Below are 243793 nucleotides of genomic sequence, written 5' to 3' on the forward strand. Positions count from 1 at the left end.
CAGACACGGTGTCTGCAGCAGTAAGTACCAGAATACAAAGCCCAGCCATTATTTGGGATGATTATGCTCTTCTGCCTTAGTTCCTATAATACACTCTGGCCATCAAACACAATGCAGATGAGTCTGTCTTTGTCACAGAAAAAGAAACAAAGATTTTATAACGACCTGAAATTGTTGTCATTGGTGACCTATCCTCAACCCAGCCAACCAAATTGAGGCACTGGATTCCATGGCGACAGTGGCTCTGTGCGTAGAGAGGTGATAATGGAGATTTTAGAGGTGGGGAGAGGGGGGTTCCGAGGAATTGCCACACTGTCAGAGGTGTCACACGGTCTGAGGGGTTTCTCAAAGGACCAAAGGGGGGAAAACGTCCACTGATCAGAAATGAGCCAAATGTCTGAGTAACAGCAATATGATGTTTTTAATAATGGCAGACAAATAAAGGCATTTAATGTAGCCTCTGCTGTACCATTTGTCCTATTGTCAAAATATGTATTGAATTGTATTAGCCTCTCAGGTATAGGGCCTAAATCATTTCAATATAATTTTAAGACTAGTCAAACCAGCGTAATGTAATTTTTGGCCAATCATGCTGCCCGTCAGACAACAGATGCTGGAATTTGTTGTGGATGATATTTGAAGTGTTCGATGCTGCTGAAGAGACAAGACTGGAATGATGTGCTGTGATTGCTGTGGTTTATCTTAGTCACTCTCCTCTCAGTGGCTATCATTGCTGTGCTGAATTCTTTCTGTTTGAACACAACTTATTTATGACGACTGTCTTCACCATCCCCAGTGCCCTACATGTCTCCTCCGTCCTACTAAAATGATTGACTGACATTAATAGTCCACTTTAGAAGGTACATTTAATTTGACCAGAGTTCCAAATAAAATTATGTCAAAATCTAATAGCACATAATGGGTTGTATGGCATGCTGAGTCCGAGGGAGAAGTTATCTTTTGTTTCCCAATATGGCATGCCAGGAAGAGTGAAAATAGTGTGCTATTTCATTCAAAGGCACAATTAGGCACTAGGAAACAATAAAAGTATCAAATAAAAACATAACACCTTAGTTAACGCCTAACACGAGTGGCTGGTATCCAATATACATCAACAATAAAAAACATAACACCTAAGTTAACGCCTAACACGAGTGGCTGGTATCCAATATACATCAACAATAAAAAACATAACACCTTAGTTAACGCCTAACACGAGTGGCTGGTATCCAATATACATCAAAAATAAAACGCTCGTTAGACCATTTTGGAATTATTATTAATTCATTTTTGGAGGATGGTAATTATCACAGTTCAGTTATTATTATCTTCCATAGCTTTATAAAAAAAAACTAACACATGAAACAGTTCTAACCAAGAGAAAAGCTTCAAAACAATACAAACATATTCTACATGACCAAAAGTATGTGGACACCTGCTCGTCGAACATCTCATTCCAAAATGATGGGCATTAACATGGAGTTGGTCCCCCTCTGCTGCTATAACAGACTGCACTCTTCTAGGAAGGCCTTCTACTACATGTTGGGACATTGCTGCCGGGACTTCCATTCATCCACAAGAGCATTAGTGAAGTCGGGCTGTTAGGACTGATTTGTGGTCGGCATTCCAATTCATCCAAAAGGTGTTTGATGGGGTTGAGGTTCTTCCACACTGATCTAGACAAACCATTTCTGTATGGACCTCACTTTGTGCACAGGGGCATTATTATACTGAAACAGGAAAGGGCATTCCCCAAACTGTTGCCACAAAGTTGGAAGCACAGAATCGTCTAGAACATTGTGTATGCTGTAGTGTTAAGATTTCCCTTCCCTGGAACTAAGGATCCTAGCCCAAACCATGAAAACACCCACAGACCATATTCCTCCCCCACCAAACTTTACAGTTGGTAGTGTTCTCCTTGCATCCGCCAAACCCAGATTCGTCCATGAGACTGCCAGATAGTGAAGCGTGATTTATTACTCCAGAGAACACGTTTCCACTGCTCCAGAGTTCAATGGCAGTGAGCTTTAACCCACTCCAGCTGATGCTTGGCATTGCTCAGGTGAACTTGTGCTTGTGTGTGGCTGCTCGGCCATGGAAACCCATTTCATGAAGCTCCAGTTGTTGTGCTGAAGTTGCTTCCAGAGGCAGTTTGGAACTCAGTAATGAGTGTTGCAACCGAGTACAGATGATTTGTATGGACTACTCGATTCAGCTCTCGGTTGTCCCGTTCTGTGAACTTGTGTGGCCGACCACTTTGCGGCTGAGCCGTTGTTGTTCCTAGACGTTTCCACTTCACAATAACAGCACTTACAGTTGACTGGGGCCGTTCTAGCAGGGCAGAAATGTTATGAACTGACTTGTTGAAACGGTGGCATCCTATGACAGTGCCACGTTGAAAGTCACTGAGCTCTTCAGTAAGGCCATTCTACTGCCAATGTGTGTCTATTCAAATCAAATTTTATTTGTCACATACACATGGTTAGCAGATGTTAATGTGAGTGTAGCGAAATGCATGTGCTTCTAGTTCCGACAACGCAGTAATATCCAAAGAGTAATCTAACCTAACAATTTCACAACAATTACCTTATACACACAAGTGTAAAGGAATGAATAAGAATATGTACAGTGGCATTGTTTAAATTTAAAGTGACTTGTTATACATTTATTACATACATTTTTCCATTATTAAAGTGACTGGAGTTGAGTCAGTATGTTGGCAGCAGCCACTCAATGTTAGTGATGGCTGTTTAACAGTCTGATGGCCTTGAGATAGAAGCTGTTTTTCAATCTCTCGTTCCCTGCTTTGATGCACCTGTACTGACCTCACCTTCTGGATGATAGCAGGGTTAACAGGCAGTGGCTCGGATGATTGTTGTCCTTGATGATCTTTTCTGTGACATCGGGTGGTGTAGGTGTCCTGGAGGGCAGGTAGTTTGCCCCCGGTGATACGTTGTGCAGACCTCACTACCCTCTGGAGAGCCTTATGGTTATGGGTGGAGCAGTTGCCGTACCAGGTGGTGATACAGCCCGAAAGGATGCTCTCGATTGTGCATCTGTAAAAGTTTGTGAGTGTTTTTGGTGACGAGCCAAATTTCTTCAGCCTCCTGAGGTTGAAGAGGCGCTACTGCGCCTTCTTCACCACACTGTCTGTGTGGGTGGACCATTTCAGTTTGTCCGTGATGTGTACGGCAATGGAACTTAAACCTTACTACCCCTCTACACAACTGTCCCGTTGATGTGGATAGGGTGGTGCTCCCTCTGCTGTTTCCTGAAGTCCACGATCATCTCCTCTGTTATGTTGACGTTGAGTGTGAGGTTCAACAAGGCTCCCTAATTCTATCAGCATATTGATTGCGCAACCAGGGTTGGCAAAACCCTAGATCATTGTTATTCTAACCTCCTCGTCCACAGACGATTGTGTGGCCATGCCTGCAACTCAATCATCAAGTTTGCAGACGACACTACAGTGGTAGGCTTGATTACCACCACACTCCGAGGGCCCTCACCTCCTCCCCGTAGGCCGTCTCGTCGTTGTTGGTAATCAAGCCTACCACTGTAGTGTCGTCTGCAAACTTGATGATTGAGTTGCAGGCATGGCCACACAATCGTCTGTGGACGAGGAGGTTAGAATAACAATGATCTAGGGTTTTGCCAACCCTGGTTGCGCAATCAATATGCTGATAGAATTAGGGAGCCTTGTTTTCAGATTAGCCTTTTTAAAATCCCCAGCTACAATAAATGCAGCCTCAGCATATGGGGTTTCCAGTTTACATATAGTCAAATGAAGTACGTTCAGGGCCATCGATGTGTCTGCTTGGGATATGTGGCTGTGATTATAATCGAAGAGAATTCTCTAGGTAGATAATGCGGTCTGCATTTGATTGTGAGGAATTCTAAGTCAGGTGAACAGAAGGACTTGAGTTCCTGTATGTTGCTATGATCACACCACGTCTTGTTAATCATAAGCCAGGACCAAGCAGAACCTCCAGCAAAGGTCAACGGTCCAGAACCTCTAGCGAGGGTCAACGGTCAGGAGCTTCCAGGAAAGGCGCCCAGTCCAGCTCCAGGGCAGGAGCCTTCCTTTGCGCCAGTGGCCAGTCGAGGCATGGTGTCCAGTCCAGCTCCAAGTGCCGGAGCCTTCCTCAGCGCTGGTATCCAGACCGGGCACGGCCACCAGCGGAGCTCCAAGGCGGGAGCCTTCCTCTGCGCCGGTGCCCAGTCCAGGCACGGCGGCCAGCCCGGGTCCATGGTTGGATCTTCGGGATGAGCGGGTACTTCGCCCTGCACCGGAGCCGCCACCGACGTCCGATGCCCACCCGGACCCTCACCTATAGAGTCAGTTTTTGCGGCTGGTGTCCGCACCTTTGGGGGGGGGGTACAATCAAGCCCTGACCATAGAGAGCCTTTTTATTCTCTATTTTGGTTAGGTCTCGGTGTGACTAGGATGGGTAATCTAGATTGTTTATTTGTATGTTGGCCGGGTATGGTTCCCAATCAGAGGCAGCTGTTTTTCATTGTCTCTGATTAGTGCGTTTCATTCTATAAACATGTGGAACCCATATCACGCTACGCTTTGGTCCGAATGTTATTACGACGATCGTGACACCTGTCAGCAACGGGTGTGGCTGAAATAGTCGAATCCACTAATTTGAAATGGTGTCGACATACTTTTGTATATACAGTGTGAATGATATGTAGTGTGATGAATGCATCGTCAACTGCGTGAGGTGGATTTGCCTGTTTTCCTACGGAGGTAGCGTTTAGGAAATATGTCTCAGTGCCGTCAATACTTTCAGAAAAGCAGTAAACCTTCTCACCCTAACAGTATTTGTCTTTTCAATTGTCAGACAGTAGATTTGTCAGACAGTTCAATTTGCACCTTTTTGGCATCTCAATGATTTGTATCTGGAATAGGACCATGGGGATTATTGCATCTTTCTGTTTCTCAGGTGTCAAGAGATATTCAATAGAGTTGTTTCTCTCCCACAACTGGGAGTTACTTATATGCCAAAATCCAGGAAATTACCTTTTTGACAAATTTTTGACAAATTTTTGACTTTTTGACTTTGTTTATGGAAATTCAGCACATGTTCTCCAGGCCTGCTCTAGTCCCCTCAGCTGCTGCCATTTTGGGAGGGCAGTGAGGCAGACAGTCCTATGCTGTTCCTTTTGGCATCTCTGACACTGGGAGACTGAAGAGTACAGTCAGTGTGGTGCTGGACATTGCTGAGTCAGCTGGGTACGCTGCTTGCCTGTTCCCAGATCTGTTTGGGTGGTTTAGCCAATTCCTATGGTCATTGTCATGCCAGCTTTCCAAGCATGACTATGACTGTTCGAGTTTTCAATACAGCACAATCAGATCTGGCACCAGGATAGTGCAAGGACACTGACATATCAATATCACATAGTCAATCAGAAACATTCAGCACTTAGACAGTGCAGCACTGTGTATGGATGTTAGTATGTTGTGAAAACTGTACCAGAGCTAGCCATATACTGGTACCAGGCTTAAAATGAAATGAGAATCCATTTTGAAGGCTACTCAGGAAAGCAGATCTTTCTGCATGCGGAACATAATTACTCATGACAGTCCTATGGGGAAATACAAGAAAATCAATGATACCGTCGTCATGTTTTGCCTAGTGGTTAGAGTGTTGGACTACTAACCGAAGGGTTGCAAGATCGAATCCCCAAGGTAAAAATCTGTCGTTCTGCCCCTGAACAAGGCAGTTAACTCACTGTTCCTAGGCTGTCATTGAAAGTAAGAATTTGTTCTTAACTGACTTGCCTTGTAAAATGAAAAAAAAAAGTTTGCTTGCTGCGTAAATTATTTGCACAGTACAGTTGTAACCCTATTGATTCATACAGAGTGAGGAACCTACGTATGAGCATGCCTACAATAGTCAGAACAATGACATACATACATAAGCAATAAGGCCCGAGAGGGTGTGGTATATGGTCAATATATCACGGCTAAGGACACAGCCCATATCCATGGAGTATCGGCCATATATCACAAACCCTGGAGGTTATTATGAACTGGTGACCAACGTAATTACAGCAGTAAAAACAAATGTTTGTCATACCCATGGTATAGGGTCTGATATTTCACGGCTTTCAGCCAATCAGCATTCAAGGCTTGAGCCACCCAGTTTATAAAACAATATAGATCATCTTGTCGAGATGAATAACAAAGCTGGAGAGTTTTATGGGTTCATATTTATTGGCTTTCACGTTGGAATTACTTTCATGAGCAGATATGTCATCTTATCACTGACTATAAATGTTACCGAACAGATTCTTAATACCAACAGGAATTGTGTGGAGGATTTTGGCAAAGTACCAAAGCTCAGCAGAAGCCCAGTATGGTAAGAACTGGAGATGTTTGTGTTCGTACCTTGACCCTTGTATGTATGCATATACTTGTTTATGTGTGTGTGTGTGTGTGTGTGTTTGTTTGTGTGTGTGTGTGTGTGTGTGTGTGTGTGTGTGTGTGTGTGTGTGTGTGTGTGTGTGTGTGTGTGTGTGTGTGTGTGTGTGTGTGTGTGTGTGTGTGTGTGTGTGTGTGTGTGTGTGTGTGTGTGTGTGTGTTCGTGTGTGTTGATCTGCATGCATTTGTGTGTTTTTCTCAATTATGTAAGTTACTGTTTGCTTAATGTTGACCCTTGCCAGTCTTTTGTGCCTTGCAGGCTAGGAGGGAACTTAAAACAAAACAATAGTTGGTGAAGCCTCCTTTGTGAGCATGCCAGAAACGTAGTTGTGGGTTACCATATTGTTAATCAACCAAGCTTAAGCAAATGCATTCTGACTTATTATAACATCTCAAGTGGATATCAGTTTCCTCATCTCCTCTCTGCCTATTATGTAGCTCATCGAGTAGCTTGAATAAGTGTGTATGTAATTCATCCAGTGTCGTTGAGAGCTGAGCTAATGGCCCTCAGTGTGTTCCTCTAACAGTCTGTAACCGTACCTCTTTATCAGCAGGGAGTGACCTCCTTAGTGGGAAAAGTAGGTCTGAGTTTAACCTGCCTTGTGTTAGACTCTCAGCGGACCTTGACAGAGGCTAAATGAACTCCTCCACTGTACAGAGGGCTAGCAGCTAATAAAGTTGCATGAAAGATAGTGGGAGGGAGAGAGATAGGCTATACCTCTCTGGAGGAGCTGAGGAGGTGTGGAGGGGTTGGGGTCTGTGTGGGGAGGGGGGGGGGTCTACCTGTCCTCGTTTTATTAGACTCTCTACATCTGGAAACCTTTCCGCTCGCTATCTGAGCAGCTGAACCATTTCCAGGGTTTCCAAGGGAAGTCCCATCAGATTTGACGTTGCCCTACACACATGGACCTTTATTATCTTGATCAAGGACCTTTTCCAAGATTTCATTCACACGTTGACTTCCCTTAAGTTTTAAGACTGCACTAAAGAAACACAAGGTCTTAGATCAGTATGTGCACCATGTCAAATCTTGAAGACTTGCCATCTCATCAATACAGTAAATACCTTATGTACTGCCAAGGAGTCATCTGTAAATAACAGGACACGTCACTGCCAAACTGCAGAAACAAGGGTTAATGAATTAGTGCCAATGAAGAGGTACCTTGACCAATTTGTGAGGCTCTCAGTACAGATTTATGGGTCTTTTAAAAGGGTGGTTTTTAACACATTTTCTTACGAAGCCATACTGCTTATGACGCCACTCAAGATGCAGTGGTTGCAGTGGCCTTTAGAGAGACAGCAGCTGTTGAAGTGTCAGTGTTAGCATAGAAAAACGGTAGTGGCTAAACAAAATTCCCCAAAACAGAGTAAGAATAATCACTTGCTGTCACTCATAAATATGGATTTCAGATAAACAAGACCTCTAAATATGAGATTCATGTTTTGTCGTTGATTGTGCACTGACATCCTCATTGACTTCAGGTTAGGTGAGGTGATTCATTTGAGATGGTTTCATGGGGAGAATGCAGTTCAGATGATTGATGTCTAGTGAGGGCTTTGATTGAATTGAGCCCCCTCAGTCAGTGTTGACTCTAGGCGCTGAAACCCCCTAGCAAGCTGTCTGTCTGTCAGCACCAACGCCATTACAGTAACTCTTTGTCTTTATCAGAACTACAGTATATGAGTCTTGTGTTTTGGTGCGTGGGAAAGACTGCATATTCTATTTATGCAAAGAAGTGAATGAAAACTACAATGGCCTACATGCTCAGACATGTAGGGAGGATGTTTTGTTTGTGTGATGGCACACAATGATCAGTAGAGGGCAGACAGGAGAGTCAGTGTGAGAGATAGCAATCGCATAGAAGTGAGGGCACTCCCTCACGTCCACAACCAGCAGCAGTATCATCATCTTACTGAATATATCTATATTAATACAGTGAACAATTACACATCTTTTTTTAACATGAAACAATATTTGAATGTCATAATCCCCTTTAATTTGTGTCACATCATACAATCCTCATGTAAATGGCACATAAATCATATACTGTTTGGTAAACTTCCAAGGTGAATATTTCCATATAGAGAATGTACCATGTAGTTGGGATAATCTTCTTCCTTTCGAGCATAGAAGAGTCCGTTTATACTGGAGGAAGTCATTTAGAGACGGGGTACTCTGTCTGTGCGTAGATGAGTCTCCCTCTCTGTCTCTCTGTGTTGTTTCCTAGCCTGCTAAAGCCACATTGTCTGAAGGTGCTACGGTGATTACGCCACGCCAAGCTTTCACAGGATTACTGCGGTGGGGGGAAAAATCCCCGCTTTGAAATGGAAAAGAACATCCAAAATGAAAAACCACAAAAACTGTAGTGAGTGGCTACAGGTATAGGTCAACTGCCAGATGGATAGTAAACATTCATCTTCTGCAAGTAAAATAAGAATTGTTTTAAGAACCGGATGTTACCCAATAAGAATATTAACTGGCAAAATCAATGACCCTTCCTCGATCTCCCTAGACTTAGTAAGAGAGGCCATGCCCTTTGACATTAAAACAGTGACAGAGGTAAAATTATCGTCCAAAACACAATGTAACCCAACCCCTTTCCTAATTCTGTCCCTGTCTGTCTCCCTTTCCACTGAGTGTAGGTCTGCCACAATCTGGATAGCTAGCTCTGTATCTCCGCTCTCTCTCACCAGAAACACGTGGTTTGAGGGGCAAGGTGGAGAGGGATCGTAATGGTGGTGGTGGTGGCAGTTTGTTTGGGATATTGCTGAGGGATGGTAGCTCAGTTTTGGCACACTCCCCTCTGCTGGTGTAATGTTTGTGATAGGGGAGCATGGCTGGTGGATGACAGGGGAGACTGTAGTTGATAGTCCAGAATAAAGAACATGCTGTTTACTGCCCACTGAAGGAGAACAAGCTCTCTCTCTCTCTCTCTCTCTCTCTCTCTCTCTCTCTCTCTCGCTCTCTCTCTTTCTCTCTCTCTCTTTCTCTCTTTCTCTCTCCCTCCCTTTTCTGTCTCACTCTGTCACTTTCACTCTCTGAGACTGTGTGTATTTTCCTTTCCTTCCCACCCTTTCTCTCCTCTCATCACTCTCTTAATTTCTCAGTCTGTGTAACCTGGGGCTTTGTTCAAATATTGCTTCCTTGAGGTTAAGAGGGCGTGGCCCCTCGTTCTTTTTCTTCCTCTCTTTCTATCTCTTTGTCTGTCTCTATTGTTGTATGAACATTGCCTCCTGTGGTCTGAGAGAGGGTGGGCTGTTTCGCTCTCCTCAGTAAAGCTGATCTTGCTGGCACAGGGTGCGGGGAGACTTGCTTTTCTGGAAGGACCTGATGCATCATGCTAATGATCCGCTCCTCACTCCTCTCTCTCCAGCCTGCCAGAGGAGCAGGGGTCTCATTTGATGTCGCAGCCTCATCCGGGAACAACAAAAGCAGCTTTTACCGCGAAGGAAGCACCCAACGTTGGAGTCAACCATCCACTGATGATTTGGCTCTCTGTGTTCTATGTCTAGTTCTGTTTAGGTCTCTTTCCTCTCTCTCTCACTGTTCTCTCTCTGTATCTGTTTGGATCACGCCCCCTCTTCTCTCTCACTCTTGCATACTCTCTGTCTCTCACTAACTCCCTATCATTCATTCACTCACTCACTCACTCACTCACTCACTCACTCACTCACTCACTCACTCACTCACTCACTCACTCACTCACTCACTCACTCACTCACTCACCCTCTCTCTCTCGCTTCATCAGTTTCTGCATCAGCTTGTCAGGCTAGAAGGGAGTTAGATGCCGCTGAGTCTCCTGTCAGGTAGGCAGCACTAGATCCTCCAACCCACAGGATTATTCACATTTTCTTTCGGTCTTCCTTCCTCAACATCTTCTTACTCTTCTTCTCCCTCCTCCTCATCCTCCTCCTGCCTTCTTTCTCTCTCCTACTTCCACACCCTGCCTCTGAGTGTGTTGGAGAGCGGCACCATTCGTGTGGTAAAGCAGTGGGAGTGGACCTCAGCGTGTGTATGAGTGTGTGTGTAAGTACTCTTGTGTGTGTGTGAGAGTACGCTTGTGTGTGTGTGAGAGCGAGGGAGCATCAGCCTCTCCAGTCCTCCACACTCTCTCCGTGGAACATCCCTTCTTAAATGGACTTTTATATGGGTTTGAGACTTTATCACCACTGAAAGCAATGCCACTGCCGAAGCTCTACATGTTGGAATAATATATAGCTCAGGAAAGTCCCAAGATGAGTGAGGAAGCTAAGGAAAAAAGCACTGGAAAACCAGCACATCGCAAGAAGAAAGGAAAAAAGGTATGTGAAGGAAAAACCTTTTGGTTGTCTTTGTAAAAGCTTTGAATGTTGTGTTTGTATTTCTGTGGTTGGTTTACATACATTACTCCCACAAGTTGTGTGTCTATGATCTATAGACTAAGTATAAAGAGATCATTGTGTTAAGTTTAATAAATAAAACAAGCCTCAAGGAGGATGGTGTGAGTGCCTGCGCTCGTATTCCTGCGTGTTTACTTTGGTTTAGCATCTTCTTTCTTCAATTTATTTGTATTTGTATTTTTTATTTTTTATTTCACCTCTATTTAACCAGGTACGCTAGTTGAGAACAAGTTCTCATTTACAACTGCGACCTGGCCAAGATAAAGCATAGCAGTGTGAACAGACAACACAGAGTTACACATTAACAAGTCAATAACACAGTAGAAAAAAAAGAGAGTCTATATACATTGTGTGCAAAAGGCATGAGGAGGTAGGCGAATGATTACAATTTTGCAGATTAACACTGGAATGATAAATGATCAGATGGTCATGTACAGGTAGAGATACTGGTGTGCAAAAGAGCAGAAAAGTAAATAAATAAAAACAGTATGGGGATGAGGTAGGTAAAGTTGGGTGGGCTATTTACCGATAAACTATGTACAGCTGCAGCGATCGGTTAGCTGCTCAGATAGCAGATGTTTGAAGTTGGTGAGGGAGATAAAAGTCTCCAACTTCAGCGATTTTTGCAATTCGTTCCAGTCACAGTAGAGAACTGGAACGAAAGGCGGCCAAATGAGGTGTTGGCTTTAGGGATGATCAGTGAGATACACCTGCTGGAGCGTGTGCTATACGGTTGGGTGTTGCCATCGTGACCAGTGAACTGAGATAAGGCGGAGCTTTACCTAGCATGGAATTGTAGATGACCTGGAGCCAGTGGGTCTGGCGACGAATATGTAGCGAGGGCCAGCCGACTAGAGCATACAGGTCGCAGTGGTGGGTGGTATAAGGTGCTTTAGTAACAAAACGGATGGCACTGTGATAAACTGCATCCAGTTTGCTGAGTAGAGTATTGGAAGCTATTTTGTAGATGACATCGCCGAAGTCGAGGATCGGTAGGATAGTCAGTTTTACTAGGGTAAGTTTGGCGGTGTGAGTGAAGGAGGCTTTGTTGCGCAATAGAAAGCCAACTCTAGATTTGATTTTAGATTGGAGATGTTTGATATGAGTCTGGAAGGAGAGTTTACAGTCTAGCCAGACACCTAGCTACTTATAGATGTCCACATATTCTAGGTCGGAACCATCCAGGGTGGTGATGCTAGTCGGGCGTGCGGGTAGAGGCAGCGAACGGTTGAAAAGCAGAGATGCAGAGATAATGTTCATGAATCTAAACACAACATTCATCAACAAAACATTTTCTACAGAGCAGTTCTGCATATTTGTTTATATGTGTGCATATTTGTTGTGGTATGAGTATTTGACTCATCTCGAATGCAAAGTCATCAGAACAGATCCTGTCACAAAACACTTTTTGGGACCACTTGTTGTTCTGGTATTTCCACTGCACCTGATGAGCTAAAGCAACTAGACGATTACCTAATCAGGCACTCTAGGGGTGAAGGGGCAGCCTCAGGGTTAGTGTGGGGGCAGCATCTGTTGTTGTTTCTCGACATCACCATCATTGTGAGTCCACAGCTGTACTTCTCTGATGTTGTCCTCCTCCTGTCCCCAGGGGCTGTGATCAAGCCTTTTAATTAAAGGTGTTCTTAGGCACAGCACAGTGTTTATGTCATGGAAGGCTAAATGGTTTTGTGTGTGCGTGTGCGTGTGTGTGTGCGTGTGTGTGTCTGTGTGTGTGTATGTGTGTGTGTGTATACCTGCATGCATGCTTGTGTGTGCCTTTGCATTTCCACTCATTGCTGTTGTGCTTCGCTCTGCTCCTGTGGCTATGTTGTTTTGTCAATGGGGTAAACCCATGATAAATGGAATTCAGCAGGTTCCACTGATCCCTATGGGGCAGGACTCAGAGGGAAGGCCTGGGTCCGGTGCGTGAGGCAAGAGACTGAAGACCGGGATAGGGGAAATGCTAAAGGATTAGGGAAGCTTTGGGTATGGCTTTGAACAGGGTACCAGGCAGATTTATCAGTTTGGGATAATTGTTTCGCTATGAATCTATTGACAGGGTCAGGGCCATGGCTGATGTTGGGATTAAGTGATTCCTTGTTGCCACTGATGTCCCTTTGTGTTTGATATGAGACCTGATATCACTGGACTTTGGTTTAATCATACTTCAACCTGTTGTTTTGTATTCCCAAAAGTAATGTAGCAACATGGGGACACAAATTAAATACTACTGGCATTTTTCTTTGTCCTTCTAGTAAGCACAAATCTATTGGAAATCCATTTTGGTTACACACACACACACACACACACACACACACACACACACACACACACACACAGGGACTACAGTCGAATTGTGAGAAAAAAAATGGCTGCAGCGCAATGGTTTCTTAAGCACAGAAAGTGAAAAGGCTGGTTAAAAACTCTTACCCCTCCCCTTTTGCATTTCATAAATATACCACAAAACTTTCAAGCAAAGGAACGGGTAGTTTGCATGCCTAAGTTACTCTGGCCAGGTATTTGATTAGTTTCACATTCACAGTAATGTACTGTAATGTATCGTAAAGCATGTTAATCATCACAGGAAATCCTGATGCTCTAAGGCTAGGAAAGTCCTTTACCTCTTGGCAACTCTACATGTCAGTAGTGCTTTGGAGAATGCAAGCACCTCCCCTACTGCATCTAACCAGACACTTCCCTCTCAATGTTTCCTACGGTACAAGCAAACACCCAGTATAGCATTGATAACATCAGGACCTAAAGCTAGAAGATTGTCAAGATTAGTCACCTCACACCTCACGATCCACAAATAGGCTCTACCATTGGGAGGATAATCAGAACTACTGATGAATGATCTCTGATGAGTGAATTGCATTGACTAGTGATGATACCCGAAAATACATTCTCTACCATATGCATACATATGTGTTTCCGGTGTTGGTATGTTTATGTGTGCTTGTGTGATTATGTGTGCCTGTATGTGTGTGTGTGTATGCATGTGTGTGTGAGTGTGTGTGTGTGCCTGCGTGTGAGAGAGTGTGTGAGAGTGTCAGTGTGAGTGTCAGATAAACATGCCAGATGTGTTAATGATTGTAGCCATGGCAACTACTTTTCTGTTCCGAGGACGAGGGATATTGAGGGCGAGAGTGAGCGAGGGAGAGTGAGAAGAGGGGGCTGGAGTTCTAGTCAACCCTGTGGCAATCAGGCCAAATATATACACTGAACAAAAATATAAACGCAACATGTAAAGTGTTGGTCCCATGTTTCATGAGCTGAAGTAAAATATCCCAGACAAATTTGTTTACATCCCTGTTATTGAGTATTTTTCCTTTGTCAAGATAATCCAGCCGCCTGCCTCCCAAGTGGCGCAGCAGTCTAAGGCACTGCATCACAGTGCTTGAGGCGTCATTACAGACCGGGGTTCGATCCAGGACTGTGTTGCAGCCGGCTATGACCGGGAGACCTATGAGAAGGCACTCAATTGGCCCAGCGTCGTCTGGGTTAAGGGAGGGTTTGGCCGGCCAGGATGTCGTTGTCCCATTGCGTTCTAGTGCCTACTGTGGCAGGCCGGGAACACGGTCCCCAGTTGTACAGTGTTTCCTCCTACACATTGTGCGGCTGGCTTCCCGGTTAAAAACAATGTGTCAAGAAACAGTGCGGCTTGGCAGGGTCTTGTTTTTTGGAGGACGCATGGCTCTCGACCTTCGCCTCTTCCAAGTCCATGCCGAAGTTGCAGCAATGGGACAAAACTGTAACTACAGTGCCTTGCGAAAGTATTCGGCCCCCTTGAACTTTGCGACCTTTTGCCACATTTCAGGCTTCAAACATAAAGATATAAAACTGTATTTTTTTGTGAAGAATCAACAACAAGTGGGACACAATCATAAAGTGGAACGACATTTTTTGGATATTTCAAACTTTTTTAACAAATCAAAAACTGAAAAATTGGGCGTGCAAAATTATTCAGCCCCCTTAAGTTAATACGTTGTAGCGCCACCTTTTGCTGCGATTACAGCTGTAAGTCGCTTGGGGTATGTCTCTATCAGTTTTGCACATCGAGAGACTGACATTTTTTCCCATTCCTCATTGCAAAACAGCTCGAGCTCAGTGAGGTTGGATGGAGAGCATTTGTGAACAGCAGTTTTAATTTCTTTCCACAGATTCTCGATTGGATTCAGGTCTGGACTTTGACTTGGCCATTCTAACACCTGGATATGTTTATTTTTGAACCATTCCATTGTAGATTTTGCTTTATGTTTTGGATCATTGTCTTGTTGGAAGACAAATCTCCGTCCCAGTCTCAGGTCTTTTGCAGACTCCATCAGGTTTTCTTCCAGAATGGTCCTGTATTTGGCTCCATCCATCTTCCCATCAATTTTAACCATCTTCCCTGTCCGTGCTGAAGAAAAGCAGGCCCAAACCATGATGCTGCCACCACCATGTTTTACAGTGGGGATGGTGTGTTCAGGGTGATGAGCTGTGTTGCTTTTACGCCAAACATAACGTTTTGCATTGTTGCCAAAAAGTTCAATTTTGGTTTCATCTGACCAGAGCACATTCTTCCACATGTTTGGTGTGTCTCCCAGGTGGTTTGTGGCAAACTTTAAACGACACTTTTTATGGATATCTTTAAGAAATGGCTTTCTTCTTGCCACTCTTCCATAAAGGCCAGATTTGTGCAATATACGACTGATTGTTGTCCTATGGACAGAGTCTCACACCTCAGCTGTAGATCTCTGCAGTACATCCAGAGTGATCATGGGCCTCTTGGCTGCATCTCTGATCAGTCTTCTCCTTGTATGAGCTGAAAGTTTAGAGGGACGGCCAGGTCTTGGTAGATTTGCAGTGGTCTGATACTCCTTCCATTTCAATATTATCGCTTGCAAAGTGCTCCTTGGGATGTTTAAAGCTTGGGAAATCTTTTTGTATCCAAATCCGGCTTTAAACTCCTTCACAACAGTATCTCGGACCTGCCTGGTGTGTTCCTTGTTCTTCATGATGCTCTCTGCGCTTTTAACGGACCTCTGAGACTATCACAGTGCATGTGCATTTATACGGAGACTTGATTACACATAGGTGGATTGTATTTATCATCATTAGTCATTTAGGTCAACATTGGATCATTCAGAGATCCTCACTGAACTTCTGGAGGAGTTTGCTGCACTGAAAGTAAAGGGGCTGAATAATTTTGCACGCCCAATTTTTCAGTTTTTGATTTGTTAAAAAAGTTTGAAATATCCAATAAATGTCGTTCCACTTCATGATTGTATCCCACTTGTTGTTGATTTTTCACAAAAAAAATACAGTTTTATATCTTTATGTTTGAAGCCTGAAATGTGGCAAAAGGTCGCAAAGTTCAAGGGGGCCGAATACTTTCGCAAGGCACTGTGCCAATTGGGGAGAAAAAAGTGTAAAAAATAAAAAAAATAAAAAAAATTCTATAAAATAATACATCCACCTGACAGTTGTGGCATATCAAGAAGCTGATTAAACTGCATGAGCAATAAACAGGTGCACCCTGTGCTGGGGACAATAAAATGCCACTCTAAAATGTGCAGTTTTGTCACACAACACAATGCCACAGATGTCTAAAGTTTTGAGGGATCGTGCAATTGGCATGCTGACTGTAGCCATGTCCACCAGAGCTGTTGACAGAAAATGTAATGTTAATTTCTCCACCATAAGCCGCCTCCAACATTGTTTTATAGAATTTGGCAGTATGTCCATCCGGACTCACAACCGCAGACCACGTGTATTGCGTCATGTTGTGAACAGAGTGCCTCATGGTGGTGGACAACGAACACAATTGCATTTTATTGATGGCAATTTGAATACACAGAAATACCCTGAAGAGATCCTGAGTTAAGGGAGGGTTTGGCTCATTCTTTTAAGGTATCTGTGACCAACAGACGCATATCTGTTTTCCCAGTCATGGGAAATCCATATATTAGGGCCTAATAAATGTATTTAATTTGACTGATTTCCTCATATGAACGAGAACTCAGTAAGATCTTTGATCTTTGTTGCATGTGTGCTTACATTTTTGTTCAGTACATTTCACGAGACTGCTGATGGAAATACTCAAGGATACAATAAAGTATCTTTTGAGCAAAGGCTTCTGACCTATGGCGATTATATGACAATGTTATAAATCAAACTGAAATGTATTTTGTGTTTGAGTATCTGTGTGCAGCTTCAGAGGACAATGCCTGGCATTCATATCAAACAAATTATGTAGGGTCCTTGAGAGAACTTTGGTATACAGTAAAATAATGTGATTGATAGATGAAGATTACTAATATGATACTCCTCTCTTCTTTCAGCATCTAGTCATAATTTATACATGTAGGTGAAGGATACACATAGAGCTGTGATGTTTCTGATCAAGATACATTCCCTCTCATTAGAGGACAGTGTGGACCTCCTGTCCTGTTACCTCACATTACAAGTGGGGACAACAGGTCAGGTGTCTGCCTCCATTGTCATGGCAATGACCCAACTGTGTGATGATAAACGTCTGTATCAGACTGGGTGTCGTCCATGGTGGGAGAGAGGGGGAGTGGGGGCGAAGGGTGGTCAGGTTACTGTCTCAGTCGGTTTCCTGTGCCTTTCCCTTCAAAGACAGGTCTGTAGATGACGAGAGAAGAGAACTTTCTTAAACCCTGCTGTATGACTCACATGACATCAGTGTTTACTGAGACTCATAAAGGCCATCATCCACTGTATGATTGGTTGTTATTGTCTGACATAGGCAGTGACACTCGGAATGGGGTTTATCTATGACACAAAATGATGTAATTTTGTGAGGTCGAAGGTGAGGCATTGGTTTATTTAGGATTGAGAAATACTGAGGAGTGTAGCAGTAAAAAGTCACTGAAATAATATTGGGGACTGGACACAGTCATGGAATTTCTCTGTAGAGTTCTGTCATTTGTTTCTTTCATCTTTTGTTTTAAATGATGCCCCAATGTCTTCCTCCGTAGCAGTGGGACTGATATTGCAGCGCTCTGGTCTTTGTCTTGTGAAATAATTCAGTCACTAGCTAAGAGCCTTGTGTTTAGAGGATTGGTGATACACATGTAAGCTCTTTCGTGATATAGCTTTCAAAGAAGACTCACACATAAGAGCATTGGCATTAACATCCCAGCTTTTCTGAAAGCGTTGACAGAATTCTCCCATGCAATACATTGGAGAACCAGTCTGTGTTTTGTTTTCTAGATTAAGTTAACGGACCTGGCACAGAGTATATCCTTAAGAGGAATAGGTTTACGCTTTAGATTAGAAAGTATATCAAGAGAAAAGCAGGATGTATATGTCTATGTATGTTTGACAGAGAGAGATAGAGTAGCCCAGACAAATGACAGATAAGAGAGGAGAAGAGGGTGTGTGCATACTGTGACATACCGAGGTATCAAATTAAGACGTGGGGAATTATTTTATGCGTAATGGTGGATAGGTTCTACTAAGATAACATATGGCATATTTTAAGATGGTCATATCAAAGATATCTTAGGTATTAGATTTTTTAGGTATCCCTAAATAAGTCAACTCATAACTTGCAGCTGATTGTTGACACATCAACCAGGATTAAGGGCAAGGGCAATTTGTGACTGTTGATGTTTTGGTAATCAGGGGCTGTGTTGGAGGGGGAGTGGTTTCTCCTCCTAGGCAATCAGCAATTAGTACTGGGTGGTGTGCTCTTACCTCTGCTAGGCAATTAGCAATTAGTGTTAGTACTTCAGTCTCTCCTATTTTCACAACAGTGGTCTTGTTGCCAAAACTAAAACCAATTTATGCTTTATCCGAAAATGTGGTCTGAGGCGCCATATAGAGGGTGTGACGCAATTGCGGAGCCTCCGGAGGCATGCAGAGGCCAAAATGAGCTCCGTACCCCATTTCCGTGCACCTCCCAAATTTTATAACAATGAGGAGGGCTCCGTATAGATCTGCATTGACATGATTGGTTGACGGTAGGTGGGGGCAGGAGCTCCAGTATAAAAACAAGCCCACTTCCTTCACAACAGCTCTGCTATGCGAAGTGCAAGAAGTACAAATGCCTTGACTTCTGAAGAGGCCGTATCGCAGTAAGTGCTGTATGGCCACTGCAGAAGTCAGATTTACCATGCAGAGCCTTTAAGACAGTTCTGTCGAGTTGTTCGGGCAGAGTTAGAGGAAGGAAATACAGGAAGAATCCACACCATATTCACTTGAGTATTTTACCTAGATATTTCTCAGATCAGTTTGCTCTTTTGTAGCTTTGTCAACTATGTGTGTGTTTTCTATACTTGTTCACTCCTCTCCCTGTAGGCTTTACAGATGCTCCCCATCCCTTGGCCGCAACCCTTCTAAATTTAGTTTACCCTGCCCGCACAACCCATGTGGAATTCCTGGTGCCCTTCAGTCCTTAGACTTTTTGGCCCTGACAGAGACATGAATAACCGCAGAGAACAGTCCTACTCCACCTGCACTCTCTTCACTAAAGAGGCAACTGGGCAAAAATGGAGGAAAACTAAACTTTCAGAGGACCTATCATTCTTTCACTTCCTCCCCTCTACCTTCTCTCCCTCTGTATCTGCTGCTAAAGCCACTTTTTATCACTCTAAATTTCAAGCTTCTGCCTCTAACCCTAGGAAACCTTTCCACCTTCTTCTCCCTCCTTAATCCTACACCCCCTCACTCTCTGCAGATGACATTGTCAACCACTTTGAAAAGAAGGTTGACAACATCCGCTACTCATTTAATCAAGCTTATTGAATCTACTGGTCCCATTCACAGAGAACTACCCTACGCCATGGCCTCTTTCTCCCCTCTCCCTCCAGATGTAATCCTGCAACTAGTGAGTTCTGGCCGCCCGACAACCTGCTCGCTCGGTTCCATCCCCTCCTCCCTTCTCCAGACCATCTCTGGAGACCTTCTCCCATTCCTCACTTTCATTATCAACTCATCCCTGACCACTGGCTGTGTCCCCTCTGACTTCAAATTGGCCAGAGTCGCTCCCCTCCTCTAGAAACGAACACTTGACCCCGCTGACGTCAAAAACCCAGAACTGTATCCCTCCTTTCTTTCCAAACCTCTTGAGCGTGCTATCTGACCAACTTTATCTCTCTCTGAACAATCTTCTTGACCATAACCAGCCAGGCTTCAAGATGGGTCACTCAACCGGGACTCCTCTTTTCTGTATCACTGAGGCTGTCTGGACTGCCAAAGCTGACTCTCTCTCCTCTGTTCTCATCCTCCTGTATCTATCTGCTGCATTCAACAGATATCCTCTCCACCCTCTCAGAGGTGGGGGTCTCTGCACGCTCTTGGATTGCCTCCTTTGTGGCAGGCCACTCCTACCAGGTGACGTTGAGAGGATCTGTGTCTGCATCAGGTTCTCTAAATACTGTTGTCCTCCAGGGCTCGGTTCCAGGTCCTCTTCATACACTAAGTCACACATATCCTCACATGGTCTCTCCTATCATTGCTATGCGGATGACCCTCAACTACTTTTCTCCTTCCCCCTTCTGAGTCCTAGGTGGCGACACGCATCTCTGTGTGTCTGGCAGATATCTCAGCTCGGATGTTGGCCCACCACATCAAGCTCAACTAGACGGAGCTGCTCTTTCTCCCTGGGAAGGCTTGCCCACTCCAAGATCTCTCTATCATGGTTGACAACTCCACGGTGTCCCCCTCCCAGAGTGCAAAAAACATTGGCGTCACCCTGAGCAACAACATGTCGTTCTCTGCAAACATCAAAGCAGTGACTCGCTCCTGCAGGTTCATGGTCTACAACAGAGTATTACACCGGAAGCAGCGCAGGTCCTAATCCTGGGACTTGTCATCTCCCGTCTGGACTACAGCAACTCGCTGTTGGCTGGGCTCCCGCTTGTGTCATCAAACCCTTGCAACTTATTCAGAATGTCGCAGCCCACCTGGTGTTCAACCTTCCCATGTTCATCCATGTCACCCCACTCTTCCGCACACTCCACTAGCTTCCAGTTGAAGCCCAAACTCGTTCCTGGGGCCATCACTGGGTGCATGTTTAGCTTTTTGCCCTATCACTACACAGCTGAATCAAATGACCAACTCATCATCAAGCTTTGATTATTTGAGTCAGCTGTGTAGTGCTAGGGCGGGTAGCAGGACCGAGTTTGGGAAACCCTACACTACAAGACCATGGTACGGAGCAGCAAGAGGAGCTTCCCCTCCTACGTTCCGGCTATACTCAAACCCTACATCCCAACCTGAGCACTCTGTTCTGCCACCTCTGGTTGTCCCACCTAGCTATCTTAAGAATAATGCACGAAATGTAAGTCTCACTGGATAAGATAGTTTGCTAAATGATTCAAATGTAAATGTGTCCATCCACGCTGCCTAGAGTGAGTGAAAATGCGCCTTGGTGATAAAATGTCACTCCCTTATGTTATACATTTTACCAAGACAATATCCAAAATGTCAGATTATGTAACCTAATACAGCCAATAATAAACACGGAGCACTTAACAGAGCTTGCTTTTGAGGATTTTACATGTTGTGGTGGTCGTCTGCAAAGTTGTTTCCGTGGGTCGCGAAAGCCGAATTAACATGGCACAAAAACTGAATTAAATGCTCAGTGCTCAGTGCTCAGTGTTGACAATACACAGAGAGAATTCTTCTAAAAATAACCGTTTTTTTTAGCATTATCAAAAGCATATACTAAAATATGAAAATACTGCATGTCATGCCTGCCCCCACTCCCCCTCTCTGGCGCTCAAGGACACCAGGGGACCCATCATTACGCACACCTGTCACCATCATTATGCGCTTCTGCGCAATATTGGACTCACCTGAACTTCATTACTTTGTTGATTGCCCCTCTATATCTGTCTGCTCCTCAGTTTGTTCCCACTTGTCAGCATTATTGTCATTATGTTTTCCCTGTCCAGATGCTGTCCTTGTTTGTTTTTTTGTCAATTTTATTAAATGTTCACTCTCTGTACTTGCTTCTCATCTCCCAGTGTCTGCCCTTACAGAATTTTGACATCACTATGTGAAGCATCAGGGAGTTTTTTGTATTTTGGTTGGTTGGTGATTGGGAACTGGGGGTGCCTCAGCTGGCTCATCGGGCTTCCACACCTTAGCTGGCTCGAGAGGTTTCCTCACCTTGGTTGGCTCGGCAGGCTCCCATCCCACTTCATGCCTCAGCCGGCTCGTCGGGCTCCCACGCCTCAGCCAGCTCATCAGGTTCCCATCCCACTTCATGCCTCAGCCGGCTCGTCGGGCTCCCATGCCTCAGCCAGCTCATCAGGTTCCCATCCCACGTCATGCCTCAGCCGGCTCATCAGGCTTCCACGCCTCAGCTGGCCCTGGTGGGATGCCGGGTGTCACCCCTAGAGGGGGGGGGGGGGTACTGTCGCTTCCCCTCTCTGGCACTTGAGGATGCCAGGCGGCCCATCATTACGCACACCTGTCACCATCATTATGCGCATCTGCGCAATACTGGACTCAACCGAACTCCATTTCTTTGTTAGTTGCCCCTTTATACCTGTCTACTCCTCAGTTTGTTCCCCATGTCAGCATTATTGTCGTTATGTTTTCTCTGTCCAGATGCTGTCCTTGTTTGTTTCTTGTCGGTTTTATTAAATGTTCACTCCCTGTACTTGTTTCTCGTCTCTCAGCGTCTGTCCTTACAATGTCTCAAAATCTATCTTAATTCCGATATTGTTTTATGTCCTCTGGATTCAAGAAGAAAGATTAGTGCAACGGTGAGCTTGTCAGTTAGCCTTAATTCTCTCATGTATCTGGAAAATAGTATTGCATCAGCTTATTTACCACTTTTTTCCCTCTGGCCTCTTGATTTAGTCACCCTAATTTTGGGCATCCTACCAGGGTAAAAACTCCAATACATTTTGAACAGATTATGATAGAGACATTAGGTCTGGTCCATTGGTTTACTTAGAGTATCTACACAATTACAGTACATTCAGAAAATATTAACAACCCCTTGACTTTTTACAAATTTTGTTGTGTTACAGCCTGAATTTAAAATAGATCAGGGTTTTCAGTTTTTTTTGCTCACTGGCCTACACACAATACACCATAACATTTGCTTCACTGACATAATAAGATGACTCTATTCTGTGTGCATTAATGGTGTTTAACCTGGCTGGCATGAATATGAACCACGGGAAAAGTGTCCTCCATTCGCTATTTAAGTGCATAGATGACATGTATTTTTTTTGCTTGCCATGAGACAGGTGCATGATAATGGTCCATTCAAATAAAACAAATTTAACATATATTATTTAGTATATGGAAAGACAAGATTAAATTAGGAATAGTCTGATGGGAGATAATATTAGCCTATCACTTGTGAGTGATGTATTATCACTTGGGAATGCTGCAAAGCATATGCAGTAAGGCAAGAAACAGTGCATGCCTTTTTGTGCGTTTTTCGTATCATAGTCGCACACTTCATGTAGCCTAGCTCATACGCATATATGTTTTGGTAAGGTTTGTATCACAACTAAAGTGGCCAAATAACTTCTTCAAATTAATCACATTCATCCTTTACAACTGGTGTAGAGACTAACTGGCAGACATAGTGTGAGTTTCAAGTTTAGGGAAGATCATTTTCAATATAAAAAGGCATCCTTTGAAATAAAGCAATCATGCATAATCACAATTGCGGTGAAGAACAGTGTATTCCTGCTAATTGATTGTATTTTGTAACATTTGCGCTTATATTCTACTGCCGTGTGCACATTGCTGCACTTATAATGTGAAGAAAATGCCTAATATTTCTTTCTTGCACAGAAGGACAAGTTGACCAATAAAATAGGTTAACTTTTGTACTATGGGGGATAGTAGATTGACATAGGCTAGTGCTTTTGCTGTTCGCTAGACCTACTCATCTTATTGGCTGACAAAAAATATGTTCTGCCCAAGGGCACAATGGCCACTTTGCCCGCAAAAGGCATGCATTTTTGAGAGACTGATGAAGTGGGTGCAACCTCCACAAGAAAGAAAGCAGTGCTCATGTCTTTCATGTGACTTTTTTAAAACCATCATTAGTCGCATCATGCTGCCTTAGAATGTAATAAAAATCCAAACATGTATCCCAATGTTTGTATCACTAAAGTTCCATAAATAACTATAAATGTAGCATATAGGAGGACATGTTTCTTTGTTAACTGCTCAACACAGAATAGCCACATGTGCACACTCCCTCAGAAATCGTTTGGAGAAAATATCCTTTCCTATCCTATTTTATTCAGCTATGTTCAATTGTATTCTTTATAAAATAATGCCACGGAATTCTAAGCAAAACTTGTCTGCTAAATGAACTAGTGTAGCCCACAGCCATATAACATAGCTAGATCAGGGCCTAACATAAGGAAAATCTGAGTATGCTATTCTGTTCTTCTGAAATAGACTACATTTTCTTCATATCATGTTTCTTTAGACCTGACTAAAATAAATAATGGATTTATTGTGATGGTGTAGGCTATATTAAATGGATTTATTAGACTTTTAAAAATGTAGATGTTCCAAACGTTTGCTTGACAATCACCGGCTAACAAAATGTAATGACCGCCACAGCCCTAAGCATGGTGAAGTTATTAATTACACTATGGCTGGTGTATCAATACTCCCAGTCCCTACAAAGATACAGGTCTCCTTCCTAACTGATTTGCCTGAGAGGAAGAAATCCACTCAGGGATTTCACCATCAGGCCAATGGTGACTTTAAAACAGTTACAGAGTTGGATGTCTGTGAGAAAACTGAGGATGGATCAACAACATTGTAGTTACTGCACAATACTAACCTAATTGACAGAGTGAAAAAAAGGAAGCATGTACAGAATACAAATATCAAAAAACATACCTGTTTGTAACAAGACACTAAAGTAAAACTGCAAAAAATGTAGGAAAGCAGTGAACTTTTTGTCCTGAATACAAAGTGTTATGTTTGGGGCAAATCCGGTACAACACTGAGTACCACTCCCATATTTTTAAGCATAGTGGTGGCTGCATCAGGTTATGGGTATGCTTGTAATTGTTAAGGCCTGGGGAGTTTTTTAGGATAAAAAATAAACTGACAGGAGCCAGGCACAGGCAAAAATCCTAGAGGAAATCCAGGTTCACTCTGCTTTCTACCAGACACTGTGTCACACTCTGACCATTATCTGCGTTGTTTGTTTCTATGTTTTGTTTGGTCAGGGTGTGATATGAGTGGGCATTCTATGTTGCATGTTTAGTTAGTCTGTTTCTATGTGTTTTGGCCTGATATGGTTCTCAATCAGTGGCAGGTGCTTGTCGTTGTCTCGGGGGGGGCACACAGGGAGTGTGGCGAAGCCAGGTAGGAGACCTGCGCCAACTTCCTGTGCTTACCTGAGAGAGAGAGGAACCGGGCAGGCACCGTGTTATGCGGCTCGTATCGGCGGGCTAGAGTGGACGTCGAGCCAGGTGCCATGAAGCCGGCTCTACACATCTGGTCTCCAGTGAGTCTCCTCGGGCCGGCATACATGGTACCAGCCTTACGCATGGTGTCCCCGGTTCGCCAGCACAGCCCAGTGTGGGCTATTCCACCTCGCCGCACTTGCTTGGCTACGGGGAGCATTCAACCAGGTAAGGTTGGGCAGGCTCGGTGCTCAAGATCTCCAGTGCGCCTTCACGGTCCGGTCTATCCGGTGCCACCTCCACGCACCAGCCCTCCGGTGGCAGCCCCCGCATCAGGCTTTCTCTCCGTCTCATCCCTACAGGTGCTCCCGCCTGCCAGCACTGCCAGAGCCGTCCTCCTGTCCTGGGCCGCCAGAGTCTCCCTTACCAAGAAGACAGTGAATGTTCTGAGTTCTGAGTGGCAAAGTTACAGTTTTGACTTAAATCTGCTTGAAAATCTAGGGCAAGACCTGAAAATGGCTGTCAAGCAATGATCAAGAGCCAATTTGACAGAGCTTGAAGAATTTTGAAAATAATAATATGGCAAATGTTGCACAATACAGGTGCGGAAAGCGCTTACCCAGAAAGATTGCTACCAAAGGTGCTTCTACAAAGTATTGACTCAGGCTTGTGGATACTTATGTAAATGAGATATTTAACTTTGTTTTTATGGGGTATTTTGTGTAGATGGGTGAGAAACAAAAGTCAATTTAATCAATTTTCAGTTCAGGCTTTAACACAACATCATGTGGAGTAAGTCAAGGGGTATGAATACTTTCTGAAGGAACTTTAATATATTATTTTACCCATTGGTCAAAAATGTTTTTTTTTTATTGTCTTATTATAATAAAACTATAGGGTGGACAATCTGTAGACCATCTACAGATGGACTATCCAAATATATTGTGACCCATTGTAATTAGCCAGCCGATTTGTAACTTTTCAAGCTAACGTTAACTACATTAGGTTATGTTAGCTACAGCCTACCAGACAGTATCTAACCTTCAACTTTTCTAAATCTTTCCGTGACTTCATGATCAGCAAATAAATATACGGGAGCTAGGCATAAACATGGTCCTTGTCTTGTTGTTATTGTCGGTGTGTTTAGAAGTAGGCTACAACTTCTGTAATTTTCTGTATTATGGAGGCTTAGTTGATTGTTCATGCATTGTTCAGGGGATGGTGTGGGTGACTGACTGGTGTCTGTTGGGGGTGGGTATTGTGTGCAAAGGTTAGTGTTCATGATCTATTGACATGAGGGGATGGGGGCTATAGTACCTTGTTTGAGTGTGTATTGATGGGGACAAAGTAGTAATCACAGACTACTGTGTCCTACAGTAATCCTGCTGCTGCTAATGACGGTGACCTTGACACCAACTTTAGTAGTACAGAGCCGGAAGACCCTTTGGTTGAAAGTTTAGCTCAAGCTAAACATCATTTGACTAGGAAACAAGCCAGGAAAGCAAAATGTATTTATAAAAGTGAAATACCCTCTTGAAAAAATAAAATCACCAATAGACTAAACTGTTCACAAGCCAAGTGCTCCTCAAACCTTTCACACCCTTGCAGTCAATTATTTTGCATGTAGGAGAGGGGCTGTTAGTATATTCTTCTCGCCTATTCACTCAATTGTTGGCAGTGCTTGCCTACTCAAGACAATACACTACTGTCTACAAGTCAAGCCCCCTTCAAACTTTTCACACATTTGATAACAGCTCACCTCAACGCCCCATCATTGACTCTGAGTGTGACTGTAACGGAATTCTTCTGTTGAAGGAGAGGCGGACCAAAACGCAGCGTGGTCGTTGTGATACATCTTTAATAAAGATGAAAATAGAACAATATACAAAAAAAAAAGAAAATGTGTAAAACCGAAAACAGCCCTATCTGGTGTAACAAACACAAAGACAGGAACAATCACCCACAAACCCCAACACCAAACAGGCTACCTAAATATGGTTCCCAATCAGAGACAATGACTAACACCTGCCTCTGATTGATAACCATATCAGGCCAAACACAGAAACAGACAAACTAGACACACAACATAGAATGCCCACTCAGATCACACCCTGACCAAACAAAACATAGAAACATACAAAGCAAACTATGGTCAGGGTGTGACAGTACCGTACCCCCCCCCCCCCCCCCCCCCAAGGTGTGGACTCCGGCCGCAAAACCTGAACCTATTGTGGAGGGTCTGGGTGGGCATCTGTCCGGGGTGGCGGCTCTGGTGCTGGACGTGGCCCTCACTTCACCATAGTCTTAGTCCGCCACATTGTCCGCTTCCATGGCCTCCTAACCACGGCGACCCTTCTAAATGACCCCACTGGACTGAGGGGAACTCGGGACAGAGTGGCAGCTCCATACTGGCTGACGACTCTGGCAGATCCTGGCTGACTGGCGGCTCTGGCAGATCCTGGCTGACTGGCGGCTCTGGCAGATCCTGGCTGACTGGCGGCTCTGGCAGATCCTGGCTGACTGGCGGCACTGGCAGATCCTGGCTGACTGGCAGAACTGGCGGATCCTGGCTGACTGGCGGATACTGGCTGACTGGCGGCACTGGCGGATCCTGGCTGACTGGCGGCACTGGCTGCTCCATGCTGACTGGCGGCTCTGGCTGCTCCATGCTGACTGGCGGCTCTGGCTGCTCCATGCTGACTGGCGGCTCTGGCTGCTCCATGCAGACTGGCGGCTCTGGCTGCTCCATGCACACTGGCAGCTCTGGCTGCTCCATGCACACTGGAAGCTCTGGCTGCTCCATGCAGACTGGCAGCTCTGGCAGCTCCTTGCAGACTGGCAGCTTTGGCAGCTCCTTGCAGACTGGCAGCTCTTTGCAGACTGGCAGCTCCTTGCAGACTGGCAGCACCTTGCAGACTGACAGCTCTGGCAGTAATGAGATGCACTGAGGCTCCCTAGGATGGTTAGCTAGCTAGCTATAACGTTAGACTACAGTATATTTTAGGTATAGCAAACAAAGATAAATAGCTAAACTTGGCTAGCTTGCCTTGCAGTGGTATTAGCAAGCCCCGTTATGTCCGAATTGATCACGAAATTGTACTGAACAACACTGCCTTGTATAAAAAGATAGCTTATATTGTAAGCTCGCTATGACAGCAAAACTAATTATTTGTCAGTCATTTGCCCTCCCATTCCAGGTGGTCTAGGCTGCCACAGCCAGTTGATCTAGACAGGGCTCTCCAACCCTGTTCCTGGTGAGCTACTCTCCTGTAGGATTTTACTAGCTCACCTGATTCTAATAATTAGCTGGTTGATAAACTGAAGCAAGCTAGTTACAACTGGGGTTAAAGCAAAAATCTACAGGAGGGTAGCTCTCCAGGAACAGGGGTTGGAGAGCCCTGATCTAGTATGTTCTAAAGAGACAGTCTTCGAGGGTGGAAACACAACTGGACAAGGAAGTAGGGATCCCATCAGGGTGGAGTCTTTACAAAGCCAGGGAAAATGACTCAACCTAGATATCCTGCAATGTCCTGGCAAATAGGAATATCGTCCAATGGCTCTATTGAACAAGGACCAATATACTTGCTGCTAGTGTGATCCAATCGTTGAAACAAAGGCTACAATAATTGCTGCAAAACATGCCTCCATACAATTTTAGATCAGACAGCAGGCTCAATCAACCAAAGAAGTCATTGGTAGAACTCTCCTGGCACAAAATGTCTAAATTACCGCTATAGTGCATAATTACGTCTGGAACACCTCATCACTCAGAATTATGTAGGGAGACTGGAAAAACACCCCAAGTAGTGTCTATAAGTGAAGTTTCTCTTTAAGCTCACGGGTGTGGCATGACAATAATACACCCCCATCCTTAAACATGCGAACACACGCGTCTTCCTCTGGGATCTTCCTGGTGCTCCTCCAGACAGAGGCTGTCGTCACAGGGCCCAAGCACAGCTGCATGCCCCGGGGAGAGGGCAGAGGGATCAGTCTGTCAGGAGAAAACCAGACACAAATGAACTGTCTCCCACACAGCGAGAGAAAGAGATCGAGGGCAGAGCATAGAGAAAGAGATAGATAGAAAGCACAGAACATGCGGAGAGAGGAGACAGCAAGAACATGAAAGAGTGAGAGGAGAGTGTAGAGGGAGAGACTGAGCAAATGACAGTGAAGAGAGAGAGTGTATTTACAGCAGCAAACGGGCACTAAATCAACTTCACAGTGTGTGGGTCTGTTGCCATGGTTTTGGAAGCATTTCTCTAGAGCGAGGTAGGGGGGCTTAAATACTCTGAACCCCACCCAATGGCATTGGTGACATTTTCCGCTGGTGATGTAAACCAATCCCAGAGGAGCAGAATGGCTTTTTTTCTTCTCTTGCGCCCCAGGCCTTCAGGGCAGGAAGTGAGTTTGAGGAGCTCTGGCTGGTAGCTGTAGAAACCAAACCACTGGACCAGTAATATTACTATTGTCAAACACAAACAAACACACAATCATAGGTACCCAACGCATACAGTACAGTATCAGATCTAATAAACCAATGCCAGGAACAGGTGTCCTTCACCCACAACAGTCTACCTTTTTAACCTTCTCTCTGTTCTCTTCTCCATCACTGCTGCAGGACAATTTGGAAAAATGTCACACTTTAGTGAGTTTCATATTCAGCGCTTGAAATAGGGAATATACCAGCTTGTACTCAGCTCAGTACAAACCTGTGTCTCTCTGTTCCTCTCTATGCACGATCACGAAACATTAATGCTGAGTCAATGCATAACCTTAAATGTTGCTGAATGCTTTCCAAATCCGAGGGCCACAAGGCAACTATAAGGCCCACATTTCAACCTGTGCAGGCTCAGGCTTGGATGTCTTTGAGCCTATTCCAGAGAGCTCTTTATGTGTTCCATTGGCAGTGTTGCTGAATCTCTGGCTTGCATCTCCCAGAGCAAAAATGTATTTATGTTCAATGTCTCGCTTCTTGTTTACCCTGCCTGCCACCACATCGACTCCAAAGAACTGTCAGTCCTGGTCTGAGTCACCAGGACGTGAAAACCCTTTTATCAAGTCTGAGATCTTCTTTAAGCTCTCCTGAGTGTCACCATGGCAACTGTAAAAGCGCTATACCAAAAGACATTCAATCCCATTCTGTACATTGAAGAATTTCAGCTTCAGAATTATTTAGCAGGAGGCATTGTCTATCATGATAGCAGTCGATTCATATTCTTTTATATTGTATACTTGTTTCCAATCTCAAAACACTATGCCTCCTCCTTTGGGGAAGATCACATTTGGCTAATACAAGAGTAATATAGGAATGAAGGAAGGGAAGGAAGGACAGAAAGAGAGAGAGACAGGCATACAGACAGAGAGAAAGAGAGAGACAAACAGGAAGGGGATAGGGAGAGAACATCTTAAAAAGAAAGGGATGTCGTCAAAAAGAGAGAAAGGAAGTTGAGAGAATATGAGATCAGAAGCTTACAAAATACAAAATGAACTGCTAACGACACAGTAATGTCACAATATTCATAGTGACTTTTTAAAGATTAAACTTTTTTCAATTCTCATCTGATACAATTTTCAGATTCAAGGAGCCTGACAAATGGTGTTGTTATTGCAGACTGGCAGTAGTGACGCTAATTATGATATTTGGATCTCTCTTTGGAAAACTGAATAGAACAGGAGAGGAGTCGCCCTTTTATGGTGTTATTGCGTAATCTAAATGAGCGTTTTGCAGAGCCATATTGAGACTTCACCGAGTCACTGACTTTATATACTGTGTTTGGCATTGAGTTCACAGACACACACACTCTCACTCATACTTCACAATTATCTTTACCTCACAATTCATAATAGAGTGTGTGTGTCTGTGCTCGTGTGAGAGAGACAGAGAATGACAGAGACAGAAAAGATCCTAACATGATATCTATTAAATTACAATGGGGAGAACAAGTATTTGATACGCTGACGATTTTGCAGGTTTACCTACGTACAAAGCATGTAGAGGTCTGTAATTTTTATCATAGGTACTCTCTGTGAGAGACGGAATCTAAAACAAAAATCCAGAAAATCACATTGTATGATTTTTAAGTAATTCATTTGCATTTTATTGCATGACATAAGTATTTGATCACCTACCAACCAGTAAGAATTCCGGCTCTCACAGACCTGTTAGTTTTTCTTTAATAAGCCCTCCTGTTCTCCACTCATTACCTGTATTAACTGCACCTGTTTGAACTCGTTACATGTATAAAAGACACCTGTCCACACACTCAATCAAACAGACTCCAACGTCTCCACAATGGCCAAGAGCAGAGCAGGACAGAGGAGCCTCTTAAAGAAGAAGTTACAGGTCTGTGAGAGTCAGAAATCTAGCTTGTTTGTAGGTGACCAAATACTTATTTTCCACCATAATTTGCAAATCAATTCATAGAAAATCCTACAATGTGATTTTCAGGATTTTTTTTCTCATTTTGTCTGTCATAATTGAAGTGTACCTATGATGAAAATTACAGGCCTCTCTCATCTTTTTAAGTGGGAGAACTTACACAACTGGTGGCTGACTAAATACTTTTTTGCCCCACTGTAAATCGAGCCAGTCATCTCAGACCCGCCCTGGCACAGTACCTGGACTTCACCCCCACGCCGATGACCTCCGATCTCCAGAAAATTGGCCTGACCTCTGAGTTCTTGGACTTCATGGTGTGGGACCTTGGGAAAGACTGAGGAGACCAACACTATAAAGCCAGGTGGGAGATTGCTGGAGAGCACGGAAATCTGCTGGACGAGGACACCTGGCTCCAGAACGATGACAACTGGTGAAACCACACATGAAAGACAATCCTGTTGAGTGAACAATTATCTTCACCTCATGATTCATAAGTGTGTGTTTGTGTGTCTGTCTAGAAACATGAAAATATGTTATTTCCTTAATAAAGATACATTTCTTCATCCCTATTATTCTTTAATATTCTTTAAAAGGAAATGGATATTTGGCCGGCAGATCCAAAAATGTACTTAGAAAATAGAGAGGGTTGGAGGAATGAGAAACAGGATGAGAGAGAAAGTGACTTCTCTGGTAAGCAGAAGTGCTACAGATAGAAAATTAGAAATAAGAATGAAAGGTAGCGGATTAGGGTGAATACACTGATCTACACCCACTCTGTGCTGACATGCTTTTAGCATATACAGATGTAGGATCTTAATTTGAGCTACAACATGCAAATAATCCTGCAGACAACAGGAAATTTGAATTATTATGTGGATTATAATGACTGGACATTTTTCATTAGGGCAAATCAAGTCTGACATTTTAAAGTGGAACGTACAAACTTTAGAAGCCTTTTCAAATCTTGAATGCACTACAAGTTTGCATTTCCTGGTGGGCAGAACATTTCTCAGTAACAAGAGTGATCAAATTAAGATGCTTCATCTGTCGATTTGATTCACCAGATTTTCCTTTGAGCCTGGGATAGTCCCTTCCCCACACCATTGGCTTTAATGAGGAGCCCAGAGAATGGTTGTGCTTATTCTGTCATTTCCCTTCTACTTCCCTCTTTCCTCAGTGAACAAATTTGAGCTGGTATTGCTTCTGTAAAAGTGCTTGGCAAAAACGTACCATTACGCATCTGTTTAACACATTAAGAAACATGCTATACTGAACTAAAGCCATCAGCTTAATCACAGAATAGGAACATTTCCTGTAATTCACTGAGTACTTCTCCCTCAGTTTATTCTAGACAAGCCTGTTTTGTGTGACAAAACATGTTATTTGTAGAGGAGTGAGGCGAGGTTGTCTGGGTGTGAAATTACTGCTGGAATAGAAGGCTGGGCCAGGGATGGTTGTAGAGGGATAGTTTGGTAGTTAGCTGTTGTGGTCAGTGACACTATTCTGGAGCCTGTGGTCAATAGGTGTGACAACCTCCCACCGAAAGACTTATCGCGATACCCCAGAGAGCAAATCAACAGTAGGTGTAAGCGTGTGTGTGCTTGCATGTGTGTGTGCATGTGGTGAGCTTGCATGTGTGAGTGCGTGAGTGTTGTATGTGTGTGTTTGTTTGCTATTGAAACTACTCAGAAAACGGACGTCATCTCTCAAGAGGACTGACGTGTGTGAGGGTGTCATTTCTCTATGTGTGTGTGGGTGTCAGAGAGACAGCAAAAGGGAGCACACCATAGATCTATCCTACTTTACAAATAATATGGATGCATGTTGGCATGTTTTGTTGGTGTGTGCGTGTTCACTACATCTGTGAGCTTATAGACCAAAGATTGTTTCATCTCTGTATTACCACACATACATAGCAGGGAAGGGTGCTGGCAGGTGAGTATTAACCCGGCCAACCCCTCAGCCAGACACTAATTGAACACAAGGAGTCAGGCTGTAGCCCGAGCAATTCGAGCAGCCTTTTGTAGCACGTTGCACTAATAAAGGGTCCTGAGCTGTACCTCGCACACATAGACGGTGAGAATTCATTCTCTCTGACACTTAATGATATGTGATTAATGTGAGTGGAGAGAACAGGGAGGGAGGGTTGGAGGAAATTTCAGAAAGGTCTGGCGATGATGTAATGGAGTCACAAGAGCAGCTGGGGGGGGGGGGGGGGGGGGTGGGTGAGGACTGGCAGAGAAGGGAGGCTCTTATCCATGTGTGTCATGAATGATCACAGCAGATATCAGCAGCAGCTCAATTTAGCCCAGCCAAGCTTAGCCCAGTCTCCAATTTGGGGATAGAAAGAGAACTTTCCCCCTCACAACACTGATCTAAGGTCAGCTCTGGATGTCGTCTCTACATGGGATTGGGATTTGGGTAGGGTTTATTGATCCTGGTTCTGCATTAGACAGGTAACCTTTACCCTAAGGCAGAGGCTGTCCCTTTCCACGGGCAGGCCGGAGGGAGAACCTGGTGGGGACAGTTTAAGAACCTGGCAGCATTCCTGCTCCAGATCGGATGGGTGGCTCTCCAGACTCTGGGCAGAGGCAGGGTCACTGGAATAAAAATAAGTGACCAGTCTCTCAGTGGATGTGTAACGGGTGTAAAAGTCTGAGTGGGAACACGGGGAGAGGTCTTCGCATTTAGGAGACACTCTTGCCTAGTGTGATTTAAAATAATAAGTGCATTCATGGAGGAGACAACACATAGCTTAATAATTATCATCTTCGATATAACGCAGGGGAAACACAGTGGAAATTTCTGACCTCTGGAATTAGCACATCAACAAGGTGTTACATAAAGCCATGTGGGAAGATGTGATCAACTCTAAGTCAGTCCACATTATGAAATACAGTAATTTCAGCTAGGAGCTGAGTACAATGCTGTAGCAGAACAAAGACAAAAATACAATTTTGCTCAAGTTGAAAGGGACTGTGTCATTAATCCTAAAAGACATCTCATATTCCAGTCTCTCCAGCATCACAGAGAGAGACAGCGTAAAAAGGAAAGCCGTCTCTCATTATAGCTTTGATTGATAATATATCTGCTGAAATGATGATGACCTGGGATTTGTCTCTGTGTGGATATGATAGGATAAACTTTAATGTCCCAAGGGGAAAACTGTCTTAGACAGTACTGCTGTATGCAAAATAGACACTGTCAAACAGACCCAACATAATACATGCATTGCATGTTACCCTTATGATCATACACTTCTCATATAGCCACATAAATACTACTTAGCATATTCCCTTATTCTGTCAGTGGCGTACTAACACAGCTCAGCTTTATTTATTGCTGTTTAGGTATTTGTTGAACATGGGAATGAAGGTGTGCTTATACCTGTTCAGCTTACATGTAAGGACCCTATAGCGTCCGACTGAGGGGAGGAGGGACCCTACAGCGTCCGCCTGAGGAGAGGAGGGACCCACAGCGTCCACCTGAGGGGAGGAGGGACCCTCTAGCGTCCACCTGAGGCGAGGAGGGACCCACAGCGTCCACCTGAGGGGAGGAGGGACCCTCTAGCGTCCACCTGAGGCGAGGAGGGACCCACAGCGTCCACCTGAGGAGAGGAGGGACCCACAGCGTCCACCTGAGGGGAGGAGGGACCCTATAGCGTCCACCTGAGGCGAGGAGGGACCCACAGCGTCCACCTGAGGGGAGGAGGGACCCTCTAGCGTCCACCTGAGGCGAGGAGGGACCCACAGCGTCCACCTGAGGGGAGGAGGGACCCACAGCGTCCACCTGAGTGGAGGAGGGACCCTACAGCGTCTACCTGAGGGAAGGAGGGACCCACAGCGTCCACCTGAGGGGAGGAGGGACCCTACAGTGTCTACCTGAGGGGAGGAGGGACCCACAGCGTCCACCTGAGTGGAGGAGGGACCCTACAGTGTCTACCTGAGGGAAGGAGGGACCCTACAGCTGATACTCGGCATGAAGTACATGGGAGGGATCTGAAATAATTTTCTGTGCTTGTCTGGTAACGGTTTGGTAAATAAAAAAATGAAAGCCACCTTAACTTTGGTCCAGGGCCAGATCCTTATTGACCTCTTGGCCGGCAAGTCCAAGCGGATTATTATTTGTTCAGATGGTGACGAAACATACACTACCGTTCAAAAGTTTGGGGACACTTAGAAATGTCCTTGTTTTTGAAAGAAAAGCACATTTTTTATCCTTTAAAATAACATCAAATTGATCAGAAATACAGTGTCGACATTGCTAATGTTGTAAATGACTAATGTAGCTGGAAACATCAGATTGTTTTATGAAATATCTACATAGGTGTACAGAGGCCCATTATCAGCAAACATCACTCCTGTGTTCCAATAGCACATTGTGTTAGCTAATCCAAGTTTATCGTTTTAAAAGGCTAATTGATCATTAGAAAAACCCTTTTGCAATTATGTTAGCTGCTGATTAAAGAACCAAACTGCTGATTAAAGAACCAATAACACTGGCCTTCTTTAGACTAGTTGAGTATCTGGAGCATCAGCATTTGTTGGTTCGATTACAGGCTCGATTACAGGCTCAAAATGGCCAGAAACTAAGAACTTTCTTCCGAAACTCGTCAGTCTATTCTTATTCTGAGAACTGAAGGCTATTCAATGCGAGAAATTGCCAAGGAACTGAATATCTGGTACAATATGCTGTGTACTACTCCCTTCACAGAACAGCGCAAACTGGCTCTAACTAGAATAGAAAGAGTGGGAGGCCCCGGTGCACAACTGAGCAAGAGGACAAGTACATTAGAGTGTCTAGTTTGAGAAACAGACGCCTCACAAGTCCTCAACTGGCAGCTTCATTAAATAGTACCTGCAAAACACCAGTCTCTACATCAACAGTGAAGAGGCGACTCCGGGTTGCTGGCCTTCTAGGCAGAGTTCCTCTGGCCAGTGTCTGTGTTCTTTTGCCCATCTTAATCTTTTATTTTTATTGGCCAGTCTGAGATATTGCTTTTTCTTTGCAACTTTGCCTAGAAGGCCAGCATCCCGGAGTTGCCTCTTCACTGTTGACGTTGAGACTGGTGTTTTGCATGTACTATTTAATGAAGCTGCCAGTTGAGGACTTGAACGGTAGTGTAAATATGTACATAAAAGGAAAAATAACAAAGGCATGCCCCAACTAAAGATTCAAAAACAAATGAAAGGTCTCATGGTCAAAAAAGAACCTGCAACCTCATAGCCTTTCCAACTGGGACACTGACTGACAATCACCCTAATTAGCAACACCTGATGTCCTTATCAAGGCTTCCTGGCAGAGTACAGCACATGACCCGAGCTGTGTTCGAATACTCATACTAACCGCACTAATCGTACTATTTGTGAAGTGAATTGAGTATATAGTATGCATATTGGTCATAGTTCCAAAAGTTCCATGATGTCGTACTAAATTCGCCAAAATAAAAAATATACAAGCATTGTACACTAGGGCCCATAATGCAAGTCCGACGAGAGCGAATACAAATTCATTGAACTAACTAATGACAAATGTTAAGAAAATGTTGAGCAATGTTATAAAGTAATAACTTTTCAAATAAGTTAAGTTACACATTATGTTGACAGACAATTTGTTAGCTACGCTATCCATACGAACCGCATCGCATTACAGCAGTATGTACCGGTATTTTAGCTAGTTACCTAACATTAGTTGGATACTAATACATCGAACATGCCAGGCAGTATATTAACTATCTGTTATCTAACTAACTAACCAACGTTTATTGACTTGATTATTCACATCATTCTTAGCTAAGTGGTATAGTCGTTATGCGTTTCAATGGACGTTGTTCATTCTGGCTATCTACTCCAATTTCAGAGCATTCTCGCGCACTGTTGAATATGGCCGGTGTCAGTAAACTTCTGCAAAAAAAAGTATAATAAATTGCAGCAGCACAGTCACCAACGCTCTGAATAACATGAAAACAGTCTAACCAGCTCTGCTATGGCGAGTAAAATAATTAGAGTGTGGTATTCTCTCATTTGTGTCTGCAAGTAGCAAGCCAACGTTAGCCAGTTAGCTTGGGTGCTTGACTGCTGTTGAATGCTAGGATCAATCCTATTCCTCGGCCAGAGCATCCAGTGTGCACTCTGAACACTCCGAGAGCGAAACGCTCTGAATTTACAATCTGACAACGCTCTGGATTTATGAACGCCCAGAGCGCACTCTGACATTGCAGATTGAATTTACGAACACACCTGAAATCGTAAAATGTTTAGCTAGTCATATGTTATGCTAACAAGCTAGCAATAGTATATAGTATGTAGTATATACTCATTAAGTATGTTGTATACAGTATGTTAGTATGGGTATTCAAATACAGCCCCGGTTTGCACTGCCAACTGGGAGATGGAGTGTGGAAGTGTATCCATGTTCTCAGAATGTTCAGATAACGTTAAGAAACAACATTCTTCTTTGGGGTTTTCAGTACTTCAGCATAACATTTTCTGAAGGTTTCCTCATGGTTCTGAGAACGTTAAGAAAACTTTCCATAAAAAAAACAAGAAAACTTTTGTAGTGTTCAGAGAACGTTCTAAGAATGTTATTTACAAACATATACTTCCGTTCTCAGCGTCAACAAAACCTTCTCTAGCCTGTATCTTGTTAAGTGTGTTCAGGTGTGTTGGACACACCCGCTAATTGGCCACACCTGATCTTAATGACTGCTTTTTTTCTTTGAAAGGGGGGTCTGTTTGAAGACAAAAATTAACAGCTTTGTATGAGTAAAGAAGCATGGCATGCTCGCGCCATGCTGGTGCTGCAGTGAACTAATTCCATTGGCAGAGAACAGAAGATCCTAGGTTAAGGTATCATTGATGCTGTGGCACAATAAAAAAAAAAGATATATATATATATAATAATTCCTAAGCAACTTAATTTACATATGTCCTAGCTGTGCTTGGAGTTCACCTAAGCTAGCAGTGGTATTGAAAGATTTGATACATGTTCTCAGAACATGTTCTTTCTCTTGAACTACACTGTTGGTTAAGGGCTTGTAAGTAATCATTTCACTGTAAAGTAAAGTCTACACTTGTATTTGATCGCATGTAACAAAGTTTGATTTGATTTGAATCTAAGAGATCACTTGAAGGAACCAAATCCGTTATCAGATCACCAAAATAACCTATATGCTCAGTGTCACTCAATCCAACAAAGACCGTCTCCCCTAAATTGACACATCAATCAACCTCATCCTGTCTCAGAGACACACAAGAATCACCTTATTCACTAGGGAGAACAATTTCCTGGAAACCACCGCTTAGTTTGGCAAAGAATGTTTCCTCCGAGTTCCCACACAAATTATCCTCCTCCCATGGCTTGGATAACTTGGTTTATGGATATAATAGCAGTAATTGTTGGTTTTGCAAGCCAAGTCACAGCTGTGATTAGCTAAAAACCAAATTGTTATTGATGGGGCTTCGTCCTGTGAATTGGTAACGTTATGGGATGGGTGTTCTCCTTAGGAGATGGGGCTGATACTGAGACAGCCAGAGAGGAAATTTAGTTAGCATGAAGAACCTATGCAAGACAGAAATATCATCATATCCTCATAATCTTCAGACAATAAAATATCCCTTAAGTGCACGTGTCAAACTCCATTCCATGGAGGGCCAAGTGTCTTCCGGTTGTTTGCCCCACCCTTGTACTTGATCAGTAAGTAACTCCCTTCACCTGGTTGTCTAGGTCTTAATTGAAAGGAAAAACTAAAAAACCTGCAGACACTCAGCCCTCCGTGGAATGAGTTTGACACCCCTGCTTAAAAGGATGTGTTGTGGCTATTACATAATGCTATCTAAACTCTTCCATCAGTCTGTTTTGGAGGGGATATACTCTGGTCTCTCAAAGGATAAAAAGAGGAGAGCAGATTCAGTTTCTATAGTTGGGATTTACTTTATTAATCTGCCTATAATGCTAGCTAATTGAAGCTGTCGAGCTGCTGCTAATTTTAAGTATGGAATGCTGTCTGAAGAGCCGAACAAATCTCAGCTTTTCTAGGGATGATTAGGTCCTGTTTGAATGTGCTGCTGAGTATCAGTAGATCACGTAAACACTCATTGTGGATAAAGGCAACCCCAGAATGAGTCTGACAAAAAATGTGATAGATTATCATAGAATTTGATTTCTTCAAACAAATTCTTAGAGTTGACTCTGTCAAAAGGAAAATAAAACATTTATGGAAAAGGATGCCTTTACAAATATTGTCAAATCTCATCTTAAACTCCTTCACACCATTTATCTCTGGCTTTTCACTGAATAGAGTAAAAACAATTATCTAAACCCATACCCTCACTTACTGTGTGGTAAAATAAGTGGACATGTGTATCATATCTTAAACATGTGAATTCTACAGAAGTAGTGTAAATTGCTGTCCCACCCCCATTAAACGAAAAATTATATTTTACATTTCCAAACTTAGGACATTTGTTCTAATTCAATCCAAGGCAATAACAAACATTAATTACATTAATGTTGCATTAATATAGTACAAAGTCATTGTTTATACACCTATTTATATTGAGAGGTGGCTGTCCCAAACCCTCCCAACTAAACTTCATGTTTAAAAATAAAGCAATTCATGATTTTTGTAATTTTTTCAAAAATATTATTTCAATAGAACATCTTGAGTTGTTCTATTATCACATTTAAAGATACTGATCTAATTATTAGTTGTCCCCACTTTTGATGTCACTACATAAACACACACTTTATTCCTCCCAAGTGGTGCAGCGGTCTAAGGCACTGCATCACAGTGCTTGAGGTGTAACTACAGACCTGGGTTCGATCCCGGGCTGTGTCGCAGCCGGATGCGACCGGGAGACCCATGAGATAGCGCACAAATGGCCCAGCATCGTTAGGGCAGGGTTTTGCCGGCCGGTATGTCCCATAGCAATCTAGCGACTCCTGTGGCGGGCTGGGCGCATGCAAGCTGACATGGTCGCCAGTTGTATGGTGCTTCCTCTGACACATTGGTGCAGCTGGCTTCTGGATTAAGTGAGCAGTGTGTCAAGAAGCAATGTGGCTTGGCAGGGTCATGTGATATGCAATGTCTAAATCTGGCTTCTCTATGGCTCTCTGCATAATCAATCATCAGGTGGGGACCCACAGCCCATCTCAGTATGGAGCGCAGTTCACAATGCATGTAGACCTATGATCTCATGGTAAAAACTATATTGTGACAGGTAGGTCCTACATTTGCTGCAGCATAGCCCATGCTATAGTAATATAAGGACCGAATGCGCGTCTAGCTGTGTGCTCAATTTTATACACGTGTCAGCAACGGGTGTGGCTGAAATTGCCGTATCCACGAATTTGAAGGGATGTCCACATACTTTTGTATAGAGAATGTATATATGGTCAGCCTACTAATTCTAGAAATAGGCACTATTATATTTCAAAATTAAAATACAATTCACTATCCTATACTTGTAACTTTGTGGGCCGCATGTGCTGCACCAGAATTGGATGTTCTCTCCCAACTTTATCATGGTTGGAACGAGGTGCATAGTTCCAATCCAGTATAATACAATACAGTACAGTAATACAGCCCACACTCAAAAAGACTAGCCTACTGGAGCTTGTGTCATTTATTTACCCAAGAGAGCATATAGCTAGCTACATATATGGGCTTTTCTGTTTTAAAAAGAAACCAAAAATGTTACACAACATGCAACAATTTAAAGGATTTTACTGAGTTACAGTTCATATAAGGAAATCAGTCTATTAAAATAAATTCATTAGGCCCTAATCTATGGATTTCACATGACTGGGCAGGGGCGCAGCCTTGGGTAGGCCTGGGAGAGCACAGGCCCACCCACAGGGGAGCCAGGCCAACCCAATGGGCAGCCAGGCCCAGCCAATCAGAATTCATTTTTCCCCACAAAAGGGCTTTATTACAGACAAAAATACTCCTCAGGTCGTGGACTAGCGTGGTTACACGTGGTCTGCGGTTATGAGGCCGGTTGGGCGTATTGCCAAATTCTCCAAAACAACTTTGGCTTAGAAATGGACATTCTCTGGCAACAGCTTTGGTGGACATTCCTGCAGTCAACATGACAATTGCAAGCTCCCTCAAAACTTGAGACATCTGTGGCATTGTGTTGTGTGACAAAACAGCACATTTTATTGTCCCCAGCCCAAGGTGCACCTGTGTAATGACCATTCTGTTTAATCAGCTTCTTGATATGCCACACCTGTCAGGTGGATGGATTATCTTTGCAAAGGAGAAATGCTCACTAACATGGTTGTAAACAAATTTGTGAACAAGACTTTAGAAAAATACATTTTTTGTTCATATGGAACATTTCTGGAATCTTTTATTTCAGCTCATGAAACATGAGCATGTTGCAATTATATTTTCGTTCAGTATATATTGTGCATAATGTGCAGTCGCCTATATATCATAGGCCTATATTTATTGGATAATGGCACAATCATTTGGGCTTGGGCTCATAAAATGTATTTAATGTAGGGCTCATGAAATGTATTTCATGTATGGCTCATTAGACTCAGGTAGCATTAGGTTTGAATTTTCGATCAAATCGCAAAGGCTTTTGAATTACACTTCTGGTTTTGGCAGGGAAATACCTGGTTACCTGGGAGAAAAGTGATTTATTCTCAGATTGGAACATTTGTTAAATACTGGGAAAATGTTCAATGTAACCCCCACCCCCAAACTACTTCCCAAACTACTTCCTGCAGCTATGGGCACCTTCAGACCTTTGAGCAAGAGCAGTGCTATGCCATGATCAGGACAGCGCAGAGATTTAGCACGGATGCTGGGATTTTTGGGGGGTTACACACGGCTATATTGGTCCACGAATACAGGACTGGTAAAGGCCTAGTACACTTGCATTTTAAAATATATATTTTTGTTAATACATTTTTCAGGGGGTGCTACAGCACTCTCAGTACCCCTACTTCACATGGCTATGACACCGCCAACTCCCGTCCCTGGATTGAGTTACGTTTTCTGGAGGCATATCTGGCACTGTCCTGATCATTGCATAGCCCCTTTCCAATTAGAGAGAGAAGTAATGGACATTTAGTTGGATTCTTATGGCTATGTGTAGTCATGGCAGGGAAATACAGGTAAATAATAATTTATCATGCCAGCCAGTGTATCTGTCTTTGTGTCTCAGACAGTCTCAGACTGTAGTTCCAACATCAATGTCTGTAGTTGCAGAATGCCAAACACACTGGAAAAACTCAGTTTGGCTTCAAGACTAAGAATAAGAACAGACTTTAAAAATCCTGTAATCACAGGGGATTAAAAAGACTGGCAGCTGATTCAAATGCATTATAAATGTCACCCTTGTGTCTGAGCGTGTGCAGACAATAGGAGCAGGAATCAAGTATTTCATTTGGTAGGCCAGACTAATAATGTGCGCCAAACACACGAGTGTGAAAGACGCTTGGATTTTTTTTTTTCTTCTCTCTCGCACAGTAGGCTACACGTCTGTCTTCTATTTGCGGCTCTGTGCCTGCACTTCTCTGTCAATTGTCTAGGAGACCGTGCGAGGCTGAGCTCTTGACCCCAGCAAACAAAAGCAAGCAGTGCAGTTGATGTAAGATACAGGCCTAACCACAACAACTGTGTATTAATTCACAGCAACACAAGGTGCATGGATTCAGCTGTTTTACTATTTCTCTACATCCCTTTAAGTAGATAAAGGGTGGGTAAACGAATGTTGTCATATTAAAGGTCCAATGCAGACGTTTTTATCTCAATATCAAATCATTTCTGGGTAACAATTAAGTACCTTACTGTGATCGTTTCATTTCAAATAGTAGTAAAAATTCTCTTGTTAGCAAAGAGCAATTTCTCAAACAAGACGTTTGCAAGGACTGTCTAGGGGACACTTAAAATGAGCTGTTTTAAGATTAAGGTCACTTTACTGGTCAGTTGGACACAAGGTCCAACTGAAATTTGCCATCCGCTTTTAACCCAACCCCTCTGAAAGACAAACATACCGTTTTTTGGGGGGAGAGGTACAGGGGGCAGCCACACTGGGCACCCAGGGAGCTATTGTTGTGGGGGGTTAAGTGCCTAGCTCAAAGGCACAACAGCAGGCAATCACATCAAGGATTTGATACAGCAACCTTCCAGTTACCAGCTCACTTTCCCATCAGACCCGGGATTCAAACTGGCAACCTTTCAGTTGCTGGCTTGTCTCTCTAACCGCTAGGCTACCTGCCGCCGAGAGGAATTCTCTTTCATATTGGTCTGTTAACTATTGGCAGAAAGGTTTATAACTCATTCTTTTTGGTCAATTAACTCAGTTACCACCTGGTGGTGTTATGGGCAGCCCATAACTCCATCTCACCAAAACAGTCAAATAGCTCTTACACTAAAATGGCATTATCATAATTTTCACAATTTCACAGTATTATTCCAACCTCATAGTGTGGAAAGACATAGAAAACACTGGAAAATCTCATTTTTGACTGCACTGGGTCTAATGTATACCCCTACCTCCTTCATTCATACAATGGCGCTGACCCACTCTGTTGTCTCACGGGTTGCGTCCTCCTTTCAGGGTGAAGCTCATTTGTTGATCTCCTAACCCGATTAGCCGTTGGGTGATTAACTCACTGTAACCCTTCTGTCACTTGTTGCTAAAGTGTGTTAACAGCCTGTACACTCTCTCCTGGTAAACACAACCATACTTTCCCTTGTCAGTGTGTCCACTAGTCTACTCTCATGCTTGCCTCACCCCTCTCCCATCTGATGACGTAGACTGACACTAGACCTCCATTGACTCAAAGATGAAAAGAGGAGTAATATGGGTAAGTCATAACGAATTATTTGTAGCTCTAACTATTCTACTATCCATTGGTCATTTATATTTATTTCAGTCTCTTGGCAAGCCACTGCAGTCTCCTTCCATCTCTAAAGGATGGAGTGTGGGTGATTGACTCTAGAGTCAACAGGTTGACTCAGGAGAGAGAAAATCTGCTTTTGCCATTGCCAATAGTTGAGTGTAGACCTTACAGGTTAGGCTACTGTTCTGATTGTAGCCTAGTACCATACAAACGTTGGTGTTTCCTTTCTGCTCTGATGTGTCTGATACTGTTGTAGGGGAATGTTAAAAAATTAATCTTATTTTTTCAGATTCTATTCCGAACAGAAAGTCTCCCTATGTGATGTTAGTTTATCTATAGGCCAAAATCAATGGTGTGGTGGAGGAAACAATAAGATTCCTCTGTGGGTCCGAGTTTGAGTGCTCACCTTTGACCTCTCAGCTTTTCATTTTCCCTCTGGCTGAGTAGCAATGACAGTATGAGGTCAGTGGAGAAGGTGAAGGTACAGCCAGGACGGGGGTGAGGTTATGGGGACTTAAGAGTGATACACGCATCGGTGCCCAAATGTTATCTCAGCGTTGAGGTGGAGATGACAGCTCTTGTGTGGGGGGGATGGGAGGAGGGAGAATGAGAGAGAGGTCTTATCCTCCCCCTCGCCGAATGACTGCACTGACATTTGAGGAAATGTCTACTGATTTGAGACTGGAGTCGCAGCATTTGACAGGAGTAAAAGAGGATGGAGGATGGAGTGAGGGAAAGGAGGGGATGAGGAAGGGTGCTATAAGGCTATAAGAGCTATAAGGCTTGTAGGGAACAGTGATAAGTGCTCTTCTCTTTATCTCTCTCTCTCTCTCTCTCTCTCTCTCTCTCTCTCTCTCTCTCTCTCTCTCTCTCTCTCTCTCTCTCTCTCTCTCTGGGATATTGTGTTTCAGATATGGAGAAGATGATTGGATCTCATTTATGCATGACTTGGTTTAGTGTTGTTACTGTGAAATGCATCAATCACAAATTGTTAATGTACCGATGTTTACTTAAGGTCCGATTTTAGATCCATATAATATGATAAAACATTATGCATATGTACTTTTATTCATGTTATTTGTTTATTTAATGCCAAGGCTTGAAAAGTGATAAGATCATTGTATTGACTAAAGTTCAATAGCAATAGGTTTATTGTAGACCTCATACAATAAGCTAGGCTGAATTGCAGCCATTTCTGCAGATCTCATGTCTGGCACTCCTCACTGTGTTTTTCTTGATTAAGGAAAGTCGTCTGTGTGGAGATCCATAATTAGTTACCAAAGTGCTGGGAGTTGATCATTTCCAATCAGCAGACTCCCTGATTAGTGGTCTTGTTTATCAGTTTACAGTCGTCAAGGACTAGGATAGTCAGGTAACGATTGGTGTTACAATTCATACAATGGTAAACCATTAATTCTAATTATAGCTGTTCTGATTGATGCATGATTACTGTTCCTCTCCACAAGTGCATAACCCTATATTCATTATAATAGACCTCTATTTTTGATGCAAGGTCTTGTTAGGTATGCATCTAACCAATGAGTCTAAAAGAAGCCGTGCTTCTTCGATCAGGCAGTGAAGATGTTAACACACACCCTTGCATGACTTTGCCATACAAGCTGGATTAACTTTTCAAACTGTAATTGACATGATTAACTGTTACAATTTGTGATATTCTCATTTGTCCTCTATTAAGTATATGGGTATGAAGCAGGAAGAGGCCTAATGGATCCGTATTAGCTACAGATTTATATGCATTAATTCAGTTTTTGTGGATTACAGCCGTATCCGTAACTGACATTAATTGACTATGGCATTTTCCCCTCATCTGAGTAGTGTTGATTGACACATGCACACAGTCTGATGTGTGTGTGTGTTATACACAGTGCATTCTGAAAGTATTCAGAACCCTTGCCTTTTTCCACATTTAGTGAGGTTACCGCCTTACTCTAAAATGGATTACATTGTCGACACCCCTGCCCCCCCCCCCCATCTACACACAATACCCCATAATGACAAAGCAAAAACTGGTTTTTATTTTTTTGCAAATTTATAAAAAACTAAAAATTGAATTATCACATTTACATAAGTATTCAGACCCTCTACTCTGTACTTTGTTGAAGCACTGTTGGCATCAATTACAGCCTTGAGTCTTCTTGGGTATGAAGCTACAAGCCTGGCACACCTGTATTTGGGGAGTTTCTCCAATTCTTCTCAAGCTCTGTCAGGTTGAATGGGGAGCGTCGCTACACAGCTTTTTTCAGTTCTCTCCAGAGATGATTGTCTTGGCTGTGTGCTTAGGGATGTTGTTGGAAGGTGAACTTTCACCCCAGTCTGAGGTCCTGGGTGCTCTGGAGAAGGTGTTCATCAAGGATCTCTCTGTATTTTGCTCTGTTCATCTTTCCCTCAATCCTGACTAGTCTCCCAGTCCCTGCCTCTGAAAAACATCCCCACAGCATGATACTGCCACCACCATGCTTCATTGTAGGGATGGTGCCAGGTTTCCTCCAGACGTGACGCTTGGCATTCAGGCCTGAGAGTTCAATCTTGGTTTTATCAGACCAGAGAATCTTGTTTCTCATGGTCTGAGAGTCCTTTAGGTGCCTTTTGGCAAACTCCAAGTGGGCTGTCATGTGCCTTTTACTGAGGAGTGGCTTCCATCTGGCCACTCCACCATAAAGGCCTGATTGGTGAAATGCTGCAGAGATGGTTGTCCTTCTGGATGGTTTTCCTATCTCCACAGAGGAACTCTGGAGCTCTGTCAGAGTGACCATAAGGTTCTTGGTCACCTCCCTGACCAAGGCCCTTCTCCCCGATTGCTCAGTTTGGCCGAGAGGCCAGCTCTAGGAAGAATCTTGGTGGTTCCAAACGTCTTCCTTTTAAGACTGATGGAGGCCACTGTGTTCTTGGGGACCTTCAATGCTGCAGAAATGTTTTGGCACGCTTCCCCAAATCTGTGCCTCGACCCAATCCTGTCTCGGGGCTCTACGGACAATTCCTTCAACCTTATGGCTTGGTTTGTTCTCTGACATGCACTGTCAACTGTGGGACCTTATATAGACAATCAATTGAATTTACCACAGGTGGACTCCAATCAAGTTGTAGAAACATCTCAAGAATAATCAATGGAAACAGGATGCACCTGAGCTCAATTTTGAGTCTCATAACAAAGTGTCTGAATACTTACTGTATGTAAAGAAGACATTCATTTACATATATATATACAGTTGAAGTTGGAAGTTTACATACACCTTAGCCAAATACATTTAAAATCACTTTTTCACAATTCCTGACATTTAATCCTAGTAAAAATTCCCTGTCTTAGGCCAGTTAGGATCACCACTTTATTTTCAGTATGTGAAATGTCAGAATATTAGTAGAGAGAATTATTTATTTCAGCATTAATTTCTTTCATCACTTTCCCAGTGGGTCATAAAATGACATACACTCAATTAGTATTTGGTAGCATTGCCTTTCAATTGTTTAAATTGGGTCAAACGTTTCGGGTAAATCAAAATCAAATCAAATGTATTTATATAGCCCTTCGTACATCAGCTGATATCTCAAAGTGCTGTACAGAAACCCAGCCTAAAACCCCAAAAAGCAAGCAATGCAGGTGTAGAAGCACGGTGGCTAGGAAAAACTCCCTAGAAAGGCCAAAACCTAGGAAGAAACCTAGAGAGGAACCAGGCTATGTGGGGTGGCCAGTCCTCTTCTGGCTGTGCCGGGTGGAGATTATAACAGAACATGGCCAAGATGTTCAAATGTTCATAAATGACCAGCATGGTCGTATAATAATAAGGCAGAACAGTTGAAACTGGAGCAGCAGCACGGTCAGGTGGACTGGGGACAGCAAGGAGTCATCATGTCAGGTAGTCCTGGGGCATGGTCCTAGGGCTCAGGTCCTCCGAGAGAGAGAAAGAAAGAGAGAATTAGAGAGAGCATATTCCACAAGCTTCCCACAGTAAGTTGGGTGAATTTTGGCCCATTCCTCCTGACAGAGCTGGTGTAACTGAGTCAGGTTTGTAGGCCTCCTTACTCGCACACGCATTTTCAGTTCTGCCCACAAATCTTCTATAGGATTAAGGTCAGGGCTTTGTGATGGCCACTCCAATACCTTGACTTTGTTATTCTTAAGCCATTTTGCCACAACTTTGGAAGGATGCTTGGGGTCATTGTCCATTTGGAAGACCCATTTGCAACCAAGCTTTAACTGATATCGTGAGATGTTGCTTCAATATATCCACACACTTTTCCTGCCTCATGATGCCATCTAGTTTGTGAAGTGCACCAGTCCCTCCTGCAGCAAAGCACCCCCACATATGATGCTGCCTCCCCCATGCTTCACGGTTGGGATGGTGTTCTTCGGCTTGCAAGCATCCCCCTTTTTCCTCCAAACATAACGATGATCATTATGGCCATACAGTTCTATGTTTGTTTCATGAGACCAGAGGACATCAAAAGTATGATCTTTTCCCCCATGGCCTTTCAGGTTATGTCAATATAGGACTCATTTTACTGTGGATACAGATACTTTTGTACCTGTTTCCTCCAGCATCCTCACAATTTTTCAGTTTTTGATTTGTTAAAGAAAATAGAAATATCCAATAAATGTCGTTCCACTTCATGATTGTGTCCCACTTGTTGTTGATTCTTCACAAAAAATACAGTTTTATATCTTTATGTTTGAAGCCTGAAATGTGGCAAAAGGTCGCAAAGTTCAAGGGGGCCGAATACTTTCGCAAGGCACTGTACATCTATGGCCATCCTATGCTAAACCTTGCTGGCTACTCTAAGTATGTTTGAGGCAGTACATCACTAGTTTCTGTTGTTGACAATGACATACTATGCTCTCTCATTGCTCTTTACACTTTCATTTGATCTTGTTAAGTTTCTTAATCAAAGACATTCGCTGTTAAAAGCGCAGCTAGTAGACCGGTGACGACGACCACCGAGCGCCACCCGAACGGGAAGGGGGGCCACCTTCGGTGATAGTCTTGACACATTCCACCCACATTCTGGTCTTAGCTCTTACTCCGAATGTAAAACAACTGTTGAATTGGAGATTTAACATAGCCCTATTGTCTAACAAATAATTCTGTGACTTTATTTCAACCAACATAAGATGTATTAATTCAAACAAATAAAAATGATGACACCTCCAGCTCTCTTCTTTGGGAGACGTTCAAAGCTGTATTACAATGCCCATTATGTCAAATAAAGACAACTGAAAAGTCAAGAACTTTTGGACTCAATCCTGGCAACAGACCGGCAATATTCAACTTCACCATCTCCTGAATTATATGCAGAGAGGCGGAAACTTCAAACTCATTTTAATCTGCTTTCCACTGATAAAGCAGAGTTTCAGAGGGGACGTACTACGAATATGGTGACAAGGCAGCCTTTTGGCACAACTTAATAAGACAACTTTTTAGATAACTTGGACATTCCATCCATTGATATGAATATGAGTAAAGTTCTGGACAACCCTCTGCATCTAGATGAGATAACAAAGGGTCTAAAGTTCATGCGAAGTGGCAAGGCCCCAGGCACCGATGGCTTCCTCGTCGATTTTTATTTTTAAAAATCTCTCTCCCCGACGCCAACTCAAATCTCCATCTCACTTATACTCAAGAATTATAAATATCCGGCAGAATGTGGTGGATATCAGCCTATTTCACTTTTGAACGCTGATGTTAAACTATTAGCTAAGGTTCTAGCATGTCGGTTGGAACCCTGCCTTCAGGATGTCATTTGATGATCAAACGGGTTTTGTCAAAGGGCGACAACTGTTTTCCAATGTACGCCGTCTTTTGAACATTATATTCTCTCCTTCTGTCTCTCCAGACCCTGAAATTGTTGTTTCTCTTGATGTGGAGAAGGCTTTTTACTGGGTGGAGTGAGATTATTTAGTTCAGATTTTGGGAAGATTTGGTTCAATTTCATCTCATGGATACATCTGCTCTATTCTGCTCCTACGGCTAGCGTACACTCCAGAGGGACCCGTCAAGGGTGTCCTATGTCCCCACTCCTTTATGCACTTGTGATCGAACCACTTTCCTTGGCCTTAAAATTATCATCATGATTCACTGGAATCCACCGAGCTGGTGAAGAACACAGTGTCACTGTAGGCAGATGATCTACTACTATACATCACTAACCCTGTGAACTCTGTTGATAATATACTGTATATTTTAAACACATTTGGATCATTCTCAGGTTACAAATTGAACATTTAGAAATGTGAATGTTTTCCGATCAACTCCGCTTCCAAGCTAATGTCCCCTGGATCCCTGTGTTTCCATCTGTCACCCTCTGGTTTTTCCTATTTAGGTGTGAATATAACACATTGTCTGGCTACCCTCCATAAAACTAACTTTGCAAGTCTAGTCACACCAGTTAAAGCAGACTTACAACGCTGGGATAGTCTTCCTCTCTCCTTAGCTGTCAGAATCCAATCTGTTAAAATGAACATTTACCTAGGTTTCTATACCCTTTTCAGTGTCTTCCGATCTTTCTTCCAATTTTTTTTTATCAAGTTGGATAGGCTCATCAGTCATTTTATCTGGGACCTAGGATACGTAGAGCAATACTTCAAAGAAGGAGACAAGATGAAGGATTGGCACTTCCAAATGTACTGCTTTACTATTGGGCAGCCAATATTAAAAAGATTAAGGTATGGTGCTCATTAGAAGCACATTCCTGCCAATCATCCTCCCTTTCTGCTCTTACTTGTGCCCCACTGTCCTTGTGTCCTTCATAGTTTACTGGAACCCTATTGTGCGCTCTACTCTGAAGATCTGGAGACAATTTCGTCAACATTTTAGACTTTCTTCCCCTTCTCTTCTCAGCCCTGTCTGTAACAACCACCTATTTGTACCCTCCAAACTCCACCAGGCTTTTGTTTTGTGGCTTGCGAGAGGTTTGGTATGTTTCAAATACTTATTTTTAGATGGGAAGTTCGCCAGTTTTAATTATCTCGGAACCAAATTATAATCTTGCTCATTCAAATCTTTTTTGCTATTTTCATGCATGTAACTGTGCTCCCTCTCATTTTCCCACCTTTCCTCAACTACCTCCCAAGACGTTGCTAGAAGATGTTTTGTCCCTGTCGTGGATTCGGCAAGGTCTGATTCCTAGATTATATGACATTATGCTTTCCTCGGAACCCTCTCCAATAAACAAAATCAAGACAGATTGGGGTAGTGAACTTGGCCTTCCAGAAGACTGGTGGGAGGAGGCGCTTCTTAGGGTTAACTCCACATTCTCGTGTGCTCGGTTAAGTTTCATTCAGTTCAAGGTCTTGCACAGAATTCACTACACCAAAGAAAAACGTAGTAAATAATCAAACCAATATGTTTGATTAATGTTCTAAGCTGTCTGAGTATTGGTCATCCTTTGTTAATACACTCTCTAAAATTGTAGATATTGACCTGCAGCCTTGTCTTTTGATAGCTATATTAAATATTTAATATAGCTTTCAAAGGAGTTCCATCTTTGTTGCCTAGTCTCACTAAAAGTATAGCAGACGTTGTAGCGTTTGCTTCCCTCATAGCCCGCCGGCAGATCTGGTTTAATTGGAAATCTTCCAAACCTCTCACTGTATCATCCTCGTTGAAACATTTCATGTCTTTTCTACACTTACAAACAAATGTATACACTTTGAGAGGTTGTACTGAAAACCTTTCTTGAGATGGCAGCCTTTAATTTTTTTTGAACAGTTGCCTTCTATTTATCAGAAGTAAGAATTTTGGCCAACAGTGGATATACGAGTGTGTGAGAGGGAAGGGATATTATGTTGTGATATTTTTATTTTATTTTTGTGTATGTATATATGCACAGTGCCAGTCAAAAGTTTTGACACACCTACTCATTCCAGGGTTTTTCTTTATTTGGACTATTTTCTACATGTTAGAATAATAGTAAATACATAAAACTATGAAATAACACATATGGATTCATGTAGTAACTAAAAAAGTGTTAAACACATTTTTTATATTTTATATTTTTCAAAGTAGCCACCTTTGCCTTGATGACAGCTTTGCCCACTCTTGGCATTCTCTCAACCAGCTTCAAGAGGTAGTCACCTGGAATGCATTTCAATTAACAGGTGTGCTTTGTTAAATGTTAATTTGTGGAATTTCTTTCCTTCTTAATGGTTTGAGCCAATCAGTTGTGTTGTGACATCATTAAGGCAAAGGGTGGCTACTTTGAAGAATCTAAAATATTAAATATATTTTGATTTGTTTAACACTTTGTTGGTTACTATATGATTCCATATGTGTTATATCATAGTTTTGATGTCTTCACTACTATTCTACATTGTAGAAAATAGTAAAAATAAAGAAAAACCCTGGAATGAGTAGGTGTGTCCAAACTTGACTGGTACTGTATATATATATATATATATATATATATATATATATATATATAAATAAACTTCAAAGTGAAATCTTTAGATACACCCAACTTCTGCTTTCAACTGTTAGTCTAATAACGTCACCCCAACCAACACAACCTTAATGGGAGATGAACTTTCCTGGTACAGTGGGCTTGAGTGTGTGTAAAAATTCACGTATAAAAAGCTGTGTGTGCCCATGTGCATGCGCACAGTGTGTAGTTCAGGAGTTCTCTGTGTCCCTGCAGTGCTGCCCAACTGTTTGCTATGTGCTGATACACTGATACGGGAGAGAATGGGAGCGGGAGGGAGAGAGGCTCCCCGAGGTCTCTTGACTTGTCACCACTCGGTGATCCCATTGTGATGGGAAACTGAACTCCAGTTCCACTGGCCACTGGCTTAAACAAGCTTATAAGAGTAATAGATTTGGTAAGAGTACACTTGCACTAATTCACGCACACGCGCTCACACATTTTCACAAATACACACTCTCACAAACGAAATGTCTGCAATCATGCACAAACACTGGCATAAACGTAAATACATTAATTTGTCAAATAAGCACACTTTCAAACACACATTTAGGCACACACACCATTCCTAACTCGTACAAATGAAGAGTCCCATCCAGAAGCAGAGAGATGATTGGCACAGAGAAAGCATTACACCAGCAGAAAAAGGCATATGGCATTGCGACCCACTGATGGGCACACACATATGGTGCTAGTGACTTGTGCTATGCACAGTACGCAAAGAGGAAGGTGCTATGCTCTGCTTATGTTTGATGTGCCTCCAAAACTCAGTGCAGCGTGGCTAAAATCTGCACCATTTTGCGTTATGTCACCAACTTCAGTTATCAATTCAAAATGAATGCATTTGCATAGCATGTGGCATCCTCCCCATTGCAATAGACTGTTCCCTACAGTGTGACTGTTTCCAAAGGCCTGTCTGAACAACAGTATTCTACTGTATGAATTGATTGTCTGAAACATTTTCGTTATACTCAAAATAAATATTTTCCTGAATAGTATTTGCATAACAGATGCATTGCTGATTGTTGAAGAATGCTAGATGTACTTCTACAGCAACTTGACGGATAGACTGGACTGGGCTCAGTTTTAATATGGATTCCACACAGTGGACCTGAGGTGGTAATGGATGGATAGACTGGACTGGGCTCAGTTTTAATATGGATTCCACACAGTGGAGCTGAGGTGGTAATGACCAAATTGGGCTTGGGTTGTCATGGCAACCATTGTTTGCCTACTGCTCCTTTGTGAAAAGGTTCTGGAGTACCCTGGTGACAGTGTCTGGTCCCCGCTGTGACTCTGATGTTTTGTGACTGTTTGTTTGGTGACTGTTGTCATACTGTAGAGACCAGTCGCCATGGAGAAATGCTCTCCGAGAGGTACCTGAGTGCAGGGGTAAACAGCTCTCCCCTGGGGTGTTGGTCAGGGTCGTGAGTGGATGGAGTGGTGGGGTTGTGACCCACCTCCCTTCTGGCCTACACTGCTGACTGTACTCTAACCACTGCACCCTTCAACATGCCCATCGCACCCCTCACACCCCTGTGGTCATTTGATCCACATTCAGCTTGCCTGAGCTCACTCCTCTCTCTCTCTCTCTCTCTCCATCCTTTATCTATTAAATAAACTCAGCTCCTTGCCTGACAGCTTCTGTCATTTTGTTTTTCTGACTCCAGTTGAAAAGCAATCAGACTATCCTCTTTGTGATCATCATTAGGATGTGACCTCTGTGGTAATGACTTGTGTTTTAATGCACCCTGATGTTTTCCCATCAGAATGATCTCATCCTGGTCTGAGAGCCTGTCCTAGACAGTAGGCTATGATTCAATTGGACCCAACATATTACTTCTGTGCCTTATGGAAATCAATTGTGTAAATGTATAGATGAAGTGTAGTTAACTACCGCTCTCTCTCAGCCTTTTTCATGTCGTCTCATGTTTTATTCATTCAGATGTTGAGAGATTATAGCCGGGCTCTTTTGAAATGATCCATGGTATAGGTAACGGACCTCTGTTTTATTGCAGTAGGAATCTTGTTTCAGTGCTTGTTTCATCTCATTGATCTAACAGTGCTGAGCTGAGGTCCAGGTATTAGGTATTCAGGTATACTATTTCTCTTAGAGCAACCACCAATGTTTACATTTGATAATTATCTGGAATTATCCCTTGGGATAATTAGGCTATACAATGCTTATTTAGTTCTGATCCTGGATGCTGACAGACTAGTGTAGGTTGGACCTCAGCTAAGCACTGTTAGATCCGCTTACACCTTTAACCACTCTGACCTGAATGTCAGACTGTCATTGTCACTGACAAACAGAATGTATCCTCCCTATCTGAGGAGCTGACTACAGTAGCTGTGTGTATACTGTGTAACTGCCCCTCTGTGGGGAAACCTGGGAAATACATTTTGGTCTGATTTCAAAGGGACCAATTGTGACACACATTTAGGTAGGTTACTGGCTTTTAACTGGGTTAAATTTCAATTGCATTATTCATGTACGCCTTTCCAAATGGAGACATTACAATAAGATGTATAAAACTAAGAATGGCCTCCAGGAGATGTTGAGTGGAACCTGACCTATATCTAGTTCCAGATGACCACAGTGGAAGTGTTAATCATGGGAAAACCCTCAGCAAGGAGATTGCCTGAATGTTTCTACATAATTTATACAACACAACTGCAATTGTTGCACCAGAGAGTTTGGGCTGACTGAAAATTGATTAGCCTAGATTTTGACCCCCCCCCCCCCCTCTCACTCCCTCCCTCCTCGCTGTCTCTTTTTCTTTGTTCCCTTCATCTTCATCAGCCTCTTATTTTTGTCTCCTTTATTTTCAGGTTTAAAAAAATATATCTTATGTCTTTCCCTGTCATTCGCTGAGCCTTTTTTCTTTCTCATTCTTTCTTTTCTTTTTCCACCAATCTGAAAAGCCATTCAGGTCCGAATGGTTAAATGTGTAAGTGGATCTTGGTCCAAGCTAACTAACCTTTCACATTCAAACTCTTTCCCTCGACTGCAGCTTTACTCTGTGGCTGGTGGTCCATTCATACCAGAGCTATAATTACAGCATACCTGAGTTGCATTTGGTTGTGTGCAGCCAACAGTTGAATCTGTTATCCAAACTAATTCATTAAAGAGTTCTGTAGAGAAGCCCAATCCAAGGAGTATTATACATATTTTATCGTACTTTAATCAAAATTAATGAGTGTGTAGAACTTCAATGCTTTCCTGGATATCAAAGGCAAAAACATCATCTGTCAGCAGTGACTGTAGCCAACATACTGAGAACATTTACGATTTGCCAGCCTGTTTGCACCATTGACCACTAGAGGGACTCAGAGAATAGACAAAGAACAAAAAGTACCTTGTTTCAAAGAGAGCAAAATGTGCTGTTTCCCTTGTTATGTAGTTGAGAAAAGTCAGTGACCACAAAGAATAGTGAGTCACAAAAATAACCATTTCACTTATTAGGGGTTCACAGCAAAGCAGTTTTTCCTTGACATGGTCAAATAACTCAAGCAGAGAGTGATAACTTGGTCAAAAAGAATGTCACTGATTGGCCTATGGTGGTGCTGTTATAAGCAGTCTCTCTTAAACCTTCATATCCACTACCCCATTTGACTTCAAGGCATGAAACTTAATATACTGAACAAAAATATAAACGCAACATGCAACAATTTCAACGATTTTACTGAGTTACAGTTCATATAAGGAAATTATTCAATTGAAATAAATTTGTTAAGCCCTAATCTATGGATTTCACTTGACTGGGCAGGGGCGCATCCATGTGTGGGCCGGGGAGGGCATAGGCCCACCCACTGGGGAGCCAGGCCCAGCCAATAAGTTTTTCCCCACAAAAAGGCTTTATTACAGACAGAAATACTCCTCAGTTTCATCAGCAGTCCAGGTGGCTGGTCTCAGACGATCTCGCAGGTGAAGAGGCGGATGTGGAGGTCACGGGCTGACATGGTTACATGTGGTCTGCTATTGTGAGGCCTGTTGGACGTACTGCCAAGTTCTCTAAAATGACTCTGGAGGTGGCTTATAGTAGAGAAATTAATATAAAATGATCTGGCAACAGCTCTGGTAGACATGCAGTCAGCATGCCAATTGCGCACTCCTTTAAAACCTGAGACATCTGTGGCATTGTGTTGTGTGGCAAACTGCACATTTTAGAGTGGCCTTTTATTGTCCCCAGCACAAGGTGCACCAGTGCTATTTGATCAGCTTCTTGATATGCCACATCTGCCAGGTGGATGGATTATCTTGGCAAAGAAGAGATGCTCACTAACAGAGATGTAAACAAATTTGTGCAACATTTGAGAGAAATGAGTTTTTTTGTGCATATTGAACATTCCTGGGATATTTTATTTCAGCTCAAGAAACATGGGACCAACCCTTTACATGTTGCATTTATATGTTTGTTCAGTGTATATATCCTTCATCTTGGGAATTTTTGAAAACCTTTGAAAAAATATTCTTATGAACCATAATGAGACGGGCCAAATACGTTTTATGCTTGTTTCAAGCCAAGCAACACTGAAGCATGCATGAGAGCACCAGCTGTTCCGAATGTCTGTGTGATCACGCTCTCTGTAGCCGATGTGAGTAAGACTTTTCAACAGGTTAGAATTCACAAGACCGCGGGGACAGAGAGATAACCAGGATGTGTACTCAGAGCATGTAAATACCTACATGTTTCAAAGCAGACCACCATAGACCACCATAGTTCCTGTTTCAATTCGCATACCGCCCAAACATATCCACAGATGGCGCAATCTTAATTGCAGTCCACACTGCCCTTTCCCACCTGGACAAAAGGAGCACCTACTGTATGTAAGAATGCTGTTCATTGACTATAGCTCAGTGTTCAACACCACAGTGCCCACAAACCTCGTCACCAAGCTAAGGACCCTGGGACTAAAGACCTCCCTTTCCAACTGGATCCTGGACTTTCTGAAGGGCCGCCCCCCAGGTGGTAAAGGTAGGCAACAACACATCTGCCATGCTGTTTCTCAACACGGGGGCCCCTCAAACGATTGTGCATAGTCCCCTCCTGTACTCCTTGTTCACCCACAACTGCGTGGTCAAGTACGACTCCAACACCATCATTAAGTTTGCTGATGACACAACGGTGGCAGGCCTGATCACCGACAATGATAAGACAGCCTGTAAGGCGGAGATCAGAGACCTGGCCATGTGGGGCCAGGACAACAACCTCTCCCTCAACGTGAGCAAGACAAAGGAGCTGATCGTGGACTACAGGAAAAGGAGGGCCGAACACGTCCCCATTCACATTGACGGAGCTGTAGTGGTGCACGTTGAAAGCTTCAAGTTCCTCGGTGTCCACATCACCAACAAACTATTTTGGTCCAAACACACCAAGACAGTCGTGAAGAGGGCACAACAGAGCTTATTCCCCCTCAGGAGACTGAAAAGATCGACATGGGTCCCCAGATCCTCAAAGGGTTCTACAGCTGCACCATCGAGAGCATCCTGACCGGTTGCATCACCGCCTGGTGATCCCAGTGCATCACTGGGGCCAAGCTTTCTGCCATCCAGGACTTCTATGCTAGGTGGTGTCAGTTGAAGGTTCAAAAAATTGTCAAAGACTACAGCCACCCAAGTCGTAGACTGTTCTCTCTGCTACCGCACGGCAAGCAATACCGGAGCGCCAAGTCTAGGTCCAAAAAGCTCCTTAACAGCTTCTACCCCAAGCCATAGGACTGCTAAAAAAAGAATCAAATGGCTACCCACCCTATTTGCATTGAACCTCCCCCCTTTTTTTTTACACTGCTGCTACTCGCTGTTTATTATCTATGCATAGTCACTTTACCCCTATCTACATGTACATATTATCTCAATTACCTCGACTAACCTGTACCCCCACACATTAACTCAGTACCGGTAACCCCTGTAAATAGCCTCGTTATTGTTATTTTATTGTGTGACTTCATTACGTCAGTCTTTAACCTTTTACTGTAGTGGGCTAACTCAGGGTCACACAGAATGTTTCTTGGTAGTCTTAAACAAATCTACTTTGAAAGAAAAGTATACACCTCACACATGGTTATGGGCTTAAAAAAAGAAGATACTTGTATCATATCAGATGTAGAGATGACATTTTTTGTTTGCATCCCAACATTACACTTTATTAACATCACAGAAGAAATATAACAAAACCGTTTGACACAGAAACATCGGATTTCTCGTTTTGAGATTTTTTGTTGTTGTTGCTGCATTCAAATATGGCCACACTGTACCTATAGATGCATGTTAGTTGTTGTGGACACACAGGTTGTACAATAGAGTTCCCACAATACTGACATAATGATTTCCTTCCAAGGACAAAGGAAACGTGTCATAGTAAAGGGCCCATGGAGCAGGTGTAAGCGACTCCGGTATCTTCCTCTAGGTTTTTGCTGTGAGAGTTCTGGCATTTGACCAGGGAACCTTTGCTTCCTTCCCTCAATTAGACCTTGTGAACATATTCAGTGTCAGAAACAAACTTTATGCCTCTTTGAATGCTGTCATCACCACTTCCTATTTCGAGAATGTCTCTTAACCTCACTTCGACCTACTTCAGCCTGTAACGGACGCACAGCGCTGCTGCCTTTGTCTGAGGCTGTGTGCTCGGTGTCACTAGTACAAAATGTTGTGGCTGTGGAGGTCCAAAGGTCAATAAGACTGAACACAGGGAACAGGGAACGCTTCTGTTACACCCAGGGGAGCAATCACACGCATTCATGGTGAACAAAAAAATACGAGAGACAGCAAGCTAGGGACTAAATACAGCTGTCATTCTTCGAGGTACATGTTTCTGTAAGAGTAGATCATTTTTTAACGATTGCCTTTACATCAAATGAACGTTCTCTGTCATAGAGATATTTAGCTGTTAGTAACTTGTCGTTAACGTGGCAAGACATGGCATAGCCTAATCGATTTGCACACAGCAGCAAGTAGCCTATTTCCTCTATTGTTGTTGTTGAGTCGTTTACTGTCCTATTAAAACTCTTCAGTTCAGTAGCTGTATTGATATGGCTTGTTGCCTAGAGTGAAGGTGAAATGGGTCTATTAAAAGTCCATCACTGGAATCAACCCAGCTCTGCCCAAGGTTGTTTTAGTCTGGACAGTAGACACATTTAGTCTGATGCCAGCTATAAGCTATTGGGACTATTCAAGCCTTTCTATGAGACTTTGACCACTGAATATGGGTCTGTCTAATGGTTATGGATGTTGTATGCACTTAGCAAGCATTTCTCAATATTCATCTTTACAATGATAGGCTGTTACATGACATACTGAAAGGCTATATATTACAACATACGAGTACAAATTACATTTATGTCTCATATATCATTCCAGCACAAGCTTTTCATTGTATGGATGATCTTTTCTTATCCTTTGGGAAACATTTCCTTTTCTCTCTGTCTCTCTGCATGCTTCTCATTGAGAAAGGATTTTTAGGAATGGTGGTTGGTTTTCTTGTGATTTCCTACATGCAACCCCCAACTGGTGTTGTTACATTTCTGTGCTCCTCAACCACCAGCCACCCCAAGCAACACCATTGGTCATCGCCTAGCAACAACATGATAATGTGGCATAATGTGACACCCCCTGATGTATGATGGGGAGCTAGGGCCCCGCCCCTGAAGCTGGTGTCTGCGTCGCTATAAAAAAGAAAAGGGATAAAAGAAAAAGCGAAAAGGGATTTCACGCTCATATCGTTACATGGCTGGTGTCCGGAGAATAAACCTGTTATGTGTCCCTTGTGTGTGTGGCAGCCCTCTTCCTGACAAGAAAGAGGGATGATTATTTTCTCTCTTTTCTACTCTTCCTCTCAAATACACATACGGTCACACACACACACAAAAGCAAAGGCAGAAACAGCCAGGCATGCGCCGGTGAAGGACCGGGGCGCAAGCGCTCAGGTGTTGAAGCAAAGACAGAGAAAACAAAGATGGCCGTTCCCTTTTCCACGTTGCCATGTTTGACGTGAGCAGTGGACCTGAATGACATTGTAAATAACATGTTTCTGTACTTTCTCGCCCAGTCTGCTCTGGATATCATCCTCCTTTCTCTCCCTTCCTCCCTCTTTCTCTGTCTCTCTTTTCAACAAAGAGACATTATGTTTGGTGAAACAAAAGGTCCCCTGATCCCATTTCACCCCCCATCAAAATGTCACTGGCCTCAGATGGCATAATGACCACTGTGTAGGGACAAAGAATCTCAGTTATTTTATCAGCACATTTGAAGAACTGGTATAGGGGGGGAAAGGAAACCAGCTTTCATTCATTTGTTTTCTCTCGGCATAAGCATCAGTATGTCGGTGATTAGGACCTTTTCTCCTTTCTGTCTGATAATATATGACCCAATAAAAGTGATTGTTGTCATTCTTAAAAAGACACAGACAGCAGTTAGTATTCCAAAGCTATACAATCAGCCATCTTTTGTACAATAATAGAGTTAAATTGAAAAAAAGTCTCAGCTCTGAATATGATTGGATAGGTCTTTTACTTCCTCCCCCTCCTACCACCGGGCGTGTGTGTGTGTGTGTGTGTGTGTGTGTGTGTGTGTGTGTGTGTGTGTGTGTGTGTGTGGGACAGAAAATTACCATCAGGGCCATCCCACCTCCCCCTCCATCCCACCTCCCCCTCCATCCTCTACACTGTCTCCCCTATCCCATCTCTCACTTGGGCACTTCCAGCTAGTGGGTTGGGGGAAGTACACACACACTCACAGCCGTACACACACCCGCACTCTCCTTCACATTCCCCGTCCCTGCCTACCCCAGCTGGCTCCCTCACACTCCATTCAGACACTCACTCACACTCTCTCTCTCTCTCTCTCACACACACACACACACACACACACACACACACACACACACACACACACACACACACAGATCCACGCGGAGCACCGACCCAGGTGCCGCCATGGACCAGGAGGGGAACGTGAAGAGGACAGCTAGAAACAGAGGGTGGTTACCGTAGTAACTGGATCTCTCCTCTTCACCTCTGTGCCTGGTGATGCTGTCTCTCCATCTGGCTTCTCTTCTCTCGCTTCTAGATACACTACCTCTACACTGATAGTGGATGACACAGAAACAGGAGGGGCTGGTTTCTCATCTTTTCACCCTAACTGAGAAGGGAACCTTATTCTCCGACACTCTCCTTGTCAGGACGGAACCCTACACTTTTTCCCTTTCCTTATCTTTTTCTCTGAGATCGTTGGCTTCCACTTCCCTGGGATTTCTAACGTTTTTATTCCGCCATGGCTCACGCAGCCTCCGCATTGAAGAAGAACCGGGACGTGGATGTCAATGCTATCGAGGATGAGAAAGAAAAGAAAAGGAGAATTAAGAAACTTGCGTCCCGGGAACAAAAGAGAAAGGTACTATCCCTGGAGCGAGACTCCCGGCTCAGCCACATCCCCATTGTGTTTATATGGGCAGCACACACACACACACACATGCAGCATGTGTGTGTGTTTATATGGGCAGCACACACACACACACACATGCAGCATGTGTGTGTTGAAGTGTGTGATCGAGTGCGTGTAACCTTGTTGAATTTCACCTGTTAGTAAAGTATCTGCCTGGGCCTTCGTGGTGCGCAGTGATAAGGTCACACTTGGAATTTCTAACAGCATTGTCTGATTTACAGCATAAGCACGGGGCTCCCCCAAATACTACAACATCCCCACCACTGCCTTACTCCAAAACCAGCATCTCTTAGTGTGCTGATTCAAAAAACCTTGATCTTACATCTTTTAAAGTGGACAGGGGTATTCTACTGATCCAAACTATTCCAGGTTCCTTAGTGATTGAAAGAGTTCTGTACTGTTCTTGGCATGTGGTTGTGTTGTTGTCCAGTTGAGAGCACCTGTGTAAGGCTGGATGGCTGCACAGGCGTCCATGTATAATGCATATTGATGTTGTTTATTGATGACAAAGCGTTTCATATGATGGAGGAGGATACACGTGTTTTAATGCTTGTTATTTTACCTGCTGTATGCACATCACTGTGGTGTTGCTGGACAAAGAGCTCGAGTTCATAAATAGCGAGAGCACGTTGTGTGCTTGATGTTGACTGGATGCAATTATTTCACCCATGAGATCTATTCAATAAGGCTGACATTTATTGTCAATGGTCTGTCGGTTTTAATTATGGCCCATAGATAAAGTTATTGGACCCCAGCATAAACAATGTTTTTTTTTTTTTTTTACAGTTCTGAAAATATTATTTATTTAACAAAAACCTTTTAGGTGACTGACTGAACTTCTTTAATTGTGTACATTATCTTTGTGTACATAATCTTTGCGCGTGTGTTTGAGAGTGTGTTTGTTCCTGATGTCCGTGGGAGACATTATTATCGTTATTATAAAGACTCATATTTCATGTGAGGCTGAGGGAGCTCTTCTTTATTTATTGATTGGTGCAAGTTTGGCAGGCTCCACTCTGATAATCAGTTTCCCCTTTCCCTTCATCCTGTCCTCGTGCTTCTTTCCCCCTCTTTCTCTCTGTGACTTTCTCTCTCTCTTTAACTCTCTCTCTCTCTTTCCTCTCAATGTCTTTTTCTCTTTCATATACACAAACAAATGCATAAAATGCATAACAAATGCAACACCTAATTTGCTCCTTTTGTTGATAAGTGGAAATGGAAATGTGTTTAATGCACACACACACCACATGCCTAATAACAAACAGACAGAACCCTCAAACATTTCCTTTTTCATTTTTTTACACTACTGCATTAGCCTACTTGTTTTTTGCTTCAGAACATCCAGTCTATCTCCTATCCTGTTTTTATTCTACGTTATGGGCTTGGCTGAGCTTAGACTGTGTTGTTTACAGTATTCCTGTCTGGTGGGCCTCCGATGGGAGAGAGAAAGAGAAGGATAGAGAGGGGAGAGATAAAAAGAGAAGGAGTGAGAGAGAGAAAGAAGGAGTGAGAGAGGAGGAGAAAAAGAAGTTGAGAGAGAGAGAGAAGTTGCTGACTGAGGAGCCTGCCTGCCTCTCTTATCAGCCTTCACTCAGTGTTGTATGGGCCTAATGGAGTGGAGGTGTTGGTTGGATTGTTTTTGGCAGGAGGAGACCACTAACCTTCCTCACCGCCGAAGGAGATGCTGTGCATGGGGGTATCGCAGCCTGCCAGTGAATGAGATACATCCTACTGACACAGACACAGTGAGGGGGAACATGGTAGAGGTCAGGCAAATCAAGCCCAGACCTTATACTAGAAGCAAAGGAGGGGGAGGGAGGGGTCACTGTTACCTTATCACACAGTTATCATACCCCCTTTACTTACAATGTTATTATCGGAGAGATTCTCTTAGAGCTCGGTTATAGCAACAGTAGTAAGAAGAGACTCCTGTAGGTGTTAGAGAGGAAAAGGAGACCTAGGAGGAAGCAGCCTTTAGGGATGATGGGAGGCACTCATCTTCCTCTTACCAGACTGAGCACGTGTAGCTCACAAAATGGGAGTCTCCCCCACCCTCTCTCTCTTCTCTGTCTATCTCTCTCTTTCTCTGTCTACCCCTCTCTCTCTCTCTCTCTCTCTCTCTCTCTCTCTGTGTGTTTCTCTGTCTCTATCTCTCTGTTTCTCTGTCTACCTCTCTCTCTCTCTTTCTCTCTTTCTCTGTCTACCTCTCTCTTCTCTGTCTACTTCTCTCTCTCGCTCTCTTTCTCTGTCTACCTCTCTCTCTTCTGTCTGTCTTCCTCTCTCTCTCTCTTTCTCCATCTATGTCTCTCTCTCTCTCCTCTGCCTACCTCTCTCTCTCTTTTTCTGTCTACCTCTCTTTCTCTCCTTCTCTCTCTCTCTCTCTCTCTCTCTCTCTCTCTCTATCCCTCTCTTATTCTCATTCATTTCCCTCTGTTTTGGGGCAAGCAAAACGAGCAGTCATTCCTCTGTCAGGCAGAACGAGCAGTCGTTCCTGTCTTTCCCTCCTCCCCATCCCCCCTATCCGTCCATAAAGATGGAGGATAATGAATTCTGCACTCATGCATACCTAAGCTAATTGGATTGGCATTAGGAACACCACCCAGTATTACACAATTGTCACCAAGATGGCTGCCGGGAAGTGTGAGTTTAAAAATCCTGCCAAATGCCGGGTCGTAATTGTTACATAGCAGTGCTGCATGATTTAATCTACCTGATGGTAACATCACAGATTTTGTTGTCAGGCCACATGTTGAAATGATATGATGTAGGCTCTAGCACTTTCTTCTACTCAGAAACGTGAATTAATGATAATTATCATCCTAATCCGAAATAAATGATTGCTGTAAGAGGATTCAGATTCAGACTGATTTAGGAACAGTCCTTATCTAACACAAGAGATACAGTATGTGTAGAGAGAGAATGATCCTTTCTTAACCCGCTAAAGGATAATTGCTGTGTGTGTTGCTGCTGATCCAGGACCAGTCCCAGGGGTGCAGTTGCGACCTAGAGAAAGCACTCATCAGTCAAATGGGCAGGCTACTCATCAAACTAAATGCTAAACTGCTAAATTGAAACCCTCTGCCCAGCTTTGCTTTTCAGGAACATCTACGCTGCTAGTGTAGTTTAATAATTCTGGTTAAAAACGAAGTAAACACTTTATTTGATCTGACCATTGATTGCTTTTGTTCAGTTGCATTCAATACGCTGGCACCTACAAAGTCTTAAGTCATTGATTTCTGGCGAACAGTAGACTGTTACCCATAGTCCTCAACCCTTCAATCTACAGTATACTGCCCTATTCTGAATGGCTACCCAAGTCATCTCCATGGTACACCATAACCCATGTCATCTCTATGGTACACCATAACCCATGTCATCTCTATGGTACACCATAACCCATGTAATCTCTATGGTACACCATAACCCATGTCATCTCTATGGTACACTAGAGATTGAAAGTGACTGGAAATTAATCTGGTGTAGTGGAATAGAACACAGAGGATTCTACTGCAAAAATATTAGGCTCCAGTGTAGCTTTCATGTTATTGTCAAAATCCACCATGTTCTGGGTGTCATCTCAGAGCTGGACAGTGTGAGACAGAGAGAGAGAGATGTTAGGCCTTAAGGTCATTTGAAGGTGAGTGGCGTCCTCCTCTCTTCTCTCAGCTCAGTGGTAGTCCTGTAGTCTGTTGCTGCTCTTTCTCATAGAGGCTGTCTCTGTCTCCGAGGCTGTATTGAGCATTAGCCTAGATGCTTATGCTGTGTGTATAAACTCTGAGTCTCTCAGTTTGGTGTGTGGCGTAGCAGACTTTGATTGTACATGAGAGCTTTAATGCCAAGATTTATCTTGTATTATTCTCTAGTAATTTATTAAGACATATCAGCATGCCATTTTCCCTCTTAGTCAAATTCACAGAGAATAGCATAGTATTTTCATTCTTAGCGTACATGGTAACAGCTACGCATTATTACATTATAAATGCAATATGTGCATTAGAAATTCCACTTACTATAAACATTTAAGGACAGACAGTATGGTTAGAGCCTTTTAAGGAAATATCATTATAGCCTTTCCTTTGAAGCCATTGCTGCTCTACATACAATCCTGTAGGCGACTGTAGAACCAATCCTAAGGCATGAGATGATGTGTTTATAGAACTCAGAGAGAGCGAGAGACAGAGAGAGAAAGAGAAAAGAGGGAGAGGAGAGAAAGTTGGAGGGAGGCCTGGCTCCTATTATTTATGCTGTTTAATGAAGTGCTCAGGGTTGGGGATGACATGGGCAAGAAAGGAGGAAAGGAGAAAGGGGGGATGGTGGAGGAGAAGAGAAGGCAGGACAGGAGACGATCTGGAAAGGTGAAAAGGAGGGGAAAGAAGGAGAGGTACGGACGGGTGTGTTAGTGAACTAAGGAGAGGAGAGAATGGGATAAAGGAAATATTAGAACTGACTAGAAATGGGTAGTGAAGAGCTAAAGGAAAGCATTAGGAATAGGCTGCTGAAGTGCCATAGAGATGCTGTGCATTTGAAGAGTTGAGCTCCCACCCCCACACAATACACACACACATTAATGCAGTGATGAGTCCCCATCTTTCATCAACAGTAGCTAAAAGCTAAAGCCCACCTCCTCCCCCACAGCCTGCCTGCGCTTCCCAGGACGGCCCCTCAAACCCCCCTTCTCCACTCGCTCCTCAAACGCCCCCAATAGGATTGTCCCCCATATGCACTCGCTCATACACACACACAAGTATAGTTAAACACGTCCACACACACACACACACACACACACACACACACACACACACACACACACACACACACACACACACACACACACACACACACACACACACACACACACGCACACGCACACACACATACACATACACACACACACCAGCCAGTTGGGGCCAACCACCAACCATAGCAGCAGGGGATGTGCACTGGAGTGTGTGTTGTACAGCCTCCCTTTCTTCCCCCTGCCCGGCATCGTCACACTCATTAATCCCCTGCTGTGTATCAAGGCCAGGCCTCCTCCATCAGGCTCTTAACCCCCCTGTCCCCCGTCCCCGTCTTCATCCCGTCCCTGTCCCCGTCTCCCCCAAGAACACACATAGCCTCGACCATGCTCCCCATTCCCCTCGCTCTCCAGCCAAACGCTTCCTCTCTATTGTGTGTAATGGAGAGTGTGTCTGTTATAGGCTTCTTAATCGATCTGTGTCATCCCATGAGGTGGAGGGAATAAATACAATATTTTTAACTAAACATCTCTACTGGAGCCATGCATGATAATGACAAAAATACCAAAGGATATGCACTATCTTTTGTGTCACTTGAACAATGTTTAGATTCTAGGCCTATATTTGACTATTTGAACTTTTATTAAGACCCTGGTTCTACCACCCACTCTGGCCATCCTTGGTCCCCAGAAATAGGCCTCTCTTTGTGGGCAGAGTCAGCCAGTCGGAGCCTAGCTCTGTGTCCCGACGGGCTGGAAATGGGCTGTGTTGTGTGCAGATCGATGGCAATCACAGAGCAGACACTCCTCCACGGTCAGCTCTCTCAGAGACACAGATTGATGATTAGACATAGATTGATGATTAGAGAAAAATGCATTCTGTCTCTCCAGCTACCCCCTTATTTACCCCCACGTGTTGGTGTCACACAACAGTCAGTATGTCTCACATAAATGGCATCCAGTGTTTCAGCATTTATTTGGTTAGTCTTTGTTCTATTTTAAACATGGAAAGCTTGTTTTTCTATTTGGTTCTGTGATCCTAGTTCTTCCTAGTACTTGACAGCTCTTTAAGTCCATCCATATAGATGTTTCCTTTTTTATATATTTGTACCACCTTATTCACGGGTCCTTGACAAATCATGTGAAATAGAGAGTTGGGTCCATTCTACCTGCTCCATATCTATGGTGCCTTGCTCTATCCCAGACTGACTGAATTGATTGGAGATTTTTGACTATATGATTACCTGGTTTTGAATGTTCTGAGAGAATGAGTGACATAGAGTGTGAATACTCTTTGTCTCAGACACAAACTGCTGTATCACTGCATGGACAAAAGCTTTGTTTTGTCTACAACAACCCCTCAGGAAAGGAATAATGTTTTCTCTTGGATGCAATTGAGCATGAAATGAACAGAGTCTTTGTTGCGGGGTAATTTGATTCTGCATGGAAATGTTAACATTTCTAGAATGTGTGTCACATGAGAAACAGTGAAAGGAGGAGAAACAGAAAAGCAGTGGATAACACTGCCCACTAAACTATCTTGTGCTGTTCTGTGCTGCAGTGGCAATTTTAGCATGTATATCTTGGTGGGGCCAAAAAATAAATAAAAGTGGAATGCATGGAAGCAAAGCCACTACACAACACAACACTAAACAATTCATTAATTGCACTATAACGGTGAGAAACGGTGCCCAAAAACTGTTAAGGCCTACATAAAGCTGTCCCAACAGCTGTCCCAACGTTAGTCAATATAACTGTTTGTTCAGCACTTTTGAAATGTGCGCTGACAGAATTCAGAACATGGGCCGTTCTTACAGTGCTCTCCCTGTACACCAAGTTAGAACCGTAGCATAAATAAAGGGGGTATATAGACAGACAATGAAAGCTCTTACAATATTCGATGATTACATTCCTCTAAAACAGGTTATAGGCTACAGTAAAACAGTCAGAACAGTAGGCGAAATTAAGAAATACACATGGACTACTAACATCTTACTACACAACATACACTTAGTATTAGTTTCTTAGCTACAGTTTACATATCTCCCTGGAATATTACATCATTTATGAAGCAGCATACAATACATTTTGGACTCACATTGTTTTGCTCGGCTAACTTAAACAGAAAGGTGGCGTGGCTGTCCTCCGAGTTAACAGTTGTTTTGAGCGCGGCACAAAAAATGCTTAATTGACAGCATGGCCAATGTTGAATGTTTATCATTTTAAACTTGGAAAAAGAGCCCCTTAATCCCAGATTTGGGACTACACAGCCACTGTCACTGATTCCTTCCAAACCACTCGTTGAATTTGCGATTTCCAACTTGTTGTGTAATGTTTATACCCAATGGCCGATGAGCACCGATACGTTTTGTCTATAATTTCTTTTCATTATTACTCTTCATATGACAAGAATTAAAAAGGATTTGCCAGTAGATTGTCGACTTGATTCATGATGATGACTGCTTCTCTAGCTTGCTAGCTAAGATTGTGAAAGTATGATGTTGACATGATCAGTACAATCAAAGCTACTGTAGATATAACATGATTTGAAGTCATTTTATCTGTGGCCAATGACCTTGAGACTTCTTGAATGGGCACCTCTATGGCAGCATCTGAAGGGCTAGAATTTTCATAGGTCTGCTCTTACACTTGGCAGTGACGTAAAGTCCCCATGAGTGACAGAACACTGAGCCATTCATGGTGCACCGCTCCGTATTTTCTGCTGGCCCGCCCCACCACCACAGAGAGCAAAGAGCTCGGCTGAAACACCTGCCTTTTGGAGCTGCCTTACTCAAGAAAACAAAAAAGAGATGCAGCTTTATTAACTCAATGATGTATATTCTTTTTTACATTGTTTGCAAACTAATGTGTGACATGTATTAATGCCAAAACAACATTATTTTGATAAGAAATGTGCGGGTAGCCACTGCTGTGCTGTAGTGCATTTGGCTATTGGCAGAGAGTAAAAGGTTTAGTATGGCTTCAAGGTGGGAATGGTATTACCATTGTTGTGTATAAATTATGCATCCTTATGTCATATTTCTGCATAATGAGCCTGTGGTCACTGCAGTGTGTGATGCCTTATTACACACACACACACACACACACACACACACACACACACACACACACACACACACACACACACACACACACACACACACACACACACACACACACACACACACACACACAATACAATGTATCATAGTACAATGCCCAGTGCCATTGAACACATTCACACAGTCCCAGCCCAGCTCCAGCCTCACCAGCTGTGTTGCATACTCACACGTGCTGGAACAGCATCTGCCTGAGACAGAGACAGAGAAAGCAAAGCACTCATGCTTATTAATGTTTGATGCTGAATTATTTAATACAGGCACTTTCAAAACATGCTACAGAGCCTCTTGTCATCAGTCAGCGATTATTGTTTGATGGTGTTTAAGAGGTGCAGGTCACAGTCAGCAAAAAACACACTGAAATCGATGTAAGAAATTACTGTACAGAATTTTCTCTGGAAAGTAATGACAGTTATTGAGTATGTACATTTACTAAAAGGAGTGGTATAGGTTCAACTTTATTTAAATGTTTTATTACAGTCGTTCAAAACAAACTGCCTGTGTAGACTGGTTCTATGGTCTCGATAGGTTTGAAGGATGTTTGGTTCCCTTGGCTGTACAATTACCAGAATTTATGTTTGTCTTTGAGTTCAATTGCCCTCTGAGGTCACTGGCCTGTGTTAGGAATCAATCAATGAGTGCAAGGGCAAGAGTGTGGAAAGAGGGAGAGGAGCATGAAGGAAAAGACTTGGCAAGAGAAAGGAGAGAAATGGAGAAACAGATAGTATAAGGAACGACAGAGAGAGGATCAAATCAAATCAAAATGTATTGATCACTCATATGTGTTTAGCAGATGTTATTGCGGGTGTAGCGAAATGCTTATGGAAATAATACATTAAAAAAACAAATCCTGCAACGTTTCCTAAGAGCTAGAAGCGAGGCAGCCCTCTCTGTCGGTACCAAAGGAGATGGATAAAAGGAGAGAAAACCAGGTTGAGACAAGGAGAAGGCGAAGGGAGAGAAAGAAATAGTATACCGGTAGGCCTTATTGAAATAAATGAGAGAGAAAGAGAGGAGAGAGGGATGGGGGAGTGAGGGCCTTCCACATACACTGGAGAGTAGCTACAGTAGCTACACACACTGGAGAGATGAGAGTGAGTGGTCTCAGCAGAGATACTGATGATGATGAGGAGGAGGAGGAGGAGGAGGAGGAGGAGGAGGGAGACTCATTCCTCTCTGGACAGTACACCACAATATCTACTTGGCAAAACAGCTATTTCTTAATCCTGCTGCTACTCTACAATTCCACAAATACAGCAAAACATGTCCATCCACATAACTCAGTAAAATGCACACTTGTCAATTCCTCATAGAACAGGGCACATTTGTTATGATCTTTGATTTCTATTATGATCATATACATGTAACTGCCAACATTAAGGAAACACTTGAGTAAATGAGGGATACAAAGTATATTGAAAGCAGGTGCTTCCACTCAGTTGTGATTTTCAGAGTTAATAAAGCAATTAAGATCCCTAATGCTTAGGGTCATGTATAAAAACGCCCAGTTGCCCATTACTTGGCTACCATGGCTAGAAGAAGACATCTCCGTGACTCTGAAAGAGGGTGCTAGATTGAGCATAGGGGGTTTTAAGGGTTTGTGTGTGTGTATGGGTGTGTCTCAGTCACCAGTTCTCAACCCAATTGAACTCTTACTGGAGATTCTGGAGCAGCGCCTGAGATGGGGTTTTCCACCACCATCAACAAAACACCAAATTATGGAATTATCTCGTGGAAGAATGGTGTCACATCCCTCCAATAGACTTCCAGACACTTGTAGAATCTATTCTAAGGTACATTGAAGCTGTTCTGGTGACTCATGGTGGCCCAACATCCTATTCAACACTTTATGTTGGTGTTCCATTAATTTTGTTCATACTGACAAAGAAGAAATCCCTTACAAAAAAGATTGCAGTTTTGAAACTGCAGTAAAAGTGCAGTAACTACAGTCGACTGGGGTATTCAGGATGCAGCAATTGCAGAATAACTGCAGGGTACTGCATTTGAACCTCATTTATACTGCACTCTGAGTGCAGTTCAGTGGAGGCTGCTGATGGGAGTACGGCTCATAATAAGGCCCAGAATGGATTCACTCCATTCCAGCCATTATACTCCATTCCAGCCATTGTTATGTTCTGCCCTCCCCTCAGCATCCTTACACTGCAAAATTACTGCAGTGAAAAATACTATGCATACTGCAGTTATACTGCACTCTAACTGCAATCTTATTGTTGTAAGGGATGCAACATTATCCCTGTTAATAGTATGATTATTGCAGAGCACCCTGCCCCAGACGGTCTTGATGTTCATTTTTTTAGCTCACAAACTACATAACTTTGCTGTGGTGATTTATTTGATTCGTTCTTGTCTCTCACTTTTGTCTCACATGATCTATTCAGCTCTCCAGTGTCCTGCTCCCAGATATCAACCAAGTTCTGTTCACCAAACATGGGCTGATTCACTCCCCTGAGAGGATAACCATCCTACTGCAGTTTTATCCAGCCCTGCTGTATCTATTTAGATATTGGGACCACATATGCATTTGCCTTTTGCCTTTGTGGATTTTGTCTTACACAGTCTGGTGCATTTTAGAGTTGAAGAACACCCGCTATGGATACACATGCTTGCTTGAGCATCTTTATTCATTATTGTCTCTCACTTTTGTCTCCCATGATCTATTCACCAAGTCCTGCAGTTTGAACTAGCCCTGCTGTCAATGTTTTGACATTGAGACCACATATGCATTTGCCTGTTGTCTTTTCTGTGTGGGTTTTGTCTTATACATTCTAGTGTATTCTAGAGTTTGAGAAAATCACCAACAGATATACATGTTTGTTTGAGCATTTTGAAGACTCAATTCAATGTAGAATTAGTTTGACAGGTGACAAACAGATTATGTTACTATTGTAACATGCAGTGGTGATAATTCTATTGTCCCCGTCAGGAGCCAAGGCTTTTGCCATAGATGGAGTTCTTGTCTCTGGACCACACAAACTGTATATTGTAATCTGCAAAGGCACTTGTCTCTCTCTACATCAGTCGGCTACATTGGTAACCAGGGTGGGATCCTTTCGTTACGCCTATGGGGCCTGGGCACACAAATGCTCCTAGAGAGAAGGGGGAATATTGAAGCATGCGTTGATGACAGTTTTACCGTCTCCATCAGAGGCCCAGTGTCAAGGTATGCGTGAACAGCTGTAGGACATCAGGTGCAGGAGAGCAGATATTTGGTAGCAAAATGGAGCCTTTCATTTGGCAAACCAACAGCACACGGCACAAACTAACACGAAATACAAATACGGGTTGAACATAACCCAGCGCAAGCAGCCTAACGCATACATGAAAACAGATAAACAATTCCACATAAAGACATGAGGGAAACAGAGGGTTAAATACACAACACATAATGAGGGAAAAGAGAACCAGGTGTGTGGGAAAACGAGACAAAACAAACGGAAAATGAAAAATGGATCGGACACCGCCCGAACAAGGAGAGGCATCGACTTCAGCAGAAGTCGTGACACACAGGCTTTTGGCATAGATGGTATACCTCTCATTTCTGAACTGAAACATAGTAAAATGATGCCTTCAACAGCACTTGATATACATTGATTGGTAGGTTACACCATACCCAGCTAGCAAAGAGAAATCGGCCCAGAAGCGGCCCTATTCCGGGGGGCCAGAATTTATTGAATCGGCCCGGAATCGTGCGTCGGACTTGGCCCGGAATCAAAATGACTGTCTGCACAGAATCGGCCCAAGTACATCGGGCTGTTTCCGTCTACCGGAAGTCAGCTGACATTGCCGGCATCTTACCAGAATCCCCGCAGAAGCGGCCATATGCAAATTTAAATAAAGGTATAAAAAAATACCCGACTTGGTAATTTTATGCATAGAAATGATACCCATCCACCCAAAAAAATTATGTTATTTATTTAAAAAATGTACCCCCTTTTTGTCATATCATCTTGTCCCATTGCTGCTCCTCCCGTACGGGCTCTGGAGAGGCGAAGGTCGAGAGCTATGCGTCCCCGAAACACAACCCCGCACAGCCGCACTGCTTCTTGACACAATGCACGCCTATCCCGGAAGCCAGCCGTACACCTGGTGACCGTGTCTGCGTGCATGCACCTGGCCCGCCACAGGAGTCACTACAGCGCATTGGGACAAGGACATCCCAGCGGCCAAACCCTCCCCTAACCCGGATGACGCTGGGCCAATTGTCCGTCGCCTCATGGATCTCCCGGTCGCGGCTGGCATGGGTATCAAACCAGCATCTGTAGCAACTAAGTTTTTACAGCGAAGCAGTGTCTTAGACAGCTGCACCACTCGGGAGGCCCCAACCATAAAGTTTTGAATGCTTATCGATTGCCTTGCAGATAGTAACAAAATACTAAAATACTACTTAAAGAATTTAATTTAAATGTTAATTACATTTTTTGATCGCAGAAACAATGAGAAAATATGGGAAAATAAATAATCAAATGTTCATTATATAGCCTGTGTAATCAGCCTGTGTAATCATCTGCCAGAGAGTAGCCCCAATCAGCCCGAGCCCCAAGTAATACATTTGGGCCAGAAAACTCACACCGGAATCGGCCCGAGCTCAATCCCCGCATCCTAGCCGTAAGTAATACTGCCGAAGGCAGCCCAGACTCGGGTCACATGACGTTGGCCAAGTCTGACTCTCAACCGAGTGCCCCCGAGTGCTAGCTGGGTATTTAGATACTTCAAACACTGGTTAAGACAACTTTTGGTATTTGTCTACATACTTAAATGGTGAAACACTATTTATGATGGTGTTCTTTGTTGTAATGTACAGTTGAAGTCGGAAGTTTACATACACCTCAGCCAAACACATTTAAACTCAGTTTTTCACAATTCTTGACATTTAATCCTAGTAAAAAATTCCCTGTTTTAGGTCAGTTAGGATCACTACTTTATTTTTAGAATGTGAAATGTCACAATAATGGTAGAGATAATGATTTATTTCAGCTTTTATTTCTTTCATCACATTCCCAGTGGGTCAGAAGTTTACATACACTCAATTAGTATTTGGTACTGACTCTCGGGCTTCCGTCCGCGCCGCCGTGCTTGCTTCGCCAACCTCATTCTCCTGTAACCTTCCGCGCACTGCTCCATCGAATCCCAGGCGGGCTCCGGCACTCTCCCTGGGTCGACCGCCCACCTGTCTATTTCCTCCCAAGTAGTATAGTCCATATTCTTGCCGTCCAAACCGTCCTCCCATGTCCATTCCTCTTTTCGCTGCTGTTACCACGCCGCTTGGTCCTGTTGTGGTGGGTGATTCTGTAAGGGTTTTCCTGTGGTGAAAGAGAAGCGGACCAAAATGCAGCGTGGTGGTTATTCATGTTCTTTAATAAAGGAACTAGACATGAAATAACTAACAAAACATGTGCGAAAACCTAAACAGTCCTATCTGGTGCAAACACAGAGACAGGAACAATCACCCACAAACACACAGTGAAACCCAGGCTACCTAAGTATGATTCTCAATCAGAGACAACTAATGACACCTGCCTCTGATTGAGAACCATACTAGGCCGAAACATAGAAATACCCAAAACCTAGAAAGACAAACATAGACTGCCCACCCAACTCACGCCCTGACCATACTAAATAAATACAAAACAAAGGAAATAAAGGTCAGAACTTGACACCCCCTTTTTCCTCCAAACATAACGATGGTCATTATGACCAAACAGTTCTATTTTTGTTTCATCAGACCAGAGGACATTTCTCTAAAAAGTAGGATCTTTGTCCCCGTGCGCAGTTTCAAACCGTAGTCTGGCTTTTTATGACTGTTTTGGAGCAGTGGCTTTTTCCTTGCTGAGTGGCCTTTCAGGTTATGTCGATATAGGACTTGTTTTACTGTGGACATAGATACTTTTGTACCTGTTGCCTCCAACATCTTCACAAGATCCTTTGCTGTTGTTCTGGGATTGATTTGCACTTTTTGCACCAGAGTACGTTTATCTCCTTCCTGAGCGGTATGACGGCTGCGTGGTCCCATGGTGTTTGTACTTGCGTACTATGTTTTGTACAGATGAATGTGGTACCTACAGGCATTTGGAAATTGCTCCCAAGGATGAACCAGACTTGTGGAGGTCTACTATTTTTTTCTGAGGTCTTGGCTGATTTCTTTTGATTTTCCCATGATGTCATGCAAAGAGGCACTGAGTTTGAAGGTAGGCCTTGAAATACATCCACAGGTACACCTCCAATTGACTCAAATTATGTCAATTAGCCCATCAGAAGCTTCTAAAGCCATGACAAAATTTTCTGGAATTTCCCAAGCTGTTTAAAGGCACAATCAACTTAGTGTATGTAAACTTCTGACCCACTGGAATTGTGATATAATGAATTATAAATGAAATAATCTGTCTGTAAACAATTGCTGGACAAATGATCATGCACAAAGTAGATGTCCTAACCGACTTGCCAAAACTATAGTTTGTTAACAAGAAATGTGTGGAGTGTTTGAAAACGAGTTTAATGACTCCAACCTAAGTGTATGTAAGCTTCCGGCTTCAGCTGTATATGCAAGAAACATACATTATGGAAAACATGTCTCACACTCAGTTATAGTTAGTAGAATAATGCATGGATTTGCAAGATTTTAGCACCGTCAACTTTTAAAAGGTTAGTAGGAGAGTGAATAATTTAAACCAACTAAATATACTCGCATTCACAGGACATTTAGTATTTGAAACTCAAACGTTCATTTCCCAACTGCTTATACTATAAATCTACAGGCTCTTTATCTCATAACATTATATTCCAGTGTGTCCAACATTATGCATGCCCACCATGGTATTGGGCAGCTGCTATTTGAGTATTCACCTGGTTTAGAAATCAAACTCTGACTGATCATCTTATTGCAGAGCACATTGTACAGCTGTTTTTGAAAATTGTATTGCAAGGTATCCTATATGTGCTGGCTATGGCATAGATGGGTTAGTCGTTTAGCAACAAAACTGCGTGTGCGCAACTACGGGGAAAAACAGACGGGGTTGGCTTAGATTGTTGACAACATCTAAACTATATTTTGTCTTCAATGTTTATTGAAAACATTATTTGAAATGAGACAATCATGCCAAAATATGACTCAAAATTGAATCCACTGACAGAGAGATAGCTAATGATATTCTATCTTCCTGAGCTTGCACATTGACATTTACAGTGTTAGCTGGTTAGGCTAGTCTACTCTAACATTGGCTAGCTTTCAATAAATTGGTTAAATGGTCAACAGAGTTACCTCTTCATACGATCAAAACCATTCATATTACATGCTGCATATTTCAAGTGTAATATATTTATCTTATTTCAGTCTTTGGGAGCTAACTTTAGTTCTTCTTATTCACACACAACAGACCACAACTTCATGGTAGGCTGCTGTGTTTACATCTTAGATGGAAGCAGGTCGCTCTAACTTCTGCCACCTCAATCTCCTTCACCCTTACATGGCACTCAAGGGAACTCGGGGTGATGATCCCCCACCACAACTGCAACACCGTCATATTTCTGCACACAATGGAAACATGGCCAAATCCTTTACAGTTCTTACACTACAGTGATTTGGGGACAGAATTGGCCCAATTGGCCCATGACCAATTGCTGTTTTCTTTTTGTTTTGTTTGCTTATAACTTATTTTTGTACTTATTTTGTACATAATGTTGCTGCTACCTTCTCTTATGACCGAAAATAACTTCTGGACATCAGAACTAGAATTACTCACCACGAACTGGAAGAAGCATTTTCCTTTAACAAGTCCGACGAGAAAGATATACTGCTCTCCCGGGAACGGGCCCAGATCTCCGTCATTTGCATGAAGAAAAGATGGAGGGAAAGAGGATGCAGATCGGACTGCCTTTTGAGAATCCGTAGGTGAGCGAGTAATCTCCCACTGCCATCAATTCTACTTGCTAACATGCAATCATTGGAAAATAAAAACGGATGACTTACGATTATGGTTATCCTACTAATGGGACATTAAGAACTGTAATATCTTATGATGACACGGAAAATATAGAGCTGGTAAGACGAGAGGTGTGTGTGTCTTTTTGTCAATAACAGCTGGTGCGCGATGTCTAATATTAAAGAAGTTTTGAGGTATTGCTCACCTGAGGTAGAGTACCTTATGATAAGCTGCAGACCACACTATCTACCAAGAGAGTTCTCATCTATATTATTCGTAGCCGTCTATTTACCACCACAGACCGATGCTGGCACTAAGACCGCACTCAACCAACTCTATAAGGCCATAAGCAAACAAGAAAATGCTCATCCAGAAGCGCCGCTCCTAGTGGCTGGGGACTTTAATGCAGTCGAACTTAAATCAGTTTAACCAAATTTTTACCAGCATGTCACATGTGCAACCAGAGGAAAAGAAACACTAGAACACCTTTACGCCACACAAGAGATGCATACAAAGCTCTCCCCCGCCCTCCATTTGGCAAATCCGACCATGATTCCTGCTTACAAGCAAAAACTAAAGCAGGAAGTACCAGTGACTTGCTCAATATGGAAGTGGTCAGATGATGTGGATACTACAGGACTGTATTGTTAGCACAAACTAGAATGTGTTCCGGGATTCATCCAATGGCATTGAGGAGTATACCACCTCGGTCATCGGCTTCATCAATAAGTGCATCGACGACATCGTCCCCACAGTGACCGTACGTACATATCCCGACCAGAAGCCATGGATTACAGGAAAAATCTGCATCGAGCTAAAGGTTAGAGCTGCCACTTTCAAGGATCGGGACACTAATGTAGACCCCTATAAGAAATCCTGCTATGCCCTGAGACGAGCCATCAAAAAAGCAAAGTGTCAATACAGGATTAAGATTGAATTCTACTACACCGGCTCTGACGTTCGTCGGATGTGGCAGGGCTTGAAAACTATTACGGAGTACAAAGGGAAAACCAGACGTGAGCTGCCCAGTGATGCAAGCCTACCAGATGAGCTAAATGCCTTTTATGCTCACTTAGAGGCAAGCAACACTGAAACATGCATGAGAGCACTAGCTGTTCTGGATGACTGTGTGATAACGCTCTCGGTAGCCATGGTGAGCAAGGTCAACATTCACAAAGCCATGGGGCCAGATGGATTACCAGGACGTGTACTCAAAGCATGAGAGGACCAACTGTCAAGTGTCTTCACTGACATTTTCACTGACTCTCCCTGACTGAGTCTGTAATACCTACATGTTTCAAGCAGACCACCATAGCCCCTGTGCCCAAGGAAAGGAAAGGTAACCTGCCTACATGATTACTTACGATTACTTACGTCGGTAGCGATGAAGTGCTTTGAAAGGCTGGTCATGGCTCACATCAACAGCATCCTTTCGAATACCCTAGACCCTCTCCAATTCGCATTCCGCCCCAACAGATCCACAGATGACACAATTTTAATCGCACTCCACACTGCCCTTTCCCACCTGGACAAAAAGGCACACCTATGTGAGAATGATGTTCATTGACTACAGCTCAGCTTTCAACACCATAGTGCCCACGAAGCTCATCACTAAGCTAAGGACCTGGGATGAAACACCTCCCTCTGCAACTGGATCCTGGACTTCCTGACGGGACACCCCCAGGTGGTAGGCAACAACACTTCTAGCAAGCTGATCCTCATCACTGGGGCCCCTCAGGTGTGTGTACTTAGTCCCCTCCTGTACTGTTCACCCACATTAAGTTTGCTGATGACACGACAGTGGTAGGCCTGATCACTGACAACAATGAGAGCCTATAGGGAAGGGGTCAGGGAACTGGCAGTGTGGTGCCAGGACAACAACCTCTCCCTCAACGTGAGCAAGACAAAGGAGCTGATCGTGGACTGCAAGAAAAAGCAGGCCGAACAGTCCCCCATTAACATCAACGGGGCTGTAGTCTAGCGGGTCGAGAGTTTCAAGTTCCTTGGTGTCCACATCACCAACAAACTAACATGGTCCAAGCACACCAAGACAGTTGTGAAGAGGGCACGACAAAAAAAAATCCCCCTCAGGGGAATGAAAATACTTGGCATGGGTCCCCAGATCCTCAAAACGTTCTACAGATGCAACATCGAGAGCATACTGACCGGTTGCATCACAGTCTGGTATGGCAACTGCTCGGCATCTGACCGTAAGGATCTAGAGAGGGTAATGCGAACAGCCCAATACATCACTAGGGCCAAGCTTCCTGCAATCCAGGACCTATATAATAGGCGGTGTCAGAGGAATGTCCATAAAATTGCCAGAGACTTCAGTCACCCAAGTCACCCAAGTCACCCAAGTACCTGTTTTCTCTGCTGTGGCACGGCAAGCGGTATCGGAGCGCCTAGTCTAGGACCAAAATGCTCCTCAACAGCTTCTACCCCCAAGCCATAAGACTGTTGAACAATTAATCAAATGGCCACTGGACTATTACATTGACTCCCCCGCCCACATTTGTTTTGTACACTGCTGCTACTCGCTGTTTATTATCTATGCATAGTCACTTCACCCCTACCTACATGTAGAAATTAACTCTAACCTGTACGCCCACACACTGACTCGGTACCGGTACCCCCTGTATATAGCCTCATTATTGTTATGTTATTGTGTTACTTTTTCAATTTTCGTTTGATAAATATTTTCTTAACTCTTCTTAACTCTGCATTGTTTGTTAAGGGCTTGTTAATAAGCATTTCACGCTAAGGTCTACACTTCGGCGCATGGGATAAATAAAGTTTGACTTGATTCACATGTGTAGGTAGGTGCTCTTTATCAAATAACAACAGGCCCAACAGACCAACAGACCCAGCATGTCAGACACCGGGCACCAATCACACATCAGGTATTCAACCTGAACATCAGTCATCATCCCTGAGATGACTCCTTTGACGGATGCTCTTTGAAGTTCAAAGCACAAAACTTCTGTTAACTGGATTCTTTTGAGGCCCACTGCAATCTTCCTCTGTTCTTCAGAAATATAATTCATCAAAATAAGACCACTCCACTTTTCCCAGTGCATACTTATAGTACTAGTCAAAAGTTTGGACACACCTACTCATTCCAGGGGTTTTCTTTATTTTTACCATTTTCTAAATGGTAGAATAATAGTGAAGACATCAAAACTATGAAATGACACATATGGAATCATGTAGTAACAAAAAGGTGTTAAACAAATCAAAATATATATCGGCCAACCACCTAAGAAGAGTGTGACATATTTGTGGCAAACAAATATTTGGTTTGTGTTTACTTCTCAAGGATTAAGCTTTTGGATAAAAAAAAACCTGACTTTGAAAAACCACATAGCCAGGAGTAACGTTTACAGTAAAACACTGACTATTCCAACAAATAGGCCTAGATTGTGGCTAATCTTTTAATGGCAATCACAGATGCTATTTTTGGTTAATTATTTGAGATTGTACTGTTGTGGGTGTGATATTGCATTGTGACTACTACAGCTAAGCTCTCCCATCATCAATATACAGGTGGCCTATATTGAGTGACACCCTGCTGTGAGAGAAACAACAGTATGCTTGGCTAACATCAATACTACTGTAAGTGTGAATGTAGTTTATTCAGTGTGACAGTGATATATGAGTCAAGGCGTTAGTGCTGACTCTCTCCGTGTCAGCTGTCAGCCATCTTGAGAGTGTGAAGGCTCTTGACAAGCAAATGGCTGGGCCAGTAGCACATTGGAGATGCATGGGAGGGGGCTGCTGTGTTTATTGCCTGCGGTGCCTTGCAAAAGTATTCATCCCCCTTGCAGTTTTTCCAATATTGTTGCATTGCAATTTAAATTGATTTTTATTTGGATTTCATGTAATGGACATACACAAAATAGTGAAATGAAAAAAATAAGTTGTTTAAACAAAAAATGTAAACGGAAAAGTGGTGCGTGCATAAAGTTGAAGTCGGAAGTTTACATACACTTAGGTTGCAGTCATTAACTTGTTTTTCAACCACTCCACAATTTTCTTGTTAACAAACTATAGTTTTGGCAAGTTGGTTTTGACATCTACTTTGTGCAAGTCCTTTTTCCAACAATGGTTTACATACAGATTATTTAACTTATAATTCACTGTATCACAATTCCAGTGGGTCAGAAGTTTACATACACTAACTTGACTGTGCCTTTAAACAGCTTGGAAAATTCCAGAAAATTATGTCATGGAGACCTCAGAAAAAAATAGTAGACCTCCACAAGTCTGGTTCGTCCTTGGAAGCAATTTCCAAATGCCTGAAGGTACCACGTTCATCTGTACAAACAATAGCACACAAGTATATACACCATGGGACCACGCAGCCATCATACCGCTCAGGAAGGAGATGCATTCTGTCCCCTAGAGATGAACATACTTTGGTGCGAAAAGTGTAAATCAATCCCAAAACAACAGCAAAGGAACTTGTGAAGATGTTAGAAGAAACAGGTACAAAAGTATCTACATCCACAGTAAAACGAGTCCAATATCAATATAACCTGAAAGGCCGCTCAGCAAGGAAGAAGCCACTGCTCCAAAACCGCCATAAAAAAGCCAGACTATGGTTTGCAACTGCACATGGGTACTTTTTAGAGAAATGTCCTCTGGTCTGATGAAACAAAAATAGAACTGTTTGGCCATAATGACCATCGTTATCTTTGGAGGAAAAAGGGAGAGGCTTGCAAGCAGAAGAACACCATCCCAACCATGAAGCACAGGGGTGGCAGCATCATGTTGTGGAGGTGCTTTGCTGCAGGAGGGACTGATGCACTTCACAAAATATTGGCATCATGAGGATGGAAAAATACGTGGATATATTGAAGCAACATCTCAAGACATCAGTCAGGAAGTTAAAGCTTGGTCGCAAATGGGTCTTCCAAATGGACATTGACCCCAAGCGTACTTCCAAAGTTGTGGTATAATGGCTTAAGGACAACAAAGTCAAGGTATTGGAGTGGCCATCACAAAGCCGTGACCTTAATTCTATAGAAAATTTGTGGGCAGAACTGAAAAAGCGTGTGCAAGCAAGGAGGACTACAAACCTGACTCGGTTACACCAGCTCTGTCTGGTGGAATGGGCCACAATTGACCCAACTTATTGTGGGAAGCTTGTGGAAGGCTACCCGAAACGTTTGACCCAAGTTAAACAATTTAAAGGCAATGCTACCGAATACTAATTGAGTGTATGTAAACTTCTGATTCACTGGGAATTTTTTTGAAAGAAATAACAGCTGAAATAAATAATTCTCTCTACTTTTATTTCTGACATTTCACATTCTTAAAATAAAGTGGTGATCGTAACTGACCTCAGACAGGGAATTTTTACTAGGATTAAATGAGAAAAACTGAGTTTAAATGTATTTGGCTAAGGTGTATGTAAACTTTTCACTTCAACTGTATATATTCACCCCATTTGCTATGAAGCCCCTAAATAAGATAAGATGCAACCAATTACCTTCAGAGTCACATAATTAGTTAAATATAGTCCACCTGTATGCAATCTAAGTGTCACATGATCTGTCACATGATCTCAGTATATATACACCTGTTCTGAAAGGCCCCAGAGTCTGCGACACCACTAATCAAGGGGCACCACCAAGCAAGTGGCACCATGAAGACCAAGGTGCTTTCCAAACAGGTCAGGGACAAAGTTGTACAGATCAGGGTTGGGTTCTAAAAAAATATCCCAAACTTTGATCATCCCACGGAGTGCCATTTAATACATTATTAAAAAATTGAAAGAATATGGCACCACAACAAACCTGCCAAGAGAACCCACCAAAACTCATGGACCAGGCAAGGAGGGCATTAATTAAAGAGGCAACAAAGAAACCAATGATAACCCTGAAGGAGCAGCAAAGCTCCACAGCGGAGATTGGAGTATCTGTCCATAGGACCACTTTAAGCCATACACTCCAAAGAGCTGAGTGTAACGGAAGAGTGGCCAGAAAAAAGCCATTGCTTAATTAAAGAAAAAATAATCAAACATGTTTGGTGTTCGCCAACAGGCATGTGGGAGACTCCCCAAACATATGGAAGAAGGTACTCTGGTCAGATGAGACTAAAATTGAGCTATTTGGCCATCAAGGAAAACGCTATGTCTGGCGCAAACCCAACACTTCTCATCACCCCAATAATACCATCTCCACAGTGAAACATGGTGATGGCAGCATCACGCTGTGGGGATGTTTTTCATCGGCAGGGACTGGGAAACTGGTCAGAATTGAAGGAATGATGAATGGCGCTAAATACAGGGAAATTCTTGAGGGAAACCTGTTTCAATCTTCCAGAGATTTGAGACTGGGACGGAGGTTCACCTTCCAACAGGATAATGACCCTAAGAATACTGCTAAAGCAACATTCGAGTGGTTTAAGGGGAAACATTTAAATGTATTGGAATGGCCTAGTCAAAGCCCAGACCTCAATCCAATTGGGAATCCAATTGGGAATCTGTGGTATGACTTAAAGATTGCTGTACACCAGCGGAACCCATCCAACTTGAAGGAGCTGAAGCAGTTTTGAAGAATGGGCAAAAATCCCAGTGGCTAGATGTGCCAATCTTATAGAGACATACCCCAAGAGTCTTGCAGCTGAAATTGCTGCAAAAGGTGGCTCTACAAAGTATTGACTTTGGGGGGGGGGAGGGGTGAATGGTTATGCACGCTCAAGATCTGTTTTTTGTGTTATTTCTTGTTTGTTTCACAATAAAAAATATTTTGCATCTTCCAAGTAGTAGGCATGTTGTGTAAATCAAATGACACAAACAGCCCCAAAAATCTATTTTAATTCCAGGTTGTAAGGCAACAAAATAGGGAAATTGCCAAGGGGGGTGAATACTTTTGCAAGCCACTGTATAGGAGGCATTTGAAGGTGAGCAGAGATAGGGGTGGGGTAGAAAAAAAGATGTGACCTGACAATTTGAGTGTCTGTTTATGCTGACAGTGGCATTTGTAAAAATGTATGCTCTTTTGTAATTCGTTTTTTTGAATGATATGGATAGATTTGGTGAGCAGACCGATAGACATTACGTAACAAAACTTCCTGATGTCAAAAGATAACCTTAATGTGCTCCAAATGTACCATTGCATCCATGCTTGACTGGTTGGTGGTTGTAATTAATGTGAGGCAGTGTGTCTCATTATAGGTCATTACTCTTCCCTGTTAGCTCTGACCTTGACGGTGTAACATGGCGTAGTAGACAGAACAGACACTATAGGTGCACATACAGTGCCTTGAGAAAATATTAATACCCATTGACTTATTCCACATTTATAGAAAATGAAACACAGAAATATCTCATTTACATACAGTACCAGTCAAAAGTTTGGACACACCTACTCATTCCAGTTTTTTAAAAAGTTTTTTAAAACTATTTTCTACATTATTGTAACGGTGTTCTTCCTTTGTAGAAAGAGAGTCGGACCAAAATGCAGCGTGGTGGTTACTCATGTCTTTAATGAAGAAAAAACAGAACGATACATGAAATAACTAATAAATACAAAAACAACAAACGGAACGTGAAACCTAATACAGCCTATCTGGTGAACACTACACAGAGACAGGAACAATCACCCACCAAATACAAAGTGAAACTCAGGCTACCTAAATACGGTTCCCAATCCGAGACAACGAGAATCACCTGACTCTGATTGAGAACCGCCTCAGGCAGCCAAGCCTATACTAGACACACCCCTAATCAACCACAATCCCAATGCCTACAAAACCCCAATACGAAACACAACAAAATAAACCCATGTCACACCCTGGCCTGACCAAATATATAATGAAAACACAAAATACTATGACCAAGGCGTGACAATTATAGAATAATAGTGAAGACATAAAAACGATGAAATAACACATATGGAATTATGTAGTAACCAAAAAAGTGTTAAACAAATCTAAATATATTTTATATTTGAGATTCTTCAAAGTAGCCACCCTTTGCCCTACTGACAGCTTTTCACTCTCTTGGCATTCTCTCAACCAGCTTCGTGAGGGAGTCACCTGGAATGCATTTCAATTAGCAGGTGTGGCTTTTTAAAAGTTAATTTGTGGAATGTCTTTCCTTCATATTGCGTCTGAGCCAATCAGTTGTGTTGTGACAAGGTGTATACGAAGATAGCCCTATTTTGCAAAAGACCAAGTACATATTATTGCTTATTTCAGCTTGTCTTATGTTTTATGTGATGCCATTTGTCCCATACCAACCATTAATATGAGCCGTCCTTCCCTCAGCAGCCTCCTGTGGTGGAGTGTGTGAAGGATGTTACTCAGTCTCGTAGACATACTCACAGGACTGATCTCTACTCTTGATGAAGGAAGGTACCTTCCGCTCCAATATCATACCATGCTGTTAGAGACAAGCAAGTGGCTTACATCATCTAGTTAAAACCATCATTAGGCATAGCCTCCTCAGCAGCATGTAAGTCTCAGCTTAAAGGGATTAAAGGGAAAATTCACTCAAAAACGACTTTTGGTAATTTTTCATTATTCCACTGTTGATAAAGCCCCCCCAGAAATGTATGTCAGCAGTCAAGTTTTCAAGATATTGGACTTTCAAGAAGCAAAATGTAATCGGTCACATCTCCAGCATTTGTGGAGATTGAAGGGATCTCCAGGGTTAGCCATACCTGAGTGTGTGTCTGATACTTTATATGTCGGAAGGTTAACAATGTGGTATGGTATGGCGGGGGTTTATGCAAGAGAGCTTTATAGATAGCTTTTAGTCAATACAGATGCCCAGATGTTTAAGTAGGGACACGATCAATGAGGGCACATTTATTTTATACCTTTTTTTTGTCATTTAGCAGATGCTCTTATCTAGAGCAATTTACTGTAGTGACTGCAGACATCTTCATCATATACTTTTTTCTTGCATTCATGTAGCCTACAAAATTTGTATGCATAAATCATGATCATGATAGGTTTTTATGTGATTTGGAAAATAACATATACTTGGTTTTACCTGAATTAAGTGGCAATTTCAGTATCAACAGCGGACTAGTGAGAAAATAAATATATATATTTTTTTTGGGGGGGGGGGGGGGGGGTTCCCTTTAACTGTGGATCAGGTTTTCTTTGCATTGTCTGTCTGCAACAAAAAGACAAACAAAAAATTCAAAGACAGGCTATATTCCTGTATCTCGGTATTGATTTGATCTCAAGTATCCTGAGCTAAACATGGCACATTTGGAGAAACATTGAACTCAAAGATTAAGCAGGTGGATGAGGCCAGCAGAGAGAGATAGAGCATTAAGAATGTGAGACAGGAGGATTCATCCTAACCAGGGCTGTTTCCATTGAAGCTGCTGGGCTGTGACTGTGTGGCTGTGTCAGGTGCTGTTCATCTCATTGGGTTTCTTTAAAAGACAGGATTATCGTTTTGGTGCATTGTCCTGTTCAACATGTCAGAGTGTGGCTTAGTTGCCCCTTGACCTGTCAACCTAAGGAATTGATTATTTAGCTATGATGAGACATAACTGTTACCATAATGGAGAGTGACTGTAGCTATCGAGGTTGTGGAGGCAACCAGCCTTTTAAGGTCTTCTCACACATAAGCAATGTAAGACCTTCGTTCCAATCATCCTCAAAATAGCATAGGAATTGATCAAATTGATAGCTCATGGTACACATAGTTGTTATTTGGACGATGCTGATGAAATCCCTTAAAACGTATTGTTGGTCATGAAACTGCCCTACCCTAATTGAAGGCATGATGTTATTACAAGCTTTGTGCCTCACACATCGAAGAGCTTATTATATTCTGTAGCCTAGGGGCTAACTGTTACAGACAGCCATTATCATACTTGAGTTGCTTTTTGTTGATGTTCGGGTTGCTAAAGCAGCCAGAACCCAATTTCTGTCCCAGGTGAATAAAAAAGGCTGATAACCTAGCCTATGTAGGGTTATGAGGGCTGATAGCTGTCACTCACTTCCCTTGAAAAACAGTTTGCCCTACAACCAAATCTGTCGAATCAAAATTATTTGCAAAAACAATCAGATTTTGACAGAAATATGGCTGAGACGCAAAGAAAATTCAAGGAGAGGGGGTACAGAAATGGTCAGATTAATACTGCCATTGAGAAAATCCCAAATAAATCGAGACATGATCTCTTTCAATGACAGTCTTGCAAAAAGAAGCATTCTTGCATTCTTACTACCCGCTATTCAAAGTGCTCTGAACCAGTTAAGGGAATAGTTCACAAAATTTTGGCACATTCTAAGATCCGATGACAGTATCGGTCATGTGTTTTCGGACCCTCCCTTGGTCGCATTCTCGCGGAGCAGAAATCTCAGAGATCAGTTGGTAAACTCTGATTTACCACCCCAAAATAGCCCTGCACAGCATCTATTTGCACCCCTGCCAGATGGAAACTACAAGTGTAATGGCTGTGCTCAACGCAATGGCACCTACAAATGTTTGAACAAACAGGGAAACAAATCCCAATCAAAGGTGTTATAATGTGCTCCACTAAGGCAGTTATTTATCTTATAACTTGTCCTTGTGGTAAAAATGTATGTGGGTAAAATAAAGCGCAAATTAAAAGTATGAATCTTGGAGTATCGTTGCATCATTAGGCGCAAAAACTCGACGTACCCAGTTGCGGCCCACTTTTCGGAAGCGAACCACTCGATTTCGTCCCTACGTGATACCGGCATCAAACACGTTACCCTCCCTAGAAGATGGGGTGACCCTGACAATTTATTGTTAAAATGAGAGGCTGCCTGGATCTGTAATTTAAAGACCCTTGCTCCCTTCCGTCTCAAAGTAGACTTTGATCTGAAGAGATTCTTGTTATTATTGTGATTTTGCTGTTCATTGAAAATTTGGCCTCTGTAGCCATATTGTATCTATGATCGTATGCCTTCCATATGTTGTGACTTTACTTTTATTAATCTGATGACTGTTATTCATTTAATCCAGTTAAACTATGTTTAATTGTTACCCAATTAAATTAATCATGTAACAATTAACTCATTAGGAATTTGGCCACCACGGAAGAGGCTGTTTAAGCATCTCCCATATTAAACTCTGTAAGGTCTTTACCTACAACATCCATAAAACAGTCAACATATTGTGGCAGACCAGGGGGTTTGGTCAAAACATTTACACAGATCAGACATGGACAGAGTAGGATTAGTTCGGATTCAAGGTAAAATAATCGCAAATTAAAAGTATGAGCGAACCATTCGATTTCGTGCCTACGTTATATCGGCATCGAACACGTTACCCTCCCTAGGAGATGGGGTGACCTTGACCATGTATTATTAAAATGAGAGGCTGCCTGGATTTTTAATTTAAAGACCCTTGCTCCCTTCCGTGTTTATTTGAATAACAAACCAAAATAAAATAATAGGTCTCCCCATGAGACCCTCCCCGGGATACCGTCTTCTGGGCTCTGGGTGTTGCTGTATCCTGTGGGGAACAAAAAACTGAACTCCCTCCTTTTACCTCTGGAACCATTCCCAACTATACGGGAGTAAACTCTCTTCCCCCAGTCCCTTCTACCATGTAGCTCTCCTCCATTCTGGAGGCTTTATGGGACCCATCCAGCTGGTAAGCAATCAGGCCTTGATTACTCACCAACCACAATCAGCCCCAATTACAGTGCCTTGCGAAAGTATTCGGCCCCCTTGAACTTTGCGACCTTTTGCCACATTTCATAACTTAAGGGGGCTGAATAATTTTGCACGCCCAATTTTTCAGTTTTTGATTTGTTAAAAAGATTTGAAATATCCAATAAATGTCGTTCCACTTCATGATTGTGTCCCACTTGTTGTTGATTCTTCACAAAAAAATAAAGTTTTATATCTTTATGTTTGAAGCCTGAAATGTGGCAAAAGGTCGCAAAGTTCAAGGGGGCCGAATACTTTCGCAAGGCACTGTAGTCCTGGCCGGAGAGCCTGTCGAGACCTGGCAAGTTCAGCAGAAGGAGCCATCACCCCGTGATGTATACTCCGTCTGTACCAGGCCTCGACGAGTCTCCCCCTGGTGGCTGACCTGCTGTATGCCCCCCCCCCTAGCTCTGTCAGAGAGGGGACTGTCATCAGTGCGATGTATCTCTCCCTTTTCGATAGGGCATCCGAGTTTCCTTGCTTCGCCCCTGACCTGTGCACAACAGAAAAAGAGAAGAGTTGAAGAGACAAGAACCACCTGGTGACCCGATCGTTTGTGTCCCTTCCCCTGGCCACCCAGACCAGGGGAGCTTGGTCAGTGGCCAGGGTGAAGTGGGTACCTAACAGGTAATACTTGAGTGTGTCTAACGCCCACTTCACCGCTAGACACTCTTTCACAACAATAGAGTATTTTTTCAGCTTTCGGCTTATGTACATAATGGGGTGCTCCTCCCCATCGTGTATCTGTGACAGAACGGCCCCTAGCCCCATGTCACATGCATTAGTCTGGACCAACATAGGCACCTAGAAATCGGACGTTACAAGAATCGGATGGGAGACAGCGTTTCCTTCAGGCGCCTGAACTCCGCTTCTGTCTCGTCCGTCCATTTCACTGTTTTCGGGAGGCAAGCCCTGGTACTGCTGGTGGGGTCGAAGTACTTTGTCCATCAGGTGCTGGAATGTGGGCGGGGCTCCGTGGAGACCGAACGGGAGCACCCGGTACTGATATAATCCATCTGGTGTCAAAAACGCTGTCTTCTCCCGGGAGGAGGCTTCCAACGGTACCTGCCAATATCCTTTGGTCAGGTCAAGGGTGCTGATGTACCGGGCTTTTCCCAATCGGTCGATGAGCTCGTCCACCCTCCGCATGGGGTAGGCGTCGAACAAGCTGATGTCGTGCACCATGCACTGCGGGACTCTTCAATGACCCCAATCCTCAGCATAGCTTCCACTTCCTGCTTCACGGCCTTCCTTCGGGCCTCAACACCCTGTCTCCCACCTGTAATTCTCGGGGCTGGGTTTCCCGATTGTAGACCTGGGCTTGGGCGCGTTGGGCCTTCTCCATATGTTCCCTTACCACTGGCCATATGGCTTTCATCCGCTCCCTCATCATCTCCACGTGCTCTACCATGCTACGTAACGGGGTCGGTTGGGCTTCCCACACCTCCTTGGCGAGGTCCAGTGTCCTCCTCCCATAGAGGAGTTCGAAAGGGGAAAAACCAGTGGAGGACTGGGGTACTTCTCGGATTGAGAACATTAGGTGAGGTAGTAGCTGGTCCCGTTTCTTCCCGTCCTGTTCGAAAACCTTAGTCGAAAACCTCGTCAAGCGTTTTATTGAACCGCTTGACGAGCCCATCCACCTGCGGGTGAAAAATGGGGGTCCGGATCTGCTTGATCTGCAGGAGAGCACACAAATCTTTCATTAGGTGGGACATAAACTCAGTACCTTGGTCTGTCAGGATCTCATTCGGGATGCCCACCTGGCTAAAAAGGTGGAACAGCTCTCGGTCCCCTTGGATACTGCCGCCCGTAGGGGAATGGCATCGGGATACTGGGTGGCATAATCTACTATTATCAGGATGTACCGGTGTCCTCATGCTGTTTTTACCTGGGGTCCCACTATGTCCACGGCGATGCGTTCAAAGGGCACCCTGATGATCAGTAGGGGGACCAGTGGGTTTCAGAAGTGTGCTTTTGGGGAGGTAATTTGACACTCCGGGCAGCTGCGACAATAGTCCTCCATGGCCCTCCTCATCCCGGGCCAGTGGAACCGGGTGACGATCCGTTCCCGGGTCTTCTCTATTCCCAGGTGCACCCTCAACAGGTTGGTGAGTGCCAGCTGAAGAACAGTTCCCACATACCATCAGAGCAGCAACAATACCTCTTCGAAGTTCCCCCTGTTGACGCTACACCTGATACAAAAGGTTGTTCTTGATTTGGAAATGGGGGTATCGCCAGTCACTCACCCCCGGAAGTACCTGTTCATCCACCACTATCACTTGGGCTGCGGCGGCTTTCAAGTTCGGATCCTCCCATTGGGCAGTCCTGAATTGTCCCCTCAGTTGGTCCCCAGTGGGTGTCTCAACTGGCCCCTCGAAATTGAGGAGGGGAAAGCTGGGCTCCACCTCCAGTGGTTCCCCGGGGGTTTGGGTTCCGGCGCCACATCCGACTCCGACTCCAGACTTGTAAATACAGATTGGTCAACCGTTTGCCACCGGTCCGCACAGGCGATGGGTCGTCCTCTCTCTTGTTTTTGGCCGGCTCATACCTTTTTCCTCAGCTCATGCCCCCACAGGGCCGTGAACCACAGGGCCGTGAATAGCAGACAATCTCGTCCCACTAGGAGAGGTACCGGCAACTCTGGTACGGCACCCACCGTCATCTGGCAGCTCCCTTGTGGCATCACGATGTTGGCCCATAAGGCTTTGTGTCACTGTGAACACAGGAGATGGACATCTCCCTACCACGTTTGATTCCCTGGTTCAGCAGGCTCGTGGTTACGAGCATAACCATACTTCCAGAGTCTAATAGAGCTTCCATGTCGTGTCCGTCAACTGTCACCGGGACCATGGGTGCAGTTGATTCATGGTGCACCCAACAGGAGGTGACGTAGTTCACTGAGTTACCCACCTCGCCTCCGGGGCTTGCTGATGGCATCGACTCCTATCGAGACAGGCAATTCCAGGCAATGTGCCCCCGGGCGCCACACTCAAACCACCTCCTTTGGTCTCCATCTACATGGGGTCGTCGGTGGTGGGTCGGCCCTACCCCAGCCGCCTCTCCACGGGTTTGCAGTCCTTTGGCCCTGCTGACTGTCGGTTCGGGGTACACAGCGGTGGGGCTGTCCGGCTCCCACTCAGCAGGGCCTGAGTGTTCTGATGCATCTCCACTGTTTCCAGGAGGCCCTCCAAGATCTCGCTGCCCTCATCATGTCGTGGAGTAGTGCATGTAAGAAGCGATCCAGGAACACTTTGTCTAGGATGGAGAGGGTGGAGGGTCAGTTAGGAGCCATCCCCTGGTGACGCGCAGTAGGTCGCTCATCTGGGCTCGGGGGGATGTGTCAGTTACAAACCTCCAGTTGTGGAACAGTTGAGCCCGATGGGCCAGGCTGTACCCGTAGCGGCTGAGTATCTCCCGTTTGAGTCCGTCGTAGTTAGCCGCCTGTTCGTCATTCAGGTCCCAATATGCCTTTTGGGCATTCCAAGAGAGGAACAGGGCCAGCAGACTTGCTCACTTCAGCCTAGGCCCATAGTGCTGTCCGTTTAAATGTACAGAGTTATGTTTCTATGTCGTCATCTTCCGTTAGCTTGATTAAAAACTCGTTTGGATGTGATTCAGTAGAAGCTCCTCCTTGTAGCTTTTTGATTTCCTCAACGAGGCGGACGTTTTGTAGCCGCTGTTCCTACAGCATTCGTTCCTGAACCGCTTGTTGTGATTGTTATGCCCGGACGAACTGAGCTATCACCTCGTCCATGCTGATGCTGCGTAAACGTCAACTCTGATCTGACCACGTTATCAGATTGCCCGCATTCTCCACCACTTGTGGCAGACCAGGGGGTTTGGTCAAAACGTTTACACAGATCAGACACAGACAGACTAGGATTAGCTTGAATAACAAACCAAAAGAAAATAATAGGTCTCCCCCATGAGACCTGACCTGGTCTCCCCCTCACCCTTGAAACCTGATTGCCACCAACCACAATCAGGCCCAATTAGTCCTGTTTGTAGAGCCCGTCGAGACCTGGCACGTCCAGTAGAGGGAGCCATCGCCTCGTGATGTATACTCCGTCTGTCACCAGGCCTTGACGAGTCTCCCCCTGGTGGCTGACTTGTGGACTCCACAATATTAATCATAAACACTTATCATATCATCATTCTGAACAGTCGTTACCTCATGCATCTGCAAGAACTACATAGTTGCTCATAATTCAGTACTACACAAATGAGTTGAATGATTTATTTACTAGCTAACTAAAATGAGAAAACAGGATAACATAGACACATAATACATGAGAAGAAAGTCCCTAGCAGACTGACAATATGACGGCTTATTACACAGAGATTGAGAGGGGGAAAAAGAGAGTGACAGAGAAAGATGGACACTTATCATGGACATATTCAATAACTATTATCATATTAATCATATACTTTGCACACGAACCACCACCAATTTGGAATAAGAAATCATGAATGTACAGTTGAAGTCAGAAGTTTACATACACTTAGGTTGGAGTCATAAAAACAAATTGTTCAGCAAACAAATTTCTTGTTAACAAACTATAGTTTTGACAAGTCGGTAAGGACATCTACTTCGTGCATGACACAAGTATTTTTCCAACAATTGTTTACACGCAGATTATTTCACTTATAATTCACTGCATCACAATTCCAGTGGGTCAGAAGTTTACATGCACTAAGTTGACTTTAAACAGCTTGGAATATTCCAGAAAATTATGTCATGGCTTTAGAAGCTTCTGACAGGCCAATTGACATCATTTGAGTCAATTGGAGGTGTACCTGTGGATGTATTTCAAGGTCTACCTTCAAACTCAGTGCCTCTTTACATAACATCATGGGAAAATCAAAAGAAATCAGCCAAGACCTCAGAAAAAAATAGTAGACCTCCACAAGTCTGCTTCATCCTTGGGAGCAATTTCCAAACACCTGAATCATAAAACACGGGACGAAATGTTAAAAACTGTCCATTGTGCCAATAGATGGAATGCACTCACATGAGATTTGCCGTGATGTTGACAGAGTGGCATGGGAGGTTTATTTCTTAGACTGGGTTAAGATGTCAATTTTGGGACACATCCTCAGTAGTGTGCCTTCGAATCAGTGGGTGTTTCGGCCTTTAATCACTAAACACCCTCATCAAAGGTGGCCAGCTAAAGGGTGATCAAGCCTTAGCTTGTGTCCCATGCCCAATTAAGATGTCCCACGGGACTATGCAAGGCAGGGGCGTCCTCTTCCCTGAGCCAGCCCTACAGCTGACTGCATACCTCATATGCCCTCCTCAAGTTGGAGGGATCTGAATTGGGTTCTCAGGTGGGGGTGGGGGGTCATGAAGTTATAGCCCAGCAAGGGTCCTTCCGTTTGATCCAGATCCACTGTCTGCCTCTTTCAGCTGCTTGAGAAACTGCTCTGACGGTCTGCCGCAGAGCCTGTCCATGGATTCCAAGTTCTTTCAGCAACCTGATGGTGGAAGAAGCCACGAATCCTCTGCATCCCACTTCAACTGGCCAGACTTTTGCATTCCAGCCACGCTGAGTTGCGTCTGCTGCCAACTCTGTGTAACGCAGTTTCTTACGTTCATAGGCCTCTTCAACAGAGTTTTCCCACGGGACTGTGAGCTCTATGATGTACACAGCCTTTTGTGAAGGGGACCAGAGTACCATGTCTGGCCTAAGGTTGGTAGAAGCAATCTCAGATGGAAAAATTAGTTGCTGGCCAATATCGTAGGTGTCCAGTTTCTGGCTTCGTAGGAGGATACTTGGGCCTTTTCTGTCCCTCCCGGATGAATGTTGTTGTTTTGACGGGATTGCTTGTTTTTGGAGGTAATGAATTGGTTGCACTCCTCTTGGTCTCAAGTGCTGCAGCCAGGCTCTTGAGGACCTGATTGTGCCTCCAGGTGTAGCGGCCTTGTGAGAGGCTGGTCTTGCAACCTGTCATTATATGCCTGAGAGTCGCTGGAGCTGGGCAGAGGGGGCAGGTCGAGTCCTCGCCATACCATTGATGTAGATTTTTTGGTGATGGAAGCACATCATAAACAGCTCTTATGATGAAGCTGATGTTGCTTGCCTCCATTTGCCAAAGCTCACTCCAGTTGATCTTTCTCCATTCCAGGCCTTCCCACCACGTCCATTGCCCTTGTTTAGCAAGAGAGACAGCCTTTGCACTTCTTGCAGTCTCCTCCTGTCTGCGCACCTCCTCGACCACCAGCTTCCTGCGTTCAGATGTTGTTGCCTTATGGAACGTTGGTTTGCTTGTTGCCAGGCCAAAGCCTCCTCTTCCATGCTGGATATTCCCCACAATGTCTTGGTGTCTCAGGGCTGATGTTGCTTGCTGCACAGCCTTGGATGATGTCCATTTCCGTCCAGTTTGTAGGGGAGGTGCAGCCTTGCTAATGGTCTGGTCTTTGGAGTCCTTCAATGTCATCTGAAGTCTTACTTTAGAGCACTTGTACTCCTCCGTTAGACTTGTGAGAGGTAGTTCAAGGACCCCTTTGCCATAGAGGCCGATGTTACTCAGGCTTTGAATAGATGAATAGATGTTACTCGTGGGACACCCAGCCATTTCTTCATGTATGAGGTAATGGTTCGCTCCATCTTCTCCACTGTTGTTATTGGGACCTCATAGACGGTGAGTGGCCACATTACCCGGGGGAGAAGTCCAAACTGTAGGCACCAAAGCTTGAGCCTCCCAGGCAGTAGGGTCTTGTTGATGTTCTCAAGACCGTCGGCGATGTCCTGCCTTACTTGCTGAACTTGATCTTTATCCCGGAGGCTTTCGTTGTACCATCTACCCAGGCTCTTGATGGGTTGCTCAGACACAGTTGGTATCGGGTCATCTCCAATGCAGAACCTCACATCTGTAAGCTGTCCCTTGACTATGGAGATGCTTCGAGATTTGCTTGGCTTGATTTTCATCCGGGCCCACTTGATGTTATCCTGCAGTTTTGCAAGTAGCCACCTGGTGCATGCTGCAGTGGTGGTCAGTGTAGTCACGTCATCCATGTATGCTCGGATAGGTGGGAGACGGAGCCCTTCCTTAGTTCTCTCACCGCCGACCACCCATCTCGATGCCCTGATGATGACTTCCATGGCCATAGTGAAGGCCAGAGGAGAAATTGTACAGCCTGCCATTATGCCTACTTCCAAGCGCTGCCATGTTGTTGGGAAGTCAGGTGTTGTGAAACACAATTGCAGGTCTTGGAAATAGGCCTTTACCAGTGTAGTGATGGGTTCTGGTATGTGGAAAATGTTGAAGGATTCCCAGAGGAGTTCATGGGGAACTGAGCCAAAGGCATTGGCCAGGTCGAGGAAGATGACATAGAGGTCTCTCTTGTCTTTCTTAGCTGTTTGGATCTGGTGCCAAATCATACTAGTATGTTCCAGGCAACCAGAGAAACCAGGAATGCCTGCTTTCTGTACAGATGCATCAATGTACTTGTTCCTTTTCAGATAAGTGGACAGCCTCTGTGCTATTATACTGAAAAAGATCTTCCCTTCGACGTTGAGAGGGGAGATTGGTCGGAATTGACTGATGTCTGTCGCATCCTTCTCTTTCGGGATTAGCACACCACCAGCCCTTCGCCATGCCTTTGGTATTATTTCCTTCTGCCACACTATCCTCATGAGCCTCCAAAGAAAGCGTAGAACATCTGGGGCGTTCTTGTAGAGCTTGTAAGTTACTCCATTAGGCCCAGGAGCCGAGGCCGCTCTTGCTCTTCGGACAACGTTCTCTACTTCCCTCCATTTTGGAGGGTCAGTGTCCAGATTGAATTCTGGTGATTGAATAGGTGGGATGTCATGTGGGATGATTATCTGCTCATGCCTTTTCATGTCCTGGTGGACCTTTTCCAGATGTTCTTCCAGTTCAGGCTTTGGAGTTTTTAGGATTCCGCACTTTTCCTTTGCAAAGAGATCTTTGACAAACTTAAAGGTTTTTTTTATAGAACCGTGTTCTTGAGTGTTCCTTCTTCCTACGAAGTTTCCTTAAGTTTTCCGCTCTTCGCAAGGTTGCCAGCCGACATTTAATGTCTGCTTGGAGTAGCATGAGACCTTCTCTCTCTGCATCAGAGGCCTTCTTCTACTGCTTCCTCAGCTGCCTTCTCTCTCTGACAAGTATCTCGATCTCCTGCTGCCTCCTAGGTTTGGCTGGTGCGGGTGGTGTCTTGCCACTTCTCCTTTCGTTTACTCCAAAGCGCTCTTCTCCGTAGTGGTAGATAATGTCTCCCATCCTTTCAAGCTTTTTCTCTGCTGTTCCTACCTGTTGTTCCAAGATTTTTGTCAGGTCGTTGTTGATTGTTTCCCACTCTCTCTTTTCAACAGCTTTGGGCCACTTCACGCTCGGTCTGTGCCCTTTGATCTTTTCCTCTTTTAGAGGTCTCTGTGGTTTGGTGAGTTCACCCACCGGCATTTCTGTGCTTGTGTTATCCTCCTCGGTTACAGGGGTGCTGATGCTCTGCGAACTTTGGTTTGCGTCCCGTCGCTGTGCTGCATTCGACTGATTTGACTGGCTGCTTCGTAAGAAGTACTGGTCAATGCAAGGTCCCTGTCTCTGCTCTCCCAAGCACCTTTTCCTCCCTTGATGGATCCTTAACCCCCTTGCCGATGTTACTCTCTCCCAACCACAGCTGCACACCTGAAGTGTGTGTCCTGCTGCTGTTATGGTTGTCTCATGTGCTGTGTTCCTACTCGTAGTCGTTTCCGTTCCTGGGTCCGTAACCGTGTGATCAGTCGTTGAGCCATCTTGCGCCCCAGCTCTCGCAGGCTCTAGGGGTATGTTCCTTTGTTGACTTTCAGTAGCACTTAGCAGGTGTCTCCAACATACTGAAACAGCGTCGGAGACTACCAACATGGGTAGCTAGCCCATGACAGCCCCAGTGGGGTCTATTCCCTCCGGTCAGCTGTCTCTCCAAGCTGTCACACAGACTTTCCTATGTTGTCAGCTGTCCTTTCACAGCAGTCACTGGACTGGTCCAGATGATCAGAATACCAGGGAACCATGTTCATCTGCACAAACAACAGTATACAAGTAGAAACACCATGGGACCACTTAGCCGTCATACCACTCAGGAAGGAGACGCGTTCTATCTCCTAGAGATGAACATACTTTGGTGCGAAAAGTGCAAATCAATCCCAGAACAACAGCAAAGGACCTTGTGAAGATGCTGGAGGAAACAGGTACAAAAGTATCTATATCCACAGTAAAACGAGTCCTATATCGACATAACCTGAAAGGCCGCTCAGGAAGGAAGAAGCCACTGCTCCAAAAACGCCATAAAAAAGTCAGACTACGGTTTGCAACTGCACATGGGGACAAATATCGTACTTTTTGGAGAAATGTCCTCTGGTCTGGTGAAACAAAAATAGAACTGTTTGGCCATAATGACCATCGTTATGTTTGGAGGAAAGGGGAGGCTTGAAAGCTGAAGACACCATCCCAACCTTGAAGCACAGGGGTGGCAGCGTCATGATGTGAGGGTGCTTTGCTGCAGGAGGGACTGGTGCACTTCACAAAATAGTTGGCATCTTGAGGCAGGAAAATTATGTGGATATATTGAAGCAACATCTCAAGACATCAGTCAGGAAGTTAAAGCTTGGTCGCAAATGGGTCTTCCAAATGGACATTGACCCCAAGCATACTTACAATGTTGTGGCAAAATGGCTTAGTGACAACAAATTCAAAGTATTGGAGTGGCCTTCACAAAGCCCTGACCTCAATCCTATAGAAGATTTGTGGGCAGAACAGAAAAAGTGTGTGCGAGCAAGGAGGCCTACAAACCTCACTCAGTTACTCCCGCTCTGTCAGGAGGAATGGGTCAAAATTCACCCAACTTATTGTGGGATGCTTGTGGAAGGCTACCTGAAACATTTGACCCAAGTTAAACAATTTAAAGGCAATGCTACCAAATACTAATTGAATGTATGTAAACTTCTGACCCACTGGGAATGTGATGAAATAAATAAAAGCTTAAATAAATTATTCTCTCTACTATTATTCTGACATTTCACATTCTTAAAATAAAGTGGTGATCCTAACTGACCTAAGACAGGGAGTTGTTACTAGGATTAAATGTCTGGAATGGTGAAAAACTGAGTTTAAATATATTTGGCTAAGGTGTATGTAAACTTCCGACATCAACCGTATTTACTTGTGAGTGTCCTTGTTCGCTGTCTATCTCTATCGGATCGAGGCCTTCTTAGGAAGGAGGTGGGTTGGCCTTTCACAGGCACGCTTGTAAGGGTCCGAACCTCCCTCTTCTACTGTTGTTCACTCTGGAATCCAGCCAGTTATGTTGACGATTCCCATTGGTGATGGTTGTCTTAGAAAACGGTGATTTGAGGCTTGTAGTAGCATGGGATGGTTTGAAGCATAGTAGAATGGTCCCTCTCTGATTCACTTTCCTCAGTATCTGACTTAGGACAGCTAATCAACTGTAGCAGTGATTGTCTGAGAGGAGAGTTTGTCGCCTCTTCCTCCTCGTGTTGACAGTCAAGATTTAAATCACTTTAGTTGTGGATGCAGCTCCCTGTCTTTCCTGGTCTAAAGAGAGGTGAGTCTATTTCTTCACCTCGTGTTGAGGTTCAAAGTTCCAACTCATTTCAAGCATGTAGATAGCGCTCCACGCTTTTCTGGTCTAATGTTAATTTCTTTACCAAGGCTTTTTATGCACTCTGGCCAAGTCACCGACCTCACTCTGGGCTTGGCTACTTACATATGCACAGTTTATAGGAGATAGATTCTCTTATACCTCCTAAAAGCACATTTCTGTCTTAACAAAAATATGTTCATAATTGTTCATATTATACGCACAACGTATTGGATGGAAATTTGACAGATAAAGGGGATATACATTCCAAGTTACAGTATTTCAGTATATGATAACCTGTATTTCATTCCTTTGGTTGATTCTAAAGGGGGAGAAAGAGCCCCCCTTCTCCTTAATTTACAACAGGGTGTGGAGGTGTCAAAAAACTCACACCAGTTTCCTCCTCCCTCTGCGGGTGAGAGGAGGTTGTAATTGTCAACCATTGCCAAGTTGATCTGACCCATTGTGATCCTTACAGGACAGTCATGACACATTGTTGTTTTGTATATGTTCTATTTATATCTGTAATTAACCAATGATATCAAGCCACACCCAGCCATGATTACAGACACCTGTGTGTGTCCTTTTACACTGTATAATCTCGTGACCCGCAGTGTTTGTCATTATACCCTGATGAAGACAGCTTGTCTCTCGAAACGTTAGTTATTAGGTTATTAAATTATTGCATCTGAGCTCCTAGTGTGCAGCTCTCCTACCCAGCACCTCGCTTAAACAGGTGTGTGTTTTCTTTCACCTCCAGATTAACCTAGCCTATGTATTCATGAAAGTGAGAAATACATTGTCCTGTAACACAAACTATATGGAAGGATGAAGTCCTTGTGGCCAGTTTACAGGAATAGATGGATAAGGTTAATAAGATAGAGGTCTCTCTCCAGATGAAATCCTATGACTAGTGATGTCCGGCCGCTGACAACCTGTCCACTCGACCCCATCCCCTCCTCCCTTCTCGAGACTATCTCTGGGTACCTTCTCCCATTCCTCACTTCCCTCATCAACTCATCCCTTTGACTGAGTTCCCTTTGACTTCAAAATGGCCCTTCCCCTTCTCAAGAAACCAAAACCCAACCCTTATAACATAAAAAACTACAGCCTGTTATCCCTTCTTTCTTTTCTTTCACCAACTCTCTCGTTATCTCTCTCAGAACAATCTTCTTGACCCTAACCAGTCAGGCTTCAAGACGGGTCAATCAACCTAGACTGTTCTCTGTGTCATGGAGGCTCTCCACACTGCCAAAGCTGACACTCTCTCCTCTGTTCTCATCCTCGTAGATCTATCCGCTGCCTTCGACACCATGAACCATCAGATCCTCCTCTCCACCCTCTCAGGGCTGGGAGTCTCAGGGTCTGCACACTCTTGGTTTGCATCCTACCTGGCAGGTCTTTCCTGCCAGGTGACGGGGAGGATCTAAGTCTGCATCACATACTCTGACTACTGATGTCCTCCAGGGCTCGGTTCTAGGCTCTCTCCTCTGCTCTCTATAAACAAAGTCACTTGACTCCGTCATATCCTCATATGGTCTCTCTTATCATTGCTATTTGGATGACATTCAACTACTTACTGTATCTCCTTCCCCACTTCTGACACCAAGGTGGCGACCCGCTTTTCTGTGTGCCTGGCAGACATCTCAGTTCAGATGTCGGCCCACCACCTCAAGCTCAACCTCGACAAGAAGGAGTTGCTACTCCTCCAAGGGATGGCCTGCCAACTCCAATACCTCTCCATCGCGGATGACAACTCTACAGTGTCCTCCTCCCAGAGTGCAAAGAACCTTGGCGTGACCCTGGACAACACCCTGTCATTCTCTGCAAATTTCAAAGCAGTGACTTGCTCCTGCAGTTTCATGCTCTACAGCATCCATAGAGTATGACCCTTCCTCACACAGGAAGTGGAGCAGGTTCTAATCCAGGCTCTTGTCATCTCCCCTCCAGACTACTTCAACTCTCTGTTGGCTGGGCTTCCTGCTTATGCCATCAAACCTCTGCAACTTATCTAGAATGCCGCAGCCCACCTGTTTTTCAACCTTCCCAAGTTCTCCCATGTCACACTGCTCTTCCGCATACTCCACTGGCTTCAAGTTGAAGTTCGCATCCACTACAAGATCATGGTGCTGGCATTAAGAGCAGCAAGGGGAGCTGCCCCTGCCTGCCTTCAGGCTATGCTCAAACTCTACAACCCAACCAGAGCTCTCCGTTCTGCCCCCTCTGATCTCTTGGCTGTCCCACCCCTACGGCTGGTCAGCTTCCGCTCAGCCCAGTCAAAGCTCTTCTCTGTCCTGGCATTGCAATGGTGGAGCCAGCTTCCCCCTGAAGCTAGTGCAACAGAGTCCCTCCCCATCTTCTGAAAATGTCTTCAAAGAGTATATTAAATGAATCCCACGGCACAGACGTTCTTCATAACAACTTTTTTGAGGGAAAGTGTACTTGCTACGAGTGTTATATGTGGTTGTCTCACCCAGCTATCTTAAGGTGAATGCACAAATTGCAAGTGCAGCAGGTAGCCTATAGTGGAGCATTGGGCCAGCAACTGGAAGGTTCGATTCCCGAGACTACTAGGTGAAAAAAATGACAAAAATGTTATTTAATACTTTACTTGACATAACCATGTCATAACAGCTGACATAACTTATCATAACCTGTTATAACATGGCCATAACACTGTCATGACACATATTTAGACATTTTTTGACATATATTATGGTATTTTATGGCTGGTTTTGAAAAAAAAAAAAAAAAAAAGTGAAAACCCACAAAACCTACCACACAAGGCAAAACATTCCATTACGCCATAGACTACACGTCAACGGTATATTTATGTTCGATAAATGTATATATATATATATATATATTTTTTTATATATATTTTTTATTTATTTATTTACAATTTTCAATTATCATTGTGATTGCGCACACAATGATCACGTATGCCAATGCCGTGTTGCTGATGACTGGAATGAATGCAGGAGAAGATTTCAGGAGAAGAACAAGACACCATGTTTTTGACCGATGACTGATATAAGGGCATGTACATGATAGACCTATCTGGCTTATATGATTATGATGGTCATAATGCTTCTTGACAGTGTCCTAAAGTATATTTTCGTAGTCCAAGTAAAGTGGCACTGGATGATCATGACAGTGTGTTTCATGACAGTGTCATAAAGTGTATTTTCTACAAGTTATTTAAAAAAAGGGATTTAAAAAACAAACTTTCAATGGAAAGGAAACTTCTTGGCAGGGAAAAAACTAATTTGAACACATGTGGGTTTTGACACTCTTATGTAGGTGTCATAACCAGCCATAAAATAACTTAATGTATGTCACAAGAGTTGTAAATAAATGGGTCAAGACCAAATTTGAAAATTGACTAATAAATTCAATCAATCCATCAATAAATATGATGGATGATGATTTTGTTATCCTGTCTCTTTATGACAGTAGGGTTAGTGAGATAGAGACACGGCAGATCAACTGTGGTGCTGTTGTTGTGGTGAGTGGGTTCAGAGGGGGACAGATGGCTCACGGTCCGCTCTCATCTGCTGCTTTATCCGTGCCAAAGTTCAGGGAAAAACACTTACACACACTCCACTTCATTCGCTTTCACTGATCCACATAAACAGATTTCCACACAGTCGCTGACGATGTGCGAAGATTAACAAGTCGATGTCGAAAGTAAGAGGGTTTTTGTTAGTGGAGTTTCAATGTTTCTATTCCGCTATTATAACATTTAGTAAGCAGTAATTGTACTCAAGGTAAAAGGCCTCAGTGTGTACCTAGATCATTAGACTGTCAAAATATCAGTCCTGCTTATCTATTTGTCACGCCCTGTTTTCTTTATTATTTTGGTTAGGTCAGGGTGGTACTGTATGTGTGTTTTTCTTGTCTAGGGTTTTTTGTATATCTATGGGGTTTTGGTATTGTCTAGGTAAATGTAGGTCTATGGTGGCCTGAATTGGTTCCCAATCAGAGACAGCTGTTTATCGTTGTCTCTGATTGGGATCCTATTTAGGATGCCATATTCCATTTTGGTTTTGTGGGTTATTGTCTATGTGTAGTTCAAATCAAATCAAATCAAATCAAATCAAATGTATTTATATAGCCCTTCGTACATCAGCTGATATCTCAAAGTGCTGTACAGAAACCCAGCCTAAAACCCTAAAACAGCAAGCAATGCAGGTGTAGAAGGTGTAGAAGCACGGTGGCTTGGAAAGGCCAAAAAAGGCCAAAACCTAGGAAGAAACCTAGAGAGGAACCAGGCGATGTGGGGCTATGTGGGGTGGCCAGTCCTCTTCTGGCTGTGCTGGGTGGAGATTATAACAGAACATGGCCAAGATGTTCAAATGTTCATAAATGACCAGCATGGCCCAATAATAATAAGGCAGAACAGTTGAAACTGAGGCAGCAGCACGGCCAGATGGACTGGGGACAGCAAGGAGTCATCATGTCAGGTAGTCCTGAGGCATGGTCCTAGGGCTCAGGTCCTCCGAGAAAGAGAAAGAAAGAGAGAAAGAGAGAATTAGAGAGAGCACACTTAAATTCACACAGGACACCGAATAGGACAGGAGAAGTACTCCAGATATAACAAACTGACCCTAGCCCCCCGACACATAAACTACTGCAGCATAAATACTGGAGGCTGAGACAGGAGGGGTTAGGAGACACTGTGGCCCCATCCGAGGACACCCCCGGACAGGGCCAAACAGGAAGGATATAACCCCACCCACTTTGCCAAAGCACAGCCCCCACACCACTAGAGGGATATCTTCAACCACCAACTTACCATCCTGAGACAAGGCCGAGTATAGCCCACAAAGATCTCCACCACGGCACAACCCAAGGGGGGGGGGGGTACCAACCCAGACAGGAAGATCACATCAGTGACTCAACCCACTCAAGTGACGCACACCCCCCAGGGACGGTATGAAAGAGCCTCAGTAAGCCAGTGACTCAGCCCCTGTAATAGGGTTAGAGGCAGAGAATCCCAGTGGAAAGAGGGGAACCGGCCAGGCAGAGACAGCAAGGGCGGTTCGTTGCTCCAGAGCCTTTCCGTTCACCTTCCCACTCCTGGGCCAGACTACACTCAATAATATGACCCACTGAAGAGACGAGTCTTCAGTAAAGACTTAAAGGTTGAGACCGAGTTTGCGTCTCTTACATGGGTAGGCAGACCATTCCATAAAAATGGAGCTGTATAGGAGAAAGCCCTGCCTCCAGCTGTTTGCTTAGAAATTCTAGGGACAATTAGGAGGCCTGCGTCTTGTGACCGTAGCGTACGTGTAGGTATGTACGGCAGGATCAAATCAGAGAGATAGGTAGGAGCAAGCCCATGTAACGCTTTGTAGGTTAGCAGTAAAACCTTGAAATCAGCCCTTGCCTTGACAGGAAGCCAGTGTAGGGAGGCTAGCACTGGAGTAATATGATCACATTTTTGGGTTCTAGTCAGGATTCTAGCAGCCGTATTTAGCACTAACTGAAGTTTATTTAGTGCTTTATCCGGGTAGCCGGAAAGTAGAGCATTGCCGTAGTCTAACCTAGAAGTGACAAAAGCATGGATACATTCATACATACATACATACATCATTTTTGGACAGAAGGTTTCTGATTTTTGCAATGTTACGTAGATGGAAAAAAGCTGTCCTTGAAATGGTCTTGATATGTTCTTCAAAAGAGAGATCAGGGTCCAGAGTAACGCCGAGGTCTATCACAGTTTTATTTGAGACGACTGTACAACCATTAAGGTTAATTGTCAGATTCAACAGAAGATGTCAGCACTCGGTTTATCATAGCGTCACGGTCGTGTTGTTAGTTTAAGTGTTCTTCGTTTATTAAAGAAGAATGTATTCTTTTCCCACTGCGCCTTGGTCTCGTCATTACGACGACAGTGACACTATTTGTCTACTCTAATCTATAAAAAGGAGCATTCTGTTGGTGCTGTCTCACAAGGGACTGCTGCGCAGCAACTCCTGACAGTCTCAGACTAGACACAACTCCGAATGCTCTCTCACGGTGGCGTCAAGAAGCATGTGATGTTCATTGACGTTGTGAGCATTTCAGTTACTTTTCTTTCCCTCCATTTCATGCTGTTGGATTCAACCAGTGAAGAACATTCATTTTTTAAGTTTTCCCAGATGACCGATAATCTGCAACATCGCACAACACAATGGCAAATTTCTCCATGGTCCTTATTAGCGGAGATGTGATCTTTTCAGGCTGTAAAGTTGTCTAAGTTCCTTTTCATCCTTGTTTCCGAATTGAATTCAAACAGAAAAAAGTTTCATCCTCTGCTGTAGCGTCATAGACAGATGTTATGCTTGATGTAAGATTGACCTTAAAACCTTTTAATGCAGTGTACTTAATTATGGTCACACAGAGTGTTTCTTGTTAGTCTTAAACAATTCTGTACTCTACAAAATGATAAACGCATCATGTAAGGTGTTGGTCCCATGTTTCATCAGCTGAAACAAAAGATCCCAGAAATTTGCACAAAAGCTTATTTCTCTCAAATTTTGTGCACAAATTTGTTTACATCCCTGTGCGCAATTCTCCTTTGCCAAGATAATGTGTGGCATATCAAAAAGCTGATTAAACAGCATGATCATTAAACAGGTGCACCTTGTACTGGGGACAATAAAAGGCCACTTAAAATGTGCGGTTTTGTCATACAACACAATGCCACAGATGTCTCAAGTTTTGAGGGAGCATGCAATTGGGATGCTGACAGAGAATCGAATGTTAATTTCTCTACCAAAAAAGCCTCCAACTTCGTTTTAGAGAATTTGTCCAAACAGCCTCATAACCACAGACCACGTGTAACCATGCCAGCCCAGGACCTCCACATCTGGCTTTATCTCCTGCGGGATCGTCTGAGACCAGCCACCCAGACAGCTGATGAAACTGACAAGTATTTCTGTCTGTAGTAAAGCCCTTTTGTGGGGAAAACTCATTCTGATGGCTGCGCCCATAAACAGTCATGTGAAATCCATAGATTAGGGCCTAGTGAATTTATTTCCTTAACTCAGTCCTTCATTTCCTTAACTCAGTCCTTCATTTCCTTAACTCAGTCCTTCATTTCCTTAACTCAGTCCTTCATTTCCTTAACTCAGTCCTTCATTTCCTTAACTCAGTCCTTCATTTCCTTAACTCAGTTAAATCGTTGAAATTGTTTGCGTTTTGCTTTTATATTTTTGTTCAGTATACTTTGAAACAAAAGTATACACCTCACACATGGTTAAGCGCTTAACAAAGAAGACACCTGTACCATGTCAAATATAGAGTTGAACAGTATTACATTTTGAGTTTGCATCCAATATTACACTTTATATCACAGAAGACTGAAATATAACAAAACAATTTGACATAGAATTACAGAATTTGCGGCATTTTTTTTTTTTTAAATAACGAAAAATCTTAACGTTCTACCCATGAAAGGTGATTTGGTCATTTGACCGCATTAAAAGATTACTGTATGATTCAGCGCGTCCGTTTCCAAGTTAGATTTTCTCCATTAAATCCAGCCAGAAAGGAGCTTTTTCATTGGCTAGGGTCTCAGAGGATAGGTGATTAGCATCAGACAGACACTCTCCAACAGAAGATTATAGGAGAGTGTTGCACAGTAAGTCTGAAAGCCTTGGGCCTTAGTCTACTCTGTATGTAGTAAGGTTAGTGCTCTTATAGAGTCTCATGTATCAGAGAGGAGAGTAAAATCTGTATTCTACGGCAACTCTAAAACCCATTCTTCATTGGCAATGCCAAGAAGTAGGCTAGATGGTCTGTTGTTTGACAGAGACAAAAGAGAGAGACTGAGACAGAGATGGAGACATACTGTCATCAGTTGGATAAAGAGTTCAGTGGATCCCGGTTGCTCTGCTCTCTCTCACACACATTTTCTCTCTGATCCAGTTCAAATGACCTGTGGAGAGACTTTTGCCTCTGAGATTGGAGTTCCTGGTGATCAGTTAGCAGACAGACGAGAGACCGACAGACACTGGAGTCAACACCTTTTTGGCACCTTGACTCACTTTACCTTCAAACAGTATCTAGTGTGTTGAATACTTACAGGAATTATGGTCTAACTCACACTGAGACTCAGTTCAATCTGCTGCCACATGTAGCTGGGGAGTGCAGCCAGAGAGTTATCATATGGAGGCTAGCTACTGTACTGTATGTTATTGCACCTGATCCAGCTGGCCTAGCCTGACCTCTACCTCTCCACAACATATTGACAGACTTTGAACATCACTCTCTGCCACAAACATAATTAACACTGATCCGCCTAAAGTTTCCATATGAATACTACAGAGGAAGGACTGCTATTACTGTACCTTTACTCTGTCTTAGAACTGAGGAGTGAAACGTAAGAAAAACTTTGTGTCTGTGAGCGTTTTGGCCTTATCAACTCCAGGCGGTCTCATCTGTGTTGAAGAGTGAATCACTAAACTCTTCATCTCCGTGACAGCTTTTTGTGTGTGTGTGTGTGTCTGTGTGGTTGGGAGGAAGTCTCTTGTGTCCACCCCCTCTCCTATCCCCTCCATAACCTCCCCCTGCATCATCGTGGGCTGTGCCCCATCGGAGAGGCAGCAGTCTGGGACAGAGAGTACTGTGATGGCCCTGGAGAGAGATCTAGGTGTGCGTGCAGGGAGGGTGCGGACGGTAGTTAAGGCATCATCTGGAGTTGGGCACATCCCTGACACACCACTTTACTTCCAATTGGGACAGCCAATCAGCTATAGGATGAGTAGCAGGGTGTATCTAGGCTTGTGGCAGAGCTGTATGGCAAAGTCATCTGCTGTGTTCTTGTTATGCCAAACATATATGGCATCGAGTGACAAGTGTCTTCGCAAACGCACAGTACAGATCTGAGACCAGGTATATCTGTGATCTTGGTTGAAGTTGCCCGTACACAGAGATACATACATATATAAGGTCAGTTTAGCATTTCCCCCAATGGTTAAAGTGGATTTGTGAAGTGTAACCTGATCCTATACAGTGCCTTGCGAAAGTATTCGGCCCCCTTGAACTTTGTGACCTTTTGCCACATTTCAGGCTTCAAACATAAAGATATAAAACTGTATGGGTGGGACACAATCATGAATAAGTGGGACACAATCATGAATTGGAACGACATTTATTGAATATTTCAAACTTTTTTAACAAATCAAAAACGGAAAAATTACTTTCAGTGCAGCAAACTCTCTCCAGAAGTTCAGTGAGGATCTCTGAATGATCCAATGTTGACCTAAATGACTAATGATGATAAATACAATCCACCTGTGTGTAATCAAGTCTCTGTATAAATGCACCTCCACAAGCCACCTGGGAGACATACCAAACATGTGGAAGAAGGTGCTCTGGTCAGATGAAACCAAAATTGAACTTTTTGGCAACAATGCAAAACGTTATGTTTGGTGTAAAAGCAACACAGCCCATCACCCTGATTACACCATCCCCACTGTCAAACATGGTGGTGGCAGCATCATGGTTTGGGCCTGCTTTTCTTCAGCAGGGACAGGGAAGATGGTTAAAATTGATGGGAAGATGGATGGAGCCAAATACAGGACCATTCTGGAAGAAAACCTGATGGAGTCTGCAAAAGACCTGAGACTGGGACGGAGATTTGTCTTCCAACAAGACAATGATCCAAAACATAAAGCAAAATCTACAATGGAATGGTTCAAAAATAAACATATGTTAGAATGTCCAGACCTGAATCCAATCGAGAATCTGTGGAAGAATCTGTGGAAAGAACTGAAAACTGCTGTTCACAAATGCTCTCCATCCAACCTCACTGAGCTCGAGCTGTTTTGCAAGGAGGAATGGGAAAAAATTTCAGTCTCTTGATGTGCAAAACTGATAGAGACATATCCCAAGCGACTTACAGCTGTAATCGCAGCAAAAGGTGACGCTACAACTTAAGGGGGCTGAATAATTTTGCACGCCCAATTTTTCAGTTTTTGATTTGTTAAAAAAGATTGAAATATCCAATAAATGTCGTTCCACTTCATAATTGTGTCCCACTGGTTGTTGATTCTTCACAAAAAAATACAGTTTTATATCTTTATGTTTGTAGCCTGAAATGTGGCAAAAGGTCGCAAAGTTCAAGGGGGCCGAATACTTTCGCAAGGCACTGTATATCTGATCCTATGTAACCTGATCCTATGTGTATATATATATATAGGATCAGGTTACACTTCACAAATCCCCTTTAACTATTGGGGGAAATGCTAAACTGACCTTAGATCTTCCAACTCCTATCTCTGCTGCCCAGAGCTAGAGCCTCAAAACACCAGTTTTGGTCATAAATAAACCATAGTGCTCCACCTAGGCTAAGAAAGTGCTGCTACAATATGGCTCTGCTCTGCACTAACACGGAAGCTTATAGGAAATTCCGCTATGCCCTCTGACAAATCATCAAACAGGCAACGTGTCAATACATGACTAAGATTGAATCATACTACACCGGCTCCGATGCTCGTCGGATGTGGCAGGGCTTGCAAATCATTACAGACTACAAAGGGAAGCACAGCCTAGAGCTGCCCAGTGACACAAGCCTACCAAACGAGCGAAATAACGTCTGTGCTTGCTTCAAGGCAAATAACACTGAAACATGCATGAGAGCACCAGCTGTTCCAGACGACTGTGTGATCACGCTCTCCACAGCTGATGTGAGTAAGACCTTTAAACAGGTCAACATTCACAAGGCCGCAGGGCCAGACTAATTACCAGGACATGTACTGCGAGCATGCGCTGACCAACTGGCAAGTGTCTTCACTGACATTTTCAACCTCTCCCTGTCTGAGTATGTAATAGCAACATGTTTTAAGCAGACCACCATGGTCCCTTTGCCCAGGAACACCAAGGTAACCTGCCTAAATGACTACCGACCCGTAGCACTCACGTTGCATACTGCCCTAACAGATCCACAGATGATGCCATCTCTATTGCACTCCACACTGCCCCTTCCCACCTGGAAACACCTGTGAGTATGCTATTCATTGAGTACAGCTCAGCATTCAACACCATAGTGCCCTCAAAGCTCATCAATAAGCTAAGGACCCTGGGACTAAACACCTCCCTCTGCAACTGGATCCTGGACTTCCTGACAGGCAGCCCCCAGGTGGTAAGGGTAGGTAACAACACTTCCCCCACGCTGATCCTCAACACAGGGGCCCCTCAGGGGTGCATGCTCAGTCCCCTCCTGTACTCCCTGTTCACTCATGACTGCATGGCCAGGCACAACTCCAACACCATCATTAAGTTTGCCGATGATACAAAAGTGGTAGGCCTGAACACCGACAACAACGAGACAGCCTATAGGGAGGAGGTCAGAGATCGGGCCGTGTGTTGCCAGAACAACAACCTCTCCCTCAACATGATCAATAGAAAGGAGATTATTGTGGACTACAGGAAAAGGAGGACCGAGCACGCCCCCATAGGGTAGTGCGTATGGCCCAGTACATCACTGGGTCCAAACTTCCTGTCATCCAGGACCTCTATACTAGGCGGTGTCAGAAGAAGGCCCTAAAAATGGTCAAAGACTCCAGCCACCCTAGTCATAGACAGTTCTCTCTGCTACTCCACGGCAAGCAGTACCGGAGCGCTAAGTCAAGGTCCAAGAGACTTCTAAACATGTCCGACCCCCAAGCCATAAGACTCCTGAACATCTAATCAAATGGCTATCCAGACTATTTGCATCCCCCCCTTTCCGCCGCTGCTACTCTCTGTTATTATTATGCATAGTCACTTTAATAACTCTACCTACATGGGCATATTACCTCGATTATTATTATTATTATTATTTTTAAAAATTCACCTTTATTTAACCAGGTAGGCTAGTTGAGAACAAGTTCTCATTTGCAACTGCGACCTGGCCAAGATAAAGCATAGCAGTGTGAACAGACAACACAGAGTTACACATGGAGTAAACAATTAACAAGTCAATAACACAGTAGAAAAAAAGAGAGTCTATATACATTGTGTGCAAAAGGCATGAGGAGGTAGGTGAATAATTACAATTTTGCAGATTAACACTGGAGTGATAAATGATAAATACCTGGTGGGTTCCTTGATGATTTGTGTGAGATTGTGGGCATCTAGCTTAGATTGTAGGACTGCCGGGGTGTTAAGCATATCCCAGTTTAGGTCACCTAACAGAACAAACTCTGAAGCTAGATGGGGGGCGATCAATTCACAAATGGTGTCCAGGGCACAGCTGGGAGCTGAGGGGGGTTGGTAGCAGGCGGCAACAGTGAGAGACTTATTTCTGGAGAGAGTCATTTTTAAAATTAGTAGTTCGAACTGTTTGGGTATGGACCTGGAAAGTATGACATTTCTGCAGTAGACTGCAACTCCTCCCCCTTTGGCAGTTCTATCTTGACGGAAAATGTTATAGTTGGGTATGGAAATCTAAAAAATGTTGGTGGCCTTCCTGAGCCAGGATTCAGACATGGCAAGGACATCAGGGTTAGCAGAGTGTGCTAAAGCAGTGACTAAAACAAACTTAGGGAGGAGGCTTCTGATGTTGACATGCATGAAACCAAGGCTTTTTCGATCACAGAAGTCAACAAATGAGGGTGCCTGGGGACTTGCAGGGCCTGGGTTTACCTCCACATCACCCGTGGAACAGAGGAGGAGTCGTATGAGGGTGCGGCTAAAGGCTTTCAAAACTGGTCGCCTAGAGCGTTGGGGACAAAGAATAAAAGGAGCAGATTTCTGGGCATGGTAGAATATATTCAGGGCATAATGCGCAGACAGGGGTATGGTGGGGTGCGGGTACAGTGGAGGTAAGCCCAGGCACTGGGTGATGATAAGAGAGGTTGTATCTCTGGACATGCTGGTTGTAATGGGTGAGGTCACCGCATGTGTTGGAGGTGGGACAAAGGAGGTATCAGGGGTATGAAGAGTGGAACTAGGGGCTCCATTTTAAACTAAAAGAATGATAACTAACCTGAACAACAGTATACAAGGCATATTGACATTTGAGAGAGACATACAGCGAGGCATACAGTAATCACAGGTGTTGTTTGGGAGAGCTAGCTAAAACAGTAGGTGAGACAACAACAGCTAATCAGCTAGCACAACAACAGCAGGTAAAATGGTGTTGACTAGGCAGAGAGGGTCGGATTAACTACACACAGAGCCTGAGTGTGGTTGGGGCCGACAGATAAAACATAAACAAGCAGAATGGAGTACCGTGATTAATGGACAGTCCAGCAGGCATCAGCTATGTAGCCAAGTGATCACAGTGTCCAGGGGGCAGAGGTGGATGGGACAGGGAAGCTAGACTGGCGAGTATTATCCAGGCAAAAAAAAACTGTCTGGCTGTGCAGAAGGTAAAAGCTGCTAGCAGTGGCTAAAAGTGACTAAATAGCTTGTAGCTTGTTAGCTGGTTAGCTTCTGGAGGTTCTTGAATGTGTTCTAAAAATTTAAAATAATAGCGATTCCGTATCACATTGGGTGAGGCAGGTTACCGGAAGGTATAATCGAATTAAAAATCAAAAAGAGATTGAAAGTAAATATGGGTCCAGTGAGTGGTTGGGCTGGCTGGGGACGCGGCGATTCAGACAGTTAGCAGGCCTGTGCTAACAAGCTAACAGTTAGTAGGCCGGGGCTAAACAAGCTAGCAGTTAGCAGACCGGGGCTAAACAAGCTAGCAGTTAGCAGGCCGAATTAGCAAGCAAGCAGATAGCAAGGGCTAGAAAGTTAGCCTTTGGGGGACGTCGCGATGGGGTTAAGTCTGTTTATGCCTCTTCATGCGGTGACATCGATAGACCGGTCATGGGTCCGGAAATTGTAGCCCAGGAGTATGCTTCGGTGGTAGCACAGGAGCTCTGGCCGGGCTAGCTTCAAGCTAAGTGGATGGAAACGCTAGCCAGAAGTAGTCATCCGGGGTTGCGGTTAGCTAGTTAGCTAGTTGTGAAGATCCAGATGAAAATGTTCCGTTTGCGGTGGGAATCCGGGGATAAAAATAATAGGTCCGTTATGCTCTGGTTAGAGTCGCGTTGTTCAAACTGGCGAGAGCTTTCCGAGCTAAAGGTTAGCTGATGACCGCTAGCAATGGTTTGCTGACTGATAGCTGGTAGTTAGCTGGCCAGCTTCAGTTGAGGGGTTCCGGATCCGAAGTAAATATAAATACTTTAGAAAAAAAGCAGATCCATGCTACATTGGGTGTGGCGGGTTGCAGGAGAGTATTTCGATGTTGAGGTTTAGCAAAATGTTTTAAAAGATATGCGAAGAAAAATATGTAAAAAAACGATATATACAAGGGACACGACACGACAAGACGTCTGACTGCTACGCCATCTTGGAATTACCTCAACTAACCGGTGCTCCCACACATTGACTTTGTACCGGTACCCCCTGTACCCCCTGTATATAGACTCTCTATTTTTACTTTACTGCTGCATTTAACTACTTGTTACTTTCATTTCTAATTCTTATTCATATTTTTTAAACTGCATTGTTGGTTAGGGGCTTGTAAGTAAGCAATTGACTGTAAGGTCTACCTACACCTGTTGTATTTGGAGCATGTGCCTAATAAAATGTATTTGATGTATTCAGCCTTGATTATGGGTGTAGAAGTGAGTATATGAAAGCACCTGGAAGACTGTCTTCTTGCTGTGGAACACTTACCATTGAGAGATATTACAGTCCCCCAACTGTATTGCTGTTTTGGTATAGCACTATATATGCAAGGGGTGCATGACTGGCTCAATCGATATGCTGATACAATTTAGGGAGTCTTGTTTTCAGATTAGGCTTGTTAAAATCCCCAGCTACAATGAATGCAGCCTCAGGATATGTGGATTCCAGTTTGCAAAGAGTCAAATAAAGTTCATTCAGAGCCATCGATGCGTCTGCTTGGGGGGGAATATATACGGCTGTGATTATAATCGAAGAGAATTCCCTTGGTAGATAATGCGGTCGACATTTGATTGTGAGGAATTCTAAATCAGGTGAACAGAAGGACTGTATGTTGTTGTGACCACACCACGTCGTTAACCATAAAGCATACGCCCCCGCCCCTCTTCTTACCAGAAAGATGTTTGTTTCTGTCGGCGCGATGCGTGGAGAAACCAGCTGGCTGCACCGACTCCGATAGCGTCTCTCGAGTGAGCCATGTTTCTGTGAAGCAAAGAACGTTACAGTCCCTGATGTCCCTCTGGAATGCTACCCTTGCTCGGATTTATGCTAGGAAGTGGTGCGCGATGTGCCCGTCTCCGGAGTCTGACCAGAAGACCGCTTCGTTTCCCTCTTTTACGAAGTCGCTTTTTTGGGTCGCCGGATGGGATCCATTCCGTTGTCCTGGGTGAAAGGCAGAACACAGGATCCGCTTCGCGAAAGTCATATTCTTGGTCGTACTGATGGTGAGTTGACGCTGCTCTTATATTCAGTAGTTCTTCTCGACTGTATGTAATGAAACCTAAGATGACCTGGGGTACCAATGTAAGAAATAACACGTAAAAAACAAAGGAACGCGAAGCGAGGCGGCCATCTCTGTCGGCGCCGGAAGTCAAAGGCTTGTCTTGCTCCCAGGCAGACTAAATCACTTTTTTGCCCGCTTTGAGGACAATACAGTGCCACTGACACGGCCCGCAACCAAAACATGCGGACTCTCCTTCACTGCAGCCGAGGTGAGTAAAACATTTAAACGTGTTAACCCTCGCAAGGCTGCAGGCCCAGACGGCATCCCCAGCCGCGCCCTCAGAGCATGTGCAGACCAGCTAGCTGGTGTGTTTACGGACATATTCAATCAATCCCTATCCCAGTCTGCTGTTCCCACATGCTTCAAGAGGGCCACCATTGTTCCTGTTCCCAAGAAAGCTAAGGTAACTGAGCTAAACGACTACCGCCCCGTAGCACTCACTTCCGTCATCATGAAGTGCTTTGAGAGACTAGTCAAGGACCATATCACCTCCACCCTACCTGACACCCTAGACCCACTCCAATTTGCTTACCGCCCAAATAGGTCCACAGACGATGCAATCTCAACCACACTGCACACTGCCTTAACCCATCTGGACAAGAGGAATACCTATGTGAGAATGCTGTTCATCGACTACAGCTCAGCATTTAACACCATAGTACCCTCCAAACTCGTCATCAAGCTCGAGACCCTGGGTCTCGACCCCACCCTGTGCAACTGGGTACTGGACTTCCTGACGGGCCGCCCCCAGGTGGTGAGGGTAGGTAACAATATCTCCACCCCGCTGATCCTCAACACTGGGGCCCCACAAGGTTGCGTTCTGAGCCCTCTCCTGTACTCCCTGTTCACCCACGACTGCGTGGCCACGCACGCCTCCAACTCAATCATCAAGTTTACGGACGACACAACAGTGGTAGGCTTGATTACCAACAACGACGAGACGGCCTACAGGGAGGAGGTGAGGGCCCTCGGAGTGTGGTGTCAGGAAAATAACCTCACACTCAACGTCAACAAAACTAAGGAGATTATTGTGGACTTCAGGAAACAGCAGAGGGAACACCACCTATCCACATCGATGGAACAGTAGTGGAGAGGGTAGTAAGTTTTAAGTTCCTCGGCGTACACATCACAGGCAAACTGAATTGGTCCACCCACACAGACAGCATCGTGAAGAAGGCGCAGCAGCGCCTCTTCAACCTCAGGAGGCTGAAGAAATTCGGCTTGTCACCAAAAGCACTCACAAACTTCTACAGATGCACAATCGAGAGCATCCTGTCGGGCTGTATCACCGCCTGGTACGGCAACTGCTCCGCCCACAACCGTAAGGCTCTCCAGAGGGTAGTGAGGTCTGCACAGCGCATCACCGGGGGCAAACTACCTGCCCTCCAGGACACCTACACCACCCGATGTCACAGGAAGGCCATAAAGATCATGAGGACAACAACCACCCGAGCCACTGCCTGTTCACCCCGCTATCATCCAGAAGGCGAGGTCAGTACAGGTACATCAAAGCTGGGACCGAGAGACTGAAAAACAGCTTCTATCTCAAGGCCATCAGACTGTTAAACAGCCACCATTAACATTGAGTGGCTGCTGCCAACACACTGACTCAACCACTTTAATAATGGGAATTGATGGGAATTGATGTAAAACATATCACTAGCCACTTTAAACAATGCTACTTAATATAATGTTTACATACCCTACATTATTTATCTCATATGTATACGTATATACTGTACTCTATATAATCTACTGCATCTTTATGTAATACATGTATCACTAGCCACTTTAAACTATGCCACTTTGTTTACATACTCATCTCATATGTATATACTGTACTCGATACCATCTACTGCATCTTGCCTATGCCGCTCTGTACCATCAGTCATTCATATATCTTTATGTACATATTCTTTATCCCTTTACACTTGTGTGTATAAGGTAGTAGTTTTGGAATTGTTAGCTAGATTACTCGTTGGTTATTACTGCATTGTCGGAACTAGAAGCACAAGCATTTCGCTACACTCGCATTAACATCTGCTAACCATGTGTATGTGACAAGTAAAATTTGATTTGATTTGATTTGGCTGCATGGAAGTCAGGTGCAGGAGAGCAGAACTGGGTAATAACCGGAGCAGTTTAATATGCAAAACCAACGGCACTAAGAACAACAAATATGGATACAAATAACCCGTCGCGAACCAGTCAGAGTGCACAAACACTTTACTACAAACACTTTCACACACAGACATGGGGGGAACAGAGGGTTAAATACACGACAAGTAATGAGGGAATGTAAACCTGGTGTGTGGGAAAATGAGACAAAACAAATGCTGCACGAACAAGGAGAGGAACCGACTTCGGCGGAAGTCGAGACAACATAGCTATCCCCTCAATGGCTCAATTGACTTTTGATTCATAATCATATTGCCAGGGGGAAATACATTAGAATGCTTGGGCCAAGGTTTATGTACCCAAGGGCCATGCCAGTTACTGGGCTGAAAATTAAGTCTTAAGTCGTCGACCTCACCCAAGGGTGAACAATAGTGTAGAGAGCCAATGGGGGCAAGGGCAGAGAAGGGAGATGATGTGGGATTCATTGACGTGTGTAATGGGGAAAAAGCAGTGGGCCGCTGCAGCTATGTGATATCAGAAGAGCTCTGTCTTTTTCACTGGCTCCTCTCACTCTCTCTCTCCCACACACACTCACAGACACATGCTCACTTATGCTCCCTACTCACCCAAGATTGGATGTAATTATTGTGGCTCCTTTCATCTTCATTTTAAGTAGTGTACCAAACCTTCATGGTTTTACCATGTTATTGTCACAGCTAGCCCATGTGTTGACCTCCTCTAAAAAAGGTATTGAAAGAGAGTGGTTTTGTGTTTATAACTTGTTAATACAAGAGGCACAGGTTCTCATGCATGACTGTGTGTTTGGCCCCTAGGAAGTATCATCCATGGGAACATCAGACCTAGTAGGAGCAGTGCACAGCATCTTTGTTACTTCCGCACAGTGTCTGGCTGTTATTATGTTATGTTAATGGTGGCATTGTCATGGATCCTCCACTAGAGTCCTGTGTTCCTCCACTGCCGTGCAGGTCTCTCTCTGCACGGAATGTGATGATGTCACTGGATTCCTACCATACCGTACCACAATTCTAGACTATCTTCTCTCTCTTTCTCTCCTTCCCCAATGACAATGGTCCAAAAATACGGACCATCCATTCTCAGTTTTCTCTCTTTCCTTCTCTCTCTGTCTGAATCTGTGTAAAGCTACATAGTGAGTGATGTGTGTAGGTTTGAAATATAGATATAGATTTTATAGATTTTTCTAGGAAATCCAATATGACAACCAGATCCCCTCCATGTCAGTGGATTCCCCTTCTACTCACACTCAGCCTGTAGGTGTATTGACAGTAGAATGGGTCCCCCTGTCTGAAGGTTTTCTCATGGTCCAGCCTATTATTCTGCTTCCCTCTCGTTTGCCCTCTGTTGCTTTGCGTCCCCCCATCTCTCTCTCTCTCTCTCTCTCTCTCTCTCTCTCTCTCTCTCTCTCTCTCTCTCTCTCTCCTTTCCACCCACATCTCTGATGTTTTCACGTCCCAGGTGACTTAGTGTTGTTGTGCCCTTGAGCCAGATCTCTGCAGTACATATCTTGCTCCTTTGGTGGCTTTTCTACACAAGTCCTCCACATGGTTTTCCTCCTGGATGGCTTCTACAGTTTTTACATTTAGGTGTTATGTTTTATCTTATAGCCTTAGACTATCCTATCATGTTCTATAACTTGGTTTCATGTTTGTTTAGCCAAGGGGTAAAGCGATCCCTGAGGAAACTGACTTTCTGGAAGATCGTACTGGTGGAGTCTTTATTAAGCGAATGTGCTTTTGCTGTGAGATTCATTTAATGTCAACTCATTTGGAACACTCATGGTTTGTCTGGTCTCAGAAGACCCATGCTGAGCTGATACTAAGAGCTGTACAATACCAAGAAAACAGTCTTTGCTTCTTAGCTCTGCATGCTGTTATACAGTGCATGCTCTCAATTTGCTCTGAAGGCAGACCCTCTTTAGTCATTTGTTATCTGGGTTCAACACACCAAAGGCCACCAGTTAATAAAACATTTTTTTTTAAAGGCAATGTTCTGTTTTAGGCCTTTGATAGCCTTTAAAAAGGGGTGTGCGTCATGTGATTTTATTGATCATTATTGCATGATTTTCTATGTAATTTGATCAGACAGGCTACAGTACATTGAAATCATATGACATGATACTTCATGTTGTCTTCAAGGCTCCTGTGCAGAGTTGATTCGCTTGTGTAATGGTTGTTGATGTACAGTGTGTGAGTGTGTGTGTGTGAGAATTTTTTGCAAGTGGGCTTGACTCTCTTCCTCCTCCACTGTAACCTCACGTGTTGCCATGGTAACAGCCCGTTCCAAAGCGGGTGCTGTTCCTGGGAAGGACCTGTGATCTACCAGTCACGTGTTCCAGCTGACTGTTCCATGGCACATCACGGTGCGTCACTCACTCCACTGTGTGCTTTTGAAGTAGACATTGTACTTACCCAGAATGCAAGGGAGGCTATTCCTCTGGAGCTGTGACAGCCAATGACAACCCAGCTTGGGTGTGTGTGTGTGTGTGTGTGTGTGTGTGTGTGTGTGTGTGTGTGTGTGTGTGTGTGTGTGTGTGTGTGTGTGTGTGTGTGTGTGTGTGTGCGTGTGCGTGTGTGCGTGCGTGCGTGCGTGCGTGTCTGGGGACGTGTCTTGTCTGCAGAGTTGGCAGAACAAAGACTTGCTGGCCTATAAATAGTTGCCTCTTGTCTCATGTTGATTAACTGTGTTTGTCGTATCTCCAAATACCAGGGGCAGTCCAACAAAATCACATTTGAGAGAAGAACAAGCTATTTTGAAAAAAAGGGGTACATTTCCCAATCTTGGAGCTTTGCACTTATACATAGCAATACAATAGTGATGACTTACAGAAAAAAGAATGTTCAAAGCATAAACAAAACCAAGAATCACTGTTTTCAAGATGAATATTGAGGCGTTCGGTGTCTATAATATGGTGACGGGGGAGGGCGTGTGCAAAGCCGTCCGAAAGGGATAGAGATCAACTGGGGGGGTTCATGCCAGATAGTGGGACCCAGGCTGTCTCCTGTCTGATCTATGTGGGGCGTGTGTTAAGGGGGTGGATGTGGGAGGGTGGGGTGTCCTTAATACCAGAGGGAAAGTCCCCTTAATCCCTCCTCAAACTGTCCCCATTGACTAGTTGTGCCCCCCGAAATAGCGTCTGGCGGCATTGTTGTGCCCTGCAGGTCCCCACCAGCCCTCCACCTCCCTGTTGTTTGGATAGGAAGCCCCCTTATACATACACATACATACATGCGCACACACACAAACACACACGTGCATGCATGCACACAAACACCACGCACACACACACACTCCTTTTGTGGGGGAAAAGAGCTGATAAGCAGGATGACAATAAATAGTCTCGTGCTGGCAGTGGCGGAGGGAGGGAGGGAGAGAGAACGACAGAGTGAGGAGAGTGGGTTGACAGGGTTGACCCCTTTTAGCAAAAGTATTTGTTTCAGCTGCTATTTTCAGTGTCCCCCTCCCTCCCTATCCTTGGATATCACGATTACATTTACACCCCCCCCCCCCCCCCCCCCCCTCTGAGAGAGCGTTAGAGTAAGAGACGGGGGAGGAAGTTCTATCTGCTAGTATGGTAAGTCAGGGTGTTCTCCCTGTCCTAGACCCTGCCATTTCTAGGGAACTTTCTGAGTGAGACCTGGGAGATCTGGGATGACATAAAGAGTGGGCAAGAGGGAGGGAGAGGGAGAAAAGGATTTGGCATGTGTCATTTTGTATGTCGGAGACAGACAAACACTTACAGAGGGGATTGTTAACTTCTCTTGGAAGGTTAGATACAGAAGCTAACCTCTCTTCCTCTTTACCTCTCTGCCTCCATCCCTTCATTTCGTGGATCATCAAGGAAGCGTTATTTTGGGTGTCCTGCTGGGTTGGGATTTGTTCTTTTTTTGCCTTGGTCACCTGACATAATGGCATCTTGCTCTTCCCTGTCCCTCTCCCTGTGCTGTGCTGTGTACTGAGTGTGGTTCTGCTTGGAACAGAGCTAATTGAGAGCTCAGGTTTCACTCCTGAACTGCAGAGAGAGAGGGGGAAACATGGCTGTGGAAGAGGCAGCAGACTTCCTGACAATAGTAAGTGTTCCCTGGAATTGTTTCAATTTTTGTATCACTACTGCCTTGTGAGGAGTTGTGAAAGGGGATTGTGGTGAGGAGTTAGTATGATAGTTCGATTTGATCGTCACTCAGAGGTCACCAGTCCCTATAGTATAGCCTTGTGGTGCAGCGTAGTGCATGGACGCAGGATGGTTACGAGACACAAACATGTAGCTATCTGTGTTGGAGAGGCTGGTTCTCCTACTACAGAGGACATTTTGTTTGTTTGGCATAAGGGCATAAGTGAATAACACTGGTGGCAATATGGGCTTTGTCATTTCCAGTTTGTGTTTGCACTAGAGCGAACTATCTAAAGGATGCTCTTTGTCAGGGATCCAGTGCAAACCAGCTGACCTTGACAGGTAATGTGATAAGGGGAAATCAGATGTGCAGCGTAGAGCATCCTGCTGCTTGCATAGGGAATTTCTTAAGGCTTTGTGGATGGCTTGAATTTGGTGGATAATCTCTCCACTGATAATTGTCCTCTGATCTGCTATACGTGTGTGTGTGTGTGTGTGTGTGTGTGTGTGTGTGTGTGTGTGTGTGTGTGTGTGTTTCCCTTCCCTATATTTTGTGCCTGGGTGTGGGCTCTCATATCCAGATGTATATAGTTGTATCAGAGTTATAGCATGTGGGCCTCTCGAGTGACGCAGTGGTCTATGGCACTGCATCGCAGTGCTAGAGGCGTCACTACAGACCGGGTTCGATCCCAGGTTGTATCACATCCGGCCTTGATTGGGAGTCCCATAGGGCGGTGCACAATTGGCCCGGCGTTGTCCGGGTTAGGGGAGGGTTTGGCCGGGGGCTTTACTTAGCTCATCGCGCTCTGGCGAGTCCTTGTGGCGGGGCAGTCACCTGCAGGCTGACCCCATCGTCAGTTGAACAGTGTTTCCACCAACATATTGGTGCGGCTGGCTTCCGGGTTAAGTGGGCGGGTGTTAAGAAGCGTGATTTGAAGGGTCATGTTTCGGAGGACGCATGACTCAACCTTCACCTCCCGAGCCCCGTTGGGAAGTTGCAACGATGAGACAAGATCTAAATTTGGGATAAAAAGGGGGTGAAATACAACAGCAATACAGTGCCTCCGGAAAGTATTCAGACCCCTTGACTTTTTCTACATTTTGTTACGTTACAGCCTTGTTATTTTCTTAGAAAAAAAATAAACGTCCCTATTTCAGGACACTGTCTTTCAAAGATAATTTGTAAAAATACAAATAACTTCACAGATCTTCATTGTAAAGGGTTTAAACACTTTTTCTCAGGCTTCTTCAATGAACCATAAACAATGAATGAACATTCACCTGTGGAACAGACGTTAAGACACTAACAGCTTACAGACGGTAGGCAATTAAGGTCACAGTTATGAAAACGTAGGACACTAAAGAGGCCTTTCTACTGACTCTGAAAACACCAAAAGAAAGATGCCCAGGGTCTCTTCTCATCTGCGTGAACGTGCCTTAGGCACACTGCAAGGAGGCATGAGGACTGCAAATGTGGCCAGGGCAATAAATTGCAATGTCCGTACTGTGAGAAGCCTAAGATAGCGCTACAGGGAGACAGGACGGACAGCTGATCGTCCTTGCAGTAGCAGACCACGTGTAACAACACCTGCACAGGATCGGTACATCCGAACATCACACCTGCGGGACAGGTACAGGATAGCAACAACAACTGCCCGAGAAACACCAGGAATGCACAATCCCTCCATCAGTGCTCAGACTGTCCGCAACAGGCTGAGAGAGGCTGGACTGAGGGCTTGTAGGCCTGTTGTAAGGCAGGTCCTCATCAGACATCACCGGCAACAACGTCGCCTCCCCCCTCATGTGGTACCCTTCCTGCAGACTCCTCCTGACATGACCCTCCAGCATGACAATGCCACTAGCCATACTGCTCATTCTGTGTGTGATTTTCTGCAAGACAGGAATGTCAGTGTTCTGCCATGGCCAGCGAAGAGATCTCAATCCCATTGAGCACGTCTGGGACCTGTTGGATCAGAGGGTGGGTGCTAGGGCCATTCCCCCCAGAAATGTCCCGGAATTTGCAGGTGACTTGGTGGAAGAATGGGGTCACATCCTACAGCAAAAACTGGCAAATCTGGTGCAGTCCATGAGGAGGAGATGCACTGCAGTACTTAATGCAGCTCGTGACCACACCAGATACTGACTGTTACTTTAGATTTTGACCCCCCCTTTGTTCAGGGAGACATTATTCCATTTCTATTAGTCACATGTCTGTGGAACTTGTTTAGATTATGTCTCAGTTGTTTGAATCTTAAACAAATATTTACACATGTTAAGTTTGCTGAAAATAAATGCAGTTGACAGTGAGAGGATGTTTCATTTTTTGCTGAGTTTACACACAATACCACATAATGACAAAGCAAAACACGGGTTTAAATTTTTTGCAAATGTATATATACTTTTTTAAATACCTGATTTACATAAGTATTCAGACCCTTTGCTATGAGACTCGAAGTTGAGCTCAGGTGCATCCTGTTTCCATTGATAATCCTTAAGATGTTTCTACAACTTAATTGGAGTCCACCTGTGGTAAATTCAATTGATTGGACATGATTTAGAAGGTCCCACAGGAACCGTCCGTAGAGCTCCGAGACAGGATTGTGTTACGACACAGATCAGGGGAAGGGTATCAAAACATTTCTGCAGCATTGAAGGTCCCCAAGAACACAGTGGCCTCCATCATTCTTGAATGGTAGAAGTTGGGAACCTCCAAGACTTCCTAGAGCTAGCCGCCCGGGCCAAACTGAGCAAACGTGGGAGAAGGGCCTTGGTCAGAGAGGTGACCAACAAACCGATGGTCACTCTGACAGAGATCCAGAGTTGCTCTGTGGAGATGGGAGAGCCTTCCAGAAGGACAACCATCTCTGCAGCACTCCACCAATCAGGCCTTTATGGTAGAGTGGCCAGACGGAATCCACTCCTCAGTAAAAGGCATATGACAGCCCGCTTGTAGTTTTCCAAAAGGCACCTAAAGACTCTCAGACCATGAGAAACAAGATCCTCTGGTCTGATGAAACCAAGATTGAATACTTTGGCCTGAATGCCAACCGTCACATCTGGAAGAAATCTGGCACCATCACTATGGGGAAGCATGGTGGTGTCAGCATCATGCTGTGGGGATGTTTTTCAGAGTCAGGGACTGGGAGACTAGTCAGGATAGAGGCAAAGATGAACGGAGCGAAGTACGGAGAGATCCTTGATGAAAACCTGCTCCAGAGCGCTCAGGACCTCAGACTGGGGTGAAGATTCACCTTCCAACAGAACAATGACCCTGAGCACACAGCCAAGCCAATGCAAGAGTGGCTTTGGCACAAGTCTCTGAATGTCTTTGAGAGACCCAGCCTGAGCCCGGGCTTTAACCCAATCGAACATCTCTGGAGAGACCTGAAAATAACTGTGCCGCAACGCTCCCCATCCAACCTGACAGAGCTAGAGAGGATCTGCAGAGAAGCTTGTGGCGTCATACCCAAGAAGACTGAATGCTGTTATTGCTGCCAAAGGTGCTTCAACAAAGTACTGAGTAAAGGGTCTGAATACTTGTGTAAATGTCATATATATTTTTTCATAAATTAGCAAGAATTTCTAAAAACCTGTTTTTGCTTTGTCATTATGGGGTATCATGTTTAGATTGATGAGGGGGGAAAACTATTTGATCAATTTTAGAATAAGGCTGTAACGTCACAAAATGTGGAAAAAGTCAAGGGGTCTGAATACTTTCTGAAGGCACTATATATAGTTGTAGCCTATATTAGAGCTGAGAGCACAGCATGTGCAGGTACCAGTGTTTTTTTTGTATTTTTCAAGAATCCTTCTTAGGTTAGAATCAGAAGGATGCTCTCGCTAGCCACATTTTCAGCCAATCACATGTCATCTAACTAAGTGACTCAGTCAGAGATAGGGATAGAAATCCACAAAGAGATGTGGAGCATAGCTATTTAGATCAATATTATTGAAGGAAGCTAATTCATTCATTTCAATTGACTGATTTCCTTATATGAACTTTAACTCAGTAAAATCTTTGAAATTGTTGTATGTTGCATTTTTTGTTCAGTACACATGTGGTAGAATCACTCATTTCCCTTGCATCCTTTACTCTTCAACATTATATATACTGTTGGCCGGATTTTCTGTTTTGTCCATTTGTTTTCATGGTATTAACCATTATGTACCTGCATAAAATGACTATGAGCATGACCTATGGGGATGATTTGCTAACGGTAAATAGAAGTGCTTATGATCCTGCTGTCAATACTTTCCCATTATAAGCCATTAACTATTCTAGTACTGGTCCACATCTACTGTACACCAATGGCCCTTTGAGAAAAACATAATTTGCAATGATATCTGTCTAACTAATAGCTCCACAATGAATGCACTAACCTGTCAATAGTGTTGTTTTTCCCCAATAGAAAGTGCGTGTCTGTGTGGTGGTTGGATGCTTTTTTGCACCAATCGGCATTCTAAGCTCATGTGGCCCTAGGCTGTGTTTTTGTATCGATGCAGGCCAGGGGATAAATGAGACAATGATGCGGGTTCTGGGCTCAAACTGAGCTAACCAGCAGCCTGGAGCACAGACATCAACATGCCGTGTGTGTGTGTGCGAGTGTATTTATATGTAGAATATAGAAGATACGTGTGTGTGTGGGTGGGTGGATGCTTTGCAGTGCCTCTGTGTGGGTATGTCTGTGTTTTTGTTCTACTACCTACTTGTCACATTGACATCATGTGGGGGATATTGCAAAGAAAATCACTCCACACAAAACAGTAACCCCCGGACTCAATGATGTCATAAGTGATATCTGGGCCAAACACTAATTCAACAAAACTCTTTGCAGCGCTACTCTGCCTCAATATTGGATTGTCATTTTTATATCAGCTTAACAGAAAATGGGCCACATGTTTTCTGTTGAGATGCTGTTGGCCTAAGTGGAGCTGTATAATAATTCAGAAGGAATTAGTAAATAAGAGCTTTCTCTTTAACAGGGAAGCAGTCGTCAGTCAGAGCGACGGAGCCCCAGTCTCTTAAACTATCTAACAGTAGATTAATGCTATTCCTTCAGGCTTAGCCTACTCTTTAATGGCCTAATTTCTTTGAACTTCTGATCTGCAAAGTTTAATCATATTTTCAAAGATAATCTCTCTCCATCCCCTGTAACGCCTTACACACAAAGACGATTTTCTCTCTCCGACTTGAATGCGATGGGATGGTATTTGAAATGGCGGTCACCCGTGTCACTAGTCATTTGCCTGTGATGGAGAGACTGGTTTTAAAAGACTGTTGCCTCGTAGCTTTATATACTGTACTGTAGTCTGGCCAATTCTGTGTTGAGCCAGGGCCACTTGGGTCACTGAACTCAGTGTGACTTCATATTGAACGTCTTATCTTTGGAGGCCTCTACTCCAACTTCCTTGACAGTGCATCCCCTTTAGATACGCTGGAGCAGAATGTCAAAGAACATGGGGAATCTGGGTGATTCCTTTAGGATGAATGATAGACACGCAAATCACCTGCAGTAAAAACTCCACAGGATCACTCCACCGTTGTCGTGGTGACAGTGGTGAAAGTTATTGCTTAGCTTGGGAAATAAAGGTCAGACAAACATGAGTCAGTTATGTAGGCTTGAATGGGAGGGCTCTTCAATGAGAGTTGTACTTCAGAGGAGCACTAGCACTGTATCCACGATACCACCATCCGTGATCCTCTACTTTGTATGTTGACATGGGTTGAGGCATACATGGATGTTTGGTTGTCTGACTGTCAACAGCAACGAGACACCATAACGCTAAGTGGCCTCACATGTTGATGGCAGAGGTCTGAGTTAAGAGTCAAGCATCTGACACTGAACAAACCTCAGAGCCAGAAGCCACTTTATCATAGACTTTTCTCAGAGACTTACAGCATGCGCTTGTTATGTAACCACCACACACTGTGGGAAAGTGTGTCTGCATGTGTGTTTGCGCTAGAAAAGCCCCCGAATAATAGACCTATGACACTTGTCCTGATGTTTTGTTATGAAGATTTCTACAAATCATTGAGATAATGTGTTGTCTCTAACTGAGAAAATAAGAATTGGAGGAAGGGTGCTAGGAGTCATTTATTAATGGCACGGTCTGGAATGGATTTTGTTCTGAAATGAGGGAAGGAGTCTGCCAACTAGCTGAGTCTGGAGAGGAGCCAGCAGTACTAACTGTTCACAGTGAAGGACAGGGGTTACCAGTGTTCTAGGTCAAGGAGGAGTTGTCCTAAGCTTTGTACTAGAGAGATATACCTTTAGAGGCATTTGAGTCATCGGATGGAAAGTTCTCACCTGTTTTGAAATTACCCCTCCTCAGATTCACATTGCTATTGAGAATCACTGCCTCTGCCATGTGCCAAACAATGCCCTTTAGCTATGTTAATATTCATAGTTACAGCACTACGGTTTTATTACAGAAAATGCCCAGGTGTTTAAATGAGAAATGGCATTTGTCCATATATACTGTTACATTAGTCTCTTCAAAGACCAAAGCAATGAAATTGGTAATGTGTTGTTCTCCCTCCCTCCCTCCCTCCCTCCCTCCCTCCCTCCCTCCCTCCCTCCCTCCCTCCCTCCCTCCCTCCCTCCCACACACACACACACACACACACACACACACACACACACACACACACACACACACACACACACACACACACACACACACACACACACACACACACACACACACACACTCTCTCTCTTCTGACATTGCTCCCACAGTCCACTCTGAGTCCCTATCACTGGAGCAATCTGGAAGAATGTCTTGTTCATTTATCAAGCCATCAGAGCTATTCCTGGAAAAGTATGGGGGTGGGGAATAGGTTGTGGCACTCATGTTGTTTGGGTCTGCCAGTTTACTGTAAGTGTCTCTGGAAACGGGCTAAATTTAGAAGGTCTGGGCATTGGTTAATTCAGGGGAATTTTGCCTCTGAGACCATTTTATGTAGCAGACTATCTCAACTGCATGCTCTGAGGGCATGTGTACTGGTGCTGGGTTTTGGAAATCAACTTCATACAATTACAGCAAGCAAAGGTGCAGACTTTGCTATGTGTCCGTTTCTGTTGTGTAATGTCCCAGACACAAACAGAACAATCTGACGTGAGCTGGCAAGACAGACACGCACACATAAGCACACTCATACATACACAGACACATGCATGCACAGACACAGACACACATACCCGTCCACACACAAACAATTGTTACATGGGCAAACCCCAAAATGGCTTGTGTCATCATTTTTTTTGTTCACAAAGCCGTCTCTATCTTAAAATAAAGAAGAGCAAAGCAGAAAGGAGGCATAGTACAGTACATTCTCTGTTTCTAGAAGAGGAGGACTGAGAGAGTTGTCTCCTGAGAATGTATTTTCTTATCTTTACTGTTAGAGAGAGGTCTCTGTATTGACAATCGGGACCACCCACCCTTGTCTTACTCTGGAGTCGTGAGATATTTGGGTTTGTCGCTGCTGGCATCTTAAAATAACGAAGAGCAAGAGGAGTCCTGGGATCTGATACGAAGAAAGGATGACGTAGAAGGACAGTGTGTTGGGATAATAGCTCAGTTTGTTTGGCTGGATCTTTGGGATGTGTTATTTCTGTCCACCGTTACTGTACTTTGCAATACAGTTCAAATGTAGCTACAGTTCTACACAAAACAAAAGACCTTTGGGTTTTTGGGATTTGAGAAAGACATGACTCTGGTATAGTATCTGAGATGTTTGGTTTGTGTGTAATGCGTGTGTTTACGTGTGTGTGTGTGTGTGTGTGTGTGTGTGTGTGTGTGTGTGTGTGTGTGTGTGTGTGTGTGTGTGTGTGTGTGTGTGTGTGTGTGTGTGTGTGTGTGTGTGTGTGTGTGTGTGTGTGTGTGTGACTGTTTATCGCAGTGACTCCCTGAGAACGGGAACCAATGTTTTCATTCGAGCCCTCTGCTGTTGAGCAGTAGACACGTCTGTATAGCATGTGGACTGTATTTGACCTATATTTCTCTCTCTCTCCATCCTTAGTCGGACAGCAATGCCAGTTACCTGCGAGCAGCGCGGGCTGGGAACCTTGAAAAGGCCCTGGACTACCTGAAGTCTGGGGTGGAAATCAACATCTGCAACCAGGTGGGTGGCTTAATATCCAACATCTGCTGCTCAGTTCATTCATTTTGTACATAATACATTACTTTAATGTAACGATATGCATCGAATACATTTAATCCTGTGGCTGTGTGACATTTATTTAACAAGGCCACAACACAAATCACTCATTTCAATGGACTTGAAAGGCATAGCAGCTCCTCATCTGAATAATCTCACGCCACGTGTACAATCTGTCTGTTTTACAGAGAATGTATGGGTGCTATAGATGTATATAAACACTTTCTGTCATTTCTTTCAGAATGGATTGAACGCTCTTCATCTGGCCTCTAAGGAGGGTCATGTGGAGGTGGTGGCTGAGCTGCTGAAGCTAGAAGCCAATGTGGACGCAGCAACCAAGGTTAGTCCCACTCTGCATCTATTACTGCTTTGTTGCTGTCGGCCAACACTGTAGAGCCACATGTAGCAGAGGTGGTTTAGTGAACTGTATGCATGATGAATAGCATTTGCCTGAGACCTGAAGACTTGCGTTAGCTCCTAGGGCTGATATTCAGTGGACTTAGCTTCGAGGTGTGCAGATGACACAGGTTCTGGACCCAGTCGGTCACAAGCACAACATGAGCCGAGCATTCAGTGGTTAGCATTGGTGTGGCCAGCAGCATGTCCATGTTTGTTCATAGACAGACTTGGAGACTGTGGCTACCATTAGTGTTCCCTCTCTCCCATTGAAAGCAGACACAGGTTATATATAAACACTGAGCACTATGAAAAATGCAACACTAAGGACAGTCTTCAAACTACTCAAACACTGAGCAGAGACTAGGAACTCTCACAAAAGCGGTTGTCTTTACCAGCTGTTGTCTTTATCCATAGGTCAAACATGCTCACCTCCTCATGTTCAGTACTGTACTCTATGTGAGTTATGTTGATATTGTGCAACAGTGTTGCTGACATCAGAGACTCCATCACGTGGATGCTCGGGGGTCAACACACCGCTCTGAACCCGCTTGCAGTTTATTAAAAACTACACCGGTTTTATTTATGGTGGTGGTACGAGGGCCGCTTGTTTATGTGTTGGACGTGGTACATCGGAAGTGACACATCAATGGCAGCCAGGGCCAGAGGGAGGCCAAAGCGAGAATGCCAGCGCTACAAAGGCATAACTGAGGTTTGGCAAGGCGGTGCGGGGAATGGTACACTGGGACAGGTGGGGGAGAGATTAACTGGCATGCCTCTCATTCTCCTCTCTAATGCAGAAAGGAAACACCGCTCTTCACATAGCCTCCCTGGCCGGCCAAACGGAAGTGGTGAAAGAGCTGGTCACCAATGGAGCCAATGTCAACGCACAGTCTCAGGTAGGATATCCATAACACACACACACACATAACTCAGAGATACAGAACATATCAGAACACACCATTAAACACACATTCAAACGACAAGGAGTCTGTATAGGACTCACACTGTATTCCACGATGTGAAGCTTTTAACATTTTAACATTACCAGATAATTATCATTGAAACATCCACACAATCAGATCTTTATATATCTGTTCACCACTTGAAAATCATTCATTTGAGAGATCTGCCAGATCAGCGGTATTAGTCTGTCAGGGTTGTGACTGGGATGTCAGGGTTGTGATACTCTCTAGGATTGTGCTGTCCATGCGTTTCACAGGGGGAAATATCCTTTCATCAAAAATCCCAATCTTGCCCCGTTGAGACATTCCTCAGATCAATAGCAATAAACTGGGCTGACAAAGATCACCGGAATGTTTCACTCCACCAAAGAGTGCTTTTCTTCCACTGCACACTATGACAATGGAAGTTGTGTAATATACTTTGTATAGTACTGTATGAATTGTCTGAGCTGTGGAATGATAAAGTATAATATATTTGTCTGTCATAAGATAGGCTACTCTGTGTGCTTTGGGATTGATTGTTGAGTTTCCTGTTGGTCCTCTCTTGTAGAATGGCTTCACCCCACTGTACATGGCTGCCCAGGAGAACCATCTGGAGGTGGTACGCTTCCTCCTGGGACACAACTCCAGCCAGAGTATGGCCACCGAGGTGTGTGTCCCCGCCCACCCTTCCTGTTATGTTGTTCACTGCTCTCCTCCCCCTCTCTCTCCCTGCCTCCATATAACCTCCAGCTCTGCATGCTTACCTCCATCCTCTCCCCCACACCTCTTTTACTCTCTCTATACATCCCCTCTTTCTTTCTCTATTTCCATCTCCCTCTTTCTCTCTGTTACTACCTCCCTCTCTTTCACTCACTCGCTCCCATTCTCGCTCTATTGCTCTCTCTATCTCACTCGCTCTCTCTCTCTCTTTCTCACTCGCTCTCTCTCTCTCTCTCTCTCTCTCTCTCTCTCTCTCTCTCTCTCTCTCTGTGGTGGATTCAGGGACTCCAGCAGGCAGCGCCTCATTGATTGGTAGTGTATAGTAGAGCTGAATGACCTTGAGCAGGCCAGAGATAAGGTCCCTTATACCAATCAGCCTCTATGGTCTGGTTTACACTGAGAGCTGCCTGCTGCTGGAGCCAGGATCTGCTGCCTGTAAGGAAAAGCCACCAGTAAAACCAGTTAAAACCACTGCCCCCCCCCCCCCCCCCACACACACACACTTTAAAGGGGAATTATGTAAGGGAAAAGACGTGGGAGAGAAATGCTCTATACTGTGTTATGTAATGTATACAGTTTATCCTCCTGCAGTCTGTCAGATGTACTGTATATAGAGTGAAATGTGAAGTATCTGTTTGATGTTTGACGAAGTGCAATAGATTTGGGGATTTTAGGCAAGTAAGATATTTGGTTAGACTTGGTTAGAATATACTAAAGATTAATTATTTAAATTGATTTCATGACGTCATCTATCCAACATTTGATACATGTGGACATGTAGCATTGTGTCCTTAGTAACACAGTATTATAGTCCCAGGTGGCCCAGCATTGCTGTGGAAATGTGGGATGTCTATGTCACTCACTTCCCCTACCCCTCTAAGTTTCCCCCTGCCTCCCTCTAACAGGACGGGTTCACTCCTCTGGCGGTGGCCCTGCAGCAGGGGCACGACCAGGTGGTGTCTCTGCTCCTGGAGAACGACACCAAGGGCAAGGTGCGTCTGCCCGCCCTGCACATCGCCGCCCGCAAGGACGACACCAAGGCTGCAGCGTTACTTCTCCAGAACGACCACAATGCAGATGTCGAGTCCAAGGTGACCACTACACTACACTTCTGCTAATGTTATCTCTCTCCCTTTGCTTCTCACCTCTGTCTTTCTGGCTCTTTTCCCATATGAGTAGGTTCATCCGTTTTAATCTATTTAAAAAATTTAAAAAGTGTTTCTTTGTTGTTTATTTAGTTGTTTTGTTATGTTTATTTTCTTTGAGGTTTTGTGTAGGTGCATATGTAATAATGCATGACATTATTCTGAGTCAGACAATACAGAGAGGAGAGAAAGAATAATGCAGATAGATATAAAGAGATATGGCTGATGCTGTACCGTGACCTTATATCCCGTGGAACAATTTAACCACAACTGACAGTTTGGTTTGGAATTTAGCAACTTTTAATCTTAACATCAGCGGGGCAGTTTCTGTATTGTAAAGTTGAGTGATTCACAACTTCTCTGGCCAACTAAAGACCTACTCGAGTAACTCCACCTATAATCTCTTCTTGTTGTGTGATGTTGTGTGCACACTAACCACCAATTCTCTCCTCTCTTGGCCGGTCTTGTGCCCTCTCCCCTAGATGATGGTGAATAGAACGACAGAGGTATATCTGTACATTGTACAGTACTTACTCTATCCATTGCAGCCCCCCCAAAAAAACAGAAACAACCCCCTATACTATATACTAGTGTTGCTGCAGCCCCATATCTCCCTTCTCTTTCAGTTTTTTTTTGCCTTTTCCCCATTGCTTCATTCATGTAGTGTGTCTCTTATTACTGATAGAAAGAGAGCAATCGTTCTGTAATAATGCAGCATGTCTTACTAATACTGATGTGGACTGTGGATACCTGTAGCTGGAGGCAAGAAGGGTTCCAAGTTTTCTATGGGTTCCAAGGATTCCACGAGTTCCAAGGTTTCCACGGGTCCCAAGGTTTTGAAAGAATTCCATAGGTTCCAAGGTTTCTTTCCAAGGATTCCATGGGTTCCAAAGTTTCCATAGGTTTCAAGGTTTCCACAGATTCCATGGGTTCCAAGGTTACCATGGGTCCCAAGGATTCTATGGGTTCCAAGGATTCCATGGGTTTCAAGGTTACCATGGGTCCCAAGGATTCCATGGGTTCCAAGGTTTCCATGGGTTTCAAGGTTACCATGGGTCCCAAGGATTCCATGGGTTCCAAGGATTCCATGGGTTCCAAGGTTACCATGGGTTTCATGGATTCTATGAGTTCCATGGGTTTTAAGGATTCTATGGGTTCCAAGGATTCCATGGGTTCCAAGGTTTCCATGGGTTTCAAGGATTCTATGAGTTCCATGGGCTTCAAGGATTCTATGGGTTCCAAGGTTTACATGGGTTCCAAGGTTTCCATGGGTTTCAAGGATTCTATGAGTTCCATGGGTTTCAAGGATTCTATGAGTTCCATGGGTTTCAAGGATTCTATGGGTTCCAAGGTTTCCATGGGTTTCAAGGATTCTATGGGTTCCAAGGTTTTAATAGGTACCAAGATAGATATCCTGCCATAACATTGTTAATGATAAATCACGTTATGGCTCAAGACAGACAAGTCTTACTGTTTAGCAGACTGTATTTTTACTATAATCTGGCCTTTTAGATTTAAGGAACAACAGCCTCCCAGCAGCAGAGAAATGGTCTACTAGTTTGTTTATTAGACTGCATTTAGATATTCATTTCCCAACCCCAGCCCCTTTAGGCTTGTGCATGGGACATTAGTTACGTCTGTTAGTGCTGTTTCCAGAGTAAAAACAGAAGGACCTCACCCCACCAAAAACAATGGCAGAGCAGGCTGCCCTCTCAGAATGCCTGTTTTGGTCAGCATGGCTACCAGGCTGGTGGATATGGCTAGTATCTTTACTTGGCTTTGTAAATGTAGATATCACTGCATGATAGTAGATGCTTAAAGCATTGCCAATAAATAGTTTGGGTAGTTGGATTAACTCCTTCTAATATGTTTTAAACTTAATGGAACCATCTGTGTCCCATGGTGAATGTCAGATATATTACATTTATGATTAAGTGTTTAATGCAAAAATATCTCTTATTTGAATGAAACCTCAAGCTGATTTGTTTATTCTTAGAACAGAAATAGAAGAGTGTATAATGCTCACAACTTAGTGGTTTATGTGCTGGAAGCTTGGTCAACCACCTGCCTTGTATTAGTTTATTGGCTAATTGAAATGGGGATCTCTGTAAATTGATAGCTTTATCTAAAATGATCTCTCTGATTGGATACCTTTAGCTGAGATGTGCCATTTCCCTTATATTCCTCTTGCTTGGAATGCTGCTTCCCTCTAAGCCATGGTTTCATTAGGAAGCCCCCAGTGAATTAAATAGGTTACATTCACATATGAAGACACCATGTATTTATGATACATGGGGTCAACAGGCTGTTGTAATCCTACATAAACTACAGTCTGTAACTGCAGACTTTATGTCCCTATGTCTATCCTTATTGTGTGTTAGCTAATGTGTTACGGTCCAGTATAAAACTGTTGTAAGGTTGAAATAATCATGAAAGCTCATCATCACTTCGAATGGTATGACATATGAACATCAACATACCATTCACACTCTAGTCTAACAAAGACAAAGACTTGCTCTGCCACAGTGAGAAAAGTCATGTTTGATTGTTTATGTGTACAGTAGTAGCCCGTATACTTATTTGAGTATAGACAATGTGAGAGACTAATATCAAACCCTTGGTTGTCTCTGACTCCTGTGTCGTTGTTGTGTGCTCTGCTCTCCTGCTCCCTCAGAGCGGCTTCACTCCTCTCCACATCGCTGCTCACTATGGCAACATCAACGTGGCCACGCTTCTGCTGAACCGAGGGGCCGCTGTGGACTTCATGGCCAGGGTAAGGCTGCTCTGCCCTCTGCTGGACAGGAGGAGCTACTAGCCACACTCCACTACACTCTATGGAAAATTACACACAACAGACTGCATCCTCTTTGCATCATATAGTGCTTCAAATCACCCCACCCTCCCACTGCCAATATACTGTACTCAGATCATACAATGATAGTGTCAAAATCATAACAACACGTATCAAGGAATGTAACAACAGACCCCCTATCTGCGTCAACATTAGAGCTTAGCCTAATGGGTAACAATGATAGCTTGTAATTATATGAAATGGCAGCGTCAAGCTGTAGTGTTTGTGTTTCTGTTGGAAGTCGACAGTAATGAATGATTTGCTCCACAGTAAATTACACAAGAGATGGAGTATAATACTCAATAATAAATAATCCACCCACATAGTTAAACATACCACATGTGATATTCAGAATACTTTGAATATCAGTTTGTCAAATTGTTGTTTGTTTCTCAAATTATGTTTTTGTAACAATGTAAATAAGGCTGGCGTCTTTCCCTTGCTGGATTCAGATGCTGTTTAGGTTTATTAGTATTGCTATATGGACCACATCCAGATAATATTCACAGCTCTGTACTGTGTGGCTCACTTCGACCTCCTCTCTCTGTTCTAACAGAATGACATCACACCTCTCCATGTGGCATCTAAAAGAGGAAATAGTAATATGGTCAAACTGCTGTTGGACAGAGGCTCCAAAATAGATGGCAAGACCAAGGTGAGTGCCTTCACAGAATTAAATACAACATTGTTCATATATATATATATATATATATATATATATTAATATATATATATATATATATATATATATATATATATATATATATATATATATTAATATATATATATATATATATATATATTAATATATATATATATATTAATATACAGTACCAGTAAAGGTTTGAACACTTTTGGCATTCTCTCAACCAGCTTCATGAGGTAGTCAACTGGAATGCATTTCATTTAACAGGTGTGCTTTATTAAAAGTTAATTTGTGGAATTTCTTTCCTTCTTAATGAGCTTGAGCCAATCAGTTGTGTTGTGACAAGGTAGAGTTGGTATACAGAAGATAGCCCTATTTTGTAAAAGACCAAGTCCATATTATGGCAAGAACAGCTCAAATAAGCTAAGAGAAACAACAGTCCATCATTACTTTAAGACATGACGGTCAGTCAATCAGGACATTTTTTGGACTTTAAAAGTTTATTCAAGTGCAGTTGCAAAAAACCATCAAGCTCTATGATGAAACTGGCTCTCATGAGGACCGCCACAGGAAAGGAAGTTACCTCTGCTGCAAAGGATAAGTTCATTGAAGTTACCAGCCTCAGAAATTGTAGCTCAAATAAATGCTTCACAGAGTTGAAGTAACAGACACATCTCAACATCAACTGTTCAGAGGAGACTGTGTGAATCAGGCCTTCATGGTTGAATTGCTGCGAAGAAAGGACACCAATAATAAGAAGAGACTTGCTTTGACCAAGAAACACGAGCAGTGGACATTAAACCGGTGGAAATCTGTCCTTTGGTCTGATGAGTCCAAATTTGAGATTTTTGGTTCCAACCGTCTTGTCTTTGTGATATGCAGAGTCAGTGAACGGATGATCTCTGAATGTGTGGTTCCCACTGTGAAACATGGAGGAGGAGGTGTGATGGTGACACTGTCTGTGATTTATTTAGAATTCAAGGCATACTTAACCAGCATGGCTACCACAACATTCTGCAGCGATACGCCATGCCATCTGGTTTGGGCTTAGTGGGACTATCATTTGTTATTCAACAGGACAATGACCCAACACACATCCAGGCTGTGTAAGGGCTATTTGACCAAGAAGGAGAGTGATGGAGTGCTGCATCAGATGACCTGGCCTCCACAATCACCCTACCTCAACAATCACCCTACCTCAACCCAAATGAGATGGTTTGGGATGAGTTGGACCGCAGAGTGAAGGAAAAGCAGCCAACAAGTGCTCAGCATATGTGGGAACTCCTTCAAGACAGGTTGAGAGAATGCCAAGAGTGTGCAAAGCTGTCATCAAGGCGAAGGGTGGCTACTTTGAAGAATCTCAAATATAACATATTTGTTTATTTGTTTAACACTCTTAACACTCTTTTGGTGACTTATGAATCCATATGTGTTATTTCATAGTTTTGATGTCTTTCACTATTATTCTACAATGAAGAAAACAGTAAAAATAAAGAAAAACCCTTGAATGAGTAAGTGTGTCCAAACTTTTGACTGGTACTGTAAATGCCTAACATGCCTAGCATGCAGCACTTTGTCATTGATGACAGCTCATGTAATTTTTTTTTTACCCTGTTCTATTACAGTATGTATGCACTCACTTACATATTACCAAGACTTGTTTTTTTCAGTCCATAGTAGGCTGAATGTTTCATGACCTTCCACTCTGTGGTCCTATTGACCGTGTTGTTGTGTGTAGGACGGACTGACACCTCTTCACTGTGGTGCGAGGAGCGGTCATGAACAAGTGGTTGAGATTCTGCTGGACCGCGGAGCACCCATTCTGTCCAAGACAAAGGTAACACCTGCTCCTATCGTATACTTTGTTGCTCAAATTATAATACTTGCATCTAACTTGTAAAACATGTTCATCCATGTAACTTTCAAGGCGCATTGATCTAAAATTGTTTGCCATTGATAGAATTGTGATTGTCACGAAACTTTTGTTCCATTTTAAACCACTACAGATCATTGATATAACATTATGTCTGTAACACTTCTAGAACGGGCTGTCCCCTTTGCACATGGCCACTCAGGGCGACCACATCAACTGTGTCCAGCTACTCCTCCAGAATGACGTCCCTGTCGATGATGTCACCAATGACTACCTGACAGCGCTACACGTGGCCGCCCACTGTGGACACTACAAAGTGGCCAAGCTCATAGTGGACAAGAAAGCCAACCCAAACGCTAAAGCACTGGTAAGAAAGAGGGGTGGATGGTTGGGCTGCATGTGTAAGAAGAGAGAGAGATTTTCAGGGTGTACAAATTCAGGTTTCAAATGCAAATGCTGTGGGTACAAACAACCTTTCATAGCAGCATTTCCGTGCACACAGAACCCTGAACCTGCGACCTGAGGGCGGGAGCTCAAATGAGTTGTGGAGAGGGTGGGACGGATTTTTCAAGTCACTCTGCTGACTACTCTTGTGTAATGTTCTGGTAGTTGTTTCTGTTTGTGTCCTGTTTGCGGTGATGATGAGAGGAAAATCTCAATTGCAAGTGACAACGAGATAGAGTGAGAATGGGGGAATAAGAAAGGGAAAGACAGTGAGATGGAGTTATGACTTCGTTACACTTTGGCGCCCTGGGTGGGGTCGGCAACTGTCTTTTTCTTTAGCCAGGCTCATTTCCTGGTTGCACAGTAACTTCCCCTTTCTGTACTGATAAAAGTAATCAGAGACAATGCACGCCCATCCCTCAGTTATGTGCCATTCACAACAACACAGTAGGTTGAGCTCTCATAAAGCTCTCGTATAGATAGATGTTTCTGTGTGTGTTTGTGTTTGAGAGTGCACATATGTGTGCGTGCCTGTGTTCTGACAGAAAAGACTGATTTGGGACACATCACTGAGTAAGTTGTTATACTTTGTGGTGACTGAAACCGTGGTTGTGGTGACTCTGAGGTTTACTGGCAAGAAGAAACTGTGTGGATAATTGTTACACGACTGTGGCATAAAACTCGGGTAAGGTTTACAACAGGAGCTTACTCTCTCACATGTTTAAACTATTACATAAAAAATAGGGGTAAATACCTGAGGAGTTGAGTAGTTTCTGTTTATAGACTTGGTTTTGTGGTATTCTGTTTCTAGAACGGCTTCACCCCGCTTCACATCGCCTGCAAGAAGAACCGCGCCAAAGTGATGGAGCTGCTGCTGAAACACGGCGCATCAATCCAGGCTGTGACCGAGGTACGCTAGGGTTAGAAGGCTGGGCTGGGCCTGGGGTAACACACAGGGCGTTAGGGGTAGGAGGACAGACTGGGTTGGGAACTTCAACGATCTTAGACAAATTAATCATTTTGTTTAGGTACAGTTGAAAATAATTCATGTGAGCATTTCTCTTACTATAAGACAGAAGTGTCAAACTCATTTTGCCTCGTGGACTGCATTTGGTCTTCAACGAGGTCTGTAGGGCCGCACTGAAAATGTGTTATATTTCCTTGGTGTCAAAATTAGCTAAAAAATAGTCCCTTATCCATCGTCTTGGGAATATTCCACGCTCCCTGACTGTCTAGGTTTCATTTCAGTGATTATTAGCAAGCTGGACACAGTAAAGAAACTGTTTGAATGTAGGTCCATTATCATTTCTACACAGTTTCGATTTTGGGACATATGTTTGACACCCCTGTTCGAAGGTATACAGTACAGTTGAACCCATGCTATTGATTGGTAACTATCATTGTGATTTGCTTGCAGTCTGGACTTACTCCTATCCACGTGGCAGCCTTCATGGGACATGATAACATTGTCAACTCTCTGACACATCACGGAGCTTCACCCAACACCACCAACGTGGTGGGTGTCACACTACACTCAGCTCTTCAGAAATTCAACAAAAAATGATAAGCTAGTCAAAATTGAGTAACACATACTATGCAGATTACCAATGTCTGTCTGTCTGTCTGTCTGTCTGTCTGTCTGTCTGTCTGTCTGTCTGTCTGTCTGTCTGTCTGTCTGTCTGTCTGTCTGTCTGTCTGTCTGTCTGTCTGTCTGTCTGTCTGTCTGTCTGTCTGTCTGTCTGTCTGTCTGTCTGTCTGTCTGTCTGTCTGTCTGTTCCAGAGGGGTGAGACAGCGCTGCACATGGCAGCACGGGCGGGTCAGGCGGACGTGGTGCGATACCTGCTGCAGAATGGAGCTAATGTGGAGACCAAGGCCAAGGTGAGCAGGGGTCAGGGAGCCCTCCACACACACTTTCGTTGTCTAACTGGGTTGAGAACCAATGTGGTGTCACTTTTTTGCACATTGTGAAGAGAATGGAATAATAGTATTTGTCTCCCCCCAGGACGACCAGACGGCGCTGCACATCTCTAGCCGGCTGGGGAAGGCTGACATCGTCCAGCAGCTGCTGCAGCGGGGGGCTTCTGCCAATGCTGCCACCACGTCAGGCTACACACCCCTCCACCTGGCTGCCCGCGAGGGCCACGAGGACGTAGCCGCCATGCTGCTGGACCAGGGTGCATCGCTCTCAGCCTCCACTAAGGTCTGTGTGATTGGGTTGGGGTCCAACCAGAAAACTAAAAGCAAGCACTCACAAATAACAGTTCAACCATGGTCGTTGTGGTTTAGTCAGTTGATGATCAGCAGGGTCAGGCTAAGGACAGTGGATTGAACATTTCTACCATTGATTGGAGAACTATAGTCCTTTTGAAGACACTTTTCCTTATCACTGGTGTTTCTTTTTCATTTCCTAAACCTTATCAGGATGAAAATGACATGGAAGCTATTTTCCTTACGCTTTTACTCATGTAATTGAGCTATGATCTTCTTGAAGGTCAAATAAGACCTTGGGGAATTGGTGCATGTGTATGTGATTTATCTATCTATCTATCTATCTATCTATCTATCTATCTATCTATCTATCTATCTATCTATCTATCTATCTATCTATCTATCTATCTATCTATCTATCTATCTATCTATCTATCTATCTATCTATCTATCTATCTATCTATCTATCTATCTATCTATCTATCTATCTATCTATCTATCTATCTATCTATCTATCTATCTATCACACTATATCTGAGGGGATTGTACCTTAGATACCGTAGCTGTCCAGTGGCATGACATCAAATCATAGTGGGACCAGTTGATTGGCTGTGCTGACTAAACCAGTGACTGCAGAGGGCGCCAAACCGCCAAAACAAACACACATTCATTTTGTTTTAACAATAATACCATTTAATGTTTTATTTATTGATTTAACCTTACTTTAACTAGGCAAGTCAGTAAAGAACAAATTATTATTTACAATGACGACCAACAAGAAGTATAATTCCTTTGGAGATGTTAGAAAATAGAGAACAGCACCTGAAGAAAAATAGTCCCTGACGACATCACAATCACATGGCAATTTTGAGTGTGTATTACAACATTAGGAAAAATTAGGCCAAACGTTGCTGTGTGTGATATGGGAGTTATCTGTAGGAGTTCCATATTCCTCTGGAAAATATGACCTAATTTCTTAAAATACCCTCCCTAACACAGAGGGACTTCGCCAAGAGGAACATGATCACATTATACGCTATCCTTTTATAGATGACGAAAAGGATATGAAAAACAGACCCAGTGACATCATTTCTCAGGTTATCACAAAGCACTGAGCAAGCCAAACACCTTTCCCACCCACCATACTTCCTTTCACATGGCAATGAATCGAAAGTAAACCAAACCCTGCTATAAGGTTATTTAACAGTATGCCGTTGCAGTGTCCCCGTCTGTTGCTGTTTGCAACATTGCAGAACATTGCACATCTTGAATGCACTTCAGCTCTCCTGTTTAACAGACAGTGCTGTCAGTTAGGTTGTCAGAGCAGGTCGGTTCTCCCTGGCTGTCTCGTGTTGATGCTGTGTCTCCTGATGTCTTCTACAGAAAGGGTTCAGTCCTCTTCACGTGGCAGCCAAGTATGGGAAGATGGAAGTGGCCAGCCTGCTCCTTCAGAAGAGAGCAGCTCCAGATGCAGCTGGAAAGGTAGGATATGGGAAGAGAGCAACTATTGAAATAAAATAACATTCACTTGGCTGTCGATTTTGAATTGCTTCTAGTTCTATGGGATTGGTTGTGGTGTTTGAGAGCAATATAATTCATTCTAATAGAGTGAGTGAGATAGTAGAGGTCCACTCTCCTCTCGCCTCTGTTGGAATGGATGTCATACGACATCCTGTAGGACTTTGGTCTCCTACAATGGTATCACCCGCGTCTTTCTGAAAAGTAACAGAACCCTACTGAAGATAGACTGTAAGAGCTGCAGGGGGGCTGAGGGAAATCATGACTTCTCCCAAGACGGCACAGCAAACAGATGCTTGTCCATCCATCTGAAAGTGCTAAATATAAAAGCAAGCAGGTATCATAATGAAGATGGAGTCTCCTAAAATAACTTTGTTTGTGGTTTGTGGTTTAACAGTGCTTGGTGGTGTCACGCTTAAACAAGTTCCCATCTAATGGTGTATCCACACTGTAGCAAAATAATATGCAGGCTGTCACGCACACACAATACCATAATTTGGTTTCCTGGGTGAGTGTATATCACTAGAAATATATTTCTGTTGAAATATTATTTATTTTGCTAGTTGTGTGGATGCACTGTCAGTGGGTTTCTTTCAGCTTTGTGTGCTCATTGGTGTCACGCTAAAACAGGTCCCCGTCTGAAGTGGGTTCCATCAGCTCCATGGCTTTTCCGTCTGTTCGGATTATGTTCTGGCTTCCCCCCTGCTGGTGCTTTGATGTTTGTGCTCCTTCTAATGTCGTGTTGCATGTGTGTGTGTTTTAGAGTGGGCTAACTCCACTGCATGTAGCTGCTCACTACGATAATCAGAGAGTGGCTCTACTGCTTCTGGATCAGGGAGCATCTCCCCACGCCTCCGCAAAGGTACTTCACTCAAACACACAATGTCATACACAGTCAGCATAATGGGACTAGTACCATACTGATTTGGATTCATTGATCTGATTACAGTTTGTTTTTTATCGCTTTGGTACAATTTTCAGAAGTATCTGGTGAATTTTCTAAACTCTTAGTACAAAACTCCAAACTGGTAACACTTGCAACACAGCCAGTCTCGCATTCAACACCTTTCATTCTGTATTCATTTTGTTTGTAGATCTTGCGCCACACAATCATTGATCTAAAATATACCTTTAATCACCAAAATACAGCATAATGATATATTCTCAATTTAGTTATTTTAACAAGCAGTTAATCCAATAGCAACAAATGCAACATATTGTACAGTCTCAACGTCAACAATGAAGAGGCGACTCTGGGATGCTGGCCTTCTAGGCAGGGTTGCGAAGAAAAAGCCATATCTCTGTCCAGTGTCTATGTTCTTTTGCCCATCTTAATCTTTTATTTTTATTGGCCAGTCTGAGATATGGCTTTTTCTTTGCAACTTTGCCTCTAATGTACTTGTCCTCTTGATCAGTTGCTCAGGGGCCTCCCACTCCTCTTTCTATTCTGGTTAGAGCCAGTTTGCGCTGTTCTGTGAAGGGAGTAGTACACAGCATTGTACCAGATCTTCAGTGTCTTGGCAATTTCTCGCACGGAATAGCCTTCATTTCTCAGAACAGGAATAGACTGACGAGATTCAGAGGAAAGGTCTTTGTTTCTGGCCGTTTTGAGCCTGCAATTGAACCCACAAATGCTGATGCTCCAGATACTCTACTAGTCTAAAGGTAGGCCAGTTTTATTGCTTCTTTAATCAGGACAACAGTTTTTAGCTGTGCTAACATAATTGCAAAAGGGTTTTCTAATTATCAATTAGCCTTTTAAAATGATAAACTTGTATTAGCTAACACAACTTGCCATTGGGACACAGGAGTGATGGTTGCTGATAATGGGCCTCTGTACGCCTATGTAGATATTCCATAAAAAAATCTGCCGTTTCCAGCTACAATTGTCATTTACAACATTAATAATGTCTACACTGTATTTCTGATCAATTTGATGTTATTTTAATGGACAGAAAATGAGCTTTTCTTCAAAAAGAAAAGGACATTTCTAAGTCCCTGTCACGCCCTGACCTTAGAAATATTATTTATTATTTACCTTATTTATTCTCTATGTTTGGTTAGGTCAGGGTGTGACTCGGGTGGGAGAATCTATGTTTTCTATTTCTTTGTTGTTGTTGCCTAGTGTGGTTCCCAATCAGAGGCAGCTGTCTATTGTTGTCTCTGATTGGGGATCATATATAAGTTGCATTTTCCGTTTGGATTTTGTGGGGTGTTGTTTTCCGTTTAGTATCTGTGCCTGACGGAACTGTTCGCTTTCGTTTTTGTATTCGTTATTTTGGTTTGAGTGATTCTTGACAATAAAGATCATGAACACTTTCCAAGCTGTGCTTTGGTCACCTCTTCCTTACGACGACGAGCGTTACAGAACACCCCATCAAAAAAGGACCAAGCAGCGTGGCCAGGAGGAAGAGGGATCCTGGGCCCGGGAGAAAAGGGAGTGGAGGACATCCTGGACCTGGGAGGAGGTAATGGCAGGGGACAAGACCCTGCCATGGAAGCAGGCGGAGGCAGCGAAAGAGGAACGGCGACGATACGAGGAGTCAAGGCAATTGGAAGCACGAGAGGTAGGGTTTAGACCTGAGCCAACTCCCCGTGCTTACCGTGGTGAGCGTGTGACTGGTCAGGCACCGTGTTATGCAGTGATGCGCACGGTGTCTCCAGTATGCATTCATAGCCAGGTACGCTCTGTTCCAGCTCCCCGCAGTTGCCGTGCTAGAGTGGGCATTCAGCCAGGATGGATTGTGCCGGCTCAGCGCTCCTGGCCTCCTGTGCATCTCTTCGGGTCCAGGATATCCTGCGCCGGCTCTATGCACGGTATCCCCAGTTCGCCAGCACAGCCCAGTGCGGCCTGTTCCAGCTCACCGCACTTGCCATGCTACAGTCGGCGATTCAGCCAGGACGCGTTGTGCCAGCTCTGCGCTCCAGACCTCCAGTGCGCCTCCACAGCCCAGCATATCCTGCGCCGGCTCTACACACTATGCCTCCAGTGCGCCTTCATAGCCCAGTGCGTCCTGTGCCAGCTCTCCACACTCACCGAGCTGGAGTGGGTATCCAGCCAGGATGTGTTGTGGCAGCTCCCTGCACCAGGCTTCCAGTACGTCTCCTCAGTCCGGTGAGACCTGTTCCGCTCCACGTACGAAGCCTCCAGTGATAATCCATGGCCCGGAGCCTCGAGTGATAATCCATGGCACGAAGCCTCCAGTGATGATCCATGGCCCGAAGCCTCCAGTGATGATCCATGGTACGAAGCCTCCAGTGATGATCCATGGCACGAAACCTCCAGTGATGATCCATGGCAGGAAGCCTCCAGTGATGATCCATGTCCCGGAGCCTCCAGTGATGATCCATGGCACTGAGCCTTCAGCGAGGTTTCCAAGTCCAGAGCCTTCAGCGAGGGTTCCAAGTCCAGAGCCTTCAGCGGCGGTCCGGAGTCTCCAGTGGCGGTCCGGAGTCTCCAGCGATGGTCTGCAGTCCAGAGTCTCCAGCGACGGTCCGCAGTCCAGAGCCTCCGGCGGCGGTCTGCAGTCCCGAGCCTCCGGGGGCGGTCTACAGTCCCGAGCCCCCGGCAGCGGTCTGCAGTCCAGAGCCTCCGGCGGCGGTCTGCAGTCCCGAGCCTACGGTGGCAATCTGCAGTCCCGGCGACGATCCCTGCACCGGAGGCGCCTCGAAGTGGGGGGGAGCCTAAAGCATGCCGGGGTCTGCGTCCCGCACCGGAGCCCCCACCGGAGCCCCCACCCAGAGTAGATGCCCACCGGGACCCTCCCCTATAGGAGGGGGGGGGGGGGGGTGGTACTGTCTTGCCCTGACCTTAGAGATCCTTATTTATTCTCTATGTTTGGTTAGGTCAGGGTGTGACTCGGGTGGGAGAATCTATGTTTTCTATTTCTTTGTTGTTTTTGCCTAGTGTGGTTCCCAATCAGAGGCAGCTGTCTATCGTTGTCTTTGATTGGGGATCATATATAAATTGTCATTTTCCGTTTGGGTTTTGTGGGGTGTTGTTTTCTGTTTTGTATCTGTGCCTGATTGAACTGTTCGCTTTCGTTTTTGTATTCGTTATTTTTGTTTGAGTGATTTTTGACAATAAAGATCATGAACACTTTCCAAGCTGCGCTTTGGTCACCTCTTCCTTACGACGACGAGCGTTACAGTGCCGCCAAACTTTTGAACGGTAGTGTATGTCTCGAAATCATTGCATGCTTCATCTATGGCCTGAAGGAGGGTGGTACACTTGTGGGGAAGGCAATCATACATCTTCCAGCTGTATTGTAATCATGTATTGTATTCTACTTATGTATTGTAGTGGTCCCACTGGGGTCACATACCAAAATGTGTGGACTGTTGACACTTTGGATAAAAGTCTGCTAAGTAATTGGAATATATTACATTATTACAGTACTGAATTCTAGTGCAACCTCATTTTGGATATATGTTTACTGTATAGGGGATGCATTTCTTTCTTGTTTTGGACTTTCTGGATCATTTGCGTATTGGTATTGATATTGTATTACTGCATTGTAGGAGCTAGAAACACAAGTATTTCGCTGCACCTGCTGTAACATCAGCTAATTTGTGTACGCGACCAATAAACTTCCACTTGATTTGTGACTGAAGTAAAATCATAATAGTTACTGTACCTAAGGTTTAAGTGATCATCAATTAAGAGCAGTAGGATTAAGTAATGGGAACGTGTATTTTTAATGAAAGTGAAGAGAATCATATCAAAAGTAATGAAACATTGCATTACGAAAGGCAAAGACTTGATATGAACCTGTATTGCAATGTGGAACATGTATTTGTAGATGAAACACTGATTAAGTTTGGTGAAAAAGTGACTGATTTTGTCGGTTTGACTTAGTCAATTGAAAATGTGCTAAGAGTTTTGAAACAACTGTCTTTTTGATGATGTGTTTGAGTTTTGTAATACGAGTTGTGAAATGCACCACATACTGTAAAGCAGGCATAATGTAGATGCTTGACCTTTTGGTCCACAGTGTTGGTTTGTTGTCTCTTGTCTTTGACCTGTCTTGTCTTTGACATTGTCTTTGAGAGTTAGGTTTAATCTTTGGATTGGCTTAACTTTAAAGACATCAAGTAGCTGAAATAGTACACTTGTTTTATTAACCAATGATGATGTGAACAGGAGAGGATAGGAGTGACTTAACTTCCAGTGCCGTCTTTCAAAGAGCAACCATGGATGATAAATAGTAAATGTGCTATTGTGTGATAGGATTGAGTGCAAAAGTTGACTGCTTCATTTTGCTTGTTTGTCAAGACTGTCACAGCCTTCTGTGTGGTCCCATAGAAAAGCATGGTAACTAAGTTACTGCTGTTGTTGAACCGCATAACAGTTAGACAAAGCTCTTCGTGTGTCAGAGTGGACCATGCCCAGTGACTTAGGGTCACCTTTTGGTTGGCTTGTGGTCGTACAGGCCCTGCTGTAGTGTTGGAAATTATGCTCAGGCTATCCACTTACATCCAATAAAACTGTCTTGGATGAAGGAAGCCTTGTAAAACAATATTTCTCTCTCTCTTTCTATTCACACCCCTTGACTTTTTCCACATTTTTTGTGCTAAAAAGTGGGATTAAAATGGATTTAATTGTCTTTTTTTTGTCAACAATATACACAAAATACATTAATGTAAAAGTGGAAGAAACATGGATGGAAAATAAAACACTAATATATCTTGATTAAATAAATATTCAACCCCCTGTGTCAATACATGTTAAAATCACCTTTTGCAGTGATTACAGCTGTGAGTCTTTCTGGGTAAGTCTCTAAGAGCTTTGCACACTTGGATTATACAATATTTGCACATTATTCTTTTAAAAAATCCTTTAAGCTCTGTCGAGTTGGTTGTCGATCATTGCTAGACAGCCATTTTCAAGTCTTGCTATAGATTTCCAAGCCTATTTAAATCAAAACGGTAACTATGCCACTCAGGAACATTCAGTGGTATTCTTGGTAACATTCTTGGTAAGCAACTCCAGTGTATATTTGGCATTGTGTTTTAGGTAATTGTCCTGTTAATAGGTGAATTTGTCTCCCAGTGTCTGTTGGAAAGCAGACTGAACTGAAGTTTTCCTCTAAGATTTTGCCTGTGCTTAGCTCTATTCCGTTTCTTCTACCCCCCCAAAAAAAACTCCCTTGCCAAGGATAAGCATACCCATAACATGATGCAGCCACCACTATGCTTGAAAATATGAAGAGTAGTACTTCGTGATGTGTTGTGTTGGATTTCCCCCAAACATAACGCTTTGTATTCAGGACAAAAAGTTAATTTCTTTACCACATTTTTTGAACGGGATGAACAGGATGCATGTTTTGGAATATTTGTTTTCTGTACAGGCTTCCTCCTTTTCACTCTGTCATTTATGTGTATTTTGGAGTAACTACAATGTTGTTGAATCATCCTAACTTATGTCCTATCACAGCCATTAAACTATGTAACTGTATTAAAATCACCATTGGCCTCATGGTGAAATCCCTGAACGATTTCCTTCCTCTCTGGCAACTGAGTTAAGAAGGGCCCCTGTATCTTTGTCGTGACTGGGTGTAATAATACACCATCCAAAGTGCAATTCGTAACTGCACCATGCTCAAAGGGATATTCAATGTCTGCTTTTTTACCCATCTACCCAATAGGTGCCCTTCTTTGCAAACCATTGGAAAAGTCTCCCTGGTCTTTGTGGTTGAATCTGTGCTTGAAATTCACTGCTTGACTGAGGGACCTTACAAATAATTGCATATGTGGGGTACAGAGATGGGGTAAACACTATTATTGCCCACGGAGGGAGTCCATGCAATTTATTTTGTGACTTGTTAAGCACATTTTTACTCCTGAACTTAATTAGGTTTGCCACAACAAAATGGTTGAACTTTTATTGACTCAAGATATTTCAGTCTTTTATTTTTTATTAATTTGTAAACATTGTAAACAATTTGTAAAATAATTCCACTTACGGGGTATTGTGTGTAGATCAGTGACACAAAATCTAAATTTAAATAATTCAAAATTCAGGCTCACAAAAAACAAAATGTGGAAAAAGTAGGCACTGTAAAGCTGTGTTAACAAGCTTCAGTCAGTGTCTCTTGTCTAATTTCAGTGTTTTGGAAATAAACTAAATCCTCTCTTGGAGGCTCAGGTTTGGCTTGGTGAGATTATAAGGGTTATAAGTCACATGACAGAAAACAGTTGATGTGTTTCTCAGCTGCCTGCCCTTCTGGCTTCAGTCACAGAAACACACACACACAGACAGACAAAGACAGATAGACAGACAGAGAGATGGAAAACTGTAAAATTATACAGTCTGGAAATCTTTGCCAATGACCCAAAACAGTCGTGGAATACAAAAAACTAATCTGATTTAATACATGTAGTTGTACTGTGCCATCAACTGTGACATGATATGCTTGTTATCATGGTATGAACTAATATTACTGCCTTGCACTGAGTTACCTTATTTATTACAGTGGGGCAAAAAAGTATTTAGTCAGCCACCAATTGTGCCAGTTCTCCCACTTAAAAAGATGAGAGAGGCCTGTAATTTCCATCATAGGTACACTTCAACTATGAGACAAAATTAGAAAAAAAATCCGGACAATCACATTGTAGGATTTTTTAATGAATTTATTTGCAAATTATGGTGGAAAATAAGTATTTGGTCACCTACAAACAAGCAAGATTTCTGGGTTTCACAGACCTGTAACTTCTTTTTTAAGAGGCTCCTCTGTCCTCCACTCGTTACCTGTATTAATGGCACCTGTTTGAACTTGTTATCAGTATAAAAGCCCCTGTCCACACCCTCAAACAGTCACACTCCAAACTTCACAATGGCCAAGATCAAAGAGCTGTCAAAGGACACCAGAAACCAAATTGTAGACCTGTACCAGGCTGGGAAGAATGAATCTGCAATAGGTAAGCAGCTTGGTTTGAAGAAATCAACTGTGGGAGCAATTATTAGGAAATGGAAAACATACAAGACCACTGATAATCTCCCTCGGTCTGGGGCTCCACGCAAGATCTCACCCCGTGGGGGTCAAAATGATCACAAGAACGGTGAGCAAAAATCCCAGAACCACATGGGAGGACCTAGTGAATGACCTGCAGAGAGCTGGGACCAAAGTAACAAAGCCTACCATCAGTAACACACTACGCCGCCAGGGACTCAAATCCTGCAGTGCCAGACGTGTCCCCCTGCTTAAGCCAGTACATGTCCAGGCCCGTCTGAAGTTTGGATGATCCAGAAGAAGATTGGGAGAATGTCATATGGTCAGATGAAACCAAAATATAACTTTTTGGTAAAAACTCAACTCGTTGTGTTTGGAGGACAAAGAATGCTGAGTTGCATCCAAAGAACACCATACCTACTGTGAAGCATAGGGGTGGAAACATCATGCTTTGGGGTTGTTTTTCTGCAAAGGGACCAGGACGACTGATCCGTTTAAAGGAAAGAATGAATGAGGCCATGTATCATGAGATTTTGAGTGAAAACCTCCTTCCATCAGCAAGGGCATTGAAGATGAAACGTGGCTGGGTCTGTCAGCATGACAATGATCCCAAACACACCGCCTGGGCAGCGAAGGAGTGGCTTCGTAAGAAGTATTTCAAGGTCCTGGAGTGGCCTAGCCAGTCTCCAGATCTCAACCCCATAGAAAATCTTTGGAGGGAGTTGAAAGTCCGTGTTGCCCAGCAACAGCCCCAAAACATCACTGCTCTAGAGGAGATCTGCATGGAGGAATGGGCCAAAATACCAGCAACAGTGTGTGAAAACCTTGTGAAGACTTACAGAAAACATTTGACCTCTGTCATTGTCAACAAAGGGTATATAACAAAGTATTGAGATAAACTTTTGTTATTGACCAAATACTTATTTTCCACCATCATTTTTCTCATTTTGTCTGTCATAGTTGAAGTGTACCTATGATGAAAATTACAGGCCTCTCTCATCTTTTTAAGTGGGAGAACTTGCACAATTGGTGGCTGACTAAATACTTTTTTGCCACACTGTATATGACAGTTGAAGTAGGTGTCAAGAGCTTGTGTCACTTTTTCATATCTGCCTACTGCCTCCACCCATGGTCTCAGCTCTGTCTGCATTACACCCCCCCCCCCGCCTCTCTGTAATGTCATACCAACAGTGGAGCTCCTCTAACTGTCCTCTCCAGGGAAACCCTTTGGGAATGTTGGGATAGAGCCAAATACTCTTTCTGCCTGCCAGGCGCTATTGTTATTTAGTAGTGTGTGTCTAGTGAAGGGAGAAGAGGGTGAAACATGTTGTTTCTGTTAACATCATCCTGGTGCTTGAAATTTGTCTGACAAGACTATTTAAATTAAATCAATAAAACTAACGATATCTCTAGGCTAAACAAGGCCTTAAATTAACTCTTGCACCTAGCTAAGATTATGGAATGTTTAATGTACTGTGTGTTATCATCTCTTTATCTAGAACCCTAATGAGGTCCCATGCAGATAAATATTTGGAAAAAATAATAGAAGAGAGTAGAATAGAGCAGGGGGCATAAATACACTATAATTTTAACTTAAGAACTGCAAATGGCACGATCTGCCCCATGGCAAAATGTGTAGAATTGCAAGAAAATAGCTTAAAAACTGTTAAATGCCCCAAGGCAAAGTGTTCTCTCTGATGGCAAGAGGGCCTTTAAAATCTTCTTTGACAGGGCCTGAGACTTGATTTCTCCGGTCATGCACTGCAGAAGTCATAGTAAAATGCTTGTATGCTATTTACATCGCACTCTAAAGAAAGAGTTGTGTTCTGATATTATGAGGGGGTCCCTGATGAATTTGCTATCACAAAAGGGGGCCCGATGCTAAAAAGTACCCTGGAATAGAGTACACTCAGAGAGTGCTGAATACCTTTCCCCTGTGTCTCTTCTTCTTAGAATGGCTACACACCCCTCCACATAGCTGCCAAGAAGAACCAGATGGACATAGGGACCACGCTACTGGAATACGGGGCGGACACCAACGCTGTGACCCGCCAGGGCATCAGTCCTGTTCACCTGGCTGCACAGGAGGGCAGTGTGGACCTGGTCTCTCTGCTACTCTCCAAGAACGCCAATGTCAACATGGGCAACAAGGTAACACACACACTGTGTATACACAGACAGACAGACAGACATACAAAGCACACATACAGCACACTATACTACATTCACATAAACACACACACACAACAAACACACACTCTCACCTGGCCTCACAGGATGGTAACTTATGTGGAAATTACATTTCAACACTCATAGACCTCAAGACCCATCAGTACCTTGGACACACAGACACTCATACTTTACACTACTGTTCAGATACACACATGCACAACAAGATGGCACCGACAAACATGGTCACCCTGTTTCTAGCTCCTAACTAACTTTGCTGTATATTTTTTTTACAATATTTGCTCATAACTTTTCTTGAATTATTACCGACAGCTGAATTTTTTTTTGATATTACTGTATATTGGCAGTCACTCACCAGGATTTCGACCAGAAATTTTTATTCCCTGAATTGGATTCTTTGTTTGAACTTCCTGAGGCAATTCTATTAATCCTGAGGGCCAAGTTGCCATCACCTGAGAAGAGAAACATAGAGTAGGCTCTTAGTCAGAGTAGGCTCTTAGTCAGGAGGTGTGCATACCATCCAGCGCTTCCGAGTATATTACTCGCTATTGTTCAGTCCCTGGACAATAAAGTAGACAAGCTCAGGACGAGGATCTCCTTCCAGGCAGACACCAGGGACTGTAACATACTGTAACATGTTTTACTGAATCATGTCTCTCTCCGGATATACTGTCCCCATCCATTCAGCCAGCGGGGTTCTCCGTCCATCGCAGGGACAGGAAGAAAGAACTCCCCGGGAAAAAGAAAGTTGGAGGTGTATGTTTCACGTTTAACTACTCATGGTGTGATTGTGGTAAAGTACAGAAACTCAAGTCCTTTTGTTCTCCCGATCTGGAATACCTCACCATCAAATGCCGAACGCATTGCCTCCCAAGAGAATATTCCACTCAAGGAACTACACTGGACTTTGTGAAAACTGGAAACCGTATATCCTGAGGCTACATTTATTGTACATGGGGACATTAATAAAGGAAATCAGGAAAACGCTACCAAATTTTTATCAACCCATCTCCTGTGCTACTCGCTCATCGAGCACTCTTGACCATTGGTACTCCCCTGCCCGCCCTTTGGCAAATCAGATCACGCCTCCATTTTGCTCCTCCCCTCCTATAGGCAGAAACTTAAACAGGAAGTACTTGTGTTAAGGACTGACCAATCCAAATTTGCAGCATTTGCGCAAAACTGAAAGTGTGAACCACCACATTTAACCACGGTAAGGTGACTGGGAACATAATCTGTACAAACAGACTAGCTATGCCCTCCGCAAGGTAATGAAAAAGGCAAAACGACAGTATAGGGACAAAGTGGAGTTGCAATTCAACGGCTCAGACATTAGATGTATGTGCCAGACAATCACGGTGTAACAACGTTCGTCTGTAGAAGGAGAAGCTGCCCAAAATGCAGCGTGATGGTTACTCATGTTCTTTAATGAGAAAATGAACTATACATGAAATAACTAAATATACAAAACAACAAACGGACCGTGAAAACCTATACAGCCTATCTTGTGACAACAAACACAGAGACAGGAACAATCACCCACGAAACACTCAAACAATATGGCTGCCTAAATATGGTTCCCAATCAGAGACAAGGAGAATCACCTGCCTCTGATTGAGAACCGCCTCAGGCAACCATAGACTTCGCTAGAACACCCCACTAAGCCACAATCCCAAAACCTACGAAAAACCCCAATACACAAACACACCACAAAATAAACCCATGTCACACCCTGGCCTGACCAAATAAAGAAAGAAAACACAAAATACTAAGACCAGGGCGTGACAGAACCCCCCCCCCCCCCCCCCCCCCCCCTCATGGTGCGGACTCCCGGCCGCACACTTAAACCCATAGGGGAGGGTCCGGGTGGGCGTCTGTCCACGGTGGCGGCTCCGGCTCGGGACGTGGACCCCACTCCAACCAAGTCTTAGTCCCCCTGTAACGCATCCTTTGATTGGCGACCCTCGCCGCCGACCTTGACCTAATATACCTCACCAAGGACCCCACTGGACTGAGGGGCAGCTCGGGACTGAGGTAGAAGCTCGGGACTGAGGGGAAGCTCGGGACTGAGGGGTAGCTCGGGACTGAGGGGTAGCTCGGGACTGAGGGGTAGCTCGGCACTGAGGGGAAGCTCAGCACTGAGTGGAAGCTCAGCACTGAGTGGAAGCTCAGCACTGAGAGCAAGCCCAGTACTGAGAGGAAGCCCAGTACTGAGAGGAAGCTCAGGCAGGTAGTTGGCTCTAGCTGGTGGTTCTGGCAGATCCTGGCTGACTGGCGGTTCCGGCAGATCCTGGCTGACTGACGGATCCTGGCTGAATGGCGGATCCTGGCTGAATGGTGGATCCTGGCTGAATGGCGGATCTGTAAGATCCTGGCTGACTGGCGGATCCTGGCTGACTGGCGGATCTGGAAGATCCTGGCTGACTGGCGGATCTGGAAGATCCTGGCTGACTGGCGGATCCTGGCTGCTCTGGCTGCTCCATGCACACATTTGTGTGTATTGGGAAAGGGAAAGGGATACCTAGTCAGTTGTACAACTGAATGCCTTCAACTGAAATGTGTCTTCTGCCTTTAACCCAACATTTAACCCAATCAGAGAGGTGCGGTTAGGTATTACTGCGCTGTTGGATGTAGAAACATAAGCATTTCACTGCACCTGCGATAACATCTGCAGAATATGTGTAGACGACCAATAAAATTAGATTTTTTATATGATTTGACAACCACAGACACGTGTAACCAAAGGCACATACACAGACATACCAGGGTCAGGCTTTTCTGGGGTTGATTTAAGCCCGCTAATATTAGCCGAGGGGGCCTGTGTCATCGTAATGAGCACTAGTTGAAGGCAGATTAACACCTCTCAGTACAGCGCCATCATTAGCATAGTGGATCAAATCAAATGTTATTTGTCACATGAGCCAAATACAACAGGTGGAGTAGATGTAACGGGATTCTTGTGTCAAAGGAAAGGAGGACCAAAATGCAGCGCGGTAGTTGTCCATGGTTTTTTTATTAGAAAACTGAACATGAACACATAACCAAAACAAAAAAGTGAAAACCCGAAAACAGTCCCGTGTGGCACTAACACAGGAAACAATCACCCACAAAACCCAACACCAAACAGGCTACCTAAATATGGTTCCCAATCAGAGACAATGACTAACACCTGCCTCTGATTGAGAACCATATCAGGCCAAACACAGAAACAGACAAACTAGACACACAACATAGAATGCCCACTCAGATCACACCCTGACCAAACAAAACATAGAAACATACAAAGCAAACTATGGTCAGGGTGTGACAGTAGACCTTACAGTGAAATGCTTACTTACAAGCCCATAACCAACAATGCAGTTTTAAGAATATAGAGTTATGAAAGTATTTACTAAATAAACTAAAGTAAAACAAATAAAAGTTACACAATAAAGTAACAATAACGAGGCTATATACAGGGGGTACCGGTACCGAGTCAATGTGCGGGGATACAGGTTAGTTGAGGTAATTTGTACATGTAGGCAGGATTAGACCACAGCTGAGTCTCTCATTTTCACTGATGCTTTTCACTGAGTTCAAAAGCAGCCGCAGGATTAAAAAGTATTTTCAAAACAACCTCCTTGCTAGCTAACGTCCTATCCCTGTTACTTTTTAAAAACGTGGATGAATAAAGAGCCCTTGCTTTCCCCACCACCATGGAAAAGGCATTCTAACCGTGTGTGTGTGTTTATGGCCGCATGCGTGTCTCTTTCAGAGCGGCCTCACACCCCTCCACTTAGCAGCGCAGGAGGACAAAGTCAATGTGGCAGAAGTCCTGCTCAACCAGGGGGCGGACATCGACCCCGAGACAAAGGTGAGGGTCATGCTGTTTCTACGGCAACAACAGGGAACAGACTGTACAGACTATCACAGTGAAAGACTGTGAGACAAAGAGATGCCCTTGATTTCAACTCTCCACTGTCAATCATAGACCAGGGGTTATAGATGGTTACTTAATGTGTTTAGAATAGTGCATTACTTAATTAAGTGATAAAAGAAACCTGCCCACACACACACACCTTTCTGCAGCACTGTGTTCTCAGGTGTGCCATGAATAAAGTATATTTGGACACCTGAGTGACAGGTGTTTGTCTGTCCATGCGGCACTACCAGTAACCTCCCCTGCTTCATGCAGTTGACCTGCCCATTGTCAACCTCCCCCCATAGCAGGGACACAGACAGAGGCCTGCAGCAGCTCAAGGTTACACAGCACAAGGTTACACACTGTGTTTGTGCTGACAGCACACAGGTATAGAGCCAAGGCTGTTCATCCATTCATCTTTTCTATCAGGTGTTTCTAATAGAGAAGTGTTATTAAGTTCTTGATGGATAATAGTAATTTTTTGTCACACTTGGGTAAAGTTAATGTTAGGTACGTCCTATTCACACAAGGGCTGTGCAGTCACAGGATGAGAAGTAACAAGCTCACACCTTCCTTCCTTCGTCTCTGTCGTTCCCCCTCTCTCTGTCCCTTTCCCTTGGGTAAAAACAGATGGGATACACTCCGCTGCATGTGGCTTGTCACTATGGCAACATCAAGATGGCAAACTTCCTCATACAGAACCAGGCCAGAGTTGATGGCAAAACAAAGGTAAACAACTGAAGATCTCTCCCATGTGTTGTTCATTTCAGCTTATTTACTTTTGTCAGGTTGTGTGTGTGTGTTATTTCACCTCCCGAACACTCTCTTTGTTTTGGTCCCACTCTCTCTCTCCCTCCCTCCCTCCCTTGCTGCCCCACTGTTTGTATTAATATTTTCTCCTTCTCGTTTTTCTCTTTGCATTCCCCTTTCCTCACTCCCCTCAATTTTTCACCATCTCATTCTTTCTCTCACTATCATCCCTCTCGCCATCCCTCCCTTTCTCTCTGTCCGCAGAATGGCTACACGCCCCTCCACCAGGCGGCGCAGCAGGGTCACACCCACATCATCAACCTGCTGCTGCAGCACGGAGCCTCGGCCAATCAGCTGACCGTGGTGAGTGAGGCACCATAGGAAAACCTGCTGTCTCAGCGGCTCTCTGACAGAAGCCCCAGTCAGCAGGGATGCACAGAGACAAATAGAGCAGAAGGACACGTACAATAGTATACTGTACATACATTGTATACCGTACATACATGCACATACACAGCACTAATGTGTCCACAATAACAAAGTAAAAACACACACATATTACAACCTCCTATCCTTTACACCTCCAATTCTTCTCCTCCTCTTTACAGAACGGGAACACAGCCTTGTCCATTGCCCGTCGCCTTGGTTACATCTCAGTGGTGGACACTCTCATGCCGCTGACTGATGAGAATCTGACCTCTGTGGTAAGACGCCAAGTCTGTCTCTTTGTCCGTTTGTCTTTGTTGGTCTGTATGTTTAACTTTCTGCAAGTTTGTTTGTCTCTCTGTTTTCATTTGAACCAGTGGGGCCTAGCCCCATTGTTATCGCTTGCCTTTGTCCAGTGAATATTGCTTCTGGCACTCAATTTGACTGTAAATCTCAATTGGTGTCTTGTACTCATTGATGAGTCTACTCACCTGGCATGAACACAGGCCTTTATCTGATAGTAATTGAGCAAGTAGACACAGCAGCAGTGGAATACTTGAGTTGTGTTCCTTTGCTGTACTGGTAGCAGGTACAGATGACGCATTATGCGTACCTAAACACTAGTCCAGTTATCACACGTGAGACACCTTGCAGTGCGTACTGTAACATGCTGATCTCTCTCTGTGTTAATGTGTGATGGTAATGCAAAGCAAATATCGATTTGCATTCCTAGTGTATGTAAAACAAATGAAAATCCAGACTAGTGGTCTGTCTCTGTGTACAGTATTTGTTACAGTCATCTGACCATGTGCTTGGAGTTCACTAACCTTATGTGTTCATCTGTGTGTGTGGTGATCTGTAAGTACAGAATAAATTCATAAACATTTGTTCATTCCTCTGATGAAATTGGAAATTGAGTCCTAACGCGAGGTCTGAAAATACTGTACAACTCAAACCTTGAAATCACTGGATGAGTTACTAATGTGTATCTCAAAATAGTACTTGGCCCTGAAACAGTATACAAGAGTAACTGCATGTGATTCCACAAATTCTCTCGCACATGTTTAATAGTAACCTGTATGAAAGGGCCAGAATGAATCTCCTGGTGTTCCTCAAATAGCCCCTGAGACCTGATCTGTCCATGTGTCAGGAGGGATTTATTAATAGTGACACCCAGGGCCAAGCAGAGGTCACTGGATACAGTAGCATTCATCTACATTACTCATGTCTCACTCTTTCCTCTTTTATCACCAGACTACGACAGAAAAACACAAAATGAACGTCCCCGAGACCATGAACGAGTTTCTGGACATGTCTGAAGACGAAGGTATATGTGATAATGTGACCGTTTCAAAATGTCCCTTATAACCTAAGCCGTGCCTTCCCCCACGAGCTGACAGTGAAATAATGTGTTTGGATCCTCGCCAGTTAGGGTTGATCTGTGTCTTGTGTATTCAAAGCATGTGTGGATGCATCTCATATTTGTGAAAGTGTGCCATTTGACGTGTCTTATTAACCTCCGATTTACTGTATGTATTCAAATCACACAGTTAAGGCTAATGTGCCGGAAATTCTCAATGAGGACTGTATTTCAGATGTTGACGAAGGTATTTGCACCATTTTTCTACGCAGTAGTTTTATGTATGTTTCACTCTTTTCACGTAAACCCATTCCTTCACCTGCGCCTCACCCGTTGGAAACCAAACCAACTCACCACATTGCTGATACATTGCTTCACTAACTAGCCGCTGTTGCTTGAGGTTTGCCTGGCTATCTGGAACATAATAGCCAGAACACACCTCTTTCTCTCTGCTTACTTTCACTGAAATCCAGCTTTCTCTGGGTATCTCGTTTGAGCTACGTATCCGCAGTTGATGTCACGGGCTGAGTCATTGTCTCCAAGTGTAAATCAGCAGGGAAAGTAAACACTGGACACAAGTTAAGTTTGTGTGTGAGCTTTTTAGACTTTTCTTTTGCTTGCTATTAGATATGTTAGGTGTCATTCTGGTTACACTGCATGTAGCTAAGTATTCGGGCTCTAGAGCAATTTGCTATAAAGGATAGGCCTTCCTTCTGTAAAGCTGAATTAACTTGTGTCTTCTCCCACATTCGTTATGGGTCATTTAACTTGGTTGCCAAAATACCATTGCATGGTAGTTACATGGTATTTCAATATATTTGGTAACAATACAATCATTATTATACATTACTTGCAACTACACAGAAACTGTACATGCAACAACTGAACTAGTAAAGTGTGTGGGACAAATCAAGTGTTACATGTTAACTGATCTCAAGTTGCATTTCTATGCTGAGTGGATGGATGTATACCAATGTATCGGTAGTTGGTAAGACAAAACTTAATGTCATAGAACTGCCCATTTCAGTTATCACCAAGTGTTTGGGAAGCAATATACGGACTCCGCTGTAAAATGGATGAGTTTTTCCATGGAGTGTTGCAGAGGAAACTGTAGAGAGGGGTGTCGGGTTTCTGTGTCAGATGATACTGCTGGACTCAACAAGTTCCACACACTCACCTGGCGACTGATCAGAGGTGGTGCTTACTATGTCTACACTGGGGCTGATAAACACACACTGCAATGTTTACGGCTCTCAGTGATCAGGTTATCCTCACAGTTTACTACGTTGCTAAATGGCCTTAAGTGTAAGACCGACCAAGGCAGCTATGTTGAAAAGTCTTACTGAACAATGGCGTTACATCTGGCCATACATTACACCAACAATCCTAGACAGTCAGTCCACAGTGCATGCTTTAGTCTGGACAGAAAAAGTTTACATCTCTCCAAATCTCTTTATCTGGGGGGCAATCTAATTGGCCATGACAGGTCACTCCTGTCCTATTGTAATCAGAGTGGCACGCTGATTCCATTACCCGCTCCTTAGATCATGTCTAAAGTCCCCACAGCATTCTTCTGGGATCAGTGTCCACAGCACAGGCCCTAGGTAGAAAATAACAATATATATATAGTACCAGTCAAAAGTTTGGACACACCTACTCATTCAAGGGTTTTTCTTTTTTTTTTACTAATAACACCAAGAATGTGCAAAGCTGTCATCAAGGCAAAGGGGGGCTACTTTGAAGAATCTCAAATATAGAATATATTTTGATTTCGTCTAACACTTTTTTTGTTACTATACATGATTCCATATGTGTTATTTCATAGTTTTGATGTCTTCACTATTATTCTACGATGTAGAAAATAGTAAAAATAAAGAAAAACCCTTGAGTGAGTAGGTGTGTCCAAACCTTTGACTGTATGTAATATATATATATATATACTTATTTTCAGCCTAGTATAACCACAGGATATAAATCTATATGAGTTTAAAAGTGGTCACCAGTCATAATTGTTGCCTAATTCTCCCTAATACCCAAACTACAAAACTTTGTGAATTTAGAGGAGTAATAACTTGAAGTGTAGGCTACTTTGAGATGCAAAAAGACGCACCAATTATCAGTTTTGGTCCACCCATTTGGAATGCAGCCAGATTTCCACCGTCCACCCCCTCCTCAGGAAAACAAATCCAGGAGGGGTTCCAGTGGGTTGTCCTTCAAAGCCTTTTTCTCCCTCCAGTCTCACCAAACTGAGTTTATCCCCGTCCTAAAATAAGTACCTCTCTATCCCTCTGCCGCTGTGTTTTTGGTGCCATTCAGCCTGCACATTGACGGAGATGCTAGCTTATCCGGACGGATGGACTTGATCTCCAAATCCAATGAGATGAGCTTTCACTGAGCCGAATGGATGCATTAGCAAAGCAAACTCTCTTGTTCCGACCTTAAATGGCTTCCACTTTTACTTTTTCGCTCAGGGATTTACTCTACCGGGAAAAGTCTGCATAGTTTGAATTTTGTTTGCAGCACGAAACGGAAGAGCAGCGGCAGAGGTGCAGTCCGCCCCTACACTAGCAACAACCGCATCAGTTACAATAAGTAGGCTTTCGGGTAGTAGTCCTTTGCTGGAAGGATAGCCAAACCTGACAGTTTTTTTCAGCTGCAACCACATGACTGCATGGGATTTATTTTCTACCTCATTCGCCTCTCTCTGGATTTATTGGGGGAAGTTATTCTGTTCTGCGGATATTGGAATATTAAAACCAACACGGGAATCTAATAAGAGTGGTGACAGACATGGCAGTTTTTCTATGTAAGTCATAAAGGCTAGGCTGTAGTTTATGGAGAGCTGCTGTCGAATGGGTTTTACACAGGGAATTGGTGCATAAGGCCATTTCGTAATTGTGTGGCAGAATGCAGCACTATTCCGTTGAATATTGTAGGCTACAGGGTAGCTGAGGCGGGAGCCGTGTGAGAGAGAGCAAGCTGGGAGAGGGAGAAGAGAATTGTTCATGCTGGCTTGGCTTGCTATGACGTTATAGTCTTGAGTAGTCCACTGCATTAGCTTTGAAAAACCTACTCACGTTTGATGTTATACAGTCAGTGAGCGAATGGGACCGTATTTGAATCAAATGTAGCAAAGAGCTGTAACGACATTGCAGCCCATCTGAGCAAGAGTGCGGCAGAGGCAGGACTGCTGGGGGGAGGGGCTGCGGTGGAAGAGTGAAGTGTTTGTTGCAGGCTGGAGTCTGGGAGAAGGGGATAGATTGTCGCTACAAGGACTGCCGTCTTTTATTTCTCTTTGATAATTGAGTTGCTCTCGCGGATTGAGTTCTGCTAGCGTTTAACCCTCTCGCTTTTTGGCTTGAGTGTCAATACAAACTGCGTTTGGTTTTACTGGACAGGAAAGCTATGCTGCAAGTAGCTTTTCTCTATCTCCAAGCTAATGGACTTTGGTAGCCTGTGAATAGATTGTCATGGATTTATTACTATTGTCATTAATTTCAAGTAGCCTAGAGCTGAGTAGCTGTTATTTAGTTTCACTCTAGCCCAATGTGTAGCCCACCAACTGAGCATAGGGCCTAGTAGACGTACTGGTCCACTAGTTATCAGACTGACACTGATAAATTATTCAAGGCCTCTTATAAAGCTGTGGTAGGGTTTTTCTAGGAGTACCACAACGCTCTTTTACCGGATTGCCTTTGAAATATTGATGAGGGACTTTTCCACCAGGTGAGGATGCAATGACCGGAGACACTGACAAATATCTGCGGCCCCAGGACCTCAAGGAGCTGGGGGACGACTCTCTCCCGCAGGAGGGCTACATGGGGTTCAGCATAGGAGTCCGCTCAGCAAGGTATGTGACCCTATTATGACATTATATGCTCTTGATTGTGATGTTATGTTTGGCATTGCTACTGTGTTTGTTCTTTCTATACACACCGGTTTAAGATGTGCTGGTGTGTTGATGATGCTGTACATATGGGAGCAGTGAAATTCAATATTTTTTTAATTTTACCTTTATTTAACCAGGCAAGTCAGTTAAGAACAAATTCTTATTTTCAATGACGGCCTAGGAACAGTGGGTTAACTGCCTGTTCAAGGGCAGAACGACAGATTTGTACCTTGTCAGCTCGGGGGTTTGAACTTGCAACCTTCCGGTCACTAGCCCAACGCTCTAACCACTAGGCTACCCTGCCTAGGGTAGCCTAGTGAAGAAGTAGTGGTCATCTAAGTTTTCTTCATATTAACATATGTTATGAAGATGTAATAAATATGTAATACTGCTGGTTCAGCATGACATCGTGATTCAGTATTTTTTCATTTTTTACGGGCATGACTATTGTTCACCGTCACTGTACACTTATACTGTACACTGCATTGGGAAAGTATTCAGACCCCTTGACTTTTGCCACATTTTGATATGTTTCAGCCTCATTCTAAAATGGATTAAATTGTTTTTCCTCATCAATCTACACACTACCCCATAATGACAAAGCAAAACAGGTTTTTAGAAATCTTTGCACATTTTTTCAAAATAAAAACGTAAATATCACATTTACATAAGTATTCAGACCTTTTACTCAGTACTTTATTGAAGCACCTTTGGCAGCGATCTTCTTGGGTATGACGCTACAAGCCGGGCACACCTCTGTCAGGTTGGATGTGTCTCTGCACAGCTATTTTCAGTTCTCTCCAGGTTTAAGTCCGGGATCTGGCTGGGCCACTCAAGGACATTCAGTGACATGTACTGAAGCCACTCCTGCATTGTCATGGTTGTGTGCTTAGGGTCGTTGTCCTGTTGAAAGGTGAACCTTCGCCCCAGTATGAGGTCCTGAGCAATCTGGAGCAGGTTTTCATCAAGGATCTCTCTGTACTTTGCTCCGTTCATCTTTCCTGACTAGTCTCCCAGTCCCTGCTGCTGAAAAACATCCCCACAGCATGATGCTGCCACCACCATGCTTCACCGTAGGGATGGTGCCAGGTTTCCGCCAGACATGACGCTTGACATTCAGGCCAAAGAGTCCAATCTTGGTTTCATCAGACCAGAGAATCTTGTTTCTTATGGTCTGAGAATCCTTTAGGTGCCCTTTGGCAAATTCCAAGCTGGCTGTCATGTGCCTTTTACTGGGGAGGGGCTTCCGTCTGGCCACTCTACCATATAGGCCTTATTGGTGGAGTGCTGCAGAGATGGTTGTCCTTCTGGAAGATTTTCCCATCTCCACAGAGGAACTCTGGAGCTCTGTCAAGAGCTGACCAAGGCCCTTCTCCCTCAATTGCTCAGTTTGGCCGGGCGGCCAGCTCTAGGGAGAGTCTTAGTGGTTCCAAACTTCTTCTATTTAAGAATGATGGAGGCCACTGTGTTCTTTGGGACCTTCAGTGCTGCAGAAATGTTTTGGTACCCTTCCCAGATCTGTGCCTTGACACAATTGTGTCTCGGGGCTCTACAGACAATTGCTTCGACCTCATGGCTTCGTTTTTGCTCTGACATGCACTGTCAACTGTGGGAATTTTATATAGACAGGTGTGTACCTTTCCAAATCATGTCCAATAAATTGAATTTACCACAGGTGTACTCCAATCAAGTTGTAGAAACATCTCAAGGGTGATCAATGGAAACAGCATGCACCTGAGCTCAATTTTGAGTCTCATAGCAAAGGGTCTGAATACTTATGTAAATAAGGTATTTCTGTTTTTACTTGTAATACATTTTCTCTTTTTATTTTTTTATTTTTTTAATTGTACCTTTATTTAACCAGGCAAGTCAGTTAAGAACAAATTCTTATTTACAATGACGGCCTAGGAACAGTGGGTTAACTGCCTTGTTCAGGGGCAGAACGACAGATTTGTACCTTGTCAGCTCGGGGGTTTGAACTTGCAACCTTCCAGTTACTAGTCCAACGCTCTAACCACTAGGCTCTAACCACTTTGTGGGGTATTGTGTGTAGATTGATGAGGATTTGTATTTATTTAACCCATTTTAAAATAAGGCTGTAACGTAACAAAATGTGGAAAAAGTCAAGGGGTCTGAATACTTTCCAAATGCGCTGTACATTCTGCCTTTGGTCAGATATGTATACATTATTTCCCAGTACAGTATTCAAAGAGAGGATAACTAGCTGTAGGCTAAGAGTTGAGTGCCCAACAGAAAACTGGCAAGTTTGGCTGAAGATACATCACCACATTAGATGAGTATTGTGTATCCCACAGCTCATCATTGGCCATCTATTGTGGTGCCCCTGACAGCTGGCAAATGCATAGTGATGCTTGACTGACTAAAAACAACAACAGTGCCAGCCTGTCAGGAAGCAGCACACTGTGGAACAAAACAGCCCAGAAAACAGAACCACTGTTTGACTCATCATGAAATCAGCTTTTAAGCAATAATGGATGATGTCAGATTTTTATCATGCTTATCACATCATGTCACAAAGTCAATATGAGGCGTGACCTCACTTCAGCTCTTCCTTGTTTGATCAATCAAGGCAAGGGGTTTGAATTGGGCTGTGTCATTTTTATAGTCTCTAGAGAAGCATTCGAAAGTTCAAAGGTTACAGTGATGACTGTTCAAATCAAGTGCTTTCTCTCATAAGGTATTGCATCTAGTGTATAAACTATGCCACCATTTACTATCCTGTATATTGTGCTATGAGAAACTTCTATCATTCTTCTGTTATTTTAATTGCAGAGTAAACCGGTTGAATATGTGTGGTGAAAAGATATTCCTGGCATGACTTTGCCATGCTGGATATGTTATGCTTTACTATTTCAGTCAGTTATTGTATTGATTGATTAATGTACTGTGCTGAGCAGCTGCTTTATTTTCCCCTTACCTTTCTGTTTATGACGTCGGCCTTGCGTGGTTTGCTCTTGGACTCTCTACACACACACACACACACATACACACACACACAGAGAGAGAGACTATGAGCCCAGGCTTGGAGCATGCCCCATGCAAAAGCAGAGCATCGATGTCACATGAAAATAAAACACAGCACCTCTGCTTTGACGTTTTAAAATGCTTTGCTTTTCACCACTCTACATTTCTTTTCCTTTTTTTCTTTCTTGCACTCTGTCTGTTTCTCACTCTAGCCCTAGGATCAGGTAAGAGCAGAAAGCACATTTCACAAAACACATTTCTCTCCCCTGACCCATGCTCATTGTGACTTCATGAACCATTGTCATTCTTTGTGTGGTATATTTACACAGTTTATTAGTGACTTATTATTTGGAAAACATATTTTGAGCTCACTAATATTTTCCATTGACACGTTCACCTTATTTTCTCATCAGTATATAGAAGCCCCTCATCATTTGCAAATAAATAAACCATATTTAACACACGTTATGAATAGAGTAGACATGAGAAAATGAAAGCGACAATTATATGTTGTGACTTCAAATTGCATTGTTTAAGTTTATTAACCCAACTGTTTGTATAGTGGTGTGGTTTGAGGTGACACGTAACTACCTTTTAGATTTATTTTTAAGGTGCCACTTTTTGTAACTTCCAGGGATCAGTATGTTTCAGTCAATTTTCAATCAATTGGAGATATATTAATCCTAAAAAATGACCTATTGCTTTAAAATGACCTACTCTAGAATGCAGAGATGGAAACCTCAAGGCCAAAGAATGGCTTGTTATCTAAAAATCCCACATTGACCTATCTGACGAATACCATACCAATAGCAGGCACACACACAAACTCACACACAAACACAGATACATATTTTGCCTTGGAACTATATAATGAATGACAGCATAATGATGATCGAGCAACGATAGCAATGATCCGCACAACCAAGTCGTTGGGCTGACTTAGATAAGCAAATATTCACTTTCTTTCTAGATCAAATAACACGGCCTCGTCTTAAAATGTGGAGAGAGAGTGAGAGTGAAAACGAGAGGATGAGAGAAAGCAGAAAGCAGAAAGCAGTGAGAGAAATGTGCAATGCAGTGTTCAGAATAGCAACGAGGGAAGGGGTGAGGGACAGAGGCAGATTGATCAAGGCCACTCAGAGGCATGAAATGGTGCATAAAGAAGCCGGAAGGAGAAAGTGAGGGAGTAAAAGAAAGGAAGGGAGAAGGCTTCCACTAAGTGAAAATGTCATTGTAAACAACTCTGTACAAATAAAACAAAATGGAATTGAATTGGCGAGAAAAAGATTGGGGGAAAGGAGGAAAGAGAGAGGAAGGAAAGCTGTGAAGAGGAAACACAGGCAGCACCACAGAGAGAGTAGGCCAGGGGTTCCCAAACGTTTCTGGCCTGCGACCCCAGTTTAATAAAAAAAATAAAGAAGTGTGACCCCACCTTGTAAAGAAAGTGATGTAATCAACGGCCAGCAATTTGTTTTTTAATTAAGGCTTTGACATTCTGTTACAAATCAGTCTCAGGCCAGTATCTTAAAGAAGTGTGGGTTGAAGTGACTGAAATGCATCAGAAAGGTACTGAGAAGTCCAGTGATAATGTTGATTTCCCCCCAGTTTGATTTAGTGCCTAGTCTTGTCCACTCTGTTCTATTTAGTCAACAAACAGAAACCACTCTGTTTATTACAACCGCGTATAGCTGCTACCAGAGGTTACTGACATAACGGTTAGGCTCTATGAACTAAGCACCCCAAAAAAATCAGAGTTTACCTCACTACCCCGTTTTCGAATCAGGCGAATCATGAGGCCGTGACCCCTAGTTTGGGAAACACTGGAGTAGGCAAAGCAGATTTGTGATGCCAGTCCGTTCAGGCAGTGGAGTTGCTTAGAAACTTCAGCTGCAGTGCTGAATAAAGGACTTCTCTCTGTGCTGAATAGCATGCCCAATCAAACACTCTGCAGTTTTTCTCTCCCTCTCTCTACGCACACACACACCCATACACAATACAGTGCAGCCCTACACTTTTGACTAGGTTATACACACACTTCTTCTGAGAAGACAGCTCTAGAAGTGTGTGTGTATACTCACAAACAGTGTAGGGCTGCACTGATTAAAACAGACAAGTAAGAAGATTGTCTTTTTCTCACAAAGGGGAGCAGTCTATTGCATTCAGTCAGTGTGTCTTCATCTGCAACACCAGGCAAACATCAACAGCACAGCGAGCAAGACTGAGAGGACCATCATCTCTGTAGCACCCAAACTAACACACATCCAAGTCATCTGAGAAATGAAAGACACAGAACTTTGCCCATCGTACAACAAATGTTTAATTGAATTAGCTACATTATTTTAACTGAATACAAATGAGGACACTTCAAAGTAGTTCAAGATAATTTTTAGGAACCGTTATAACTACATATTTATTTAATAAACATAAAGAATCCCAATGTTTTAGTGACGGAATGGAATTCCTCAACGTTAGGTCCGCACTCTATGTACTGTAGTGTAGTTAACAACATTCTTTGTTGGTTAGTAGATTAAATGTATTCTCCACCCAGTGTCCTCTCTGAAACATCGACAGTAGTCAGACTGTATTTGACCTCACGTCAGTGTTCATGATACACAGACACAAATACAACTCCTTTATTTCTCTCCCTCTGTCTTTCTTTCTGTCTCTCTCTCTCTCTCACTCCCCCTCTCTCTCTCTCTCTCTCTCTCTCTCTCTCTCTCTCTCTCTCTCAGTAAAAACTGACTGACCTCCCTCTCATTTCCATCTCTGAATAGCTCCTATCTACCTAGCTATCCCCTACTGTGGGACTCTAATCTTGCTCCACTATATACAGTACATTGTACAGTGCCATTCAGTTCCCTGGAGGTTGCATGTAGTAATGGATTTTTTTGTATTTTCTTTTCCTTTTGCTTTTTTGTTTGGTTTGGGCCTGCTGTTCATTGTCACCCGCTGTGTTGCGTGGTAACATTTAAACACCCCAGCCTCCGCTCCTTCAGTTCGGATAGGTCCAACACCCTCAACCGCAGCTCCTACGCACGGGACAGCATGACGATAGAGGAGATCCTCGCCCCGACCAAGGACACAGTACGTCCTCCTAACTTCCTCACACCACCTTTTCCTTTACCCCATTCTTGTCTCTATCCTCTTTCTGTGGTCACACTCTCGGTGTCGCTCTCTTCCCCCTCCCTTCTCCTTGTTATGTTTTTGTCAAGGGCATTGCGTGACACGATACTTTTTTGAATGTGAACTCTGAGATGGGGTCAGTGATGGATTTGGCCTCCCCCATGGTCACATTTGATTTCCAATTGCCTATTTCGGGCTTTTTTGTTAGTTTCGTTTATGTTTGGCACTTACAGTCCTGAGGCTGTAAGAGCTTATTCAAACTTCTCTGTGGCCTCTTTAAGGTTTCTGGCTGCCTTGTGAAATCCACACTGCAGTGGTTGTCCTAAAGCAAGTTTTGGTGATCACAATGCAGGATCTAAAAAAGGAACTTTAACCTGATGTACTGTAAACAATATTTGCAACCTCACTGACATCGCGTTCGACAAACAAATGTGGTTCAAAGGGCAGCCAGGATTTAGAATGCATGTCAAATCTTGTTCTCTCATATTGTTCAAAAATAGTTCCCTCCAACTTGGTTGTTAAAACTGATTAAACAGATGTGTCCTGTGCTTTTTCAACGGCTTGAGACGCCATGCTCTGTAGGTGATCTGTTTCATATGATCACATGTATCATTCTTGGGATTTGGTGATGTTTGTGGCACTATCACATCTACTTATCACGAATAAGGTTGCCTTTGTGATAGTATCACTCTTTGCTAAAGCAGAAATCTCGTGGGAAAGGCCACTGTAGCCTCTTCTCACTGTATGAGTTGTTGTATGACTAGGGACTGGTAGAAAAAATCTCCAGGCTCTTCAACTGTTGTTCCTCGAGAGGAGTCCCCTTCTCATCTGCCTCTTTTTCCTCTAAAGCTTCAGAGTGTCTGTAAAGACCTTTCCTACTTGGTTGACCCTCTCAATAAGGTATATGATGTCAATAGATGGTCTCCTCGCTCTGCTCACTCTCCATGACCATCTCTCTGGCTCTATTCGTGTTTGTTTGAGCTCTGAAATTCCCATTCCATTCATTGGTCCTCATCTCAGTGAGGTAAATAGTTATTTATTTCCCCATGCGACATCTGGTCACTGTAAACTCCCATTCTTGTCCTTTCATTTTTATACAAACAAATGATTGTTTCAGTTGGAAGTGTGCCACTTTTTGTGGTTCAAATGGTTAATCATATTCAGCATGTTTCATTGAGGTGATATTGAATGTTTTAGATGAAAGAAACATGTTTCAGTGAGACAGTGTATGTGTCCTGTTAGATCACTCGTCTGTAGGGTTAAGAGGTCATATTCTCTTATTGTGTGTTAGGAATGCAGAAGGTCCTTAAACGTGTCACCTCTAATGTCTGTCTGCAGATCAGTGAGGGTCACCGTTAGGTTAGGACACAAACCATTAAGTCTCCTCCCGAACTCACCTGTTGACCCTCCCCCTGCATCTTCCACAGCACCTGGCTGTAACCCGGGACTACGATGCAGAGTGCCTGAGGCGCTACAGCTGGACCCCAGACACCATGGACCACAGCAACACTGTGTCCAGCCCCATTCACTCAGGGTAAGAACCAGCCATCTCCCAGCCAGGCTGACACAAAGCCACAGCTGCTGTAGCTCTAGCCATGTCAGACAGGGGCTACTGCTAATCCAGACACAGGAGAATGTTACTCTACATACTCCATTTTATCAGTCCAAGAAAGACCCAGCCAGCAGTTGTCTGCAGTGACACAATGTTAGGAGTTTTTCCCTTTCTGCAGTCTCTTGTGCAATTTCAATTTGCTGAGCCACGTTGATGAATAGTTTGAGGGAAGTCACCCTCACATACAGTAGATAATGGACTTGCGCTGTAGAGTACATGATTTAGTCTTATTGGAAATGCTCGAGAGTCCAATGTCCTGGGCCGAGTACAGATGGAAGATATTTTGTGTTTTGTCAGGTCTCATTGTACTGGGGTTTCTGGCCCTTTCAATGCCCTACATTTTTCCAGATCTCCTGTATTTCAGACCCTCTCTATTATTTCTGTACCATCTTTTTATTCTTTTTTTGACTGACACGGTGAAATGCGTCAGACCCTAAAAAACTAAATTGATTGTGCTGTGTTACTAAATCGAGTTTTTTGCCTCCTGCATTGTTTTGGTCTTTATTTTGCAGCTTGTCCTCCCCGCTCCCTCAGTATGACTCCAGGTGATGATTGTGTCTGGTGATGTCACAGTGATGTCACAGTTTCCACTACTTCCTCTTTCCTCTTTTGTTTCTGTGCTTGTGTCATCTGTGTGGTCTGGTCTCTCATCTACACTGTGTAGCTGTAGTGCTAGTGATGTGTTTACGATTTTCTCACTAAGGTGCCATCTCACAGTGCATATATGGATAAATCCCCTCAAAAATATCTATGAGCAGGTCTGCAAAAGTGCACACAAAGACAAATGAATGGAAACAATGTTTTGTCTGCATGTGTAATTACAGCCTATGTGGACAGTCAAATACAGAACATTGTGTATGGTTTTAGTTCAGACATGTAACAACTCAGCCGTCTCAGATCAGTCATGCCGAATGAAAATGTAGTGTATCTTTATTGGGTAAGGTTTTATGGCTTTAGGTAAATAGCGATATGACATAGATGCAGAAAGTAAACAGCATGGTGGAACAACTAAGAGCGTTGAAGTGCGAGGCTGGACTTCTCAGCCGTTCTGTTGCCCTGGCTACCACGCTGTGAACAACGTGAAGGGAACCCGTGCACATGCACCGATACTGTGTGTGACTGTGTGAGAGCGAAGTCTGGCATCTCGCTCATCACAATGTCTGCGGTGCTGCTCGTGGCAACGTCATTTCACTGAGTCTACCTTTAACAGCTGGCATACTATATGAGGCATTTCAATTTAAACATACCCTTGTTCGTTCTACGAATAGCTTAATACTACTGGTGACAGTTTCCACAATTAATGGGATGCCAAAACTGCATTTATTAGGTAGAAGTTAACACGTCACGTATTTAACACATTCATTTGTGATTTAATTGAGTTTCTACTCGGGGGTGAAACATTTGTGAAGGTGTTTAATATAGATCACTGCTTCAGAGTAATGGATCTTGGCAGAAAACTCACCTTTTCCCTATTACATCACCTCTTGAGTTCTTTAAAGTTTCAGTGTCTTGAGGTCACATTGTTAAGTGTCAGAGGTGAGACCTGCCAAGTTTGAGAACTCGAAGCACCATCTCCTCTCCCTCTGTCTCTGTCTGTCTCTCTCTCTCTTTCTCTAGTAATTTCTTTCCATTCTCTCTCTCCTTTCGGAGTGCTTGGGTGTACGGTGGTCACAGCATGGGATTCGTCCATCTCACGTGTCAGTGGTTATGGCTTCTCTCTCTCTCTCTTTTCCCTTCTTCACCCTTCCTGGTCTAATATTTGTATTTCTGCACGTCGGCAGATTCCTGGTTAGCTTCATGGTGGATGCTCGTGGGGGGTCCATGAGAGGGAGCCGAAGCAACGGCATGCGTATCATCATCCCGCCCCGGAAGTGCACGGCTCCCACCCGCATCACCTGCCGCCTGGCCAAGAGGCACAAGCTGGCCTACCCCCCGCCCATGGTGGAGGGAGAGGGCCTGGTCAGCCGGCTGGTTGAGGTCGGTCCTGCAGGAGCCCAGTTTCTGGGGTAGGTTTTCTCTTATCTCTAGAGCAATGTTTCTTAATCCTTGTTGCACAAGTTTTTGCCTTAGCACTACACAGCTGATTCAAATATGATTCAAATATCAAAGCTTGATGATGAGTTGATCATTTAAGGGATTAAGAAACATTGCTCTATACCTTTTTTGCTATTTGAATGTAAAGATCCACCTTTTTGTCTCTAAGGGGGCTCTGAACAATCTCTGGGTGTTCTGTTCCATTCCAGCCCTGTAATCGTGGAGATTCCTCATTTTGGCTCCATGAGGGGCAAGGAGAGGGAGCTGATCGTACTCAGGAGCGACAATGGTGACACATGGAAGGAACACCAGTACGACTGCCATCCAAGTGACATCACAGACATTCTGAACGGGATGGACGAAGGTATGTTACACAGAGCATGACATCTGCATTAACACTTGTAAATAGCTTCGTTTGTCTGTGTTCTATTTTCTGTGTTTTGGATAGTTTTTATTAATATATATATATACTTTTTTTATTGCACGGTGGTTGTGAGAAAAGCGCTTTACCACAAATGTATTATTATTATTACAGGTCAACAGTGCTAATGTAATTGAATACCTTCTCTGACATTCCTTCGTCATTCGCACATACATAACATATCTTCTTTTGGCTCAAATCCCGTTAACGGGATCGATTTGACAACAGCCAGTGAAATTGCAGGGCGCCAAATTCAAACAAATTCCTAACACATCCAAGTATTACACGCCATTTTAAAGATAAACTTCTTGTTAATCCAATCACAGTGTCCGATTTCAAAAAGGCTTTAGGGCGAAAGCAGTATGATTATGTTAGGTCAGCGCCTAGTCACAAAAAACACAGCCATTTTCCAGCCAAAGAGAGGAGTCACAAAAAGCAAAAATAGAGATAAAATGAATCACTAATCTTTGATGATCTTCATCAGATGGCACTCATAGGAATTAGGTTATACAATACATGTAGGTTTTGTTCGATAAAGTTCATATTCATATCCAAAAATCTCAGTTTACATTGGCGTGTTATGTTCAGTAATGTTTTGCCTTCAAAACATCCGCCGAATTTGCAGAGAGCCACATCATTTTACAGAAATACTCATCATCAACTTTGATGAAAGATACAAGTGTTATACATAGGATTAGAGATGAACTTCTCCTTAATGCAACCGCTGTGTCAGATTTCAAAAAAGCTTTACGGCAAAAGCACACCATGCGATAATCTGAGTACAGCGCTCAGCCACAAAAACAAGCATACAAATACTCACCAAGTTGTGGAGTCAACAAAAGTCAGAAATAGCGTTATAAATATTCACTTACCTTTGATGATCTTCATCAGAATGCACTCCCAGGAATCCCAGTTCTACAATAACTGTTAGTTTTGTTCAATAAAGTCCATTTATGTCCAAATACCTCCTTTTTGTTTGCGCGTTTAGTTCACTAATCCAAATGCACAAAGCGCGGGCACTAAGTCCAGACGAAAAGTTCGTAGAAACATGTCAAACGATGTATATAATAAATTTTTTGGTTTTTAGTTTGAGTTTTTATCATAAATCTATATTCCGACCGGACAATTCTGTTGTCATTAGAAAGGAAAGGGAACGACCGTCGCGCTCACAGCCACGCGCAAGACTGACCAATTGTTGAAACAGCTCTTATTTGCTCCCCTTTCACAATAGAAGCCTGAAACAACTTTCTAAAGACTGTTGACATCTACTGGAAGCCTTAGGAAGTGCAGTCTGACCCCATTTACACTAGATATTGGATAGGGAATCACTTGAAAAACTACAAACCTCAGATTTCCCCACTTCCTGGTTGGATTTTTCTCAGGACATTATTTTAACAGTTTTGGAAACTTTAGAGTGTTTTCTATGTATATTCTAGCTCCTGGGCCTGAGTAACAGGCAGTTTACTTTGGGCACGCTTTTCATCCGGACATGAAAATACTGCCCCCTTGCATAAGAGGATATTGAATATCCTTTATCCATCTATATTTGTTAATGTGTTCTCCAACAGAACTGGACAGCAATGCTGAGCTGGAGAAGAAGCGGATTTGTCGGATCATCACCAGGGACTTCCCCCAGTACTTTGCGGTGGTGTCCAGGATCAAGCAGGAGAGTAACCACATGGGTCCAGAGGGTGGAACGCTGACCAGCCAGACAGTGCCCATGGTCCAGGCTTCGTTCCCACAGGGGGCGCTCACCAAGAAGATACGCGTTGGCCTGCAGGTCTGAAAGCCAAGTCAATCAGTTAGCTGTATTGTTTAGGATCTCCACTAGTCTCTGTTTTGCTCTAAGCTTTGAGTCTAATTTCCCAACTTTTGAGCTAAGAGCATTGTTTTGATTGATGATGAGTTGGCTACCTTCATCCAATTGATATTTATTTTAACATCACTTTTTAAAAGATAATGGCTTTTGTCATGTGTTGTGCTAATGTGAACAAATGAGAGAACATTGATTCACCTCTTTCATCTGTCCTCCCCTCCCCCTCCCTGCAGGCTCAGCCCGTCCCAGACGACATGGTGAGGAATCTTCTCGGCAACAGGGCCACCTTCAGCCCTATTGTTACCGTGGAGCCCAGGAGGAGGAAGTTCCACAAGCCCATTACCATGACGATCCCTGTTCCGCCCCGATCTGCAGAAGGCCACCCCAGTGGACACAGGGGGGACTCCACCCCCTGCCTGCGCCTCCTCTGCAGCATCACAGGCAAGTCCTTCAGGATGTTCTGAACAACCTTTGTGGCTGAGAACATACCTCTATTGAAATTGATTCAGACCTTCAATGATAACAAGGTTCACTCCTACTTGGAGGACAGGGTGGAAGGACAGGGTTTGCAGTAGGTGGATGAAAGGTTAACCAGGGATGGGGATTTGTCTTTTCTCGTGGTTTTCCATCCAGGTGGAACATCTCCTGCCCAGTGGGAGGACATCACAGGGACCACTCCCCTGTCCTTTGTCACAGACTGTGTTTCCTTCACAACAAATGTGTCGGCCAGGTAAGGCCATGCTCTCTCATATGCTCACAACCAGTTAACTGCAACATTTTCTCAACGCCCCATGGCAAAAGGAAATTAACTCTAAAAACAAAATGTTCTCTCTGCTGTCAAGGTGGGGGAATTCAATTAGCTGTTAGCGCCCATTGCTATATCAATGGTGTGATGAGCTAATGCTTCGGATTTAGGAGATCATTAACAGCCAAATGGACGTTCTTTAAATCCCTGCTAAGTAAACAAAGCTGATTTCCGCAAACAATTTTTCTCTGCTAAAACGAGTTTTGTTTAGCTAATAATATGAATACATTACATCAATCTACTTTTCAACAACATCCAAATCGAAATAGCAAAGAAAACGTGTAAACTGCACGTTAACCTACCTTTCAGATCGCAATGTGAGCTCCTATGCAGCAAATATTATTTAATTCATGTGAAAATCAGTTCAATTCATACACTGGCTCGTCTGGCTGGTGTGTGTTTATTTTGAGCTTCCCTTATCTTGTCTTACGCTAAAGTAAGCTATTAGTCCTATTGTGATTGTTTTCCTCCACCACATGGCATAGCTCAGAACTACAGTAGTACACTTGTGGTTGAATATAATGCAGGACACGACAGACAGTTGTATAATGTTGAACTCACAAATACCAAAAAGGGGATTTACAACAATTAATGAATTAAATTAACACCCTGTGAAACCCAACTTGGCAATATTTCAGATTGCAATATGAAAACCTTGCCATTTTTGTGGAACAGGTGTGCCATTTGATATACCCACGTGGAAGTTATAGACTGAAATACACGAGTATAGGCTAACATCAACACATAAACAATGAAATACAATTTAGTTGAGAAAACAGAAGTATGAATGACAAGTAAAGTACATAGTAGGAGAGAGGGGGATCCTCAGAGTCTTGGCAGAAGTAGGGTGTGGGGGATTTTTTTTTGTATCTCTCTTCTAGCGTGTAGGATAAAGAGGAGGTGGGTGGTTCTGCCTGTCACTTTCCTTCAACAGGCAGTCAGTCTCAGAAGGGAGAGACTGAGTGTTTGCAGTGCTAGTGTATGTAGTTTTGATGTGTATCTCACTGCCCAGGATGATATGGCAAGCACAGTTTCTTAGCAGATTAGATTGAACAATTTGACAATAACAGTAGTTTTAGGTCAGTCGTAACCAACGGGTCGACCGCGGTCGATCTCCAAGGCATTCCTGATCGACATTTATGTAAAAACATTTATGTAAAAAAAACTATGATAAAGCCTTGCATTCCTATTTGTTTTGCGCTGTTGGCAGGTGGTACATTTGATTCCGGGAAGGCAAAGTGTTCCCATTTTTCATGTGTCTGAAGGTAGAACTCCGCCTACCCGGCAGACCCAGAGAGCAAATCAAGTCACATCAAGTGCACCTATAGGCCTAAAGCTGGCCAGTCAAGTAGCTTAGATCGCCATGTCTACACAGTTTTCATGATCTATAGACTGTAAAAAGAAGCCTTGAACGCACAGCGAAGTTTATTCTGTGAGATTACAAAACTTTTAAAACCATGACTAGAGAAACTCAACAAATACAGCAAAGAGCTGGATGTTTTTATGAGTAACTTCATGTTTTGTTATGTTTTGTTAAGTTGTTATTTGGCACTGTCAACACTTTTATAAGCCATAAATGTGCGTTCCCCCTAGCTGCATTCTCGCTACTACCAGCACTGCCACTGCAATGAATGAGTATAGCAAAGTTGCGTTATTATTAGTGGCTTGTCCTTTTTAATATCAAGGAATATTGAACTTTCTCTGGTCATAGGAGTAACATGAATTGGTGCATGAGGCAAAAATACAGTGCGACTTCAGTTTCGCCATCAGTTGGAAGACGGTCCCCTTTTCTCAGAGATGGCAAGGAGAGGGGAGAGACGGTGAGTCGGGTGAAAGGCAGCCTCACCGCTGCTCCCTCCCCTCAGACTGACCATCAGATGCTCCCTCCCCTCAGACTGACCATCAGATGCTCCCTCCCCTCAGACTGACCATCAGATGCTCCCTCCCCTCAGACTGACCATCAGATGCTCCCTCCCCTCAGACTGACCATCAGATGCTCCCTCCCCTCAGACTGACCATCAGATGCAGGCCATCAGTCCAGAAAAGCTGTGCATTAAGCTGTGTATGAAAAGTAATACAACAACTGATCAATTACCAGTGTGATTATATACCTATAGTTGTCAAATATAATTTGAAAATGGTCTGAGAAGAACAACATTGGCAGGGCAATTCAAGCATGGACTAATATATTGGGCTTATAGCCTACTGCACAAACCTCATTGCTACATAACTGTTTTTTAATTGGTTAATGTTGCATAGGCTTACGCTTAAGTAATGTTTAACAAAAATCTGAGCGGTAGATCTCAGCTTGCATTTTGACTAACAAAGTGATCTTGACTCAGAAAAGGTCGGTGACCACTGCTGTAGATAATGTAAGTAAAGAGGCATCATGGAGGGTGGGTGGTCATGGAGGACATCAGGTGGATCAAGGTGTGGGGAAGGTATACGGCAGGCTGCTCAGGGCAGAACTCCTAGATCCTGGAGAACAGGAGCAGAGTGAAAGAGGAGGAGACCGAGTAGAAGGTTGCATAAAGAAAAAAGGTTACAGGTGAACACAATGTTTTGGAACATTCAGATAGAAATATGTTATGTACAACAAACATGATTCTCTGACATGTCGAACATCCAGTCCTTGGAGGCAGTAGTACACTCACATACTCTGGGTTACAGTAGCTCAATCTTTTGGGTCTTAGGTATTCCGGTACAGGTGGATCCTTGAAGACCACTATTCTGCACTAAGCAGAACTCGAAACACCAAAATCAATATTTTCCGGTAGTGCTCCCAGTCCCTTGATTAAGTAGTGATGCAACACACCATGTAATGTTTCAAACCATCTCAAGATGTGTTTCAAACCATTTCATTTTAACAGTGTAGACTGAGAACAGCTCGAGAGAAGCAACCTTTTGTACAAACCCACCGTGACTAATTTATACCGACCTGTGTCTGTGCCTGTTTTGCTACACTTTTACCACGGAGGGTATATCCGTGGACGGTTCTGAAAAGGAATGCGTTGTTTGCATAACCGAGCGGTGGCCAGGAAATAATGAAATACAACTGTTAGATGCTACCATCCTCCAAAATCAAACATGGATGGAGTTTTAGATAGAAAAGGATACCTGTTTGAGAAGTGTTTGTTTCTTGAGGAGGGGTCCAACTGGCTGTCTTGAAGTCGGAGGTAAAGCAGCCAGTGGTCAGACATAGGAGGGATGAGGTGGGCAGGTTGTTGGACAATCAGACATAACTAGACAGGATGTCGTCTGAAGGAAGAGGAGAGAATGAGCAACAGGATGAGGAGAAGGAAGGCACAGACTTTCACGTCGCCTAGCTGAGTTCTGCTAGGAGCAAGCCCGAACCTAATATGCAGACGCCATAAGAAGACACAGGGAGAGAAAGCCATTTGGACTATTTCAATGTTTCCCCTTGTTTGTCCCTCAGCATTTACTGATTGACGTGATTAAAGTTGCACTCACTGCAGTGATTGTAGGGATTCCAGAGGAATGGCTCTTTTAAAAAAGGACGGTAACATTATCAATGCACATGGCGAGACCCAAATGCAGACACAGGAGGCAGATGGTTGAGGTCCTATAATGTTTATTAATCCAAAGGGGTAGGCAAGAGAATGGTCGTGGACAGGCAAAAAGGTCAAAACCAGATCAGAGTCCAGGAGGTACAGAGTGGCAGACAGGCTTGTGGTCAAGGCAGGCAGTCAAGGCAGTCCAGAAACAGGCAAGGGTCAAAACTTGGAGGACTAGAAAAAGGAGAAAGCAAAAAGCAGGAGAACAGGAAAACTGCTGGTTGACTTGGAAACATACAAGACGAACTGGCACAGAGTGACAGGAAACACAGGGATAAATACACTGGGGAAAACAAGCGAGACAATAACGAGGACAGGTGAAACTGATCAGGGTGTGACAAACATACTGCTTATAATTGAGACGTTATGCTAATAAGACATATAATCAGATAATTAATTGTGCACTGAAAACATGGCAAATATCTGGTTGTCTTATCTCCTTTTTGAAAGCTTAGCTAGAAAAAGGCACAGAGCGACTACCAGCACTGCCACTGCAATGAATGAGTATAGTGAATGAGTATAGTGTGCTGGTGCTGCTGGGAGGAAGTTGTTTACACCATGGCAGCTTGGTATGGAACAAGAAAAACAAAGGGTAAACTACATATAATGAATGTGGTAATTCCACAAGAAGTCTATTAATTTACACAAACACATTAGTATCAAATAGGCACTGTTAAAAAAAAAATGTAAATTTGACCCCTTTTTCTCCCCAATTTCGTGGTATCCAATTGTTTTAGTAGCTACAATCTTGTCTCATCGCTACAACTCCCGTTCGGGCTCGGGAGAGACGAAGGTTGAAAGTCATGCGTCCTCCGATACACAACCCAACCAAGCCGCACTGCTTCTTAACACAGCGCCATCCAACCCGGGAAGCCAGCCGCACCAGTGTGTCGGAGGAAACACTGTGCACCTGGCAACCTTGGTTAGGGCGCACTGCGCCCGGCCCGCCACAGGAGTCGCTGGTGCACGATGAGACAAGGATTTCCCTACTGGCCAAACCCTCCCTAACCCGGACGATGCTAGGCCAATTGTGCGTCGCCCCACGGACCTCCCGGTTGCGGCCGGTTACAACAGAGCCTGGTCGCGAACCCAGAGTCTCTGGTGGCACAGCTTAACCACTGCGCCACCCGGGAGGCCTCCAAATAGGCACTGTTATTGCTACAATAACCTTACTGCAACAGGATATCCTATGATCTACTATTACAGGTCCTTCTCCTTTTGCATTTCCCTGGTATAGACCACAGCATGTCCTATACTTCTAGATAGGGTTGCACATTTTGGGGAATATTCAGAGGTGGACACTTTCTGTGGGAATTAACAAGAATATATGGGAATTAACAGAAATATATGCAAATAAAATTTAAATGTAGATGTTTTTTGCATTGGATATAGTTATCATATCATATGGAGACAGAAACATAAACCTTTTACCTTATCATAATTGCAAATGATTAAATCCTTCCAATATATAAAAAAAACATGTTACGAATTGAACTTTAATTAAATGAGTTGACTCTTCACATGGGATGATTTCACTGAACAACAAAAGAATGGGAATATTGAATGATCCCCAATGATCCATCGCATTTCCCAAAAACTTCTTCAACATACATCTGTAAAATGATAGTCTAGAAACTAAAGCTTTGGTTGTCTTCCTCTCAGGCTTCCATGTCTTCTCCCTGGACCTCCTCAATGTCCATCTCTTGAACATCAGACTCTGAGGCCTTATCTTCACTGTCACTTTCCAACCTTGTTGAGGATGGCTCGTTGTCAGGCTCAAAAAGCCTCAAATTTGCCCAGATCGACACCAATTTTTCAACCCTTGTATTGGTCAGCCTGTTGCGTGCTTTGGAGTGTGTGTTCCCAAACAAGGAACAGTTGCGCTCTGAGGTGGCTGATGTTGGAGGGATTTGGAGGATGATGGAGGCAACAGGGGAAAGAGCCTCAGAGCCACAATGTCCCTTCCACCAGGTGGCTGATGTGATATGTTGGCACCACTGCCATATTGCATCTCCATCCCAAAGACCTTGCTTGGTAGTGTACTTTGCCAGTCTGCCAAGAACCTTGCCCTCATCCAGGCCAAGGTGGCGAGACATGGTAGTGATGACACCATAGGCCTTGTTGATCTCTGCACCAGACAGGATGCTCTTGCAGGCATACTTGGGGTCCAACATGTACGCAGCGGTGTGTATGGGCTTCAGGCAAAAGTCTTCACATTTTTTGGTGTATTTCAGAACTGCAGTTCCCTCTGCTTGGAGCAACAGGGAAGTGGGCAGGGAAGTACAGATTTCTTCTCTTATATCTGCAAGCGAAGTCTGAACATCAGACAGGATGGCGTTGCCTCCCTCAATCCGTGCAATGGCTACTGCTATAGGTTCCAGGAGTTTCAGGCTGCTTACCACTCTCTCCCAAAATACATCATATAGGAGGATCCTCTTGATGGGGCTGTCCATATCGGCAGACTGTGATATGGCCATTTCTTGGAGCGACTCCTTCCCCTCCAGGAGACTGTCAAACATGATGACAACACCACCCCAACGGGTGTTGATGGGCAGCTTCAATGTGGTGCTCTTATTCTTCATACTTTGCTTGGTGAGGTAGATTGCTGCTATAACTTTATTTATTTATTTATTTTATTTTACCTTTATTTAACCAGGTAGGCAAGTTGAGAACAAGTTCTCATTTACAATTGCGACCTGGCCAAGATAAAGCAAAGCAGTTCGACAGATAAAACGACACAGAGTTACACATGGAGTAAAAACAAACATACAGTCAATAATGCAGTATAAACAAGTCTATATACAATGTGAGCAAATGAGGTGAGAAGGGAGGTAAAGGCAAAAAAGGCCATGATGGCAAAGTAAATACAATATAGCAAGTAAAATACTGGAATGGTAGTTTTGCAATGGAAGAATGTGCAAAGTAGAAATAAAAAATAATGGGGTGCAAAGGAGCAAAATAAATTAATTAATTAAAATTAAATACAGTTGGGAAAGAGGTAGTTGTTTGGGCTAAATTATAGGTGGGCTATGTACAGGTGCAGTAATCTGTGAGCTGCTCTGACAGTTGGTGCTTAAAGCTAGTGAGGGAGATAAGTGTTTCCAGTTTCAGAGATTTTTGTAGTTCGTTCCAGTCATTGGCAGCAGAGAACTGGAAGGAGAGGCGGCCAAAGAAAGAATTGGTTTTGGGGGTGACTAGAGAGATATACCTGCTGGAGCGTGTGCTACAGGTGGGAGATGCTATGGTGACCAGCGAGCTGAGATAAGGGGGGACTTTACCTAGCAGGGTCTTGTAGATGACATGGAGCCAGTGGGTTTGGCGACGAGTATGAAGCGAGGGCCAGCCAACGAGAGCGTACAGGTCGCAATGGTGGGTAGTATATGGGGCTTTGGTGATAAAACGGATTGCACTGTGATAGACTGCATCCAATTTGTTGAGTAGGGTATTGGAGGCTATTTTGTAAATGACATCGCCAAAGTCGAGGATTGGTAGGATGGTCAGTTTTACAAGGGTATGTTTGGCAGCATGAGTGAAGGATGCTTTGTTGCGAAATAGGAAGCCAATTCTAGATTTAACTTTGGATTGGAGATGTTTGATATGAGTCTGGAAGGAGAGTTTACAGTCTAACCAGACACCTAAGTATTTGTAGTTGTCCACGTATTCTAAGTCAGAGCCGTCCAGAGTAGTGATGTTGGACAGGCGGGTAGGTGCAGGTAGCGATCGGTTGATGACCCTTCACATACCTAACCATTTCCTTGGCTCTCTTGTAGAGTGTATCCATTGTTTTCAGTGCCATGATGTCTTTGAGGAGCAGATTCAATGCATGAGCAGCACAGCCAATTGGTTTGATGTTGAGGGTAGGCCTCCTCCACTTTAGACCAAGCAGCCTTCATGTTCGCAGTACTGTCTGTCACCAGTGCAAATACCTTCTGTGGTCCAAGGTCATTGATGACTGCCTTCAGCTCATCTGCAATCGGTTGTCCCTTGTGTCTGTGCTCTTGAAGAATAATGGTTGAGGGGTGGAGATGATGTAGTTAATTATTCCTTGCCCATGAACATTTGACCACCCACCAGAGATGATTGCAATACAGTCTGCTTTCTCTATGATTTGATTGACCTTCACTTGACCTCTGTTGAACTCTGCATCAAGCAAATTGGTAGATAAAGCATGTCTGGTTGGAGGGGTGTATCCTGGGCGAAGAACATTCAGAAATCTCTTCCAATATACCTTGCCTGTGAGCATCAGGGGTGAACCAGTTGAACACACAGCTCGAGCAAGACATTCATCAGCATTTCTCTGACTACGTTCCTCCATTGAGTCAAAAAAACATCTGATTCCAGGAGGACCATGACCTGTTGCTATCGATAAGGTGTCTGATTCGTCATTTTCACCTCGAATAGAAGTAGAGGGACTTTTGTCAGAGGTTGCTTGTTGTGAGCGCTGAGGGAACTTGGCCAGATGATTCTGCATCTTTGTTGCATTCTTCACTCATGATTTGGCACAGTATTTGCAAATGTACACAGCTTTTCCATCAACATTAGCTTCAGTGAAATGTCTCCTCACATAAGATAGTGCCTGTGGCATTTTCCTGTATAGATTAGAAAAAAATGAGTAAAAAAACAACAACATACAATTCCATGTACAGATAAATAGTTAAGCAGTTAGATTAAACAACTCTGTTGTAAGATACATGTTTTAAAATGAAACATGTATGAAAACAGGTGAATTAACACTCAGTTAGCAGGCTCAAGCAAGCTAAAACCCACATGGTAGCTAATACTAACTATCAGAAATTGTTAACAAGTTAGAAATTATTTAAACACACTTTGCTGTAGGTTACTATTTACTAGTTTAGCTAAATTTACCAGGAAGTGTGTAGTCCTTGGCTCAGACAGTGTAGTAGTGTGGGCTCAATAGCATCTCATTAGTGTGCAAGATCTTGAGAATCAGCTGTACATGTGATGGAAGAATGCACTGTGCATGCAGAGGGTTGGAATTCCATTGATTTGGGGATAGTTTAACCAAAAAAATGCCACAAGACCTAGAATTTCCTTATGTGTATCCCACAATAAAGGTTCACTGTTAGGAGCTAACCTTTGTGATGAATTTAAGCAGAATTACCAACATTACCGGGCTTAACTTCCATCGAAAATTTCCGGAACAATTCCGGAGATTTCCCGGAAAGTTTCCAACCCGTTGCAACCCTACTTATAGATATAGTCTGAAACCAGCGTCTCTAATGGTACCCAGTTATAATCTGATCACTCATGACCAGAAGATTGACTAATAGAGTTCACCTTTTGTTCCAGCTGATATAGCACTTGTCATAGGCTACTTACTACAAGATAACTATTTAAATCAACTGATTATCTACAAACACAAATAATAGAATTTAAAAAACAAAGCTTAGCTAGTTAGCTGGCTAGCTAAATAAAGATATTGGGAAAAGTGGTGTTAATTCGCACTAGTGTTTGCATCCATCGTTTGCAGCATCCATGAATGCTTGCAGCATTCTCATGTTAGCTAAATCAAGGTTTTCAAGCAAGTAAACACCATGTTTTGTACTTTATCCACTAATAATCGGTGAGATTTAAAGATAAAACAACTCGTAAATAACATGTAACATCACATTTTCCCCTGTCTTTTGACTGCATGTGCCCCTCTCTCCGCTCCCTCAGAACATAGCAACCAGCATAGCAATGAAGGCTATATATTTTTTTCTTTCATTATGTTACCAAGGCAGAATTTGACAAGTTCTAGCAACTGCCCAGCAACGGACGCCAATAGTGATTTTAAAACATTTTAATTGCTGTGATTGGAGAAAACTGAGGATGGATCAACAACATTATAGTTACTCCACAATACTAACCTGGATGACAGTGTGAAAAGAAGGGAGCCTGTACATAATAAAAAATATTCCAAAATATGCATCCTGTTTGCAATAAGGCACTAAGGTAAAACTGAAAAAAATGTGGCAAAGAAATACATTTTATGCCCTGATTACAAAGCGTTATGTTTGGGACAAATCCAACACAGCACATCACTGAGTACCACTCTTCATATTTTTGCGCATGGTAGTGGCTCCATCATGTTATGAGTATGCTATCGGCAAGGACTAGGGAGTTTTCTAGGATAAAAAGAAACAGAATAGAACTAAGCACAGGCAAAATCATAGAGGGAAACCTGGTTCAGTCTGCTTTCCAACAGACACTGGGAGACAAATTCACCTTTCAGCAGGACTATAACCTAAAACACAAGGCCAATTATACACTGGATTTTCTTACCAAGACGTCATTGAATGTTCCTCATTGCCTAGTTACAGTTTTGACTTAAATCGTCTGGAAGAACTATGGCATGACTTGAAAATGGCTTTCTAGCAATGATCAACAACCAACTTGACAGGGCTTGAATAATTTGCTAATATAGTACAATCCATGTGTGCAAAGCACTTAGAGACTTACCCAGAATGACTCATAGCTATAATCACTGCCAAAGGTGATTCTAACATGTGGGGTGTGATTACTTATTTAAATGAGATACACTATATTTACGAAAGTATGTGGACACCCCTTCAAATGAGTGGATTTGGCTATTTCACCCACAACTGTTGCTGACAGGTGTGTAAAATCGAGCACACAGCCATGCAATCTCCATAGATAAACATTGACAGTAGAGTGGCCTTACAGTAGAGCTCAGTGACTTTCAACGTGGCACCGTCTTAGGACACCAACTTCCCAACAAGTCAGTTCATCAAATTTCTGCCCTGCTAGAGCTGCCATGGTCAACAGTAAGTGCTGTTATTGTGGAGTGGAAATGTCTAGGAGCAACAACGGCTCAGCCGTGAAGTGGTAGGCCGAGTGCTGAGGTGCTTAGAACGTAAAAATCTTCTGTCCTCGGTTGCAACACTCACTACCGAGTTCCAAACTGCCTCTGAAAGCAATGTCAGCTGGAGTGATTAAAAGCTCGCTGCCATTGGACTCTGGAGCAGTGGAAACGCGTTCTGGCAGACATCTGGCAGTCCGACGGACAAATCAGGGTTTGGCAGATGCCAGGAAAATGCTCCCTGCCCAATTGCGTAGTGCCAACTGTAAAGTTAGGTGGAGGAGGAATAATGGTCTGGGGCTGTTTTTCATGTTTCGGGCTAGGCCCCTTGGTTCCAGTGAAGGGAAATCTTAATGCTACAGCATACGGTGACATTCTAGAATATTCTAGGCTTCCAACTTTGTGGCAACAGTTTGGGGAAGGCACTTTACTTTTTCAGCATGACAATGCCCCTGTGCACAAAGCAAGGTCCATACACAAATGGTTTGTCGAGATTGTTGTGTAAGAACTTGCACCTGCAAGTTCTACACAGAGCCCTGACCTCAACCCCATCGAACACCTTTGGGATGAATTGGAACACCGACTGCGAGCCAGGCCCAATCGCCCAACATCAGTGCCGATCTCACTAATGCTTTTGTTTCTGAATGGAAGCAAGTCCCTGCAGCAATGCTCCAACATCTAGTGGAAAGCCTTCCCTGAAGAGTGGAGGCTGTTTTAGCAGCAAACGGGGGACCAACTCCATATTAATGCCAATGATTTTGGAATGGGATGTTCGACGAACAGGTGTCCACATGCTTTTGGTCATGTAGTGTTTTTCTTTATTTCATTTTCAATACATTTGCAAAAATCTCTTAAAACATGTTTTCACTGTCATTATATGGTAGTGTGTGTAGATGGTTGAAAAACGGCTCTAGGGGGTTGTAAGCTACAATGCGGCCTCTGTATGGAAACTGTAGCCACCCGCTCATTGGTAAGTCCAACCCTAATCCTGGAGAGCTACCCTCCTATAGAGGGTTGGAGAGCCCTGATTTCGATCAATTGTTATCAAGCTTTTGTATGTATTATAATGTTCATGGCCCCCTCAACCAAGCTCTTCCAAAAAGACTCTGTGGTTGGCTTCAACATACGTATTAACCTTTACTCACCATCTCTGTTTTTCCTTACCTCCAGGTTCTGGCTTACAGACTGTCACCAGACTCCTGAGACGGTCAGTCTGGCCTCTCAGCTATACCGGGAGCTGATCTGTGTGCCATACCTGGCCAAGTTTGTGGTGTTTGCCAAGATGAACGATCCTGTGGAGTCACGCCTCCGCTGCTTCTGCATGACGGACGACAAGGTGGACAAGACTCTGGAACAACAGGAGAACTTTGAAGAGGTGGCCAGGAGCAAGGACATTGAGGTGGGTCTTATTTGCACCCACACACTCATGCGCACACACACAAAATATGCTGACACAGGTAGACACAAGCACAGATATATGGTTTATCTGAATTGACATGCTCTTGGTGATAATGATTTCACAGGTCTTGGAGGGCAAGCCTATCCATGTGGATTGCTATGGCAACTTATCTCCTCTTACCAAGAGTGGGCAGCAGCTGATCTTCAACTTCTTCTCTTTCAAAGAGAACCGGCTTCCTTTCAATGTGAAGGTAGCGTCACATTTTCATCCCCCTCTTATATGTAATAAGGTCACACTTTTCTATTATAGTGGTATGCGAGAGGATGATCGTCCTTCAAACTTGCCGACATGTTGTAAGCTCTTAATTCTCATTTCCTTTTTTGGCACGTATGCCTTTTTTGAGCACCAAGAAAGGAATGTCATTATACTCTTATTTTATATATATATATTTAATTGTATATGCTTTTTTTGCTCCTTAGGTCAGAGACATGGGCCAAGAACCATGCGGTCGACTCTCATTCTTGAGAGAGCCAAAAACCACTAAAGGTCTTCCACAGACTGCTGTATGTAATTTGAATATCACACTGCCAACTCATAAGAAGGTAGGCTGGATATGTGAATGATGTTTCCTCTGGGCCATATCATGTCATCCTCATGTAAATTAATGGAAGGACAAAGTACAGTAACAGCAGCAATTCCAGAGTGGTTGTCCTCCACTTGGTTAGAATGCCTGCTGCTTGTGTCTTTTATCTGTATTTTTGCCAATGCCAATTATATGCCCCCACAAAACACACATTCAGTCATACACATTATATTACTAATTTAACTCTCTCAAAGTGTGGAAGAGTAATAGGGCTAAGTTATGGTGGCGTTTCTCTTTTTGTTTCTCTGTGCAGTGTTCAAAAACTCTGAATTACATTGCTGTACTTTTTGCTGCTTTTCTGGGTCTTTGGTGGCCTGTGGACTAGTTAATTCCATGGCCTTTTCCATGCCAATATGGTTTGCTGCTCTCAGCTGCTTCATTCTCATTTCCTGATGTTTATTTCCACCCACACCTATTATAAACCACCCGCTGTCCATTGTGTCATCTTTCCCCTGGTCTGCAATGCATCTTGGGAACCACCAGGACATGATGGAGTCTGATCCTGATGATGAGGTAAATACATGATTGCTCATCGCATGAACTGCTTTGTTGTTTTTTCGTTGCTTTATTATTGTGAACGCTAGCATCAATAATGTATATGAATGTGTGGTGATTATCGTTATCTGATTAATGATGTATACGAGGCTTTTGCAGCAGATAGTAGTCTTTGTCATTGGTGAGAAGTCAAGTGACTTTGTGCAATGCATGAATGACAGTTCAATTCAACTGGTTTTATTATTATTGTCCTCGTCCCAAGCAAAGAGGAGCAATTTGTGTTTCCCACCCTGGCTTCTTTTCCATATCGTTCTTTCCATATGTTCAGTAGGCTAGTAGAAACCACCATCCCTCCACACAATTTTAAGATATAGATGTGCATTTGGGTGGCAGATAGAAGTAGATAAACTGCTCCATAGTGCATAGTACTCCAGCTTAATTGTGGTTTCAGCCATCTTCTGTGCATGCTTTGGAAACACCTACAAGACCAATGAGTTATTTGTTGCATGAGGAAAACTCAATATAGCCTAGTCAGCAGAAGATGACAAGAATGTTGAATGGTTTATAGCTACATCTCAGTGTTTTCCTTCATTTACATTAAGTCTCATGATCTCAAAAGAACATTCATCCTCCTCTTTAGATGATTTATTTGAAAGATCAGCAGCATTCTTAGTGTCAGCTTGTTGACATCTCAATGGACTCCTCCAAATCTTAGAATCACATATTGCATGTGTTTCTTCAAAATGAGATTGAATAATGCACTTGAAATCGCGCCACCAAGGTCACTCTCAATCTGTCCAATCGGAGGAAGGCATGGATCTCTTAGTCAATCACTTGCAGTGCCTACTACCTCAACAACATGGACTCCCACACTGCAAAATGCATCATTTCGATTTGATTTCAAAATCACAAAATGGGAGAAATTCTGTCCGTAATGTCAAAAAAGGGAATATACATTTTTGGCATTTAAATCCAATCTTTATTTTATGTTAAAAGATATTTTGTTGTTTTTGTTGTTGCAGACTGAAAAACCAGACCGACGTCATACCTTTGCCTCCTTAGCTTTGCGTAAGCGCTACAGCTATCTGACCGACCCTGCAGCGAGTGAGTTTAACATCTTTACTTTCATAAATCCTCAGTTCATACAAAATATCAATAACGTTATTCAACTTCATATGCAGTGTACGATATGACCTTTATCATATATTAATTTATCAATAGTGTAGAATTATGAGCACTTTCCATACTGTCATCATACGCGTCATGATTCATATCCATCCCGGACAACCCTTGCTTGGTGTCTTATACACTGAACAAAAATATAAATGCAACATGTAAAGTGTTGGTCTCATGTTTCATGAGCTGAAAAAAAAAAATCCCAGAAATGTTCCATATGCACAAAAGCTTATTTCTCTCAAATGTTGTGCACAAGTTTGTTTACATCCCTGTTAGTGAGCATTTCTCCTTTGCCAAGATAATCCATCCACCTGACAGGAGTGGCATATCAAGAAGCTGATTAAACGGCATGATCATTACATAGGTGCACCTTGTGCTGGGAACTATAAAAGGCCACTTTAAAATGTGCAGTTTTGTCACACAACACAATGCTACAGATGTCTTAAGTTTTGAGGGAGCGTGTAATTGGCATGCTGACTGCAGGAATGTCCACCAGAGCTGTTGCAAGAGAATTTAATGTTATTTTCTTTACTATAAGCTGCCTCCAACGTCGTTTTAGAGAATTTGGCAGTGCGTCCATCCGGCCTCACAACCGCAGACCACGTGTAACCACGCCAGCCCAGGACCTCCACATCTGGCTTCTCAAATAGTGTGATCGTCTGAGGGGCGGTGGGGGGTTATACTGAGGAGTATTTTTGTCTGTAATGAAGCCCTTTTGTGGTGAAAAATGAATTCTGATTTGCTGGGCCTGGCTCCCTAGTGGATGGGTCTGGCTGCCAAGTCTGTGGGCCTATGCTCTCCAAGGCCCACCCATGAACGAAACCCTGCCCCGTCATGTGAAATCCATAGATTAGGGCCTAATTAATTTATTTCAATTGACTGATTTTCTTATGTAAACTGTAACTCAGTAAAATCTTTGAAATTGTTTCATGTTGCATTTATATTTTTGTTTAGTATACTTTGCAGACCCTCTCCATTTTGTGAAATATATTTTCCTTGTTTTTGTCTCATAACATTTGTGTGAAAACTACTGGCATTGCAACATCCAAATGTCAAATACAATTATTATCTTGTAGCGTTTTCATTCTTTTGAAGAACACCTCACTTTTATTGGCTTAGTGATTGTTCAGGGCATTCATTTCTTGTGAACCCTTGAGACAATTATTGCACTAATAATATACTAAAAGGATTGTGGGGTCATTTTTGGCATTGGAAACATATGACCATGGTGTGCACCAAACATATAAAAGGCACTGCAGCAAAACGGCAAACAGACAAAGCACATCAATGGTCAATAGAATGGTTGTGTTGTTGTCTTGGTATGTTTGAAATGGTTTCTTCTTCACTGTTATGTCAAGCATTTTGTTGCCACGTATGCTTCATTGTGTGTTATCTTGCATCTGTTCTATTTTGTGACAGATCATTGACCTTAAACAATCACTTTTCACCACATCTTTGTTTAGATAGTAATTGACGTTTCATAAATTATATTCATCTTACTGCTTTGATTAATATTGGCCTTACTGACTTCAACTTTCTCTCTCTGGTTTCTCTGTTTTTATTATTTCAATTATTTTCCGTTGAATTTATGTTAAATCTTTGGTTTGGTTATTCAAGAAACAACTGATCGGAGCTCGCCGAGAACACAGCCTACTGGCTACACTCACAAACCTGTCTTTTCAACGAGATCTTATCAGGCGTGGTCGGCTGTTCCTGTCTCCGTCCCTGGCCAAGCCAAGTCTGGATTCGGTTCCCACTCCAGTTCATCGTCCAACACGCCCACTGCCTCTCCACTGAAGTCTGTGTGGTCCATCACCTCAGCGTCCCCCATCAAGTCCAACATAGGCGGCTCACCGGCCCATTCCATCAAGTCAGTCAGCGACATAGCTTCCCCCATCAGGTCGTACAGGACCATTTCCTCCCCAATAAAGACTGTAGTTCAGCAGGCCCAGTACCCAGTTCAGGTTACCCCCAGTCTCCAGTCATCGCCAGTCAGAAGCATTCCAGACCATGTTTCCATCAAGGGACTGGCAGCATTGTCTACTAGAACCTCTCCTATCACCACTGGTGGAGGGTGTCTGCTAGAAAGGTCATCAATCACCATGACGCCACCTGCTTCCCCTAAATCCTCACTGAACATGTACAGTTCAACTCTTCCATTCAAGGGTGTCATTGTGGGCACTGGCACAACAACATCGTCCTCTCCTATAAAAACTGTTCCTGGCCTCTCCTCTGTCCGGTCCAGTGCAGACCCCTCAAGCCCCTCAAGGAGTCTCTTTTCCTCCCTCTCATCACCAATTAAATCCAACACTCCTCCTAGTGCTGCAGCTCTGATCAATGGAACAGTATCCCCTACAAAGTACCGCTCCTCCTCCCCCACGTCCCTACTCTCCAGCAGCTTACAGGGGAGGATACAGGCAACCACCAATGCAGCAACAACAAGTGTAAATGCAGCCTTTGACGAGGTTGAAAAAACGTTCAATTCCTGCTCTGCCTCTGGATATGGCACTCTCAAGTCCATGTCCTCCTCAGCGTCATCCTCTTACCAGTCCATAAGATCCTCAGCCTCTAGTTCCCTATATGCCTCTTTACGGTCCCCACTAAACCCACCAAGCCCTATGACTGTCCCAGTGTATTCAATTATAAATGTTTTGCCAGAACCCCAATTTAAAAAGCTCCCTGAGGTGTCAAAGTCAGCTGCTGCCCTCTTGTCCCCTCGAAAAACTATGCCTGCTGAGACAAACTCTCAAGCCCAGTCTTCCTTTGCCAGAACTCTGTCACCTGTCAAATCCCCCTTATTCATGTCCCCGGCTGCCCTAAAATCCACCACCTCATCCCCGCTGTCCTCCAGCCAAGAGATACTGAAGGACGTGGCAGAAATGAAAGAGGACTTGATACGGATGTCTAACATCTTGCAAACAGAACCAAGTTCAGCCTCCAAAGGTTTCCAGTCTGACTTCCCCAAAGAGGCTAGAATGGAGGACGAGGAGCCTTACAGAATTGTAGAGAAAGTGAAACAGGACCTGGTCAAAGTTAGTGAGATACTAACCAAGGATACGGTCAAGAATAACAAGACAGCTTTTAAAACAAATACAACAGACGAGGTACAGTTCTCTAAACAAGTGCCAGTGGATCCCCAGCAAAGCAACTGGAGTTATCCACCAAGATATGAGACAGTGGTCCCTCAAATCAAAACTAAGACTATACCAGACAGAGATTTCAATCTATTGAAGGTAGTAGACTACTTGACAAATGACATTGGCAGTAGCTCTATCTCAAAAATTGCAGATGTAAAGCATAGATCTGATGAGGTTAGAAGAGAAGGAGAGGAGAAACAGAAACGTATGCTTAAACCTGAGCACAAGCTGAAAATGCCACCCGCAAACATGCGGTCCTCTGCCTCAGAAAAGGAGCTCTGTAAACTAGCAGATGTGCTATTTGGGCCTGATGCCATGTTAGAATCTCCAGATGACATCTCACATGACCAGGACAAGAGTCCCCTCTCAGACAGTGGCTTTGAGACAAGGAGTGAAAGGACGCCATCTGCCCCACAGAGTGCAGAAGGCATGGGACCCAAGACGCTTTTCCAGGATATTCCACCAGTAATCACGGAGACAAGGACTGAGGTTGTTCATGTTATTAGGAGCTATGAGTCTCCTGAAGATAACAAGCAACCAATGATGGAGGATACAAGGGCGGTTAGATACATTGATGCTGAGCCCAAAGGGCTGAATGCATCCAATGTGGACCAAACGAAATCATTTCAGATGAAAATCAGCCCGGACGATGACTCGATGGGCAAGGGCATGCGAGTTAAGGAAGAGACCCACATCACAACTACCACCCGAATGGTGTACCACAAACCCCAGAGTAAAGAGAATACATCAGAGAGGATTGAAGAATCAATGTCAGTGCATGATATCATGAAAGCTTTCCAGTCCGGAAGGGATCCCTCCAGAGAACTTGCTGGACTGTTTGAACACAAGGCCGGTAACGATGACACATCACAGAGAGTTCTTGAAGATATCAGCTCAAAGCCCAAAGTTGAAAGAATAATTGAGGTTCACATTGAAAAGGGCAACAAAACTGAACCAACTGAGGTCATCATCCGGGAGACAAAAAATCGCCCAGAGAAGGAGATGTACTTCTACCAAGGGAACAGTGGAATGTCACGACAGGGAGAGGAGGAGCCTGAAGAATCGCTCCCCTGTTACCTAGAGTCTTCCAGAGTAAACACGCCCATGACACAGGAAGATGATAGTCATCCAAGCTCTGAACAGCTCATGGCAGACGACTCGTACAAAACCCTGAAGTTACTCAGCCAACACTCTGTGGAATATAATGATGATGAATCATCAGAACTCAGAGGAGAGTCTTACAACTTTGCCGACAAAATGCTTCTCTCTGAGAAACCAGACTCGTCTCACTCTGACACTGAGGAGTATTTAAGGGACAGGTCTCGTTTTCAATCCCCAGATAGGAGTTGTTATAGTCAGGGAAGGTCTAGTGGATCAAGGCAAGAATATATTTTGAAGTCATCAAACACAGACAAAGCAGGTCAAATTGCCACTGTAGACGATAACTTTGACAAACTAACACTGTTGCAGTATTCCTCAGAACCTGGTAGCCCAAAGCACTCTGTTTGGATGCGTGTCACTGATGACAGACAGGGCAAGAATAGAGAAAAGCTGATATATGAAGACAGAGTAGACAGAACTGTTAAGGAAGCAGAGGAAAAGCTTAGCGAAGTCTCTCAGTTTTTTCGTGATAAGACAGAGAAACTGAACGATGAGCTTTCTTCCCCTGAGAAGAAGTCCCGTAGGTCCGACTTTAGGGAAACACGATCAGGGCCTAGCTCTACGCACAGCAGTCCTGAAAGATCAGCATACAGGAATGGGGGCAGTGGTGAAGAATGTAGAGACCGTTTCAGAGACAGGTTTGGCTCCAATGATAGAAAATGTGCTAGTTTACCAAGCAGCCCAGAGAGGAGAGTGCTGCTACAATATAAGGATGACAATAGAAAACCAGGGGATGGCATCTCACAGGGCAATGTGGGTGATGCCTCCAAACCTTTTCAAATGTCATCCTCCAAAGTCAGCGCTGTTAGGCTACATTTTGAACAAGAGGCTCAAAAGCAAGACACGGGTCCACAATGGGGACACACGTCAAATCCCCCAGTAAGAAAACTCCTGGAAAGTAAGCTGCCTGTGTATCAGGTTTTTGCAGGCTCAAATATCCCCAAATCACCAGACAGTCCAGGATGTACAAGGAAGGTTCTAGAAAGTGAGGTAAGAGGATCTAGTGGACCAAGCCCCAGTGCTAATAGGTATATTTACTCATCTCCTAAGCACGGCACAAACGGAAATGAACAGGAAGAAAAAAAGTCCTTCAAAACTTGGGAATGTCATGGAAATGGGAACTATCAACCCCAAGTCTTAATTCACAAAGACCACAATTCACAAAGAGAACAGCAGGGTTTTAGAGATGGAATAGCCAGAAAAGAAGAGACAACCAAGAAAATAATTTACACAGAGCTTGTGGTCCGAGAAAACCCAAATAGTACCGGTGGTCTAAAAAAAAACTCGGAATCGCAAATTCCTGTTAGGATGCCATCTAGTTTCTCAGAAAATCATCAATCCACTTCATTAAAATTTGATACCTCTGTTAAACTGTGTGAAAGGCCAGGGTTACAAATACCTACTTTAGCTAGAAATAGGTTACACAGCGGCTCTGAATCCAGAAAATCATCTGATTCTTTTGATAGTAGCCAGTCAACTGTAGTGTGTAATGGTATAGATAGCGATCAAGTAGGGTACTTGGAAAACATTGTTACTGAGGGTTTCAAAGACATCAAACCTTTGCCAGTTTATGTTAGCATCCAAGTGGGCAAGAAATACGAAAAAGAAACAGCTGAGCAGCTGGGAACATACAAAAAGATAGTGAGTCACGAGAGCCGAACAGTGCATGAGACACGGGGAGCGCGTTACACCATTAAACAAAAACAGACCCCATCTCCTCAAGGCAGCCCAGAGGATGACACTCTAGAGCAAGTTACTTTCATGGACAGCTCTGGCAAAAGTCCTGTTACTCCTGAGACACCAAGTTCTGAGGAGGTGAGCCTTGCCTCCAGAACGCCAGATTCCGTGATTGGATACATGCCCGGAATGCCCATTCCAATAGCAGAGGAGTCTGAAGAAGATGAAGGAAAGACCTTCGTCTACAAGGAGTCTCTGCCAAAGAAAACCAAGCCTGCCTCATCAGAACCCTCCAACCGAAATCAGGAAACACTGAAACGACACAAAGAGAAAAGAGTCGCTTACATTGAGTTTCCCCCCCCTCCGCCTTTAGAGGCAGAGCATTCTGACCCTGATAAGAGGGGATCTTGTGCCTCCTCAGAGGCTGAGACAGAGATGATGGAGGTGAACCTCCAAGAGGAGCATGATCGGCACCTCCTTGCAGAGCCCATCATCAGGGTTCAACCTCCCTCTCCGGTTCCACCTGGAGCAGACGACAGCGACTCTAGCGACGATGAGTCTGTCTTCCATCCCATTCCCAACAAAAAGTACACCTTCAAGATGAAGGAGAAGGAGGAAGGAGAGAAGCGTCTAAAACCCCAAAAGCCTGAGAGGAACGGAAACAACAAGGAGTCAGGCACGAATGTCGTTGAAAAAGAAGAGGATGTAGACTTAGAGAAAAATGGCAACGACCAGTCAATCACAGACTGCTCCATAGCCACAACTGCTGAGTTCTCTCATGACACAGATGCCACTGAAATAGACTCTCTCGATGGCTATGACCTTCAAGATGAGGATGATGGATTGAGTGAACAAGACCCTAAAACATCAAGCCTGTCCAATGACGGCAAGACATGTGATCGTTCCTTTAGTCAATCAAAGCTTGAAGTCATAGAGGAGGAGAAAACACCAAGTGAGGATGGAGGGGATAATGGGAAAGCAAACTCAGACGAAAACACAGGAGAAGAAAAAGACTACACTCTTGAGGGAAGACATCCAGATAGACAGGGCGATAGACAAGACTTTGCAGATAACTATTTTCGTTGTCAACTCGAAGAGGAGTTAAACTCTACCTTCAAAACAGTCGCCACGAAAGGCTTAGACTTTGACCCCTGGTCAAGCAAAGGGGGAGAAGGAGAAGGAGTTTTTGATGCCAAAGCGAGAGAAGAAGATCTCAAGCCTTTTGGTTTGTCTGTGGAGGACAAATCGCAAGCCACCACTCCAGACACTACCCCTGCTAGAACCCCGACTGATGAAAGCACACCGACTAGCGAGCCTAACCCTTTCCCCTTCCATGAGGGGAAGATGTTTGAGATGACGCGCAGTGGTGCAATTGACATGAGCAAGCGGGACTTTGTTGAAGAGAGGCTTCAATTTTTCCAGATTGGTGAGCATTCCTCTGATGGGAAATCAGGGGACAAGGGGAGAGGGGGCAAGAGTCCGGGGGTAGTTACCTCTCAGTCAAAAACAGGGGAGAGGGGTGAAGGGGTGAAGTTAGAGACTGCCACAGACAGCAGCACATCAGCAAAGTGCAGCCCTGCACAGACTGGCACTGACACTGGCTGTACCGATGCGCCTTCTGGTGACACAGTAGCCGAGACCACGTCCTCATTCACGATTACGGCCTCTAAAGTTGACCCCAAATTACGCACCCCCATTAAGATGGGAATAGCCATTACAGTGAAAAAAGACTCGGGGGATCACACAGATTATAAGGCAGAGATGTCAGAAAGTCAGATGCCAGAATACATTAGCTTGGAAAACCAGTCACTGGGGAGTCAGTTTAGCGGATACAGAGACCCAAAGCTGTCAGAAAGAAGAGATTACCCTGCAGAGAACTGCAATAACAACAATAACCTTGAGTCCTCTAGCGTCCAGGCTAACTATATACAATGTGGCAGTGTGGTGTTTAATTTGCAGTCGTCTTCTGAACCCACCCTTCAGAAAGCCAGTAGGATTGAAGCTTTGTTCTGTAGAGACTCTCTAGAAGTAGAAGAAAACAGTGTTCAGGCTGAACAAAGACAAAGTGAAGCCATCAAGGAAGCTGAGGCGAAGCAGCAAAAGTCTAGGCTGCCTGTCAAAGCGCCAGGGTGGTCGTTCCATACACAAGGCACAGCAATAGGGAAGCAAAAACCCAAACAGGTTGTCAAGGCTGAGGTGAGGAGAAGAGCAGAGCCTGTCATTGCCAAAGTAGAGCCCAGGTCTAGAATCCCAATCAAAGATATTAAAAAGAGCAGCACACCCAGCTCCCCAATATCAGTGCAGGTAACAACTCAGTCTAGCAGGGAAAGAGTAGCTATACAGTTTCCCTCCAGGTTGCCCATCAAAGACAGGTCTCAGGTTAGCTCGTCAGGTGAGACGAGTAGGGAGAACGCCAGCGAGGTTTGTAAACGCACCATCGAGTACTTTAAGGGCATTAGCGGGGAGACGCTAAAGCTGGCCAACCGCCTATCAGACGAAGAGAAAAAGACACAGGGAGAACAGTCCGAGGAAGACAGCACCTCCAGGAGCACCTCTCTGTCGGACCCCTCTCAGCCCTCCCGCTCGTCGAGGTCTGGTAGAGGCTCGAGAGCTGAGGCCGGGGCCTTGTCCGTAAGGGCAAAGGTCGACAGGGCCTCCGGCAGTGAGAGGAGCAGGAGGAGTAGGCGGACTGGTGGGAAGGAGGGCAGTCAGGTTGCGGGGCCTCGGGCGCCCCCCGTCGCGGAGATCAAGCCTAGTTTGTAAAACTTTCACACTTGTTAAAACCTTAGTTGCATGAAGTCGTTGTGATTGATTGCCTGTGGCGTGTTTATTCTCTTCAAACAGTAGCTGTCATTCTGTCATCGTCATCTATGTACTGTGTACTGTACTTGTCCTTGTCAGACTCTCCTCCTCCCCTCAACCCCTTAGTTGTCAGATACCTCAGCATGCCAGAGTAGTGACTGGTGCACTGGCACAGCCAGTCTCCTGTTGACGGCTACTGAGTCTGTCTATCTGTCTGTCTGTGCAGGGTGGCTACTGAAAACAGCAGTTCTAGTTTATTCTATTTCATGGTCAAGTTGTGTCTCTGAGCTAATTAGCCTTAGCAAAAACATAAAGGTTGTCCGCATGTGTACTGTGTAGTCCCATTTAAGAACTATGAATCCACCCTAGAGTTCCTACGAGTACATGACACTTTTGACCCATTTTACATTATTTTGTTTGTATGGTTCTTATGATAGTTACTGCCTGCTTAGAGGATACATATTCACAAACATTCACAGAGCACCTGTGTCCAAATAACACACTGTAGTCCATCATATAGTGTCTATTCTGCCTTTTCTTGCCATTCAGGAAACTAAATCTGAAGTGCTGTCAGCGTAAACAAGCCATTGAATAATAAAATGCACATTTACAGTAAACCTGTTGATTCAATATGTATATATCAAACACAGAGGAGAGGCTGCAAAACACTCAGTCTGCTTTTATATAATTTGGAAAATACCACACTTGGCCAGAAAAGGAAAGAGTCCTCTGTACTCCTATTTCAGTCAATAGAAAAGGTACTGAACAGTGTTGATTATTTAGATTATCTCTGCCCTTTAGGTCCTCAGAGTCCCTGTGAGCGAACAGACCTGCGGATGGCCATTGTGGCCGACCACCTGGGACTTAGCTGGACTGGTAAGGAAATAGTGCTCCCTGGTCCCAGTACCATCTGTCTTCATGGCTCTCTCTTCTTCTGCTTTCCCCTTCTCTCAAGAAAACAACATAGATATTACTGTGAGGAAACAGTGCCCTCTACAGAGTGATGCTCTTCTTACACTACAGCTCTACATACTCATGCATGTGCAGAAATGGATGCCTTGAACTGATGCGGTGTTCATTTCGTCAACAAAAATATTGACTTAAAATATGTGTAAAACACATTTTTCTGTGGTATTTGATGAGACTATAATTGACTAAATAGATCCACAAAAAAACTATAACAAAATGACAATTATTTTTCATTTCAGTTGACTAAAACGAGACAAAATGATCTCTATGACTAAAATCTGGACTTATAAGTGGACTGGACAAGAGTTTTTGGCGCGATTAAGAGCTTTTCAGTAATAAGCACAATTAATATTAACAGCACAGATGCAGCGCAAGTTCTGTTCAGCAGTGGGAAGGACGAGCCGCACCCGGTACATACAGCCTACATTATCTGCTGAGCTGAGGGGTAGCAAGTGATGAGTGTGGGCAGACAGACAGGCTTCGCCCCGGCTGTTCAGCCTCCGATTATACACATCACGAAGGAGACTTTTGCTTCCCTGTAGCTAACCAGTCACCACCAGCCTTCTCAGCCTGGTCTCAGACTAAACGTAACATAGTAAATGTCAGTCCGGGACACTCAAATTAGTATGATATGTTATGTGTGGTCAGGGTTGGGGAGAAACAGATTACATGTCATCCGATTAACTGTCATCCGTTATGTTACCAGCTAAAATATTGTAGTCAGATTACAGATACTTTTGCAAACCTAGATGGTTATTTTGAAGATTACTTTTAAATTCAGAAAGGATGTTTGCGGAAAAAAACTTTGACACTTCTCTGTTTTCTCAATGGCATTCAAATCAACATTAAAAAAGGTGCAAGTTTAAGTTTGTTCCATCTGAGCGAGTCTGACAACAAGTCAGAGACCACTATGATGACACACCAAATAGGTTTGATGGATCGCGGGAAAATAACAAGAATAGGCTTTTGTTGACTACAGTCTAAGCTATGTCTTCCAATGGAGCGACTTCTGTCGGCATCCAAAGATTATCCAACTTAAATAAACCCTTGGAGGAAAGGATGACAGGAGTGGTGTGGTCTACGGTGATAGAGATATCACTTATTATTGATATCTACATAGCACATTGATGTGAATCGCATTGCTGCTCTCTCATTTAGCTATTTGTGCCTTACGGAATGTGGTTGTTATGGATGGCTGTTCACAAATCTAAATGTGTATTTGAACCCCAAAATGGTTGAATTCAAGAAGTTTAAGCTGCCTACAGTATCAATCATTGTTTTGAAACCAGTGGACAGCCAGTGAAAAATGTGCTCTTGCAAAACTGCATAGTGCAGATCCCAGCCTATGGAATAAAAGTGGAGATTTTATTACTCAATCTAATTCATACTGATAAAAATGTATAAATCCATAGGCCTAATGGACACATGCTCAAACTCGTACACTTTTGATAGACTTAAGGGGGTAATCCATTTTTGGACATAAATTATATATACAGTACCAGTCAAAAGTTTGGACACACCTACTCATTCCAGGGTTGTCACTCATCCCTCCGGAACTTTCATTACACACACCTGTCCCCTATTCCCACTGATTAGTGCTTGTATAAGTGTGCCCTTTGATTTCCATTGGGCTGTCGATTATTGTTACAATGTCCGTTGGTGCGTGTGAGTACATGTGCTGTGTGTTTTGGGCTTCCATGCCCTTGTGGATTGCGCAGATGATTACGGGTCTCCTCCCATGTGTTATTTATTCAAGGTACTTCTCGCTCTTTTTGTTTGGATTTAAACCCTGTGTTTTTATAGTGTTTTTTTGGTCTTCGTCCCCGGTCCTTTACACGGCACGCCATCATTTGGGTACAATAAAAAAAATTTTTTACACATTCCTGTGTCTGTCTCCCGATCCTTCATGCCAACGTGACAGACCCCTAGACTTTTTCCACGTTTTGGATAAAGTACTGAGTTAAGTGTCTATACTTATGTAAATGTGATATTTCAGTTTTTTATTTTAAATGCATTAGCAAAACTGTCTAAACTTTTATACATTTTTTGCTAATTAATAAAAATATAAACAGAAATATTACATTTACACAAGTATTCAGACCATTTACTCAGTACTTTGTTGAAGCACCTTTGGCAACAATTACAGCCTTGATGCATCTTGGGTATGACGGTACAAGCTTGGCACGCCTGTATTTGCTGAGTTTCTCCCATTCTTCTCTGCAGATCCTCTCAAGCTCTGTCAGGTTGGATGGGGAGCATTGCTGCAAAGATATTTATAGGTCTCTCCAGAGTTGTTCAATCGGGTTTAATTCCGGGCTCTGGCTGGGCTTCTCAAGGACATTCAGAGACTTGTCCCAAAGACACTCCTGCGTTGTCTTGGCTGTGTGCTTAGGGTCGTGGTCCTGTTTAGTAGGTGAACCTTCGCCCTAGTCTGAGGTCCTGAGCACTCTCTCTCTGTACTTTGCTCGTCTTTGCCTCAATCCTGACTAGTCTCCCAGTCCCTGCCGCTGAAAAACATCCCCGCAGAATGATTCTGCTACCACCATGCTTCACCGTAGGGACGGTGCCAGGTTTCTTTCAGACGTGACGCTTGGCATTCAGGCCAAAGAGTTCAATATTGGTTTCCTCAGACCAGAGAATCTTGTTTCTGATGGTCTGAGATTCTTGAGGTGCCTTTTGGCAAACTCCAAGCTGACTGTCATGTAACTTTTACTGTAGAGTGGCTTCCGTCTTGACACTCTACCATAAAGGCCTGATTGGTAGAGTGCTGCAGAAATGGTTGTCCTTCTGGAAGATTCTCCCATCTTCACAAAGGAACTTTAAAGCTCTGTCCCTGACCAAGGCCCTTCTCCCCCGATTGCTCAGTTTGGCCAGGTAGCCAGCTCAAGGAAGAGTCTTGGTGGTTCCAAACTTCTTGCATTTAACTATGATGTCAGCCACTGTGTTCTTGGGGACTTTCAATGCTGCAGAAATCTTTTGTTACTCTTCCCCAGATCTGTGCCTTGACACAATCCTGTCTCTGAGCTCCAAGGACAATTCCTTCGACTTCATGGCTTGGTTTTTGCTCTGACATGCACTGTCAACTGTGGGACCTTTATATAGACAGTTGTGTACCTTTCAAAATCATGTCCAATCAATTGAATTTACCACAGGTGGACTCCAATAAAGTTGTAGATACATCTCAAGGATGATCAATGGAAACAGGATGCACCTGAGCTCAATTTTGAGTCTCATAGCATAGGGTCTGAATACTTATGTAAATAAGGTATTTCTGTTTATAATGTTTTCGCTTTGTCATTATGGGGTACTGTGTGTAGATTTCTGTGGATAAAAAAAAAAAAGTTATCCGTTTTAGAATAAGGCTGTAAAGTAACAAAATGTGGAAAAAGTCAAGGGGTCTGAATACTTTCCGAAGGCACTGTATATGCATCATGAGCTTAGTTCAACTGTCACACTCCATGAAAATATAAGCTTTTTTTTCTCCAATGTTTGTAAACATTGTAAATGTAGCCTAATAACATGGTTAAAACAATATTTTTGATATCATGGATGGTCAGCATTCATAGCTCTTTCTATTATTTTTTATTTATTTATTTCACCTTTATTTAACCAGGTAGGCAAGTTGAGAACAAGTTCTCATTTACAATTGCGACCTGGCCAAGATAAAGCAAAGCAGTTCGACAGATACAACGACACAGAGTTACACATGGAGTAAAACAAACATACAGTCAATAATACAGTATAAACAAGTCTATATACGATGTGAGCAAATGAGGTGAGAAGGGAGGTAAAGGCAAAAAAAGGCCATGGTGGCAAAGTAAATACAATATAGCAAGTAAAACACTGGAATGGTAGATTTGCAATGGAAGAATGTGCAAAGTAGAAATAAAAATAATGGGGTGCAAAGGAGCAAAATAAATAAATAAATGAAATACAGTTGGGAAAGAGGTAGTTGTTTGGGCTAAATTATAGGTGGGCTATGTACAGGTGCAGTAATCTGTGAGCTGCTCTGACAGTTGGTGCTTAAAGCTAGTGAGGGAGTTGTGTTTCCAGTTTCAAAGATTTTTGTAGTTCGTTCAAGTCATTGGCAGCAGAGAACTGGAAGGAAAGGCGGCCAAAGAAAGAATTGGTTTTGGGGGTGACTAGAGAGAGATATACCTGCTGGAGCGTGTGCTACAGGTGGGAGATGCTATGGTGACCAGCGAGCTGAGATAAGGGGGGACTTTACCTAGCAGGGTCTTGTAGATGACATGGAGCCAGTGGGTTTGGCGACGAGTATAAAGCGAGGGCCAGCCAACGAGAGCGTACAGGTCGCAATGGTGGGTAGTATATGGGGCTTTGGTGACAAAACAGATTGCACTGTGATAGACTGCATCCAATTTGTTGAGTAGCGTATTGGAGGCTATTTTGTAAATGACATCGCCAAAGTCGAGAATTGGTAGGATGGTCAGTTTTACAAGGGTATGTTTGGCAGCATGAGTGAAGGATGCTTTGTTGCGAAATAGGAAGCCAATTCTAGATTTAACTTTGGATTGGAGATGTTTGATATGGGTCTGGAAGGAGAGTTTACAGTCTAACCAGACACCTAAGTATTTGTAGTTGTCCACGTATTCTAAGTCAGAGCCGTCCAGAGTAGTGATGTTGGACAGGCGGGTAGGTGCAGGTAGCGATCGGTTGAAGAGCATGCATTTAGTTTTACTTGTATTTAAGAGCAATTGGAGGCCACGGAAGGAGAGTTGTATGGCATTGAAGCTTGCCTGGAGGGTTGTTAACACAGTGTCCAAAGAAGGGCCAGAAGTATACAGAATGGTGTCGTCTGCGTAGAGGTGGATCAGAGACTCACCAGCAGCAAGAGCGACCTCGTTGATGTATACAGAGAAGAGAGTCGGTCCAAGAATTGAACCCTGTGGCACCCCCATAGAGACTGCCAGAGGTCCGGACAGCAGACCCTCCGATTTGACACACTGAACTCTATCAGAGAAGTAGTTGGTGAACCAGGCAAGGCAATCATTTGAGAAACCAAGGCTGTCGAGTCTGCCGATGAGGATGTGGTGATTGACAGCTGCACAGTAATGTTTCTTATCGATGGCGGTTAAGATATCGTTTAGGACCTTGAGCGTGGCTGAGGTGCACCCATGACCAGCTCTGAAACCAGATTGCATAGCAGAGAAGGGATGGTGAGATTCGAAATGATCGGTAATCTGTTTGTTGACTTGGCTTTCGAAGACCTTAGAAAGGCATGGTAGGATAGATATAGGTCTGTAGCAGTTTGGGTCAAGAGTGTGTCCCCCTTTGAAGAGGGGGATGACCGCAGCTGCTTTCCAATCTTTGGGAATCTCAGACGACACGAAAGAGAGGTTGAACAGGCTAGTAATAGGGGTGGCAACCATTTCGGCAGATAATTTTAGAAAGAAAGGGTCCAGATTGTCTAGCCCGGCTGATTTGTAGGGGTCCAGATTTTCCGGCTCTTTCAGAACATAAGCTGAACGGATTTGGGAGAAGGAGAAATGGGGAAGGCTTGGGCGAGTTGCTGTTGGGGGTGCAGTGCTGTTGACCGGGGTAGGAGTAGCCAGGTGGATAGCATGGCCAGCCGTAGAAAAATGCTTATTGAAATTCTCAATTATGGTGGATTTATCAGTGGTGACAGTGTTTCCTATCTTCAGTGCAGTGGGCAGCTGGGAGGAGGTGTTCTTATTCTCCATGGACTTTACAGTGTCCCAGAACTTTTTTGAGTTAGTGTTGCAGGAAGCAAATTTCTGCTTGAAAAAGCTAGCCTTGGCTTTTCTAACTGCCTGTGTATAATGGTTTCTAGCTTCCCTGAACAGCTGCATATTAGGGTGGATACATTTCTCCAGGCCCATCCTTCAGCTTTTTACTAAAACACAGGCAGTGCGACCGTTTTGTTATTGTTTCATCTGTGGATTTGCAAAATCCCAGAACCACACGGGGGGACCTAGTGAATGACCTGCAGAGAGCTGGGACCAAAGTAACAAAGCCTACCATCAGTAACACACTATGCCACCAGGGACTCAAATCCTGCAGTGCCAGACGTGTTCCCCTGCTTAAGCCAGTACATGTCCAGGCCCGTCTGAAGTTTGCTAGAGAGCATTTGGATCATCCAGAAGAAGATTGGAAGAATGTCATATGGTCAGATTAAACCAAAATATAACTTTTTGGTAAAAACTCAACTCGTCGTGTTTGGAGGACAAAGAATGCTGAGTTGCATCCAAAGAACACCATACCTACTGTGAAGCATGGGGGTGGAAACATCATGCTTTGGGGCTGTTTATGTGCAAAGGGACCAGGATGACTGGTCCGTGTAAAGGAAAGAATGAATGGGGCCATGTATCGTGAGATTTTGAGTGAAAACCTCATTCCATCAGCAAGGGCATTGAAGATGAAACGTGGCTGGGTCTTTCAGCATGACAATGAACCCAAACACACTGCCCGGGCAACGAAGGAGTGGCTTCGTAAGAAGGCTTCGTAAGAAGCATTTCAAGGTCCTGGAGTGGCCTAGCCAGTCTCCAGATCTCAACCCCATCTTTGGAGGGAGTTGAAAGTCCGTGTTGCCCAGCAACAGCCCCAAAACATCACTGCTCTAGAGGAGATCTGCATGGAGGAATGGGCCAAAATACCAGCAACAGTGTGTGAAAACCTCGTGAAGACTTACAGAAAATATTTGACTGCTGTCATTGCCAACAAAGGGTATATAACAAAATATTGAGAAACTTTTGTAATTGACCAAATACTTATTTTCCACCATAATTTGCAAATAAATTCATAAAAAATCCTACAATGTGATTTTCTGGATTTTCTTTTCTCATTTTGTCTGTCATAGTTGAAGTGTACATATGATGAAAATTACAGGCCTCTCTCATCTTTTTAAGTGGGAGAACTGGTGGCTGAGAATTGGTGGCTGACTAAATACTTTTTTGCCCCACTGTATATGTAGTAGAAAGCGGTGGGTTAGAAGAAACCTACATATCCAACCCATAAAGTAAAATTTAACATCCATATATGGCCAGCTATGTCAACTTTAACATTGATTTATCCTGCAATAGATGTGGTTCAATTGGTAACATACATGTGTCTTCTAATGCCTTTTAAGGAAATAATCTAAAAGTAACTGAATATAATCAGATTACTTTACTGAGTTTGGGTAACTTTTGGCTTACCCTAACTTTGGATAGGTAACTAGCAACTGTAACAGATTACATTTAGAAAGTAAGCTACCCAACCCTGTGTTTGGTATGGTTACATAAGACAGATGGTTACTTATGGGTTGTTGGTCAGGGTGGGTGGGCGTATAACGCAAACGTGTAGTAACCCAGAGGTTGTGAGTTTGAATCTCATCAGGGCCAATTTTAGCTAACTAGCAACTTTTCTATGACTTACTACTTTTTATCTACTTTGCAACTACTTAGCATATTTGCAAACCCTTTAACCAAACTCCTAAACTTAACCTTAACCATAACCCCTAGCCTAGCTAACTAGACTTCGTAAAATACCATACGTTTAGCAAATTCGTAACATAGTACGTTTTGCAAATTAGTAAAATATTGCACGTCTTGTAAATCGTAACATATAATGCAAATTGTAATTCGTAACATGTCATACGAATTGGTGATGTACATCCACAAATGAATACATCCCATACGAAATGTAACATATCATACTAAATGGAGTGTCCCGGATTTACATACAGAATAATACGAGATGCTCTGAGACCAGTTTGGCCTTCTAGTTAGCTACCCTTTGCCTGGTTAAGAAACACAAGCTGCTTTCCCGAAATTAAAAACAATAGCAGCATTGAGTTGTTTGAATTTGTAGTCTCGCTCAACCTTCCCACTGGGGTGGCAGATAGCCTAGTGGTTTGACTGTTTAAAAAAAAAAAAAGAAATTTCACCATTATTTAACCAGGTAGGCTAGTTGAGAACAAGTTCTCATTTGCAACCACGACCTGGCCAAGATAAAGCATAGCAGTGTGAGCATACAACAAAGAGTTACACATGGAGTAAACAATTAACAAGTCAATAACACAGTAGAAAACAAAGGGGGGGTCTATATACAATGTGTGCAAAAGGCATGAGGAGGTAGGCAAATAATTACAATTTTGCAGATTAACACTGGAGTGATAAATGATCAGATGGTCATGTACAGGTAGAGATATTGGTGTGCAAAAGAGCAGAAAAGTAAATAAATAAAAACAGTATGGGGATGAGGTAGGTGAAAATGGGTGGGCTATTTACCAATAGACTATGTACAGCTGCAGCGATCGGTTAGCTGCTCAGATAGCTGATGTTTGAAGTTGGTGAGGGAGATAAAAGCCAGTTGGGCCAGTAACCGAAAGGTTGCTGGGTTGAATCCCTGAACTGACAAGGAAAAAATATTTTGTTCTGCCCCTGAACAAGGCAGTTAACCTACTGTTCCCTGGTAGGCTGTCATTGTAAATAATAATTTGTTCTTAACTAATTTGCCTAGTTAAATAAAGGTTACATTTTGTTTTTAATCCCACTGTCCCCACTGCATTTCATAGCCAAGATCTGTAGCCAAGTCTCCCTCTTTTCCTCAATGAAAATGGCTTGATTCAAGCATTACCTCTCAAAAGATAAGACCCATAATAGTGGCGCTAATTTCCTTTCTTTCTATTGTGCATTGGCAGGCAGCATTTTACATCGCAGGCTGTTCTAAAACTAGGTTACTTGTAGACCGGACCGTTTACCATTTGTTTAGGCTACACCTTGTTCAGTCATGTTACCTCATTAAAAACCTGCCGCGTGTTCAGCAGCACACAACATTTTGAAAAGTTCAGATAGAAATATACTATGTAGAACAAACATGCCTCTGACATGTTGAATAAGGAATAATGTCGGCTCTATTCATGGAATTTCTAACTGTAACGTTCGAGAACGTTTTGCAGCTGAACGTGGCCCTGGTAACATTACTAGTAGCCTATATGCAAAGTAACATTTGGTAAATCTCATCAGGGACATCAAAAGAAAGGAAAAGGGACATCAAACTATTTATTGACAACATTCCTCTTGCCAATACTCTACATCTGACTGGGTGAATAACTTCATTTTGAGTTAATATGGACCTAGTGACTCGAGACTTGAGCACTTGGACCAGGAATCGAGCACTGGGACTCGAGCACAGGGGACTTGGGACTTGATTCAGACTCGACTACATCACTGTGCGAAACTGTCATTAGCTCCCATTCAAAATCATTAGCACTCGTTCTACTTTTGGACATCAATGTGGCTGCGACGTCTGTGGAACGTTGATAACAATGACAATGATGCGACCGAGTAACAGGTGCAACCCATACAGTGGCTTGTGAAAGTATTCACCCCCCCCCCTTGGCATTTTTTCTATTTTGTTGCCTTACAACCTGGAATTAAAATTGATTTTAGATTTTTTTGTATCATTTGATTTACACAACATGCCTACCACTTTGAAGATACAAAATATATTTTATTGTGAAACAAACTAGAAATAAGCCAAAGAAAACTGAACTTGAGTGTGCATAACTATTCACCCCCCCAAAGTCAATACTTTGTAGAGCCACCTTTTGCAGATATTACAGCTGCAAGTCTCTTGGGGTATGTCTCTATAAGCTTTGCACATCTAGCCACTGGGATTTTTGCCTATTCTTCAAGACAAAACTGCTCCAGCTCCATCAAGTTGGATGGGTTCCTTTTTCCCCTTAAACCGCTCAAGTGTTGTTTTAGCAGTATGCTTAGGGTCATTGCCCTGTTGGAAGGTGAACCTCCGTAACAGTCTCAAATCTCTGGAAGACTGAAACAGGTTTCCCTCAAGAATTTCCCTGTATTTAGCGCCATCCATCATTCCTTCAATTCTGACCAGCCTCCCAGTCCCTGCCGATGAAAAACATCCCCACATGATGCTGCCACCACCATGCTTCACTGTGGAGATGGTATTCTTTTTTTTCTTTTTTACCCCGTTTTCTCCCCAATTTCGTGGTATCCAATTGTTTAGTAGCTACTATCTTGTCTCATTGCTACAACTCCCGTACGGGCTCGGGAGAGACGAAGCTTAAAATTCCTCCGATACACAACCCAACCAAGCCGCACTGCTTCTTAACACAGCGCGCATCCAACCCGGATGCCAGCCGCACCAATGTGTTGGAGGAAACACCATGCACCTGGCAACCTTGGTTAGCGCGCACTGCGCCCGGCCCGCCACAGGAGTCGCTGGTGCGCGATGAGACAAGGATATCCCTACCAGCCAACCCCTCCCTATTCTCGGGATGATGAGAGATGTTGGGTTTGCGCCAGACATAGCGTTTTCCTTGATGACCAAAAAGCTAAATGTTAGTCTCATCTGACCAGAGTACCTTCTTCCATATGGTTGGGGAGTCTCCCACATGCCTTTTGGTGAACACCAAACATGTTTGCTTATTTTTTTCTTTAAGCAATGGCTTTTTTCTGGCCACTCTTCCATAAAGCCCAGCTCTGTGGAGTGTAGGGCTTAAAGTGGTCCTATGGACAGATACTCCAATCTCCGCTGTAGAGCTTTACAGCTCCTTCAGGGTTATCTTTGGTCTCTTGATTGCCTTTCTGATTAATGCCCTCCTTGCCTGGTCCATGAGTTTTGGTGGGCTGCCCTCTCTTGGCAGGTTTGTTGTGGTGCAATATTCTTACCATTTTTTTTATAATGGATTTTATGATACTCCGTGGGATGTTCAAAGTTTGGGATTATTTTTCGAACCCAACCCTGATCTGTACTTCTCCACAACTTTGTCCCTGACCTGTTTGGAGAGCTCCTTGGTCTTCATGGTGCCGCTTGCTTGGTGGTGCCCCTTGCTTAGTGGTGTTGCAGACTCTCGGGCCTTTCAGAACAGGTGTATATATACTGAGATCATGTGACACTTAGATTGCACACAGGTGGACTTTATTTAACTGATTATGTGACTTCTGAAGGTAATTGGTTGCAAAGGGTGTGAGTACATATGCATGCACCACTTTTCCGTTTAAATTATTATTATATATTTTTGAAACAATACATTTTTTTCATTTCACTTCACCAATTTGGACTATTTTGTGTTTGTCCATTACATGAAATACAAATACAAATCTATTTAAATTACAGGTTGTAATGCTTCGCCAAAACCTTGCACCACCTGACGATTGTGTTTCTCTTTCTCTCCCTCTCTGCATTTGTATGTGTGTGTTTGTTTTGTATGTGATTTTTTTTGTATGTGATTTGCAGTATCTATGTGGGCTGAATTAGGAATTTAAATGGCCAGATCATTATATGTTGTTATATGTGTTTGTCATATTTCTGCTTTTGGGAAGAGAATAGGATGTTATGCAGAAAAACATGTTGGTAGGACAAGGATATATATGTACACTGAGTATACCAAACATTAGGGTCAGCCATAGTGGTATGGTGCACCTGGAGCAAAGTAGGCTTAAGTGCCTTGCTCAAGAGCAGGTGTTCTTAATGTTTTGTATACTCAAGTGTATGTTTGTGCACATGTCAGTGACTTATGTTTACTATAGGTTAATGACGCAATGCAAATGTGATGTGACTAAAATGAAAGGGCATTTAGATGACTAAAATGGCCTACTGTTTTCGTCATTTTGAAAGCAACCAAATAATTATTAAAATTAAAAAAATATTTCCTTCAGTCAAATGACCAAATCGCCCTCTAGTGGCCTCATGGGTGGAATGTTTATAATAAAAAAATATAACACATATTTTTTTATAAATAATATTTTTCTTAATTTCATAATTCATAAACATTATTTTTTAAATGCAGAAAATCCCGTTTCTATGTCAATGCTTTAAAAAAATATATATTTCAGTCTTTGATGTATATAAAGTGTAATATTGGGATGCAAACCAAAAATTCAATACATTTCAACTATATCTGACATGGTATAGGTAGGTGTCTTCTTTTTTTAAAGTCCTCCATGTGTGTGAGTTGTATACTTTTGTTTCAAAGTGATTTGTTTAAGACTACCAAGAAACACTCTGTTACCCTGATTTAGCCCACTGCAGTAAAAGGTTAATGATATTTGAGTCAAAATGACTAAGACTAGACTAAATCTGAACTGTTGTGATGTAATGTATTTTTGGATGCGTTTGCAGAGCTGGCTCGGGAAATGAACTTTTCTGTCGACGAGATCAACCACATCCGAGTGGAGAACCCCAACTCCCTGACAGCGCAGAGCTTCATGCTGCTAAAGAAATGGGTCAGCCGGGACGGTAAAAACGCAACGAGTGAGTGTCTCTCCTTCTCCCAAATATATTTCTACCCACTATGGCTTTCTCTTCTATCACATCTCGCGATTATGATTATGTACTAGTGGGTGGCAGGGTAGCCTAGTGGTTAGAGCGTTGGACAAGTAACCGAAAGGTTGCAAGTTCAAATCCCCAAGCTGACAAAGTACAATTCTGTCATTTTGCCCCTGAACAGGCCGTTAACCCACTGTTCCTAGGCCGTCAAAATAGGAATTTGTTCTTAACTGGCTTGCCAAGTTAAATAAGGTAAAATAAATACTACAGAGTACCTCACTACTGTATTTTTCCATGTCCATAAAAAGAGCCTCACGACCTCTCTCATCCCTCTCTCTCCTTCTGAACTCCCTGTCTTTCCCTCTCTTCGTGTCTGAATATTTCATACTGAATGACATTGAAAGGACTTATGTAGAAGCAGAATGGCTTCTATGTTTGTTAAGATTCCTAATGCAGCTGTCATTCAGCTTAATATGAAGTCGCATATTATGTTCATGCTCCTACTAAGGACATAATGTTTAGTACAGGAAAATATCACTTGGCCCAGTCTCCTTGTAGAAGAGAAGAATACGGCAACCCTTTTTTCACCTCCACACACTGCAGTGTGATTGTAAACTATTTACCCTGCAAGAGTTATGACAATGACAACATCTGGGTTAAGGAACAGTGCATATTGTTCAGACAACTGTCATATTGTACAACAAACAGTGTCTTGTCTTTGTTGGACTGACTTTCTATGGTCTGTTTTCCTTACAGCGGATGCCTTAACTGGAGTGCTGACCAAAGTCAATCGGATGGATATTGTGACTTTACTGGAGGGGCCGATATTTGACTATGGTAACATTTCAGGCACAAGAAGTTTTGCCGATGATAACGCTGTTTACCTGGATCAGGCTGATGGTAAAGTTTAGCTCCATCTAGCTGACCTCTTACCTCTCCTGCTACCTCTTTTGTTTTTGCCTTACAACTGTAGCAAAAAATAAGAACAAATTGCCTGGCTATACTATTGAATGCAATTTGCCTATGGAGACTACAGTACCCTATCTTAGACAGGCTGATGTCTGACCCTTCGCTTTCGGCTTTTATTTGTCCGTTTCGGTCTAACCATTGAGTGTGAGGAAATGTTAGCATGCAGAGTCCCATGGGTTCACTTTTAACTTAGTCAATTCAGGAAATGTATTTTAATTCACTTTCTGAAATGTCTGGGTTCCTATTAAATTGACACCATCCAACCCTGATGATGAGAATAGCATGTTAAGCCCAAAGATTTTCTAGAGAGGTCTTGATTGACATGACCTTTTATATTATTTAAGCCCTCCTAAAATCTAATTGCATTCGTGCTCCAAGGGTTTTGTAAGATGAATTGATGACAAACACTACAACTTTTCCATAATGCTAACCAGTTGCATGCTGTAACACACTGCTTTCACCTGATTACCTTGTACCTTCAACAGGGCACTACTGTATAAACCCCTTTGTTCCCTAATGCATGGAGTAGCCATAGACTCAACAGACAGTCTGTTGTACTTTGTTCATCTATAGCTCTAGATCTGTCTAGTTCTCTAGTCTACCTCCAGTTCCTCTGAGCCCTCCCCGGATAGAATGACAGAGCTTCATCCTCTGTGAAACCAGACTACCTTCCTCCTCTTACGCGCTCGTCCATCTCCACAGCCCAATCTCCAGGGCAGCTTATAACAGCTCCTAACGGCTTATTAAGAGTATTGTGCCGTCATCTCTGCACTTCCCCATCCCCTTCCCTGCCACCTCATCAAAATCATCTCTCTGTCCTCTCATTCTTCTTTGTCTTGTCTTGCTAATACGTTTTTGTATTTTGTTAGCTTTCTTTGTGTGTCTTTTGTTTCTCTTTTATCATCGTGTGTCCTCACCAGTAGCATGCTTTGTTGTTCATGAGCGCGCCTCCACCTCTGCAATTCCAGTGTCACCCTCGATTAAGAATCATTCCCTAAACCCTGATTCATTCTTGGTCTTACAGACCTCCACACCTCTCTCCCTTACTCTTCCCACACTGCTGATCCCCAAGTTATGAATCCTCTGTCTCACTCATGGGCCTCACACCTTTACCCCCATCCCCACCACCCAATCCAGCTCCCTCTCCTCTTCCATGTCTCCTTCTCATCCCCCAGTCACCAAGTCTTCAACCCACTGGGGACCCCAGTCAACCCACACACCTGTCCTCTACTCCCATGCCCCAGCTCTCTCCCTCATCCCTTCCAAGTATCTCCCTCAATACTCAGTTTTCGAGTCCTCAGGCTCAACCCACTGGGGAACCCAGTCAGCCTACACCCCTCTCGTCTTCTCCCACCCCCCAGCTGTCTCCCTCTGTGACCCTATGCCAGTCCCACCGTCTTGAATCCTTAGAAACCCCATTTCCCACTTTGTCCCACCCTGTCCTCCCCCTAATATCACCTGCAGGGTCTCACTGCCCTAGTCCTGACCCCCCCCCCCCTCTCATCCGTTCCCTGCCCTCCTGTCCTGTGTGTCAATATCCCTGTGTCCCCCATTCCTTCTCCTTCTGCACCTCCCTCTTGGGCTCACATCGACCCTTCTACCCTAGAAATCTTCATCTAAGCCCCATCCTATCGTCTTTCGTCTTTTCTGTGTGAGCATGACTAAACATCCGCTCAACTGTTAACTAATAAAACCCACTCATCACACATGTGGACATTTCTACCATTCCTTACTTATTTCTGTTTTGTTTTCTTATCGCATCTCAATGGCTGCATATGAACACATCCCTTTAAAGAACAAAACTATCTTGTCATAAAACTGTTAAAAGCTGTGACAGACATACGTATTTATTGTTTTTGTCAGTGTAAGTATCATTTGTTTTATACCATTTTTACGTTGGGTTTCTCTAAGGTAGTTCTCAAGTGAATCAAAAGTGCTGCATATTGTGCTGATGATTGAGGAGACCAGTGTCCCCTCTGAGGGTCACCATAATTAGTGGGTGTTTTGTTGCATGCTCTATAGTCAGTCTCTGTTCCATTGTCCATGTCACTCAGTCCATGTGGTGTGTGGTTTATGTGGGATTCCTTGTGTCATGTGCGTCCATGTGAGTATATCATTTCCCAACAGATTATCACTGCATCCTAGCGGAGCTGCAGTCCCCAACCCAACTGCACTCTGACCCTTCCTTCACAGAGCTCTACTCTGAACCCCCTACCCTCACCATTGACCCCGAAGCTTCCCCTGTCCAGCTCAAGCCAGACCCTCCTATCTTCATCCTCACCCAGTCCGAGTCCTGGGCCGACCACATGGAGCCTGACTCCTCCAATAGGAGCCCTTCTAGACCATATGAGCTGTCCCTGTACATTCCCACCCTTGACTTAGATCCCACCGCGGCCACCAACACAGGAATGGCTGAAGGTGACCAGGTGCTGATAGTGGAAGAAGAGAAAAGGGAAGTGGACATAAGCCTCCAACAGATGTCATTCGCTTCCCCTGAACAGTGTGAAGTAGAAAAAGAGGTCAAAAAACAAGTCTCCTTCTTCTCATCATCTTTGTCCTCCCCATCATCGCCTTGGCAAGCACAGCAGGACAGCAGACGGGCAGGGGCTGAGGAGGTCGTGAAGGGAGATGGTGAGGAAGTGGTAGAGGCAGGTGAGATGGTGGAAAACGGGGATAAAGTGGTAGAAGAGGGGGACAATAAGATGGTCTTGGAGGGGGGTAAGGAGCGAGAGAATGGGGCTGAGGTGGCGGAAGAGGGGGCTAAGGTGGTGAAAGAGGGGGATAATAAGATGGTGTTGGAGGGGGGTAAGGAGCGAGAGAATGGGGCTGAGGTGGCGGAAGAGGGGGCTAAGGTGGTGAAAGAGGGGGATAATAAGATGGTGTTGGAGGGGGGTAAGGAGCCAGAGAATGGGGCTGAGGCGTTGGGGGAGCAGGGAGTGTCTGGTTCCACTGAGGAAAAGGATGGAGATGAAAATGAGATGACAGAAGACAAGTTGAAGTCGCTGTTGGAAGATATTCATTTGGAGGAAGGCTCAGAGGAAGAGGAGGGCGAGGAAATGACGGAGGCCAAGGTTCAGGAGATTCTCAGTCAGGTGAAGCAGGCAGAAAAAGACATGTGTTCACTTCCAGGTTGGCACAGTGAGACATTCAGCGTCAACGTGGAGCCGCCCACACCTGGCCGCAGTGTGAGCTCAGACCTGCTAGACCGCCAGGAAAATAGGTACACAAAAACATATATTCCATCACTGCTATGGATTAAGGATAAATACACTTTCGTGTACATCTACAACTGGGATTCAATATCTTCGCCTCAGTCTTTTGGTCTTTTTTCATAATCTGCCTTCATCACAAACTATTTGATCAATAAATTTGTAACCAACCCCATCCTATTCTCAATATTGATCTTTATCTTAGTCAATGTTCTCTGAATTGTAATCCTTAACCATTAATCCGAGTTTCAATCTAAGTCTCAACCTTACTCTTTCTCCCAATCTCTCCCCACAGCCAGGAAAACTCCAGTGACTCCGCCACCTCTTCCTCTAGAGGGGAGCCAGGGAGGTCCAGGCACAATGGCGATCACACGGAGCTAGCACCTCATGACGGGTCACTTCCTCTATCGCAGGACTCAGCCAACAGAAGAGCTGGACATGGGAAGGAAGAAGGCGTACTTGTGTCTGAGAAGAAAGTCCAGGTAATTGCAATGTCTATGCAAGATAATGTACTGTAACTGTTTTTGTACAATGTGTGTCTGCTACAGTGAATACGGCTCATCGGGTACATCACTGTTGTTTCTTTTTCACAGTGACACGAACTGGATGTCCATTCTTTTAAATCAACTGGTTGACTGTAAATTTAACTTCACCCTTTTTTCCAGATGTGCCATTGCTTATTGTTGCTGATGTCAGAAGAACCTTGGGATTGTGTGACGCTAACAAATTCTCTCTCGCCTGCTTTTTTGTGTGTTTTCTATATCCCCTTCTCACTGTCTGTAATGTTGCTTTACCTGTACTCTTCAGCAGCGTTTTAGTGAGTCTGGCGCTGATGAGGAACAAACCGTCACCACCAGGGTGTTTCGGCGCCGGGTCATTCTTAAGGTAGCCTGCTGAGACTGGGTGAAGGTTTGGTTTAGGTTTGGCTATAGATGGTTAACCTAGCTTTGCCTCTGGTGTGCAGTGGACTGGTGTGGCTCGCTTAACTGACAACTATCAGTGGGAGAAAAAGGAAACTTCAGAAATGTTTGTTTGAAGTGTTGGTGTGTGTGTGTGTGTGTGTGTGTGTGTGTGTGTGTGTGTGTGTGTGTGTGTGTGTGTGTGTGTGTGTGTGTGTGTGTGTGTGTGTGTGTGTGTGTGTGTGTGTGTGCGTGTGTGTGTGTGCGCGCGCGTGTGCGTACGCGCGTGTCCTGGCCTGGTAACCTGCTTTCATGTTTTCAATCAAGGATAATTTTGTGTCTCACTGTTGCCTCTGTGATGCCATTTAAAGGGACGTGCCACATTCATTTTGTTATCGTTTCAATCAACAACTCTTGGGGAATTCTAAAATATTCTGTCTCTAGAGGTTTGCTTGCAGTTTGATGGTGCTGTTGCTGCAGAGTGTGTTAGTGGTTTGCTGTTACACTGGCTGAAGTGAATTTGGACCAGTTCTGATTGTAGTCCTAACCATGAGCACTTACAGGGAGAACAGGCAAAGAATATTCCAGGCGAATCAGTGACAGAAGAACAGTTTACCGATGAAGACGGTAACATCATCACTAGAAAAGTAACTATCTGCCCTCGTCCTAAAAATACACCTCTGAATTATCATACCCACCTTCTCAAAGCATCCTCGAAACTCTCCTCCCAAAACATCCTAAACCCTATCCACTTGTGTTTGTGTGTGTATCCCAGCCATACCCTCTCCATCTTGACCATGATCATTATCTCCTCCCCTTTTCCCAGGTCATCAGAAAAGTAATCAGGCGGGTGTCCATGCCTGACGACCAGGGCGGGGACAGGGGGAGGTGGGACCGAGGAGACCTCTGGCCTTGCCCTTTCTCACTGGAGGAGGAGCTAGAGGTTGGCATGACGACAGAATAGGCCGCATAGAGGGTTGCCCCAAGGGGGTTCTGGGGTTCTGAGCCTGAACAGAAAACGGGTGGGGACCTTAACTCAGGATGTGGTCGTGGGATTCGACATTCGAGTTCTGCCGCTATTGAATTTAAACACTCACTATGCCTTTAGAATTTTGTTTGATTTCACGGTATCTTGCTATCTGCGTATGTGTGTGATGCAAACATTTGCCTCTGTGGTCTGGTTTACTGCTTTCAGGTTGATGTTTTCAGGTTGCTAATATAAAATCATCTCACATGTTGCTTATCTCTGGTCTAGCTGCACTTGGGTTGTGGTTTTCAGGTTGCTGTGTTGGGTTACTGCTTGCCAGGATGGCTCTCAGGATGTGGGGTTTGAAATTGGCCTCATCTCACTCGTGTGTGTGTGTGTGTGTGTGTGTGTGTGTGTGTGTGTGTGTGTGTGTGTGTGTGTGTGTGTGTGTGTGTGTGTGTGTGTGTGTGTGTGTGTGTGTGTGTGTGTTGCAGCAAGGAGATGGAGCTAAAAGCAGGAGGAAGGAGGAGAGGTTGGGAGAAAAGAAGCTTCACTCGTAGGGCTAGCTGTGCTCCACCAGGTACTTTACCAAATAGAGTACTTTACCCCACCACTTCTCTCTAATAAACTCATTCATTTCTATCCCCTGTCACTGTTCAGTGGTGTAGTCAATGTTTTCTGTTCCATTCCATATACATGTTTAAACTTGGTGCAGCTCTGCTCCATTTCACTATACTGTACTTGTTCTCTTCTGCAATGTTGTCCACTGTACTCTCCAGTCCTGATGATTCACGTATTTCATTCTACTCCAAGCAGACCTTTATCTTTCAAACTGAAAGCCTGACTCTTGTCTGTTTTGATTCTGGTTACATCAGCTGTGTGGTTGGGTGACTAGTCACAAAGGGACCATGGATAATGCTCAAAACACACCTCAGCATATATTGTCACACAGACACTCTCTGTCTGTCTCTCTCTATCCACTAAATCCCCACAAAGGCCAGCTCATAGACAGTACTATCGTGTGGGAATTGCATCAAAGAGAGGTCGCTATCTGATTGGTTACTGTTAATCCCTGAAAGGTGTTGCTAGCTATATGCATCAGTGAAATATTCAGTTTAAGCAAACCTGAATTAAGAAAAGAGTAGTGGCACTCTCATGATCTCTGGCTCAGCTGGTGGTTTCCATGACAACCAGGGTGACCATGACAACCCGTGGCCCAACAGACTTCTTGATGCTCTCTAGCGTCATCGAGGGAATGATTGCTCCAGTAAATGTGTGGGTAGCTAGCAAAATGGAACATAAAATTCAGATGCTATGATGTAGTGGTATTACATCTATCAAGTAATCAGAATTAGTAATAACTAAGGGACTCAACCTCAACAGCTGCCTAAAATAATTATTTTTCTTATTTTTCAGGTGTGCAGGAATTAATCTCATGGGTTTCCACGGCAGAAAGTTACAAACAACTAGAAACTAAAGGAAAATAGGACATTTCAGCCAATACTTCCAATGTGTGGTTTTCAAGCGTGAAGAACTTGACCCGTCTGATTTTAGCATGAGCATGAAAAACTCACTCCCTGTCAATTGAGGGATCTGGAAGGTTCTCACCATGGAATCTGAATTCTAATTGTACAGCTCTCACTTCCTGTGGTCTATGGACCAGAAGAATTATGCTTCCTGTTTGTGACTTGTAACGTGCCATTGGTGTCATGAGAGCTTTTGAGGAGCATTGTGGTGAGACCGAAAAAGGACTCCATTACAGAAAAACCACAGGTGCAACTGAACATACACTTCCCTGTGACCAAAGATGGCACAAAAGCTCAATTCTAGTAGTAGGAGAAAGAAACTCAACAAAATTACACAAAAACAAGAGGATCACTTCTGATCCACCTCCAACACTCGCCTTATATTTTTTTTCTTGGACCCATAAATGTCAGGTTGTAAATTGCTGGGGTTTTTGTTTTCCTTTATAAACCTGAAAATAACAAGACTTTTTTCTGTATAGAAATTACAATCTGTACAATTCTAAAATGATGAGTTACAAGATGATAATGCAGAGGAGAGAACTTTACAAGTGCTTTCAACATGATTATCAAAATGGTTCAAGATTTGAGTGAACTTCACATGTTGTTGTATAATTAATTATTATAGCAGGTATAACATTTGTATATGAAAAAAGCTGGTTTGATTTTAACAGAGGAAATTTCCAGAAAATCTTCTGCAAATTTCAGTGATTCCCAAAATGGGGATGTATCTAATTCTGCAAAAGCAGTCTTTCAGAGTTCTCATATTTTCATGCATGCCTTTCACATTATTTTAAGTAAAATTTGTACAAGTTTGAAAACACTGTATTAAAAATTAGAATTAAAACCCTTTATCTGTGTACAACTATAGCCTTAACATTTGTCACCAGTTTTATATTTGAAATTAGAAAAAATAAATAAAACATAAGTGTTTTTTTTGTCTCGGACAGGGAACAGTATGAAGAAAGTTTGTTCTATAGCTTCTTGAGGATTACCGTTTGTCTATGTACAACTGAAGGGCGGCTTCTGCAGGGTTTATCATAAATGCTATGAGAAAGGAGTAATCTGAATGTATATGCTAGAAGACTGTCTCGCTGTAAAATTATAAATGTATTGTGTGTATTGGCTATAAGGTGTAGAGGTCGCTGTAAGACTGTAAGACTGTTTGTAATCATTTTAGCAGTGTGTCAATTGGTTTTATAAAGGCTGCTGTGGTTTTAAAGATGGGGGTTTGGGGTTTTTGGGAAGTATTTCCTTAAGTTTAATCTACTCACATAAAGAGACACAAGGCATTATTTGATTGTAACTCTTGATAGCATATGTATGACAAAAACACTGGATGGTCAAAACGATTATTTAAGCATAAAATAAATTGTGTTGAACTCTGAAATTGTGTTATCTTTTTAGGCTTGAGAATCTGTATGCAGTGTCTAACTAGCATTGTTTTGATAGCTCATTGGCGATTACTTTGCATTAGATCTTCTCTTTGTATTGGTTAGACTAGAGGCCCATGTAGTTCAAGTGTGGTGTTATTCTGGTGTGAAGGCTCAGACTTAGTGTGATGTTTATGCTGTGGACATGACAACCATGTAAAGGACTTCATTTCTTTTGACAAGTGAAGCAATTTAGGGTATTGTATCATATATCCTATCTTACATGTCAATCAGGGGGTAGAGGGTAATTTGATATGGTTGAACTATCAATTTTGTCAATTTTGTTTGATATGTGTTTTCAACTGAGCAAATTTTTTCGATGTACAATTCTTACTAACAGAGTGAAGCCATTGAAATGTAACTATTCTAGCACTTTGGTTATTCAAAGTCTTCTTTTAGAGGCTATAGAAGCAATGACGCCACCACAATGTTTCAAGCGTCTTAAAAAAAAAGTAATTTAAAAACAAAATAAATAAAAAAGCATTGGTTTTGAAATATTTTGTTTCTGTTTTATCTTTGTGTTTATGTGATGTCGAATCTATTATGTTTGTAAGAAATTCCAATGGGTTGTGAAATGTTTAGGCTAAGAAATAAGAGGTTGGTAGAGCTAACAAGGTACAAATCTGTCGTTCTGCCCCTGAACAGGCAGTTAACCCACTGTTCTTAGGCCGTCATTGAAAATAAGAATTTGTTCTTAACTGAATTGCCTAGTTAAATAAAGGTAAAGTCTAAATAAAATACATATATGTAATGTAATGAATGATTGATTGAATAATTAGCCAGACAAAGAAGAGGTAGTAACAAAATAACATTTTCAAGAAATGAAATATTCTATAAAGTGTATTTCTAAGCACTTTCAGTATAACATCACAGTAAGCGGCAGGTAGCCTAGTGGTTAGAGTGTTGGGCCAGTAATTGAAAGGTTGCTAGATCAAATCCCAGAGCTGACAAGGTAAATATCTGTCATTCTTCCCCTGAACAAAGCAGTTAACCCACTGTTCCTAGGCTGTCATTGTAAATACAATTCTGTTCTTAATTAACTTGCCTAGTAAAATAAAGGTTAAAAAATACATGCTTTTAGTACATTTATTATACTTTTGAATGAGTTAAATGCAAAAAAATATATAAAAAATCAGTAGCTAAGCCAGAGATGAACACATCTTGGACATAAACTGTCATACCTTGGCAAGTTGGGATGTGTTCTCAGTTCTACAGTCTTTTCAGATCTACAAAACCCAAGAAGCCATCAAGAAGTGTCAATAGGGACACCTGGACTGCGTCCTCATTCTCCACCCTTTTCCAGAAGTGTCAGTTGCACATTCCCTGTCATGGATTTAAAGGAATTGGTGTAAGCATTGGCTGGAGGGAGTTTCCCCCATTGATAAATCCACGCGATCAAGTGTCGCAGTGCACACTTGTGGAGAATCAAGACGAGGAGTTGATTTCAAATTTGGTCACAGACATACAGTACCAGTCAGGTTTGGACACACCTACTCATTCAAGGGTTTTTCTTACATTTTAACTATTTTCTACACAAAAGTATTGTTCATGCACTGCAAATTTCCATTAGACGACTGTTGGATAAAGCAAAAGATGAACAGCTTTGTCCTCCTTTTATTTATATTTTACTAGGCAAGTCAGTTAAGAACAAATTCTTATTTACAATGAAGGCCTACCCCAGCCAAACCCTAATGACGCTGGGCCAATTGTGCGCCGCCCTATGGGACTCCCAATCACAGCCGGTTGTGATACAGCCTGGAATTGAACCAGGGACTGTAGTGATGCCGCTAAGCACAGAGATGCAGTGCCTTAGACCGCTGCACCACTCAGAAGCCCAAAACTTCCTCAGTAATATTGTCCACTTAATTGCAATATACTACTCTTTTACTTTCTATATGTTATTTTCTGTTTCATATGGCATCGATAAACATTGGCACAAAATAGGACACCACTTGACAGAGCTATCTCCACAGGGTGGCGCTAATTTAACACGCGTGTGGTTGAAACAGAGCAAGGTCACGTCACACCGAATTTTCATAGGCTGCTGCCGGGTTGTCACTAGAAATCACAGCCACAAAGTCAAACATGGAAACAGCATCTTGCTTTTTGGTCTTAATTTGAGGTTAGGTTAAGGCATAAGGTTAGCAGTGTGGTTAGGGTAAAGTTTACGTTTAAAATACGACTTTAAGAATATACATTGTAGAAATAGGCGGGCTTTAGCCATAATGATGACTTTGTGACTGTGGCAATTAGTGAAGACCCTGCTGCTGCCCCACAAACACTGCAGTCTCGTCTCCTCTCCTCCACCGTACTGTCTGTCGCACACATAGCCATGGCGGACAGTGCAAGCGAGAGCGACACGGACGGAGCAGGGAGTAGCTCGGCTACACCGATGTCATCATCCGCCTCAAATTTGACCAAGCCGGGGGTAGTCATTTCACAGTTTCGATTAGAGGAGTTAACTAACCGATTAGCCTCACTACAACAGGAGAACAAAGTTCTTAAAATTGAGCTGGAGACGTTCAAACTCAAGTGCAAGGCACTACAGGGGGAGAATCGGGACCTGCGTAAAGCTAGCGTCACCATTGTGAGTAACTGGTGGTTTTTGTTGGTTAGCCTAGCTAGCTACATAAAAAAAAATCGCCTAACGTTATACACGCACGTTAAACATACGAAATTGCAACCAGGTTAGCCAACTAACGTTAGCTAGCTACCTACCTAGTAGCGAAATAAAGGCAACGTAGTTGTGCTTGTTAAGAGGCTAGCTAGATAACTTAGCTAGTTTAGTGAGCTAGCATAGCTAGTTGGTTAGCTTGGTAACCCGTTTTGTTTTGGTGATAACTAACGTAGTTTATTAGCTTGCTCGCCAATGTCCTGTTGTTAATTTGCAAACACCAATCCATTTGACAAATGGTGACAAAGAAGTTGGCGTTTGTATCCAACTTACGTTAGAATGTTAGCTGTGTCATCTAAACTAGCCAACTAGTCCGCTATTATGAGGCTTTGGGTTCTCATCGTTATTTATTTTTGTGCTTAACGTTACATATACCCCTTGACACAAACGTTGAATTTATAATAAATCATAACCTAGCTAGTCCAACAACACCTAGTATGCATCAGTAGACTGACATGGATTTGATTTCCTCTCTCCTCGTTCCCCTGTTGTGTGCCTCCACCACCCCTTTTTCTGTCTGTCCTCGCCATGACAGTTGACAGTACAACATGTTTTATAGGTAGTTCCTCAACGTCAGTCACTCATTCAGTTAGTGCAATAGGCTACTTCTTGAGTCATTGATATGGGGGGTGGACTAACTGCTTCCTCTCTAGCTGACAGACCTTTAATGCAGCAAATTTGCACAGTGCTATTCCTTGTTTTTGTTAAGATACTACTGCGCCAATTAGAAAGCCATCAGCTTTATGAATCCCATATTTTAGCGGAATACAGCTGTGAGCTGAGCAGTGTGGTAAAAGCTGACATTCGATTGGCAAAAACAAATCACTTCATATGTTGCCATTGTTACCCAGTGCAAAAAAATGTTAAGCATCCCATAACACATTTATGACAGGTATTCGGTGAGCCATTTTGTTGTGAATGCTGCACTGATATTTTTGGTACATTTTGTCCTCTGACTGCAGCAAGCCAGGGCTGAGCAAGAGGAGGAATTCATCAGCAACACTCTATTCAAGAAGATCCAGGCCCTGCAGAAAGAGAAGGAGACCCTCGCTGTTAACTATGAGAAAGAGGAGGAATTTCTCACGAATGAACTGTCAAGAAAACTCATGCAAGTGAGTGACATCTGGAGAATAACTGACCCTGGGGCATTTAACTTGTGCCGAGTATTTGTCGCAATGTCAACCTAAGGTTGTGTGTTTGAGTCAAGAACCAACAGCATTGGTTCTTGACTCAAGTTATTTTATTAACTGACCTCATCACTACTCTAAATGACTCGACTGACTACTCCTATTCCTGGTTTAGGCTATTTGGTCTCTTTTGCAACTGACCCATATTTTGCCTCGGCTCCATTACTAATATGAGCTATTGACCTTTGTTGTACTGACTAATGGTTTGATGTACAAAGAAGCATGAATCTCACTGGACCACTCATGTGTTTTAACAAACCCAGGTTAAAGGTCAGACAGTCTAGAGGCTCTTGTTATCTGGCCTGTTTCATAACATAAAACAGGCCCACTTTAGTGTCAACGGACGCTCCTTAGCACATGTTCCCCTCACCAAGTGTCGTCATAAAACATGGACTTGTCTAACATACTTTTCCCCATGAATTTCATGTCAGTGGCCTGCACCAGGCTAGAACAACAATGTTAATGTGGATATGAACTAGCAACCCTGTTCTAACACACCCCAGGCTTCAACAGTAAATAGTGGTTCATACTATTAGTATTTTCAGTGGTATAGGCTACTACTACTACTATAAGGACAGGGCTGCCTCTATACCAGGGGTGGGCAATCATTTTGGGAAGAGGAACACAGGGATTTCGAAATTCAACGGAGGGCCGCACCGATTTTTCTTTGACCAATTTGATAGTCAATCTATTTGCGGGCCAGAGAGAGGGCAGTTATTTGAAAATAGATAGGTCAATTATAATTTGTACATACAGTACCAGTCAAAAGTTTGGACACACCTACTCATTCACTCGTTTTTCTACATTGTATATCATAATTGGCTAGCAGCATACCACTCTGCATCCCACCGCTGGCTTGTTTCTGACGCTAAGCAGGGTTGGTCCCTGGATGGGAGATCAGATGCTGCTGTAAGTTGTGTTGGAGGCACCCTTTCCACTGGTCTAAAAAAAAAAGATCCCAATTCCCCAGGACAGTGATATGGGACATTGCCCTGTGTAGGGTGCCGTCTTTCGGTTGGGAAGTTAAACGGGTGTCCTGACTCTGGTCACTAAAGAGCTCATGGTACTTATTGTTAACCCTGGTGTCCTGGCAAAGTTCCCAATCTGGCCCTCATACCATCATGGTCACCTAATCCTCCCCAGTTTACAATTGGCTCATTCATCCCCCCCTCCTCTCCCCTGTAACTATTCCCCAGGTCGTTGCTGTAAATGAGAATGTGTTCTCAGTCAACTTACCGGGTTACATAAAAAAGAATAGTGCAGACATCAACTATGAAATAGCACATATGGAATCATGTAGTAACCAAAAGGTGTTATACAATTAAAAATATATTTGAGATTCTTCAAAGTAGCCACCCTTTGCCTTGATGAAAGCTTTGCACACTCTTGGCATTCTCTCAACCAGCTCCATGAGGAATGCTTGAAGGATTTCCTACATGCTGAGCACTTGTTGGCTGTTTTTCCTTCACTCTGTGGTCAAACTCATCTGAAACCAATTGGGTTGAGGTTGGGTGATTGTGGAGGCCAGGTCATCTGATGCAGCACTCCATCACTCTCCTTCTTGGTCAAATATCCCTTACACAGCCTGGATGTGTGTTGGGTCATTGTCCTGCTGAAAAACAAATGATAGTCTCACTAAGCGCAAACTAGATAGGGGTGTGTTTCGCTGCAGAGTGCTGTGGTAGCCATGCCGGTTAAGTGTGCCTTGAATTCTAAATAAATCACAGACAATGTCACCAGCAAAGCACCCCCACACCATAACACCACCACCTCCATGCTTCACTGTTGGAACCACATGTACAGAGATCATCTATTCACCTACTCTGTGTCTCAATTTTTGGAACCAAAAATCTTCAATTTAGACTCATCAGACCAAAGGACAGATTTCCACCGGTCTAATGTCCATTGCTCGTGTTTCTTCGCCCAAGCAAGTCTCTTCTTATTGGTGTCTTTTTAGTGGTGGTTTCTTTGCAGCAATTCAACCATGAATGCCTGACTCATATATATATATATATATATATATATATATATATATATATATATACACACATTTTTTTTATAATGACAATTGCAACAATACTGAATGAACAATGAACACTTTTATTTTAACTTAGAACTTATACTAATACATATGGGCTTTTGGATGGGTGTTCTTAAGGTGATTCCACAGGTTGGTGGTATTGTTTGATTTAGCCGTTGCTGACCCCATGCTTACATCTTTATCACAAATAAGACACCTTGCTTTCCCTGGTGCCAATTCCATGTAATAGTCCCACACTGGTGCTCTGCTTTTCTCTGCCATCTGTAAAACACACACAGCTCTGAAGTGACAATGATACTGAAGAGTCTGCTTAGGAGACAAATACTCTCAACTGTTTGAATAAAAATAGTTTAAGTTACCTGTGATGAATGTTGAAAACAAAAACTGTAATTTATATATGCAGGAAATCCTATTTTAATAATGGACATGGTAAGAATTGACTACCAAAGTGCGAGTCATAAATTCCCATGACACCTTCTAGCAAAATCTGAAAAGCGGTTCATTCATTTATTCCATAGGATATTTTTAGATTCACTTAAAATAATGTCTGTGTTTCGTGTAGGCTTACACCACCTTGCCAATTTTATAACTGTGTAGATATCCATAGGACAAGGTAACTGATCAATATTGGCTAAATATAAGCGAAGATCTTTTTTTTGTAAAGTGGATTTATGAAAATATTTTGACAAATGTTACCTTATCCTAGTGAGATTTACACGGGTATCAAAACGCCGAGGCGGTTTAAGCCTGCACAAAACACAGACCTTATTTGAAGTAGATCAAGACATTCTGTATGGAAGACATGAACGGTAAAATAACGAAGGAACCCCTTTCAAGTTCAGCCGCAAGTTATTACAGGAATTATAACGCGTCGACTATTTCTCTCTAAACCATATACCTTTGACTATTACGAGCCTGCTGCTGCCTACCACCCCTCAGTCAGACTGCTCTGTCAAATATCAAATCATAGACTTAACTATAATAAACACACAGAAATATGAGCCTTAGGTCAAATCCGGAAACTATCACCTCGAAAACAAAACGTTTATTCCGTTCCGTATTGTATCTAACGGGTGGCATCCATGAGTCTAAATATTCCTGTTACATTGCACAACCTTCAATGTTATGTCATAATTACATAAAATTCTGGCAAATTAGTTCGCAAAGAGCCAAGTGGCCCAAACTGTTGCATATACGCTGACTCTGCGTGCAATGAACGCAAGAGAAGTGACACAATTTCACCTGGTTAATATTGCCTGCTAACCTGGATTTATTGTAGCTAAATATGCAGGTTTAAAAAATATATACTTGTTTATTGATTTTAAGAAAGGCATTGATGTTTATGGTTAAGTACACATTGGTGCAACGACAGTCGTTGATTGATTGTTTTTTATAAGATAAGTTTAATGCTAGCTAGCAACTTACCTTGGCTTACTGCATTCGCATAACAGGCGGGCTCCTCGTGAGGCAGGTGGTTAGAGCGTCTAGTTAACTGTAAGGTTGCAGGATTGGTTCCCCCGTGCTGACAAGGTAAAAACCTGTCGTTCTGCCTCGTTCCTAGGCCGTCATTGAAAATAAGAATGTGTTCTTAACTGATTTGCCTAGTTAAATAAAGATTAAATAAAGGTGTCAAAATCAGCGCCCAAAAATACAGATTTCCGATTGTTATGAAAACTTGAAATCGGCCCTAATTAATCGACCATTCCGATTAATCGGTCGACCTCTAGCGCCAACCCAGACAGGAAGATCACGTCAGTGACTCATCACACTCAAGTGATGCACCCCTCCTAGGGACGGCATGAAAGAGCACCAGAAGTCCTGTATCCACCTTCAAATACAGGCCTCTATGGCTGTGTTTAAACAGGCAGCCCAATTCTCATTTTTATTTTCAGTAATTGGTTCATCTGAAGTTAGGGTCCACTGTACTGTAGTAATAGGCTAAGGTTAGGCTGTCAAATGGCGTCTAGCATTCAACTAAAATAGCTCAACCCCCTGTTTTATTAATTTGTTTGTTTTATTTTGACCTGATGATTGGTCGGTATTCGTTAGATATTTGCGAATTGGCCCTAATAAAAAATTAATCTACATAATCCATCACACAATCGTCTTATTTTTAACTATGTTTTGAGCCACACCCTTTTTATTGGTATACTGCCAAAGGTGGTTACTTTGGCTGCTTTAGGCTATATCTAACTGTACCATCGCCATTTCACAAGACATTCTTCACCAGATCACAATCAGAGACAAGCCGTACCAACCCTTAACCATCTCTATAACACGGACCAATCAACATGTAGCCACAGTGCTCTAATGCCAATCTTTTCAGTGGTTGCAATTACTTGCATTGATTTCTCCTCCCCTTTTCCTCCCACAGTTACAACATGAGAAGGCTGAGTTGGAACAGCACTTGGAACAGGAGCAGGAGTTCCAGGTCAACAAACTGATGAAGAAGATCAAGAAAATGGAGAACGACACAATATCAAAGCAGCTCACCTTGGAGCAGGTACCATGACACTATAATGACACCACAGGCAGCTGGTGGCACCTTAATTGGGAAGTACGTGCTCATAGTGTTTGGAAATGAATGAATGAATGGAATGGTTTTAAAGGCATCAAAACACAATAGTTTCCATGGTTTTGATACCATTCCAGTCACCCCATTCCAGCCGTTTGTCTGAGCTGTCCTCCCCTCACCAGCCTCCTGTGAATGACGCCATGCGCAATGACATCGTCTTGGTGCAGCTGAGTCTATTCTATGAGGACAAACTATAAACATCACGTCAGCACTGCCACTTAAGAGAAAGTGCCATTACCGTGCTGGGGATGTATGTGTTTTTTGTGTGGGTGTGCATTTATTGTGCAAGATGTTCTGAAACTGAATCTCTTTTCTGTGTTCCCTTTCTTTCCAGCTAAGGCGCGAGAAGATTGACCTCGAAAACACATTAGAGCAAGAACAAGAAGCTCTTGTCAATAGACTGTGGAAGCGCATGGACAAATTGGAGGCAGAGAAAAGGTACGATTTTATTATGTAACCGTATATTCTTTAGGAGTAGAGTAGTATGTGCACATCTAGAGAAACCTCGGTGCTGGATTCAGTGAATGGTTGAAAGTAAACTAAATGAACCTTCATATTACTGTTGTATGCTCTTCAGTGATGTTCTTTTATTAGGAAAGTAGTAATAATATATCGAATGGTTCTCTCCATCTTCCCTTACTGGCGGATCTGTTAACTTTGACAGAATCCTCCAGGAGAAGTTGGACCAGCCTGTGTCTGCTCCTCCCTCTCCCAGGGATGTTTCCATGGAGATCGACTCTCCGGAGAACATGATGCGGCATATCCGCTTCCTGAAGGACGAGGTGGAGAGACTGAAGAAGAGCCTCCGTACCACCGAGCTGCAGCGTGAGTGTCAAAGGTCGATGGTTAACGGTGAACTCATCATGACGTGCCCTAGTTTTGTAGAAATCATAAAAATTCATAAAAGCTTTGGTGCTCAAGAAGATCTACAGCCAGTTATTTTCATTTTGTTCACTGATTGTTTCACGTGATCTTAGAACACCAGTGGTAGGTCACCGTAGAGTACTCCTCTTTTTACAGATACATGTCTATCATGTGTTTGAAAGGTCCATACACTTTAATTTAATTCAATTTGGGAACGATTAGTTCTACCACTCAAACAGATGTGGACACACTAGGGCTGACCCCATTTAGTCGACTGGTCAATTGTTTGGTTGATAGGCTGTTTGTTGCCCGAGATTTCTTTAGTCGAGCAGTATCAGTCAAATAAATAATAATTGCATACAAGACACCTGTCTGATTTCGCGCCTGTCGGAGTGGACTGATCCATCGTGGAGGCCGTAGGGATGGCACAGTCCATCAGTCTAAGAAGTGTGCTGCAGAAATTGTATGTGGTGGTTATATTATGTAAGAACAATGGTGCAACACAAATAAAAAATAATATTATTTTATAAAAATGCGCTTTCTCCCACATTGGATAGTGGTCGCTGTCTGTGATTCTGAAACGCTGTTGAATTGGCGCCTTTTCCTAGACCATGTTGCTGTGTGCATAATAACAAAAGTAACCAGCATATTGGTGTTGAGAACAATGCGGCAGCAACATAATTAGGAGACGAGAAAACAGCCCTTGCCTTGATTGTCTAAGAAAAGTGAGGAGAGACGAAACCCCAACTTAATTAGTTCTATAATCAACTGTTAAATGTGCCTGGCTTTATAAATCATCCATATACAGACACCTACTCATTCAAGGGTTTTTCTTAATTTTTTACTATTTTCTACATTGTTGAATAATAGTGAAGACATCAAAACTATGAAATAACACATATGGAATCATGTAGTAACCAAAATAGTGTTAAACAAATCAAAATATATTTTAGATTCTTCAAAGTAGGCACCCTTTGCCTTGATGACATCTTTGCACACTCTCACAAAAACACGGCGGTTGGAACAAAAATCTCAAATTTGGACTCATCAGACCAAAGGACAGATTAATGCCATTGCTCATGTTTCTTGGCCCAAGCAATTCTCCTCTTATTGATGCCCTTTAGTAGTGGTTTCATTGCAGCAATTCGACCTTGAAAGCCTGATTCACGCAGTCTCCTCGGAACAGTTGATGTTGAGATGTCTATTACTTGAACTCTGAAGCATTTATTTGGGCTGCTTCTGAGGTGCAGTTTAACTTATCCTCTGCAGCAGAGGTAAATCTAGGTCTTCCTTTCCTCTGGCGGTCCTCATGAGAGCCAGTTTCATCATGGTGATTGATGGTTTTTGCGACTGCATTTGAAGAAACTTTCAAAGTTCTTGAAATTTTAGCTATTGACTGACCTTCATGTCTTAAAGTAATGATGGACTGTCATTTCTTTGCTTATTTGTGCTGTTCTTGCCATAATATGGACTTGGTATTTTACCAAATAGGGCTATCTTCTGTATACCACCACTGCCTTGTCACAACACAACTGATTGGCTCAAACAGATTAAGAAGGAAATAAATTCCACAAATCACCTTTTAACAAGGCACACCTGTTAATTTAAATTCATTCAAGGTGGTTTATGAAGCTGGGTGAGAAAATACCAAGAGTGTGCAAAGCTGTCATCAAGTAAAAGGGTGGGTACTTTGAAGAATCTCAAAGCTAAAATATATTTACATTTGTTTAACACTTTTTTGATTCCCACATGATTTCATTGTTTGTCTTCACTATTATTCTACAGTGTAGAAAATAGCACAAAAAAAAAAAACCTGTAATGAGTAGTGTCCAAACTTAACTGGTACTGTGTATCTACAGAAATGAGACAGATCCTGCTTCTGTTTCCTGATTAAACACTCAATAGCCTACTGATTCCGTGAGCACCAAGCCTCACGCAACAAATTCAGCTGTTTTTAAATCTTTGCTATGCTGTAATAAAGGCTTTACACTTATTTTTTAGACCATAGTATTATTTATAATTTATTCAGTCTTTACAGTTTTCCAAATTGTCAAATTATATTTATAATAACCATCTTTCTGTGATCTCTCGTTATTGTCATTATTATTACTATCATAATAAAAAGTAATGTCATCATCATTAGTAGGCTAAGTATAGCAGCCTTGTATAACCACCGGCTGTATGCCTAAGAGCGCATCCTCTATGGTCTTAATACTGTAACTTACTTAGGCCTGTATTTCAATACTTATATAGGCTACTGTATCAATCAATCATTTATTCTTTCATGTCATCACACAGAATACGAGTCATTCATGTTGTAAAATGCAATCAAGCATTTGTTTTAAAATAAAAAAGCGACCATTGAATAATTAACGTTAACAATAAATAGGCCTAAACTGTTTCATTTAGAAAATTGCATTCACGAATTAATGCGACTGTTTTTAGTCTTTACTGTAATAAAGGATTTACAAAAAAAACGAAACAAATGTTACAACAGACTCTGGTACGCTTATAATGTGTTGTTTACATTGTTCCAAGCATATTTTTCTTTGTAATCTAACAGCACACATAATATGCACGCAAAGCTTGTGCCATTACCTTTTTCTTGATCTCCTGTATTTTTGACAACCAGTCAAATTTATTCCACACATCAAACTTCCCCTTTACCTCCTGCGCAACCATGAAACATTCCCCCGTTTCAAGTTATTTTTCATGTCCTCTGCATCCATTTTGTTGTCACGTGTTCAGAGATGGCTATATCCAATTTATTTGTGATAATGATATGCTATAGGTCAGGCCCTATTGGTCACGTGCACGTGATGCATACATGTGTCACATAAAGAGAGCAAGGGTTGAGGGAGTAGGGAATGTTTTTCCTAAACAAATTAGGTAATTCTTTAACATAACTATTCAGTCAGAATTGGCTGTAATTATGTTGCAGCTTCAGTAACGCGGACAGCGCTCTACACACAGTTGATGTTCTTTGGTGGTTGCTGCAGCCACTAGAGGGAGGCGTCAGACCAATCTTTTGTTTGGTCTAAAGCCTTCTTGGACCAGGGCTGTGGCAAAAATAATACTAAGAAGCTGATGAAATCATGGGCTTTGTAACCTCATAACCCTTTTTGTCATTAGAGACCATAAGTGACCTATTTCACCTATGGGGCTAGTGTTACTTTGCAACATGACGAACACAGTGTATTTGGGTGCAATAGCTGCTATACTATAGCAATAAAAAGCACATTAAAAAAACACCAATAAAAGGCTAAGGAAAACAACTATTGAAGTGGTGCATTATAGAAAAGTACTTTTGGTAAGCACATTAATTATAATATTGTCTAAAATCTTTTGCGTCTTTGCTCTCTCAGAACAATACATTGTTGTGAAATGACTCATTTCTGTGTAATGATGATGCATTTAGTTTTTAATGAAACTTTATTTGTCCGTCCCCTCCCAGACACAGAGAAGCGGGCCCAGTACATTGAGGAGGAGCGGCACATGCGTGAGGAGAACATCCGTCTGCAGAGGAAGCTGCAGAGAGAGATGGAGCGCCGCGAGGCCCTGTGTAGACAGCTGTCTGAGAGCGAGTCCAGTCTGGAGATGGATGACGAGAGGTAGACATGAAACAGCAACCCATTAAACACTCTATTCCAACTTCACCATCTCCAACCTATGTTTAAGTTCTATTCTACGGTCAGCCATGCATAGCCAAAAGTCAAATAAGCAACCCCACATTCTCACTTCCTCAATGTCACACTTGATACTCCAATGCTAGTACTTTCCGTTTCAGACAGCGAATCATTGCTCAAGGGATTGGGAGTGATATTTGGAGACAAAATGATTGTCTAAACTGCTATTTTCCTCCCTCAGGTACTTCAATGAGATGTCAGCTCAAGGCTTGCGAGCACGGACGGTATCCAGTCCCATCCCATACACTCCTTCCCCCAGCTCCAGCCGACCCATATCACCTGGTACGTACAGTACAGGAATACCTTGGCCCACGTCCAACACCTCATAATTACACCCTGTTTTATGAATATCTATTATGTCACTGGTTGAAGGAAGAGAAAGTGCCACATCCATAAAGAGCACCATTGACTCTGACAGAGTTGTTGTATAATATTGTATGATATGAATAGGTGTATTAGTTTATATTTAGTTACTCATTAAGTCATATTTTATCTATCGGTGTATCAGGAACTCTCTGTTCCAGTTTGATATATCCTTACTGATAATTGGGTGAATTTAAGGTCACCTTGGTACAAGTCCTGTTGGTTGCTACTTGTTTTGAACATTGGGTTAACAGGTATATCAAAACAATAACTCTATTCTTAAATTAGTTCAATTCAATCTTATTTATATCCCTATCCCCAATCCCTAACCACATTTTTCCTTCTGAAAATGTCCGACATCATGTCAAGTTTGACAGCTTCTAAAGTTGATACCAATTGAGGGAGAAATGAGTTTGTTTGGGTGACTACCTTTGCCTGTAGCAAGTTACTTTTGAGTTTTCTTCTTAGCATATCCTGTTATGCAGAAAGAGAGCTCCTGCAACACCCAGGCTCAGTATGCAAGGTACCTCCTTAAAACCATGGTTCATGTTAACAGATCAGTTTTTTTTTTTTTGTCCAGGAAATGTTTTCAGGGGTATAATTAAAGGTCCAATGCAGCCATTTTTATGTCAGTATCAAAATCATTTCTGGGTAACAATTAAGTACCTTTGTGTTCAATTAAATGGTCAAAAAGATACAAAAATAGTTTCTTAGCAGAGGGCTATTTCTCAAACAATAATTTTGCTAGCAGTGTCTAGGAGGGTCTGAGTGTGGAGGGGAAAATGGAAAATTAGCTGTTATTGGCAGAGGTTTGGAACTCTTATTGTTCTAACTAATTTACCACCTGGTGACGTCACCATGGAAAGCCATAACGCCACCCCACCAAAACAAGCTGATTTCAGATGGTGTTTTCAAACTTAAACTAGAAAGGCATTTCACACTATTATTCCAACCGCATAGTGTGGAACTATATGTAAAACACAGGAAATCAAGTATTTGACTGCCCTGGGCCTTTAAGACCATGGAGCTCAAGTTCCAGTGGGTTGCAAGGACTGTCGGTCTTCAAAACACCTTATTAGAGATTTTTTTTCCTTTTTTTTCTTCAGTAATGACATTTTGGTACTTCATGATATTAACTGACTGAAAGATTACATTGATCTCAAGCAATAACTGCAGCCGCCCCTGAGGATTAGTCTCTCACCTTGAATCACCCAATTAGGCCTACGTTACAACACTCTTTAGACAAACCACCACCAATATCCAGTTGTCTATCTCCCATTCTCCAATGAGCAACATTTTACATTAAAGCTGCTCCAGAGAAGTAAGCATAAGGATGCTCCCTGGAATGACCAAAAATAGGGTAATAGGGTTAGATAAGACTCCATCATGGTAATTTGTCTGTTTATCTCTGACAGTCTGCAGTGTCAGGCAGCTGGAGACATAATGAGCGAGTGTTAGCGGGGGCTGATAGCTCTGCTAGACATGGCCCTAGAAACGCTAAGCAGACCAGGTTACCAAGCTACACTGTGTTAGGCTTCTGAGGCTAATGACCCAAAGTAGCTGGCTGGATGATCGCTGTGGCGTGCACCCAATTAGAAGTGTAAGTATAATGCCAGTTGTGGAGACCTAGTGAGTGCAGCAGCCCCAAATGCCCATGTAATGTATTGATTGAAATGACCATGCTGTAACATGGTCAGCATGTTTCAACCAGCCTTTATGGTGTTTCCCAGTCACGTAGAGATCCTTAAACTTACTTTACTCACATTCATACCAAGTACATGCCACAGAAATACAGTTGCAGGCAAATATATTGGCACCTTTGTTTCCCAGTCATCTCTACATGACTGTGAAACATTATAAAGGTTAGTTGAAACATGCTGACCATGTTACAGCATGGTCATTTCAATCAATACATTTCAATCTACACTCCATAACAGTCCAGTGTTTCTTCTTGAACCATTTCTGGGTGCTTTTGATGTATGCTTGGGGTTGTTGTCATGTTGGAAGACCCACAACCCACAACCTTCAACTGTTTTCTGACACTGGGTTGAACATTGCACTCCAAAACACCTTGATAATCTTCTGATTTCATGATGTATTGCAACAAATCAACCTAAGAGCATTATCGAACCTCCATGTTTGATTGTAGGGAGGGTCTTCTTTGAATGCTTCATTTGGTCATTGGTAAACCTTAATTTATTTTTTTATTTTTTTATTTTTTTTACCCCTTTTTCCTCCACAATTTCATGGTATCCAATTGGTAGGGCTGGGCCACATGGCCAAAATAAACTCAGCAAAAAAAGAAACATCCTCTCACTGGCAACTACATTTATGTTCAGCAACCTTAACCGGTGTAAATATTTGTATGAACATAAGATTCAACAACTGAGACATAAACTGAACAAGTTCCACAGACTAACAGAAATTGAATAATGTGTCCCTGAACAAAGGGGGGGTCAAAAGTAAGAGTCAGTATCTGGTGTGGCCACCAGCTGCATTAAGTACTGCAGTGCATCTACTCCTCGTGGACTGCACCAGATTTGTCAGTTCTTGCTGTGAGATGTTACCCCACTCTTCTACCAAGGCACCTGCAAATTCCCAGACATTTCTGGGGGGAATTGCCCTAGCCCTCACCCTCCGATCCAACAGGTCCCAAACGTGCTCAATGAGATTGAGATCCGGGCTCTTCGCTGGCCATGGCAGAACACTGACATTCCTGTCTTGCAGGAAATCACCCACAGAACGAGCAGTATGGCTGGTGGCATTGTCATGCTGTAGGGTCATGTCAGGATGAGCCTACAGGAAAGGTACCACATGAGGGAGGATGTCTTCCCTGTAACGCACAGCGTTGTGATTGCCTGCAATGACAACAAGCTCAGTCCGATGTTGCTCCCAGGCCATGACGGACCCTCCACCTCCAAATGGATCCCGCTCCAGAGTACAGGCCTCGGTGTAACGCTCATTCCTTCGACGATAAGCACAAATCCGACCATCACCCCTGGTGAGACAAAACCGCAACTCGTCAGGGAAGAGCACTTTTTGCCAGTCCTGTCTGGTCAAGCAACAGTGGGTTTGTGCCCATAGACGATGTTGTTGCCGGTGATGTCTGGTGAGGACCTGCCTTACAACAGGCCTACAAGCCCTCAGTCCTGCCTCTCTCAGCCTATTGCAGATGGTCTGAGCATTGATGGAGAGATTGTGCATTCCTGGTGTTATTCAGGCAGTTGTTGTTGCCATCCTGTACCTGTCCTGCAGGTGTGATGTTCGGATATACCGATCCTGTGCAGGTGTTGTTACACGTGGTCTGCCACTGCGAGGACGATCAGCTATCCGTCCTGTCTCCATGTAGCGCTGTCTTAAGCTTCTCACAGTACGGACATTGAAATTTATTTCCCTGGCCACATCTGCAGTCCTCATGTCTCCTCGTAGCATGCCTAAGGCACATTCACGCAGATGAGCAGGGACCCTGGGCATCTTTATTTTGATGTTTTTCAGTCATTAGAAAGGCCTCTTTAGTGTCCTGTTTTCATAGCTGGGACCTTAATTGCCTACCGGCTGTAAGCTGTTAGTGTCTTAATGACCGTTCCACAGGTGCATGTTCATTAATTGTTTATGGGTTCATTGAACAAGCATGGGAAACAGTGTTTAAACCCTTTACAATGAAGATCTGTGAAGTTATTTGTATTTTTACTAATTATCCTTGAAAGACAGGGACCTGAAGAAGGGACGCTTATTTTTTTGCTGAGTTTATTATATCAAGGCATTTAAAAAATAAAATACAAATAATAAATTTTAAAAATTGACAAGATGACTGTATTTGACAGTATTTTTAGTTTTTGAATAATATAAGTTCTACATTTGCTTTATGAGTAGTGAGTGATCCTAGGATCAGCAGATTAGTGTTTTGGAGTGTAATGTTGAGTCTGATGTTTAACCTAGTGTAAAACGGAGTCTCCATTGAAGGTTGTCTGTCTTAGAACAAGACAAACCCAAGCACACGTCAAAAAGGAATGTTTCAATAAGAGGTTCTGGAGTGACCAGCGAAGAGTCCAGATCTGAATCACATCCATAACCTATGGCAATAGCTGAAAACAGAAGTTGGAGTGCACCCCTTAATAATTGAGGAATTAGATAAGTTTGCTGCTGAAAAGTGGGCAAAATTGGCAGTGAAAAGGTGCAACAAGCTCATTGAGTGTCTGCAGTTATCTTGGCCCAAAGGCTGTTCAACCAAGTACAAGCTCCGGGGGGGCCAATCATTTTGTCCATGCTATTTGTCTAAATAAAAAATGTAAACTTAGGTTTACAAAAATACAATTGGTTCTGCAATGTTGAAAATCAAATAACAAGGTGAGGGGACCAAACATTTTTTTATTTTAAGTTATTTTTTAAGAAATAGGGAATTATTCAACAGAAGTGCAAGGGTGCCAATATATTTGGCTGCAACTGTACATGGAATTCAGAGACATAAAATACATTACAAACTAAATGACTGTCTTCTTCCAGGTCTGTCATATGGTAGTCACACAGTTGGGTTCACTCCCCCGGCCACTCTGTCCAGAGCCGCCATCTCCCACTTCAACGCCCCAGCCCTGCACATCCACGGAGGATCCTCCCACGGCGTAGCGGTGAGTCTGCTTTACTCCTATCACACCACCAATGGACATCTGAACTAGCAAGACTAAGCTATATAAGCTGCACCATGAAAAATAATGGGGTTGATGTGTAGATGGATGAATGCCAGTTATTCTCTAAAATGGCGCAGACAGCATTATCAGATGGTACTAACACAAAATGTCCCGGATCTAGATATCATGGGAGTGTTGTCGTATACATTGATCCTTGCTGAGATGTAGCAATAGTGAAGAATGGATCTCCTACCAATACCATGGAGAAGGGCTGGTGTAAGTGGGCCATTAATCTTTATGGTGTGTATCTAATGAATATCTAATCTGGGTCATATCTTAATTTGTTTGGTACAGTATAAAGCTCCTGTGTCCCCCCCCAGGTTTTCTGAGGAATAAATGAATTGTGGTTGGACATAAGACTGTAAAAACACTGGGAAATCAGCTCCAAATTATATTCCCACGCATAAGAGAGTCGCGTGATCATATAGCAAGGTTTGAAATAATTGTTTTAGTCAAATATTATATCTGTTTGGGATTATTTGTAATTATGTTCTGGACCCCCGAACATGTGCTCAAGAAAAAAAATGGCCCCCTGTTGAATGTAGTTGGTGATCCCTGGACTATATGAATGTTCTATCAAATGAGGTCTTTTCAATAAACGGGCCAGGAGTCAGTCTGAGCCAGCAGATTTGTATGGTGTGCAGGGTTCTTTTCTGTATCAAAAAGGGGCATATGTGGTGGGCATGGTAATGGGTGAGGTCTGCGTAGCTGAATTTCTCGATGGCGGATTCTACATATTCTGCCATGAGCTAAGAGAATGTTGACATTTGTAAAGCTAATTTCCTGCAATTCTATGCATTTTACCATGGCTAATGCTGTGTTCTTATGCTCAAACATAATAACAATCAATACTGCTAAATTCATTGCTTGTGGAATTGAAGAATGCTCTTAATTTAAAAGCTTGTATTTCAGTTCTCACACCATTTGGCACAATCTTGTGGGACATCCCTGCCTGTGTTTAATTGTCCTCCCAGTGCCTGTTATCAACTCAGGATGTCCTCTCCCAGTGCCATCAGGGTGGTAATGACTGTGGTGGCGGCAGGGATCAGCCCAATCTGACACAGCTCCCTGTGACCTGTGTCTCCTGTTCAACCACTCATTACCACAGGCTTTAGGAAATTCACTTTCCTGTTACCGCTGTTCAGGTCACTCTGTCCCATCATTCATTCCATTGCTGCGCAAAAGGACCTAGGAGCAGCCTAAGGGAATATGGATTAGCCTATTAATTGCAAATGGACACACAAATATACCCAAGTTCTGAGTAGGAGTCTGAGTACTGAGTAGAACATTTTGTAATTACATCAGTGACTGTCTTCTGCAGACGTCTCTGGCTCCGTGTCAACATCGGCTCGGTTTCCATCCAATTGGCGACCAGATTTTCATGCAAATATTCAAGAATCTGCATTAAGAAAATATGCACATTTTCCCACCAGTGGTGTTTCCACCAAATGCATTTGTTGCGGATACAAATCAGTGTGTGATGATGTACTGCACACACAATTTACTTTTTCGCTTATGTTTTCATGTACAGAATAAAAATCTAAAGTTCAATATGTTTCCATTGCATTTTCAACTCTACCCATAGTTTTGTCCAAAAACTGTTGCGTTAAAAATCAAATGTGCCCCCTCTGGTTTTAGCAGGTGCGCTCTAGCCAACAGCTCTCATATACAGCGGGGGTTGGCTAGTCTACATGATGAGATTATTATGGATAACAGCGAGAAAATTTATATTTGTCAAACAACAGTCAATGATCGATCATCGTGTCACCAGAATACGACCCTCAATATTTATTGGAATGGAGCATCAAGATCACTGTGCACTTTCACCGCCCTGTTAAGTTAATTTATTTCATCTGTAGCCTAATAAACTGCATGGTTTTCCGAGTTGTAGTGGGAGGACCACACATCGTGTGACTCCCAAGTTTACTTTGATATGATGGTTGTTATATCAATATTTGAGCATAACGGCATTTATCGCCATTTCTCGCATAATTCATTTTACAGTCACAAAAAGATCCCACCATGTCAAACAAACCAATTCTGTCGGCATTTATAAAATTGTACCGAAATTCCTGTTTCCATCACAGCTGCCGTGATTTTAAAAATATATATAGATATATATGGTAGGACTTTACTTGCATAAAAACTGAGGATGTAAATGTGGGAGCTTAGTGTCTCTGTACAGTGAAGCCATTCCCTGTGGTTATGGAGACCGGTTAAGTAACATTGATTTCCTGTGTCTGACTGGCTGCTGGGAGAAGTCACAGGAGTTTACCCTCCTTTCATCAGGTACTAGGTGCACCCTCAGGGTTGAAACAGTTCTCAGCTCAGAGATGACTTTGTGAGCCGAACACTCTGCTTCTTTTCAGTGACTTGCGTTTGCCCTTTGCAAAAGTGACACACGCACTCTCTTTTTTTGTGTGTGTGTTTCCATGGTAACATTGAGTGCTCCAGAGATGAGCATTACTTTTTTGTCAGCATGTGCCTCTGAAGTGTGTTGGTTTCTGGGTGGCAGCCGTCATTAGAGATCCTAGAGCTCATCAGTAGTAAGTGGTGGTGACAAGGTGCATCAGGCCAGCCACTCAGATACTCATCAAAGTCAGGGTGTATTTGCCAGCGCTTTGGCACCAGCAGTATTTGTTTATGACTCACCAATGCTCACGTAAGAAGGGGAACTGTTTACGGAAAGGTATTTGAAGGTGTTCGATTTGAAATGGAAGCTTTTTGAGAAGTTTTTTTTTTTTTTTGATGAGAATTGATGTGACTGAGTGTTTCTTATCGCCCTCTGTCTTCCCTCTTTTCTTCAAAACAGAGGCCCTCCCCGAGAAGAAGCACCAGCCCAGATAAATTCAAACGTCCGACACCACCGCCCTCCCCCAACACGCACTCAGGGGCGCAGCCTCTGCACCCGCTCCCCCCGCCAGCCCAGCCAATGGTCCAGTCCATGTCCTCTCCTGCAGCTATGTCGCAGCATGCAGCGCATCCCCCCTCCCAGCCTTAACGTGCTATGCCATGCTACACTACTTCGACAACCAGGGAGTTGAAACCCCACAGAGCAAGTTTCTATGAGCCGGCAGAAGACCTGAAGCAACATGGGGCGTTCTAAGGAGTTTACTGACTTTAACTGAGCTTCTGGGAATTGTAGGCTGATATCTGTTCACCTTGTCTTGTAAATGTTTGTTTTTTGCTTGGAACTGTTAACGATTGGAATTATTGTGGCGCTAACAACCAACACGATGGTAACAATGTCTTGTTGTGGTGTTTGTGGGCTGGATCTGTTGGATCCCTTCCATGTCTGCAATACCACATTCCAACAGCAGTAATGTGCACACCCCACCCCCTTGTTCAAAAACAACTTAATCAATTGCATCCCAGTAAGAATTGCTTAAGTCAGTAAGATGTATTGTAAAAGAAATCTCAGCTTTAGGAGTAACCCAGATATAGGGCATTGATGATGGGAGGGAGCTAGCGTAAAGATATGTTGACTTTTTGATTCTGAAAGACACTGCTTGCCACACTGCTCGGAAAAAAACACAAAAAAACAAAAGGATGGACAGTGGTACATAAACCACAGATAAATGTTGGCTTTTGAGGTATTCAAATGTAGTCTGAGGTGTTCCAATATATGTAGTCATGTACTCTTGCGTCTCTTTCTCTCTCTTCCACAGCTCTATCTCTGGTGTGGTTATAAAAGATTTTGTCATCCCTATGGATATTCCTCATCAGACAAAAACGTAATGCTCTTTACACTAAATATACTGATATAACATTCTAAATGAATGGTACTGTTGAATGACATTTCTATGTATGATTAAAAGCTCTTGAGAAGATGACTCTAATTTTAGTGTGTTGTACTTAGTTTTTACAATATGTGGCAACTCTGACTGTTGGTAATGTTTTCAGTTCTACTGGAGGTTGTCATGTGTGAACCAGTGAAAGACTGACAGTGTTTATCCTTCATTCTGCTCTCTTTTTTTATTTGAATACCAGCATTGAATACACACATAACCGTGGCTTATCTGAAGCATGCACTGTTCTGTAAAATCATGTGTTCCAGTCACACTTGTTTTTGGCATAAGCCTGAGCTGAACTTCACACAAGTTACGCAAGATGAACTTTTGGCACTAATAAAGTAATTGACTGGAAATTATATGTTCAAAGGTGTGAATGTGTTATTGTGTCTGTGTAATGTCCTTAATGTCTTGCCCTTTGATTTCCATGGTGGTTTCCAGATCAGAGTCCTGATAACACACCCTCACTTCCAACATTCCAGTGTTTTCTTGGTGGCAGAGAACCCAGGCAATTAAATCTTACTCTGGCTTCAGCCAAATGCTATCCTACTCTGGCGAGGAACTATGTTATTCCCAATATCAGAACCACTT

At 43.3% G+C, this 243793-nt stretch overlaps 2 protein-coding genes and 1 long non-coding RNA gene across 24 annotated transcripts; all 3 read left to right on the top strand.

The window, feature by feature from the left end:
• Positions 1 to 31466: 31466 nt before the first annotated feature.
• On the top strand, positions 31467 to 32122 carry LOC116376208 (uncharacterized). Its single transcript, XR_004211615.1, has 2 exons — positions 31467 to 31519; positions 31767 to 32122. It is a non-coding gene; the product is annotated as an uncharacterized LOC116376208 (long non-coding RNA).
• A 29640-nt stretch (positions 32123 to 61762) lies between these two features.
• On the top strand, positions 61763 to 221833 carry LOC109898873 (ankyrin-3). 22 transcript variants are annotated; one of them, XM_031835630.1, is made up of 51 exons: positions 61771 to 62240; positions 130065 to 130166; positions 130444 to 130542; positions 131399 to 131497; positions 132114 to 132212; positions 133171 to 133356; positions 133893 to 133916; positions 136085 to 136183; positions 136818 to 136916; positions 138646 to 138744; positions 138950 to 139147; positions 140036 to 140134; positions 140642 to 140740; positions 141005 to 141103; positions 141228 to 141425; positions 142817 to 142915; positions 143715 to 143813; positions 152857 to 153054; positions 156848 to 156946; positions 157625 to 157723; positions 158009 to 158107; positions 158353 to 158448; positions 159425 to 159497; positions 159721 to 159777; positions 163257 to 163380; positions 166617 to 166628; positions 169386 to 169488; positions 170377 to 170427; positions 170955 to 171061; positions 171652 to 171684; positions 172921 to 173145; positions 173383 to 173537; positions 175163 to 175374; positions 175644 to 175851; positions 176044 to 176140; positions 187784 to 188012; positions 188137 to 188262; positions 188492 to 188614; positions 189139 to 189168; positions 190173 to 190254; positions 191944 to 199056; positions 199905 to 199979; positions 212190 to 212321; positions 213093 to 213236; positions 215433 to 216525; positions 216810 to 216996; positions 217322 to 217399; positions 217977 to 218060; positions 218240 to 218356; positions 218875 to 218960; positions 219797 to 221833. In XM_031835630.1, the coding sequence occupies exons 1-50, from the start codon at positions 62121 to 62123 to the stop codon at positions 218938 to 218940; spliced, it is 13644 nt and encodes a 4547-aa protein (XP_031691490.1). In that variant the 5' UTR covers positions 61771 to 62120; the 3' UTR covers positions 218941 to 218960; positions 219797 to 221833. The 22 variants fall into 22 exon arrangements, with proteins under 22 accessions (XP_031691504.1, XP_031691505.1, XP_031691502.1 ...); XM_031835642.1 differs by lacking the exon at positions 217322 to 217399 and having other exon boundaries at positions 61768 to 62240; positions 216435 to 216525; XM_031835634.1 differs by lacking the exon at positions 217322 to 217399.
• Positions 221834 to 223405: 1572 nt separating this feature from the next.
• On the top strand, positions 223406 to 243563 carry LOC109899759 (coiled-coil domain-containing protein 6). Its single transcript, XM_020495268.2, has 9 exons — positions 223406 to 223923; positions 224973 to 225122; positions 229613 to 229741; positions 230148 to 230251; positions 230478 to 230638; positions 234132 to 234288; positions 234545 to 234645; positions 239230 to 239351; positions 242224 to 243563. The coding sequence occupies exons 1-9, from the start codon at positions 223669 to 223671 to the stop codon at positions 242410 to 242412; spliced, it is 1368 nt and encodes a 455-aa protein (XP_020350857.1). The 5' UTR covers positions 223406 to 223668; the 3' UTR covers positions 242413 to 243563.
• Positions 243564 to 243793: the final 230 nt, after the last annotated feature.

The sequence above is a fragment of the Oncorhynchus kisutch genome, linkage group LG11 (assembly GCF_002021735.2).
Source record: "Oncorhynchus kisutch isolate 150728-3 linkage group LG11, Okis_V2, whole genome shotgun sequence".
NCBI classification, from domain to species: domain Eukaryota; kingdom Metazoa; phylum Chordata; class Actinopteri; order Salmoniformes; family Salmonidae; genus Oncorhynchus; species Oncorhynchus kisutch.

What these genes read in the sequence shown, in the direction of transcription:
- LOC109899759 (XM_020495268.2), top strand. Translation starts at nt 223,669, where the DNA reads ATGGCGGACAGTGCAAGCGAGAGCGACACGGACGGAGCAGGGAGTAGC. An exon ending in CCGTACCACCGAGCTGCAGC is followed by an intron (nt 230,639 to 234,131) that starts GTGAGTGTCAAA and finishes GTCCCCTCCCAG; the next exon opens with ACACAGAGAAGCGGGCCCAG. An exon ending in CTGGAGATGGATGACGAGAG is followed by an intron (nt 234,289 to 234,544) that starts GTAGACATGAAA and finishes TTCCTCCCTCAG; the next exon opens with GTACTTCAATGAGATGTCAG.
- LOC109898873 (XM_031835630.1), top strand. Translation starts at nt 62,121, where the DNA reads ATGGCTCACGCAGCCTCCGCATTGAAGAAGAACCGGGACGTGGATGTC. An exon ending in TGGTTGACCCTCTCAATAAG is followed by an intron (nt 170,428 to 170,954) that starts GTATATGATGTC and finishes CATCTTCCACAG; the next exon opens with CACCTGGCTGTAACCCGGGA. An exon ending in GGCTTCCTTTCAATGTGAAG is followed by an intron (nt 188,263 to 188,491) that starts GTAGCGTCACAT and finishes TTTGCTCCTTAG; the next exon opens with GTCAGAGACATGGGCCAAGA.